General features: G+C 32.6%; 5 protein-coding genes, 2 long non-coding RNA genes and 2 pseudogenes across 9 annotated transcripts; 6 read left to right on the top strand and 3 right to left on the bottom strand.

Annotated features, from left to right (window-relative positions):
- Positions 1-12,972: 12,972 nt before the first annotated feature.
- Positions 12,973-21,453, bottom strand: LOC127714414 (uncharacterized). The gene is made up of 3 exons (XR_007987724.1): positions 21,312-21,453; positions 16,584-16,671; positions 12,973-13,218 (listed from the first exon to the last, which is right to left on the bottom strand). It is a non-coding gene; the product is annotated as an uncharacterized LOC127714414 (long non-coding RNA).
- Positions 21,454-29,268: 7,815 nt separating this feature from the next.
- Positions 29,269-42,395, top strand: LOC127730786 (uncharacterized). Its single transcript, XM_052239363.1, has 4 exons — positions 29,269-29,378; positions 29,918-30,026; positions 32,246-32,400; positions 40,841-42,395. Exons 1-4 carry the CDS (start codon positions 29,297-29,299, stop codon positions 41,299-41,301), a joined length of 807 nt encoding a protein of 268 aa, XP_052095323.1. The 5' UTR covers positions 29,269-29,296; the 3' UTR covers positions 41,302-42,395.
- An 11,938-nt stretch (positions 42,396-54,333) lies between these two features.
- On the top strand, positions 54,334-57,787 carry LOC127730785 (uncharacterized). The gene is made up of 3 exons (XR_007995300.1): positions 54,334-54,601; positions 56,227-56,369; positions 56,557-57,787. It is a non-coding gene; the product is annotated as an uncharacterized LOC127730785 (long non-coding RNA).
- A 7,183-nt stretch (positions 57,788-64,970) lies between these two features.
- LOC127730782 (S-methylmethionine--homocysteine S-methyltransferase BHMT2-like) lies at positions 64,971-89,324 on the bottom strand. Its single transcript, XM_052239338.1, has 7 exons — positions 89,210-89,324; positions 82,283-82,473; positions 79,116-79,310; positions 77,809-77,920; positions 75,146-75,321; positions 73,890-73,971; positions 64,971-65,329 (listed from the first exon to the last, which is right to left on the bottom strand). The coding sequence occupies exons 1-7, from the start codon at positions 89,220-89,222 to the stop codon at positions 65,046-65,048; spliced, it is 1,053 nt and encodes a 350-aa protein (XP_052095298.1). The 5' UTR covers positions 89,223-89,324; the 3' UTR covers positions 64,971-65,045.
- A 5,218-nt stretch (positions 89,325-94,542) lies between these two features.
- Positions 94,543-176,682, bottom strand: LOC127730763 (excitatory amino acid transporter 1-like). 3 transcript variants are annotated; one of them, XM_052239310.1, is made up of 9 exons: positions 176,597-176,682; positions 104,763-105,222; positions 103,976-104,018; positions 100,443-100,506; positions 99,932-100,130; positions 98,317-98,550; positions 97,574-97,768; positions 97,161-97,295; positions 94,543-94,845 (listed from the first exon to the last, which is right to left on the bottom strand). In XM_052239310.1, exons 1-9 carry the CDS (start codon positions 176,622-176,624, stop codon positions 94,671-94,673), a joined length of 1,533 nt encoding a protein of 510 aa, XP_052095270.1. In that variant the 5' UTR covers positions 176,625-176,682; the 3' UTR covers positions 94,543-94,670. The 3 variants fall into 3 exon arrangements, with proteins under 3 accessions (XP_052095270.1, XP_052095278.1, XP_052095285.1); XM_052239318.1 differs by lacking the exon at positions 176,597-176,682 and adding an exon at positions 116,572-116,707; XM_052239325.1 differs by lacking the exon at positions 176,597-176,682 and adding an exon at positions 112,095-112,166.
- An 18,361-nt stretch (positions 176,683-195,043) lies between these two features.
- LOC127738716 (betaine--homocysteine S-methyltransferase 1-like) lies at positions 195,044-203,660 on the top strand (annotated as a pseudogene).
- Positions 203,661-213,665: 10,005 nt separating this feature from the next.
- Positions 213,666-228,011, top strand: LOC127738706 (S-methylmethionine--homocysteine S-methyltransferase BHMT2-like; annotated as a pseudogene).
- A 13,566-nt stretch (positions 228,012-241,577) lies between these two features.
- On the top strand, positions 241,578-260,305 carry LOC127730670 (betaine--homocysteine S-methyltransferase 1-like). Its single transcript, XM_052239185.1, has 7 exons — positions 241,578-241,590; positions 244,185-244,375; positions 251,438-251,632; positions 253,923-254,037; positions 255,981-256,156; positions 256,744-256,825; positions 259,991-260,305. The coding sequence occupies exons 1-7, from the start codon at positions 241,578-241,580 to the stop codon at positions 260,260-260,262; spliced, it is 1,044 nt and encodes a 347-aa protein (XP_052095145.1). The 3' UTR covers positions 260,263-260,305.
- Positions 260,306-269,548: 9,243 nt separating this feature from the next.
- LOC127730694 (uncharacterized) lies at positions 269,549-278,566 on the top strand. The gene is made up of 2 exons (XM_052239218.1): positions 269,549-269,919; positions 276,050-278,566. The coding sequence occupies exons 1-2, from the start codon at positions 269,737-269,739 to the stop codon at positions 276,440-276,442; spliced, it is 576 nt and encodes a 191-aa protein (XP_052095178.1). The 5' UTR covers positions 269,549-269,736; the 3' UTR covers positions 276,443-278,566.
- The last annotated feature ends 9,792 nt before the right edge of the window (positions 278,567-288,358 follow it).

Here is a 288,358-nt window from a genome sequence, read left to right as displayed (position 1 = left end):
AATTAATATAAAATGTGGTAGTAATTAGATAATTAATAGTGTTATCTAGCTATGTCGGTGTTTCTTCTAAATCAAACTGTATTTTAGTTGACCCAAACTAAAATCTAATTAATGAACTGGGTGAGAACAACGACACAACAGAAACACAACATTAAAATGCAACACACACAGAAACGAAAACTATAATATAACAATGGCCATTATCCTGACTTGGTACAGGACATTTTAAGAAAAAAATGGTGGGCTGAACCTGGTTTTGTGGCTAGCCAAACCCCCCGCTTTTATGGCAATGTTAAATATAACATTAAAATGACAAGATTACAAAGGAAAGTCTATATGGTTTAAGTTTAATGGGTTTTGAATTGCCCGTATTTATGTGATGGTTAACAATTTCAGTATGTCCAATATCAGATGGGGATTTTGAAAAAAAAAACATCTTGATAAGAACATAAAAACTCTTTTAACTTCTTGACTTCAATATTATCCAAATCTTTGGAACTTTTCTCAAATACACACTTTAAATGATCAGGAATGCTTACTTCAGTCTTAATCTCTGCACAATTGACTCGACTCACAGTGCTAAATTAAAACGTTTCTAAGTCAATAGGTTCAAAAGTACCAACGATTGTGTTTTTATAAACTTTGACAGGCTCTGAGCTAAAATTAGCCACCCTTAAAGGTATGATATTTGAATTTGGCTGAACCATTATCCTGGCTAATAACAAACCAGTTTTCTCAATAAAAGACTTGTTTGTCTCTACAAGACCTACTTCATTAAATATATCGGGGCCATATGGCATCCCATTTATTAACATTTCACTATCAGGCGGAATATCAACAGTTTCCGCAATTGAAATTCGACAACATGAGCAATCACCTTTATTTGTAAAACGGGTAATATATATACACTCATCCTTAATTTTTAGGCAACCTTTGTTGAAAAGAACATCATCACGATTATTCATCAGTAAATCCCTACCAAGTATGGCCATATATTTGATTTCAGCCAACAAAAATTCGTGTTTGAAAACATGTTTACCTAATTTTATTTCTAAGTTACCTTTTCCAATAAACTCTGAAGCTTCTCCAGTTGCTGTTAATAAATTCATTTTAACTGGCATAACTTGAGGTCTATTCTCAAGTGCAAGACTATTAATGAAATCTTTTCTCAAAATGGAGACGCTCGCCCCAGAATCAACCAACATATTTACAGACATAGAATTTATATTAGCAACTACAAAATATCCATTATCTTTTCCCCAAGAAACACTTGAAATAACTGTGTTGGATCTTTTTATTGTGGTCGAGCCGCGACCCCCGCACTCGACGCTTGATAGTTTTCCGAGCTGTTATAATTTTGGTTGAAATTTCTATTACTAAACTTATTTGATCCTCTTTGCTGACGTGAACCATTTATTGTTATAACGTTGACCATTAGTATTATTCTTCCTAATGGCCCCTACTTCATTTTGTAGATTTCTTATACCAAATTTTATTTCTTTTATTTCGCTGACCATTTTACTATCATCAGTGTCACATGCATCAGCTGTTCTCGCCGATCGCCCTTTTTGTCTGTCTGACAGTCTTAAAGCTTCAAGAAGAACAGCAATGTTTTCGGCTTCATATATTGTTTTTGGCCCTACTTCTCTCAATCTAAGACGAATGTCAGTTTCGGTTATAGCATCAATAAAGTAATCAAGCGGCAGGGTATCTCTGACAATAGGGGAAGTACCAGGGTATGCTCGCCTTGTAAGTATTTTAATTGTCTTGGCCAGTTCAGGAAAACTTTCATTCCTTAATCGGACCCTTGTCTGTAGCTCAGCTCTGAAAACTCTGACCGATTTATTGAACCCAATCTGCTTTTAAGCATTGTTACTAAACATTCAAAGTCGTGCCTTTCACCCTCTGTCATTTAATTTAGAAGAGCACGAGCGCTACCTGTTAAGCTACTTGCCACCAATAAAGCTTTAGACCTTAAGTTCCAATCATTAAGTTCTGCCAGAAGATAAAACTGCGTGAGATACTCTTCTTGATCGTCTGACCTATCATAAAGTTGAGGTTTACTTTTACATGTTATGTCAGGTTAAGTTCTGATGTTCTCATTAAAATGGCTATTATTCAAATCATGGTTAGTTTGTTAAGCTTCAATTTATAAATATTTATATCAATGTGCTAGTATAATTTGGTATTTTATATCTATTAAAGTAAAAGAGAATAATTTATTAAGTTCAACATTTCATTAACGAAATAAAATACTGGGGGAAGGCTGGACTCTCGGCTCTGTCATTATTGTTGTTTCTGAACAGTTTTTCTTCTTCACTTTCTTCAATGTAATGCAATATAAGGTTACTTCGGAACGATTTAAACTGGACATAGTTCCATCATTAATTTGTCGTTTTCTTTTTTCAATTCTTCGAGCGATTCACTAACTTTTTTGTCTACAGAATCAACACTTGTTTTATTAGATTTAAATTGTTTGGAAATTTTATCAAGTTTAGATTCGAATACCAACAATTTTTTTTTCTGTGTATCAAATTCATTACTGATTTTTTGAGTACCTCGTTCCACTTGCTCAATGCGATTATCTAATGATTTCGTCGTATCTTCTATCTGTTTTTTACTCGTCTTTTTACTTTTCATTTTCGTTTGTTTTTTATCCAAAGTAACTACCGAAGAATTATTATCACTACTGTTACTGGTATTAGTCCTTTTTATACCTTATGGAGGCATATTTTGGCATAAAAATCACATTTTTATTTCTCATTTCAAAAACACTACTGTCCACCATTGAGTCACATGACCACTTGTGCTCAATGTGATCTGCAATAAAAAATTAAGTTTATTTTGCATTAGTAGTTATATCACAACTATTTCTATATGAGATTTATAGTATTTTGGCCTGATTGAAAAAAGCAGTAAAATCTTAGAGCCATTTTTAACCCTTCCGTGAACCTACTCCTTTTACATGGTGGGGTTAGTTTCATTCATCAATAAAAAGTACTAAGAATGCATCAATTGATATATTCTAAAACTGTAAAAATGAAGAAGAAAAAAAAAATTCTTTGTAACATTAACTTTGTGCTATCAAGGTTATTTAGTGCATTATTTGTTTAATTTTAATTAAATTCTAATGTAAGTCTTGTGTTTCCAATTAAAAAAAATGTATATCTTCCATCTTGGAACTACTTTTGTAAAAAGTATTGTGAGCATGTTTTAAAAACATTATTGAACTGTTTATGCAATATTATATAAATGAATTTAATATGTAACGATAGTGGTTAACAAAAAGGAGTATTAATTTACCAAAGCAATTAACTTTATCAGCGGAATTAGAAAATACAAATGTTTAGTGCAAAAAATAATTTTAAATTTGTTAATGCTTATTAGCTCATTTTTTACATATTGAATGTTAGTATTTATACCAACAGACTGCAAAACAATGGTTGCTATGAGGTGTGAGCTTTTGTTCCATTGACCATAATTGTTGCATCAACCGCTTTTTGTTTCTTGATTGTTTTTGGTTTCATGGCAATCATACAACATCTAATCTTTATAGTTGTAATATTACTCATGTCATTTTTTTGTGGTAATTGCATGTGCATAACAGGATTTGTACAAATCTTATCAAAACCAAGACCAGGCATCCTTATTTTGCAGTGTTGTTTTATAAAGAAATTGTTAATTAAGAAAGCATCTATATCAACCTTTTGCATTGGTGCATATCAAATTATCATATTGTACTTACATCTATAAATCAATCAATTTTAAAGAGGAATCTGTAAAATTCTGTAGCAAGTGATCAATCTCATAAGGATCATCACAGTCGTCATACAGAACTTGACAGACAGCATCTTGTTCTCCATCTTTATTCTTGATAATAGAAACGACTCTGCCTTTATACCACTTTCTATTGTTGTTTTCTTCCACCCATTCGTGTAATATTTTGGTCCAGAACATTTGCAAGGCTTGACCTGAAAATAAAACAAAAACAATTTTTTTAATTTTAAACTTTAATAACAAGTTTGTAAACAATTTTCCTTATTTTAGTTATTCAAATGGTTGTACTTCATTTTTTTTTACTGTGCATTTAGTGAAGTATTAAATTTTTGATATTGAATTAAAATTTATATATGTAACAGATGGTTTTGGACAAATTTTTAGTTGTGTAAGCCATAACTTCAGACAGAAAATAAAAAAAAAATGACACATATACAAAGGATATAAGATGATCTTATTGAACACCTGATGTATATGCAAATTGTTATCAGTTGATTTGAAACTTCCCTTTCTGTTTCATATTCATATTTATATTCTATAGTTAGGTCTTTCCATCTTTCAAGTTGGAAAACTTTTGATTTTTATTGGAATTTTTCTTCTTTTTTCTGTCCAATTTTGTTGGAAGGCTGTTATGTTGTTTCATAAAATGTTGCCTTCATCTTTTGTACATGTAATTATGCTTTCCAATTTGACACCGCTTAACCAGACACTTTTTTTTGTTAGTTATTTACCAAAACACTGTTTTTCTATTTATTGCTAGTCCTTTGAAATCATACAAGATATACTAGTACTTTTGATTTTTAGAAACATTTAAAAATAAAGTTTATCATAGTTTACCTTTTAGCAACTGTTTCATCTATATCACTTTCATCTATCAAGGTTCCGTTTTGTCTTTACTTTATCAAATGTTTGTTGACTTGAAGTGCCTCCTAAATAAGGTACATCAGTATACGGAAATAAATAAGAAAACTATAATAACATCCACTAACTGATTGGTCATTTAATTTTTGTCTAAGGTTTAAATAGTATCACAAGAATGTTTTTGTCATATTCTCTCAACACAGTTTAATTTATACACATTAGAAAATTTTGCATTGCCTATAATTTATGTGTGCTGTATAAATTATAACATAGTGCATGCTACCAACTTAAATTAGGTATCTCCTGCAGACAGAGCCACACCTATTTGAACCAAAAATATGTATGTTCATTTACATAATACAATGAAAAATATGCACCACTATGTCTTTTAACACCAAAGTATTAGTAGTATCAAATTGCTCCTTACACATACAATTTAAAAGAGTTACTTTGTTTTTAAATATGAAATGATCTGTGACAACATATACATTAATTGGTGTAATTTAGGGCTGTACATATTAATGCATACCAATATGCCAGGTTCTCATATTCCAGGGTATTTGCCAAAGTATAGTGTCCTTGTAGATTCTCTCCATGTGTATGTCATACGAATTTAATTCTTACACAGTAATTTACAAGTAATCAACAAACCCTGGCATTGAGAATAGTAGTTGTTCCATTTTAGTTTTAAATTGTTGGATATCTTTTCAAGACAAACGTTAATAGACACTGAAGCTTGCGTCATTTTAATATCTTTCTCATGAACCAAATGTTTTATTTAAGTCCTTTAATGTTGTCCTCTGTTACTATTCCAGCTGGACTTCCGAAAAATTTATGATCTTTGTCAATGACAAGGCCTGATAGTTCTACTTTGTATAATTTCTTTCTGTTTAATAATTGACATATTCTGTGATGGTTACTTTTTCATCATTTAATTAAATTCTTGTTGTTTTGTTACCTCTGAAGATACTGTATAAAAGTTATTCTATTAATGGTGCTATTTTAATTTTAGAATTTCTTTTCACAGCTGAGCCAGAATTTGATGATGTTATACGTTATTTTCTTTCATCTTTTCAGCTAGCAGAACAAAGTTGCAACTTGGTGTGTTTTTCAATTTCAATTATGTCTGCTGTATCTGAAATATTAATGTTTAGTTTTAAAATAATTTGTTTTGGATTTGTCTAATTCTTCTGATGTTATATCGGGTTCAACCTGTAATGATTCTTTTCCACAAAGTTGTTTTGCTATTTTAGAATTGGATTCTTTTAAAGAAGACATCTTTCTTTTCCATCTATTTTTTTTATAGTATCATTGTCTTTGGTGGTATTGTTATGTTTATGCATGTTTTACGCTGGTCATAAAGCTTTTTTTTTTCAAAATAGACACATGAAGTTGACTGAGTAGCTTGCTCCCACTCATTTGGTGACCAAGTTGAGCCTTTGTTAAATCTTAATGATGTGGCATATGCTCTGCTCCTTTGTTACATCGATTTAACGTCCTTTCACCATCAAATTTAGACTTCATATGCATCCAGCATTTTGCAAATATTTAACAAATTCATTCTCAGTTGAGAAATGACGATTCAAGGGTTCGAGGTACAATGTATGTATCATTTGAATAAAAATATTATCTATGTAGTAATTTGCTGTCATTTCAACTTGATTCAAACTCAATAATGTATTTTTTATTGTTTTATAAAAAAAATTCACTCCACCCCTAGTCCTATAATGGAAAACTTCGTAGGTTCATATCGTTTGCATTCAACGTAAAAATTTCCGATAAAAAACCGTAGATGTTATAGCAAATATAGGTCATCGTACGGCCTTCATCAATAAGCAAAACCCGTACCGCAATAAGAAAGTCATAAAAGGCCCAGACAACAAAATGTAAAGCATTCTAAACGAGAAAACAAAGGCCTGATTTATGCACAAAACAACAAACGAGTAACAAATATACGGACGGACTTTAACAATGCAACACTAGATTATTCTTTTTTATTATCATTTTCAAATATGCAATTTTTGTAAAAAAAAAAGATATAAACATGAATTTCATTCATTTCTTTATTGTCTAAAAAGTGTTTGCATTTCGAAAGTTGAACCAATGACGTCATTCTTAATGTTCAAATCATGTGGTATGCACTGAAACCCTGGTTTTCTCCTTATCAATAGATGTGTCACCGTTGAAGGCAATGACTGCCTGTAACCAACGCCAAAAGGATTGTCAGAAAGGTCAACCAAGTCTGTTGGGCATGTTTTGAGTTCTTTTTTGTACCTTCTGATTTTCCCTCTGTCCCATGCATTACAGTGTGTTTTGGCAATAAAACGGATTAAACTTTTGGGCTTTAAATGTTTTGTTGCAGACAATTCTTTGGCATTTCAGTATATTGGAAACAGTTTTGGCATGAATCTGTCTGCCATGGCATTCGGCGACAAGATTAGTAGTTGCCGTTGTGGCCGTAAACATGTCTCGCAAATGACGTTGCATAATCCAATTTTATTGATGTGGCGTTGTCCCTACATGTTGATCAAGTCATGGATGGTCATCAACAAATCTCGTCTGCCTGTACCATTGTTGTAAGGACAGTAAGACGAGTTTCTGATGTGAAATTGTTTGGAAACAGCACGTTCGCGTATTGCAGCCTGCAATATTCTTATGGTTTGATTAATATTTTCATTGCTCAGTTTCGGTAATATACAGATGCAACATTTTTTTTTAATGATTCAAGTGTGGGAATGTATTGAAAGAATTGTTTCACGAAAACAAACCCTTAAAACAATCAATTATGGGTTTCAAATTTCGATCAAAGAAATTCGTGCGACTTCAATAATCCGGTATTTTCAATAATCTCAGGTAAGTGAGGTGTTGAATTTTTCTAAACATAAAGAAGTTTGGTAAGCATGAGTAGTAGTTCTATGATGATCAATCATGATTTTGTTAAAAAAAACACACAAAAATGTGTGTTGCGTTTCTAAGGTCCGTCAGTATATGATACACAGCAACGAACGACAACCACTAAATAACAATCTCTTGATTTGGGACAGGCACATAAATAATGCGTTGTAAATTACACCACAGACTTTCTTTATCCAAAGAATAAGTTCAAAAGTACATAATTATTAGCAATTCACCATGATAAAGAAGGTTTATAATGTAATGTCTTTCGAATTCTAACTAGTTAAATTTGGTTAGCGATGCAAAATTTTAGATATTTAGCTTGCAGGTTAAAAAAAATACAGGGGAAATTGTCTGCATCTTTTTGCACCGAAGAATATCCGACGAAAACGGTATTTTATTTATCTATCACATTTTTGTTCATAAAAGACATCGTGAGTTTTTAGTAAAAATTAACATTTAAGACTAGTGTGTGAAATACAATTGCCTCTTTTACAAAAGTATATTCACGCACGTAGCGAAAAGGTATAAATTTCAATCGACAAAGAGAGGCACGTTTTTGCAAAAGAGAACTTTCCCTTTATACGCACTAAGTTCAAGCAAGTACAATGTAATCTTATATTTATACAACTCCTAATCACTCCTCTGTTTTCATATTTAAATGAAATCAATGGATCCTGTAAAATTTACGACTCCAGAATAAGTATTTGAAACATCAGTACTAAATATATCATGCTGAAATTTTCTTTGTTATGCAACGATTTTTTCCCTTTTTTGGAAGAGGATGCATTTTAAAAAAGATAAAATGTTTGACTAAATGTCTTGAGAATTGCATTGCTTGTTTTGTTTTGAAATAGATTGGAAAAAGTAGTTTATTTGGATTTTCTACTGAAAATTATTTCTAATTTAATGGATTTATTTTGCATCCATGTATTAAAGTGTCCCGGTATGACGTTCAAAAAAATACGGTTGTCAATCAATTTAAGAAGGCGGGACAAAATGTCATTGGTATACAATGTACACAGTGTTAAATAGCAGTGATGCTTAAACATATCGAATGACATTGTCATGAATAAATGACAATGTTGTATAGACAACAAAAAGGGCTACTACATAATCAGATTGTTTAATCCTTATTCAAAATAAAGTTGAAATTGACAATCAGCTTTGTAACCGCTGTCATGATGTTGGGTGTATTATTGATTCCTACATACAAGAGGGTTCCAACATAACATGAAAAATCCGAAGTAGTGGAAGGAAGTGATTATCGTCTGATGAAATCAATCATATGCAATTTCTATTACATGTCTATAAGATAATTACATTACACCACTGGAAACAAAACAAGCACAATGTGATAAAAAGCATACATATTGATATCATGATTGGTAATATGTTATTATAAAAGCAACACTGGAAAATTAATTTTCCCGACAAATATCAAGTAGAAATATTTTCAGTGCGACAATTTCTTGTATGTTAGAATGTAAAAAGTGTGACAGTATTAACTTTTTATCCGTCTTTAATCCTTCCCTAGTATTTAATCTTTTAAACTCGGAAATGCATTTGACGAGTTAACGGATGGTATCTTTTACAGGCACTAATACAGGCTTGAATCAATAGTAACCATGATTATAAAAATGCAACATCCATTGAAGGTTAAGAATAATAAAAAATAAATAGGAAAAATGTACCATATATAATAATAAGTACATTTGAAACGGTCAACATTTCCCAACATAAAATGGATCCACAATCAAGGTTTAGTTATTTATCCAAACTTATTCAAAATACTGAAGTGACAACCTAATATTGGCTGCTACAAAGTAAATGTCTGAATTTTAGAATGTATACTGTAAATTGTTTTATACCTTTGTTTTTGGAGGTTTAGCTAGCTATAAAACTATCTCTAACTTACCATTTTCTTCGGAAAATGTCTGTACCAAGGCAGGAATATGACAGGTGTTTTCCATTCGATTCGTTGGTTAATAAAGTTTAACGTTTGAGTTTTTATGGACTTCCCCCTTTTTGAATTTACCTTCGGTATTTTTACTTTCTTTAGTATATAGTTTAGTCAAATTCGAAATGGGTTTAGAGAACTATTTTATGAAAATAATTATGATGGATCTACATTGATCAAAACTACAAATGCTGTATTTGAGTATAACAAACTCTTCTTGTTAGGTTCAACAAGGCTTCAATATAAGGATGAATATATGTTGTTGCGTATGCATGATTAACATATTTATTATATTGGATTTTTTTATGAAAGTGACAATTCAATATTGAGAATATATATATAAACAGAGCTCCTTGTTTGGGTGTAGTGACTTAAAACTGGAGATAACAGCTGTAGTAAGCTGCTATCTGAAGCGGCCAACAGAAGTTGTTTTAATCATGGTCAAAGGGAGAATCTGATTAAAAAACAGATAATGTGTCCAAGTTTCCCTTACAAGGGAAGCTTGGACACAGGATATGTATTTTAATCAGATTGGTCTAAGGGAGTAGGTCAAATTGTTTGATTGTGCGACCAAAAAAGACTGGTATTGGCTTTGAACTAGCTTACAGTTACTGCTTGCACTCTCAGATCTGTACTTTGTATCTAGTGTTTTTGTGCTTTGTATTGTGATCTAATGAATAAGCCCTCTTCAACTGATTTTTTTAGATTGTTCTTATGTTGAACTGTTACACCACTTTACCGGGTTAGAGGAATGATAGGAAAACTGCGAACATGTTTGACCTCCTCCCCCACATTATATATGTTCCTGTCCCAAATCAAGAGCCTGTAATTGAGTGGTTGTCGTTTGTTGCTTTTTATCTTATTTGTTTTTGTTTATTGTTTTTACATAAAGCAGGTCGTTAGTTTTCTTGTTTGAATTTGTTTACGCTTGTCATTTCGGGGACTTTTTTAGCTTGCTTAGCGGTATGGAATTTACTCATTGTCGAAGGCCGTACGGTGACCTAGTAGTTGCTAGCTTCTTCATCATTTGGTGTCTTGCGGATAGTTATCTCATTGGCAATCATACCACACCTTCTTATATTTATATTGGAAGTTTGGATATGTCTCTATGTCCGTCTTCTTCAATCGTCGGTTGGTTCATGAACATGAGTTTGAATGGCTACAAGACATTGGATCCGGGATATTTTGCAGACACTATACTGGTTCAAGAATCTATTGTAAAGGATATGACTCTGCATGTACGTGGTTTTTTTAAGTTTAGTAAATTTATTTGGATGAAATACTACGAACCAATCTGATCCAAATCGTTACGCTGCATCTAAATCATTATATAATTTATGGGAATCTACTTGGTTTTTTTTTAATTTCTTAATAAATAATGCTGTCATCATCAAAGAGTTTAAGCTTGCTGTATTATAGATAGTCAGGTTGGTAATTTTTAACACATGTAGTATTAGATGAACAGTAATAACCTAATACCGTTCCTTAGGGGTACATCAAAATTTACGGGTACTGAGATGGAAGTAATGCCATTGATTACAACTGCCTGTGTTCTGTCATATAGAAATGCTTGGATCCAATGTTTTGTTTACCATTTTGTACACCATAGAAGTTTAGTTTATCACCGCGTATTTACGAAGGTCGGTGTTTCTCTCCGGGCAATCCGGCTTCCTCCACCAATAAAAACTGACCGCCACGAAATAGCACAATAGTGCTGAAAGTGGCGTTAAACATCAATCAATCAATCAATATCACCGGGGTAGTACTTACATGAGCAACAAGACGGGTGGCACATGTGGATTAGGTTCCGCTTACCATTCCGGAGCACTTGAGATAACCCCCGGTTTTTTGTGGGGTTTCGTGTTGCTCAGTCTTTAGCTTTCTATGCTGTGTTTGTATACTGTTGTTTGTCTTTTGGTTGTCTTTTGTTTTTAGCCATGGCATTGTCAGTTTGTTTTCGACTTATATATGAGGCGACGATGGAAAAATTTGTCGAACACTTTAGCAAAGTTCATTATGATTGATTTGTTTGTGTGTCACTTTATATTGTTCTTGCGTGCCAGTTCTTGCATGAAATCTATAAGATGGGTTTCAGAATACCTTGATTTTCTAAAACCATGCTGAACTTTATATAAGATATGATGGTTTTCTATGTGAGACATTATGTTTATGGTAACGACATGCTCCATGAGCTTAAAACATTTACCAGTTAAGGATATTGGCTTGTATTTACGGGTTTTCTTCTTCTTGAAAGCTGGAGCAAGATCCTAATCCTTGGTTGTTTCTTTAGTCTCAAGTCACTTTTTAATTTGTATTGTAAGACACTATTCCCTTCAGTTCTTTCAAGATATGGCTATTGATGTTACAAGGGCGCTTTATATTAAATCGAGTTTGACAATAATTTGGAAATAACCGCTTCATTGATGACTTCTTATGGCATTTGAAGGTGGGGCTTTTACTTGTATCTTGAATTTTATCATATTTTTCGTTTGTAAATACAGATTGACACAATTGGTTAAATATATTTCCTTTTTCTCCATCTGTGAAAAGTTTGGCATTTCTTCAAAGAGTTATCAAATCTTGTACTTTTAATATAAATGGGGAAAAAGTATTTCCTCAGTCAAAGTTCAACTTAGATGGATTATTCTTGTATACCTGGTGCTTTCGACTGGAGAACTGTCGTACACAAGCATCGCACAAGTTGACACTCCGAGGCGGATGGGGAGCAAGACGATGAACTGTGGTTTATTTTTATCAATAGTACCGCTAAAGTCGACGCTAGGGGCCGTCTTGACCTTGGTGTAGGGTATGAATGATTCGTTCATTGTTGAAGACCCTACATCAACTGTCAAGATGAAGAACAGGAATAAAAGCCCTGTTCATTGATAATTTTCTATGTTTTCTATGTATTGTGTTCGATTTTGTCCCATGTACATTTACTCCATATTCTTTCATTTTCTATTCCATTATGTTCATGTCCCTTTTGATCATATAGCTCTTCAACTGTTCCGGTTCTTATTAATTTTTGGCTTATAAATATTCGGCTTTGCGCGTTCCCGATGAAGGTAAATCCAGAAAAGCGCTTCGGAATCATGAAATTTAGAAAGTGTTGCTATCAATTGTTTTTTTTGGGGGGGGGGGGGGAATTTTAAAATGTTTCATTTTAATCCGGTTTTGGTACCAGAAATGTTTATTTTCGCCTACACGCTTTCATAATCTGATTGGATTTCATCTATTTGTGATAATATAAAATTTTTATATTATAGCAAGCAGTAAGTACTCCGCCTATCCGCCCAGACATTTTCCTTTTGTGTTCCACTATCCTGTTTTATTTGAACAGACGCATGCATTTTGATGATTTGAGTTTAAAAGTTTGAGGAAAACTCAAATCACTGAAATAACCCTTCATTTAGCTTGTATTTAGACTATTATTTTTGCAATGATATTTGCATGAAATAATAATACTATATGACGTCATAATGGGTCTTTTTCACAAATGAATTCCCTAGCGTATGTACATGAAACATCATTCCACATATGACTGGCTTGTCCATAAAGTACCATGCAATGGAGATCATCGGTATTATCTGGCTGATTTAATGACATCCAGTCATGGAACAAACCACTACCATGTAAATTAACAAGGTCACCGCTATGTTCCCATACAAAAGTGCCCTCAGTTTGTAAATCAGAACCTCCGATGAAATAATCTTTTGAAGTTGCACCTACAATTATACATGATATTTATAATCCAGGTTAAAGTTCTGACTATATCTGTATTCGAACCAGATATTGTCATTATTATATAAATAAAGTTTAAGTACCAAACATCAGGTTCAGTACAACACAACTAGAGATTGCTTTTTGATGAAACATGTCAGTTAATTGTTTTAAAATGAAAAAAGCACATGTCATTTGAAGTTTCATTTATTGTGTATGACTGCTATATATTACCCACATGAAGTGTTATAATGTGTTTAGATTCACATTGAAAGGGTTGTGATATGAATGTAAGTAATACCACAAATGTGTTACTTTGGGTCGCTTATCCTGTAATATCATATGAAACGGAGATGTTTTCATTGGCTTTTCGTTGTGTTAATAATGGGTAGCAAATGTCACTTTTCTTCTATGGTAACGGTTTGTTTACTCAAGTCTTGCCGATTTTGTCTCCATTATCTTTACTGGGTCTATTCTAGACGAGGAATATAATGAAGTAGGCCATGTGTAATTTTGGAATGACACAAAGGGAGTCATAATTGTCAAAAGAAGTCTCCTATTAGTCCACATCGCAGCTGATAAAGCTAATCAACATTCTACATTGTAGACATCACATAAAAGTATTGTTCTTTTTAGCGAAAATGCAGATGTTTCATTTCAGACTTTCTCCAAAAATTTATTCTTGCGTTAAATGTTCTCTCGTTTTAGGCTGATTTTGAAAACAAAAGGTCATTCATTGAAACTGTCAGGAATTAAAACATTAAATTGAGATTCCAGTTATACAAATTTTCACATATCTCTCATAAATTCCCAAAATGCCAGGAAAATAGTTATTAATTTTCACCAACCGAATTTGAATATTCTGAGGAAAGGGTTACATTCTCTTCCATTTTCCATCAAATTTGCTGATGTTTGGTTTATGGATAGAAATTCAGAAAATAAAATCTTTGATAAACAATATTAGCCAAATTGGTTGAGATGTGATAAAAAAAAATACATTGAAAAAATAAACTCGATTAAAATGGTGTTTCTCTACCTGTGGGTTGATACAAATGTGTTAACATTATTTATTTTAAACTTATAGCAATCCTGAGATTATTTTGCGCAGCATAAAATGAGTTGACATCAAGTGAAAAACAGTTTTGACATTTATCTGAGTATGGATTGGCAAGGCGGTGATGCATACAAAGTCGGAAAAGCTTACTATATCGAGGCACTCGATCTCGTTCCTTTTGGAATTCCCCCGATTCCCTCAGTTATTGGCTGTTACCTTGATTAGAATCTTCTTAATAGATTTAAGAGATTTGAACATTGGCAAACTATTGTTATTTTTATTTCAGACAGCATCAAAAAAAATATTTATAGCCGAAGCGTAAAAAACCCTCCAAAATTAGATGAGAATTAGCTATAAACATAAACACAGAAATAAATACATAATTTTTGAAACTTAAAACTAAAGATTTTATAACTCAGTAATAATCGTGGTTACCTAGCAGCCATAAAACTGAAATAGAAAATGCTAAGCTATACTACAAAGTGACCGGAAGAAAAACTCCACAATCACAATTGAAGTGTTTAGATATAGATATATGTAATCCACTTTTACACTAAAAATATATACTGTTTATAATTTTGTAAATAATTGTTTGTTTTGATATTGTAACACAGTGATGACTGCTGTATCCATATTTTGACTATTTTATTTATAATGTCTGTTTTGTTCACGCATCGTTGTAAATATAACGGAATTTGATAAGACTGTCGTACAAGTGAGAGGTTTAGCGCTATAAAACCAGGTTCAATCCACCGTTTTCTACATTTGAAAATGCCTGTACCAAGTCAGGAATATGACAGTTGTTGTCCATTCGTTTGATGTGTTTTGTCATTTGATTTTGCCGTATGATTAGGGACTTTCCGATTGAATTTTCCTCGGAGTTCAGTATTTTTTTGATTTTACTTTTTTTGAAAAGAGAATAATAAATCTCAACAAAATTTTTGTCTTTACTAATTACATATGTAGATGATCAAAGACTTCTAATCAATCAGATGCAGACTTGGTTTTGATTTCAATTATGTCTAATTAAGTTAATGATTTACTTTATATTGCCCCAGGTTATAAATTTTACTTCATTGGCAGTTTCATTCATAACCTGTAATTAGGGAGGATATCCAAACAAAAGGATTAATTCATGCATGCAATTTTAATCATGAATTTCCATCTTTAAAATTAGCTGAACTAATTAAATCTTCTACGTTTTAAATTTTTTTTTAAGATGATACTTCCAACATTGTAATGAACTATTTTCAAATAAATATACCTGTGAATAATGAGTAAAAACAAAAAACCTAACTTAAGTCAGTACGACAGCAGAAATTTTCAAAATAACCTGAACTATAAAGAAGTGATTGATGCAATGCGAAGTCAATGCAAGAACTTTATCACCACTCACTCATGTTGAAAACCAAAATTTCAAAAACTTTTGAAGATTTCAGATCCTCAGTAAGAGCTTCATCTGATTCTTAGATGAGAATTAGCTATAAACATAAACACAGAAATAAATACATAATTTTTGAAACTTAAAACTAAAGATTTTATAACTCAGTAATAATCGTGGTTACCTAGCAGCCATAAAACTGAAATAGAAAATGCTAAGCTATACTACAAACTGACCGGAAGAAAAACTCCACAATCACAATTGAAGTGCTTTAATTTACAAATGTATTGACCCTTTTTCGTGTTCTAAATGAAAACTATTACAAGACACACACAATGTAATAAAAGCTTCGTTTTGTTGTCACAAAAATGTAAACAAACGTATGGGCTAAAAAAGGAATGCCTGTGTATTCTGTGAAAAAAAAAATTGGATAGGGAAATATAACTTAGTTCCTGTTCATATGTAATCAATGACTCATCAATTATGCCACAGATTCATCACTTCGTTAATTCTGTGCGTTTTGTGCATATTTCAACTAGACCATGTGCAAAACATTGTTTAAACTGTGACTCAATTTTGACCCCTTCCTTCAAAGTTTGCGAACAGTGTAGCTGTCTGAAAATTGACCATAATAACTGTATACATTTGAATACAAATAATTGAGGATAAAGAAAACACAAAATTATAAGATGAATCGTAATTTTGTTTTACTGTATTTTCATTCAGAAGTTGTGTTGTTAAACCTTTTTTGAATAGCCGTTAAACAGTCAAACTTGTAAGACGGTAAATGAATAATAATGATAAGGATAACATTCGTCAATGCTGAATACATTTGCATATAATAAAAAGTGGTTAAATTTAAAATCTAATGATTGACATATTGAATACTATTATATTATATATAAAAATGTAATTTTTATTATCAATTTAATTACCTAAGGATCCTACGTATTCTTTTAACAGTTGATTTTCTTCTTCAGTTTCTATGGCCGCTAGAAAACCACCACTATTTTTGCAAATTTCCTGCAAAGGAAAAAAAGTATATTTTGTTTAGAAATAAGTTTGTACCTCTGCTGGTGGACTGTTAGTCCCTAAGGGTATCACCAGCCCAGTAGTAAGTACTTGGGTTTTCTGTTTAAAATATTTGTCCTCGAGCATGACTAAAGAGACATTTATTGTCGAAATGCGCATCTGATGCAGTAAAATTGATACCGTTAATATTATCGATTGGTTTAGTATGTTTTTAAAATGAAACTAGAACTTTCTTTCAATAAAAAAAACCATTCAATTAATTTGTTAAAACAATCCTAAATATGAAAGGTGAATTTGCGTGTTTGACATGGTTCGAAGCGACTTTTTAATGTTCATAGTTCTCTCCTGGCATTGAGTGCTTCCACCGGTATATTTATATGACATGATTTGGTCGACTGTGATGGAATGTATTTTCCGTCAGCGATGACCAGTAATATCAAAATTATGTTTTTTCTCGTTCATGACTTATCGCCGAATGAGATTTATCACCGAAGTTTACTTGTCATTGGCAACAAGACGGGTGCCTGTACATAGTAGATCAGAATCTGCTTATCCTTCAAAAGCCTGATTTCATCCCAAGTTTTAAATAAAAGTTTGTGTTGCTTTAGTCTTGTGTGATGCTATCAGGGATGGGGTAATCGTATCAAAATAAGAAAATAGATTTAAAATATGAAATTAGTCTTTAGTTTTCTATGTTGTATTTTGTGTACTATTGTTTGTCTGTTTGTCTTTTCTTTTTTAGCCATGGCGTTGTCAGTTTATTTTCGATTTATGAGTTTGAATGTCCCTCTGGTATCTTTCGCCCCTCTTTTAATTTAAGTTCTGTACTACATTGTAGTAGTAAGCTTATTTGTATCAAAGTTCCTTAAAGCATTATTTTCAATAAGAGTTGGAATTTTAGCTTAGAATAGATAAACAGTGATAAGTCATTATGTTATAATATAAAAATTTAGAAAGTACACAAAATCCTTTTAACAAGAATCAATGGCTATGCATTGAAATTCTTGTTTAGATATAGATATATGTAATCCACTTTGACACTAAAAATATATACTGTTTATAATTTTGAAAAGAGAATAATAAATTCTCAACAAAATTTTTGTCTTTACTAATTACATATGTAGATGATCAAAGACTTCTAATCAATCAGATGCAGACTTGGTTTTGATTTCAATTATGTCTAATTAAGTTAATGATTTACTTTATATTGCCCCAGGTTATAAATCTTACTTCATTGGCAGTTTCATTCATAACCTGTAATTAGGGATGATATCCAAACAAAAGGATTAATTAATAAAATTGAGAATGGAAATGGGGAATGTGTCAAAGAGACAACAACCCGACCATAGAACAGACAACAGCATAAAGGTCACTAACAGGTCTTCAATGCAGCGAGAAATTCCCGCACCCGGAGGCGTCCTTCAGCTGGCCCCTAAACAAATATATATACTAGTTCAGTGATAATGAACGCCATACTAAACTCCAAATTGTACACAAGAAACTAAAATTAAAAATAATACAAGACTAACAAATGCTAGAGGCTCCTGACTTGGGACAGGCGCAAAAATGCGGCGGGGTTAAACATGTTTATGAGATCTCAAGCCTCCCCCTATACCTCTAGCCAATGTAGAAAAGTAAACGCATAACAATACGCACATTAAATTTGCAATTTTAATCATGAATTTCTATCTTTAAAATTAGCTGAACTAATTAAATCTTCTACGTTTTAAATAATTTTTTTAAGATGATACTTCCAGCATTGTAATGAACTATTTTCAAATAAATATACCTGTGAATAATGAGTAAAAACAAAAAACCTAACTTAAGTCAGTACGACAGCAGAAATTTTCAAAATAACCTGAACTATAAAGAAGTGATTGATGCAATGCGAAGTCAATGCAAGAACTTTATCACCACTCACTCATGTTGAAAACCAAAATTTCAAAAACTTTTGAAGATTTCAGATCCTCAGTAAGAGCTTCCATCTAGAAAACAACTGTTTACATAAAATTTGGAAACAATGCTTAAATGTTGTTTTTGTAAAGTCTGAATTTCCAAGCCACGTAAGCAACATAATTGTGTGTAACATACTTTTTTATATATTTTTTTATAATTTTGTAGCATGTAATTGACAGTAATCGAAAAGTACAAAAAATGTAATGTAATTACTTTTGATAAAGTAATCGATTATCAATCGATAACACAAAAATCCTTCAAGTAATCGATTATTAATCGATAGCATTTGTCAGTAATCGAGCCCATCCCTGGATGCTATTGATTTTCTCTCGGTATTTTCTTTTTCAATGTCTGTTATTTTCATAGATCATGGTCTTGTATATCACTTTCATTTAAAACTTCTCGTATTTTTATTCGTACTTTCACATTCGGCTGTGAGTTTGTGTTACACCTACAACACTATTAATAACTTCATATTAAGGTTAAAAATACTCAATTATTTCAAAGTTATAACGTGCAGAACTGTGATAGTCGAATACAGTACAACATGCATTTGAAATATATATTTTTGTTGAATATAATAACTGGTATCTTTTTTTTCTTACCTCGAATTCATTACTTTATAAGCAGGTATAGGAAATTCCTACCTGGTATTAGCATCAATTATTGTTGTATTATTCAAACAAGGACAGATAAAAACTTCTTTTTTTGTAGACGGTAATACTTTTTGGAAACCTTTGTTGCCTTAAATGATTGTTTTTGTCATATTGTACCTTGGATAAAGTTCAAAATTATAACAGATATTTGGATGGCGTTGAAATAAATATTCATCTTTTTAAGAAAATTAAAGTTGATACCAAAGACATATTTCGCTTTTTTGAGCAATACTGAATTTTACTTGATTTTTGAAACGGCATTTTTGTGAAATAAAGTAAATGTCATCTTGATATACGTTTGAATTGAAACTATTGTATCCTGTTTTTTAGTGTTCAATTTTTTTCTGTTATTATATAAATTATTTATCATACATGAGCCAGATAATTTTATTTTTATTTTTATAATGAACAAGATAATATAATTTTGATTAATTCTTACAAAATTTAGGATTACTTTGAACTTGATTAAAACAGATTATTTATTTTCAGTTTTTACCAAGCCAGGATATTCATTTTTCAAAATCTTCTTCCCCTTTTCCCCGAAAATCAAATGGTCGCCCCCTACTGGGTTTTTCAAGCAATACTCGGAGAAACTTTTAAGTCTCTGACTACAACTACATGTAGGTTATCCCTCAGTAAAGTAATTTCATGTTTTTATAACGTATTCTGCTGAACATCAAAACAATTGGCATTATTATACCTTTCATTAAATGGAATTGAGAAAACCTATAGATCGAGTGGTTTCGGTTTATATATAGCGATGTTTATTTAAAAATTCTTCAAATAGAAAAAGTCCGGACATATTATGACAATAAATTGTGTTCAGATGCTAATTGTAGCATGTTAAGGAGTTAAAAAAAAGAAATATGTAAATGCTCTTTATCACGTAATCAGACGTAAATGAGGAAACAGGGAAGCAATTACATCATTCGCAGATTTTTATGTTAAATGGACGAAAGCACTTCCAACATTTTACTTATTTAATTATTCTTACAATGCAATGTTTTAAAGCTGTTTGCGTATGGTAATGTTTATGGAGATATTACTTGTACTAAAATATAAATTGTTACATTTTATTCTATTTTAATCATGCAAACTGAATGTCAAATTTTAAACATTTTGTCATGCAAGTTCTGTTTTTTCAACCGATTTTTATACAGTTCACAATAAACGAAGAATTTGATAATCAGACATTTGAAGTAAAGCTTAATATCCGTTTCTTCTGTTGACTGAATTTGTTTTATCTACAAAAGCAAAAGCGCCACGTATTTTGATTTTTTAATACTAAATGCTGGATTCTTGATCGTGCGATAATTGCTAACGCATGTTAGAGGATTGCTTAGATACCTGGTAAATATATAACAAGTTCGTGTGAACAATTTTGCTTTCATTCCTCCATAAAGACCAAAAAACGAAAACTACCAATGCTACAAACTCATTTCATTTACAATGTATATGTTTTCATTGAACACAAACTAAAGTATAAGACACAAAAGTACGCTATTCAGGAAAGAGAGGCGGAAGATGCCAAAGGGATAAACAATCTCATAAGTCGAAGATATTAAACTGACAACTCCATAGCAAAAACCGAAAACCGAACAAAAGACAAACAAACAACAGACTGAGCAATACGAACCCACTTGAAACCGATGTGTTCTCAAGTGCTCCGGAATGGTTAGCAAATTCTGCATTTATTTCAAGTCGTACAAACAATCGGTAATACAACAAGTCGATCTGATTTGGTGGTAGTATTCGTCAACACTTAATTAGAAAAAAAAAGATGTTCGTTAAAATCCTGTAATTATATATAACATATATTTGATAAAGTACAAGATCCGAAGATCGTCGATACTTCTAGTAAAGATTACAAAATAAATCAAGTGAGAAATTCAAATTCTTTTGTTTGATTTTTTAAAAATCATTTTTTTGCGATTTTGACAATCTAATGAAAATAATTAATATGATAATGATCTGTTATTAACGGGGAACTGATGGTTATTTGCATCTTATGCCTCTTACCGACGCATTCTGCCAAACCTGTCTTGTAGAATCTGGAGGTGAAATCAGGTAACAGCCTGTACCTATCGTAAACCAGCCTTGGTCACATGATACTTGTCTACTTGTTGTCTGTAAGGTCGAGGTCGTTCTTTCGAGAGATGATAATGATAGTGTTGTGGTTGTTTCTGATGTCGTTGTTGAGGTTTTTGGTATTAAATCTAAAGTGAAATATTTGAAACGGTTGTTATATTTTATCCAAAGATATCTACAAAAACCTTCCAAAATTCGTGTTTTTATCTTTTAAATGATCTATTGAATAATATGATGAAATTTTCAAACACATAAAAAGTTCATATTTCATCGCGCGGTTAAAAAACAAAACAGAGGACAAAGGAATATTTTGTGCATTGTACAACATCGTGCCTTCGTGTACTGTTTAAGACGTTGATTTGTGAATCAGCCACCGCCATTAGAATGTAGCACGTCGCTATTTCATATCAGCATGTAAAATACAATGGGCTTGCTTTCAGTAATTTTTTTTAATACGGTATTTTTTATAAATATTATTTGCTTGTACTTCTTAGAAAAGTCAGACACTTTGTCAGTGGTTGTTTTTTTTTTTATTTATATCTTAAAGTTTTTTTTTCTTTTTAGGAATTTTATGTTGATGGAAGATTCGTTTGATAGTATTTGTTACATTGACGTGGATCACACAGTTCCTTTTGATCCTAATCTTACATTTGTTATTCATTGGTTTGAGGCGAACTTTCAAATTGTCAAAGATCCTTTCTTAAATTGAAAAAAAGGTACTATCAATCTTTGCAGGACAATGCTACTGGTTTTAAAGATGTAAGATATTTCAAAATGAGACTTTTAATATTTTTCTCAAATTTCATGAGCTTCGTGCATTTTACGGCGGGCAAAAACTCGTTCTCGGAGCTTTCAAAAATAAATAAATGTATACATAAAAAGCATCGAACAGACTTCGATTTTCATGCATATATTTTGTTAAGAATAACTTTACGTATATGTAAGGAATATGCCAATTTGCTGAAAATCTTAATATTTTGTATTAAAAAGCAATAGGATATTTTCATTAAACAGCAAAAGAAAAATAAGATGGATAGTACACATTCCTATGAATTTAACTAAATTCAATACACATGCTTTCCTTGAAATCTAATTGAAAGTATCCTTGCTGACTCAATGAACTTAAGTCTTTACATTTCCAGTTATAAAACAAATAAGAAAAAAACCTCGCCAAACAGAAACAGAAACTTTTGCACTCATATTCACTATTGAGACTACTGAGAGTCTTCACAAGAACTAACCTTTTCGTACATAGTAAGATGTATCCAAATGTCCGATACACAATGTCGTGTTATGTAAGCTTAGACTATGTAGTTGACAAGTTCCATTATGATTGTAGAAAAAAGAAACACAGCTTGAGGTTAACGCACAATATTTACCACATCTGAATACTGCTCTAGTATTACTTTTACTGAACACCTTGCCTTCATTACACAAAAGATCGCTGAAACCGCTCTGTTTTACATATATATCTATCAAAAGTAAGTTCCCATTTTTTATCCAGAAAGCAAAGGAACATATTGTAAAAATAATGTACTTGTAATAACTCATCTTGATATCAATTTCAACTTTTGAACTTCCAGAAATCAAAATGAAAATATAAGCGACTTGGACAGAAAAAAAGTTATCTGACTGGTCTTCTTTACAAAAGGAATCACCTATACGTAATGCTATTAGATCAATATCAACATTAATGGTTTTTCAAAATGATTAAATGTAATTAGTAGGTAGTCGTATTTGCTAAGCAGTGAACTGGAATATGAAATGAAGTTTTCATTGCTTTTGTCACTAATCGTAACATCGTGTGGAGCATGCAGTTTATGTTTTGTGGGGTATTGTTTGATGGAGATATTACGTATGACTTCCCACAATCACTTTCTAGATTTACCAAGATAGTTAAATTCAGATATAGTTTTCATGATTCTATATCGATTATAGATATAAAATATTAGTGACCATTTAGAATGTGATCCATGAAAAAATCTAAAATAGTATACCCAAAATTTGGCTTTGTCAGTTTGATTCTTGATCATGTAGCTGAACAAACAAAACAGAAAAATAAATCACAAAAAAACTAAATTTTCTCTATAAAACTTTACAGGGATTCATCATCGATAGTAAATATTATAAAATCATTCTCAATTGTTCAAAACGAAATTATTACGTGCCACAATCTTGTTGATGCTCAAACAAGAATTGATATAGCATGTGAAAATCCTATCAAATAAAAAAAAATCATTGGGAACTTCTTGCAATGGATTTTTGAACAAGTGATGTGCTATTTGGACAAGGATGTAGAAGATTCAAAAATCAATCAAAAGTGCAAAAAAATCTTCAGAAAGTCTTCGCTATTTTCTTTAAGTGATTGTTAATTATCTTCTTTGTATTTTTTGTCTCGCTTGCAAGGAATTTCGATGATGGTAAGGCGAAAGTGACCACGGGATACTTGCTAAACAAAGTATTTTATTTGATACAGAAAAAGAGCTAGACAATCCTTATTTTGTCAAAAACTGTACCTGGGTCTGAAGATATTTTCTGAATTTTGAAGTCAGTTTGTCTTGGATTCATTTCATCATGGTTCAGTGACTTTTGCAAAGTAAACAAAGTTTTTATGTTTATTTCAAATATAAATATTAACGACTTAATCCAAGCAAATGAAGTCATAACCAAAGTATAGTATAGTAAGCTATAAAAGGCCCCGATATGATAAAATGTAAAACATTTCAAACAAGAAAAGACAAGGGCATGATTTATGAACAAAAAACATTTGTATATGTACATTATTAAAAGTATAAAAATTTCTACGTGTATTTAAAATAAGAAAACACGCTTTTGCACAGCTACGAATCATATTTATATCTGACAATAAAAACACGAATTTCCTTTTATCACCAAAAAGACAGAAAATACTGTGTTTCATCAAAAAATATGTTTGCCTTAAATCGTGATATAATGGACACGATAAAATAAAATACATGTGCTTCATTTCCTACAATAGTTTTACAGTTACCACACACGTACACGCTCTCGTAAATAAATTATCAAATCTCTATGTTTTAATTCTTAATGGTGCAACTCCAAATCTGTAGTGTTCTACGCAAATATTCTACATTGTACTAAAAACAAATGTTTTCCTTCTTAAAATCATATTGTTTTATACATCTCTAGTTTCTACTCAAAATATCTGCCAAAAGTGTCAATTGTTTATGAAAGATGAGTATCTACCTCATATTCCCTGGAACTGCAACGTTTAAAGTATATTTACCAACTCAAAAGAAAAATCTACATGCACTTAATTAGGTATGGCATAAATAAAAGAAGTTGTATTCTTACAATCCCAAACACCAGTACCGTATTAAAACATTGGTTGCACCAAACTTTCATGAATTATACATTATAAATAACGTCGGCTAAAATGTTGCGCTAAAATATAAAAAGTCCAACTGTTCTACTTGCAGAAGCTGCAACAGCTTTAGCATGTAGTGACATTATAATCTAAAACATTACTTCCATTACTTAACCTAAATACGAATAAGTGGTATAGTATCAAATTATGTAATGTTCACATTTAAATACAAAATGTGACTAAACGACAGAAGGTTACACAAAATGCTAAAATGCCCAATATCACTCTTGTTGCAATTCAATCTAATAAGAGTTTGTTATTCTTTTTCACTGCATCATTTGCTAAAATTGTCACATCATCAGCGTAGGGTAATTCATCATTTATATCAATACCACACTCATATGATTTCAAGAACGAAACTATGTCATTTATATAGAGATTAAAAAGATTGGTGATATTAATCATTCTGATAAATGACCGTTTAATCGTCCTGAACATATATATAAAAATAAGGAGATGAGGTATGATTGCCAATGAGACAACTATCCACCAAAGTTCAAATGAAGTGGATTGTTAGCAATCATAGGCAACCGTACGGTCTTCAACAATGAAAAAACCCATACCGTATAGTCGGCTATAAAAGGCCCCGAAACAATTCAATTGAGAAAACTAACAACCAAATTTATAACAAAACAATTTACGAAAAACAATTATGACCGACATAAACCAACGACAACCACTGAACTACAGGCTCCTGACTTGGGACAGGCACATACAGATTGTTGCGGGCTTAAACATGTTTGTGAGCGTTCAACCCTCCCCTAACCTGGGACAGTGGTGAAACAGACCAACATAAAAACAAACTATGAAAATCAGTTGAAAAAGGCTTAACTCATCAGATCGTTACAAAGCAGAACAATCAAACAAAAACACAGACCGGACGTGGCAGGGTATTTATCTATTCCTCATCCCTAACAACAATTAGGACATTAAGTACAGATCTGAGAGTACTCGCAGTTACCGACAGCTAGATCAAAGCCAATAACTAATAAAAAAATCGTGTATCTAGAATTGTACAAATAAACTGTATAGCAGCACAAACATTCTGTATCACTAAACTCATTTATCTTTGACCACAGTTTATTTCTGTTTATGGTAGTGTAAAAACTATGTCAATTTAAAATCAACAATGTTGTTTACTGTAAACATGTATAACACGTTAATTGATCTCTTATATCAGAACGCGAGATACAGGCTCACTGTAAACATGTATAAGACGTTAATTCATCTCTTCTATCAGAAGGCGAAATACAGGCTCAAACAAACCCTCTAGTCATCATAAAAAATAACATAATTTAAAAATAATAGTTTAACTTTACTTTTAATTTCGTAACAGTTGTTTATTTGAATTGGCACAAGAATCAGATTAAACGACTGTATTTCATGATCGTTTTCCACAGGGCATGTGTCTGCATTCTCTGTATCTTAACTTCATTTATTTGCGGTAACGGTAATCCCGCAGACAGTCTTTAGATATGATTTATTATAAAAAAAAAATAACTTTGAATTTCCTAATCAGCTTATAAAATTATATCTCTAAAATTCATCTCAGCATATATGTCTCATAAAATACTTACTCATTTCTCCCTATTATTGACAGTAAAACAGGTAAGCTTAATTGTTCAAAACCATAGTAATCACTTGTAAGAATTACAAGAAAACACAATTTACTTGTATTCGATTATCTGAAAAGTACTTTTCTTGTATTGAGATTTACAAGGAAGCGAAATTAAAAATTAATAGAAATCTAAGAAGCCCAAAAGAAGAGCTGATTTGTTTTTAATTTGCTTCAGCCCAATTGTTTCAATCGGAAGTTAAATGATGAACCATTCGCAATAACTGTAGAATGTTAATATAATAATCGGTATTAAACAACTAAATAGAATAATCTTGTCAAAAGTACGAGAACGTTGAGAACTCTAAATCCGATTATATATATTTTGAATATTTCAACGAAATTGATTCGTTCAGAATGAGTCACAATGTCATGTTAAACTGTATTTTTAAAGGTAGACTGAAAATGGCAGATAGAAAAGTGAAATTGCACAGTTATTTTTAAAATATTAAAAATAAATGAACTCTAAAACCCTCAATAGTTCGTGACACAATCATAACAACAAATCAAATAATTTTCTGCTCTATTTCAGGGACCCCCAAGGATGAATAGAAATATGGTCACCATTCGTCTTCCTCCGACCGGCAGTAAAACCCTCGCCAAAGTGTGGCGTCCGACGTTTGGCTGTGCGGGATGTACAAGTTCAGCAACGTCCGGATAGAATGGGGACGTTAAAACCGATGCATCGTGTAAAGAGATCGCCACGCTTTTTTGCACGCTAAGAACCCTTGCAACATCTCTTTGAGGGGACCGTAAGTGGCCTCTTGCAAGGCTTAACTTCTGTCCCTATCCAATGTACCCTCATTTTCCTGTGGCAGTCCAAATTTCCCCGACCTTCATCCCGGACGGCCTCTATTACAGGACCCACCTATTGTATTTATTGTTGATTTGTTCTCGTCCTGAACATACATGAAATATTTGCCACTGGACGTTAAGCAACCAACAACCAATCATTATTTTTCAGGCGTATTGAAAATAATAATATAACAATTGTAGCCTTTGTATTAGGTTGATACGAAAGTATATCGACCTCGGACTTATGCTGCGTTTACACGTAATTCGAATTCGATTCGCATTAACTAATTCGAATTAGTTTAATTCGCATTCGAAACGTTTAACGTCCAAACGTAAATTCTAATTCGAATTGAAATGCGCGTCAAATTCGGTTTACTGTCCTAACGACGTTAACTTTTAATTCGTATTAACAAAAACGCATTTCTAATGCGAATTGGATAATGCGATTTAGCCAATTCGAATCAATTCGAATTAAAAAAGAAGAGTGTGTGAACGCGATTAGCGAATTCGATTCGCATTCGATTCGAATTCAATTCGAATTAAATGTACGTGTGAACGAGGCATTAGTCTTCAGTCAATTTTACCCAGGGTCTAATTTAGATTTTTATAAAATTAGTTTTAATACCATACATTGAGATTTGAGCAACCACTAATTTATTCGAAAAAGAAGAAAGAAAACAGAAGCAGTACGTTTTCTTTTTGTACCTCTTTGTCGATTTAGATATCACCTGAGTAATACAGTAAGATAATACGTACAATGTCAGAACATATGAAATTTATTTGTCTCAGCTTAAGAAACTATGAATAAAAAGCGGCTCAACGGTTAGCCTTTCTCCAGTTTTATAGCAAGGGCAAATACATTGTATATTTCATTTTATGAATGTCGGTGTCAAGTGATTTTTTTTGTGCAACTTAACTGGCTTGTCAGCTCTACTCAAACTCCCACCTTTCAATGTATTTACTGTATTTTTATATAGATTTATTGTATATATTAAAAGTAAGAAGATGTGGTATGATTGCTGATGGGGTAACTATCAACCAGTCGTGAGGGTTCTAATGATGTTGATGAAAGCAATTATAGTTCGCCGTACGGCCGCCAACAATGAGAAAAACAATACCGTATAGTCAGCTATAAATGCACCGACATTACAACATGTGGAACAAATCCAACAGGAAAAACCAACAGCCTTATTTATGACAAAACAATTAACGAAAAACAATTGAAATATTACAATCTTTGGACAGAAACTAAAAGAATGTAGCAGGTATGTTGATATGCTTGTTAGCTCTCATCCCTTTCTATAACACAAGGGCAGTTGTGTAACAGCTCAACATAAGAACGAACTGTAAAAAGTGGGAAAGGGATTGACTCTTCAAAATGGCATGAATAACTTTGTCTACTTTTATCTTTGAAATGCATTTATGTCACGTGTCTTGTAATTTCTAGAGGAATAAAACTCGCTTTAGTGTGCTTCTAAGATGATCGAAAATGTATTCTGTTTTCCAGATATGGCGTTTGGGTGGATGTTGATATAGTTGGCTACATGTATTGCTACTTTGATAGATAAGTTGAACGTAAGTAGATGTGCAACTGTTTACTTACAAGTACACTCGACTTGCTTCCTACGTGTTATGGTAATATTTCACCCTAAATACTATTGTATGTGTGTACTTTTATAAGTGTATACCTTTGATCAGATAGTATGAGTATATGAAGGTGTTTTTTGTGATGATTGTATTTCTTATTTCAGATGATATAATGGGGGGGGGGGGGGGGGGAGCAAATACAGTGGTGTCTGCAGTTTAATGTTTTTAAAAAAAACATAACCGCATCATCACTCATACATGTATTCAAAATTGTCCTATCATCAAAAGTCACACGAGAAATTAATAACAGATACATGTACATGTATTTTTGTGGTAAAATACTCATAATATTTTTTTTACTGTTTAACTTTCCTTTTCCACTTATGTATTATATGCTGTATCCTTGTCTAGTATAAGGAAAGTAATGAGTCAAATTAAATTTAATCGTGATATGTTTTTGTTTTTCATACTTAAATATAAAAAGGATGTAGGAAAATAATCCTATTAAAAATAATGTGTACACGGGTATACCTCAATTGCTTTGTAAACAAGATAATGTTGGAAATATATAAATGCATTATATTTCTTTCGTCAGGTATGTCTTAAATTGCAGTTAATTACCAACACGTACATATATGAGTAAAGGAGCACTATTGTACAATTTTCTGATTCATATGTATGAATGAAGTGTTAGTGCTATCAAATGGGGGATATATATTGTAAGACCTTAAATATATTTGAAATAACCTGTTCCAGATTTAAGGATGAATCTCAATAGTTGAACGGCTTGGACAGTCACCCAACTAGCGTCTACTAGAGCGTAAAGTATCAAAACCGTACCGATTTCCGTGATAACTATTTTGTAGTTTTATAGGGATGTTAGACCTTGACGGGGACGGACCCACATATTTAGCTTTAAGCCGTCTGTGTTTTACTGTACAGTCCTATGTCGATATATTTTACTTATATACGTCTGTTCTTTGTAACCTTTATCATCTGAACTTATACATGTACCCGTTAATCTAGAAATTAATTGAATTTAATTTGCAACTTTTATTCTTACATAATGTGTACCGTTAAACCCAATATGTTTTATGTTCTTAATTATAATGCGTTTATACTGAAATATTACAGTTGTTGTAATTGCTGGTGACGTTTGTTACTATAACAACGGATCACATTATGGGCAAATCATCATGTGTCCGGCATCTTGTTGTGGAACAGGCAAAAACCCATGTTGTATGTAAGTCTATATTATAGATTTTATCATGTTCAACCAGAATTCGATTGAATATGAAGGTTGCAGGTTCAGTAGAAACATCTTAAGTACAGGAATAAACAGACAAACAGGAGTAAAAAATCAAAATTGCACCAAATTTGCCGACACGTTAAAGCCTCTCCTGCTACACATGAATCACCTGTTATACGATTCCCAAGTTATGGAATTAGCTTACTTATGATAAACGGTTGTGTCATAATAAACCAATCAACAGTAATAAAGTTACAGACATCTAATCAACTATTATTCAGAATAGTATAACAAAATTACATTGCCAAGGTCAGTCATTTGCGATCATGAGTTATTTAAATATAATGTTTTTTTTTAGAAAAAAACTCCCCATTTATTTAAATAACAAAAGTTTTCAATAAACACAAACTAAAAAGATATCTAAAGAGCTACGGAATCTTTCGTTTTCATCCTCAATGCACTTTTACGTTAATGCATATCGTTCCAAAAATGAAAATCCTCAAAGTCACAGTAATTCTCAGAAACCCACTTCTAATGATCCGAAGATATTTTGTCAAAGTAGACTCAAGTAAGAGGACGTAATGCATCATACGGAAAACAAAACAAGAAAGTATGTGATATGGAATGCCATACTGAAACACAATCTCTTCGCTCTCGAAAATAGAAAAAAGTAACAAAACCAGAAATCGATCAATTTATATCAAATACAAAAAAGTACATCAATTGTACAATAAAAATATGCCAAAAAAAGAAGAAACAGTATTTGGTAAAAAAAAATCTTCACTATTAAAATGTTAGGTACATTTTTGTTCATTCAGTTCATACACCAGGACTTACAAAACATGAATCTTACTATAATAGTTACTAGTAATTCGTTGTGTTTTCAGTGAATCTTACTCCAGACTGCCATATGTCGTAGGAGCTATAGTGTCTGTAGCATTGTTGTTGGTTTGTTTGCTATAGTTACTAGTAATTTGTTGTGTTTTCAGTGAATCTTACTCCAGACTGCCATATGTCGTAGGAGCTATAGTGTCTGTAGCATTGTTGTTGGTTTGTTTGCTATAGTTACTAGTAATTTGTTGTGTTTTCAGTGAATCTTACTCCAGACTGCCATATGTCGTAGGAGCTATAGTGTCTGTAGCATTGTTGTTGGTTTGTTTGCTATAGTTACTAGTAATTTGTTGTGTTTTCAGTGAATCTTACTCCAGACTGCCATATGTCGTAGGAGCTATAGTGTCTGTAGCATTGTTGTTGGTTTGTTTGCTATAGTTACTAGTAATTTGTTGTGTTTTCAGTGAATCTTACTCCAGACTGCCATATGTCGTAGGAGCTATAGTGTCTGTAGCATTGTTGTTGGTTTGTTTGCTATAGTTACTAGTAATTTGTTGTGTTTTCAGTGAATCTTACTCCAGACTGCCATATGTCGTAGGAGCTATAGTGTCTGTAGCATTGTTGTTGGTTTGTTTGCTATAGTTACTAGTAATTTGTTGTGTTTTCAGTGAATCTTACTCCAGACTGCCATATGTCGTAGGAGCTATAGTGTCTGTAGCATTGTTGTTGGTTTGTTTGCTATAGTTACTAGTAATTTGTTGTGTTTTCAGTGAATCTTACTCCAGACTGCCATATGTCGTAGGAGCTATAGTGTCTGTAGCATTGTTGTTGGTTTGTTTGCTATAGTTACTAGTAATTTGTTGTGTTTTCAGTGAATCTTACTCCAGACTGCCATATGTCGTAGGAGCTATAGTGTCTGTAGCATTGTTGTTGGTTTGTTTGCTATAGTTACTAGTAATTTGTTGTGTTTTCAGTGAATCTTACTCCAGACTGCCATATGTCGTAGGAGCTATAGTGTCTGTAGCATTGTTGTTGGTTTGTTTGCTATAGTTACTAGTAATTTGTTGTGTTTTCAGTGAATCTTACTCCAGACTGCCATATGTCGTAGGAGCTATAGTGTCTGTAGCATTGTTGTTGGTTTGTTTGCTATAGTTACTAGTAATTTGTTGTGTTTTCAGTGAATCTTACTCCAGACTGCCATATGTCGTAGGAGCTATAGTGTCTGTAGCATTGTTGTTGGTTTGTTTGCTATAGTTACTAGTAATTTGTTGTGTTTTCAGTGAATCTTACTCCAGACTGCCATATGTCGTAGGAGCTATAGTGTCTGTAGCATTGTTGTTGGTTTGTTGGCTATAGTTACTAATAATTTGTTGTGTTTTCAGTGAATCTTACTCCAGACTGCCATATGTCGTAGGAGCTATAGTGTCTGTAGCATTGTTGTTGGTTTGTTTGATCGTTTGTTGTGTTTATAGAGCACATACAACAGCATACACAAAACCTCTACTCTTACCTCAGGAAAATCAAGAACAACATTTATGTGAGTATAAATGATTAAAACAAATCTTGAAATCCATTAGAGGAGTATATATGTACCCCTATAAGGTTTAGTTATACTAAATATATTAGTATTTCTTCCTATTTTAATCTATCACACAATGTCGTAAAAATACTTACACAAATAAAAAATTTTTGTTTACCTAAACAAACCTACAGCATATACTAGATTTACTAGAAACGAAAGTTGAGTCATTTAAAAAACGCGATTAAAAAAAAATTACTGGTATGTGTAAATTTTTGACCAAATGGAAAAACATATATATAAATTATTTTTTAAAATAGTGCATTGTTATAATACATTAACAAAATGTTAATTTTCGGGAGGGATTCGATTAAAAGAGGTATATACAGTGTAATTGGAAAGTCATGAAAATATATTCTTCATTCGACTATTTACATTTCGTATTTCTTGATGAATATGCATTGTGGCACCGTTAAAGTCCACAATTCCTCTAAAGTCCACAACACCGCTAAAGTCCACAACAATTTTCCGCTAAAGTCCACAACGCCGTTAAAGTCCACAAAATTTCCGCTAAAGTCCACAAAATTACCTCCGCTAAAGTCCACAAAAAAACACCGTTAAAGTCCATGATAACAAGTTCCGCTAAAGTCCACAAAAAAGCACTGTTAAAGTCCACACATTTTTTTTTTATTATCAAAAGATCAATTCGCTTTTTTTTACTCCCGATAGTATATATAGATCTAATAAAAAGCATGGACTTTTGTTCTTGGAAAGTATTTCTTATCAGCTTGAATTATATTTTTGATAAATGAAAAGATTATAGTATCTGCTTTTGATCCCCATAAATTTGATCTTTGTATTGCGATTTTCTATCAATCAAACAGACAACATTTCTGAAAAGTTATCTAGCTATGGTGCTCTTTTTATTCTTTAGTAAACATTTGTTCATCCACAAGAAACTCCAACATAGCGTTCTCTTTATGTATATGCTGGAGACACTGACATGATTTGGAGCCTATATTTGACATTTAAATTTCCTTTGCAAATATCTATAAAACATAAGAATGATTTCCATTCAGTGTCTGTTAGGCTCCACAGCAGCCAAAACGGTCCGTAAATCTCAAAAATAGACTTTGAACCATAATATTCTTGTATGAAATCAAAATAATGATAAAGAATTCCACACATTCATGCATTTTGTGGTGCTCAGCAGATTTTCATCACTCATTGGTTTGCATGTTCGTTTTGTTTTCAAAAAGGAAAATGTATTTGTTTCAGAATGAAAGATGAATTGAATAAATTATACGCGGATGCGTATTATTACCCATGATCATCATGATCGAGTACAAGTATAAACATTTTTATTTCAACAGTGCTACATGTATATATGTTCCAGACAATATGAGTATTTGGACCGTACGGTCTGGACCGTATAAGTATACTCGAACGTATGCTCGTACCGTATGAGTATACTCGTACGGTCTAGTACGAGCTCGACCATACATGTGCATTTGTCAAATTTACCCCAAGAGTCAAAAAATGAAATTAAAACGTTAACTAAATACAAAAGTGACGCTTCATTGTAACTTTATGAGCTAATCCCCTGTATTAAGTATGAAATTGAGTTCAAATGCTCATTGAAATTGAAGTTATTGGAAGTTCATACATGTATATTTTGGAAGATAAGTTTTAGAGCATTTAGGAACGTTACTTCAAAAACCGTCAAGCCAGTAAAATTTAATGGTCAGAAGGATTTGTGACCTACAATATGTTGTTATATATATCATGAAAATTTACGTTTTTTTCATAAAAAATATTTAGGGACTATTTCATGTAAGATTTTAATCAAAATTGGTACCAATAGAAGCAGAACTCTCATATGTTTATTTGTTTATTTGGTAATATATTTATTTTGAAGCGTTAATTATCAATTTCTGATGATATAACACAAAGTTTACATTTTTCTAAAATTTTGATTTGCATCTGGAGAAAAACAAAAATAACTGAAGAAAATTATGACCAAATAAACAAATAAAATTATATATTCAGACAATTCTGCGTCTTTCAACAAATGATTTGTGAAAATCCAACTGTAAATGCCGTCAAATGTTTTGGAATTTTTTTTTATTTGATTTTTACATTCACTTGCCGATTTATTTGTGTGATGAGAAATCCAGAACTAATAAAAATATATGTATATGAGCATTGGAGGGTGTGGATATAGGATAAAGGCAATAGGAAAGTTCATCTTGCATTGAGCCCGAACACCAACAATTGTGGAACTATCTTATAGGCATAATGATTGATAAAATATACGTCACATTAAAGTTCACGGTATCGCTTTCAGAGTTAATTTCCTTTCTTTATTCTCTTTTTTAAGATACTTTTTTTGGTATTTTTAAAAGGCTAAATGGAAGACTAGTATGAAATTTTGAGCTGAAACTTTTACGAATTATATACTATCAAGGAATGTTTCTGTTCTCATCAATACAATTTTATTGGTTACTGCAGAACAGATTTAGCGTTTTGTGAGTTTATACATATTAATGTTTGACTAAGTTTGCATGTGATTAAAACACTTTACTAAGTTAAACAACTAGTGTGTGTATATTTTTGTATGCCCCATTTATGGGCATTATGTTTTCTGGTATGTGCGTCCGTTCGTTCGTTCGTCCGTCCGTCTGTCCGTTCGTCCGTCCGTCCGTCGGTCCCGCTTCAGGTTAAAGTTTTTGGTAGAGGTAGTTTTTGATGAAGTTGAAGTCCAATCAACTTGAAACTTAGTACACATGTTCCCTATGATATGATCTTTCTAATTGTAATGCCAAATTATAGTGTGTATCCCATTTTCACGTTCCACTGAACATAGAAATTGATAGTGCGGATGGGGCATCCGTGTTCTATGGACACATTCTTGTTTTTTTGTTATAGTTATTCACCAAGCAAGTCGGTATATATGATTTATTCTGCACGGCTCGGGTGACCCTAATTAACCAGAACGACGTAGGAGTTCGGGTTAAAGGGTCATCCCGAGCCGTGCAGATTAAACCATATACACCGATTTGATTGGCGACTAACTGTTTTAACACATTACGTCATCAATTTACGTGAACATTTTGGAAATATGCGGACGATATTCCGCAATCCACGGCTCCTAGGAAAGTTTCTTGTAGGGCAAAGAAAGGGGGAAATACGCTGTAATGCAGTTTAAGGTTGGTAAGTATTAAATGATTAACATTTTTTTATATTTAGGCTTTTTCCTAAATTGTTACATTTTTTGGTGAATTGCAGTTTGATGTAAGATTGTTTTTCATCGTTTCTGTTAAATTTATTCACACTTTTTATATAAATTAGTGACGATTTAAAAATTGACATATTGTGTAAACACCTTTTTTTTTTTTTTTTTAAACTATACTACATGTTGCCCTTTAGTAGTCATTAGTTTGTTTTTGTCGTTTGATTTCTGTCTTATTGACGTATAACCTACATCTCCTCAGTTTTAGTTCAGTTTGCTACATACCTTTTAAATCGGTGTATGAAAAATCATAACTGAACGGGTTATTGGGTGTAGATTAATTGCCTTTCTTTCCCTCAATAATATGCGTAGAAGAAGATGAACTGAGGAGAAATGTACCTTAATTCAAAATATTAAGTAAACAGAAAAAAATGTTTCATTTTTCAATCTTTGACTTCCCCTCCCCCCTTTATTTTGTGTCTACTGAATTCATTTTTGAAGACATGTCGCATCTTTACAATGGATCTGCAGCTTATTCCCCCTCCCCCGCTGTTTTGGTACAAAATTAAAAATGATCCTCATTAAATTCGATCGCAAAATAGTCACTAAAAAGGTATACATATCTAAATAGTCGTAATACATTCATTCCATGGAACACAAAACTATCAGAGTTTATTTAATTTGATATTCTAAAATACACATTTTTTTTGGCAGAAATTACAAAATATAATTATTAAGTAAACTGTTTGACTGTGAAACACCCATTTAAGATTAACAATGTACACAAAATATTATAAAATAGATATTTTTTTTAATTTTATGGAATCAAGTTCCATCCCTTTCAAAATCCAGGGTCCGCCTTAGCTGTGCATTATCCAGATTATAGTACAGTAAGAACAAAGAGATTTTACCCATGTCATGTGTTAACGATAAATAGTACACAGAACACAGTACGGAATAAGTAAATAGTCATTATGAAATATAAGGAGATGTGGTATGATTGCCAATGGGACAACTCTTCACCAAAGTTCAAATGAAGTGAGTGTAAGGAATTAGACAACAAAATGTTGTCTTAGATAAAAAAGTGCAGAACAATAAAGAAGTAGTTAATAAGGATTGGAGTCGAACCCCCTTGCTTCGAGCGGGGTTCATCGAATTTACAACCTCGGTGTTGACATCCTAGTGATTACTGTAGATATAATACTTCTTAGATCGATCGGCAAACCAGGCCTCGGAAATTATTTAACTGATAGAAAAATATGTGGTAAGATTGCCGATGAGATTATTCTCTACCAGAGAATTTAACAACCATTATAGATCACCGTACGGCCCTCAATAATGAGCACAAACGATACCTCACGGTAAGCTTTAAAAGGCCCGAAATAAACGAAAAAAAGGTTAAACAATTCAAACGAAAAAAGTAACGGCCTGATTTTTTTCCATAACAATAAACGGGAAAATAATATGATATACAGCAACAAACGACAGCCAACGAGTTACGGGTCCATAACTTGGGACAGGCACATACAGAATGTGGCGAAGTTAAACACTTTGCTGGCGCCAAACCCTTCCCTAACCTGGAACAGTGATGAAACAGTACAGCACATACACTTTTGTGCGAAATTTTGTGTAAATTCGTTTTAGGTCAAAAACTAATCAATATTCTATTATTTTAACTGATATTAATGTTATACAAGTATGATGCAAGTCATATTTAAATTTCCAATTTGGTTTCCGGAAGAGTGGTGTAAAAATGTATTACATTTATTGTTGAGTTGCTGTCTCATTGAAATGTACTCAAATCAGGTTTTATTGTGACATTTTGGTAGACACCCATTCAACGCATCGATATCCTATACTAATCGATAAAAATATAATTTATTGCATGATAGAATTTTTTTTTTTATTTAGAATTTATCATACTGGCTTCATTTTTCCGTTCTGAAAATCATAACACATTATTTTTCGTTGTTTTGTATAACCAACACCGAAATTAGTAACGTTTTAAACGTTGGCTAAAAGTTTTGTGACAGGAGACCTTTGGGGATTCATATACTTAGTATTTTTTTTTTTTTTATAATCATAATCAAGATTGTTGTCCGAATGAATGCCGTTCAAATGTTATAGATTAGGAGGCACGTTTGCTTTGTACATTAGTTACGTCAAAAAGTGATTATATGCAAAGAATAAGAAAAAAACACCAGTACTTGAAGAATGCAGTAATAATGTAATAAGTTAATAACTAACGAATTTACGAACTTTTTAGAAATGATGTCCAAATTGGCCATCATCATCTGATCATAATACAAAGATCAAAATTAATGGAACAAAATCATCTACAGATACTGTACTTTTCTCATTTATCAAACTGATAAACAAATAACTACCGAGAAGAAAGGCCCATGCTTTGTATTGTACTAACGGGATAAAAAAAAAAACGAATTGATGTTTTTAATAATAAAAAAAAATGTGTGGACTTTAACGGTGCATTTTTGTGGACTTTAGCGGAACTTGTTATTGTGGACTTTAACGGCGTTTTCTTGTGGACTTTAGCGGAGGTCATTTTGTGGACTTTAGCGGAAAGTTTGTGGACTTTAGCGGCGTTGTGGACTTTAGCGGAAATTTGTTGTGGACTTTAGCGGTGTAGTGGACTTTAGAGGAATTATGGACTTTAACGGTGCCACAATGCATGGTTCAAATATTAAAGATATAATTGACAATGATGTTTGAAATAGAGAAATTAAAAAATGAAATTTTCAGTACTTTAAACATAATTCCACGTTTTGACCACAAATCGCATGACTGTTTCATACTCTAATGTATAATTTATAAAATGTCGGGGATTACTCGTTGTTTTCCTCGTGCAGTTAACAAATGCTTTAATAGGTTTTGCTATCAATGTAATGGGCGCATTGCATTTGCGCCAATTTTTACAAAATCCAATCTTTCATTTGCGCCACAAGGTTATATTTCATTTGCGCCAAAAGATAAAAACTACATTTGCGCCACATTACAGGAAAATATAACGGAAAAGTTTAGAATATTCATTGCTACATCGTGCATAAGAATGTTTTTTAAGAGTCTAAGTAAGTTCGAACTCATTTTTTAATATAAAACTGAGAGTCACTTAGGTTCAAAATTATATAGTGTTGAGTTGCAAGATGAACATTGTCAATTTTGAGTCTTCTCAGAATTGGATTGTTTCATATTTTTCATGTCGGGGCCGTCTATAGCCGACTATACGGTATGGGTTTTCTCATTGTTGAAGACCGTACAGTTGCCTATAATTGCTGTCATCCACTTCATTTGAACTTTGGTGGATAGATGTCATACCACATCTCCTTATTTTTATATAGAGGAAATAAGTCTGTAATTTTTTATGACATATATAGGTTATCCAGTGTACACGAGTACATCCGAGCCTTTGCTTACAAGTCTTGTGTCAGAACAAACTTTTGGTTTTACTCCAGTGTATTGCTTTCATTTAGGTTTTATGATCTCGTTAATTTATAACAGAACTGTGTTTTAACATTATTATGAAAAGTCTCTTATTTAAAACGTGTATAGTGCTTTCATTGTGGTTACGATGACTAATTTTGGAGGAATATGCTTTATAATGCAATCAAAAACTGTGTTTTGAAGTTAATATTAAAAGACTATTTTTTTGTACTATTTACCTGTATTTACCTGTATTATTGACGCAAATGAAATGTTTTATTTTGGCGCAAATGAAATATGGTTTGTGGCGCAAATGAAAGATTGTTTTGGCGCAAAAGCAAAGCACCGCAATGTAATATGCATCTGTATAGCGGATATATCTGCATATACATGTCACAATTAAAGTAATGAACGAAATAGCTTTGTGTTGAGATTTAAATACAATGTATGTACAATTGACATTTTATAACTAAATATTGATATACTATTGGCACAACTGGTTACAAACAATATATTGCAACCTTCTTACTGCATGATGTGCAAATTCATACGAAAGATATAAACAAACTGAAAGATACAGAACTTCCAACGTTGTGTGTGCTTTTCTGACCTTCGTATGGAAACGAAAGCGCCAATCGTAAGGAATGTCAAAGATGTGTGAATACATGTAGAGTAGTAGTCCGAGACCAAAGTGGCCTTTTAAACCTTAAAATTTATTGTCAACTTAGCTTAAGGCAGTTGCAGCATTACGTTTTGGTAAAAATTATTAGAAAAATTGTCATGCAATGCAATATGATAATGACCTTTGATTAACAATCGACTACTGGGAATATTATATTTTGGAGTGCTACAAATCGATATAAGCCCATCAGAAGTCACCAAATTGTAATATATGAAATTGAAACGAAATCCAAATTGTTGTGTTCATGGTGCTTCTTCACCAGGAACGCTCAAAAGTAGGGCAGACAAATTGAATAAATACATGGGGAGTTGGTCAACCAAGAGAAGTCTTGAAGTAAATTTTAATATTTTGTTTTGCTTTGCTTGAAGTTGAAAGAACTTAAGTTGTTTCATCATTTTATTCTATTAGTATGTGATATATGTTAAAGGGACATATTTTGACATAATATTACTTTATTTACGAGGTTAGTAAAAGAGGGCAGAAGATACCAAAAAGAATATTTAAACACATAAGTCGAAGACAAACAGACATCGCCATGGCAAAAAACAAAAGACAAACAGACATCGCCATGGCAAAAAAAAGAACAGAAAGACAAATAACAGTCTTCCAATCACAACACACAAAACTGAAGACTGAGCTACACAAACCTCACAAAGAACGTTGGGTGGTCTCATGTGTTCCGGAAGTGTAAGCAGATCCTGCTCCATATTTTACAACCGTCACGTTATTATCAAAAACTACGTTGATAAGTTATATAAAGATTAGGCATCACGCAATAGCGGATTGGCAATTGATTCATATCCAATCGCAAGACAACCATCGTTATCATTGGTCATGAAACGCTGTTCTTAACAACGGATAGACAAGAATGTCATCGGTATAAACAACACAAACATGCAACAATTTAAAAACAAAGAACAACACATAAAACTATAACAAGAACAACACGAAAACCATCAAATCATTTGGTGGTGGTCTCGGGTGCTCTGGAAGGGTAAGCAAATCCTCCTTCAACGTGTGGCTTCCGTCGTGTTGCTCATGTAAGTAAAACTTTGGTGATAAATTTCAAAAATATTCTCACTTTTATTATCTTTTTTAATTGACAGTGGAACTGCGACAGGCAAGTAAAGAGTACCATATTGTTGTATTCAGTGGGAAACGGAATACAAAACTTGAACTGCCACCTCGTTACAGCGATATATATCCTCAATCAGAGTTGTCAACAAACACGTCAGCTGATAGTGCTAGTATAAGGAGGAATGACTCAACGAGAAGTTCATCCCTTTATGGATCATTATTTCGGAACAGTAATATGAGAAATGCTTTTAGACGTGGACAAGTCAAAGAACCTGCCTCATTCGAAAGAAACCTATCTGTAAAATCAACTCAGAAATATATCGCATCTGATGTTAAAGTATCAGACGATAAACCTTTGACATCTGATAACACTTCCAACCAAACGAGGAGACATAGCACGACACATGCAAACAATCATCCCGATCGATCTAGTTTAATGTCTTCAATTGCTGCTTCACTTCCTTCTCTGTTTAAACCTACAAAAATGTAAATTTATCATAATATGGAAATAAGCATGTTTATCATTGGGGAATTTCGTTAACTCATCTCTTTTTTATGCCAAATTGAGCTGTTGACATAACTTGTCGTCCATCGTCATTTTTATGCACTCGGCCCTCATTGACTGAGACATGATTATCCATATGGGTCAGTCCTTCAGTCATTCTGAAATCCAATAATTAAATATAACACTGACAAAACTGAATACATTTTAGGAAGAAACGTCGAACTAATGATTTATCCCTCTTGATTAAAAAAATAAGGATATTTGGTACATGTATGAATAAATAAGAATAAAAGGAGGAAGTTAGAGCAGGGTATAAATTTACTACCGATGTTTATGTCCAAATTCTTAAATTTTTGAAGGTATAAGAAAATCTTTCCTGGTGGAAACTGACTGGTTAACATCAAATCTACCCACCTCTCGTATTTTTTCGGGCACGGTCATTAGAAGAGAACAAAGATACGAAGGGGAAGTAAAAAAGATAAGTAGTTGAAAAATCGATAATACAATACCAAAAATAAAACGACGAAAAACACTACACAGAAAACTAAAGACTGAGCAACACGAACTTCTACCAAAATCGGGAAAAATGGTAAGCAGATCCTGTTACATTAGTGGCACACATTATGATGCTCATGACAAGTAAAAGGTCGGTGGTAAGTCGCATTCGGCGATGTCATAATAGAAGAAAAGAGTATTGGATTGTGACTACAACAAAAGGAATATATCTTTATGCGACACAGATATTCCATAACGGTCAACCAAATTATGATGGCGTCCGTAAAACTTAATTAGTAATGAACATAAGGTCATAAAGAATGTATTCTTCTAATGTTTCATTCTCGTTGAAATTTCGTTCGGGAATTATTTCCAAAACATGTGATACAAGTGGAAAATATTAATGAATTTGAAAAAAAATATTATAATCAAACTAAACTCTGTGAAAAATTGTGTACTTACAATAAGCAGTTTTTGAGTAATAAAATTTTCAAATTTTATAATCAACCCGGTCAGTGTCATCAGCCAAAATGATGAGAAAATGTATGAGGGGTACAAAAAAAATGATTTTACAAAAATTTGAACATCCCATATCAATTTTTTTTCTCAAAATTCTTAGATATGTATTTTTTCAATTATTTATAATTTAGAAGTTGAAATAATATGACACGAAAAAGCAACAAAATTTTATAATACTAAAATTAACACCAACAATAGTTTTTTTTAAAGTTAAATTTATTCAGATTGGTCCACTTCATCTTAATTGAAAGTATGAAAAAAAAAAAATTTTGAAACTGATTTTTTCATGATAGCCCAAAAATGGGTAAAAATTGATGAAACATGGGAGAATCATTAAAAATGGGGTACTTTCAAATGGCCGTAGCTAAAATAAAAAGTGCACCACCATATGATTTTTTCTTCATTAATTGTTTTCTTACAGTCATATAAACCCCAAAAATTAGGTTAAAAAAAAGTTTAATTCTAGATAGTTTTGGCTCCTCAGAGGTGTACATCATTCAGGGTAAAACTGCAAAGTTGGCTTTTGTCTACCATAAGGATCAGATATTTTTATATATTTGGTCACTGAAATTTATATGATTTCTTATTTCTCTCTGATTCAATGGAAACCTACGTTAGACACAATTATTCTAAGTTTATTCTGTTTTCAATAATTTTCCTGGTCAACCAATCGAAATGTCCAGAAACACTTTACAAAATTTGTTTTTACAATAATCGATCTCACTGCTTTAAACCAGTTTATGTTGCAAACATTATCTTCGTGTGGTTCCCTTCTACAGAATTAATATAAAAATATCGAAGGTGATCATCATTGAAGATCTGGGAGTGCGCATTGAAAATCTCTGAAGCTAAACTTATCCTAAATGTTTCCATTTGTGTGTAATAATTATATTTGTGAAAAACATTATGTAACCGACCTGCTTTTAAATACAAGATACTAATCAATATTATAACCTTTGTTTAGCATGGTGACATGGCGACAGAATTAAACAAATCAAAAATAGTCAAACACCCCCAATATATCGATCCTTATGAGTGCAAAACAGAAGTATAGACCATAAAACACAACTGTAATCACAACAACTGATAGATGGTGATCAAAATAATAACAATAATAACAAAAATATTAATAAATAATATCAACATAACTTTGAATCGTAGGCTGATAATGCCTCCTAACAATTTAATAATTACTGTTGCACTTCCCAGTCGATTTTCTAAATAAACGCTTTAAGAAAAACACAGCTTACAGTAATACAACACAAAATCCATATGAAGAGAACAAAAACAAAAAAGCAAACAAATGATATTCATACCAAACTTTATAATCGTTATCTCCTTTAGATCTTTGTGCTAGGTATAGATTATCTGGTTGTCTACACATTGATTTGGCGAGTGAGCGCAGCAAACGAGCAAAACATTTCACGTTGTGTCGAGCTGCTGATATTATAAGATATCTATAAGTAGAAAACCCGATAATTTGTTCATCGTTCTGTTACTGGTCTTTTCCTCACCCTTAGACAGTTTTACGCTTGAAGAAAGAAAGCTTGATAACGTCTCCTCACACATTGTGACGTCGCTGATAATGTCTGCTCAAGTCTCAAAGCCGTGATACGAGAATTATAGAATGACTAATCGAAGAATTCAAATAAAGAAAAATATTCAACGAACAACACATAAATTCACGATTGCGCGTAGCGCATGAGTTAATTATCAGTGTTGTTCGGTCACGAGTTGAATATTTTTCGATATTTGAATTCTTTGATTAGTTATTCTTTTTATTACATTGGCAAATGGCTTTTTTTAATGAAATTAATGTAGAAAATGAGAGGAACTATATCTTTTTTCTACGCATTCACAATTTGTTTTGATCCGACGTTATCGACGTCTTGACAACGCCTATTGTTGTATGACGGCAGAGAGTGAAATAACCACGTTTATTTCACATGTGAAATTATCGGTTTTTATTTGACTGGAAAATCAATGTAATTCAATGCTACCAATGTAATAAATAAAATTACTTATCAGAGTCTTCATGTCAAAATGTATGACAAATGGGTATTTTCTTCATTATTGTGGTTAGTATTTTGTAAGTGGTAGTTGACAAAAATTAATAAAATTATAAACAAACGTCACAAATTCATACATTTGTATTATAAGCAATCCAAATTGGACTTACCTCTATTGATATTAATTAAGAACGGGTTTTCAATCAATCCATACTGTACGTGGACAAGACAGAAACCACCTCCCTTCCAAATGCGGAATTTAAAGACATATTTTCTGATCACTGTAATAAAAGGAAACTTCAAATCCCTCTTTCCGCACTTGATCAAATATAGTAAACGTTGTCAGCTATACACTCGCTAAAAAATGAAATATTTATCATTTTCAACTTTTTGGCGTGCAAGTATCAATATTTTGCAAAAAACATACCTCAGCTATAGTAAAGACTGTCTCTTTGCATACTCTTTGGAAATGAAAAAAAGGATAAAAATAGAGTTCAAATTTTTAATGTCCCTTTCTACAAAGGGCTCTCAATTGTGTATCTACAAAAAAGTAAACCTTATGTTTATAGCGGTTTAATAGTACATAGTTAGATATCTCTTGCTATGTAATCTAATTGATGCACAACTTCAGAATCGAATGGGATTATTTTGATGAAAAAAAGCCTTAATTAATCAATAACTTTCTTGGCAAACGAAGGGAGTTTTTTCTCTCCGTGTAATTCGTTTATAAAAATCGCAAAAGAAAGATTGAATAATACGTTGATTAAAATGCTGATAAATATTGCAATTAGTATCATTATTGATGTCTGATGTGTGACTGCATAGTCATTCGTTTAGCCTGTTATTGCACTGCAAACAAATAATCCAAAGCAATATACAACTTAAATAGCAGATTTGCTCCATTATTGCTATGAATTATTATAACAGTTAATGGATAAACTCAGTAAATCCGTTTAATTCTATTTACAGTCATATGATCCTTCAAATTAGAAAAAAAAGATGAACACGTTTTGTATAACTGTATCGCTAATTTTTACTAAAAATACATGTGAACATAGACGTTCTTTTAAAGGAAAATCCTTTATTTTATCCAAATCTTCAGGAAAGGAACTGCTTTTGAATTATTGTCTTCCCTTACTCTAAATCGCCGCCAGGTTTTCCGTATGCAAGATACCTCTCGTAAGAAATTCAACGATCTATGTAACTTTGTTCTCAGATGAACAGTTGTCTCATTGGCAAACATGCCACATTTTTATTACAAAAAACAACAAAAAACAACAACAACAAAAACATTAAAATGTGGCTACCTGAATTCACTCTATCAGAGAGAATATTGTTGTGAGTGGTGGTCTTCACTCACGTCTTACTTTGGGTATTTTGTCCTTTTAAAGAATTGTGAGTTGACGGCAGATAATCGGTCCTTGGTAGTTTGTAACAATTCGAATTCGAAATATTTCTAGAAACTTCTAGATATAGAGCTTGAAATATGGGTTAGACACCTGTTGATCTAGAGCTTGACATATGGTTTAGACACCTGTTGATCTAGAGCTTGGCAAATGGTTTAGACACCTGTTGATCCAGAGCTTGGCAAATGGTTTAGACACCTGTTGATCTAGAGCTTGGCATATGGTTTAGACACCTGTTGATCTAGAGCTTGGCACATGGTTTAGATACCTGTTGATCCAGAGCTTGGCAAATGGTTTAGACACCTGTTGATCTATAGCTTGGCATATGGTTTAGACACCTGTTGATCTAGAGCTTGGCATATGGTTTAGACACCTGTTGATCTAGAGCTTAGCATATGGTTTAGACACCTGTTGATCTAGAGCTTGGCATATGGTTTAGACACCTGTTGATCTAGAGCTTGGCAAATGGTTTAGATACCTGTTGATCCAGAGCTTGGCAAATGGTTTAGACACCTGTTGATCTAGAGCTTGGCATATGGTTTAGACACCTGTTGATCTAGAGCTTGGCATATGGTTTAGACACCTGTTGATCTAGAGCTTGGCATATGGTTTAGACACCTGTTGATCTAGAGCTTGGCATATGATTTAGACTCCTGTTGATCTAGAGCATGACATATGGTTTAGACACCTGTTGATCTAGAGCTTAACATATGGTTTAGACACCTGTTGATCTAGAGCTTGGCATATGGTTTTGACACGTGGGGATTCAGAGCTTGACATATGGTTTAGACACCTGTTGATCTAGAGCTTGGCAAATGGTTAAGACACGTGGGGATTCAGAGCTTGACATATGGTTTAGACACCTGTTGATCTAGAGCTTGGCAAATGGTTTGGACACGTGGGGATTCAGAGCTTGACATATGGTTTAGACACCTGTTGATCTAGAGCTTGGCAAATGGTTTAGACACCTGTTGATCCAGAGCTTGGCAAATGGTTTAGACACCTGATGATCTAGAGCTTGGCATATGGTTTAGACACCTGTTGATCTAGAGCTTGGCATATGGTTTAGACACCTGTTGATCTAGAGCTTGGCATATGGTTTAGACACCTGTTGATCTAGAGCTTTGCATATGGTTTAGACACCTGTTGATCTAGAGCTTGGCAAATGGTTTTGACACGTGGGGATTCAGAGCTTGACATATGGTTTAGACACCTGTTGATCTAGAGCTTGGCAAATGGTTTAGACACGTGGGGATTCAGAGCTTGACATATGGTTTACACGCTTATTGTTGAATTGTTTTTAATGTTGAATACCATATATATTAATCTTTACATGTATTTTCTGGTGGTTTCTTGTCTCTTTGGCAGATTCCTAACAACTCCATTTATATAAATAAAAGGAAATTTGGGATGTTCGTAAATAAGACAGCAATCAAAATTTAAAGTAAAATAACCAAAAGACGTCTATAGGATAACAAAACAGCTGCAATACTATACATGTGCCTATGCATATACATACAACTTGGCCTTAAGAGTTTTATCGGTTCTTTCACATTAATTTTTACCTCTCACGATTAAACCTAGTTTTGTTCGCTGGTGATGTTTTTTGGATTCTGGCTTTTATTCTGAATAAAATGCATAATATTCCAGTATTTCTGATTTACAACTTTTACTTTTCATCAGATTTTTATTCATTCAGTGTTATATATGCAGTTTTAAATGCTTTATATTTAATATTGCTTTTCTGATTTTTTTAATAAGATTTTTAGTAGCTATTCGGATTTGATTTTTCTCTTTAAGTTCAGATTTACGACAACAGATAGTTTTCATAACTTGCAGTTTCAAAGCTATGAGCCATTTAATCCCTACACGTATAACATGACATATGGGTATTTGTATCCACCAACTAAAATACATATTATATATGAGAAAAAGAGCTTCCTACATGTACATGTATGACATCATGAATTATATTTCGTGCTGATTATTAAGGATGTATATTTAATCCTATTAAAACTTTAGAAAAGGAAAAATTAATAAAATGGTTGACTTGATAAAGCTTATTTTTCTGCTTTTTGGAGGTAAGGATTACTTGAATATTGTTAGAAATAACCTTTTTTGTTTATATATAAATTGTCAAAATTGCAGACTGAATATCTTACGTTGTAATTCGCGTCTGTGCATTTCAATGTTACCATTGCGTTTGCATCATTTACGCTTGAAACTCAATCGAAAATTGTATAGCTATATTAAATATGTCTCCTCTATGTAATGTAAGGAACTACGTTTTGTTTTATCTGTCTTTCCGTCGCAAAATGTACTTACATTTTACCCGAGACGTGAGACAAACGAACATGATAGAGTTATAACTTAATATGTGCCACATATTTCATGATGTAGGAACCTTTTAACGAAACCTTGTATGTCGCCATTTTTAAGTCTAAGGTTTACTGATGCAAATACTAGTACACAACCCCAATTTGAAAGATAACTTCATACTAAGTGTATATAAATAAGAAGATGTGGTATGAGTGCCTATGAGACAACTCTCCAGCCAATTCACAATGTGTAAAAAGTAAACAATTAAAGGTCAAAGTACGGCCTTCAACACGGAGCCTTGGCTCACACCGAACAGCAAGCAATAAAGGGCCCCAAAATGACTAGTGTAAAACAATTCAATCAGGAAAACCAACGGTCTAATCTATATAAAAAACAAGAAACGAGAACCACGTATGAACCACACCAAAAAAACGACAACCACTGAACAACAGGCTCCTGACTTAGGACACAGGTGCATACAAATGCAACGGGTTTAAACGTTTTGACAGGCGCAAACCTTCACCCTAACCTGAAACAGTAGTGTTACATTACAACACAAAAAGACACACTATAAAATGTCAATTGAAATGGCTTAACTCGATCAAAAAGACATATAAACAAAAACAAGTAAACATACACTGAACGAATATGTATGTGTAAATTTCCAATTCAATTTATGATCCGAATGAAATTAGGAATTTGTAAATTATACTATGAACATACATGTATACATGTATTCGGGAAGTTCCTTTGGGACCAAATCTGCAGATAAAATTGAATATTTACAACATATATCAGATTTAGCTGTCTGTGTGTCCTAAATGTTTGTTTTTTGTTTCATATCTTTAAATATTGATTTATTTTTTTTTTATCATTTCATATTTTACAATATGGAAAAGTTTGTCGGTGTAAAGTCTCATACACACAGTGTATATATGCTACATTGGCATACAATCAAACCTGACAGAATAAATCCATATGACGTGTATTTTTATATATCAATAAACTTTATATATATCATTCTAATTTTTGATTGCAAAACTTTGACATTACCATTTCAGGTGTAGAGAGGTTAGACAATGCAAAATTTCAACAACAAAAAACAAAAAAAAGAATGACCGAAGAAAAAAAAATAGGGAGAAGAAATACATAAAAAAGGGATCAGCTAAAATTCATATTTTCACATTTTCCAATAAATACATATTTTTTGTCTGTGGCGTAAAAATCGACACACATGACGTATTAATGAAAATGAATTGAGATTAATTCGTTCTTTTCTCAATACATTTGTAAATGCTGACAACTCTTTTTCTCTCGACGTTTTATTCGTTTAGAAAAACCCTTACTTCTATGATCGCATATTCTGATATTCGTAAGAAAAGTATATGCCAGCGAAATGTGGTAATGAAGTACAATTTAACTTCATTTTGTGTTCGATGTTTGAAAAACTGAATTCTTAATGAACAAACTAGACTTTAGTGTACATCAACTAATTAAAAGAAGGAACTCGTATTTATGTTTTATATCATAACTGTTTATTTTAGTCAGCATCGCTGTTGGTGAAAGATGTTTCTATGAAGACGGTTCACGGTATGGAAATACCATGATATGCCCTGGTTCATGCTGTGGAACAAGCATAGATCCCTGTTGTGTGTAAGTTAAAATTATTCTATCTCTAAAGATTTAACAATTTCGCTGCAAGCAAAGTTACTAATAGTGATTTGACTTACATTAACTGTAATAATCAGATATTTTGGCTTAAAATCGCATTATTTATGTTTTATTTTTCGAATGTCGCATTTTTGATATTAGGAAAAATATCGTAATGCACATTAACAAACACTAAATAATGATTTTCTGTACACGGTAATCATATAAGCAGTTATGTACATGGGGGAAAACTTCAATCTTTTTCTACGAAACTCTCAGAAATTTCAACGTCTCTCTCAAATCGTTTTGCGACATTTCTCCCAATAGTGTATTAACAGAGAGAGAAGATCCATATGTATATATATATATATATATATAGTGTATTATAATAGAGAGAAGATATCAAAGGGTCAATAAAAATCTAAAGTCCGATAAAAGCAGACACCACCATGCATGGCAAAATAGAATTACGATATAACAGACTGAGTAATACGATATATGCAGTAAAAACATAAAAAAAAACAGCTTAAAAAGTTCAGATGATATATATTTCGACAGAAGTCGTACTTTGACTATTTTACAAATCTAAAACAGACATTAGGAAATAGGTGAATGTTGTAAAAAGGACATTGAATTAAATAAACAGTTATCCGAAATTGTTCTGACGTCTGATGGCCTTTGTGGGGACTTCCTGCGACCGTCTGATGTCAGAGTGCAGTTCTTATAAAAAACATGAAAAATAGCTGCTAGTTTTTGTCTCAAAATCGTAATAAATGCATTAACAGGTAGATAAACATTTTAATCACCCCCTGTAGCACAAACAAAGAGTTCTCCAATACTTTGATCTAGTACTATATGAATACAGTTACAAGTCCGACTCGGTTATTTGACATGTAAACTGTTCAAGAAAAATGAAAAATAGGTCTGAAAATAATAACTGTATCAAACTTACATAGTTTTGGACAATATCTCCCTCGCGCAAAGCTCTGATTCCTCGCCCGGCTTTGCTATACTTTTTGTACGTTTTGGTTTTATCAGCTCTTTTTTTTTATAAGTTTTCGATTTCCAAATAGTTTGGCCTCAAACATCACTGAAGAGACAGTTATTGTCGAAACGTGCATCTGGTGCAGTAAACTGGTATTAAAGTTTAACATGGAAAGCAATGTTCCTACCAATGTATGAATGAAAACTAAGATGCTGTACAAAGCGGAATAACACAATAATTACCGTTAAAGCGACAGATTACGAAAATAAAAAGCTCACCTGGTAAAAATATGCCGTATACATACTGATACTTATTTTAACATTTTCCGCTGTCATGGAAAACTGGAAACTGGTTACCTGGTTTATTTTCCAATATACAGCTTTTCGAGTGAAATCAGATTAAAAGAAGACCAACATTTTTGTTCTTCTTCAGTGCCAGGATCGCATTTATTTATTTATGTAAAAACCCCTTCCCTATGGAAATCAAATAGCCTTCCATAAACAGTCATCACAATACCAATGATCAATGAAATTACTTGTATATCTAAATTTTCTATTTGTAAATTTTGTTGATAAGACTTTTTTGTCATTCCTTATTGATTTCATTATAATATTTAAACACCCAAATATCAGAAAAAACACGATAACAGGGTAAAATCGTCATTTAGATAGAATGAGTCATTCATGTATAAGGTGTCAATGACTGTAGTCTTTGGTATTTTTATGATTTTTGTCCTTTAAAGTTTCTGTCTATATATGTCTATTATAGATTTTCATAAAATAGTCAAAACCGCTTAAATTTGTCAAAAAGCGCCATATATTCATGAGTTTGTTCATATGCTCCATTTACACACACACAGTATAATTATTACACGCATTCGGAAATAATTTAGAACGCCTTACCATGGGCGGATCCAGGATTTTTGAAAGGGGGCGTAATTCACAACACTACACCTAAACTATTGCATAGAAAATTTAATCTACATATTAATAGGTTGTTACAGAAATTTTTGGCATAAGAGTGATGTTTCAAGGATCGCAATAGCTGTAAAACACATCTTCTTTTCAGAGTGAAAAATCATCAAATGACAAAATTAAAGCGTTTAAAAATCTATAAGCAAATAGTAAAATAACAAAAATACCGAACTTCAAGGAAAATTCAAAACGGAAAGTCCCTTATCAAATGGCAAGATCAAAAACTCAAACACATCAAACGAATGGAAAACAGCCCTGACTTAGTACAGGCATTTCCTTGTGTAGAAAATTCCTAAAGTAATATATATTGAGCCAAAAAACACGGCGATATAAAGAAATTCAGAAATTTATCAACCAAAGCAAAGCTAAATAGTATTAATACAAATAGATAATACATTAGAATGATTCCAAAATTTCATATGTATGACTCTGAATTTTTTTTTAATAAATGGCATCTATTTCAAACTAAGATTGGATTATAATTTTAGGGATTCTGGATCAGTCATTGCTATTTCAACAGGAGCCATCGTATGTGGAGTGTTGGTATTTGTATGTATTGCAGTATGTTGTGTACACAAATGTCAGAACAAAAGACGGAACTTACCAACACAACAGAGAGGAATACGTATGTATTGTTTTCTCCCATTCTTAATTGGCCATCAATTATTACGTCGGTTTGCTGTGTGTCGTCAGAGGCTACACCCAGCCTACAACCCTCCTTGTCTCCTTTTCCTGTTTTGTGCCTATGGAGTTATACAATCGAATCATATGTTAGATGCGTAGAGCCTGACAAACTTATACTAAATTTGTACTAGTATTTATAAGTTGGACACTGTTTTGATTCTTTTAATAACCATATTATGTCTCGTGGCCGTATTACAATCAAATGAGATATATAACTATTGTTATTTTTTAATTCTCTGGTTAAGATAAAATAATATGAACCAATTTGGCATTATGGCAGCAGTTTAATTCTTTACTGGAGAATTTTCTACATGTCACATTTAAGGGTATGCCAGATATTTCAGATTGCAACTGTAGATAATAATTAATTATACTTTTATTTGATAGCACAAATTCAGACAGTCAGCAATCAATTCCATGAATTTAATACAACTGAAAATGGACAACTTGATGTGCCACCTCGTTACAGTGATCTCTATCCCGTTCCCAGTTCATCAGACCAGAATTCTATAGATAGGTCCAGACACAGTTCCGTGGGAAATAGAAGTTTAAGTTCAATCAGTAGAAATAGTGATCTAAGAAGGCCTTTAAGACGTGGTCGAAATTCTGGATCGGCTTCTCCGGCACAAAATTCTTCAACAGAATCAAATCAAAACAATGCGTCATCTCTAACGTTACAGGAGAGTGACAATAAAACAAACGAAAACCATGAACAGAGCTCCATCATTGTTGTGACTGACAACTCTAGCAAATGTGAAAATAATGATACGCCCAGGGATAATAATTTAGCAGTAGGACATTCAGATGATACTGGGCGTTCAAGTTTTATGACATCGATTGTGGAAACTTTGCCTAGCGTGTTCGAAAGTGATAAATAATTACTGTGGACTCTATATTTGTTATACATGTATGTGATTTAAAATACTTACGGTGGAATGTTCAAACCATATGAGAATATTCTAAACTGAAAAAAATATGTGATATATATCGTTTACTGTCGCGAGATTGTTACTTGATTTTGTCTCAACGGAAATATATCTTGACAAAAAGTGCGTGTGTATTTTCGAAACAAATACACGAACTATACATATTACTAAACTAAATTCATGCACGTAGCAATATTGTATTCTTGTAGTTATTATCATTACGTGCATGCTCTTTAAAAAACAACTAGAGACTCAGCTATTTCAAATAAAGGAAAAATCATTCTATAGTCAATTGTTTAAAGTAGGATTTTAAATTTGGATAAACAACTTTCCTCGAATACGTACGATGAGATTCCTAGTTTGGAAAGCTTTGCTTCGTCCATTTTGTCCAATGCAAGGAAAATTTGGGCGCTCTGTCGGATAGAACGATACATGATATGTCATACGATACGTCAATATCAAATATTACATTTGGACTTAAGTATTATATTTGTCTATTATATGTATACATCTTTTAATTTCGTTTACATTCCTTTTCATTGATTGATATTAATTATTTTTTATGTATACATCCTATTTCAGTTATGAAATAAAGACATGAATTAAAGAATGAATATTAAAACATATTCTACATGATAGTTTTAATAAAAATAATAATAACTATAATATTTATGGAATATTAAAAATAATGATGAGTAAATAAATGAGTGTTTACCACAGGAAACGAACATCCTTCATATAAATTGGCATTTTCTTAATATATGAAAAGGATATAATAATCGTATTAAATAATAAATATTACATTGAAAATGGTGGAAATTTATACACATCTGATATTTGTAACTTTTGGTAGGTTTCCGAGCAACATCAATGGCTATGTTTTGTTTTACTATTTGTCCTCTTGTGTGGATTGTATTAATTAATTTATATCTCTGAATATCTGGTAATTTATTTAACATGTATAGAGATTAGATTTCTTTTGTGCATTTTTGTTCATAAATTATATATAAAAAATTAAATAGTGATAACAACATGTAAAATGTATGAATGTGTAGATTTCTGTACCATTTTATAATATATTACGTCTTTTAGACAATAACTTTAAATATTTAATGAAAAATAAATAGTTGACTGTCATATACATTGTTGTACATTGTTGTACATTGTTTATTAACGAGTTTCAGATTCAATAATGATCTCGTATTTTAGTTCCAAGTGTACTTTGTGACGTATGTTACTACACGGACGTAACAGGATTTGAAGTGAGTTCATTGTGTCCTGGTACGTGTTGTGGAACAGGAGATGACCCTTGCTGTGTGTAAGTTTGACTGAAAGTACGCATTATGTTAAGGTCCTCCTATACACACATGTTAATGGATAATGACCAAGAAGTATCGATGAAGTAGACGCTTATAGTCATGTGGTGGGGTTAAACTAGAATACATTCTTGTTGAGAACTGCTTACCTTTTTGTTGCCTTTTGCATTTTTTTTAAGTCACTGTCTTGTTGTATACCCTACATTTCCTTTGTATCATTTATTTTAAGTGGAATTAAATATCCCGTATTCGTCATGTTGTTCCATAACATAAGGTCAAATTGCTGAAAGCCCCCTTTTCCACCTTAAATTATTATATGCATATTCAGGACGAAAACATGTTAATGCAATATGTTAAAATCTTTGGTATGGCCCGGCCAGGGATCGAAGCAATCACCTCGCGACATCAAGACAATTACGCTTTAGCGATCACAAAACCATCTAGTATTTAGTAAACGAGTGAGTCAAATAATCATAGAAAAATATTATACACTAGGTCTTAATAAAATTACTGTTATATGTAAACTAGATTTGAGGCTAAACCTTCCTAGTGCAAGGTTGCTGGCCTTAGACTATTTTGTTGGTGTTCAGTGTAGATCCTATTGTTTTAATCCTCCCGGAAATTTAGTGTATTATGTTTAGCAAGCGAATTGTCTTGAGAGTACCAGATTTTAGATTTTCCTGCAAGTGGAATCATATACTTTGGTTGTTTGTGTCTTCTGGTTGTTGTTTCCTTGACGTCATTCCCATGTCTTTCATTCATATTCAACTTTATATTAGTGATAAAATTATGTATAAGATTTGAGGTTTGACCAATTTATTAGATTATACATTTCTTTAATATGATACCATTAAGTTCATTGAAAAATTATATTTCGAACTATCGGGGATATGCACACTCCATAGGAAAGAGCAATTTGAATATCACCAACAAAGGAAGGTAATGAAAAAAAGAAAAGAAAAGTCGCTCCGGTTGTAATATTTTTTATCATCTGGAGTTCTGTTGATTTTTTCCAACATTCGAGCTAAAACGAAACTTAATATCATTTGTTGTTTCGAAGTTATTGGTCTTTTGTATGGCAATGTATGACAAATATATGTTGAAAAACCTCGCCCGTAATTATAAATTATGTAATTCATTGACCGCTCCCGACATGCATGTGTTACTTCAAGGCATATTTTAGCGGCGATCGATGTCTTTCAAAATTACTGCACTTTTCTTGTATCCCTGGTGCTTTCGACTGGAGAACCGTCGTACACAAGCATCGCACAAGTTGGCACTCCAAAGCGGGTGGGGAGCAAGAAGGTGAACTGTGGTTTATTTTTATCAATAGTATCGCTTAAGTCGACGCTAGGGGCCGTCTTGATCTTGTTGTAGGGTATGATCGATTCGTTCATTGTTGAAGACCCTACATCAACTGCCAAGATGAAGAACAGGAATAAAAGCCCTGTTCATTGATAATTTTCTATGTTTTCTATGTATTGTGTGCAATTTTGTCCCATGTACATTTACTCCATATCCTTTCATTTTCTATTAAATTGATGAATCCAAACGAAAATGATTTTTGTTTCCATTTACACGTTACCTATTTCAATAAATGATGTATGTATCATGTTAATGTTTTTAGAGACTCCGGGTCGATCATTGCCATTGTCATTGGAGTGTTTGTATCATTAGTTTTATTGCTTATCCTCACCATTATATGCTGTGCTGAAAGACGACGTTCTAGAAGAAACACAACTCGACGGACCAGGTTACAGAGAAGATTATGTAGGTGTTTATAAATTTTTTTCATGTTATAATTATTTGCCTTGTGTTTAAAGTTTGATATTTATCTAATGTATGTCGTTTTGGGTGAGTTAATTAGATTATTTTTAAATAATGATACACATTTCGTACTTTTAATCATTTCTGTTTTCTTATTCATTTCATTCTTATATAAATTATTTACTTACAGCTGGGTGGATTGAAGGGACTAGCAACACACAAAACAATAGTTTAACAAATGGAACTTCAAGTGACCAGGCTCAAATGCCACCGAGATACAGTGATTTATATCCCCGGCCTGATTCTTCCATAGGTAACACACGAACGAGTGGAACAGGATCAGAAGCTAGACGAAGCTTAATAAGCTCATTTGGATCTTTTTTTAGGAACAGTAGTTTGCGGTGGTCAGTAAGACATGGTGTAAATTCGGGTGTATCTCCTAGGGAACAAACCTCAGAAACTGAAACTATACCCAGCAATGAAACCAACGTTTATGAACAACAAGATACTAATTTGGTTCAAAATCAATTTGAAAATGCAAGTGTTCCGACTGTTATCGTATCGGAAGATTCAGAAACTTCGATACCAAGTGTCCAGTTTTCAAGTCTTGACAAAGATAATTGTAAAATGATATCTGACAGTCGTTCCAGCTTGATGAAGTCAATAGTAGAGGCAGTACCTTCAGTCTTTCAAACAACAAAGATGAACTAGATTCCATTGGACTAAGCATTATTTTATAATAAAACTAAATTGATGTTTTTAAACAATTCCCTTTTTATTTTCACTTCATCTATATACATCAAGATTGCAGGCATGACTTATACATGCCATTAGTTGATATTTTACAAAATGAACAGAAACATTGGAACCTCAGTACTTTAAGACACATTGTATTAAATTTTTTTGTCAGAATCAACCAGGCAAATTTTCAAGATTTCGACCGGATTGCATTAAAAACAACTTACGAACGAATACGAAACACTGTGTTATGAAAGAAGAAGTTGTGATAAGAGCCATATTTTACCTATGGAAGTGTAAAATTCTTAAAACCTTCCAAAATTAAATGAATTCATCAATACATGAAAATATCATATAGTCTGGTCATTTTTGTGCATGAATTTTATGTCACTGTGACATAATAAACATGTCTCAATTGACCCAAAATATAAATTTCAAATGTAGATTTTTTGTAAAATTTAATGCGAAACAGCATTTCCTAAAAAGAAACTGAACTGACATAAACATCAATGTAAAAGACACTTTGTAACATTATATCTTTATTTTAAATGTTACTCTTATATACATGAATTGTACATAACAATTAGACCATCTGCAAAAAATGAAGCAATGTTTTTACAGATTTGCACTTTTTCTTGTAATGCAAGAAATTTGAAGGCTTTAAGTAAATATGCAAGACAAAATTAATATATACTATTTATGATTTATGACAAAGTTGTGTCTTGCACATATCTAGAGGATGTCATTTGATAGTTATATCAATGTAATTGTTTAAGAGGTAAACAAAATGTGACCTTATCAAGCCTTTCCCTTTAAATCACTTATACATGTATCACAATATTTAGGTTGAATAATGTTCCTTTGAGTTTATCATATTATAATTTTATTGTTGCTTTACTATTCTGGTGATGATCATCTTGATTTCTTTCAACTAAAGACTAAGTTAACCTTACGCAATAGAAATTGTCAAATAATCATTGGCCACGAATAAATTGATTCCGCATCCTTGTCATTAGAAAAAAATAGCCTATTATCATTTATTATACTTCATGTCTAAATGCCAGATTTTGATTGGTTTACATGAGGGAGACAATTTACTCTATCCCATGGCAAAAACTCTATTACCCTTCACGGGGACGCTTGATCAAGTGTGCGTTTTAATAAATACGGATGATTGTAATGTACAAGACGTCACAGTTTATTACTTTGAATTTGAAATTTGATAGACAGTAAAAACAGAACATTCAGTATAATAAATTAAATGACACATATCTGAGACGGTGATGGAGCAGATTGTTACCCCTCGAAAAGACATTGTCTACCTTGGCTTCGCCTCAGTTGACAATGTTTTCTCGGGGTAACAATCTGCTCTATCACACTCTCAGCTATGTGTTATTTATATAATGTCTTCCTCTTATCATAAATTCAGCTCATGGAGCACGATAAAAGACCAAAGGTACGTGTAGATATAAAGTAGGTTATTTATAATTGAAAAAAATATAACAAGAAAAGGATGGATTGGTGAGTCTTGTGTAGACGAAACACGCGTCTGGCGTATTAAATTATAAGCCTGGTACCTTTAACAACTATAAGCTTGTCGTAATGTTCTATCGTATTGTTTATTTGTGTGTTTTTCTGTCCTGTGTGTTCTTCTATTTATTTGTATTGTGGTCCTGTCATGTAATGTTGCCATTTTAGTGTTATATATAACATTGCCATTAAAGCGTGAGGTTTTGCTAGCCATAAAACCAGGTTCAACCCACCAATATTTCTTAAAATGTCCTGTACCAAGTCAGGAAAATGGCTATTGTTATCTTATAGTTCGTTTCTCTGTGTGTTGCATTTTAGTGTTTCTGTTGTGTCGTTTTTCTCCTCTTATAGTTGATGTGTTTCCCTCAGTTTTAGTTTGTAACCCGGATTTTGGTTTTTTTCAATCGATTTATGAATTTCGAACAGCGGTATACTACTGTTGCCTTTATTTGTCCAGAAAATAAATGAACAGTAATATAAACTGAAAAAAGCAAGAATTACGTAAAACATGTCGGCAAAATCGATTGTAAAAATTATAAAATAGTGGTATTGTCATTATACTATAACAATTAAAAATTATATGAAGTTATGTTCATAAAGCATTCAAACACTATGCAATGCTTTCAACTTCTTGCTTCTGGTTTGAAAATTTGAAAAAGTTAGGTTTCTGCCAAATTTTAGCAATTTTCAAACTAATTTTAACCTATAATGGTTTACTTTTACAAATTGTGACTTGGATGGAGAGTTGTCTCATTGGCACTCATACCACATCTTTCTATATCTAGATATAAGCAAAGGTATCGAAGAAGGTCTACAACAAAGAACTTGGATGTAACCCGTAAAAAATCAAATGTACAGGATACGCTATAAAGATCGATTTAACTAAACACATTTACACTTATATCCTTAATTTCCTTTGGAAAATTAAGAAGGTCTTTCCGATATACTATAAAGTACTTGTATTTAGTATATTTAATTATCAGTATTTGGGGTAATATATACATGTACGCATACTGTCGGGCATTATTGAAACTGCTATGTGGGTAGTGGATTTTCTTCTTTTTCTGAGACTAAAAGGTAAATATTTTGTCAACTTTCAACCATTTGATCTTTACTGTAGAACCTGAAACTTATAAACGGTTTGATCTAGATCGTCAACGTTTAAAAAATAAAATACCTTTTTTAAATATATCAATCCAACAGCAACAGCTACCTGAAGCCGTGATTTTCAATTTCGTTTTTCAAAGCTAGGCTTTTTTAAAAAGAAAACTGTGATACAATGTCTCAAATTTTTACATGCATTTGAAAAATTTTACATTGAAGGAAATCCTTAAAAACATGATGGAAATTGGAATTGGAAAACAAACATAACTTTACTTCTAATAGAATGTTGGTGTTGGTTTGTAATGTACTTCTTATTCATTTTTGTGATTATAAAATCTACCAAAATTTCACATTTGCACGATCTTAATCGCGTTAAAATTAGATACATATTTAGTAACCCGCCATATTTTTTTGTAAAACCTCATTGAAGTACGCATCAGAAGCTGTCATATTGTGAATAATAATACAGTTTGGAAGATTTTTAGAAAACGGGCCTACTGTAGGGAAATTGTGTCTACCCTTTTTTAAATACTTTTGATTCATTTTACTTTATGCAACTCTCTTAAATATATGATCTTGTCAATATTTTACCGGAAAATTGACAAAATACGCGATATTATTTAGTTAAGATCCGGGATTTGTTTTTGATGTCAATCCTTTACAAGTAGCCAACAGATTATCACCATTAAGGAAAGAAAAACAAACAATGTCGAGAGAAAGTCTCACGTTTGTCATATTGGTAAGGCCTCTTGGAATTTCATATCAAATAACCTTACCCAAGATATCACAACATAAAACTGTCAGGCAACAATACCGCTATGTGACAGTAATTAACATGAAAAAACCCGGTAAATAACGTCTTAAAGAATTATGCAAATACTTCATGCCAATTACCGTATTTGTTAACATTGACATATATGTGTACATGTTTAGAGAGCCAAAACAACAGGGATCCAACATGAGGCCATCACGTTTTTTTTTTAAACCGTTAATTTTACACCCAAGGAGTGATAAAAATAATTGCTGCGAAAAATCTTTCACATGCAAAGAATTTCATATATCCAAACAAGAATCACCGGGTTTAAGGGTCTTGCTGTTAGACAGAAGAAGTCTTTAAAGTTTAACGCAAGCTCGAAATTGGCATATATTTTTATTCCATAATAAACCAGATGAACTGTGAGTTATTGCTCACTTATAAAAACCCCGCTATAAGTATTAAGTAAACAGGAAGTTTATGAGTGATGGATGTAGAAAATTATCACTTGGTATCGCATATTCACATGAAACCTGGTTCCAAATTTCAGAAAGCCTTGATTTGTAGTATGAGAAAAATAGGACCAAAATGTACGGAATGGACGGACAGACTGACGAATTATGCTCACATGAAACCGGATTCCAATTTTTAGAAAGCCCTGATTTATGGTTTCTGTGGAAAATGGGACGAAGATTTTATACATGGCCATTATGTGTAAGAACATACTATTTTGCCAAGAAGTTGATGATCGACAAATCTTAAAATGCACCACACAGTATAGAATGCCAACATGAAGCTAGATACCAAATTTTAGAAAGCTCTGATTTGTTTTTTTTAGAGAAAAATGCGACCAAGATTTTAAGGGACGGACAGACAAAAACACAAACTGTAGGAAGAACGGACAGGTATAAACAAGAATACCCCCCCCCCCCCTGATTTGATGCGGGAATATTATTGACATATAATACATAAAAAATATAACAAAGATTACCAAATATATATATTAAAAATAACGGACCACACCACCCACCAATAATCGAATTTTCTATGGAAATCAACATGCAAATAAAGATAAAACAATAATGAACAGCATTTGGTCTAGATTGCATGATCTGGCACAGGCACAATAAAGGGAGGAATTAAACCACGTGCGCACAAACCTCCCACAATATAGCCCATATGTCGTAAAATTAAAACAACTCAATTAAAACCTAAACAGTCCATTTGCCATCAGATGCCCATTTGAAAAATATGTGTAATTTTTTTTTAATGTGCTCCTTGCTACAGGAATATATCTACAATGTTGAATTATAGTCGCACAAAGGGAAGAAACTCTTAACAACAAATTAAATTGAAATCGGCAGTATTTGTGAGAGGCCACTGTATATTTAAAATCTTCAAATCATCGGAGGAAAAAACATTATCACTGAATTAGTACTAGAATATACATTTCGTAGTTTTTGCTGTTGAAAGATGCAAAACCTTTCTTGAGTTTAGATATATTATGTTAAACGTTTTAGTCTGTCTACGACATATATATAGTTATAGAATGCTCAAGATGTGGTGAGAATACTGTCTTCAATTAATATTGTACGGGAAACATTTTTATCAACAGATACCATGCTGAAAACGACAGTAAAATGTTTTGAACGAATTCCAGTCATTTTCAACTACAACCTAGAAATTTTGGTTGGTAACGTTGCAAAAAGTAAACAGTTTCTTTTATCGTATACTTAAGTTTCAACTTCGTCCTTTAGTACTATTCCACTTATGTCTAAAACACAAATAGATTAATCAAAATTCTTTGTTCGAACTGTAATCGTAATATTATTATTGTTAGTCTTATATTTACTATCATTCAATCAACTTTACAAATAACACTGATAAAACAAATAAATATATTGCTATTTTGGTTTATTCAAAAAGCATTTGTGACTTTATACTTTAGAAGAAAATTTCCTTTTATTGTTATCGTTATATCTAGACATAAAATGAATGAAAGAAATAAGGTATTGCTTGATTGGATTAAAAATGACTTAATGTCGCGCCAACACGAAACACCATATCGCGACAAGAGGAACAAACAGGAGAGAGAAGTTTGTACTGGTTGTGTTTAAACGATGCATATGTTCTAACATACAAGCTACGCTGAAACTTTCATTGGCCCAACAACGTTTTTTTCATGTGAAGGACTGTTTATTGGTACGTAATCGCAGGGATGTTTTTTTTATTATATAGGTGTTATCAACAAAATGAGCATCAGTTTTAACATACAGCCAGGACAAAGACCACAGTTACGCGTTTGGTTTGATTCGTATGTATTCATGTTAAATACCTTCACATCTTATGTGTGACTTGTCATAATTAAGTCTAGTTTACTCAACTAGGTGTAGTATACCTTAGTTAAAGGGTCAATTATATGTATGAATATCTATACTATTAAATGAGAAGACCTCATTTTGTGTGACGCTTCTCTTCCTTCCACATTAAATCAATCATCATGCTTTTATGTCCTATAGGTACCATGCATAGTCGCATTTGTCATCCTCGCTTACAAATATTTCGTTTGGGTTTTTTTGGGAGAAAAACGAAAATAAAGACGTCTGGATATTGTTTCCGTCCTCGGACTGACTTTTAAGTCATAGATAAGACTTCCGTTTAGGACTTAAAGACTTACACATTATTTTCATAGGTACAAGGGGACAGGACAATTATTTTCGCGTTTTTCTGTATACTATGAACAAACATACATGTGTACTATATAAATACAGTGTATTTGCTATTTGCTATCAATTCCAAGTTTAATTCCATGGATTGATAATAAATACCAAATAAACTGTATTTATATAGTATATGTTATTATGTATGTTCATAGTGTACAGAAAAAAAACGCTAATATTATTGAAATTAACAGAAAACAACAAAAATATAACGGACTTTGGAAAAGGGGGAGGGCTAAAAAAATTGTACTGTCCCCAAGTACCTTTGACCTTTGATAACTTTCCTGAAATACTCCAGTCATAAAATCTTTTACATAAATTCATCCTACAACAGTTTACATACCATCAACAACGCTCTAAATGCCCGTGATTTCGCGGGTGTGTTCTAGTTAAATTTGAACTTATCATTTCTATTTCATTATTAGACATATTGTAGCAAACTAATTGTTTTGGCTGGGCTCTTGCTCAGATCAAAATATTTCAAAAATGAGGCCAACATTAAATGTAAGCGTTGTTCCTTTGATATATGCGTCATGTAACAGTATTTCATACATCCACCTATTATCCCTTATTTTTATATTTGTCATTTGAACGCTGAAATTAAAGTTGTTATAAAGAATTATTTATCAAAGACAGTCATTTTGATCATTTTGTATTGCCTATGACACCGAAAATTTAACCTTAATAACAATCACATAATTCATACTACTGTCAAATGTGGTTTCGCTTATTTCCAGTTTGTTTTACATTAATTTGCTAAAAACTCATTAAAGATAAGTCTGGTATTTTAGTACGTCAGGCGTGTTTCATCTACACAACACTCACCAGTGATGCTCGAATGAAAAACAAGTTTTAATACCAAACCATTGACGAAGTTGATCAGCATTAAAGACAAAAAAATCCAAAAAAAATGTGCCTAATCTGGCTTGGGCCATCGTTGCCTGCGTGCAGAAAATCCTTAGTGATTCGAACATTTTATGAACAGTTAATTTACATAATAAATGATAATTCATGCCAGCACAATAGCACAATAGCACTGAATACTGGGTTGGTGACCAGCAGTGGTATCAACCCAGAGGTCAATTAGTCAAACATTCCCACGTCAAGGACAATTATTTTGAATTCCTTTCAGAAGATACATATTTTGAAAGATTGCATCATAGACACAATCTCTGTCATTTTTTAAGTAATTGATTTGTTATCTTTGATTGCCTCCTTGGAAAAGCCCCAACCTCCTCTTAAAAAGAAAATTAATTAGTAAGAGTTAAGAATATATGCCCCCTTGAAGTACATATCAAAATCTGAAGACAAATGTAAACGGTTCCATGCGATTTTTAACATTCGTTGTGACATAATTCTCGACACATATGTAATTCAAATGTTCTGTATACATTGATGTTTTTTTTATTTTTCAGGCATTTTCTTATCGTTTTGATAATTCTTGTATGTGTCTTAATAGTGATAGCTACAGTGATGTTAACATTTTCGGGCAAACGAACGAAGAAGATTAACAAGCAACTTAACGAAAATGTGTGAGGTTATTTTGATGGAGATAGTGTGAACAAGAAATCCGTGTGTGTGCTTTTCCGTGTACTAAAAGTTTCAATTTAACCAAATTGATCTGCCTTCCAAATGCACTCAGTTTTTCTACTAGAATAGCTTAGATTATCAAACGTTTTAACAACCAACAAACATATTTGCTATGGAAAAACTATATATGAAAATGGATTGTGTTCTGCATTACAAAAAAAGACTATAGAAATAAATAAAAATTTAAACATTTTGTGAATGTACTTAATTTCAGAACATGTCAATCATGTTTATGCTAAATTATTAAGTCTTTTTATCTTTTAGCTTCGTTTCAAAGAGATCATTATAGTAATCGTTCCTATGTTTATCATCTCCGAAGGAATAATGCTGATCCATATTTGGAGAAAATTTGTTTGCAGGTGGATCTTTCCCATACACATCTGCCAAAATACGCATGTAGTGAGAGGCGTTACCACAGCACAAACCAATATACTGTATTCCCAGTGCTTTTGCCTCTTCCGCAAATTCTTTTATTTCTGTTCTAGTACATGCAACTCCCGGCAAGTCTACTGGAAAGGCTGGTTTACCTGCAAGATTACATAATATTTTCTATAGCAAATAATGTATATATATAAATATATGAAAAAACAGGTTTAATTCAAAACACCTCTTCAATTTAGGTGTAAATAAATCTTCGGTCAGTAATTGTGGTCTTTCTTAATTTCAAGACAACATGTATAAAATATAATAATTGAAAAGGATCAAATGGATCTTAAATAATCTTTCGGTCACATCTTCAGAACAATTTTTCTGAATTTTCTGATCGAGGTAAAGGTTTTTCATAGGACTTAATTAAGAAAGTCCTCAACTTGTAACAATCATTGACGTAAGCAGGCACTTTAATTTTTGTTTTAATTATAGTACACCATTGACATATGGAATCTTTAACGACAATGCAAAACAAGACAATAAAATGTTGATATAGTCATTATACGTTGTTAATTGACCTATTAACTTTTTGTAACACGGTCTTTGATTTTTTTTCCATACTGTCTCATGTGATAGACACTTTTATTATGGGATTGCACACGATCATGTTTTCCCTGACTGTTTATAACATCTTTGCACTAAATTTATTGGATGTGTTCTGATGATATTTTAGTCTTAGATATATGATTTTATTATTAGTTATTTTTGGCTTTCAGTAAACTGCAAGTAATCTCAGATCTGTACTTAGTGTCTTTTAAGTCCTTTTGTTAGTTGTTTTAGCATAATTTGTTTCTATCGGATGAGTCAAGCCTTATCAACTGAGTTTTATTGTTTGTTTTTATGTTGTGCTGTTACACCACTGTCCCATGTCAGGGGTTAGTTGGTCGCCCGCAAACGTGTTCTACCACGCCACATTCTATGTCTGTTTGTTCAAAGTCAGGAGCCTGTAATTCAGTGGTTGTCGTTTGTTGCTGTATGTCATATTTTTTGGTTGTTTATTATTTTGTATATAAATCAATCAGGCCGTTAGTTTACTTGTTTGAATTGTTTTACATTTGTCATATCGGGGCGTTTTATAGCTTACCATGCAGTATGGTTTTTGCTCATATTGAAGGCCGTACGGTGACCTATATTTGCTAAATTCTACATCACTTGGTCTATCTTCGAAAGTTGTCTCATTGCCAATCATACCAGATCTTTTTATCTTTTATGTATTTGTTCTTGATTGGGTAACAAATAAAGGCAACAGTAGTATACCGCTGTTCGAAACTCATAAATCGATAGACATAAAAACAAATCCGGGTTACAAACTAAAACTGAGAGAAACGCATCAAATATAAGAGGAGAACAACGACACAACAAAAACACAACATTAAAATGTAACACACACAGAAACGAACTATAATATAACAATGGCCATTTTCCTGACTTGGTACAGGACATTTTAAGAAAAAAATTGTGGGTTGAACCTGGTTTGTGGCATGCCAAACCTCCCGCTTTTATGGCAACGTCAAACACAACACCAAAACGACAGCATCACATGACAAGACCACAATACAAATAAATGGGAGAACATATAGGACAAATAAACACACGAATAATAGCTAACAAAAGGTACTAGGCTTAAAATTCAATACGCCAGACGTGTGTCTCGTCCACACAAGACCAACCAGTGACGCTCAGATGAAAAAAGTTTGAAAGCCAAAAGAAGTACAAAGCTGAAGAGCACCGAGGACCAAAACTTCCAAAAAATTGCGTCTAACACGGCCAGGGTTTTCTGCCTGGGACATGAACATCCTTATTATTTAGAATAATTTATAATTTTGCAAACAGTAAATTTTATAAAATGACTATATAATAGATATACATGATAAAACCGAAGTGGGGACTAACTACAGAATAAAACGGATACATTACATAAAACAACTTAAGCCAACACATAAAAATACACAGCCGAGTTAGCCAAAGCCTCAACGCACAAAGTGACGTCACATTTTAAATTCTAAAAAAACACACAAAGTGACGTCACATTTGAATTTGTAAAAATATTTCCCAAAAATAAGATAGGATTAGGATTGATTCAAGATTAGATTTGTAATACTGACATTTCATTTATTAATAACAATGAAAATTACAATACTTATTAATATCAAAATGTGGTAGTAATTAGATAATTAATAGTATTATCTAGCTATGTCGGTGTATCTTCTGAATCAAACTGTAAACCAAATATATCGTATAAATTTCGTTGACAACAGTGATTAAACAATGTGCTTTTTCAGATAAAACTGTGAAAAAAAAACCTTATAATACTTGTGGTCAAATGTTATCTTAAATATGCGCAATGATTTTAGTGGTGTTCTTCAAAAGAGAAAACAAACAACACACGTCCACATGGTCCATGGAAGCCTAAAGCAATACAAAGAGTTGCGTACAATCAAAGCACCAAGGGCGCTATAGGCAGTTAATTAAAAAATCAAATGCAAACTTGACAGAAGTAAAGATGAATATTGTGGAAGAATTGGTGAAAATATTTATCTCAGCTATTTCTCAAGTATCCGTAATGTTTCCGCTAGCCAATCCTACTACTTTCAAAAGATATTTCCAATTTATTTTTTAAAGATTCAATGTCTGAGATTATGCACATACACTGTCCCATGTTAGGGAAGAGTTTTGTGCCAGCTAACATGTTTAACCTGCCACATTCTGTATGTGCATGTCCATAGTGAGGACCCAGTAATTTGGTGATTGTTGATTGTTGCTGTATATCATATTTATTTTTCATAATTGTTTTGTACATAAATCAGCTGGCTGCTTTAGTTTTATTGTTTTACATTTGTCATTTCGTGGTCGTTTATAGCTTACTAAGCAGTATAGGTTTTGCTAATTGTTGCGGACTGCATGGAGGAATATTTTAAATTACTTATCAGAATAATAATTTCAATAATGGTGTCCAACAGTGGTGTATGGTTTAATTCCACTATTTACTAGAGTTTGAATATGCCATATTAGCGGTTTTAGTTGGATCAGCTGGTGCCACTATGCACAATTATCAAATCATACCTGAAACTATCTGAAGTGGTGTAATTTTCTTGTATATTATATTACAATAAATGCTGATGTTGTTATAATGGCCTAGCAATGATGCAACATATTTTTTGAAGGCTGTACGGTTGCCTATAATTGCTTACATCCACTTATATTATTTTATAATAATTGTACATGGCTAATCTTTAATAAGCTGTTAACACAGAGACATGTTTTGCCTATTTGTTATTTTGATAATGCAAATGTTACAATTGAAATAGAAAGACTTTAACATGTAAGTGATATTCAAAGACAATGAACCATGACTGTTGGTACAGGGCTGATCAGTCTCCATGGAAATGAGATGTGCCAATGCTTATACAACTGCTTACCAAATACCATTGACTTTTCATAAGTCTTTCCCTTTCAACAAACCTTAACACAAATTCAATTTCTAAGTCAATGAACCATAATCATGATAATGAGGGGGTGGGGTTATATAATATCCATGAAAATGAAACTTTTAAATACCAATACGTTTGCATACCAAATAGCTTTAACTTAAGATTACTGGTAATTTACTGACATAATCATAATAATAACAAACTAATTCATGTAAACTAAGTAAAGTTTCAAAGTCAATAGATCATGCATATGACTGAGGGGTAAGGACCAAATATCCTCTATGGAAATGAGACGTACTACATTTGTAATGCTTCTACACCTGGATGCCAATTATCATTGACCTACCACTATTGGTTTCCCTAATACTAACCTAATCAAAAGCTAATAAATGAAATTTCAAAGTAAAATAAGTTTCCAAGTAAAAAGAGCATGATTGAGGGGGCGGGGCCAAATAATCTCAATGGAAATTAGAAATGACAAAGTTAATACAACTGCACACCAAATATCATTGACCTACCACTAGTGGTTCCCCCTAAACTGACCTAATCACAAACTTATACATGTAAGTAAAACTATGCAAAGTTTCAAAGTCAATAGACCATGACTAAGGGGGTGGGGCCAAATATTCTCCATGGTAATGAGACGTGCCTATGCTAACACAACTGCTTACCAAATATCATTGACCTACCACAAACTAGACCTTATCACAAAATCACAAACTGCTACATTGTTGATGCCGCCAAAACAGCATGCCTTTATATATATATATATATATATATATCTTTTTGACTCTGTCAAGGCAAGATAAAAATTGCAACAAATTTAATACAAACATTTTGTCAATCTTTTTTTAATATTTTTATATTCTTCATTTCTTAGATATATCAATGCTGCGTTCACACATAATTCAAATTCGATTCGCATTAACTGATTTGAATTAGTTTAATACGCATTCTAAACATTTAACATGTTTAATGTCCAAAAGTAAATTCTACTTCGAATTGCAATACGCGTCAAAATCGCTTTTCTGTCGGAATGACGTTAACTTTTAATTCAAATTATCAATTAATTTATTATAGTTTAATTTGAATTACAATTTAGAAAGTGTCCACACCAGGTTTAATCAAATTAATCAAATTAACTTATTTGTATTAACAAAAAACGTATTTCTAATGAAAATTGGATAATGCAAATTAGTCAATTTGAATTAGATTCGAATTAAAAAAAGAAGAGTGTGTGAGTGCGATTAGTGAATTCGATTCGCATTAGATTTTAATACAATTCGAAATTAAAAAAAGAAGATTGTGTGAACTCGGTTCGCATTCAATTCAAATTCAACGTACGTGTGAACAAGGCATTAAACAAGTGACAAATATGCATTCAGTAAATAATAAAATTTTAAAAAAATCCACAATCAAAATACTGCTGCGTAATTATGGTAATAAGTAATTCTCCTTGGTACAATTTAATCTTACTCTTGGATTGTCAAGAATACAAACTAAAATATTTCATGTTTCTGCACAATGCATCAATATCATGAATTCCAACTTTCTTTATATATAACTTCATGCAAAAAGTTTCTGATAACTAGGCATACTTCTTAGTGCACAATAATACATCTCCTTTTGTAGTAACAGTTACACAGATTCTGACATATGATCACATATCATGATCATAGTTCTGAAAGTATCGTTAAACAGTCTCTAAAAATTGCTAGACCGATAGGCACACTTAATAACAAATAATATTCATGTGTTGTAACTACTGGCAAGTTTATTATAATTCCTGTCAGAAAGCTGAACCAAAACTTGTCGGACTAGTCGACATGATGACCCTTGGCATAAACAATCTTCAAAATTGATCATATATGTATATATACATGTAAATATCTTCATAACATCATAGTAGTCTAGAGTTTCATTGCTGTTATGGAATTATTGTGGTGAATAGACAATCCAGTTGCTACAGAGAATCATGTATTGTACATGTACATGTATGCCTTGCCTCTTCTAGTATTAGCCATTCCCAAAGATTGGAATCAATCTGAAATAAAAACAAAAACAAATAATTTGCTTATTTTGACAAATACAATGTAGCAAAAAAGCTTCATGTCTTAAATCTTTATGTATTAGTTTTGTCCATGTTCATTGATGCTGTGATAACTCATGATCATGCTTATATTCTCTGTTATAAAAAAAGATGTGGTGTGATTGCCAATGATTGAGACAACTCGTCACAAGAGACCGAATGACACAACAGATTTTAAGAATCAAATTTTCCAAGCATATATACTTGTCTGTTATTTTTCAAAGCTTTTTTGAATGACAACTGCTTAGGTATTATGTCCTTGCCTTGCGAGGCTTTTGTTCAGAATAACATGTCTACCTGTGTATGCAAATTGTAAAGAAATATAATAAGAAGATGTGGTACGAGTGCAAATGAGATAACTCTCCTTCCAGGTCACAATTTGTCAAAATTAAACCATAATAGGACTATGAGAGCTAGTTGTGCAGCTAGGTCTGAATGAATTAGTTTGAACATAATTTCCAAAAAAAGTATGATAAAGACATAATCTTTCAATCCGTTCAATTAAGGTCTGGAGCTAGCATGTCAGTTAACTACCAGTAGTCCTTTGTTAGTTTATGCATCATTGTCATTTTGTTTAGTTTCTTTTGTTACCTATTCTGACATCGGATTGAATTTGAAGACCCATTGGTGGCCTTCGGCTGTTGTCTGCTCTTTGGTCGGGTTGTTGTCTCCTTGACACATTCCCCCTTTCCATTCTCAATTTTATTTGAAATTATAAGTGAGTTAAAATATCTTGATTACGGTTTCACTGTCTTCCAAGGTCCGAGATTACTCTGACGTCTAACGGCTGTTTTGCCAGACACGGCCAAAGCTTGTCTGGCAAAACAGCCGTTTGACGTCAGAGTAATCTCGGACTACGTCTTCCATTGCCAATATCATAATAAAAAAATAATATTTGTGCTTTAAAAAATTGTTATAGAAGAGTAACTTGTTGAAAACGTAAAGACTATAAAATACAACGTTACCTCTTTTCGTAATTTTTTTTGCAAAATTTTCATGGAAAAGTCGTTTACCAGCATCAAGTTGCTGAAGGAAACGCATAGAAATGATTCTAGAACACTTCACGAGTGTTTAAATATGAAAAAATCACAAAATGAAACATCGAAAGAGTTGTTTATTTCATTACCGGAAATTGAAAAGTCCTTGTAAATCAAAAACAATTACGGTGTGAGACGCGTCACAAATTCGTACTTAATATTTTACAAAAATGTGCGATGGAAGTTAAATAATGCCGCCCTTTAGCAAATTATTGATAAAGTATTAATCTAAATATTGTTTGAAGCACCTTAAGCTAAATGAAAGCACATGTAGCAGTCTGTAACACCAAAGACAAAGCCACGTGGGCAAAGCCTGAACTAAAAACACAATGGAAACCATCTTGAAATGAACTTGACATCGACCAATCAGATCTCTAGTTTTATTTTACATAAATAACAAGAACTTGATTTGACAAGCATGAATTGATCGAAGGTCGGTTACGAGATAAACGGAATAATATTAACAAGTTAAGATGATTTAAATAATCACAATCATCTCAAACAAAACAAATGAAATGATTAATAATAATTACCTTTGAATTATCAGAATCCACCAAATTTAAAACGTCCTTGATTTCCGTTTTGTCGACGAAAGTTAAAATTACCGTCAACTGAGACTTCAACTCCGTGTCATATTAGTCACAGCCGTTATACAATATTCCTGCGCTTTTTGCCATTTGGCAGATGTAAACGACTTGTAATTAGAGATTTTCGGCGATGAAATAATTGATACAATTGTTCTTTGACATCTTAGCCAAAAAGAAAGGGGATAATAAACTACATAAGGATATCTATTGAGCACTACTTTCTATGTGCAACTTCAAAACTTTTGGGTGGTTCGACGATCATTTAAGGTTTTTCTGGTCATATTTTTTTGTATTCCAGAATTAAAAGTATGAAAAAAGTGTTCAATTAGTTATAAATAACATAAAAGCCAGCTAGATAATAACAATTGCACCAATTTCAGCATTTATTGGGTAGAACACAAATCTAGGGTGCTCGCATAAGGCAGCTTAACTGCCCAAAGCCTGGTCTTTGAGTCGTGTTTATTTACCTTTGATGACGTTTGGTCTTTCGAATTTGTGATTTGTGTTTTAATATTCTCAAATGTATATTCACTTGAGTTCTCATGCATATCTGATTGAAGATTGTTACCTTTAGAAATTGTCGTGTGCATTGAAAACAGTATTGATGTGGTCTGTCGTACCGTCCAGTATTATTGTTGATTTCTATTATCCTTTCTATGTATTATCATATGTTTATATATATTTATATTGAGAATTTTGACATAGAGAATAAACAACTTGATATAAAGTAAGCATTATGTATCTAAATCAATTGAATGTTTACAAGAATCAACACAAGCCAATGACACAACTGAATAGAAACTGCATCTGTGACATATTGCTCTCTTCGAGTGGTCGAGATCGTGCATTGATATCCAGCCATGTAGTATATGCTCCTCATCCGCATATCATGTAACATTTTAGATACGAGCATATTGATAGACGTGGAGTCAAGTATAATGTGTCAAGGTAGAGTGATACCGGGGTTTGATTCCTGGGGATTGTTTCCTTGTGAGCTAGTTTATAACAAAGTTTGTTATATTCATATGACATGAACATAGTCTCGTCTCAATCTGCATGAAGGATTTGCCACCGTAAATTTGAAAAAAAAACTGATAAAGGGACAATACAATAATAAACTTTAGTAAAAAATAGGCACCACAATGTTGTGGTCAAAAGAAAAAATGACGAACAGACAACACCAGTCCACAAAATACTTTACAGAAAAATTGGGCGAAAAAAAATCCATCAAAAACCCAGGATGAACTAAGACGATCGGAAAGACAAACAGTTCCAACTACACCAGTGATACCCGTCATGTTTCCTACTGCAGGTAAAATATATGCAGAATTCGATCATTCAGTCACGAATAAAAAATCATTTTATAACAATTTTCACCGTTAAATAAAATATTGTTCAAGTTATATATTTGGAAAAGAAACAAAAGTTTGCAAAAGGTTAAATCCTTCTTTTATATTAGTTGATACAGCAATAGACCATATAAGGAAGTTTGACCATTAGGATGTTATACGTACCTGTATTGTGTATTGTTAATGCCTGCATTGTCGGTTCTTTGTCAGTTGTAGCGTACACTACAGGCAACATTGCCACTGGTCCCTGATAAGATATTTAAAGAGATATTAGAAAAATATATACTGAACAGTCAATATTTCAAATGTCCGTGTTTCACACCGAAATAGCAGATACAATGCGATCTAAAACATAAAACTTTTGAATAGAAAAAAAAATTGTTATTATAAAGTCTATGGCAAACGTTAAATACGTCATTAGTTGAAGGTAGTTATTTGGTTAATAAGTTAATTTTAGACTATATATTCCGTAAATGAAAACAAAATTTTATAATATCCGTGCGTTTCATGCGCTTTTCTGGATCTACCTTCCCCGGGAACGCTCAAACTTGAAATTTGATAGCCAGGGATGAATAAGTACATATCAACATTTGGAGCTATATGATCAAAAGACAGGTGGAAGATATCAAAGGGACATTCAAACTCATAAATCGAAAATAAACTTACAACGCCATGGCAAAAGAAAGAAAAAAACCAAAAGACAAACAACAGTACACAAAACACAACATAGAAAAACTAAAGACTGAGCAACACGAACGCCACCAAAAACCGGGGGTGATCCCAGGTGCTCCGGAAAGGTAAGCAGATCCTAAGGGCATAAACATAATTAATATCCAAACTCATCTAGGATAAGGTGGGCCAGAGGGAGTTGGAACCTTAGTTTCTGGAAAATTTTTAAATTCACCAATGGGGACTTTAAACATAAGGTATGTTGTAGATCGTCAGTAACGAAGCACTGACTACTACTAAATTTCGTGCGCTTTTCTGAATTTACCTTCATTAGGAAAGTTTCAACTAAAAATTAAACTTATATGCATACACTTTTAATTTCATTCATATTGTTTCCTTATTAGATAAAAGCAATGTGGACATCTTGGATGATAATATTATGAAACATCCACAGTCTTTTTAATTGGTAATAATGTTGTTAGTCAATATTCATATCAAAATTCAAACATTGCATCTATCTCTTCCGAGAATATAATTGTAGTTAAATGTCTTTATATATAAACATATGAAGATAAAAATTACGTTCCAAATACCAATTAATATTTAGTTAAGATTGTTATTTTTCAGTTTGTAGCGGTGCAATATACATTTTGACACGTAGAATGTGTTTTGTATGTTTACAATTAATAGTGGCAGCGTCATTTTGGGTAAAAGGGAACGTATGCTATCTTATAAATATGCAAATAACTTACCTTGCAAACCTTCTTGATTTCTTTGACAAGAGGAATCATGGTAGACGGACCTCTGCTACAGTTTACTCCCACAACATCGGCCCCAGCCTCTTCGAGCTTTCTGCATGCTTCTGGTATCGGTACACCATCATGTGTCATATTTGTTTCGGTTGAACAGAAAGTTATAACGGCTGGAACTAAGGCGAGATATAAAAAAGACCTTTATTACTCTTATAAATTAATGGAAAATATCTGTATTTCATAACCATTAATTGAAAAACTTTTTATGTACCGTCCAACGAAAAATATTGCAGTGACATGCTACACAGTTTTTGGTTGTACGCATAGTTTTGGAAGATGAGAGATTTTTAACGCTAATGAGAGCATGTTGATAAACAAGGCAGCTATTCATATATAATTATGTCCCGTGATATCCTTGTAGTTTACGTTATTACGTTATTCTACCTATCAAAATATATCTTAAAGTCTGTGTGATTAAACAGATATTTGAAACAGTTAAAAAAGTAGTATCATAACAATAACATGTACAAACCTTAGAAATAAAAATAAAAATCATATGGTATAAAAATAAGGAGATGTGGTATGATTGTCAATGAAACAACTATCCGCCAAAGTTCAAATGAAGTGGATGTAAGAAATTATAGGCAACCGTATGACCTTCAACAATGAGAAAAACCCATACCGTATGGTCGGCTATAAAAGGACCCGACATGAAAAATATGAAACAATTCAATTGAGAAAACTAACGGCCTAATTTATAACAAAACAGTTTACGAAAAACAAATATGACAGACATGAACCAACGACAACCACTGAACTACAGGCTCCTGACTTGGGACAGGCACATAAAGAATGTGGCGGGGTTTAACATGTTTGTGAGCGCTCAACCCTCTCCCTAGCCTGGGACAGTGTTGTTACAGTACAACATAAGAACAATCTATAAAAATCAGTTGAAAAAGGCTTAACTCATCAGATGGATACAAATAGAAATACATCTAACAAAACACAAAGTGGACGTGGACGGGTACTTATACATCCCCAAAACAAAAAGACACCAAGTACAGATCTGAGAGTAATCGCAGTTACTGACAGCTAGTTCAAAGCCAATAACAACTAATGAAAAAAAATCATGTATCTAAGACTAAAATATCAATCAGTACACATCCAACATCCAATGGATTTAGCGTAAAGACGTCATTAACAGTAAGAGAAAACCATGACCTTGTGAAATGCCAAACTATCAGTACCGACAGATTGTAGTACAGTAAAAGTACATATGTGTAATATTTAGTATGTTTTTAATTTACTGATAACAAAATCAATATTTACACCAATAAAAACAATATTCAAAGATTTAATTACAGTGTTGAATAGATAACCTTTTAGGATAAGTTTATTTAAAAGATTGATAAGTTTACCCGGATCGTATCTAAATTTCCGGTCTCGGTTTACAACATCACCGTAAAATTTAGGATGTGCTATTCCGTTTGAAATAAGTTTTCTACAGGTACAGCCAAACATGCAGACCAAATCTTTGTATCTATGAAAAAATTTAGTCAAGGGTTTAAGTAATATGTGCATGGTAACGAAATCCCTGGCTTAATAGTTTACTAGTAATACATAGATAACGCTCATTAAAATCCAAAACGTCACTACAAACACGAGCATAGCGAACGTGTTGGGATATATAAACACCGTAAGACGGTGCCTAAGGAACATCACCGTCCAAAAAGGGAAAATTAACAATAGGGAAAGAAAAATCATCGGGATGTCGTTAATTTTTGTGAAGAGTTTATGGTGTAATACTGAAATATCTAAATCTAGGAAAGGACAGTTATTGCTGTTAATATTAGATTTATTCAAAGTAAGTTCGTTTGGGTAAATTTCAGCAGTATAGTTTGAGAATTCTTTATTTTTTAACGAAAACATATCATAAAGATCACGGAAAGTGTTGATGAATTTATCAATTAAATGGAATTTAGACGGTTCTTTACTGAGTTTGGCCATAAACTGTGATTCATAACAGTAAAGGAACAAGTCTGCTTTTAAAGGGACACAGTTGGTGCCCATAGAAATACCTTCAATCTGTCGATAAACATTATTGCCTAAACGTACATAAATGTTGTCAAGGAGAAAATTTAGTGCTTGAATCATCTCATCACATCTCCAGTAAGTATATCTAGCATATTTACCTTTCTCATTAGAGAAAAAGGCTTTATAAGAGTTGCAGCAAATAAATTTGCAACCAGATTTATCAAACGACCATTTAATAAGATAGGAAAACTTTTGTTTGATAAGATTGTGTGGAAGTGTAGTATAAAGAGTGGAAAAGTCAAAACTGTTAACCGAACACAAGGACCATCAAATGCATGTAATAGCACTTTTGTTGCAATCGACAAGACTTTCTGTTCTGAAATTCTTAATGTGAGCTTGAATATTCAACAGCATAATAGGCCCTTTGAAGCAATAATGATATTAATAAAATCAGAACAACAAAATATAAAGAAATACGAAGGAATGTAAATATCGTTAAAAACATTAAAAGATATATCAAACATTAAAAAACTTTTAAAAGACGAGCTTACAAAATTTTTTTAATACGAAATAACTTTTTTAAAAAGCAGGGGAGCGTATATTAAATTGACATTGATTTTATTTAATACCTTTTCCATACTCTTTGATACACTCTAGAGCTAAAAGAGCCTCTGCAAAGTCCGGAAACGTTTCACCAATAATAAAGTCAACATTTCTAGTCACAGCCCATTCAATTTGTTCCTAAAATATTGATGTTATGTCAGATGAACATTGTTTTCAGTGTGTTTGTTGTACCTTTCCTTTATAGTGTGTTTTGTGTCTCCCTTATAGGAGTGACAACTATAGATGATGGAGAGACACATTATTTAGGCCACTTAAACAGTTCCATCCAGTATTTTCTAAATGTGTGTGTCGAACGGTCAAGATTTTTTGTAGGTTCACAATCACCGAATTTTCTGTAATTTCGTAGCAGTATAACCCATAAAAAGGCATTGCATTTAGCAAACATATCAATATATTGATGAAGTACATGTACATATAGATTCATGGAGAGTTGTCTCATTGGCACTCATACCACATCTTCTTATATCTATCAACATTTTCTTCTGCATGTTCAATAAATGTTGAAATTCATTAGATTTTAGTGCCGATTTGGACCAAAATATTTTGTTCCATTTTCTGTCATTTAATTTTGATATGATTTCGTTCTGCACGATATCGTAAACACGCAACTAATAACTTTAACACATGTATATAGTACCTATGGCGTCAAGCCGTTTTGTATATGTCCGTCCGTAATATTTCTATTGTCAACAACTCTTCTGAATTGTTTACAGCCAAGCTTATTCATATCTTGTGTAGTATGTAGATTTGCATTATGTATTTATTATTCGTATTTCGGATCCTTTGGGGGATTGTTATATAAGTATTAGTAAATTGAAACACTCTGAAATCGTTTGAAGTAAAGCTCAGTCATGGTAGGTGAGATTCCATAGAGAGGACTCACGGTACATAAATTTATATAAACTCACGGTACATAAATTTATATAAACTCACGGTACATACATTTATATAAACAGTGGTCCAGGTTAACTCTGTAATGTGTTACTTCATTTAAACCGCTCAATGAATTGAAGTGAAACTTATACCCGACACTAAATTTACATGGCCATTGTGCATTTGGGTTTCCATAGAAATTCTTATTAGGGGTAAACAAATCAAGGCGACAGTAGTTTACCGATGCTCAAATCTTGTACATCGACGAAAAAAGAGACAAAGCAAGATAACAAACAAAAACTTTGACATTAATTTTATTTATTTTTGCTCATGATTACTTGTAGTAACAGACAACAATATTCCGTGTACTTCATTTGTTATTTTCCACAGAAAAGTATTGTTAAAGGAGGCGAACTACCTAAAATGATTATCAAAGTACCTTAAATATACTTCTAGCTTCTTCCACAGTTTTCGGATCGTGTCTGTTAAAGATGGTTGTGTTAGATATACCTCCAGCAAGTAATTTACCATGTTTGTCTGCTACTTCTTTAGCTATATCTAATGCTCTAAAGTTCAATGTTTCAAGTTCATCTTCCCTCCCAACAACTCGTAGTTTTGCTCGGTGACCGTAGTACTAAAAATACAGCAGAATGACATCAACACTTATTGATCTCTTATAATAATATATCTAGACTAAGTGTAGTGTTGAATTGTAAAGACAGACCAAAAGTTACAAAGTTGAAATGCGTGCACCAATTCATAGATAATCTTGAAAGTTGTACAAGATACCTAAGAAATAGCTACTTTTTTAATACACATTTGGAACAAACTTGAATTGAGGTCAAGTCATGTATAACAGAGATAAATCAAGGAGAGGCGGAAGATAGATACCAAAGGAACATTTAAACTTGGAAGTCGAGGACAAACTGACACCACCATGTCAAGAAATTAAAAACGACCAAAAGACAAACAACAGTGTACACATACAATATTAGGTCGATGTCAGAAAAATATACTGTTTTGTATGAGGCTGAGGAACTGGGAAGGGCGAGGTTGTACCGAGCCCTTCCCCAGTTTAGTGCCGAATACAAAAAAAAATAATATTTTTCTAACATTAATTGACCTAATATTGTTTTTATACTGCAAATTACATTAAAAAATTGATAGCTATTTAAAGTTTTACACAAATTTTAAACTTATTTTCATCCCTTAAGGAACCCCTGATTGTGGAAAAAGTGGTCCATGATGAAATTGACATTGCACAATATAGCTTTGTTACTATATTTAGGAAATAAACACAACTAGTTGCAGTATAAAAAATACAACATTTAAGAATTGAAAGCTTCTTTTTGAAAATGTATTGGGGTGTAAAAGCGTTGACCGAAGTACATTTCATTCTAAAAATGTGCGCACGGTCAACGCTTATACAACCCTATAAATAAAGGCAACAGTAGTATATCGCTGTTCGAAATTCATAAATCGATTGAGAAAAAAAACAAATCCGGGTTACAAACTAAAACTGAGGGAAACACATCAAATATAAGAGGAGAACTACGACACAACAGAAACACAACATTAAAATGTAACACACACAGAAACGAACTATAATATAACAATGGCCATTTTCCTGACTTGGTACAGGACATTTTAAGAAAAAAATGGTGAGTTGAACCTGGTTTTGTGGCTAGCCAAACCTCCCGCTTTTATGGCAATGTTAAATATAACATTAAAATGACAACATTACATGACAGGACTACAATACAACTAAAAGAAGCATTCAATACTTATGATAACATTTGTTTTGCTAGGATCATGAACTCACGATTTCTATCAAGTTTTTCTTTTATTTACCTGTGCACTTTATTATGGAATCTCATACAATCATGAATGTTACATTTCTTTTTGTTTTGAAATGAAGGTTAATTTCAGAATGACGCGAGATTACTGTTAACCAATCAAAATAACGTATTATAATGAAACGTACATGTAATGTAATTATTGAAAACTAAAGACTGAGTATTACGAAACACACCTCGTGCTCCAGTGTTATTGTGGTGTTACGCATGAAAATACAAAGTCTATATAAGTACAAATTCGGTGATAAGTCTATGTAAGTATAAATTTGGTGATAAGTCCAAGTAAGTATAAATTCGGTGATAAGTCTATGTAAGTACACAATCGGTGATGAGTCTATGTAAGTATAAGTGCGGTGATAAGTCTATGTAAGTACAAACTCGGTGATAAGTCTATGTAAGTATAAGTTCGGTGATAAGTCTATGTAAGTACAACCTCGGTGATAAGTCTATGTAAGTACAAACTCGGTGATAAGTTTATGTAAGTACAAATTCGGTGATAAGTCTATATAAGAACAAACGATAAGTCTATGTAAGTATAAATTATGTGTTAAGTCTATGTAAGTACAAACTCGGTGATAAATCTATGCAAGTACAAATTCGTTGATAAATCTACATATTAAGTACAAATTTGGTGATAAGTCTATGTTATTTGTAAATGCAAATTCGGTGATAAGTCTGTGTAAGTATAAATTCGGTGATTTGCTATGTAAGTATAAATTCGGTAATAAGTCTAATTCGACGACAACACATTCGAAGAAAAAAGGACGGAGTCGTGGTAACGACACTTGGAACATATCCGTCGTTATCTGTGAAACTAATAATTCATAACGGTCACTCAACTCGTGATATTACAAAATCTCCCCCAAAAATTTGATATCCTTGCCTTTCAACCTTAAAAAAAAGTTTTATCTGACAGTTTGTAAAAGATTTAACTGTGCAGATTTGAATAAATGTTCATGTTTCTCAACTTTTGGGCCAAAATAAAATAGTTGTTGACAAGTGCTTCTTGGTGTTTGACAAACGATATCAACGTTGCGTTTTATCGTTACGTTTATCGTCGTCCACATTATAAACGACATCGATATACACAGAGAATATTAAATGGCTTTTTCAATATCACATCCGTATCAACCCGAGACACGAATATAATCCCAAGAGCTCTGCTCGAGAGATTATATTGGTTGAGGGTTGATACAGTGTGAGATATTGCAAATACCATATCATATACACTTTATATTATTATATATCTCAAAATGTGACGTGACGTCATACAGATTAGGGGTTTGATAAGCATTTACAACCGTGATTGAATCAGATGTCGATGACGTGACGTCATACAGAGTAAGGGTCAACTTCCAAGCAAGGACCGAAGCTCATAAACTCAGCAATCATAAACGCAGGACTTCGGGAAAGTCCAGAGAGCCGACAACCTTGCTTCGGAAGTTGAGTAAGGGTGTGATAAAGCCTTTGCAACCGTGACTGATATCGATATCATCACGAACGGCTGATTACACATACACTTCACATGTATTTACTACTAAGTATGTAATAAAAATGAATATTAGAGGCCAATAAATTATTCCTGCTTGGTGGTCAATTTCTTTATTGGCGCACCTGTATCCAATCCTATTTGCTTCGCATCACGATGTAAAGCTATTAGTTTCAAACCTCGAATATATACAAGGACTAATACAGAAACAGCTAGTTAATAAGACTATTATAGTGAAAAATAACGAGAATAAAATTAAACCGTATATGCTTCGACAACGTCACTTCCGGCATGCACGAACTCTTCGTGTAAAGCTCTGAGTTGTTCTGGGAATTCCAATACTACTTCTGGAACAAAACATCCAGCACGCACGAAACCTCTCCTTTCAAACTCAAACAAATAACCCTCGGCAATAACAATGGTTTCCCCGGCAGCAAGACGTTCTTTAAATCCTACAAAAGAAAACTTCTCAAAGTTCTTCGATATTATGTACAGTATGCATAGTTATATATATATTTTCTACGATAGAAAAATAAATCAAAAATAATTAGTAGCAAGAATGCAAAAGTTGTAAAATCAGTTTTTTCTGAACTTTCACTTGGTAATTTTCAAATTTCTTCTCCTACTTCATATTTCACATTCAGCTGTTTACGGATATTCCATAACGGTCAACCAACTCGTGATCGCGTCCGCGTAAAATTTACGAAGGGATGACTTCCACTTCACAACTTGAAACTCTTGGTTTAATAGCTTCCTTGTGAGCAGCAACCCTCTTTCAAGGAAATCATGATAGGAAATACAAGCTCTGGAATATCGTATCAACTGGGAGATATATACTCCATACGCAGGCACTGCTGGAATGCTGCTACATAGAAATGGAAAGTTCACAATTGGGAAGCTGAAATCATCCCTTTTGTCGTAAAGTTTTGTTTTCAACCGGCCCTTATTGTTAATTTCTTGATGCAAGTCAAGATATGAGGCAGAATTAATTGTATCTGTTGTATCCTTTATCTCAAAATCGATGGGATAGAATATTTACAGTCTGAAACACGGCTAAAAGATTTCATTAATTTATTCTATTCTGTATCTGATTTCTATCCACAATTTCTTCTTTGATCAACGTACAAGGTCGTTCTTTTTGTACTGATTGTGAAATTATTTCGTACAGCGGTCGATCTCAAAGTATAAAGAGGCAAACAAAGGGATATATTTTGATTTAAGTTACTCTAAGCACTAAGCATTATTTAACACAATAATTTTTAGTTTTTTTTTTACTGTATTCAGATAAGTGTATGTTTCTTGACTGAATAAATATATATTGCACTTTTTTCGCTGTGTCTTTGTATCCCAGGGTTGAGTACTCACAAAACAAGTTTAACAATAATATCTGATAACTTATTGAGTGATTTGTTATTTGTTTGAAATTTTTCTAAATGTTCTCTTCCGTGAACGTAGGGAAATTGAATGTTCAATATTTTACTTCCTCTGATTTTGCATTGGTTCATATATAGACCAACCAATTTATAAATTTTACACACAGACAAGACTATGATATTTTTATATAGATATAAGAAAATGTGGTATGAGTGCCAATGAGACAACTCTCCATCCAAGTCAAAATTTATAAAAGTAAACCATTTTAGGTCAAAGTACGGTCTTCAACACGGAGCCTTGGCTCAAATCGAACAGCAAGCTATAAAGGGCCCCAAAAATTACTAGTGTAAAACCATTCGAACGGAAAAGCCAACGGTCTAATCTATATAAAAAACGAGAATCGAGAAACACTTATGAACCACATCAACAAACGACAACCACTGAACATCAGATTCCTGACTTTCAAGTGCATCTTCTAGAGAGATCTCTCTTCCTGTAAGCGGTCGTATATTTCACAAGCTTCCATTATCAATGGATGTTTAATACTTAGGGTATGATTAATTTCGTTCTCATGTTCTTCTGAAACGTCATGTCCGAAAATTTCATTTGTCATCAAAGTGTGAAGAGCTGTGTCAACGAGCATGAATCCACGGACAGCACGGGATACGGCTTTTCCATATAGCATATGTGTTACTGCATTAGGTGCAATAACAATGGTTTCCCCGGCAGCAAGACGTTCTTTAAATCCTACAAAAGAAAACTTCTCAAAGTTCTTCGATATTATGTACAGTATGCATAGTTATATATATATTTTCTACGATAGAAAAATAAATCAAAAATAATTAGTAGCAAGAATGCAAAAGTTGTAAAATCAGACGAAGTTTTTTCTGAACTTTCACTTGGTAATTTTCAAATTTCTTCTCCTTCTTCATATTTCACATTCAGCTGTTTACGGATATTCCATAACGGTCAACCAACTCGTGATCGCGTCCGCGTAAAATTTACGAAGGGATGACTTCCACTTCACAACTTGAAACTCTTGGTTTAATAGCTTCCTTGTGAGCAGCAACCCTCTTTCAAGGAAATCATGATAGGAAATACAATCTCTGGAATATCGTATCAACTGGGAGATATATACTCCATACGCAGGCATTTGTATGGCAAGTCCAATCTGCAGTGGTTCAATCACAAGTCTTGGTCTTGTTGCTTGCATGATGGCCTGCCCTATCGAGCTGATTTTCAATGAAGCGTCCTTTTCCGAAAATAAAACCTTCAAAAATACTGCCAAACTTTCAGGAATATGTTTTTCATGTGACAAAATATCGTTGTTGCTTGGATAAATTTTTTTGTCCACTGGCATAGATCTAATTTCGGTTTTAATGAGTGCTGCTGCTGTTTTTATTAAGAAAAGCTTTCTGTCTTCGTCTGATTTATTTAGCTTTGATTCTTTGTAGACATTGTGTATAATAGTAGACGCAGTTTGTCGGAATGTTACTACATTTTCTTTTCTATTGAGCTCTGTTATTAAAATTGATGTCCCATAATGTTCTTGTACCTTCTGCTTCATGTATGGTTGACTATATGCTTCATCACCACATAAAACTTTCATTCGATCCACTAGGTCTTTGATGGTTAATTGTTCATCGCCATTATCTTCCAAAAAATCAAGCACTTTTAAGAAATGTTGGTTATTTGTATTTGGTCTGCCTCTTTTCATTTGGCTCTTGTCTGTCTTCGGTGAAAATAAATGTAGTACATTTTTTCCTGTTCGGAAGTTTGTGCTGCAGGAGCTATGGTATATTGCGTCAACTGCGTGTAAATCCCAAGCAAACTCTATTCTTCCTTTGACTTCTGTTGCCCATTCATCATTTCTTTCAATGCAAATCTGCTCTACTGTTGTTTGAAATTCAGTGGTTTGAACGGCATGCACGTCAAATAACCTTCTTTTTGCTGTTGTTTCAATGGTAGAATTACCACAAAATAAGCAGTCTCCTTGAAAGCTAAACTGTTTCTCTGACCGAAGTGTAGGTGGTGTAGCTAACAGTGCTGGTGATGTGGATTTTCTTTTTAATCCTTTGATGACATTTGGATTAACGTAAGAACGGCGGCAGTGTTCATGCACAAGCTAACCCGTCCTGGTAACAATAGTGTCTCCTCTTTCTCTACTTGCATTATTAATTCCAATACTGCCCTTTTCTAGCAGTTCAACAGTCTTGTTTCCATTTTGTATATCATCATTACATATTATGCAAGTATCCATGTTTTCTTGTTTTCAGAAACCTACAAAATATAACGAAACACATAAATATATGTTTTATGATTATTACAAATCATGCAGATTCTTAGAGCACCAATACTAATATACAATCGAAATTGTGGTGTGATTCTTAGAAATTCAATTGAAATACTAAATTGTTTGTTCCATCTAACTGTAATTTGCTAATGATAAAACCAGTTTTTATAGAAAAGCAATTTCAATCATTGTCGGTACGAATTAATGATATTTAACCATTTCTATTTTTAAATATATTTCTTTTACTGAAATATCACTATTTCGCTATTGATCAATTTCTCTTTTGTAAAACTGTTGAAAAAATTATTTAATTTTGAAAAGTTATAACGTTTTTCCTGTGCATTTTCCTGAGTTTATTGCAATATCAAAATATGTCAAATAATGACATGTTTTTGTTAATACGGCGCTTCGTACTTTTTTTTCCAAATAGGGGACGGAAATGCAAGTGTAAAAACAGTTTTATCGTATTTTAATGCGTTCTTTGTAATGTATTTTGTTTTGTTTTTCTATTTCTAGTTTTATACACGTAAAAATATCTTTATAAAAACAAAGTATCAAATATCAAAGGGAGATAATCAAAATACACGGAGTAAAATGTCTTTGTTTTGATTGAACATATATTTGGAATAATATAGTGTGTATTGGTTTTAGATTTACTACAATAATAATATCTAAGTTGTCATTCCATATACATACCATTCTCTGTTTGAATTGAGAGTTTCAACGTTGTTTGCTTCGTGTACCGTTTACATGACGTCATCTCTAACTGTGTATGGTGGACGGTGTTGGCAAAAATAATCGACGTTTTTTCGTACATTTAATTTTCGATTTTTAAATATGTTCCGCAAAATATATTTTTGTATATTTTTATTTTGTTCTTTTTTAAATACAACACAATGATTTACAACAAAAAAATCTTGTGTTGCAATTAGCTTGAGGTTAATGTTTACCTTGACTAGACTACTTAACAAATTGTCTATAAATAAAAGAAGATAAAGCAAGTCAGATAGTGCATTTGTATTATTATATGTGCATTTATGCAATAAATTTTCAAATCAAGAGTTAACATTTAAAACAAACAATAGCATATCTTTTGTTGTATTAATTCAAGGCAATCTGATTTTTCTCTAAATATCATAGAACAAGAGGCACACCTGTTCCTGTATCGCTCACCTGGTGAAAAAAATCGCCAGTTTGCTAATATTGATGGATTTTTATATGCACATACTATAGTTAATCGTTTGTGTTGCTGATCATTTTTGCAATTTACATGTTTTGCCTAGCTCCTGTAGGTTTTTAGGTAACAGCCAAAAACTGCAAAAAATATTATTCATGAGGACAGCCAACAACTGCTAAAATTGGGGAAACAAATCAACATTTTAGGGCAATAACTCAAAATCAAGTAATAAGATTTTTCTTCGATTTTGAGGGTGGACTTATCTTATCATGCTGATCATTTTTGCAATTTACACTTTTAACCTAGAACCTATAGTTTTTGAGCTAATGGCAAGGAAATGTTTCATTTTAGAAAGAACCTGTTGTGCTGACCGTTTTTGCTTGTGTCAATTTTTCTCTAATTGCTATATTATTACAGATATTAACCAAAACTGCAGTTTGACCCTTATGTAATATTGTAAGATATGGTGGCCATGTGGATTGATCAATCTAGACGAAAATCACAAACGTTAACGTTATAGTTGACATCCCATAGATGAAACAGACAAACATTCATCCCATTCAGCAGTTTCAGATGAGAAGATTTTTTTAAAGAAAACTTAACGGACTACGGACGACGGATGGAAAGTGATGACAAAAGCTCACATTACCCTTCTGTCTAGGTGAGCTAAAACTGATCAAGACTTGGCTTGTATATGGATGGTCTGAACATTCACACACTGTTGAAGGTCAATATGTTCACTTATGGTAGTAAGTTTGTACTACTACTGTTTGGTTTGTATTGACGTGTCTGCTTTATCGGTTAGAAACAGATTATCATATCATACACATCTATTTTTAGATATCAGAAACAGATTATCATATCATACACATCTATTTTTAGATATTAAAGCATATGCATAATCAGCAAACCGTATGTATATATTTAAGTCGCAGAAGAAAATTATGTAATGCATTAATATTAAGTACATGCATGTATGACACAAGTGTTTTCAACGATATCTCCAATATGCAAACTCAGAAAAAGCTAATAATCCCCATACGTTGAGGTCAAGGAATATAATATATCTATATAATTAGTTTTTTGGTTAGGGGAAAACAAGGATTTATTAAACTAAAATTAAATTCCCGAGGCGAGAGGCCGAGGTTGATATCTTTTTCCTTCAGTTGATAAATTTTGTATTTTAGCATGAATTATTTTGTTCTGCAACACTTTTTTATTTTTGCTAATACTACCTTTAAGTAAGGCTTCGTCAAGTTTTCATTGATTTAAAAGAGGGACGAAAGATACCAGAGGGACAGTCAAACTCATAGATCGAAAACAAACTGACAACGCCATGGCCAAAAATAAAAAGAAAAACAGACAAATAATAGTACAGATGACACAACATAGAAAACTAAAGACTAAGCAACACGAACCCCACCAAAAACTGGGGGTGATCTCAGGTGCTCCGGAAGGGTAAGCAGATCCTGCTCCACATGTGGCACCCGTCGTGTTGCTTATGTTATTATAAATCCGGTAAATAGTCTAATTCGGTAAGTCACATTCGTGAAAAGGGAAGGGTATTGTAGTTACGACATAAGGAACATATCCGATATCATCTGTGAAACGGTTATTCCATAACGGTCAACCAACTCGTGATGGCGTCCGTAAATGTAGTTAGGTGAATATAAATTTATTCAAAATGCATTTTACATTGCGCGAGACTACCAATGTAAAATAAGAAAACGTTACTACTAGCCTCGGCCAGCTGTCACATAATAATATAATAATAAACAATACAGTCGTGGAGAAGAAATTTCACTAATATGCTTTTTCCACTCATCTTTGACGTAGCGCTCATTTGCATTTTGCCATCATTTACACATTAAATAAAAATGTACAAACTATAGATACCTGACTTACTCGCAAGAATACAATACAGAGCTAACCTCTGTTAACTTAACTACAATTTTCACAAACAATGTATTATATCATGTATATCGTACTTCACGGATTAAATTTCACGGTTATTTTAAGGTGCATACTGGTATGTTTTATTCATAGACTGTACTACATCTGTAGCATAGTATATATATTAAGAAGTATTTGCTACTGTAAAAACATTAACATGAACCCTTATGTGTCAGAGTGACCATTTAAACGTGTTAAGTTCACATTTCAGGACAGGTTACGTATGCAAACTTTCTTATTGTACTAAATATTTAAATAAAAGTGGTAGCATTTAAACACTATTAATTAATATGTGTATTTTAGATGTGTGACACAGTACTGGCGTGTAATAAACTTATAAACTCTATGTGTGCATACCGTACTGTGCATATAAATATTATTAGGTCCTTACCCCTTTTAGGCATCTTATATACTTAGTCCTGTTCTTTCAACTCTGGCAATGACTATTTCTATAATCGTGACAGCTGATACCTAATCATAACAATGTCAACAAGTGGTCTGATGAAAATCTATGGAAAGCTTGATTATATAAAGTAATAAAACGAAACCAGAAAAAGTACTTTCAAATAATGCAAAATATTACAATACGGACAAATATCTTCAACAAAAAACTTAAAGTTTTTCTTTTGTTCAGGCAGAATTTTGCGCTCTTCAGGGAAGAAAAAGGAACGAAGAAAAATTGAGACAAGCTTATTACGCTTAATTTCTTGACAGATACAGTATGATGATAATGACACTTAAATATAATATGGACATTACCAAGACACGCACAAATACACACACACACATATATATATAAGTCTAAATTGAAAACAACGTTCAAACCTATGATTGCGTTGGATAAAAACCGCAATTTTTATACGTGTGCATGCAAAACAAATTTCTTGGTAGAGTGGTCTAAATACAGCACATACAACATTTTCCAAAAGACCAAAAAAGTGAAAAAAAAACTTTTTTAACAAAACACATTTGACTAGCAGGTCGAACAACGGATGTTCTTAAACTCTGCTGACTGCCATGGCGATTGCCAAATAAACGGATCACCAGATGTAAAAATGGATCTTAATTATTAATTTAATACCAAACAGAAAACAATAAACTTGCGGAAAAGATGGTATACCGCAAACATGAGGTGCAAAAATTTGTACACCATATCCGGATTTCGACAATTAATGTCTCTTCAGTGATGATAGGAATCGAAACGGTATTTGGAAGGCCATATAATTTACCTAAATTTGGGATTGACTCTTGAATTTTGAAGAGTCAAAATAGGATGAACGGATCATATAAACCCGAAGGCAAATATAATACAAGCCCAAACGAAAAAATATAAACAAGTCTAAATTGAAAACAACGTTCAAACCTATGATAGCGTTGGATAAAAACCGCAATTTTTATACGTGTGCATGCAAAACAAATGTCTTGGTAGAGTGGTCTAAATACAGCACATACAAAATTTTCCAAAAGACCAAAAAAAGTGAAAAAGTATATCGACTGTGAGAAAGACTACACAAGTCACGTGATACGAATTTTTCAACCTCATTGTTGAAACGGGCACTATCTGGGATATCCCGTTTTGGGAAATTAAAACATATTAGAATGATTGTTAAGAAAAGTTTTCATTTTCTTTCGTGTTACGCAGAAACTGTTGAAATTTCTAGGCAATTATTACAAAGTTATTGCTACATGTAAGTTAATTCCCGTTGCATTTGAAACAGCAATGCTATATATTTCTATTATACGTTAAAGTGAGGCGAAAGATAAGCCTCGGTCACACCTTTAAGCTGTGGTCACACCTTACCGGATAGCTCGAACGGACGCCGAACGGATGAAAAAAAAAGTTTTCCGTTGACAAAATTTGTATCCGTTGGGTGTCCGTTGGTATACTGATCAAATAAAACGAACGGGTAACGAATGTCTAACGGACACTCACAGGATATGCAACGTACGAGAAACTGAAACGTACCGGACAGAACGGACGTCGAACGTACATCCAACGGACGAGTACCGCATAAAACGGACACCTAACGGAAGCGTACCGGATAAAACGGATGAACAAGATAAGCGGAAAATTAAAAGCGATAATAATAATACATATCTTTCAGGACTAAGCGATGATCTTGCCCACCATCTTCTTTGTTTTCTCCTTCTTCTCCTTTCGACAACTAGTAGGTTTATATTTGCAACATTTAAGTTCAGTCGGACCTGAATAAGAGCTGCTTGATAGTGAAGACATGCTCTTACTCCAAGATCCATCATGAGTAATAGACGTTCATGACACTCAAGAAATCTGACATATCAAAAATTGTCATTTCTGAGTGACGCGAAATTTTCAATTGGCATTTATCCGTTTTACATTCGGTAGGTATCCGTTATCCTTCTGTTCATGTCCGTTTCCCATCCGTTAGACATTCGTTACCCGTTCGTTTTATTTGATCAGTATACCAACGGACACCCAACGGATACAAATTTTGTCAACGGAAAACTTTTTTTTCATCCGTTCGGCGTCCGTTCGAGCTATCCGGTAAGGTGTGACCACAGCTATACCGAAGTGATATTCATTTTTTTGTAAATCGTTTTAACCGAAGCCAAAAACATAATATTTTGATATTTGATTGTTTGATTTTTAGTGCATGATTAACGCGCTGTGGCAATATTTCATTCATATTCAGGACAATATAAATTATAAATATATTAGTTTCCATAAAGACCGTACAAATGATACCCGATGCATTACCATAAGTTTAAAACAGAAGAACGTTTGAACAAAGTGATAGCAGGGATATTTATAACGTCTTTCTCTTAATTTTAGAACAATAGGCAGAATAATAGAATCTGTAATTCGTTCTTTCTAATATTTTTCGTAACATGACATTATTTACTATGTACTTAGGAGATAGGATCAAAAAGCCGGTTTCTTATACTCATTCAAATCATAAATCAAAATTTCCAGAAGATCTCTTCGGCGAACTTATTTCTGTCAAGATACATGTTCTTCGGAATAATGCATCAACCTGCTACTTGATACAAATATAATATGCTAATATAGAATGATCAATCCAACCTGTTATGTATATTTAGTCAGTAAACGGAGCTTTAAGACAACACTTGTCTAAACTTTCAAAGTATTTCACAAAACATTCTTTGATTTTCTTTGATTTTTTTATTCCTTTACCCACGTGAAAAGTAAAGGCTCCTATAACAATTGAAGTTTTATTAGTTTGTTTTTATCATTTACTTTGGGCAGTCTCGTATAGTTCTCGATAATGGAGTACCACGGAGACCACTGTGAACAGTCAGTATCATAGAAAAACAAATCACCAATTGAAAGACAGCAGGCTTATATGTTGGTACAACGGATGCGCGTTTCGTCTGAACAAGACTCGTCAGTGGCACTCTACTCAAAACAGTTGAAATGCCATACGAAGCTGCAGAGTATTGAAACCCAAAACTTTGAAACAGTTGTGCCAAATACGATTAAAAGAGAGACGAAAGATACCGAAGGGATATTCAAAATAATAAGTCAAAAACAAACCGAAAATGCCATGGCAAAAAACAAAAAAAAACGACGAAAAGACAAACAACAGTACACAAAAAACAATATAGAAAAATGAAAACTGAGCAACACAAACCCCACCAAAAACTGGGGTGAACTTAGGTTCTCCGAAGAGATAAGCAGATCCTGCTTCACATGTGGCACCCGTCGTGTTACTCATGTGAGTGCAAACCCGGTCATGAGTCTAATTCGGAGGTCACATTCGAGGAAAAGAGGATGGGATTGTGGTTATAATTGGGACATATCCGTTTGTGAAACAGATATTCAATAACGGCCATCCAACTCGTGATGGCGTCCGTAAAATTTGAAGGGATGATTTCAATTTTCCCGCTTGGAACTGTTGGTTCAAAAGTTTCCTTGTTAGCAGCAACTGTCTATCAAGGAAATCATAATAGGAAATGCAAGCTCTGGAATATTGTATATCAACTGGGACATATATACTCTATATGCAGGCGCTGCTGGAATGTTTCTACATAGAAATGGAAAGTTCACAATTTGGAAGTTGAAGTCTCTTATGTCTTAAAGTTTTGTTCTTGAGCGACCTTCATTGTTAATTTTTAGATGCAAGTCAATATATGACTGTAATTCAAGTTCGATGGGATTGATGCGTTGAACATAGTCGCCAAACTTTGAATTATTTAGTGAGAGGACAAAGGATTAAGGTTTTCATAGTCTGAGGTAGAAAAATTGAAGTGTTTTGATTAATTCGACATTTCATAATTTTCAGAAAATAAACGTCTAAATAATAATTCGTGTTTATTTTTAAAGAAATTGTTTTTGTATTAAAATATTTAATTTTATTGCCAAATGGTTCCGATTTATCAAAAGTCACAATATATAGCAAACGTTGAAGTTAGCTGGCATAAAGATGTCTTTAAAAGTAGGTGTACAAAATAATTTATTCAATGGCATACAAGGTTTCGTATTTTCACGTATTTATACATAAACAGCTGAAATAGTTCTGACCAACATACATGTATGTAAGTGTATGAATTGTAGGAAGGCAAGTCACAAAGAACGCACCCATGAAAGACGATCCCACTAAGAATACATCTGATATGCACTTAGAAAACCGCTTGTCTCTAATTGTAAAAAACTAATTTTAATACTAATGTATTTGTTTCTATCATCAATATGACAGACAGCATTGTAAGGCTCAACAAGTGAGCCTCCTTGTCCTATAATATCATGTTAATTTTATAGTTTTTATCACTATGTAAGTTGATTAACACATTTTTCAGTAGACCGACCCACACTAGTCTAAATTAGTCTTTACGTTTTATGTTTTTTTTTTAATGCACACCGTTACATGTACTATACCGACATCAGTTTTAATTCTAAAAGAATATTTGAAGGTACGGTTATTTAATATTCATAGGTTCACACAGAATGTTCACTGACGTCTTCTCAGTTTGTATATACAGATGAAACATATGTTTCCAATAGACTGCATTTTTTTGTAAAAAGGACCATCTTAGAAATTAGCGGAACACGATTTAAAAGATGATCAATATCAGGCTTTCTGACAGATGAAGAGCGGCTAATTTGCTATATAATTTGATGTGAACAGGTCCAATATTAAGAGCTGACAATTAAATATAAAGATAATTTAGATAAAAACGTCAAAAGTACACACGGAGTTATCAAACATGTCAAAAGAAATGGTACGAGGTTACTAGATTTGCACTATATCCTTTTACCAGGACATACAGATCAAGTAGATGATGGTCTAAATATTTTCAGTAAGATATGAATCAAATGGCTTCATTTTATCACGAGAAACAAAATATTAAAATTTGAAAAGGATTGGTTTAATGGTTCACATGTTATTGTACGAAAACTACACAAAACGTCATTTTCCAATCATTCAAGCACCATTACTTGAACAGCAAAAGTGAAAATCGTCAATATCGAATGTGACCTTCAATTTATCGTGAGAAACAACAAAACTAATTTTTTGAACGTTTTATAATTTGAGTTATCGAAAGGAATCGGGTTTGGCCACTAGACCGCCGTTTTACCGCATATCAATAACCAGATATTTCTGTTGATTGACCCTATTAATAAATGTGCACATGTTGTAATTGTTTATTATAATAGATAAACACCGGATAGACGACAATTGCAACTATCACAAATTCTGAGGAATGCGCTTAAATCACCAAGAATAATAAAAAAACCTTTAATCATAAAAAAGTCAGATGTAAATGCATATTTCACAAAATACATAAATGTGTCCTGAGAGTTTATTTTCCTCATATATATTGATATGTACTTCAACAAAAAAGTTCTTTGTTTAAAGTTTTGTCAAAACTTGTGGACTGTCAATATCGCCATTGCTTATAAATCCATTACCATTCTCTTTAGCTTCACGTCTGTCCATTTCTTCTAGATCTGCCTTAGACATATGCGCTACAAGGCCTGCGCCGTACGAATCACCCAATACATTAATTGCTGTCCTGAATCTATCTCTATAATAGGAAGGGAAATCATATTCAAATCCATGTTTAACGCAAATAAATATCCCCTCCCAGAAAAAAAAATCGCTATTCATTTAACGAATGACTTTTAAATTTTAAGGCCACTCCATGAACAACAGTTATGATATCTAAACAGCTGCACATTGATTAATAAATTGATGTCTCTCTCAGAGTTGGAGCATGGGACATATAACGTGCAGAATTCGCAGAACTCTTCAAAATAGAAAAGGATAACACAAGAGACATTTACAAACCGCTTTAGTATAATGCCTTATCACCACATATTATGATCAACGGATTAGAGTTACATGACGGGTGTCAGCATGAACCGCCGTCTCTTCCGGGGCACATGAGTTGTTTAAGGTAGGGTTCGTGTTCTCAATTTTTAGTTTTGTGGGATGCATTTAGTCTGTTCGTCTTTTTCCCCCTCTGGCTATATATTTGGTGTTTTCTGTTTTCTTCGAATTAAATTTTTGATTGCCCTCTTGGTATTTCCCCCCGAATTTCATATTGCTATAAAACATGCATGAAGACATAATCTTTCAATCATATATTTAACATAATTAAGTTGATTGGAGCTATCATGTCATTAACTGCTAGTAGTCCTTTGTTACCTATTCTAACATCGGACTCGGGCATCTTTTCTACTGAGTTTTACTATGCGTTTTTCTGTATGTTTGTTTATTCCACATTGGCTAGGTAGAGGAGGGGGTTGAGATCCCACAAAACATGTTTAACCCCGCCGCATTTTTGCGCCTGTCCCAAGTCAGGAACCTCTTGCCTTTGTTAGACTTGTGTGTTTTTTTTTAGATTTTGGTTCATTTGTATGTTTCGGAATTAGTGTGGCCGTCTAATCGGTAGGTCACATTCGGGGAAAAAATAAAAACAAATGAGAGGACGGGATTGTGGTTACGACATTTGGAACATATCCGTCGTCATCTGCGAAACAATATTCCATACCGGTCAACCAACTCGTGACGGCGTCCGTAAAATTTTGTGATGATTTCACACTTGGAACTCTTGGTTCAATAGCTTCCTTGTGAGCAGCAACCCTCTATCAAGGAAATCATGATTGAAAACGCAAGCTCTGGAGTATCGTATTAACTGGGAGATATATACTTCATATGCAGGCGCTGCTGGAATGTTGCTACCTAGAAATGGAAAGTTTACAATTTGGAAGTTGAAGTCATCTCGTTTGTCGTAAATTTTGTTCTCAACCGACCATCAGTGTCAATTTTTAGATATAAGTCAAGATATGAGGCAGCCTTAACAGTATCTGTTGTATATAGTCTTTATTTCAAGTTCGATAAGATAGATGAGTTCAACATATTCACCAAGCTTTGAATTATTTAGTGAGAGGACATCATCTATTTAGTGGATAGTGAAGTTGAAGGATAATGCCATCTTCTTTTAATTATTTACAAGAAGCTCCTGTACGAAGTCAGCCTGATATGAATATAGGAACAAGTTGACAAGAAGAGGAGCACAGATGGTTGTAATGTCGATTGTTTGTTGAAAAGCACGTTCTCCAAACGTAACAAATATGTTGTCAATCAAGAAATCAAGCATCTCATTTTCAGAGATTTTCTTTGTTTGTGATAACGATTTATCCCTCCCTAAGACAAGATAAAGCTACTATACGTATCTACGTTGGCCATTCTTTTTTTTATGAAACAAATCAGGATCAACTCTTTCAATTTGTCTTTAAGTTTGGAATGGGGAATATTTGCGTTTTAAAACTTATGCAGGATGAGAGAGTTTTAGATTGTATGTACTCTAACAGATTAACAGATCTTTGAATTTTTTTAGTATGCACATCTGATTCACGCCGCATCTAGAATCTGTAGAGCTAATTTCACAATAACTTTGAAGCCCGGCTTTGATTGCTGATAAAATTGATGTTTATTATTTAGAAAATGATTTCTTGGAGCACTTGGAAGACCCAGCAATATAACGTTGTTTGTTAAGTGTGGCGTCCATTTCGCTGCTCAACTACTAGTAATATACATTATGAGTTAGTGGACAGCTGAAGCCCGCCTCCTGGTGTGGGATTTTCTCGCTGCGTTGAAGACCTATTGGTGGCCTTTGGCTTTTTCTGCTCTTTGGTCGGTTTGTTGTTTTTTTGACACATTCCCCGTTTCCATTCTCTGTTCTATGTCCGCTACTCGTTCAGACGTACCATACTTGCATCGAGCGTGCATTTTTTAAAAATTTCAAAATTTGAGAGCGATTCAGATACATCTTGTCATAGGGTTTTATTAATGACTTATTTTCATCACATTGAAATTTGTTTTAGAAGTACTTACAAAAACCAATCAATTGGTAAAATTAGCGTTATCTCATCAATCGGAAGCCCTACAGCAGTCAAGACTATCGCCATAGTAACAAGGCCAGCTTGTGGAATACCTGCCGCACCAATAGCTGCAGCTGTGGCCGTCAGACTGAAATATGAATTAAAATAACATCAAATACGTTGTTTCCACAGTTTGCATATATAAAATACCATTTTTAAAAGATAAGTTTCTAACAGTTTTTAATATATAAAAGGTGTTTTGAATTTTCACAATTGAGTAATTTATAAAATATTTCAGATGACTAGGCGTTTGATTTATTGTGCACTTCTTTATATCTTTATTATAACATTACACTTCTACGGTTCTATTGTAACTGTCTGTTTACAAATACATACGTAGTCTCTCGTGGGACAATTAAAACATACCTGACGACAATAACTTCTCCAACACTTAGAGTGATTCCTAAGTGTTGTGCTATAAAAATGGCAGCTACAGCTTCATACAAAGCCGTGCCATCCATATTTATTGTAGCACCTATTGGTGTGACAAATTTGATAACACGTTCATCAATTTTATTGTTCACTTCCAAGCACTCCATGGTGACAGGTAATGTAGCTGAGCTGTAAAAGAAAAATCATTTCCATTGAACATTTACAAAGTGAAGAAGCTTTTTTTGTGTGATGTTTAAAGTTAAATGAATTGCTATGTCTTGGATAATAAAATACTTCTGTATCTTATTAACATTAACAGAAAAGTGCATTTTAAAAACGATATTAACAGTCATACATGTATTGGACATACTCGTTTTATTATTTACTTATTCAATTGTGATATTTTACTTGAATGAAACATTACTGATATATCATTCATAATTTTTTCGACTCCGATTTTATAGAACAAAAATTGATAGTTTTCCTGTGGAATGTCAGTGGTTCTCTCTGGGTACTTTGACTTGCTTCACCAATAAAGACTGGTCACCTTTATATAGCCAAGGCCACTGCAAGTCGCGTTAAACACCAACAAACAGGCAAACATCATTGCAATACTTGTGTCTATAAATAATTGATTGTTTTTTAATAAAAAGTACTTTCTGCAATATGCCTTATTATAATTGTACATTAAGTACTCGCTCTATCCTCCCGTCAGCCAAATGTATAAAGTGATTCACCTTGATGCCGTTCCCCATGCTGTAAGTAACGCCTTTAGCATGTTAAACATATAAATGAATGGATTCTTCCGAACACCAATAAAGTATATCAACGGTAGAATAACTATAGCATGTATTGCTAATCCAGATAATACAGTTGCCATGTAATAACCAAGCTGTGTAAACACTGTGCTTAAATTTTCCATCTCTATCAACTTCACAGCAATCAGAAATATTATACCAATGGGAGAAAACCTGCAATCATAACAAACAATAGAATAAATTATTTGCAAGCAAATCATGTTAGTTTAAATTTGGTCTTTTAATAGTTATTTGTAACAATTAACACGTAGTTCACAGTCATATTGTGGTCTTTCAATAGTAATTGTTAACAGTTCCCATATTGTGAAAATGTGTTATCTATTTCCCACTTTTATAAGAATGAACTCCTAATTTGTCACGTCATTATGGAAGGAAAACAGTGAAGAGTTGCTTGTCTATATGAAGTATTACGGCTGCATTATATAAAAATAAGGGGATGTGGTATGATTGCCAATGAGACAACTATCCACCCATGTTGAAGTGGATGTAAGCAATTAAAGGCAACCGTGCGGCCTTCAACAATGAGAAAAACCCATACCGCATAGTCGGCTATAAACGGCCCCGACATGAAAAATATGAAATAATTCAATTGAGAAAACTAACGGCCTAATTTATAACAAAACAATTTATGAAAAACAAATATGACAGACATGAACCAACGACAACCACTGAATTACAGACTCCTGATTTGGGACAGGCACATAAAGAATGTGGCGAGGTTAAACATGTTTGTGAGCGCTCAACCCTCCCCTAACCTGGGACAGTGGTGTTACAGCACAACATAAGAACAAACTATAAAATCAGTCGAAAATGGCTTAACTCATCAGATCGATACAAATCAGAAAACACCTAACAAAAACACAGACCGGACATGGCATGGTATTTATACATCCCTAACAACAAAAGACACAAAGTACAGATCTGAGAGTACTCGCAGTTACTGACAGCTAGTTTAAAGTTCAACAACTCATAAAAGAAATTGTTTTTTAGTTCGATATAACCACAACATGGAATAGTTGCAGTAACTAGTAATGTTGAATTACTTACATAATTACAGAATGTCATTGCGATCACTGTTTGAACATATCTTTTTATATTCATGATATTTATTTTCGCTTTTTAACATTTACTTATATACCATAAAACACACGCTGAGTTTTGCTTTGTTAACGAAACCACGAAACGTAGGGACGGATGGAAAGACGCTCAAGAGTAACACTTAATGCCCCCGTTACCTAATAATAGTCTGACAACATTACTTTTGATTTTTCTAAAACAAATATACTACCACTAAAAAAAGTGTGGTTACAACAGCCATCTCCGTGCGCCCTGTACATTCATGGAGAAAAAAAAAGCGGATCACACGGTACCGTACAGTACCGTACTTTTGAAAAAATGAGTGTTATTTACGAAATAACAGTACTGTACGTGAAGAGTTGCCACCGTCAATTTGGGATTTGACGATCGCAAATGCAGTTTCACTGGCGATGCAGAGCTAACAGGCAAAACGTTTAAAATTAAGTGTAAAACTCACCAAATAACAAGTGTTACGAGTTTCATCGTGGCTAAGTGCATACATTCAAAGAAATCGGCCAAAGGTTTTCCTGTTTTACCCATCTTAGATAACGTACATCCAAAGAAGATGGAAAATACAACCAATCCTAAAATATTCATGCCATCAGCTTTCTTTACTTTTGGGTTGTCAACATTCATTGTGACAGTATATTCAGTTTCTGCGAGAGAAAACAAAAACCAATTAAGTATAAGGTAAAGTCGACATTAAGATAGTGGGGTTTTCCCAGCAAAATTATTTAATTAATGATCAATGATTAATATTTTTCACTTTCAGTGGAATTAAAAGGGATAAACAAAAACTTATATATTGCCATTTGATATGTGCAATTGTTCAACATTTCTTGTATATACTGAGTCTGTACTTAGTATCGAATAATTTAAAACTTCTCTTTTACCATACTATAATCAAAAACTACAAAACATTCGAATCGTTCTTACTTACTAAGCATGTACATTATGAAAATACTCACGATTTTCTGAAGTTTTATTGACGTATGTTTCGTTTACTTCTAGTTTTTCAACATCAGTCTGTTGCTGCAAGTAGAAATAAAGAAAGCCATAAGAACACAAACTATACTAGCCGGATTTATCTCGGAACTTTCACCCTCATATGTTTCTATATCAATAGATATACATATTATATGGTGAATTGATATATCTGATTGCAAATATATTTGCTGCAACTCATTTACAGCCTGCTTCTCTAATAAGAATGGTAAATATGCTAGATATACTTACTGCAGGTGTGATGAGATGATTGAAACTGTTAATTTTCTTTTTGATAACATTTATATACGTTTCGGCAATACAGTTTATCGACAGGTTGTTGGTACTCTTATGGGCAATAATTGCGCCCCTTTAACAGCAAAATTGTTCTTTTACTGTTATGAATCACAGTTTATGACAAAACTCAGTAAAGACCCGTCTAAACTGCATTAAATTGATAAATTCATCTTGATGATATTTTTTTCGGTAAATATTCAAGAATTTTCTACATATACTGCCAAAATTAACCAAAAGGAACTTAATCTAAATAAATCGAATATAAACAGTTACTGTAATAACTGTCCTTTCCTAGATTTTTATATTTCAGTTTTACACGGGAAACTCTACACAAAAATTTACGACAAAAGGGACGATATTTTTTCCTTTTTTGGACGGTGATGTTCCTTTAGCACCATCGTACGGTGTTTATATTATATCTGCCCGTGTCTGTTGTGACGTTTTGAATTTCAATGGACGTAATCTATCTGTTACCATGGTATATTATAAAGTCAGGGAATTTCGTTACCACAAATTGCTCAAAACCTTTACAAAATTCTTCCATAGATACAAAGATTTGTTTTGAAAGTTTGGCTGTACTTGAAGAAAAATTATTTCAAACGTGATAGCACATCCTAATTTTTATGGATATGTTGTTTACCGAGCTCGAAAATTTAGGTACGATCCGGGTAAACTTATCGATCCTTTAAATAAACTTATTCTTAAAGGTTACCTATTCAACATTGTAATTAGATCTTTGAATATTGTTTTATTGGTAGAAATATTTTTGTTATCAGTAAATTAAAATCAAACTGAATATTATTTCTATATACATATGCACATTATTGGCTCTACAATCTGTCGTACCTGTATCATGGCATTGCACAAGGTAATTTTTTTCTCTGACTGCTAATGACATCTTTACACTCAACCCTTAAATGTTGGATGTGTACTGATTGAATATTTTAGTCTTAGATGCATGATTTTTTTGTTAGTTGTTATTGGCTTTGAACTAGCTGTCAGTAACTGCGAGTACTCTCAGATCTGTAATCGGTGTTTATTTGTTTGTTGTGGAGATGTATAAATACCCTGCCACGTCCGGTATGTGTTTTTGTTAGATGTTTTTCTGCTTTGTATCGATCTGATGAGTTAAGCCATTTTCAACTGATTTTTTTAGTTTGTTCTTATGTTGTACTGTAACACCACTGTCCTAGGTTGGGGGAGGGTGTGGCGCCATCAAACTAGTTTAACCCCGCCATACTGTATGTGCATGTCCCAAGTCAGGAGCCTCTAATTCAGTGGTTGTCGTTTGCTGCTGTATATCATATTTGTTTTTCTTTTATTGTTTTGTACCTAACTCAGGCCGCTAATTTTCTTGTTTGAACTGTTTTACATTTGTCATTTCGGGGTCTTTTATAGCTGACTATGCGGTATGGGTTTTGCTCATTGTTGAAGGCCGTACGGCGACCTATAGTTGTAAACTTCTATGTCATTTGGTCTCTGGTGGAAATTTATCTTATTGGCAATCATACCACATCTTCTTATTTTTATAAAACATATTTTCACGTTATAAATAGCAGAGAGACAGTGATGGCTCAATGAAAGTTTTTTCCAATAAAAACAGTGTTTTTCAAATCTGAAAATAGTAATGAGGCGAACTAAACTTATGCTAGCTTTCAAAGCGTTTTTAGACCTTCATTCAATTTGGTTCTATCTATTTCACGTGAGTTTTATTATAGAACTGGCAAGATGATCTAACGTTTATACATTTCAGTGTTTTCAGTTATCATGCATATATGACTCATTTCGGGATTGGACAAGGGAGTAATCTGAATAGTATTGCAATATCTAACCTCAATATGAGTCTCTTAGAACAGCATATTAAAGTTGACAAATAAAAAATGGTCGAGGTGAGTATTGAACGATCCATAGCGAGCACATAAATATTATGTAATAAGAACATATGGTGACAAAAGTATACTAGTGCTTTAAAAAGTTTAAAATAGGGTTGAAATCGTATATTTTATTGAAACATGCATTTACAATAAAACAGAAGAATAGAATCGACGAGACCATTCGTTGGCGCGCTCAATTCTCCAATTGAATGGATCAGATCAGGTAACCGTTTGTCTGTTACGCCTATCTAACACGTTGTTTTTACAAGGAATCGATATATACCGGACATTTAAACATACGGGGTTGCCGCCATTTGTATTGTTTAATAGCAGTACACAATCGGTCGTCAAATTTTGAGACTAAATTGGCAATTTATGGGCTGGATTGTTTATTTGTGATTATTGCATTATTTAGACTGTTTTTACAAATACCAAGTATTTGTTTTTTTTTTATTCAATTTTCAACTTAGCAATATAAGGGAAGATAAAAAATTCTATCTCAGATTACTTTCTATTCACAAATAGTGCTTTTTCATGAATAACTTATGCTAAATTGCCTCTAGCTTGAAAAATTGCATGGTGACCCATACTTTTAATCATATTTTTGAAAAAAAGCATGGTTAAATCTACATTTTTGCAAATTATAAGAACATGCTATCTGAGGAAATATTTAGTGATGATCCACCCTTAAGTATATACAATCAAAGATTATGTTTATTTGCACATTGTTAATATTACATCGGCTAGCTACTGTCCTTTCAATGACTTAATACGATCTCTTCTATTTTTCAAATTACTACAGGGTGATCGGTCTTAGTTGTCTTCCTATATTTGAACCATATTTTGAACTAAGTAGTTTGTCACGTCTTTTGTGTGATTTGCCCTTGTAACGTCATCTCGATTTTAAATGTCTAAGCAATTGCTGAGATTTATTTTTCAAACATGTATAATCTTAGTAAAAATTTCTACTTCTTACTTAATCTAAGTAAACAGTTTTCATACTGTAAGTAAATGAGTATATTTATTCGTAGTGTAAAATATTAGGCTGAAATTGATTTGTTGCTTAAGGAAAATTGGATTACAATTCAGTTGTCTGTTAGGCATATTTATTATCGTTTTCTAACATACCTTTTATAGCTGACTAATGGGTACGAGGTCGCTCATTGTCGAAGGTTGTACATTGACCTATATTTGCTTACATCCAAGTAATTTGAACTCCGGTAGATGGTTGTCTTATTGGCAATCGTACAACATTTCTTTATTTTGTTGTTGCATTCATATCATGTTATCAAATATCTTTTTTCATTTAATTTTGTCGTGCCATATTTATTTTGAAAGAGTCTTACCCTTTTGAAGCATGCCTCTATTAAGTTATCTGGAAAGCAGTTTCTGTAAGACAAAATAAACAATTTTACTTCATTGCTTCATATGCATTGCACAACAGGGATATTAAAACACTTCACATAACTCCATTTAAAAGCAAACCCTCAATCTCAATGATTATTTAAACTCCGCCAGGCAGTCAAACCAGTGCCGAAGAGAAAGCTCCATTGTGCGGGATGTACAAAAAAAATGTAAAAATACGCAATCACAACTGATCTGATTGGTTATTTGAAATTGAAGTCATCTGTTGGAAGAATTTCTTGTGTTTCGTTGTGTTAACATAAACTCGAGCAAGAGCTCTCCATAAGATTTCATAATTAATTTGATGTTTACTTAGTCAAATTTAATTTGGGCTAATACCATTGTTTCCTGTGGAAGACTAAATCTTAAGTGTCTTCTCCTCCTGATGCCGCTTTAAAAAATCATATCAATTGACGTTCTGTTTAATTTGTAAACAGTTTTGACGTAGACCAAAAGCAATCAATCAATTTTAGACATGCAAACTTTTGGGTATGACTTATTCCAAGGATAAAATAGATATATCAATAAATTTGTTCGGTTTTAATAAAGCTGCTAGAAGAAATCGTCGCACGTAGACTAAGCAGCGTATAAATACAAGTACAAAAAGTAAAGCTAAATATATCGTGATAAATTATCATTTTACAAATGCTCGAACAGTTTATAGAAAATACTAAATTGTTTGAACGAACATGTTCACGAATTATGAAATAAATGCATGATAAACATTACCTTATAAGGTCAAAAAGTGCATCCAGTGGTTCACTGTTCTTGGCCTCGCCAGACTTATCTATCGCTGCACCCTTTGTCCCAGGGGAAATAGCAAGCACCATTATAATACCAAGGATGACAGCAAACAGAGTCGTAAGCATGTAATATATAACGGCACGTAATCCCATTCTCCCTGATGCCTTGCCGTCCAGAAATGCTAATGAAGATATTAAGCTTGAAATAATGAGAGGGAGAATTAACATTTTTAGCATGTTCATGAGTAAATCTCCAGGAAATCGTAAATAGTGTAATTTTCTTTTCTCATTTGGTGACCATATTTCTCTTAATCCAATACCAAGTCCGATTCCAATGGCTACAGCAATTATCATAAGAATAATCAGCAGATTGTCAAGAATAATTGCTTTTACCCTTCCTTTTCGATTCGGAATTTTCTGTTCTGGTTCGTTTTCCATTGAAATCACTGAAATACAAATATAACGCACTCTGATAATAAGAAAATATATAAATGAAAGAAATTAAGAGAAAGAGGTGCGTCCGTTTGGTTGTGTGGGACGTATAAATACGCATTCACGTCCGGCCGAAATTGGTAAAACTCAAAAATCGTAACATAACTTTGAATCCGATCTTACCACTTTGCAGAACCTATCTTTTTGATGTATTCTAACCTCGTTATCGTCCTAAATATGCATGAAATATTTGCAACTGAACAATCAATCAATTACAATTCGTACATAAACATTTACTTTTGTCTTGCGGTTTAAATTGCTTGTAATGTTGTGGGGAGTTAATTCATTTTCATTGATATTATATGACACATACTACAATTTATTTAACGAATGTTTTTAACTTTTCTGTAGGTAAATTATCTTATATAACACTACATTTTTTGTAAAGCAACTTTACTACATTTAGTTTAACCGTGTTTTATTTGAAAAACATGTCTAACACATATAATTGTAGTTAACCCCGCCGCATTTTTGCGCCTGTCCCAAGTCAAGAGCCTCTGGCCTTTGTTAGTCTTGTATCATTTTTAATTTTAGTTTTTTGTGTATAATTTGGAGTATTGTATGGCGTCCATTATCACTGAACTAGTATACATATTTGTTTAGGGGCCAGCTGAAGGACGCCTCCGGGTGCGGGAGTTTCTCTCTGCATTGAAGACCATTGGTGGCCTTCGGTTGTTGTCTGCTCTATGGTCGGGTTGTTGTCTCTTTGACACATTCCCCATTTCCATTCTCAATTTTACATGTATATACAAAGGAATTTGGAAACAAAATTCAGCTTTATTAATCCGTCTACCTTCGGTTGTTATCACATTTGTACATTCAGTGATAAATAAGAGTCAATGAACATTTGCATCAAGTATTTTGAACACAAGCAATACTGACAAGTAGTAATTGTCTACCAAAAATTCAAAATATATTTCAATTGAGGTTGTGAAAAGTTAAAATAACAAAAATATCGAACTCCAAGGAAAAGTCAAAACGGAAAGTCCCTTATCAAATGGTAAAATCAAAAGCTCAAACACATCAAACGAATGGAAAATAACTGTCATATTCCTGACTTAGTACAGGCATTTCCGTATGTAGAAAATGGTGGATTTAACCTGGTTTTATAGCTAGCTAAACCTCTCACTTGTATGATAGTCGCATAAAATTTCATTATATTGACATTAATGTGTGAACAAAACAAACAGACATGATTGGTAAAAATGTCAAAATTAGGGGTACAGCAGTCAAAATTGTGTTATAATCTTAAGCACTATAAAAACAAACAAATATGCTCACAAAGAAAAACAAAATGGCATATAGACAAAGCATAAGCAAAAATGAAAGACAAGAATAAAAAAAATGACCATAGCGTAATAACACAATGGCGGGGATGTATAAGTACCGAGGCACGCCGAAAGGATATTACAAAAATGTGAGAGAGCTTTATTGATAAAAGTCCTTCATTGACAGTTTCTAAATTAAATAATTAAGCAACATAACCACATTTGTACACTCTATGTTGAATCAATGTAGAGGGAAATACATGTTTCAATAGAGTATGTGAGAGTAGGTGTATTTACAAAGCGAGATAATTGAAGGTTGTTTACAAAAGATTTTAGGTAAACGTCAATGAGACAACAATGAAACGACATAAATATTAATCAAAGTACTGAAGTACTGAACATCGGATGACTGCAAGTTCTTGTGGATGGTCACAAGCACTTGTCTCAGAAAAAAAAATCACATCTCTATACCTGAAAGTGAGGTAAATGTACTGATGTAAATTTTTTTTCTTAGACAAGTTCGTGCGTGGATGATAAATGAATGACAGGGAATTCAACCTCACCGTAAAAAATATGATATTGAAGTGATACAAATCAGTATACTCTGATTTTTTGTTATATATTATATTAATATTTGTATATTACAGTTATATGTATATATAATTTTCATCCATTTGTATATCATTCTATTCTATTATATTAATAATAGTGCAGTGCAAATGCATGGTGGACACTCTTCTGTAATAATTTGATTTTTCTAATAGATTGGATTTGAGTAGGCATTCATATTTCCCCGCCAAACTTTCAATCTCCCATGCAGAGTTATCGGTCCTTGAGAGAGAGCGAGGACCGATAACTCTGCATGGGAGATTGCAAACGTTCTTTAGATATTCTTCCGCATGCGTTAACACAAATTTTCTGTACGTGTGCATAGACATTAAAGATTTTTTACTTATATATATATTTCTAACGACAAAACATTTTCATATTATAAATTTATGTTCCAATAAAAATATTTTTAGGAGTATCCATTAAAAAAAATGAACTTATAACAAGCGATAAGGATTGTTATTTTGTACTCGATAATGTCCGCGTATTTATCATGTTTATAGATCGGTTACAATCCCAACACGAAAGTTACGTAATGGAAATCTAGGCGACAGCAATACACCGGAATGCCCTCACGGTCATCCGATGTAAAAAGCCATCTAAGTACTCAACATACAGTCTTCAAAACTAGACATGTATTTACAATAATTTTCTTCAGTGTTTTTAAAAATATTCATGTGGACAGTTTCTTGATTTTTATGTTCACGGAAAAGAGAGGCGAAAGATACCAAAGGAAAATTCAAACTCATAAGTCGAAAATAAACTGACAACGCCATGGCTAAAAAAGAAAAAAAGACAAACAAACAACAGTACTGGGAGTGATCTCAGGTGCTCCGAAAGGGTAAGCAGATCCTGCTCAATATGTGACACCCTTCGTGTTACTCCTATAAAATACGCTGATAAGTTATAAAAAGTGATTAGGAGTATACAGTTCTGGTTTGATTGTAGTACGCACGACACGTGTAGTTTGTGGTTAACAAATTCTATTAAATGATTGGTTCGCATCCCAGTCTCACATTGATGACTTTCCACAATTATATCCGATAAACCACTTAATGCTTCAACTACAATCAACGAAATAGAACTTAACGAAACGGAAATGGGTGGAAGACACTCTAGTATAAGTAATCCATCAAAAGCTTCTGGTCCTTACTCAATAAATCCAGAACTGTAAAAGAGGCTTCAGCTATTTTTAAATATCCTTTGTGTAAATTATTCAACTTGCCCTTGCATAGCGCAGTATTGTCCAATCAATGGAAAAGGGCAAACGTTTTCCCTGTATTCAAAGTAATAAATCAAATGATGTGAAAAATTACAGATCGATTTCCCTCTTGCGTGTTATATCAAAGTGTATGGAGCGCTGTGTTTATAAGCATATTTACAATCACTTAAAACAAAATAATTTTCTTAGCAGTAATCATTCTTGCTTCACCGGTAGGAACTCAGCAGTAAATCAACTGGTAAATGTTGCAAACGATTTTGGTAAAGCTCTCGATAGTGGCAAAGAAATAAGGGTTTGTTTTCTGTGATATAAGCATAGCCTTCGATAGAGTTTGGCACAAGGGTCTTCTTTTCAAATTACAACCAGCTAAAATATCTGGTAGTTTATTGAAATGATGTGAAAATTATCTGTCAGGAAGAACCCAAAGTGTGGTATTTAATGGTACAAGATTTGAATGGCTACCTGTTATGTAAGGGTACCCCAGGGGTCTATTCTAGGGCCTCTACTGTTTTCTAATGTTTAAATGACATTGTCGAGGATATTCATACAGAAATTAAATTATCTACTGATGATATTTCATTGTACTCAGTAGTTGATTACCCGATTGAAGCTGCTGCAACATTAAACAATGACTTAATAAAATACATAGTTGGTCACACAGAAATGGCTTGTTAATTTTAATGACAAAAGAAACAACCCCAAACAGAATCTATGATTTCTAGGAAAAAAACTCAGTTGTTGCACCCCGTTTAAGATGAATAACCAAGAACTCAAGTTAGTCGACAATCACAAACATCGTGGTGTATATTTCTCTAATAATTGATTTTGGCAAGACCATATCGAATATATGACGAAAAAATCTTATTTAAAGGTCAACATTTTTAGAAACGTTAGAAACGAACTCGACCGGTTAACTCGAATTATATTAATATATTATATGTATCTTATAATACGCCGATGTTGTGTGGGACACACATAATATAAAATAATACAAAGGCTTGAAAATATCCAGCTTGATGGCCTCACGCAAAGTTAAAGGGGGGACTAAACTCACGAATATTAGTAAATTATACGTTGAAACTCAATGGGAAAAGTTATCGGAACGCAGGGAGAATCATAGATTGATACTCTGTCACAAAATTGTATATGACAAAACACTTAGTTATCTTTGTGAACAAATATCAGTTTTAGTAGGAAGTACACATAACCATGACACAAGGCAAAGTCAAAATAGTCTAGAAATCAATACAAGAACTCACTTATATTCTGAATATTTATATTCTGCAACAGTGAAATTATGGAATAAGCTACTTTTTAAAATATTCGACAATGCAACTTTCAAGTGATTATGCATTCTCTTGCGGATTTTCCATAGCGTATTGATTTAAATATTTTGTTTTCTGGATCAGGTTTTAACCGATGAAGAAAATAGTACTCTTTTTGTAATCGTATAGATGTATATATATTGAAAAGTAAAAGATTCACACCATAACATGAAAGCGTCATTCATATGTTTTCCCTGCATTTCATTTAGTTCATTTCATTGTTTTTTCTCTCCTTTTTTTCCTTCTAAAACTACAATATAATAAATTTCATTTTGTATTTACTATTCTTACTTTATTCAAATTGACAGAGCATTTTTCAAGTATTCATTATGTTGTAATTCATCATTCTTTGGAGACAGATTATATAAGCAATGTTGCTGGGTTCTAGATCCAATTGTAATACTAGTAATGTATTATCTTATATATATTACCTTGATTTGATTTGTTGAATAAAATATTGTTTAAACCAATAAATCCTATTGGATTTCTTCTATGTGTGGTTTTGTTTCAAGTGTTCAATAGAGAGGAACTCACAGGGAATCCTAACCCAAAACCTTACTTTCAAAATCTAGTTTATTATTTAATTAGTTGATTTTTTTCACAAACATTGTTACACTGCATGAAAGAATTTTTCACGTTATTTTAATGGTGACTGTGATAAGATTTTGCATGTCAATGTGTTGTTAAAGATGATTGGTTTCCATCGCTGAAAGTAACGATTTCGACAGAAATATTAGATAAATATTAAAATGAAAAATAAGTACTTGTTATTTGCTTCAATTTTGAGACTAAAGTATGAACTTTGAAAAAAAAATCGGAAGGGTGTTGCTGAATTTTTGAGATATGTATATTCTACTATTAATAAAATCATTTTGGAACAATGTAAATTTATTGAGCATTATCAATCTTCTTATACATATAAGTATTCTATACTATGTCATAATTGATTTATTGAATTTTAATGATAAAGTTAATCAGCAACGAAACCCAGTTGAAAAGTTTTAAAACTTAAGAACTAGATAAACATGAGATTGCACCCGTATTTGCATGTTGACCAGCGAAAGAAAAAACCGAAAACAATTCAATGGACAGTTAGCCTATGAAAGTTTATTATTAATGCAGAGATATACATTCTCTTATTGTAATAATTGTTTTAAATTATAACCAGTATATGCATGTATAGACTCTTCGTCGTTCTACTTTCTGGTAATCAGTTTGGTAAAATGAGAAAAAGTTCTAACAAAACAAAATATTTACTAAAACAAACTAACAACTTCCGAATTGCGAACTTTCCATTTCTATGCAGCAACATTCCAGCAGCACCTGCAAACAGAGTATATATCTCCCAGTTGATACGATATTCCAGGGCTTGTATTTCCTATCATGATTTCCTTGATAGAGAGTTGCTGCTCACAAGAAAGCTATTAAACCAAGAGTTCCAAGTGGTGAAGTTGAAATCATCCCATCGTAAACTTTACGGACGCCAACAGGAGTTGGTTGACAGTTATGGAAAATCTGTTTCACAGATGACAACGGATTTGTTCCAATTGTCGTAACTACAATCCCGTCCCCTTTTCCCTGAATGTGACCTACCGAATGAGACTTATCAACGGGTTTGTACTAACATGAGCAACACGACGGGTGCCACATGTGGCGCAGGATCTGCTTACCCTTCCGGAACACCTGAGATCACCCCCAGTTTTGGTGGGGTTCGTGTTACTCAGTCTATAGTATTCTATGTTGTGTTTTGTGTACTGTTGTTTGCCTGTTGGTCTTTTTCTTGTTTAGCCATGGCGTTGTCAGTTTATTTTTGACTTATGAGTTTGAATGTCCCTTTCGTATCTTTCGCCTCTCTTTTAGAGATGGAATAATAAAGTTTACACGACTTACTCCTTGCAATTGTTGTGCAAGTATAGGTGTTAACTTCTATGTCATTTGGTCTCTGGTGGAGTGTTGTCTCATTGGCAATCATACCACATTTTCTAATTTTTATCTTTATCCTAGGTTTTTTTCTTCTTCAAACAGTCAATATGAAAGGGGTACATAACTGAGCTTTTATATATCCTATATTAATACAGTTTCAAATTTGCTAAAGTTTTAAACCAAATTCACACATTTGACACTAAAACATCAACAAAAACTTACAAATGAGCTAGACTAATATTAGTATACGTACATTTATCATTAAGTAAGTTACATATTGTACCCTCTGAAATATTTCAGATTTTTTTATAATAAGGTATATGTTCTAGAAGCTTATCAATACATGTTAATACATAGAACATCGTAGTTAGTAATAAAGAAAGGTGATCTTTTAAAGAAAAAGGTTGTAGAATTTCTACATCAAAAATATTTGTACTATTTAACATTGCAGACAAAACAACATGTTTGTACACTCTTACCTTAAGTTTGTTTGTACTTTATCACCAAAAGTAAGTATTGACTGTAGACGGTTAAATCCGTCAATTTATGAAATGGAAAATCCCTCACTCCTGTTTTAATGTTATCCGCATACAAATAAGATAAATAATTTTACCGCAAGGCATTTGTTTACTATAACATGTTTGTAAATATTCATCAAATAAGTAAAGGAGGGTTTATAATATGGTGACAAGTTAGGAAAATTCATGAATTAATTATCTATGTCAATATTTGTACATTTATAATGATATAGAGTGTTAAACAAACATAATTAAAAAAGAGAGAAATCACTGTCCAATATCGACATTATACAAAAAATCACATTGGCATGTACCAATAAGTTTTGTCATTTAAAAAAACTTGCCAGGGATCAAGCCATTTGTAACTTAATGATGTCGAACTTCGTTGTGTTACTTCATACATGGAGACTACTCACTAACTTTCGAAAATAAACTAAACTGATATGAATTTATTTTTACTAGCAAGTGGAAATCATTTATATAAATAAATATATAGTCGCATCAGAATTATAAATATGTCTTCAAGTATTTATACATTATCGCTTAATTTGATCATATCGTCCGCCCTTCTAACAGTATTACAGGTAGTAGATAAATAATGTCAAAATTTAGATTTGTAAAAGCATTACGGATATTTCATGGTCGCAATAATGGGTTGGTGGTCAGCTATGAGACAATGTCGCCTAGATAATAAAAAAAAAGTGTATCCCCTTCAAATAACGTCCGTTCCTAGATGCTGGTCGCCATAGTAAGTGAAGTGATATGCAAATACAACAGGTGACAATATAAAAATAAGAAGATGTGATAAGATTGCCAATGAGACAAAAGTAGAGACCAAATGACATTAAATTAGCAACTATAGGTAACCGTATGACCTTCAACTACGAGCAAAAACAAATACCGCACTGCAAGCCATGAAAGACCTCAATATGACAAATGTAGAACAGTTCAACGAGAAAACCAACGGATCGATTTATATACAAAACAACAACAACAAAAAATATGATATACAGCAACAAACGACAATCACTAAACTATGGGCTCCTAACTAAGGACAGGCACACACAGAATGTGGCGGGGTTAAACATGTTTGACGGTGTTTATATATCCCAATTCGTTCGTTATGCCCGTGTCCGTAATGACATTTTGGATTTCAATGAGCGTAATCTATGTATTACTGGTAGTACTCTCGGATCAAGACGTAGTGTCCTTTTTGTTTGATGTTTTTTCTTTGTATCAATCTGATGAGTTCAGCCTCTTTCAACTGATTTTTATAGTTTGTTCTTATGTTGTGCTGTTACACCACTGTCCCAGGTTAGGGGAAGGGTTGAGTGCTCACAAACATGTTTAACCCCGCCACACTTGATGTGCCTGCCCCAAGTCAGGAGCCTATAGTTCAGTGGTTGTCATTGGTTCATGTCTGTCATATTTGTTTTCGTAAACTGTTTTGTTATAAATTACGCCGTTAGTTTTCTAAATTGAATTGTTTCATATTTTTCATGTCGGGGCTTTTATAGCCGACTATACGGTATGGGTTTTTCTCATTGTTGAAGGCCGTACGGTTGCCTATAATTGCTTACATCCATTTTATTTGAACTTTGGTGGATAGTTGTCTCATTGGCAATCATTCCAGGTCTCCTTATTTTTCTATTGAGGGCGCCCAACTCTCTCTCTCTCTCTAACCTGGGACAGTGGTGTAACAACACAACACAAGACCAAACTATCATTTGGAAAGAGTTTAACTCATCAGATCGATACAAAGAAAAGAAAAACAGCTAACAAATACACAAAAGACACAAAGTACAGATCGGAGAGCACTCGCAGTTACTGAAAGCTACTTCAAAGCCAATAGCAATGTATAAAAAATATGTATCTAAGACTAAAATCAATCATTACACCTCCAACATACAATAGATTTAGCAGAAAGACGTCATTGACAGTCAGCGAAAACATGACATTAAGTAATTCCACAATATAGGTATTGACAGAATGTAGGACCGTGTATGTAGATATGTGTATAACAATAATATTATTTGGGTTTAACTGGTTGATAACAAAATCAATATTTACCCCGCTACAAACAAAATTCAAAGATCTAATTACATTGTTAAATTGGTAACCTTTTAGAATAAGTTTATTTACAGGATCGATAAGTGTACCCGGCTCGTATCGAAATTTACGGGCTCGGTAAACAACATTACCGTAAAAAATAGGATGTGGTATCCCGTTTGTTACAAGTTTTCTACAGGTATAGCCAAACTTCGAAACAAAATCCCTGTATCTATGAAAAAATTTAGTAAAGGTTTTAAGTAATTTGTGGTAACGAAATCCTTGACTTAATAATTTATCAGTGATACACAGATTACATTCATTAAAATCCAAAAACGTCACTACAGACACGGGCACATCGAACGAGATGGTATAACACCGTTAGATAGCAAAACCCTCTCCCAACACCACAGGCACTTGTTTCTATCCATGGGAAGCCCCACTATCAACGTATATTTACGAGAAGGTACCCAACTACTTTTTTCACCTCTCCGCTTCAAACCCTTATTTTGCTGTCAATTCATTCTCAAATTTATTGTTCCATACACCATTCGATTCGTGAAAAGTTTTTCTTTCAGATGGTATGGATTGTATTTACCCTTAGGGTACCCCTTACCTCCAAAACACAAGATTTGTCAATAAATATTCCTGTGATTGTTTTTAGTCCTCCTACAAAATACAATAACTTCCGGTATCAAAATTTCACGGACTGAATCCTTATTAAAAAGAAAAATAACGATGCTACAAATATCATTTCACTGGGGATTTTTTTATTTAAATTTTAGAAAACAAAAAATATATGGGATATATTTATTCGTGTAGCCTTTAAAGTTTTAGTCCTAGATAATTTGCATAAAACAGTGAATGATAAGTCTAGAGAATCACAAATGAATAAGTAAAATCTAGAGAGTGTAATGACCTTTAACTTATGAATAACCCTATGAACTATGAACCGACCAATCACAATCAGTATTGAAATTCACTGCCATAAACCGGTAGTTGTTGTATTTTGTAGGAGGACTAAAAACAATCACATGAATATTTATTGACAAATCTTGTGTATTGGAGGTAAGGGGTACCCTAAGGGTAAATACAATCCATACCATCTGAAAGAAAAACTTTTCACGAATCGAATGGTGTATGGAACAATAAATTTGAGAATGAATTGACAGCAAAATAAGGGTTTGAAGCGGAGAGGTGAAAAAAGTAGTTGGGTACCTTCTCGTAAATATACGTTGATAGTGGGGTTTCCCATGGATAGAAACAAGTGCCTGTGCCCAACACGATGCATCTTTTGTAAAATTCCTTTTCCGACAGGACTCTGCTGCGAATTAATACAGTCAACATAGCCAAACGGACGCACCTCTCAATCATATTGGTTTTATGATTTTGCATGGTCTTTTTCGGTTCTCTTTATCCCAGGCTGATATCCAGTTGAAATTAAACAAAAGAAATGGAACTCTTTAGAGAAGATAAAAAGGCCAAGTTGGTAGGTTTTAATTGTTTACATCTGTTTCTATGGGCTTTAAAACTTTAATGTAGGTATCTAATTTAGGATATTTTGCATAGTGTATACGCGTTTTTACTTGAATTATAGTATGGTGCGTCGAGGTATTTGTAAACTTTTAAATTAAAGACAAATTTTCACAAAACAGTCGATTGTGGTAGGTACAAGTATATGTGGATCTTTTTTGTGCATAAGCATAAATTCCGCCGAAAAAAAAATCCACAGAAAGATAAAAGAATGATCTTTTTAAAGGATTAATTTGCATCTCTGCCCTTCCACGGAATATTTATTTAGAATATTTTTAGTATTTATTTATCCCTACAATGGCTTCTATTTTCACGAATAAAAAATAGATGGCGTAATGGGGATATAATTTTGACGAAGTAAAATCCTGACTGTGTCCCATCCTCTCTAAGTTAGTTATTAGATATATTTGACATGAACATTAAAATCACTATTTCCTTTATACGCAAATTTATCTGTTTCAGAGGAACTATACGAAATCAGTTGCCTAGATTTTATCTAGAATTGGTTACAGAATTTGTTTTAGTATATCATTTTCCCAATAGACAAGAAATTTTGTTAAACTATATAAGATTAACAAGAAATCTCAATATCTATTAAAAAATGAACGGATCGAATGAGTTGACTTTGTACTATATTGTTATTATTATGAGATAAAGATTCCATTACATATACAAGAGTAGAAAGAACTCAATCTTAAAGCTTACAAAATCCAAAGCGGCTGTTTTCAACATAAAATTAGTCAAAACATGTCTAGAACTTAAAAGCGCTATTAAGCTATAAGTGCAATGCATATATTTCCCGATAATTATAATAATTTTTAGAATAAAATTTTCCAATGAGTTTCATCTTTCTTACCTTATGCTGTAAATTCTACCCTTGTGTGATTGCTAGCAAATATCTTGAAGTTATTAAACTTCATACACACAGATAGACTTATAAACGAATGTTTGTTCACCCATATAAGATCATTATTGTTAAAAGCCTGGTCATTCTATTTTAGTGCTTACACTTACTGATCGTTGTATTTTAAATGTATTTGAATTAAATATCCGTTTCAAATTTTTAAGTTGTCAGTTACCTGTTATGGTAAATACGTCCTTGATGACCGAATTCTAGTCTACAATATATGATAGCATACAAAACATTCAATTGATCAAAAAATGTCTAAAGACTAAACAGTTATCACCTGGAGACTGGAAACGCCGGCCGGCATTTTAAACACATTTACAAAAATGGAAAATATCAACCTGTTTATTTCCTTTATTTTATACTTAATTCATTACTACAGACTTTCGAAAAAATTCCGCCCTCAACCAAAAGGATCTTCCACAATTGTTGTGAGGTCGAAAGGAATAAGACTGCGATTTGCAAATAATAATTTTTCTCGTCAAGAAGGTGTCACTCACAAATACACTAAAACAACTATTTTATTTTCACGCTTTTATCAAAGACTATATATCCATTGTATTATTAACAACACATGTTATCGCAGGACTCCCTTGCATTGGTTATTAGATAATCTTATTATTACTCAATATGCATTTGCTAAATGTTTCCTACAGTGCTTTATTGGAAAAATAAGAGGATTTGGCTATTCTCTTAGGTCTCCTTTGGTCATATAGCTCCCCATATGTTTAAATATTTATACATCATTGGCTTTCAAGTTTTTGGGAATTTGGCGAATGAAGGTAAATCCAAAAGAACGTTTCGGAAGCACCAGAATTATAAAGTGCTATTGTCATTTTAATATCTTAACATTTACTTGAAACGACCAACTCTTCACCAGACTTAATTTTGATAGATTTTGAAGATTTTAATTTAAAGGACTCATTTAAATTTGTTTTTTTTTTTAACAATTATTATTATATACCACACATGCCTACCTTAATAAGTCGTAATATCATTACAAAAGTCAAAATACAAAATGACGTTTTATTAAACTTCTAAGTTGCTAGATCACTTGTATTCGTATATCATAAATTAAATAAATATAACTTTGACATTATAAGATAAACATTGTATAAGTTATCGAATATAGCAATAAAATCATTACATTTGCGGACAGCTGTAACCATATACTTTATCAGTACGTTAGACTACTGAACACAACTTCACATAGGATTGTACATATTATTCTTTATAGTTACACCCCAGTTCTATTGTTATACTTCATAGTTTCTATTTCTGAAACAAGTGTAAATTGAATAGATCTATTGTAACGAAGAACAATGGATTTTGACCACAGGGTGTGACGAGCGGGGTTTCTGGAAACCCCGGCCTGCTTCTACATCCCGAAAACACAGTCCATTGTTATTCATAACAATAGAAATTGATTATCTTTTTAAATAGCATGAACAAAAGAAATTACTAATAGTGTTTGTTCACTACAAGTTGTTTCAAGATATAAAAAAAAACACATTGTAGGAAATTCAATTTATAAATTTCCTAAAATGAGTTTTTTTTAAATTGTTTCGCTATTTGGAATACAAATAGCGAAAAAAGTATTAAGCATCTATTTTGAATAAAAAAAAATCCTTTAAATACTCCTTTGCTGGAAGGTAAAACTTTTAATCACCAGGGGCGGATTCAGCCACTTTTAAAAAGGGGGGGGGGGTGGTCCCAACCCAGGATAAAAAGGGGGGTTCCAACCATGTTTCCCCATTCAAATGCATTGATCGTCACAAAATAGGAGGGGTTCCAACCCCCGGACCCCCCCCTCCTAGATCCGCCACTGATCCCGGTCATATGTCTCTATTCTTAAGCATTGATCTTTAAAAAAAGATGATTCTAACACCCGGACCTCCACCCCTGGATTGCCCCACAAAAAAGGGAGTTCCTAAATATTCAATCTGTATTTTTGTATGTGGAGCGTGTCCGGTCCTCGGATTTCTAATCCAGACACACCTATCCTCAGTATGTCCGAATATGAATGTTTGTTTATACTTGATAATAGAGGGGGGGTATAAAACCGTAACATAAAAAATACATTAATAAATGATTACCTTCTTTAAACTGATACAGGTAGGTACTTTGGGTTATTATATTGCCTTTATCTTTAGTCTCTTCTACCAAATCCAACGCTTGACACAAAATGTCGTCCGTCTTATACCCGTCCATATTGACAACTGCATATAAGGAGCATGATGTATTTTTTTTTTTTTTTGTAATAAGAATGCACGAAACGGTCAACCTTGACCTGCTGATTCATATTAGCACAAGGATTTAACGGGAATATGCAAAACAGCATCTTTGACATTTGTAAAATCTACTCACTTGTCAAAGTTTGAACGAAGATAGCCAAAGTAAGGTTACTAGTGGGGTTTCATGTAAAAAAAAATCTTATAAATCAAGCTATCCATTCTTTTTCATTTAGTAATCAATGTTAAGAAATATAGGGTTTAGCATGGGGTGTAAGTTAGTTATACACCTCGGGATACGGCGTGTCTGGATAAGAAACCCCTCCGGCCTCCGGCCGTCGGGGTTTCTTATCCAGACACACCTATCCCTCGGTGTATAACTATTACATCTGACCTTTCAGTAAATTAAATTTAATTATGATCCATTTACAAATGGTTATCTATAATGTATAGATAAACAATAAGTTCAACAAATGCATTGTTAGCACATATGATACAATCTAACATTGTCTTGGAACTGAGAAACAAGAAGCAATGCCTGCCTTGCTGAAATTAAAACGCACAAACGCAACGTCACCGTTGCCACTATTGATAATAATACCACCTAAAAGTGATGTGTCGATAATAAAATATTGAATAGAGACCAATACGTGCGAAACGCCTTTGTTTTTACGCCAATAGTTGCCCTAAGTACCCGCTTATTAATATTGATACGTGACCAAGACGAATTCGAAGTTGAAATCACTACGCGCATACAGAAACGCTGTACAAAGGGTCACGGGTCTTCAAGCAATTTGACGAAATTCGGGAAAGTGGAACAGAATTTTGGCGCTTGTGAACTTTCCGACATTTTAGACACTGAAAATAATAACTAGCCGGAGAAACTGTAGAAGGACAAGAAAAATTGAAAGTTAACCGTTACACTATGACAAATTCAGAATGTCTACACTTTTGATTTGTAGCTTGCAACACAGAAACTATACAAAAAAGTGAATGACTTAAGGGAAAGCAAAATATAGAAACAGTCTTGTAAAACAATTGAAACTGTGATTGGATGACGAAAATCTAAAACGATGTGATGGAGGAAGAATCAACAGTACAAATAGTAGAGAATTGTTTTGCTTTCCCGTTTTATTACCATTAAATTTAAGGACATATTAACTGACCTCATCATAATAGATGTGGACCATTTAGACATTATCGAGAGTCGCTGCGTAACTTGTCATGGAGTGACTGGGATACCATACCCCGGTTCGGACCTACAACCCCTACTGGTCGACATAGCTTGTGAGGACAATCCATTTCCCGTTACGGGAGTGGAATTCTCAATACCTTATTATATGAGAACTTACAAAGGATCTCTTCCAAAGGTTATGATCTCGGACAAAGTTCTTTGTTTGATTCGGTTTAAAAGTGGTTGAACATATATCAAAGTCTACATATATAACCGAAGAAACTTATTCATTTTGAGCAATTTTGCGATTTATTCCGAAGAGAGCACTTTGGTTCATAGAGTGGTGGGAGAGGCTGATTGGATTATCAAAAAAAATGCTAACAAAATGTATTAGAACAAACACTGGCGAACAACGAAATGCTCAAAACGATCGTTACTGATGTTAAAACATTCTGAATAGTCGCCCTTCATCTGATCCAACGGACGACGAAGCACTAACTCCGTCATATTTACTTTACGGCAGACGAATCAGTTCTCTATTTTGTAAAAACAAATCGAAGATTCAAGTCTGATAACTTCGTAAACTTTATATTTGTTTTGTTATTGTTTTGTCCATAAATCAGGCCGTTAGTTTTCTCGTTTGAATTGTTTTACATTTGTTATTTTTGCGGCATTTTATAGCTTCTTATGCGGTATGGGTTTTGCTAATTGTTGAAGGCCGTAAGGTGACCTGTAGTTGTTAACTTCTAGGTCATTTGGATTCTGGTGGATAGTTGACTCATTAGCAATCATACCAGATCGTATTTTTAAATTTATCTCTTAGAATTGAATTAGTTTGAAGATGAATCTAGATCAGGTCTGTGTTAGGAAAAGAAGAAAATAAAGACATAAGACTTACGCGTCTTAATTGTTAATTGTGAGAAGTTCTTAATGAAGTTAATGTGTTATTTGCTACCGGTAGTATGTGAACTGTTGATTTAATAACCACTAACTGTAAGAGTTAAGATATAGCTTTACAATTTTAATTAATGTAAAGTAATGCATTAGCGGTCCCCAGTATCGTTTGGAAATATAACACACAAACTCAACGTTCCCCTTGTCGCTATTCTTTGTAATCACCTTAAGTATTAAATTCGATATAGAGTTTCGAATTGAGATTGATACATACCAGATGCCTTTGTTTTAGACACTTTTATCACCGAGACAATGTCTGGTTATTACTTTTATACTGCAATGCTAAAAACTATTCAGTCGCAAATATTTTGTGTAAAAAAATTGAATTTGGAACGTGAAGCAGACAGCGTCAAACGTCCAACAACTTGTGTTCCTATGGAAACAGTTATTGTTACATATGTTATATTAACCATTTTCTCTACAACTACATAGCATACTAGAACATGATACTGCTACAATGTATGTCGATTTTTAAAAATCCAACTCTAAAGTAGATATAAGGACCTACGGTCACATGACTGTCATTTGATTTATAAATATGAATAGAAAAGTTATACTACACATAATTTGTCCGTTAGTATATTTATTGGGTATGCTATAAATACTTTTCTTTTTTGTATACATTAATATAAAAATGACTGGTCGGCACTAGAATCACTTGGGAAATCTTCTCTAAAACTACTGTGTCAAATGGAATCATAGTCGTTCAATAATCCTTTTTGCGTTCTTTTTATTTTTTTTTTATGTTCCTAACTTCCAAACGACTAAACATTGACTCCGTGACAAAAAAATAGCACACAAAGGTGAAAAGAATTGACCGCAGACTAAACTTGATCATAAATTAAGGCGACAATGTTTAACCCAAGTTGAAACAAAAACTGAGGGAATCTCAATGTATCCTTGTATGATGTAAGACCGCGAAACATTTCGCTGGTGAGTTGAGACATCGACACAGCGTATCGGTCAACCTATTTGTTATTTACCGTTACTGTAAACTTATGTAGTGTCGATTTAAAGACTTTTTTGAAATTGGTCCTAATGTGGAATGATTTCAGGGGAAAATTGTTCCTATTTTTTAGCACATTAACATATAGAAATTATTTTTCCCGACAACATATTTCAAAATCATAAATACATCTGTGAAATAGTCCGTGCTCCCTTTACAGTACTAAAGAGTTAGTCACGTTTTGACCAATGCTATTTCTTGATTATCCTTAGTTATATATTTATATGCAAAGAGGAAATGTGGGGTATACGTCAATGTGATAGTAACCCAACAACACCAATAACCAAATGGCAATTAGATAGCAACATGTAATCCCGTGATCTTTTATAGCGTACTATACGGTGTTTGCTCATTGCTGACGGTCGTATGATTTCCTGTTATTGTCTCATTAGCAATCATACCAAATCTCTTTCTTTATACATTTTTTATAAATATTGGACAGTTGACAAGTGTATGTACAATACATTTTAATTGTTAATTGTCAAGCTCTGGTTTATCTAAAAAGGTTGGGAATAAATAGTATATGCTATATCATAAATTCGCCATCAACCATGTCAACACCAAATTCTTCAAATACAAAAGTATTAAGATATGACATAAGATAACCACCATCGAGGCTTCTTTCTTTGGACATGCACATGAATAAGTGGCGGGCTTTAACTAATTTTTCTTAATCTAGGTCAATGAAATCAACCTTGCATGTAACATTTGATTGTGTTAACATGTTGCATATGACCGATACAGTATACAGTAAACAAAATCGCAAAGGGTTCCGTTGAAGTCTGTGTCTCACCTGCGATTGCTGAATATCAGTGTAAATGTCGATTGTAAAAAGCTAGTCCATTTATCAGTAAAATACAGAATTTAAAAAAAAAATCAAACTTTTTCTTTAGATGCTATTTCTTGATCTTAAAGATTAGCTTCTGTCCAAGTTTCATAACATGACGGTTATCAAATTTATCATGTAGAATACTGAAAAATTAGAGAAAGATGTTTTCAAAATTTTCCTTTTGGTAATAAAAATAGCTTGTCAAACTTATGTAAAATTCCATGACGGTTTGAGACAAAGTTATTCAAGACTGAAAAACTTTAAGCTTAGACTGTATCTTTATGTCAACTGTACACAAAACTATTTTTTTTATCAGTAAAATACGGAACAAAGGAAATAAATATTTTCAAAATTTTCCTCTGATTACTGTCTTTTGGTAAAAAAAAAAAATTCTGTCCAAATTTCACATAATTCCATGAAGGTTTGACAAAATTATTGATGACTGAAAAACTTTAACCTTAGACCGTATTCAATGTTAACCATGACCAGAACTCTTAAGTCCATTCAATAGTAAAATACGGAATATATATATTTTCAAAATTTTGCGCTCGACGCGTCCTTCGGTCATGAAAACGCTTCTGTCCAATTTTCATATTGAATCTTAATGTTCTAGCCGCCGACCACGACGGAATCCAGAAACGCTATGTCTCACTAAGGCGACATAAATGTCGCAGGCTAAAAACCACATTATCTTATTGATTTTTCATTTTTTTTACTTCATTGATGATTTTCTATATTCAGCTTGATAAAAAAGTGGATGCGGTATGATTGCCAATGAGACAACTATCCACCAAAATTCAAATGAAGTGGAAGTAAGCAATTATAGGCAACCGAACGGCCTTCAACAATGAGAAAAATCCATACCGTATAGTAAGCTATAAAAAGCCCCGACATGAAAATATGAAACAATTCAATTGAGAAAACTAACGGCATAATTTATAACAAAATAATTTACGAAACACAAATATGAAAGACATAAACCAACGACAAACACTGAACTACAGGATCCTGGCTTGGTACAGGCTCATAAAGAATGTGGCGGGGATAAGCATGTTTATGAGCGCTCAACTCTCCCATAACCTGGGACAGTGGTGTAACAGTACAACATAAGAACAAACTATAAAAATGCTTAACTCGTCAGATCGATACAAAGCAAAAAAACATTAAACATAAACACAGACAGGACGTGGCAAAGTATTTATCCATCTCTAAGCTGATTATTACACAGACCTGTATAGATAAGAAATTATTTTGATTATTCCATCCTGGGTAGTTCACTTTATATGCCAGACATAATTGTCATTTTAACATCGTTCTGTTTTTACCTCAATTGATCATGAATTTCTTAGATTATCAAAGGGTGCCATGCCATTTATCTGCGGGTGTCACCTTTTAATTTTCTTCCTAATAATGACCATGTTTTGCCGTGCCGTCAGAATTTTGAAAATTATCAAAGATAATGACGACGGAGAATTAAATATATATTTTTTTTTTTAAATCGTTGAATCGTGTGTAAATTTTCTCATGAATGCATTTTATCTTATGATCATCTGTGATATACGTTATATACTCTGTTATTAATATGGTATATTGAAAGTTTGTTGGCTAGCAGAAGCATGATAAATTTTTGCCGTACAATTATGCAAAGTCTTTGTATGAAAAGTAAAATAATGGAAATGTAATTTCTAGCTACTAGTATAAGGAGAATACGATATGCAAGATTTCTCGTGTGTAGAGATCATTGAGTATTGTCCGGGCCCCGGTTGAAAAAAACCCAATAAAACCTACCGTTTAGAAGTTTATCTTTTGTCGATTGACCTAATGTTTTTGATACTATACTTTAATTTTACTCATAAAAACTGGTTGCTGATGCAATAAAACAGATAAAGAACCTTTGCAGATTCTTTATACAAAAAAAATCTGTTTCTTTATGTGTATTGTATTGTATGGTTAAAAAGATTATTCAACGGAAGGTGTCCGGTATTTTATGAAAAACAGCTTTACATTGTTTAAAGGAAAAATGAATCATTTGCAGCCAATATATAAGCAGAAGGTTGCAATGTAAAACAAAAAAGTAACATTAAAGCAGATATACATACGAACGCAATCGGCATCAACAAACATTATAATATATAATTTTAAGTATTCCTGGATCGGTGGTTGTTTTTTATATGTCTTCGTGGATATCGTTTAAAACCTGATACGGTACGGACAACTCGACAAATGTCCACACCGAAACACATCATACCTTTACTATCGTAAGCGGGGCATAAAAACAGTACAGTCAGTTATAGAAAGCCGGAACAAAGAATTTAACTTGCCGATTTAAAATTAAGTTGTTTTAAACTCAAATATCGGAGGTTACGTGTCCGAGTATAGGAAGACATGATGTTGCGCAGTGCTGGGAATAATGCAATGAAAAAAACTAACACGATATTATGGTCATGCTTCAAATATAAATCAGCATATCAATTCCTACATGTTTTTACGTGCTAAATACAAGATTGAGAAACAATTGAAACAAACTCAGTCTTCTTAAATTACTACCTTATCAGTCGTATTATATTAATATTTGTTGAGCATGCTGGCGATTACATAAATACATAAACAAAATCTTTAAATGGGAAGAAAAGAGAAATCAAAAGAAAAAAAAACATTATTACTGGCCCTTTTTGAAATATTCGGAAAGCTTCATGTATATGCAATTCGTTCATATGTTAAAAAGGCATTGCGCCTATCGACAAATATTAAAAAAAAGTCGAAGCCAGAAAGAGGGGCGATAGATACCAAAGGAATATTCAAACTCACAAGTCGAAGACAAACTGACAATGACATGGCTAAAAAAGAAACAGACAAACAACAGTACACAAAGCACAACATAGAAAACCAAAGATTGAGCAACACGAACCCAAAAACCGGGGGTGATCTCAGGTGCTCCGGAAGGGTAAGCAGATCCTACTCCACATGTGGCATTCGTCGTGTTGCTCATGTTAGTACAAACCCAGTGATAAGTCTAATTCGGTAGGTCATATTCGGAGAAAAGGAGACGGGATTGTTGTTACGACAATTGGAACATATCCGTTGTCATCTATGAAACAGATATTTCATAACGGTGTAACCATCGTGGTGGCGTCCGAAAAAATAACGAAGGGATGATTTCAACTTCACCACTTGGAAATATTGGTTTAATAGCTTTCTTGTGAGCAGCAACCCTCTATCAAGGAAATCATTCCATGGAATATCGTATCAACTGGGAGATATATACTCTGTATGCAGGCGCTGCTGGAATGTTCACAATTGAGAAGCTGACATCATCTCTTTTGTCGTAAAGTTTTGTTTTCAACCGACCCTCATTGTCAATTTATAGATGTAAGACAAGATATGAGGCAGAATTAATTGTATCTGTAATATCCTTTGTCTCAAGTTCAATGGGATAGATGCGTTCAACATAATCACCAAATTTTGAATTATTTAGTGAGAGAACATCATCTATATAGCGGAAAGTGAAGGTATTTAGGATACTGCTCTTTCTTCCTAAGCAGTTCCTGTATGAAGTCAGCCTTTTTGAACAAAGGAACAAGTCGACAAGAAGAGGAGCACAGCTGGTTCTATGGGAATGCCGATTGTTTCTTGAAATCACGTCCTCCAAACGTAACAAATATGTTGTCATCAAGAAATCAAGCATCTTGATAATGTCAGTTTCAGAGAACTTTTTGTTTGAATCAGAGTGATTTTTTTACAAAGTACGATTTATCCCTCCCTAAGACAAGATACTTGTATCTACGTTGGCCAGTCTTTTTTATGAAACAAAGCAGGACCAACTTTTTCAATTTGTCTTTTAGTTTGGAATGGGGATAACTTGTGTAGAAACGTCAAATGTTTTAATATTATTGCAAGGTGAACGAGTCTTCGATTGTATGTTTACTAAAAGATCTGATTAACGCCACCTCTAGAATAGGTAGTTTCACATTAACTTTGAAATTGATGTTAATAATTTAGAAAGAGGTTTCGTGGAGCACTTGGAAGACACAGCATTATAACGTTGTTTGTAAGGAAACTTATGTAGTTAAGGTATCCAATACAGTGCAGGAAGATCCAGTTCTTCATACTTGGTTGAAATTCCAAAAGGAACCCCGCCACATTATGTATGTGCCTGTCCCAAGTTAGAAGCCTGTAATTCAGTGGTTGTCGTTTGTTGCTGTATCTCATATTTGTTTTTCGTTCATTATCTTGTACATAAATTAGGCCTTTAGTTTTTTTCGTTTGAATTGTTTTACATATGTCATTTCGGGGCCTTTTATAGCTCTGACTATGACTATGACTGAAGGCCATACGGTGACCTATAGTTGTTTACTTCTCTGTCAATTGGTCTATGGTGGAGAGTTGTCTCATTAATAATTATACCACATCTTCTTATTTTTATATTGAACAGACCTATGATTATCCGGGATTTCCTCCTTGGTAAGTGTTGTGGGGGTATATGTTAAGTTTCCAAGTGAATTGTCAATACCTAATAGAAAAAAAAATAGGTTATGGGGTATCATTCCATGACACACAATCAGTACAAAAAAAAAAGAAAACACAAAAAAAGCCAAGGAACAGCGCTTTTATTGCTGTTCTTCATCTCAAAGTCGCAGTGAGGTCTTCAACAAAGAGCAAAAATCTCTCACTTCACTGCAAGTTTAAGACGACCCCTAGCACCGGCTTAAGCGGAATTCTTTGCAAAAAAATTCAGATAGTCTTTGTAAGATGTTACACCACCAGATCGGGTCCTGTCAAAAAAGAACATACTGGAAAGTAGTTCATATTTTAAACAAAATAGTTCCTACGCATAGGTGTAAATACCAAACTATATAGTATATATTCTGATAATTTAGGTATCAAATGAAAGGTGAAGGACGCGTGATCCTTGTAGAACAAATTTTGACTGATAATTTTGAATAGTACAAAGGTGTATGAATGAATTCTGAAATTGAGGGAATATATTGCCTGTTTGTCAGATATGAATTCATTTATCTAGCAGTTTATTGAATGTGATTTACACACATTTAAAACGATGTTGTTTGGGACTTCATCTGACATATTTGTCATGGAGGTAGGACAGGTGTTAGCAACAGTTGGGTCTTTAAAGATTGATGTAGCATGGATATTCATAGACCCATTCGGTTTTTTAATTTTGATTTGTATCAACGACCTCACAGCCTTAATCCATTCGGAAAGAGCATCTACGTCTTCTTTCTCTCGTTTAACCCAATGCCTGTCATAATCCTCGACTGAATCCATCAGTATTTATTTTGAATTTATGTTTCCAATTGATGGATTTATGCTCACGATATTTCTGTATAACACATTTCGCAGAGAAGTGTGTATTGACCATGTTAAGGTCACCCGTAATAACGTGACCAGCCGGATTATATATGAATGGGGAACTAGCACGGGTGCGATCAGGAGGTTTAGACTTGAAGTCGTCAATACTGAGATCCTGCAACACGTGTTTGTAATTGAATATGTTAGTTTGGTGTAGGTATAAGAAATGATAGGTACAAACTGGTCTTTAAAATAGGGAGGTGCTTTCGAGTGAACTTATTTATGACGAAGGATATTCCCCAAGTTGATGGCATCGAGACCTTTGTTGGCATAGGAATGTTTTAGAAATGATCTTTTCTCCTTTTCATCTTTTCCAATGCGAACTGGTTTGAAAAGTCTGTGACTTGCAATATCCGAGATGATAGCTGTAAGTTTGTATTGGTTTAAATGGGGGTTCGTAACTGTGGTTTCCAAACATAATTTGTTCAGAGAATAAAACTTTGAATGGGGTAATGAATAAAGCTTCGTGCGAATGTCATGATTACATAACGGCTTTTGTATAAATGGCAGCAGGTCATAAATGGGGACATCATGGTGAGTAGGTGATGTATAATGACCATGACCATGACTCGCCGAGGAGAAGAGGTGAAAATATTCATCACATTCACCGAGCTACATGAAGGACTAGATAGAATACCTATACCATACATTTTGTCATTGCAACTATATATTAATGTGTCGCAGTTCCCAACTGTCAAATCCAGTATTCTTCTATTTGTCGACGTAAAGGTGTTGCAAGATGAGAATTGTTTGTGCTGTGGAATATTTTTTTCATAAACTGTATCTTGCTATGAGGAATATTCATTAGTTATTTAGCCAACTGTCGAGTGGAAAAGCAGCAACACAAACGCTTTTCCGTTCATATATATACATAATACTAAGTTCTTTTCTAGTACTCATGAGATATTCTTCTGTCCCGTATTCCCTCTTTTCTTATTAAAGCAGTTTATTTTGGTGTTAAAATAATAAATTTAGATGGCAGACAAATGGTAGTTACGTTATAATTCAATCGGTTATCCCGTGCACATGTACTTGATTAATTAGCATACACTGAAAGAATACATGGTGCCATTTAAAACATGGGACAAGACGGATTAGATTCTATACTTAATAATTATGTAGGTCATAGCGGATAGGAAAGAAAAATAATTAACTAATTTGCAGATTTTATACTCCTTTTTTTAACAAGTGTTTTTTTTTATTGCTTGGGATGATATTTGATTGTTTTAACTAAATTTTTGCAATTACAAGCTTATACAAGACATGTTTCTACGGTTTGTTCTATTACTTTACTGTTAAAACACTGTCCCGGGAAATGGAGAATATCCCTGTCCGAAGACAGGAGCATGTGATTAAGTGGTTTTTGTTGGTTGCTTTCCATCATAATTATTTGGTTTTTTTTTAATTTTGTTTATCATAAACCAGTGCGTTTGTTTTTCACATCATTTTGTCATCACGGTGCCGGTTACTACTTTTTATAAGGTATTGGGTTTGTTAATTGTTGAAGGCCGTATGGTGACCAGAAGTGTTCACGTCATTGTGCTTGGATAGTATCACATTGTTGTCAATATAATGGAATTATATGCGACTGGCATACAAGTGAGAGGTTTGGCTAGATATAAAACCAGGTTTAATCCACGATTTTCTACATAAGGAAATGTCTGTACCAAGTCAGGAATATGACAGTTGTTTCCATTCGTTTGATGTGTTTGAGCTTTTGATTTAGCCATTTGATAAAGGACTTTCCGTTTAGAATTTTCCTTGAAGTTTGGTATTTTTGTTATTCTACTTTTTATCATACCGACTCTCAATTTGACTTGGCTATACTTTTTGTCTTTTTGCTTTTTTTCGCTCTACAAATTGTGAAAAAGATTTTGATTGTCAAATATTTTGGCCTCGAGCATCACTGTAGAGACATTTAGTGTGGAAATGCTAATTTGTTGCAGTAAACTTGGTACCGTTTATGTTATTGTGTACATCTTTTGTTAGCATTCAAATACCTTTTTAGTTAGTGGTCAAGAAATCCGTCCATTAATATCTATTATACTAAAATAACGAGGTCCAATTTGTTAGCCGGCATGACGTAAAACGACGAATCAAAGAATTCAACTTTATATATGACTAATATAGGACAATACTGTAGATTAAAAATTACACCATTCCAGGCCCTTTTGTTTTTCCAAATAATTGATATTACCAATAATAAACAGGTTCCGGGTCGAATCCGATACCGATAACAAAAGTATATGTCACATGTAGTTTCCGGTTGTAGTATTTATGTATGTATGTTATGTATCTTCTTTCTGAATAGGAGCACCACCATGGGTTATTGTTTTAAGGAGGACATTTAACACACTGTATCGGTGCAGATTTAATGTGAGCATTTGTCTACCCAGTTTCCCAGCGTGGCAGTGACGGATCTTACTACCAGAAAGTCAACCTTCCCAAAACAAAAAGTACAATGCAATAAAACATACGTAAAAAAGTAAAATAACAAAAATACCGAACTCCAAGGAAAATTCAAACGGAAAGTCCCTTATCAAACGGCAAAATCAAAAGCTCAAACACATTAAACGAATGGATAACAACTGTTATATTCCTGACTTGGTACAGACATTTTCTTATGTAGGACATTAACTCACCTGATTCGCTCATCCTCAAAATATAAAAAAATGCAAAATGTAAAAAAAAAAACAAGTAAGAAAACCAGGATGGGTTCAAACAGAAAGACTTTGAAAGCAGAGAAAACTGTGCCCCTTAAAATCAGCATGACTTTATCAGATGGCAATACAAATACTGAAAATCCGTGCTAAAAATTAAGCATAGGTACTTTAATTCAGTCACAGACCCATGTCGCGGGTGTGATCTAGTTAAATAATAAAATGATAATATTTATATTTTGAAAATACAATAAACAGTGACAGCACAAATTATTTTTGTTTACTTTGAAAAACTTAATGCTTTTAAAAAAAGACTAGTAAAACTGTTTTTAATTATGAAATTGTATAAATTAACTATTAAACCTGAAGAAAACTTATTGCAATTTAGAGGTAAACTTCCTCATAAAACAAGAAATGGAAGAAAAGAAATACATTATAATAATACTAGTACATTTTTTTTTACATACGACGTTGAATGTAACATAATAAACAACTTGACAATACATAGAAAGCATACCAAAATGCTTAAAAAAATCTGATTTGCTAATATTCAGACTAAATCACCTATCATTCAATTACTAATTATTTTTTTTCCTGGAAATTTCTTTGATTGGTGCAAAACGCGTATATTTATATATATATATAATCCTTAGTTGCTCGCTTATTCTTCATTGCGAGAAGATAGACTGAGGAAGTAACAAATACAGTACAAGGTAATTATAGCATGGGTAAAGAGGTCATGTGCTGTGCAGGGATAGTGTTGGCATTGCTAGACGGAATCCAGAACAAGGTAAGTGATGTCTTCTTTGCATGTGCAAAGACGCGCTCGAACACAGCAAGGTTTTAAGCCTTGGTTTTTTTAAACGGGTACAGTATAAGATAAGTTATACTCTCTTTGTATGTGAAAAGACATCGGGTACAAGTGCAGGGTTAATTTTGGTAACCAAAAATGGATACAATACAAGATAAGTTTTATCCTCTTTGTATGTAAAAAGACATCGGGTATAGTTCGGGGTAATTTTGGTAACAAAAAATGGATACAATAAAAGTTAAATAATACCCTCTTATTGCAAGTGTAAAGTGAGACTTACGTTGCAGGTTTAATTTTAGAAACATTACACGAACTTTCATTTATCTATATAGCCTTACTTTTTCCCAAACCAAACCGCCTAGAAATGAAATTCGAATAGCCTGAAGTTGTAGTTACATTAAATTTATTACTTGGTGAATACCATTATTCTCGAAATATATTTCGTTCCAATGACTAAAAGTTCGTTGCCTCGAAAATATAGTTTATTCGAATAAAATCAGTTCTTATGCAAGAGAGATGACATTTGTTTGCAGTATTTATTGTAAAATCACAAGAGAAACACAAATGATACTTTTTACTAGTGTTAATATGTAATAACACACCATTTACATCAAAATTCAATTTTTATATCATAGTGCAAAAACGAAAAGAAAAAAGAGGCCAAATTGGTCCATAATAAAATATATTTCAAACTATCTAGGATTTTTAGAATAAAATATTGAAATTACTATTGTCTGTTTGGGTTTCTCATCCAATTTTGTCAATAAAGCGGAACTATAAACAACTGTCATACAAGTGGGAGGTTTAGCTAGCTATATAGCCAGGGTTTAATCGAAGATTTTTTCGGAAAGTGCTTGGAAAAAGACAAGAATATGACAGTTGTTTTTCACTCGTTACGTGATTTGATAAGTTTGAGTTTGTCTGTTTTTATGGATTACCCCTTTTTGAACTTACCTTCGAGTTTGGTATTGAAAATGCTTAGAAATGGCACATAACACAATCGTAACCATAAGAGATATTAAACAGAAGTGTATTTTGTGTTTATCTTTTCACTTGCAAAAAATAAATGTACTTTACTGTGGATTCATTTATTTTCGTGGGTACCAATTTTCGTGGATTGAGGAAAACTTGCAATTGCGTGGATATTTGATTTTGTGGTTTTCGAAAAGTCTACATATATTCATAACGCAAATTTGTAATTCGTTGAATATTTCAATTCGTGGTTTGCCTATACCCCCGAAATCCACAAAAATTGGTATCCAACGAATAATAATGAATCCACAGTATGTTAATTGAACCAAATGTTAATCGACAAAGGACAAGGGGCGATAAGGGCCATATTTGGCCCCACCACCAAATTTGATTTAATTTGTCATGTTGTAATTCTATACCACAGACCTTCTGAAAATGGTGGTATTTTGGGTCTATCTCGTATATTCTGTTGCCAAGCAACCAGTATAATGGTGGAAATAAACTCATTAAATATGTTAAATTTACAGCTTAAATCTATTCATATTTGAAATCCACTCTGTTTAACATGCAGTGAACTATTCATTTATACACTATTTAAATGTAACACAATGTAATGCACATTTCTAGGCAAAATCATTGCAATTTCTCCCCTGCAATAACACTTTGCCCATAGCAACCGCAATTTGTTTTCTATTTTACAAGATTCAACTTATAATATGTTGCAACAAAAAGATAATTCAAGATGCACATTGTAAAAAGTTACAAACTATAAGGGAAATGTCAAGGATGAAAATCAATGCTGAATTATCAACAAACAAAACTTAAGACAAACAACTGTAATTCTTCAAGAGAATGTGGTAACAACATGCACTTCTACAGTCCATCTGTAGAGTGAAAAAATGTACCGTTGCCCTTATAGTGAAACTGCTGTTTGTTACATTTTTTCATGAATTAATACCTGTACACTTTATATATTCAGTGTTTTCTGCTCTTTGGTCGGGTTGTTGTCTCTTTGACACATTCCCCATTTCCATTCTCAATTTTATTTAAATTATACCGGGTATTGATGATATTAACAGATTGTGTCCCTAGTGCTGGGTGGAGTCCTATAAAGTTTTAATGCCCTAGCCGTTGGGGAGGGGCATTACGATTTACCCTTGTCCATCAATACGTCCCGAAGACGGTTTTTGTTCCCAAACTTTACTTTGCCACAACCAAATGTTCTGCAACTTTTTTCACAAAAAAATTATTTTTATTTATACTGAAATGTGTATGACTTATGAGTAAAGCATAACTTTAAAAATGTCAGTCAAACAGTTTCATCAAGGCTTGTCTAGTATTCACGTTTTCTGAAAAAGCTTTTTCCTGACGCTTAAAATTGTGATTAATAATGTCACCAGGCAACGTTTTATTTTCGGTAAATTTACAGGACTAAATAAACCCAAAAATGTACCTTGTTCTTTACTATACGTGTAAACAAACCTGAAGTGGATTTTTGGGTTTGATGTGTGTATAATTAACTCATACTAGATACCAGGCTTAAAATATTGTACGCCAAACGAGCGTTTCATCTACAAAAGGCTCATACGTGACGCTCGAATAAAAAAAAATGCTGAACAAATAAAGCACGACGTTGAAAAGCATTGAGTACTGAAAATTCCGAGAGGTTTACAGCTAAGGTAATCTTTTCCTGGGTAGAAAATCCTTAGTATTTCGAAAAATTCAAAGTTTTGTAAACAGTTAATCTATAATTATGTCCATATCCATGATATTTTATGCATACAATCTATGTTTTTTTCTTCAGTTAGCTTTATAAGATAAAACCAGCTATTATATGACCGTAATACGAAGACACTACAAGGAGCTACGTGTTACAGATGGATCTAAAAAGATGACACACAAACACAGATTTTTTTTTTAACTTTTTAACGGACTTAACAAACTTACAGTAGTGTCTTATTTTTTGTGTGTTTAATTATATTGGTCAAAGATAATACATTTTAAGTACAGATAATTGTAACATAATTCTTTCCACTTTAATTTCATTTTAAGAGACGAATGTTTCTTTCGTTCTATTAGAGTATTATTTTACTTTTACGAATTTACATTCTTTACAGTATAGTATTATTTTACTTTTACGAATGTTACATTCTTTATAGTATAGTATTATTTTAATTTTAGACAAATTCCAGGGAAAATGATACTTGGAACACCTATGGAGTCTGTGATTGTCAAGGTACCTGTACTAATTGCTGTTCTTATTTCAAATACTTTTGTGATAATCATATGGATGTCTCCAAAGGCCAGATCACCAATATCAGTTCTTTTGTCTACAATTGCAGTTTGTGACTTGTTGACTATTTGTTGTGGAACCACTTTCACAGTTTCACAATACGTTGGGGGCAAAACGATGAGACCAGTCTATTGCTATATAACGAAGATCACGATGGAGTTTGCGTTCATATGGCATTCAATGTCTATATTTTCTACCACATTTTTAGCAGTACAACGATGTATGGTATGCGCATTTCCTTTTGTTGGTCCACGGCTGTGCGGAATGAAATCAACCAAAATCTTTGCAGTAGCCTTTTTTATCGTAGCCTTGCTTCAAGCACTGCCTGATTTGATGATCCGCAACATGGATCATTTTGAAATAACAACTAATGAAAACATGACAGTCCTAAAATGCAGACCAAATTATGTTGTTGGTGAAAATGTAATGACCAAAATCGACAGCGTATATGATAGGTATCGTTTATTTGTTCTCGGTATAGGTCCTGCAATTATTATAACTTTTTGTATGATTGTTATCATGATAACAATTAACCGGCGGAAAATAGTAACAGGGCAGTCGTCAAACCAACGAAATAAAACGAAAACAACAATTATGTTGGTGATGATCATGTTCATTTTCGTAGTTGGCGAGTTTCCAGGTACTCTCTTCTGGATATATGCATGTTTTTTCCCGAACACGTTTAGCTGGTTGCGTACTACAACGGGAGTTTGGTTCGTTAATATGTTTATGGTCATATCATACCTAGTTAATATTTGGGTGTATATTGCTATGTCAAAGCAATTTAAGAAACGCTTTTTCGAATTATTTTGCCGTTTAAAGGTCAAATAAAGAACAAGTCCTAGCCAGATGTTGGGCACATCTCGGGCGTTCTAGTATTTACTGTAAATGGAATGTTTCATAAAGAACCGTCAGTGAGAATTAAAATGCATTTTTTCAAATGAACATCACAGTAGGTGTGCGGCTTGGTTCGTTTCATTTCGAGTAACGTGATCAGGTTTTTCGAGTGTGTCCATATTATTTCGCGTGAACATGGTGCAAGATGTAAACTAACAGAAATAAATATATAAAGTACGTTATTATTAAACATACATTATTTTTAGTTACAGAAGTTAGATATATCCTTAAAATGCATTTATTCAAAATGTAGAATATTTATAAAATCCTTTTTATACAAATACGAAAGCAAAAATCAAACGAAATGCTTCCATATACTCTATAATTCCTTACATTTACAGACATAATTGTTCTTGCATGATAAAGTACATTTTGTGAATACAATATGTTTCATATGTCCGAGTTTTCTTTTTCGATAACTGGATATAAGAAGATGTGGTATGAGTGCTTATGAGACAACTCTCCATCCAAGTCACAATTAGTAAAAGTAAACCATTATAGGTCAAAGTACGGCCTTCAACACAGAGCCTTGGCTCACACCGAACAGCAAGCTATAAAGGGCCCCAAAAATGACTAGTGTTAAACCATTCAAACATGAAAACCAACGGTCTAATCTATATAAAAAAAACGAGAAACGAGAAACACTTATGAACCACATCAACAAACGACTACCACTGATCACCAGGTTCCTAACTTAGGACAGGTGCAAACAAATGCAGCGGGTTTAAACGTTTGAATAGGCGCCAACCTTAACCCTACCTGAAACAATAGTGTAACATCACAATATAGAAAGACACACTATAAAATATCAATTGAAATGGCTTAACTCAATCAAAAGACATATTTACAAAACAAGTGAACATACACTGAACGAATAATTTGATCTATGACACAATGTAAATACAAAATTAATAAAAAAAAAAAGGGGGTTAGATTTAAAACAATATCAGAAAGACAACCACAACCTTGGACAAAAAGCCGCCAAATAAAATAACGTATACAGGTAAATAAAAATAATTTTGTTGTTAGGTGTACATGGAGTACGGAAATAATTTTTCAAGTGGAGTCCAGGTTTTTTTTTCTCGAGTAAATAAACAAAATCACTAAGGGATAAAATTTGTTTGTCAATGCATTTACACTTTAAAAATAATGGACAAAGTGTCATTTCTCTGTATATGTTGTTTTGTGTCACGTATATTAAGCGTCAGTCTGTGTTCTTTTTGACAGAAAACACAAATTAGATGCTTTGATTTACTATTTTGTTAAATGGAAATAGGTGTTTAATTTTTGAATTGTAACGATTTTGGTATCTATCAGACCAATCTTTTTTTAATTTTTGTGGTGTATGGTTAACTGTTCCAATAATTGATCAGTAGTTTCTTTCCGACATCTTTTATCGTAAGATTTCAGTATTTACTCTACCAGGACATTTAACAATATTGGTTTGGATTTCAAGTTGTCTCAACCGGTTTCCAGTTCATTGTCATCGCATGGTTATTATTGATGATGTGGGGAGAGTTAAATGTCTGGTAAGAAGTCTCATCAAGGCAAGAGAACTGAGAAGCAACATGATCGTATCAATTTGTGCCGGAACAGTGTACTTAATGTCCGTCTTACACCATATCTCATAGGCGTGCTCCACAGAAACTTTGGACGTGCTCCACAGAAAGGAGGCTTATACAGAACATACATACATGTAACAAAACAATAAAGTATCACATACTTAATAAAAACAAGCATACATGATATTGAACAAACCCTGTCATTAGATCTAATGGGTGTTTGATAAAGGATTCAGTAATTCCTATTGTATCACAATACTGCATAATTATTGTGAAATATATTCAGAACAGAAAAATAAATTTTAAAGATTAAATTGAAAAGGGCAAATATGAAAATGAGGAAATTTTGCATGATTGCCAATGAGACAACCCTACACCAGATTTAAATAATGTGGTAGTAAGTAATTACCTGGGACAGTGGTGTAACAGTACAACATAAGAACAAGCTGTAAAAGTCAGTTGCAATTAGCTTAAAAAACATCGGTAAGAGACACAAGCACAACTAACATAAAAACAATAAACACAAAGCAATGAGATAAGAGTACTGAAAGCTGGTTCAAAGCCAATTACAACTACTTTATAAATCATGTTCTCCCAGACTAAAGTACGAATCAGTGTCCATTCAACGGATTTAGTAAAGATGTAATAAACAGTATGAGAAACGCACGACCTTTTGCGAATATAAGTAAACAGGGTGTAGGATCACAAGTTCTCATAACTGTACATATGTAGCAATATATATTTAGTTATGTCTTAATTTTTCAAAGCAAAATCACTGTTAGTATCGATAAACACAATATTTAAAGATTTTACTTCTTTGTTGAATTGATAACCTTAAGAAATAAATTACTCAATGCTCTTCAACTTCGTATTTTATTTGGCCTTTTTAATTTTTTGGAATTCGAGCGTCACTGATGAGTCTTTTGTAGACGAAACGCGCGTCTGATGAATTATAAAATTTAATCCTGGTATCTATGATGAGTTTATTTATTCAAAGGGTCAATTAGTTTTCATTGAACGTGTCAAAATTAATGGGCTTGATAAACAACATCACCGTAAAATTGTTATATGTCTTTTGGTGTATTTTAAGAATAAGTATTCTTCAATAAATCACAATTATGAAAATAAAGTTTCTTTTAAAGGCCGCACATGCATTCTTATATTGTTGCTTATATTTACTTTGCAAAACCCGGACCAGTTTTGAAAAATACCGGAAGTTTTAAAAAAAAACTTTGATGTAAATAGCTTAATTTTAAATGAAATAGAAGGAATCTATACTTCGATTCTGCTCAAAACTTTTATTTATTTAAACAATTTGTTTGACGATCATTAATGATACTGATATACTTAAGAAATAAGAGTAAATTGCACGTCATTTTCCCAGAGAAGCAAAAACCGGACTCGGGTCTCCACTCTAAAAAAAATCGGACCAATCCACGCAAAAAACACAATTTCAACAGGACACTTAGCCTACTGTGATCATCGTTTACGTAATATGTCCATAAAAAGGAAGAAAATTAATTCCCATGTATATTGCGGATTGTGTTCTATTTTTCGATTGAGTGTGAAGTGTTATGATCATACATGTAGCAGCTGCTAATTGTAGAGGAAATTAAATATTTTCATTTCAATATCATTAATTTCTAATCGAAAAGACTATCTTAAATTGAGCGATATTGATAACTTTCAAGTTATACCGTGTTAAGCTAAACTGTCTCATAGATGCAATTAATTTCATTGTTAGCTTCAAGCTTTTGTTGTTCCTTTTTTATTAGAATTATTAAAGAATTTGTGTTGTATTTTAGTTTCTACCAGCTAGTTCACACATATGTAATAAACTTTTATAATACTCTTTGTAATGTTATCAACTTGATTTGGTTCGAGTGAAAACTTTTGCACTTCTACTTTCTCTGAAACCATTAATATAGTAGGATATGTAAGGACGATGTGATATTTGTTATTGCTCAGACATCATATTAATGACGAAACGTGACCAGAACAAAGACAGAAAGCAACACCGTGTCATAGAAAACAATATGCAATTCGTCTAATGGTTGTCATGTAAGTGATCCATATCCGTTTCTTAAGAATAAAGGGGGGTTACTAAATCCTAAAAAATAGATGTATTTCCGAATGCAGGCTTTAACCATTATGCAAATGGAAAAATAAATGTGAATACTTTTAATAAGAGTTAAGGTAACGAAAACGTCAAATATACAAATATACAAATATCCCATATTTTAGAAAAGAGTAGTTTAAACTTGTTTCTATTACTTGTGGTCGTTGGACGTAAGTACTGGTATTTATTAAATGAGTACGACTTTTGTCAAAAAAGACCAAAATATTTGGGAAGTACGAATTGATTGCCTATAAATGCTACGCTACAGCTCATGATTCTAATCTTTGTCAGTTATGCTCTTCTAATGAACATGAAAATATTTTTCGCGTAATGTTATACTGTCTTACTTTCTCATCTCTTCAGAAAAGTTTTAACAATGAGATAACACATTTAAAATAAAAATAAAAGTAATGACGTTAATAAATAAACTGAAATTGATGGATCGTTTAACCCTCTTCAATAATTGTCCTGTACATGAGAAAACACGAAAGACCGCGTGTTTACATAACTGTACTTATACTGAATTTCTGGCCCTTTGACCAGCTATACCTTCGTTCAGTAGTAAAAATCTATGCAACCCTTCTTTGTAGATACGATGATGAACACAACACTGTTTAATTCAACGATTAAAGCTGAGTAAACATTGTTGGGAGATGTGTGATTGCATTCACTCGCATTTGAAGGCATTCCAGTTATAGGTATTATATAAATAGAAGACAAACACGTATTAACACGTATTAACACGAATAACTCCAAAATAAATTCAAAAAGGGGATCTCTAAAAAAAAAACTGACAAAATCAAACGTTAGACTATATCAGCTAACATAACAACTGTCATATTCCTGACTTAGTAAGAACATGTTCCGAAGAAAATAGTGTTTTAAACCTGGTTTTATAGCTAGCTTAACCTCCCACCTATATGACAGTTGTTTATAGTTGGTTATATCGACAAAAGTGTGTGAGGAACCCAAATTACTAACAGACATAAATGTTTAATGTGACTAATTTGGATCCAGCAGCCGAAACTGTGTAAACATACATCACAGGCACACAACACAACTGACTAAAAATTAAAAAAAAACATACAAGTAAATCTGACAAAGACTCCACCACAAAAACGTTATTTTAGTTGAATGTAAATTTGACAAAGATGCAAAAAAAAAAGTTATTGTAGTTGATGAAAATATGATAAAGAGAGTCGAAAGATATTAAAGGGACATTCAAACTCAAACATATTGCCACGGCAAAAAAAAAGAAAAAGACCAAAAGACAAAAAAGGTCATACTAAACACAATATAGAACACTATAGACAGAGCAACACGAAACCCGGAAAAAAAACTGGGGGTGATCTCTGGTGCTTCGCAAGGGTGAGCAGATCGTGCTCCACATGTGGCATTTATCGTGTTGCTTATGTTAGTACAAACCCGGTGATAAGTTTAATTCGGTAGGTCACATTCGGGGAAAAGGAGGACGGTTGGACCATATTTGTCGTCATCTGTGAAACAGATATTCCATTACGGTCAACCAACTCGTGATGGGGTCCGTAAAATTTTCGAAGGGATGATTTCAAATTCACCACTTGGAATTCTTGGTTTAATTACTCTCTTGTAAGCAGCAACTCTCTATCAAGGAAAGCTATCTGACAACAATGAAAGTTTTCGTAGTTGATAGTACATAATACATAATTCCGTACTAGTATAAAGTTTAGTATTACATCTCTGGACCAATTGGTCCAGGAATGCCTAAGCTAAAACCCCAAAACATGATAGCTCGATGCACAAATAACGAGTGAGTCACGTCAAGGTTAATACGACCAAGAGGAACGTATTTACACAAAGGCATATAAAGGAAAAACTGTAAAATAAAAAGATACACAACTTCAGCACCTAAATCTATAACTAAAGACCATCTTAGATTATTGTGAAGGAGACACTGAATTTTTAATTATTAGGTATTGATACTTTCCGATCAGGTTTTGAGAATAAAGAGGAGACGTTCTTTGCCAAAACCCTGGCTCAGTTTTTTGCTCAAGACATCGATAACGTTTTACAAAGTCTGAGTAGAAGTTGAAAGCTCTTGAATCTTGTATGAGTTGAGAAATGAATACTCCATACGCAAGTGAAGATGATATATTATTGCTAAGATGAGGAAAATTTAAAGTAACAAAATTGAAATCGTCTCATTTGTTATATATTCTGGTATTGAGATGAACGATGTAGACAAATGCGAGGTATATGTCTAGAAATAAGGCGAAAGAAGTTGTATCTATGATTTCTTTAATCTCTTGTTCAGGAGGATAAATTAGTGGGACCCAATACGAAAAGTTTTTATTGTTAATGGAAAGAACTGTGAAATTAAATTTTGTAACGTGTACATCTTTCCCACATATTGTGTTCGAATTCGAGTTTTCACCCCAAACACATGTGCATGTGCCTTTCCCAATTCAGTTATAACTTCGGCAGGATTGATTTCAGTCTTAAGTTATTGATGTTGTTGTATTGAAAGAATTTTGTGATGACGTAATCTATTTTGTTTTCAGATTATTTAAATAATGGGAGGATCAAGAGCTTTGAGATAGGGTACAGATGTTCTAACAAAGAGGCGGCAGATTCCAAAGAGGACATTCAAAATACATAAGTCGAAAAAGAACTGACAACTCCATGGCTAATACTGCAAACGACAAAAAGAAGAACACCATACGTTCACAAAACAATAGAAAATAACTCAGTCAGGTAATCCGGGAAGGTAAACAGTTCTTGTTCCACGCGTGCTCATGCAAGTACATATCCGATGATATATCTCATTCGGTGATGTCAAATCAAGAAAATGAAGACGACATGATGGTTACGACAGTTGGAAAATACCTATTGTCACTAGTAAAAACGTGGCCATCTAGTTATTACATGCAAATTGGGAACTAGCACATGTTTAACAGGCTAATACTTGAAGTCGTCAATATTGAGACCCTGCAACACTTATTTATATTTGAAAGTTATTGATAATAATATTTTAGCCATACATGAAATTCTAATTTTCCTAAATTTCCAAAATTTTATATAAATGTAATTCAATTATTTAAAAAAAAGTGACAAAACAACTTATGTTAATCAGCACTATACAGTTGTTGTTAAGTTAGTTTCAATACATTATAGAAAATTTAGATGCTTTTTTAGTAAAATTATGCATTGAAGAACATTGTTAATCAATATGAACTCATTTGTATCTAAAATACAAAACATAGATTTATTTCAATTTGAAATTGGTTAAGAATATCATTCTTATTCACTTTTGCAATACTTATTTAGAAGTTGGTTAACATCTTTTAAAAAAAAACCTGAAGTTTTAGACTATCATAGGCAGTTTGACCTTAGAAAGAAATATGCTAAAATGAACCTCAAAGTACACAAATAAAGCTGTCATACTGTTAATTTTGGTAAAGAATGGAAGATTTTTGAAATTGGTCCTAGTGTAAAATAATTTCATGGGAGAATTCAAAGTCGTCATTCCCTTTGAACAAATTTAATATTTAAATTTTAACTGCCACACATGTTCAAAAACTAGCACGTTTACATATGATGATATTTCATGAATGTTCAAAGATCTCATTCCGTCCTGCAACATATTTCAAAATTATATATACATATATATATATATATATATTTATTTCATGCAGCAGTGTGACATTGTCCGGTCTCCCTTTAAAGCTACGCAATAGTTATTCACATTTTTACCAAATATAATATCATGATTATCTCAAAATACAAGTTTATAAGCAAAAAGGACATTGAAGTAAACGTCAATGAGCTATTGATCCTACAACACTAATATTCAAATGACATTCTGATAGCAACATGCAATCCCGGGGTCATTTATAGCTCACTATACGGTATTGTGTTTGCTCATTACTGACAATCATGCAGTGTCCTGTAATGGTTTTTAATTTGTCCTTTCTTTTAAGTGGATAATTCATCTCATTGACAATCATACCACATCTCTTTATTTTTATATTTTACAGTTGACGGGAGTAGAGTATGTACAACAAATTGTTTATGTCAAGCTCTGAGTAGTCTAAAAGAATTGAGAATAAATTAAATAAATCCGCCATCAACCATGTCAACACCATATTCTTCCACTTCAAGTAACAAAAGCATTACATGAAAATAACACTTTATACATTTTGTGCTTCCGAAGCGCTTTTCTGGATTTACCATCACTAGGAACACTCTAACATAATCATTTGCAAGCCAGGGATGTATAAATTTGTAAATACATTAATTTATGACGACATAAGATAACCACTGACGAGGTTTCTGACTTTGGACATGCACATGAATATGTTGCGAGATTTATGTAGTTTCCTGAGAGATCTTTATTGAAACCCTCTACTCTAAAATGGGTGCATGGAACTTTTGATTGTATGAACATGTTGTATATGACTGATAAATATAATAAAAACCCAAACTTTATAATATTTTATTTCGGTTACTTCATTAATGATTTTCTTCATTTATAAAAAGCTGATTAATAGACCGACCTGTCTTTGAGATATGAAATTATTTCTTAGATAATTAAAGGATGTCATACCATTTATAAATCTATGATAGCTACTTTCTAACTTAATCGTTTCTCTAATGATGATCATGTTTTATTATGCCTTCAGAATTTAAAAACTTCAAAGATAATGACTACGTAGAATTTTAATAAAGTTGTTGAAGCATGAGTACACTATCTCATAAATATATATAAATGCCTGTTATCTTTTTGATCTATGTTATTCGTAATACACCCTCTTATTACTATGGTATATTGAAAGTTTTTTTTTAAGAAGGATGACAAACTCACTTGAAAGATTTTTGCCGTTCATTTATACAAAGTGTATGCATAAAAATTATGATAATGGAAAATAATTTCTAGCAATAACGAAAAAACGATGTGCAAGCGTCTTTTGTGTCGAGAATCATCGAAAAGTGTCAGGGTTTTAAAAAAAAACAGAAAACTCGATTTTCTTGATTTTGTTGCCTTTCGATTGACCTTTTGTGTTCTTTACTATCTCTTTTGTGTGTGTGGGGGGGGGGGGGGGGGGGGAGGGGGTATAACCTCTTTTTGGATGTTCTTGGATGTCGTTTGATCCCTAAGTTAATGTAGAGACAATTGGATTTTTTTTTGGGGGGGAAAGGGATCTCGTGTAGCGCAGATAACAATCCTGAACAAAATTACAATGCTTAAAAATAACTGGATATTTATGGATTGCTTGATATTATAAATTAGCAAATATATGAAACAGAAAAGTAGCAATGATTGACAAGATTATAATTATGCCTTTATCCATTATACGTCTCTTGACCCAGCCCTAAAAAAGATGTGTAGAGACCAATCCACATGTTTGGCGTGCTAAATACACGAATAAATAAAAAAACAAGTGAAACAAACTATCAGTCTTCTTATATTAATACTTTATCAACCATATAATATTGATGTTTGTTGAGCATGTGTGTATTTAAATAATCAATAAAGTTTTAATGGGGTGAATAAAGAAATGAAAAGAAAAACAAATAAATTTAAAGTACAATCAAAACTTTTGTTCACGGTGTGTGTTGTCTAGCCTATGCACTAAAATGCTACTGGCCCCCTTCACGTGTATACGATTAGTTGTTGACTAGCGCATATGTTTACAACGTATTGTTACTATCAACAAATATAAGAAAGCCACCCTGACTGAAGTCAAAGCCAGAAGCCGTATCTTGCTGTGAGAAAAATGCATTAGTTGATTAGCAAAAGAGAGGCGAAAAATACCAAAGGGACACTCAAACTCATATGTCGAAAATAAACTGACAACGCCATGGCTAAAAAAGAAAAAGACCAAAAGACCATGTGTCAAATGTAAAAGCAGCAATACAAACGCTTTTTGGTTCACATACAAAATGTATCTACCAAGAAACTTGTTTTGTATGCACACGTATAAAAATTGCGGTTTTTATCCAACGCAATCATAGGTTTGAACGTTGATTTCAATTTAGACTTATTTATACTTTTTCGTTTGGGCTTGTATTGTATTTGCCTTCGGGTTCATTTGATCCGTTCATCCTATTTTGACTCTTCAAAATTCAAGAGTCTATCCTAAATTGAGGTAAATTATATGGCCTTCCAAATACCGTTTCGATTCCTAACATCACTGAATAGACATTAATTGTCGAGATCCGGATATGGTGTACTAATTTTTTGCACCTTTTGTTTGCGGTATACAATCTTTTCCACAAGTTTATTGTTTTCTGTTTGGTATAAATTAATAGCTAAGATCTATTTTGTTACATCTGGTGATCCGTTTATTTGGTAATCGCCAATGGCAGTCAGCAGGGTTTAAGAACATCCGTTGTTCGACCTGCTAGTCAAATGCGTTTTGTTAAAATATACTTTTTCACTTTTTTGGTCTTTTGGAAAATGTTGTTTGTGCTGTATTAAGACCCCTCTACCAAGAAATTTGTTTTGCATGCACACGTATAAAAATTAGCGGTTTTTATCCAACGCAATCATAGGTTTGCACGTTGTTTTCAATTAAGACTTGTATATACTGGTTCTGATATTTTTCTGTCCCGTATTCTCTCTTTTCTTGCCTGTACCAAGTCAGGAATATGTCAGCTGTTTCCATTCGTTTGATGTGTTTGATCTTTTCATTTTGTTATTTCATAAGGGACTTTCCGTTTTGAATTTTCCTTGGAGTTCGATATTTTTGTAATTTTACTTCTTTCTTATGAAAGCATTTTGCTTTGGTGTTAAAATATTGAATTTAGACGGCGAACAACTGGTAGCCACGTTATATTTTCAATAGTTTATTCCGTGGAAATGTACTTGATTAACTAGCATACACTGAGAAATTAAATGGTGCTAATTAAAGCAAGCGACAAGACGGTAAGACCTAATATCGATATTTTATACTAAATAAATAAGTACAACATCGCGAATAGGAAAGGAGAATACCTGATTTCCTTGATTTAAACTATTATCTTTAACAAGATTTTTTAATTGCTCCAGAGGATACTTGATCGCAATTTTTTCAATGACAAGTTTGTACAAAACATGCTCATATGGTTTGTTCTACTGTTTCAACACTGGCCAAGGAAATGGAAAGGATTGAGCGCCTTTCCCAATCCAGGAGTCTGTTATCTGTAACAGTTGGTTTTCCTTTATTCCTGTCTACCGTAATTATGTCTCCCGATCGACAATGTCGGGTGACATATTGCTTTTCCTCCGTGTTATTTTTTTTTTATTATTATTATTATTATTATTATCATTATTATTATTATTATTATTATTATTATTATTATTATTATTATTATTATTCCACCTTTTTTGTCCGAGGGATTTCTGGGAGTTTAGTGAACCAATCCTAATGAATAGTTACCATAATGAGGACCACCATTTGAAAATTTGCAAATCACCTTTGGAACTTTTAAAATGACCACCGTTACCATGGAAAAAAAATGTGAAAAAATAAAAATTTTGGGTTTGATGAATAATTTGAGTATGCCCAATTTTAAAATCCTCAAATTTATATACTATGGAACCGGTTTTAAATGATTTTGACAATCATCGGAACTACTATGTTGCCATGGAAACGACAGCAAAAATTTCAAAAAAATTAAAAATTTGTTGATTGGCATGTGTAGATGTGGCCTTTGGCTTTGGAATTTCTAAAATGGCTTTTACCATGGAAACAATGCAAAAAAGGTCAAAATGCTCTGAAAACCTTTCAGTAGCATTTCCTCTGTTAAAATGGTAGGTCAAACCCAGTGAAACTTTGATGGTATGTTCCCTCTCATGTAACAATGGGGCATCTGCCATTAAAATTTTGGAAATGGTCACCATGGAAACAGCAAAAATTTCAAAAAAATCAAAACGCTCTAAACTTAATGAAACTTTACAGAAATTATAACTGGCATATATATATATCTGGCATTCGACTTTGGAATTTTCAAAATGGCTGCCGTAACCGTGCCAATGGGGGCGGGTGACATCCGCTATTGCTTGCAATAACAATTCTAGTTGTTATTATTTTTTTAGTTTTGTTTCAAGCGCATATTGATTATTTAATAATACTTGTTTATGCGACGTTTTATGTAAGATAATGGACAATTTGACATTTATTAGAAAGCATATCATAATGCCTACTCTCTGATTTGCTATCAATCAAAACAAGTCACCATGCATTTATCATTCAATTTTCAATTACTTCTTACTTGAAATCTCTTTGATTGGTGCAAAACGCATATGTATATATAATATAGGTCTGTATAATCCTTAGTAGGCCGATTATTGTTAATAGTAAGGAGATAGACCAGGAAGTAACAAATACAGTACAAGGTAAGTTAGCATGGGTAAAGACATCACATGCGGTGCATGGTTAGATTGGCAACTTATCATAGATACCAGGATTGAAATTTTGTACATCAGATGAACGTTTGGTATACAAAAGAGTCATCAGTGACGCTTAAAAAAAAGTTAAAAGGCCAAATACAGTACGAAGGTAATGTTACACAGAATACAGAACACGTTAAGTAGTAAATTCTTTGCATGTGTAAAGACGTCACGAACGGAGTAGGGTAAGCCTTGGTATTTTAATACCTTCTTAGTATAGGTAAAGACATCGGATATGGTGCAGTTAGAATTTTGGTACCGTAAAACGGATATATCACAAAGTAAGTACGGTGCAGGTTTAAATTTAGTAACATTAAACATATTTTTAATTTGTTTTTTTCAATAAATTTTTAAAAATGAAAATGAAATTAGTTGAAGTTAGTCATTTTTTTTCAGTAGAAAAATGTAACAGATGTATCGTTTGAGTTGACACACATAGTAATGAACTCGTCATATATAACAAGCTTTAATCTTTGTACGCCAGACGCGCGAAAAGACTCATCAGAAACGCTCGAAAAGTTAAAAAGGCCAAATTAAGTACGAAGTTAAAGAGCATTATTCACCAAAAATTCCTAAAGGTTTTATCAAATACAGCTAAGGTAATCTATTCCTGAGGTTATTTTTATTAGATTCTAACCTGATACTACAAATTGATCACCTGTAATATCTTCTGTTTATGCTTTCACTATGTAGTTCAAAGAAAAAAGTTTCGTAAAACAAAAGCAAGATAATTCTTTCCGACCTAGTTTCATTTTAAAAGACGAATGTTTCAATCATTCTTTTATAGTTTTATTTTACTTTTAAAAATTCCAGGGAAAATGATACTTGGAACACCCTTAGTATCTGTGATAGTCAAGGTACCATTATTCGTTGCAGTTCTTATTTCAAATACCTTTGTGATAACTATATGGATGTCTCCAAAGGTCAGATCACCCATAACAGTTCTTTTGTCTACAATAGCAGTTTGTGACCTGTTGACTTTTTGCTGTGGAACAATCTACACAGTTTCAGATTACATTGGCGGCCAAACACTGAGGCCAACCTATTGCTATTTGACAAAGATCACGATGGAGTTTGCTTACATATGGCATTCCGTGTCTATATTTTCTACTACATTTTTAGCAGTACAACGATGTATAGTATGCGCATTTCCTTTTGCCGGTCCACGAATGTGCGGAATGAAATCAACAAAAATATTTGCATTTGCCTTTTTTATCGTAGCCTTGCTTCAAGCACTGCCTGATTTGATGATCCGCAACATTGAACATTTTGAAATAACAACTACTGAAAATATAACAGCCTTAAAATGCAGACCAAATTTTGTACTAGGTGAACATGTTATGTCCAAAATCTACATCGTTTATTATGAATATCAATTATTTGTTCTCAGTTTGGCTCCCGCAATTATCATAACTTTTTGTATGGTTGTTATCTTGATAACAGTCAACCGGCGTAAATTAGTAACAGGGCAGTCGTCAGACCAACGAAGTAAAATAAGAACAACAATTATGTTGGTGATGATCATGTTCATTTTCGTAGTTGGTGAGTTTCCAGGTACTCTCTACTCGATATATGCAAGTTTTTTCCCGAACAAGTTCACCTGGTTACGCACTACAACAGGTGTTTGGTTCGTTAATATGTTTATGGCCATATCATACCTCGTTAATATTTGGGTGTATATTGCTATGTCAAAGCTATTTAGGGAACGCTTTTTCGAATTATTTTGCCGTTTTAAGGTCAAACAAAGAACAAGTCCTAACCAGATGTTGGGCACATCTCGGGCGTTCTAGTATTTACTGTAAATGGAATGTTTTGTGAGAAGTTATCAGTAAGAATCCAAAAGCCTTTTTTCGAACGAACATCACAGTAGGCGTCCGGGTTGGTTGGTGTTTTTTTTTTTCGAATAACCTGATCAGGTTTTTCGAGTGTGTCCATGTCTATTCGCGTGGACATGATGTAAAATGTAAACAAACAAACTCCTTTTCTAGAAGGACATGAAGCTGAAGATTGAAATAAATACATAAAGAACGTTATCATTAACCATATATTAATTTGAGTTATAAAAGATGAATATATTCTTAAAATGAATTTATTCCAAAAAGTAGAATAATTTTAAAGTAAGTCATTTTTATACCCATACGTAAACAAAAATCAAAGGAAATGCTTCCATATAATCTGTATTTCCAATTGAATCATAGCTTATATATTATTTATTGTATCATGTACTACACTCAATCAAGATTTAACTCCCATTAGACTAAGTGTGCGACAACTGATAAAAACATGATTTCACAATCAGTATCCTTCAACATCATCGAAATTATTGTGTCAAATCGGTTCCATGGAAAGTATTTCCAGTTTTTTAAAGATGTGATCACAATATTGGTTCCACTATTAATTTCCATCTTGGAATCTATCATACCTATCTTTTTTAATTAAGGGGGAGTGTAGGGGTGGCTGTTCTCCTAATCGAGCTTTAGTTCCTTGCCGACATCCTTTATTTAAAGATTTTAGTCCTTCCTCTACCAGGAGTACAGCTGGGCATTAAATGATATTGGTTTGGATTCCAAGTTGTCTCGACCGCTCAACCTTCCCCTGACCTGGGACAGTACAACATAGAAACACTCTGTAATCAGTTGCAATAATTTGCTTAACTCAAAAGATCGGTACGAGACACCAGCACAACTAACATAAACACAAAAGACACCAAGCACCGAAATAAGAGAAATGAAAGCTAGTTCGAAGCCAATTAAAACTACCGTACTTAATAAATCATGTTCTCTCAGACTAAAGTATCAATCAGTATACATCGAATCGATTTAGTTTAAAGATGTCATAAACAGTCTGAGAAACGCATGACCTTGTGCAATGCCAAAATATAAGTAAAAAGTATCGACAGGATGTAGGATCATGAGTTCTCATAAATGTAAATATATCGCAATATATATTTAGTTATGTTTTAAGTTTTCAAAAACAAAATTACCTTAATGTTAGTACCGATAAAAACAGTATTTAAAGATTTTACTACAGTGTTAAATTGATAACCTTTAGGAAAAAGTTTATTCGAAGGATTAATTATTATTCATGGATCGTGTCTAATTCTACGTGCTTTATAAGCAACATTATTCTTTTTTGTGTCTTTTATGATTATGTTTAAGTATCCTTCACTTCACTAAATAATAAATATAAAGTAACTTTTAAAGGCCCTACATGCATTCTTTGTTATGTAAATTTAATTTAAGAAATAGAAGGTAAATATGTATCGATTCTGCTCAAAACTTGTATTTATTTAAAACAAAATTTGGACGATCATGAATGATACTGATATACTAACGAATTCAGAGTAAATCACATGTCAGTTTTTTTGAGAAAAAACCCGGTCTCAGGTCATCGCTCGAAAAAAAATCCAGACAAAAACCTCAATCCTAAAAGGACACTATACCTTCTGTGATGATCGTTTGCGCATAATTTCCATAAAAGGGAAGTAAATTAATTTCCATGTATATTGCAGATTGTTTTCTCTTCTACGACTGAGTGTGTAGTGTCATGGTAATAAATTTAGCAGCTTCTCACTTGTAGAGAGGTTTAATGTTTTCATTTTAATATTATAAATTTCTAATCGAAAAGACTATCTAAATATGAGTGATATTAATAAATTTGTGACTGCAGTTGAAGATATCTTAAGATATCTTAAGATACGTGTACTTTTTAAGTGAAAACGGCAGATTATGCCGTGTGCAGCTAAACTGTTTCATATATTCAATGTATTTTATTGTTAGCCTCTAGCTTTAAATGTTTCTTTTTTATTATTAAAATTATTAAACTGTTAATGTGTTGTATTATAGTATCTACCAGCTAGGTCATGCGTTTGTAATAAGATTTAACAATACTTTTTGTTAAATTATCAATAGTTTTGACTCAGTTCGAGTGAAAACTTTTACACTACTACTTTCTCTGAAAATCATTATTATAACAGGAGATGTGTGGATGATGTGATATTTGTCATTGCTCAAATATCATATAAACGATGAAACGTGATCAAAACAAAGACAACAAGCAACACCGTGTCATTGAAAACAATATGCAATTCGTCTAATGGTTGTCATGGAAATGATCCATATCCGTTTCTTAAGAAAAAAGGGGGATTTCTAAATGCAAAAAAATATATAGATAATATCAAATGCATTTTCCGACTGTGGGCCTCAACCATTATACAAATGTGAATACCTTTAAAATCGTTATGGTTATGAAACGTCAAATATACAAATATCCCATATTTTAAAACAGAGTAGTTTGAACTTATTTCCATTATTTGTGGTCGTTAAACGTAAGCACTGGTATTTATCAAATGTGTACGACTTTTGTCAACAAAATATTTGGGAAGAACGAATTGTTTGCATATAAAATGTACGCTTCAGCTCATGATTCTAATCTTTTTCAGTCATGTAATTAATAGGAAAATATTTGTCACGAAATGTTATACTGTCCAACTTTCTCGTCTCTTCAGAAAAGATTCAACAATGAGTTAACACATTTACAATAGAAAATAAAAGTATTAATAAATAAACTGAAATTGATGGTTCGTTAAATCTTCTTCACTAAATTACCATGTACCTGAGAAAATATGAAAGGCCTCGTGGTTACATAATTGTACTACTTATACTGAATTACTGGCCCTTTGACCAGCTACACGTTCGTTCAGTAGTCGAAATCATACGTAACCCTTCTTTGCAGATACGATAATGAACCCAACACTGTTTAACTCAATAATTAAAGCTGAGTTAACATTGTTCACTCGTATTTGAAGACCTTCCAGGTAAAGGTATTATATAAATAGAAGACAAACACAAAAGTGTTAACAAAAATAGCTCCAAGATAAATTCAAAAAAGGGATCTCATATATGACATTTGTTTATAGTTCGGTTATATCGACAAAAGTGTGTGAGGAACCCAAATTACTAACAGACATAAATGTTTAATGTGACTAATTTGGATCCAGCAGCCGAAACTGTGTAAAAATACATCACAGACATACAACACAAATGACTACAATTTAAAAAACACATACAAGTAAATCTGACAAAGACGCCACCATAAAAACGTTATTTTACTTGATAATAAATCTGACAAAGATGCCAACAAAAAAGTTATTGTAGTCGTGTTGCTCATGTAAGTACAAACCCGGTGATAAGTTTAATTCGGTAATTTTGTATAGTGTACATCTTTCCCACATTTTTTGTTTGAATTCGAGTTTTCACCCAAAACACATGTGCATGTGCCTTTCCCAAGTCAGTTACAACTTCGTCACGGTTGATTTCTGTCTTTAGTTATTGGTGTTTTTGTACTGGAAGAATTTTGTAATGATGGCATCTTTTTGGTTTTCAAATTATTTACATGATGGGAGGATCAAGAGCTTTGACATACGGTACAGATGTTCTGAAAAAAAAGAGCCGGCAGATTCCAAAGGGAAATTCAAAATAGATAAGTTGAAGAACTGACAACTCTAAGGCTAATACTACAAACGACAAAAAAGACGAACACCACACGTCTACAAAACACTATATAGAAAATAACTCAGGTAAAACGGAAAGGTAAACAGTTCATGCACCACCCGTGGCACATGTCATGATGCCCATGCAAGTACAAATCCGATGATAAGTCTCATTCAGTAATGTGAAATCAAGAAAAGGAAGATGACATTATGGCTACGACAATTGGAAAATACCTATTATCACTAGGAATAACGTGGCAATCTGGATATAACATGTGAATTGGGAACTAGCACAAGTTTAACAAACAGGTTTAGACTTGAAGTAGTCAATATTGAGATCCGGCAACACGTATTTATAATTGAAAGTTATTGATAATAATATTTTAGCCATATATGAAATTCTATTTTTCCTAAATTTCCTAAATTTTATATAAATGTAATTCAATTACTTATAAATGTGAAAAAACATCTAATGTTATTCAGCACTATACAGTTGTTGTTAAGTTAGTTTCAATGCATTATTGCAAATTTTATATGTTTTTTTGTAAAATTTTGTATTGAAGAACATCATTTATCAATATGAATTCATGTGTATCTAAAAAACAAAACATAGATTTATTTCAATTCGAAATAGGTTAAGAATTTCATTCTTATTCACTTTTGCTATACTTTTTTCAGAATTTCGTAAACATCTTCTAAAAAAACTGAAGTTTTGGACGATCATAGGCATTTTGACCTTAAAAAGAAATATGCTAAAATGAACCTCAAAGTAAACAAACAAAGCTGTCATACTGTTAATTTTTGAATGGAAGACTTTTTGAAATTGGTCCTAGTGTGAAATAATTTCATGGGAGAATACAAAGTCGTAATTCCCTTTGAAAAAATTTAATATTTAAATTTCAATTACCACACGTGTTTAAAAACTGGCACGTTTACATATGATGTTATTTCATGATTGTTCAAAGATCTCATTCCGTCCTGCAACATATTTCAAAATCATAAATATATATAATATTTAGACCCCTCTACCAAGAAATTTGTTTTGTGTGCACACGCATAAAAATTGCGGTTTTTATCCAACGCAATCATAGGTTTGAACGTTGTTTTCAAGTTAGACTTGTTTATATTTTTTCGTTTGGGCTTGTATTATATTTGCCTTCGGGTTTATATGATCCGTTCATTCTATTTTGACTCTTTCAAAATTCAAGAGTCTATCTTACATTGAGGTAAATTATATGGCCTTCCAAATACTGTTTCGATTCCTAACATCACTGAAGAGACATTAATTGTCGAAATCCGGATATGGTGTACAAATTTTTGCACCTCATGTTTGCGGTATACCATCTTTTCCTTAAGTTTATTGTTTACTTGTTTACTGTTTGGTAATAAATTAATAATAAGATCTATTTTGTTACATCTTGTGATCCGTTTACTTGACAATCGCCAATGGCAATCAGCAGGGTTTAAGATCATCAGTTGTTCGACCTGCTAGTCAAATATGTTTTGTTAAAATATACTTTTTCACTCATTTGGTCGTTTGGAAAATGTTGTTTGTGCTATATTTAGACCCCTCTACCAAGAAATTTGTTTTGCATGCACACGTATAAATATTGCGATTTTTATCCAACGCAATCATAGGTTTGAACGTTGTTTTCAATTTAGACTTGTATATATATAACGTTGTTTTCAATTTAGACTTGTTTATAATATATATATATATACAAGTCTAAATTGAAAACAACGTTCAAACCTATGATTGCGTTTGATAAAAACCGCAATTTTTATACGTGTGCATGCAAAACAAATTTCTTGTTAGAGGGGTCTAAATACAGCACAAACATCATTTTCCAAAAGACAAAAAAAAAAAGTATATTTTAACAAAACGCATTTGACTAACAGGTCGAATATAGATATATATATAAGTACGTCTGATATCTTATTATTAAATTATTACCAAACAGAAAACAATAAACTTGCAGAAAAGATGGTATACCGCAAACATGAGGTGCAAAAATTTGTACACCATATCCGGATTTCGACAATTAATGTCTCTTCAGTGATGTTAGGAATCGAAACGGTATTTGGAATGCCATACAATTTACCTCAATTTAGGATAGACTCTTGAATTTTGAGGAGTCAAAATAGGATGAACGGATCATATAAACCCGAAGGCAAATATAATACAAGCCCAAACGAAAAAATATAAACAAGTCTAAATTGAAAACAACGTCCAAACCTATGATTGCGTTGGATAAAAACCGCAATTTTTATACGTGTGCATGCAATACAAATTTCTTGTTAGAGGGGTCTAAATACAGCACAAACAACATTTTCCAAAAGACCAAAAAAGTGAAAAAGTATATTTTAACAATACGCATTTGACTAACAGGTCGAACAACAAATGTTCTTAAACCCTGCTGACTGCCATTGGCGATTGCCAAATGAACGGATCACCGATGTAATAAATGGATCTTAATTATAAATTTATTACTAAACAGAAAACAATTAACTTGCGGAAAAGATGGTATACCGCAAACAAAAGGTGCAAAGGTTTTTGTACACCATATCCGGATTTCGACAATTTATGTCTCTTCAGTGATGTTAGGAATCGAAACGGTATTTGGAAAGCCATACAATTTACCTCAATTTAGGATAGACTCTTGAATTTTGAGGAGTCAAAATAGGATGAACGGATCATATAAACCCGAAGGCAAATATAATACAAGCCCAAACGAAAAAATATAAACAAGTCTAAATTGAAAACAACGTCCAAACCTATGATTGCGTTGGATAAAAACCGCAATTTTTATACGTGTGCATGCAAAACATATTTCTTGTTAGAGGGGTCTAAATATATATATATATATATATATATCATGCAACAGTTAGACATTGTCTAGTCTCAATTTAAAGCTAAACAATATTTATTAATATTTTTACCATTTATAATTTTATGATTATCTCAAAATACAAGTTTATAAACAAAGAGGATATTGGGGGTAAACGTCAATGAGCTATCGATCCTACAACACTAATATTCAAATGGAATCCTGATAGCAACATGCAATCCCGGAGTCATTTATAGCTCACTATACGGTAGTTTATTTCCTCATTGCTGACAGTCATGCAGTGTCCCGTAATTGTTTGTAAATTGTCCTTTTGTTTAAGTGGATAGTTCATCTTATCGACAATCATACCCACGTGATCATATCACATCTCCTTATTTTTATATTTTACAGTTGACAGGAGTATATACAACAAATTTTGTATTTCAAGCTCTGAGTCGTCTAAAAAGGTTGAGAATAAATTAAATAAAGCCGCCATTAACCATGCCAACACCATATTCTTCCAATACATGTAGCAAAAGCATTACATGAAAATAACACTTTATACATTTTGTGCTTCCGAAGCGCTTTTCTGGATTTACCATCACCAGTAACGCTCTAGCATAATTATTTGAAAGCCAGAAATGTATAAATATGTAAATACATTTTAGATATGACACAAGATAACCACTGACAAAGTTTCTGACTTTGAACATGGACTATGTGGCGAAATTTAGATAGTTTCCTGTGAGATCTTTACTGAAACCCTCTCCTCTAAACTGGATGCATGTAACGTTTGATTGTATGAACATGTTGTATACGACTGATGAATACAAACTTTATAATATTTCATTTCGGTTACTTCATTAATGATTTTCTACATTTATATAAAGCTGATTAATAGACCGACCTGTCTTTGAGGTATAGAATGATTTTAAATATTACGTACTGGGGAATACTCTAATGCCTGTACCAAGTCAGGAATATGACAGTTGTTTTCCATTCGTTTGATGTGTTTTAGCGTTTGATTTTGCCATTTGATAAGGGACTTTCCGTTTTCAATTTTCCTTGTCCGTATTTTTGTTATTTTACTTTTTTTTCATATGCCAGACATAATTGTCATTTTAACGTCGCTCTATTTTCACCTGCATTTAATTTCTTAGATAATTAAAGGGTGTCATACCATTTTGAAATCTATGATAGTCACATTCTAACTTTAATCGTTTCTCTAATGACGATCATGTTTTATAACTCCTTCAGAATTTTGAAAACTTCAAAGATAATAACTACGGCGAATTTTAATAAACTTGTTGAAACATGAGTAAATTGTATCATAAATGCATATGAATGCATTTTATCTTTTTGATCAATGATAAACGTAATATACCTTATTATTACTATGGTATATTGAAAGGATTTGTTTTTAAAGAAGGATGACAACTTCGAATTCGGTCCAAATTGACTTGAAAGATTTTAGTCGTTCATTTATATAAAGTTTATACATGAAAATTATAATAATGAAAATAATTTCTATCAAAAAAGATAGAACGATATACAAGCGTCTTTTACGTGTAGAAATCATCGTAGAGTGTCAGGGTTTAAAAATTCCAGAAAACTCGACTGTCTGGATTTTTTTTGTCTTTCCATTGACCTTTTGTGTTCTTAACTAAACTTCTTTTTTTGTGAAGGGGTGGGGGGACATCTTTTTGGATTTTCTTGGATGTCGTTCGAGCCCTACGTTAACGTAGAGACCATTGATTTTTTTTTTGGGAAAAAGGGATCTCGTGTATTGCAGATTACAATCCTGAACAGAATTGCAATGCTTAAAAAATAACTCGATATTTATGACTTGATTCAAATTATAATTTAGCAAATATATAAGATAGAAAAGTAGCAATGATTGACAAGATTATAATTATACCTTTATCAATTATACGTCTGTTGACCCACCCCTAAAAAAAGATGCAAAGACCAATTCACATGTTTTGCGTGCTAAATACACGAATAAATAAGAAACAAGTGAAACAAACTAGCAGTCTTCTTATATTGATACTTTATAAACCGTATACTATTGATGTTTGTTGAGCATGTGTGTATTTACATAAACAATAAAGTTTAAATGGGATGAATAAAGAAATCAAAAAATAAATAAATAGATTTAAAGTACAATCAAAGCTTTTTGTTCATGGTGTGTGTTGTCCAGCCTATGCACTAAAATGTTATTGGCCCTCTTTACGTGTAAACGATTATTCGATGACTAATGCATATGCTTAAAAGGTATTGCTACTAAATATTAGAAATCCGCCCCTTAAAGTCAAAGCCATAAGCTGTATTTTGCTGCGAGAAACATGTATTAGTTAATTAGCCAAAGAGAGGTGAAAGATAATAAAGTGACATTCATACTCATAAGTCGAAAATAAACTGACAACGCCATGGTCAAAAAAAGAAAAATACCAAAAGACCAAGTGCCAAATGCAAAAGCAGCAATACAAACGCTTTTTAGTTCACACATGCCAATTAAAGCAAGCGACAAGACGGTTAGACGTAATATTGATATTTTTTACTAAATAAATATGTAAAACATCGCGGATAGGAAAGCAGAATACCTGATTTGCTTATTCAAAATCATATCTTTAACAAGAGTTTTAAATTGCTTGAGATGATACTTGATTCAATTTTTCAATGAAAAGTTTGTACAAAATATGCTCATACAGTTTGAGCTACTGTTTCAACTCTGGCCAAGGTTATGGAAAGGATTGAGCGCCTGTCCCAATCCAGGTGTCCGTTATCTGTTGGGTTTTCTTTATTCCTGTCTACCGTAATTATTATGCTTTAAGCACATATTGTCTGCCCGGGGCCTTTTATAGCTTATTATATGGTATGGGGTTTGTTCATTTATGAAGTTCGTATTGTGATCAGAAGTGTTCACGTTATTGTGCTTGGACAGTGGTCTCATTGGCAATCATACCACATCTCATTACTTTTATATTTATTTAAAACCTCTGTAATGAGTGTTTGTTGGCATCATGATGCGTTTTAATTTAGATGTCAAGAAATTCGTCCATCGATTTTAACAAATAAAATGATATTTTGATATTTTAAAATACAATTACCAAAGACAGCACATTTTTATTTCAGAATACTTAATACTATTAAAAAAAATTAAGTAAAATTGCGTTTAATTATAAAATTGAGTTAATTCATTATAAAATCTAAAAAAAAGTTTACTACAATTTAGAGGTTGCCTTTTTATGAAAACAAGAAAAATGAAATAAAAGAAACAATAACATAATAATACTTGTATATACGACTTTTTATGTAAGATAATGTACAATTTGATATCAATTAGAAAGCATATCATAATACCTACTCTCTGATTTGCTATCAATCAAAACAACTCACCATGCATCTATCATTCAATTATTAATAACTTCTTTCTTGAAATCTCTTTGATTGGTGCAAAACGCATATGCATATATAACATATGTCAGTATAATCCTTAGTAGCTTGATTATTCTTCATAGTAAGGAGATAGACTTATGAAGTAACAAGTACAAGGTAAGCTTAGTATGGACAAAGACATCACGTGCGGAGCAGGGTTAGTGTTGGCAATAAACTCTTCATAGATATCAGGATTGAAATTTTGTAAATCAGATGCACGTTTCGTCTACAAAAGACTGATCAGTGACGCTCGAATAAAAAAAAGATAATAAAGGCCAAATAAAGTACGAAGGCAATGTTAAAGGGAATACAGTACACGTTACGTAATATATTCTTTGCATGTGTAAAGACGGAGTAGGGTTAGTCTTCGTAATGTTAAGCCAATTACAGTACAAGGTAGTTAAACTGTCTTTGTATGTGTAAAGACATCGGGTATGGTGCAGTGTTAATTTTAGTAATGTAAAACGGATACAGTATAAAGTAAGTACGATGCATGTTTCATTTTGTTATCATTATTCGGATTTTTAATTTCTACTAGATGGTTTTTTTTCAATAATTTGTTATGTTCTGTGTCATGAGATAATAAAATGTTATTTCTGTATGTAAAATGAGATCAGCTGAACGTTATGTTGGTCATATGTTTTTCATTAGAAAACCATATAAAGATTCTGTATATTTTAAGAATATATACACCGCCAAGACAAAAAAACGAAAAATCGGGTATTTTAATAGCATCTAGCCAAATATTTATCTTTGACTAGTAATAATAGATAAAGGAAAACTACATTTTTGTATTTTCGTTTTAATTCGTTTAGTTTTTTCGTCAGACGTAAACAAATAGAGTAAATCATCGAAACTGAATTCTACGATATTCGGTAGAAGACTGTAAAAAAACACACGTTTCAAAAACAAAACTTCACTCCTATTACATATTATTCTCATATAGTTCGTTTTCTCGAAATATAAATAAATATATTTTATTTTCTCTAAAATTCTTTTTTTTTTTATTTATATGCATGCAACATAGTTTGTTTAAACGAATATCAATTCGTTATCTCGAATAATATAGTTTCTTCGAATAGAATCAGACAGTTCTTTACAGGAGAGATGGCATTTGAACTATAGACAACTGCCATACAAGTGGGAAGTTTAATTAGCCGTAAAACCATGTTTAACCCACAATGTCTTTTCGGAAAATGCCTGTACAAAATCAGGAATATAACAGATGGTTTCCAGTTGTTCCGTTGGTTGATATAGTCGAGCGTTTGGTTTTGTCACTTTTTATGGACCACCTTTTTTGATTGTTTTTGTTATTGCATTTTGTATGCGGTTTTTATTTTGAAATCGCATTAGAACGCGACAAATATTAATTTGACTCCTGTTTATATACGATAACATTACATTTACACCGAGACATTTTCTATAGATTATCAAAGTACAAATCAGTAAGAAGAGGGTACGATATAGGGCGCAATTGACCCTTAAACATATAAACTTCAAACTATTTAGGATTTTTTTAATTAAATGTTGAATGTATGTACTGTTTTGGCTAAAATATACTCTTTTCATTTTGTTTAGCCATAAAATGAGAGAAAGTTCAGTAACATTGAGAAATTATGCAAATCTTTTGATATATTCATGCTTATGAATAATTCAAATCACAACTATTGCACAAAAAGACATTTAAACAGAAGTAATTTTTGTGTTTATCTATTCACTTGCTAAAAGGAAAGATGAGGCGACACATATGCTCTAAAAAAAAGATGAGGCGACACTTGTGCTCTAAAAAGAAAGATGAGGCGACACATGTGCTCTATCTTCATTTAGCCAATTTGAAAATTTTCTAACAATAAGCCAATTCTTGCTAAAAAAAGAAATCTGACAAATCCCGATTATGACATCACTTTCATGATGTCACAGTCAAGTTGAATCATCAAGACTAGGCTACCTTTCAAATTTTTCTGAAAAGCTTTTCTTCAGATACTTATAAAATGTGATAAGAAATGACAATGTTAAATTTTTTCTGTGAATTTACAGGACCAAATAAGCCTCAAAATGAAAATTGTCCCTTACTACGTGTATACAGTTCTAAAATGGATTTTGGCTTTATGTGTGTATTTTTACATACTATCAAAGGGTGTTTTCCCCTTTTTCTTGCGTACGCTTAATAAAAGGAAACAATATATTTTCTGGTCATAAGACGTAAGCACGATAAGTAAACTATAGGTATAATACTTACATACATTTTGGCTTAACATAGTGAAAATTATAAAGAAAAAGTGTAAAAAATGCATCTTTAAATATGACACACATACTATGTTGGCTTTTTCAGGACATTACAAATGTATTCCATGTAAAATATACTTCATGTGTGTTTAGTTATGTTTTTCAAAGACAAAAAATATTTTAGTTCAAACAAACAAAATAATTCTGTCCACTTTAATTTCATTTGAAGAGACGAATGTTACATTCATTCTATCATAGTTATATATATTTTTTTTATTTTAGACAAATATAAGGGAAATGACTAAGATACTTGGAACACCTGTGGAATCTGTGATTGTCAAGGTACCTGTACTAGTTGCGGTTATCATTTCAAATACATTTGTGATAACTATATGGATGTCTCCAAAGGTCAGATCACCCATAACACTTATTTTGTCTACAATAGCATTTTGTGACCTGTTGACTTTTTGTTGTGGAACAATCTTCACAGTTTCCGATTACATTGGAGGGAAAACACTAAGCCCATCCTGTTGCTATGTAGTAAAGATCACGATGGAGTTTGCTTACATATGGCATTCCATGTCTATATTTTCGACCACATTTTTAGCAGTGCAACGATGTGTTGTATGCGCATTTCCATTTGCTGGTCCACGATTGTGCCGAATGAAATCAACAAAAATCTTTGTATTCGCCTTTCTTATCATAGCCTTGCTTCAAGCACTGCCTGATTTGATGATCCGCAACATTGATCATTTTGAAATAACAACTTCAGAAAACATAACAGCCATAAAATGCAGACCAAATTATGTTCTAGGTCAACATGTTATGTCGAAAATCTACATCGTTTATTATGAATATCAATTATTTGTTCTCAGTTTGGCTCCTGCAATTATCATAACTTTTTGTATGGTTGTAATCTTGATAACAATCAACCGGCGTAAATTAGTAACAGGGCAGTCGTCAGACCAACGAAGTAAAAGAAGAACTACAATTATGTTGGTGATGATCATGTTCATTTTCGTAGTTGGTTCGTTTCCAGGTACTCTCTACTCGATATATGCAAGCATTTTCCCGAACACATTAACCTGGTTACGTACTACAACGGGGGTTTGGTTCCTTAACATGTTTATGGCCATATCATACCTATTTAATATTTGGGTTTATATTGCTATGTCAAATCAATTTAGGAAAAGATTTTTCGAATTGCTTTGTCGCTTAAATGTAAAACAAAGAATAAATACTAACCAGACATAGGCCACACCTCGGGCGTAGTTATTTTCCAGTAAATGTAAAGTATGTTAGAAACATTATTGAGAAACAAAATACAATCTTTTTTCAAATATTGAATATTGAAGGTATAGTTTCCGGGTTGATTCGTGTATTGTAGAGTTGTTTGTTTGAGTGTTTTCTAGGGGTTTTTTTCGCGTGAATATGATGTGAAATGTAAACAGACTTCTTTTCTGGCAAAACATTATACCGAACTTTCAAATAAATATATACGATACGTTAATATTTGTGATACAAAATTATTGTTAACCATAGATTTTAAATATATCCTTAACAAACAAAAGAAACGCGCGTCTGGCGTTCAAAATTTAAACCTGGTATCTATGATGAGTTTATGATATAATGATATTTTAGAAATACAATAACCAAAGACAGCACATATCAAACGTTTTTATTTTAAAATACTTATTGTTATAAAATAAGAAAGGTAAGTAAAATTGTGCTTGATTATATATAAAATTGAGTTAATCCATTATAAAACCCAGAGAAAGTTTATTGTAATTTATAAGAAAGTTTACTAAAATTTAGAGGTTGACTTTCTTTAAGAAAACGAGAAATGAAATAAAAGAAAAAATAATATGATAATAGAGGTAGTCCCATAACAGTGTGGACAGCCGTAATGATTATGTTATTAATTATACCGAATCATTTACCTTTAACTTATTTGTTATCGACTATCGATAACAATGATTTTACGCTCACTCAGTCTGTCAGAGGCCTTCCAGTGAGGATTTAAATAATCACTTGTTTCACATTTCGATACATATAATTAAACTTTCTTTCAACAAAATTTTAAAGAAATTTGTTTTAAACATTCTTTTTATTATTACACCCAACAGTTTCACTTGAAATAACAATATATGTGCAGAGCTAATATCATAAAATTATAGAAAAATATATTAAATGTAAAACATGTCGATTTTTATTTTTTACCTAACCATAACTGTAAACACAAATGAAGAAAAGGTATAAAGATGAATTCTTTTTTCGGCAATGTGTTAAAAATTGTGTTGTATGTCATGCAGTTATAAACAATTGTTAGCACATAGTAATCCATCATGCATTGCAACTCATTCAGTGGATTGGTTGGTCAATTGCCCAGGGAAAAGGCATTTTTTGTAAACAAACACTGATACATGTATTGGCGGCAGCATTAGAATGCTAAATATTGCATATCCGTATAAGGAAATCAGATACATATCCAGTATTTCGAAAAGGAAAAGGGGGTGGGGCCAAACTAGACAACGTTAGCAGTAGGACATGTAAAAATCTATGCATTAACTATGTATGAAGCTCCATACCCCCTCCCCCCCCCCCCCCCATTCCCCAACCTCCCACTTAAATCCGCCTCTGGAAATGTTCCGACCTGTTAACTGCAACAGTTGCATCACAACAATATAATTAAGAATAGTACTTACATTTTTTTTAAACTATTCATGCATTAAATAATGTGTTTGTAATATCTTGGTAGTAGAATAAATAATTAAAAGCCTCATACTAAACAGATTTATTGTAACACATAGGTTGTAACACTGTTACAGGGTTTTGTTTGTCTAATAAACTACAAATTATCAGGTGTTACAGTTCATCAGCTCTCCGTTTGTTATTTTAATCTGAGCATAAAACTTATTCTTTATTAAACGTAGACAAAAAAAAAAAGAAAAAGTGAGTTGTAGGTCACTGAAAAACAAGCGCAGCGTGTTCTCGATAAAGTACGTAGTGGTCCATCAAGCATTGCAACCCATTTAATGGATTGGTCAATTCTCTAAGTAAATAAATATTGCTTATTATGCAATCAAACAATTATATTAGCGGGAACGGTACCCGTCCTGATTAAATGTATTCATGTTTCAGAGGGATACATACTTTTTAAGCGGTCCTCAATCATTCAGGGAAAAAAGGTGAAATAACTAATTCATATCAATTTAGAATTAGGGATAAAAAGAAATACGACACTGAGATTAAAAAATATTGTTCCTGTATGTTCATCAGAAACGACCCCCTCCCCCCCCAAAGGGCCCCATAGATGCAGTGTGTAGGCCCACCGGCGTGTGGATATGCCCTAGCACTCATCAACCTTGTCCCAGCTATGGGTAAATAGTCGATCAGATGGGGGTCGATAGCTAGAAAGGCAATCCATCTAGGAGAGACAACTCTGATACCAATCTGGGTAGATCTTTGCTCGTAAGCTTTGGCTGGCATTCGATCTAGGGGAATGGAACCTCAACTACAAATCCACTGGCCTTCCAGGTTAGGAGGTTGAGCACTAACTATCTCGTCTCATAAAAAAAAAACTCTAGTTACGGAAACCAGACCAGTAAACATAAACAATTGCAACGGTATACCAGTGGATGCAAGTTGTCAAGGCAACAGCATGAATTTTGTTAGTGAAAGTATTCTAGAAGCTAACAACAGGAAAAGAAACCTTCTGGGGCCGAAAGAACATCTAAAGATAGGAGCATGGAACGTACGAACCATGTATGAATGTGGGAAGACTGCCCAGGTAGTTAAAGTAGTACAATATTGATATTCTTGGAGTAAGCGAATGCAGGTGGACTGACTGTGGATCTGTTACTACATCTACATATGAAACGATTATATATTCAGGTAGAAAGGATAATAAACATCAGCCAGGGGTTGCTATCATCATGAACAAAAAGGCTAAAGGTGCGCTCATTGAATGGTCACCAGTAGATGAGAGAATTATTGTTGCAATATTCCATTCCAAATATGCCAAGATGACAATGATACAATGCTATGCACCAACAAATGATGTGGATGATGAAACGAAAAGAACCTTTTATCAGAAACTTCAAAGTATTACTTGCAAAATACCACGACATGACATCCTTATAGTCTTAGGTGACATGAATGCTAAAGTAGGAAATGACAACTTAGATAGAGATAGAGTAATTGGCAAACATGGACTTGGCACTATAAACGAAAATTGAGAACTACTTGTTGATTTTTGTGTAGATAATGACCTTGTTATTGGAGGTACACTTTTTCCACACAAAAACATCCATAAAATCACTTGGAACTCCCCAAATGGTCGTGATAAAAACCAAATAGGTCATTGGATGATAAACGAACGATGGAAAAACTCACTGTGTGACGTATGAGCTATGAGGGAAGCAGACTGTGGTAGTGACCATCACTTGATCAGTGGTAAAATTAGGCTGAAGCTAAGAAAAGCAGTAAAGAATAGAACCGACAAGAGGGAGATATTCGACACAGTCAAACTAAAACAACCTGAAATTCTGAAGAAATTTAAGATCGATCTCAGAAACAGATTTCAAGTGTTAGAAGACCTACCAGACAATGAGCCAAGCACTGTGGAAAGCTTAGAACAGGGATGGAGTAAGATCGAAACTGTGTTTAAAGAAACATCAAGAAACACTCTAGGACTCAGAAAACGTGAAAGAAAGAAATGCATCCAGCAGAGAAAAGAAATAAAGACAAATCTAAATAGCACAAAATCAGAACGAATCCAAACTTCTCTACGAAAAGAATATTCAGTCAAAGACAAAGAAGTAAAACGTAAAGCCAAAGCAGATAAGGCAATATACCTAGAGTCACTTGCCAAAGAAGCAGAGACAGCAGCTTCTAAAGGAGAACTTAGCACCGTCTATAAAATCAAAAAAGTGGTAAACACACAAACTCCAGTGTACCATGTAAGTCCAAGGATGGTAAAGTATTAGCCTCAGAAAGTCAACAACTGGAAAGATGGACTGAACACTTTAAAGAAGCATTGAACACTGAACACCAGGGAGATGTTCCAATTATAGAACAGTTCGGAGTTGAACTAGACATAGATATTGGGGAAGTATCAAGGGATGAGATCAGGAAGGCAATACTCAGACTGAAGAATGGGAAATCACCTGGCTTAGATGCAATAACAGCTGAAATGCTTAAAGCATACATAGAAACTAGCACAACCATGTTTGGTGAACTGTTTAGACATATCTGGAGACATGACACTATCCCCAATGATTGGGCAAAGGGTCTCATAATAAAACTACTCAAGAAAGGTGATCGAAGCAACTGTAACAACTGGCGTGATATAACTTTGCTGTCAGTACCAAGCAAGATACTACTGGGAGTACTTTTAAACAGAATAGATGATGCTATAGATGAAATTCTGAGAAAAGAGCAAGCAGGGTTTAGATCAGGTAGAGGATGTATCGACCATATTTTTACCAACATTGGGAAATGAAGTTACAGGCATCAGATGGACCATGAATTCCTTTTTAGAGGATTTAGACTTTGCTGATGATATCGTTCTTCTTTCCAGCAACAGGAACAACTTGCAGAAGAAAACCGCCAGACTGAATGAAACAGCACAAAGTATAGGCCTGACTTTAGATGAGAAGAAGACCAAGCTCATGAACATCAACAGTTACACAATAAAACCAGTGTATTTGGGAAATAACATCATAGAAGAGGTTGAGGACTTTACATATCTTGGAAGCATGCTAAGTAACACCAATGGAACAGCGCAAGATATAAGAGCCAGAATTAGCAAAGCCAGATATGCATTCTGCCAACAACAGCCCATATGGAAGAGAAGGTCAATCAGTCTGAAAACGAAGATCAGAATATACATCAGCAATGTGAAGTCAGTCCTTCTATATGGGGCAGAATGCTGGAGAATTATCCAATCAGACATGAAAAGGTTTTCATTCCATAACACCTGCTTGAGGAAAATCTGTAAGATATTCTGGCCCAATAAGATAACCAACAAAGACCTTAACCACAAAACTAATCAGTGTTGTATTGAGACGGAGATTAAAAGGAAGAGATGGCGTTGGATTGGTCATGTATTGAGGAAAGGAAATGAGGATATCATCAAGATTGCTTTGCGATGGACACCTGATGGTGGACGAAAAAGAGGGAGGCCAAAAGAGACCTGGCGTAGAATGGTAGAAACTGAGATGAAAGACCTTGGAAAACCTGGAAGGAGATTGAGAAAAAGGCAAAAGACAGGCAAATGTGGTGAGTACTGGTTGAGGCCTTATGTGCTGACAGGACGAAGAGGATGAGTGAGTGAGTGTGATATTTTGCAAGTACGAAATTGCACCACGATTTAAAGTTATCATGAATTCGTTCTAAAAATGAATACTTTTAGACAAGATAAAAGTTAAAAGATATGAAGAACCAGTACAAATTTTAGAAAGCGACAATTGTAAAATCGCTTTTAAGTCCGAAAAAGGTTATTGCTTACACATTCATTACTACTTTTGAAGCTAGTGAAATTTTATTTTAATGTTTAAAGAACTTGCGTTATGATAAATAACTTGATTATCGATTGTCGGTGAAAAATGTCAAAATCATGTTAATCAATACGACTGTAAGTTTAAATGTCCATTGTAAAAACAACGTATTAAGTAGGCGTAACAGACAAACGGTTACCTGATCTGATCCAGTCAATGGGAGAAATGAGCGCGCCAATGAATGGTATCGTCTACACTATTATGAATTTGATTCTACTTGTATATACGGCGTTTTATGTAAGATAATTTGACATTACATAGAAAGCATAACGAAATGCTTCAAACTCTGATTTGCTAATATTCAAAGTAAGTCACCATGCATCTATATTTTCAATTATTTCATCCTTGAAAAGCATTTTTTCAACCTATAGAATACATATTAAAATAAAAGCAGATGTGGTATGATTGCAAATTAAGCAGCTATCCACAAGAATCCGATTTACGTGGATGTAAGCAACTACAATAATATGTAACATTTTTTGTCACAGAGAATCCTTTAACATCGTCAAAATTGTTTTGCGAAATCGGTTTCATGGAAGCATTTTATGATCCTAATACTATATATATACTTTACGTTTTTTTATTATTTTCTTTGTCGAGGAAAGTTTTTGCAGATATTTCAGGGTTTGTTTGAAACATGTGCTCATCAAATAGGGTCCATTTGATGTTCCATGGATAAAACTTTCAGACATTTTTTTGTCTTTTTTGGGGGGTTTTATCTGTTGCAATTAAAGGATCGGTAGTTTTTTTTCCTACATCACTTATCATACGATCTAACTATGTGTTGTAAGATCATAGAGATTTGTTTGAGATATGGAGTTATTTTTTGGTTAAGCCAAAGTGTAGTTTGTACAGATACTTTTCTATTACAATTTAAAGAAAGAATGCTTGGTGCATTAATTAGTGAAGTAACCGTGTTTTTTTTGAGAATTCGAGTAAATGTCATTTTCATAGATATATTTATAGCACACTTGCTTTGAAAATTTATTTAAATAGACCTTTAAACTATATATACAAACCATACATTTGTAAATATCGTATATCAGTTCATAATTTAAGCATAGAAACAGGCAGATACTATAATGTTGATGAAAATAATTATAGATTATGTACAAACTGTAACACAAGCTCTATTGAAGATGAATACCACTTTATACCTGAATGTCAAAAATAGTCAATTCCGAGAAAAGTATATCAAAAAGTATTATTGGGGAAATTTATCTGCATACAAACATATCCAGTTGTTATCTGTCAGAAATATTAAAGAATTGAATATTTTGGGTATATTTTGTAAAATCAGCAAAAAAAGGATTAATTGCATGTTTACAGTATATGTGTTCTCATATATTGTTTTTACTTAAGTATATCATTCTCCGCTCGTATTTTGTATGCTGTATTATATTGTATTTCATGCACACTTTTATATATATACGTTGTGTAATTCAAGAATATTATAGAAAATTCTTAATATTGGTGCATATACAATTATTATCATTATATGTATGAATCCTATAAGCTGTATTTGCTTTTGGAATAAAGTATTATTAATCAGGCTTTCCTCTACCAGGAATACAGCTAAGGGTACTGCGGTATCGGTTTGGATTTCAAGTTTGTCCCAACAGTTTTCGGTTCCTTGGTATCGCATTAGTACCTTAAAACTACCCCACGTGTCATAAGATTTAAAAAATAAAATTAACGGGTTAAAGTTATGTGTTTTTTTTTTATGTCTTTTATGAATATGAGTTATTGTCTTTTCACTAAATTACAGTAATCTTAAAAAGTAAAATAACAAAAAAACGAACTCGAAGGAAAATGCAAAACGGAAAGTCCCTTATCAAATGACAAAATCAAAAGCTCAAACACATCAAACGAATGAAAAACAACTGTCATGTTCCTGACTTGGTACAGGCAATTCCTTATGTAGAAAATGGTGGATTAAACCTGATTCAAAGCCGCTAGTGCATTCTTGTTCATATTGCATAAAAAAAGTATAACACAAATGCCGAACTCCAAGGCAAATTCAAAAAGGGAAAGTCTATAAAAATTGACAAAATCAAACCTATTAATCAACGAAATAAGTGAAAAACAACTGCCATATTCTTTACTTTGTACAGGAATTTTTCGAAGAAAATGGTGGCATTGTATCTTTGCAAAGCCCGAACAAGTGTTGAAAAATCGGATGTTTTAACTATACTACTATCAGCATTGTTAATGTTATAAATAACCTTGATGATGTAAAAAGCTGAATTTTAAGTGAAATAGAAGGAAATTGTGCTTCGTTTGATTTCTAAAATTGAATTTGATAAAAAAAAAAAATAAGTTGGATGGTCAATAGCAATGCTGATATACTTACGAAATAAGAGTATGTTGATTCTATCATATGTAATTTTACTCGAGAAAAAAAACCGGACTTATTCACGCGAAATACACGATCTTAACGAGACACTATGCATACTGTCAGTGTGTTATCGTGGACGCAATTTTTCCATATCAAGCTATGTAAAATTACTTGGCATTTTTATTGAAGTAGTAAAATATAACTTCTTACATTGATTAAGTGTTTAGTGTAATGATTTTAGCAACTGATCACTTGCATAGACAGTTTAATGTTTTCTTTTCAATATCAGTAATGTTCAATCTATATGACTAAAGTCACTGCTGTTTCATTTACATAAACACTTTTAATTTAATCAACTGCTGTTAAACATGAGCGATATTGATAAGTTTCTGACTGCGTTTGAAAGGATGTTTAAATGATACGTGTACTTTTTATAAAAACATGACATAAACGCCATTGATATACCTTGTGCAGCTAAACAGTTTCATAGCTTCCAGCTTTAATTGTTACTCTTTTAAATTATTAAAATTGTCTAAATTATTTTTGTAATATTCTAGTATACACCAGCTATTCTAGTTCACACATGGAACAACATTTAACAGTACTCTTTGTTGTGTTATCTGTAGTTTTGAACTTTCTCTGAACTGAAATTGGTGATTCATTTACATCCTCTTCAAATAAGTTGCCCAGTAACTCAGAAAGCATGAAAGGTTCACGGTTACATCATTGTACATGTACTGACTTTCTGGCCGTTTATACATCCGCACTTTCACCAATAACCACCCATCTCATCACAAAATAATAGATTATATCCCATAACACTGTTCATAGTTATCTATTTTAAGTTCTCTATGCATATCTAGCTAGCAAAACAGTACGAAAACATGACTGTAGACGTAGTAATAAGAAGATGTGGTATGATAACCAATGATACCACTTTCCATAAGAGACCAAATGACGTATAAATTGTCAACTATAGGTCGCCATACGACCTTCAACAACGAACAAAACCCATGCCACAAAGCAAGCTATAAAAGACCCCGACATCACAAATGTAAAACAATTCAAAAGTAAAAAGTAACGGAATGATGTATGTAAATAAAAACAAAAAAATATGATGTACATCAACAAACGACAACAACTGATTAATAGGCTCGTAACATGGAAAAAGCACATACAGAATGCATCTAGGTTAAACGTGTTTGCGGATTGTAGATTTGTTATTAATTGATTTGCTTTACAAAAAGATCAATGTGAACACTCGGCATCCCTCCGTACTCCAATGTAAGCTTTAAAAAAATAAAAAGATCACGGAATCTCGTCCGAAACCGCTAAATAAACTCCAACAAATTTTATCTTGAATTATAAGTGTGTAAAGTAAAATAACAAAAATACCGAACTCCAAGTAAAATTCAAAACAGAGAGTCCCTTATCAAAGAGAGGCGAAAGGTATCAAAGGGACATTCAAACTCATAAGTCGAAAATAAACTGACAACGCCATGGCTAAAATAAGGAAAAAGACAAACAGACAAATAACAGTACACAAATTTAAACACAACATAGAAAGCTAAAGACTTAGCAAAACAAACCCCAACACAAACTGGGAGTGGCAAATGGCAAAATCAAAAGCTCGTACACATCAAACAAATGGAAAACAACTGTCATATTCCTGACTTGGTACAGACATTTCCTTAAGGAGAAAATGGTAGATAAAACCTGGTTTTATAGCTAGTTAAACCTCTCATTAGTATGTTTATGTTAATTCATATTTTTTTATTGAATCAATTTTATCCCATGGTAACGTACATATTGCTATATAAAAATTAAATATTTCAAATTTTACGCCTTTTATATTGTTTAAAAGTTTACCAAAATTAAAACAATTGTAATTGGACTGCTTTAATTAAAAACGAGGAGGAAGATACATAGAGATTTTTCAAAACTCGTAAGTTGAAGGGAAACTGACAACGCCATGGCAAAAAAACGAAAGACCACGAAAGACAAACAACAGTCCACAAAACATTACATAGAAAATTAAAGACTGAGCATCACGGACTCCACCATTAATCCATTAGTGTGATGGTACAGGAAGTATTAATCACTTAGTTATGAAGGATTTGTAGAATTTTTTTAATTTTTTGTTATCATGAATAAAAAGAGATGTTGGGAACAAGTCAGCGAGACAGCAACACAACAAAAATGTTATTCGGAGTCTGTTGAAAGTAATAAAGATGTAATGATTTAAATAATAACAGAGCGATCAAAGTTTCAATTGGAATCAGAATGTTCACAAAAGCCCCATGGAAGAAATAAAAAAAAATATTTAGAAGAGTTGCTACAGATAAGTAGATAGACTGTAAGATAACAGATAGTGTTCTAGGTAAACAAGCTGTTTCCGATTCATTTTAAAATAAATATATTCGTTTCCTATAAACATACATTGTTTGAATAACATTACAGTAAGAAATATAAATTGTGTTTTACTATTTCTGTGTGTAATGTCTTTTGAGACATTTTAAGCAATCTCGAAATTTGGAAAGCTGTTTCCGTGAGATAAAAAAGTCCTTTCGAGAGGCTACATTTCCATGATACATATAATTCAATATGGAAGTAAAATATATTAAAGATAATTTTTTGACCGATATTAACGGCTGGAAAAAGAACGATTGAAATGCAATAAAATTAATAACTGGTATGATCAATTCATGAATTATCTGAAATTCACGTCTAAGATCTTCGTATAGTGGACATTTTAATAAAACATGCAGTTCAATTTCAATAGTATTATTACAATAAAAACATGTTCTTTCATGTATTTCTTTTCTATTCTAAGGGGAGCAACTCCAAATATAAATTTTGCAAAAGCACTCCTAAATTTAGGTGACAATTTACATTTGAAGTAAGGTTCAGAACAATCATCATATTTAAATAACGTGCGTGTTCTTTATTTATTACCTTGAGCATACGTAGATACTCTATTACTCCAATCTATTTTATATTTATCAAACATTATTGTTTCAATTTGTACAATAATACTCTTATTTAATACATTAGTTTCAAAGTTACAACAGTCTTCAAAATTATGAGTTTTAAACATTTCTATGGTTCCAATTCTTGATTTTACCTCTAGCTTTCTTCATCGACCATTTGAAAACTTTAAAATTTATTCTATCTGATCATGGTTCATATTTGAACATCTTGTCTAGTGTCTAAATACACTTGTCCATTGTTTTACAGATGTGGTTTCCAACCCATGACTCCATGTATGGCATCATTTGGGGTATATTTACCGACACCCATAAAAAATCTTATGGCTCTATTTTGAACAACATTAATACATGAGAAATCACGTGTACCCCAAAAACACGACCCATAATCAATAACTGACCAGACCATAGTGTTACATAATCAATAACTGACCAGACCATAGTGTTGTATAATTTAGAAAAAAAATGTCATGTTGGAAACTACCATGTGTTTTACTTTTTACAATCAATAAACCCAATGCTCTACTGGCTGATTTGGCTACTGCCTTAGCCATTAATTGATAGTCTAGTTAGTATCAAAAATCAGACACATAAGTGTACAAGAGCACATAATATATACACATAAAGATATTTAATCAACACAATCATAATGATGATTGAATGGTAAAACATTTTAGCTTAATGCAACTTTACACATTATCATAAAATTTAAACCAAAAAGACTAAAAAGAAAATCAGACAAATAATTGATATCGAGTATAAGTACTTTTTTATACATTGCAAAGTTGTGTTAATTCAACATTACAAAACATTAAAAGCCGTTTTAATTTTTATTCTCTTGGATTTGCAGTGTAATACAGTAGTATATATTCATGTCTGAGGTTTTTAATTTCCTGTTTATGACATTTGAAAAGATAATGAAATTGATTTCCTACTGCTTTTCCACAGTAATAACAAGTCCGTTCATTTTTGGTGCGCAAAACCATCTTCCAGTTTCTATGGGAAATTTTAAAATTTGAGCATCTGAGTTTTGCTATATAAATCATGTATGTATTCTAAATAAAATACACCTCTTGAAGAGTTATTCATTTTGGTAAACCAATTTAGATATAAACATAAACTGAGAATTTAGTTGTCGTGAAATTGAGATCTTTAAAACAGCTTTATCCATTGGAAGTTGATCTTGCAAAATAGAAATAAATCAACTTTCGTCAAATATGGATTTAACACTTGAAATATATTAAAAATGTTCCTGTTGCTTAACTTATTCAAAATGAACGAATAGAGCGTAACTCCACGATCCAATTAAACACGAAAAAGTACTATAAAACTACAGTCATTGAATAGGAAGCAATAAAATGTCTGGTGATTTTTTTTTTCTTCTATAAGTTGAATTAGAATATCTTTGTTGTATATTAAAGAAAATTCATATCTAAATGAGAGGATCATTTACATGTAAGGCCCAGTAAAATATATAATGAATTTACTTATATATCAATATAAGAAGACGATATGATTGACTATCATAAAAGTTAAAAAAAAAAAGAGAACCCTAAATCAACGTTCTAATAGCAATTTGTCTAAACATTTCTGAAGACTAGTCTTAAATGCTAATATGTTCATTCCCCTAAAATCGACAATAAATATTTTTATTTCTTTTCATTTTTATTCCCGGTTTACTGAGGTGGGCTTCTTTGTTTATCTTTATATAAATTTGTTTGTTGTTGGACCATAATTTCTTCTGTACGTAGTTTGTATACTCGATGACCCATAACCCACAGTTAAGATTTAAATGAAATATAATTTTTAGTAGCTAATGGTATTATTTAATTCAAACTTTTTTTTTTATCGAAATGAGTATTTGGTTTTCCAAGAGGAAAACATGTACTTTTCATATCTATGCAAATATGGAACGGATGCATTTATTTGTGAGCTTTATTCACAGTAAACATAGTTTGTTTTGTTGTATATGTGTGTTTGGTCACCTGAGTATTACAAATTCAAACATCTACCAAATCCATCGTAATATTGAAAATGGCTAATACCGTAATGTAGTAGTACAAATAAGGCCGTTGTGTTTCTCATTTGAATTGTTTTACATTTCGTCAAATCAGGGCCTTGTATACTACAATGTAGCTTACTACATGTTATGGGTTGTGCACATTGTTAAAGGTGGTACAGTGATCCGAAATTGTGGATAGTTGTCTAATTGACAATCATATCAAATCTTTTTATTTTTTAATGTAGATGCGATGAATGCAAAATAGTATCCCGGTATACCCTAAAATAATGAACAAATAAATGTTATACCACATTTCATTTCAACTCAGATAATTAAAAAAAACGTGACGATTTGAAATAATGCAATAATTCAAGCTATGATAATTAAAGTAATAAAAATAGCTAATAATCAGGTTAATAAGACTTTGAAATCGGATGACACTTAGGTGTGACGGAACGAAAAAACATGACCACAAATTGTATGTGAAGATTGCATCATTTAATTAGGTAATGTTAAAATTCTTCATAACCCATTGCAAGAATCAAGTGTAGGGAAGTTAGTTCTGTTCTAGCATTTGGATTCAAACATTACTCGATATTTTTACAGAGGACATTTTGACTTCTTATTTATCGTAATGAAACAGTGAACACATTATTATAACTACTACACCGATTCGTCCATACTGATTTTAAGTTATGTATATGGATTGCATCATTTTTCAAAATGACCATGCATTCTAAATTTATATAATTATTTATCAAAGAGACGAAACACATGAAATAATTAGAAGTACTCTTTCTCATATTATTTACTGACCTGTACTGACTTCAGTGTACGTCGCCATTTTCCTACAGTTTAAAGCATTTGTCAAAAAAATATTTTATTCGGTTGACGTATTTTCATTTTAATGACGGATGTGGGGAAATATGTATGGATTGATTTTTACATGTAGTACACGTATACTCATCTTTACAATAAAATTCATTGAATAATAAACATCTTACTGCATTTGCTTTACCAGTAAAGCCAATGCACCAGTTGGCTCTTTAAAATACAAATACGTAAATACCTGGTACCAAATTTTCTGATGTTGAATTTAGTATTCCACAAAGGTAAATTTAAAATCATGCTGCTTTTAATATGAAATGTTATAGTCTCTTTATTATGTTATAACTGAAATCAATGACTACCATTTAATAATTGTACAAATGGACTTGATATAATAGCTCTACAGAGAACATGTATGACAAAACTATACGTCATCACGTGAAATAAGCACATCAGTAATCCTAATATCAGGCAACATCAATAACATAGTTTTTTTTAAATTTGATTCAGAATGAAACGGTGCCTATTCAACGAAACTATAGGATATAGAGGGGTCTAGCTAGCTGGATGTCTTCCTTCAAGCAGTAAGACCGACACCGTTGGATGAACATTGTTACATAAAGCAACGTGACATTAATTGTAATTCTATTTCAATGGTTTGTAGGTGACCTGTTCCAAGTCTAATGTTTTGTTTGTTTGATTGATTGATTGTTTTCTTCCCAGCTTTACAACAGTGGGGTGATCTCGAAATGAATGAATAATATGAAATAAACATAAAGTGAACATTGATCCTAAAAATGGAAATGGAACATTAAAAAGAAACGTTTATTTTATTGTTGAAATAAACATGTAGAGCCGAAAAGGAAAATTGAAATTTTAGATTTATTGCAACGGTAACATGTGTGTACTTTTTCCCCACGTGCACGAGACGAGGGCATTCCCTATCCACCACTTTAGGACGCGCTGGTCTGCTCTATTATTAAAAAGCTATTGATCGACTTTAGTATTTTCCCAGTATTTTTTTCATCTGTCATTAACTTCATGGAAAACTTGGACAAAACATTACATCACAGACTCATGGTTTGTTATTGCTCTTTACGCTTCAGTAGGCAAGATTGGGATATTGCATTTCTAGTCACGATGGAAGCGTTTCTAATTTGCATAGGCTTGGTTTGTTTGGTTGATATAGTGTTGCTATCGCATTGACGTACATATTATATATCCTTTTATTTACATATATATATCTTTATGTATTTTATCAAAGCATTCCCCTACGTAAACAAATATTTTTGTGTATTTTATATTCATGCTAAACGCTAGTCTATGAAAGTATTTTTACATCATAACTCTGTGCCCTCACACATATCTATGAGTGTATTCCTTTGGTTAGGGGACGACCATTTGATGTTCGGGGGGGGGGGGGGGGAAGGGGGGCAGGAGGATTTTGAAAATAAATAACTCAGCCTTAATAATGACAAAAAGGAATGGTTTGTTCTGTGGTAGTTTGAAAATAAATAACCGGACCCACAATGTAATGAAAATAAATAACTCGGCAGGTCTTTTAAACCATTTTATAAATGCATGTTTTAAAGTATGAGATGGCACCAGATTCTTTCAAAATTCTTCTTTTTTCATATTTTTTTCGGGAAAAACTCCCAAATCTTTTAATAATATATAAACTATACCATAAACAAATATTATTTTTTTTTGAAATGTCTGAAAATGGGATTCATTTCACTTGAGGTATATTGTCTCATGAACATTTACCTAACTTTTAATACCTTTTCCAATTTTAACCTATATTGTTTTTTTGTACATGTGCAATATATACAGTTTTGAGCTCAGAAGATTCACTTCCAGAGGATGATGATTAATTTGAATTAAATGGTACATAATGTATTTCATCTCATCGAATTATATTTAAATCAGTCGGTTCCAGGACTAATGCAGTATATCTTATTATAATCCTTTGTAATAAATTCCATTTTCTATGTACATGTATCTTAGAGTTATATAGAATTGATTTACTCAATATATATATGATAATAATTTTTTGTTATGGACTACTTTTTTTCAGCATTTTTAAAGAAATTCATGCTTCCTTTTAATTTTAATAGTGTGTGTATTCTTAGAAAAGAATCACATATCTGTGTTCCTCATTTTATAAAAGGTGTTTCGGTTAAGGTTGTATGAATCTAGGCCTATCCTCGTGAAGTATTCCTGGCCATATGTTTTCCTTTTTGTAATATTAAGAATTGTTTGAAATGATTTTTACGTATGGGGATTCTAAAGGTCATAATGTGTACATTTCAAATACCAAATTCCTGCCTCCAAAAATGAGTTGGATGGGGTTATTATCCAGTTTCTAAACATAACTGTCGTCAAAGGTGAAAGATTTGAAAAAAAATCTAATTTTAGACATTAAACTTTATAGAAAACCAACTGATAATTTTCAATATCTTGAACAAGCATCAGCCTACTCTACATCAGAATTCAAAGGAATCATAACTGGAGAAACTATTCGCCTTATTAGGTCTTGCAACAACTGAAAGGACCTCTATGAAGAAGTACAACTTTTTAAGTCTAAACTTCTTAAAAGAGGACATTGCGAAAATGAGATCGACAATATTATAATAAAAACAAGAAAAAAAGAAAGAAAAGAATTTTTAGAATATAATTAAAAAAATAAGAAAACGGTTCCACCACTCGTTTTTGCAACAAGATTTAATTCGGTATTTAAAGGAAATCGTCAGAGCTATGAGAAAACATTGGCACCTTATCGATCAAAACAGAAAAGCAATAATACTATTTCCAAATCTCTGATTATTCAATATTGCATACAGAGGACATAAAAATCTAAAATAAAAAATTAACAGAAAAAAAGATTAAATCAAAGGAATATAAAGAAGAAAAAAAGACTGAAAAAAACAAATGTATAAACAGGTATTGTATCCCCACACGTTGAAATCGAATTCGAACAATTCTTAATATTACAAAAAGGAAAACATATGGCCAGGGATACCTGATGAGGATAAGCCTAGATCCATACGACCTTAACCCAGTGGCGGATCCTGGGGGGTGGGGGTGGGAGGGGGGAACCCCTCCTTTTTTTACGATTAATGCATTTGAATGGGTTATATGGTTTTGAACCCCCCTTTATCCTTTATCCCCCTTTTAAAAATGGCTGGATCCGCCCCTGTTAACCGAAACCCCTTTTATATAATAAGGAACACAGACTCAACAACTCTGTGATTCTTTTCTAGAATACACACACTATTTGAATTACAAGCACGCATGAATTATAAAAATAAATGCTGAAAAAAGTATTTCATAACAAAAAATCATTATCATACATTGAGTAAAACAATTCTAGATAACTCTAGATACATGTACATAGAAAATGGAATTTATTACAAAGGATTATAAGAAGATATACTGGATTGGTTCTGGATTCAACTGATTTTAATATATAATTGTGAAAATAAATAATCAGTCCCTTGTTTGACTGAAAATGAAAAATCATGCTTCAACAGTGCAGAAAATAAATGATCTGTCCTTATAGTTTACAAAAATAAAAAATCCATCCAAAACAAAACCTCCTAGCCCCCACCAGAATATCAAATGGTTGTCCCCTTACTAATTTTCTTTATTTACATGACATTCTTTCATCTAACGTGCATGTTGCGCTTTTGTCTTTATGACATTCTGGAATCTGTCTATTTTGTATATTTAAACAACTTTATCTTTCGTGTGTACGAATTCATTCAGTAGTTTTACTTTACTTGACACAAATTACACGTAACCTTCAAATTGGTTTTACATGTAAATAACAATTCGTAATATCAAAATAAAGAATAACAAAAGGCGAATGTAAATGCCTCAACGATAGATAGTAGAGCATTAAGTACAAGTTATTGCTATCTGCCCTATCTGTCTAATTACCCCATGTTTACGTCTAAATTTCGACATCGTAGATATTGCTTTCCGATGCTAAAAAGAAATGATTCAGCTTTGGCATCGCGGATCAACATAAATTATGACTTCTGACTACTGAGCTGATAATTCACTAGTAGACTTACTAAAAGTAAAAGTTAACTTTTAATAATAATTACATACAGAACGAGCAGTAATATAACAATCTATTCAAAATGTCGTCCATGAGTCCAAGTATTAACATTTCCATACCAGACGTTTTTCAGACCAACAAATCATATTTTATCATTATGAAAAGCCAGTCTGGTTCGACCAAAAACGTTCTCTGAAACTTACAACTTCAAGATGATTGATTTTCTTTTTATTACAACACATTCGTAACGTTTAGTGGATGTGTTTTTCAACAAAAATCTTGGATCCGCAACTTTCTGTGGTGTCTGTACATTCAGTTATCCACTTGATCAAGGTAATACGAGAGTGGAGTACTCGCAATACTTTTTTCCCCTTAAATCTCTTTAAATTTCTACGTGCCTGTCCACATGCAAGAACTTCGTCGGTGGTTGTAGTTGTTTCTCTAAGTCCATTTTCTGTTTGTGAATTGTATACTCAAGAAAATTTGGTTACGGTGGATACATTTATTTTCGTGGGTACTAATTTTTGCAAATTACGAAAAAAAAAATTGTATTTTCGTGAATATTTGATGTTGTGGATTTGCCGACGTCTGCATCGAAGCCTATAGAAAATTTGTGCTTCATCGAACATTTAAATTCGTGGTATTCCACGAACTATAATGAATAAACTCATCATAGATATCAGTATCAAAATTGTGTGCGCCAGACGCGTGTTTCGTCTACAAAAGATTTATTAGTGACGCTCGAATCAAAAAAGTTAAAAAGGCAAAATAAAGTACGAAGTTGAAGAGCATTGATGACCCAAAATTGCGAAAGGTTTTGCCAAATAAGCTAAGGTAATCTATTCAACGGGTAGAAAATCATTAGTATTTCGAAAAAAATATCGAAGTTTTGTAAACAGCTATTTTATGATTATTAATAATCTTTATTTACCAAAGTCATAACAACTATAGGCATACAACATATAAACTACACACAGTATACATTGATAACAGAAGGTAGTGTGAAACATATTACATCATGTTAGATCTTAATTTTTGTGCACGAAATATAAATTTACCCAAAATACATAGTTCTCTAAGATTATTCGAACTCATTAATTGCATATATTTATAAATAGAAGGTTTTCTCCAATAATGAGGTTTATTAAAATAAGATCTAAGAACCTTGATAAGTGGGACATTTTAGTATGAAATGTATCTCATCCTCAATGTCATTTTTACAAAAACTACAGAGTCTATTACTTCTTGGAATTGCAGAGTAACGTCCACATTCTAAAGCTAAATCATGACTACTTAGTCTTAATTTGGTAATACATGTCTTCTTATTTATACTTATAAATAACTGATATTGGATTACATAAGTAATATTGTAAACAAAAATTTTGAACCATATATCTATGCTTTGAACATTTAACTAAATTACTCAGTTGGCTGTCAAAATATTGCTTCAGACAATCAAACAGGCGCTGTTTAATTATCAAGTAAAAAGTACTGGAGAGCTTACTTTCTAAAAAACATTGATTATACCAAATATCATCTAAAATTATACTAAGCAGCTCATTTATTAATAAAACACAACCAATTTGTCTTATTATTTGGACATTTTTGTAAATCATCATATAAAAAACAGTAACAGTTTTTCATAATACAGTTTGTGGTACAGAGCAGCTTAAACCAGTATTTAAAAATTCTACATTTTCTGGTGTGCAATAATGGCAATCTACTTAGCTCATAATACACCATGACATTACTAGTAGAGCTTTTTACTTTCATAATATTTTTACATTAGCCCAGATGTATCCTCTCTATAGCTGGCGCCTTATGAGCACCCCATATTTCGCAGCCATAACAAAGTACACTGTTAATATAAGTATCAAAAAGTGAAAGCAAAGTTACAAAAATCAAACAAATATCTTTTATATTTCTCCTTAATGCAAAAAGAGCTTTTCTACCCTGTTTTGATCTGTAAAAAATTATATTTGCCATTACAAATTGAACAACATACCAAGATAACTAAACTTATCTACAACTTCTATTTCCTGGTTATTATAATACCATTTTTCATTGTCATGTATTTTCCCACCCTTTCTAAAAACAACAATTTTCGTTTTTGCTATATTAACACCAAGTGACCATTTGTAGGTATAATCATACAAAGTATCAAGTAACGTTTGTAAGCCAGATAGAGTTTCTGAAAAAATATCCATATCGTCAGAGTACATTAGTAAACATAAATTTAGTCCCTTTACCTCATAAGGAATAGAGTCACTATTTATAAAAGCCATTTCATAATCGTTGACATACACTGAAAAAAATATAGGTGATAATACTTCACCTTGCATTAGACCTACTTCATAAGTGAAGTACTCAGAATTAAACCCATCAACACATATACAAGTACTGACATTAGAATACATTGCTTTGATTACCATAAAAAATTTACCCTGATCACCCATTTTTGATAGTTTATACCATAACATATATCTTTGAACAGTGTCAAAAGCTTTCGTGTAGTCAACAAAACAACAATAAAAACGATTTTTGGCTGATAAAGACTAATGATGTAAGAGCAAAAATAGCATCTACTGTACCAAGATCGGGACGAAAGTCGAACAGGGCATCGGTCACAATATCAAACGTTTCTGACCAGTCTATTAAACGTTGATTTAGAACGGACGTAAATAACTTTCCGAAATTACTGACTAAACTAATCCCTCTGTAGTTGTTCGGATCTTGAATATAAGTATAAGTATGGCTTAAGCCCAGTCAGTAGGGAAAATTCCGGACTGTAAATTCCATTAAATATGTACAGTAATACAAGCATAAACATATCCTTGTATTCAATAAATATTCGTTAAGAATTCCAACAACTTCGTGACTTTAACCCGTTTCAGTTTACGAAAACATTTCAAAATGTCATTTTCTGTAATTTCTCTATCAAGTTCGTCATAGACGCATTCACCATTAGTGTTATTAAATAAGCTGTCGTCAAATACAGCATCTGTGTCTGATGAGTACAATGACTAAAATGTTCATGGAACAACTTTAATGGTACAGCATGTTTAGAAGACGCCTTCCTTTCAAATTTCTTGTGAAATAATTTTGGGTTTGTAATACCCCGTTCACACTGTGCCTTTTTAATCCGGGTTCGAACCGACTTAGTTAATCCGGGTTAAATTTATGTAGTGTGAACGCCTTAACCCGGGGCGAAGTTATCTCAGATGGTACCATTAAAACAAAATACATATATGGTTTGGCGATATCTGGCCACAGCTTTTATTCATAATATAGATTCATATGATATATATATATATATATAGATAGATAGATGTATATGTATATGTAGATAGATATATGGTTGGTTACCCGAAGATAATATGGCTACCTTGCAGATAGATAGATAGATATATATGAAAATGTAAAGATGCACCGTGGGATACACTGGTGCTTTAAATTTAGAAAACACCGTGGGATACACAAGTGTAGTCTGTATTATCCAAAAACCTAAAATTTCATAGTTAACATTAAGATTCTATGCAGCGAATTCTGCCATTTACTGGGAATCTATTTATGATGCTCAAAGTTCAAATAAAAGTCACTTTTCTCAACAGCAAACAAGTTAACATCATCAGTCACATCTGTATTACCACTGTCACCGACAAAAACCTGAAAAATAAATACAAAAGAGCAGTATCTCGTACAAAAAAGGAGTGGGAGGGCGGGTTTTCAATTTTACCGCTAACGAAATTTAAACAGCTTGCTTGCTGCGATGAAATTCTGTAAAGGACTAAATTATGTCACAGAATATAACGTCACTCATGTTACGTAAATCTAAAACATGAAACACAATCCGTCAGTGGCCCCAGCGATAACTGAATTTAAGTCTATTTACTTAAATTCCATGATCTCAGATGGTGCCATTAAAACAAAATACATATATGGTTTGGCGATATCTGGCCACAGCTTTTATTCATAATATAGATTCATATGATATATATATATATATATATATATAGATAGATAGATGTATATGTATATGTAGATAGATATATGGTTGGTTACCCGAAGATAATATGGCTACCTTGCAGATAGATAGATAGATATATATGAAAATGTAAAGATGCACCGTGGGATACACTGGTGCTTTAAATTTAGAAAACACCGTGGGATACACAAGTGTAGTCTGTATTATCCAAAAACCTAAAATTTCATAGTTAACATTAAGATTCTATGCAGCGAATTCTGCCATTTACTGGGAATCTATTTATGATGCTCAAAGTTCAAATAAAAGTCACTTTTCTCAACAGCAAACAAGTTAACATCATCAGTCACATCTGTATTACCACTGTCACCGACAAAAACCTGAAAAATAAATACAAAAGAGCAGTATCTCGTACAAAAAAGGAGTGGGAGGGCGGGTTTTCAATTTTACCGCTAACGAAATTTTAACAGCTTGCTTGCTGCGATGAAATTCTGTAAAGGACTAAATTATGTCACAGAATATAACGTCACTCATGTTACGTAAATCTAAAACATGAAACACAATCCGTCAGTGGCCCCAGCGATAACTGAATTTAAGTCTATTTACTTAAATTCCATGATCTCAGATGGTGCCATTAAAACAAAATCCATATATGGTTTGGCGATATCTGGCCACAGCTTTTATTCATAATATAGATTCATATGATATATATATATATATATATATATATAGATAGATAGATGTATATGTATATGTAGATGGATATATGGTTGGTTACCCGAAGATGATATGGCAACCTTGCAGATAGATAGATAGATATATATGAAAATGTAAAGATGCACCGTGGGATACACTGGTGCTTTAAATTTAGAAAACACCGTGGGATACACAAGTGCACATGTAGTCTGTATTATCCAAAAACCTAAAATTTCATAGTTAACATTAAGATTCTATGCAGCGAATTCTGCCACATTGACGGAGGAAAACAGTGACTCTGTCAACCGCCATAAAAAGGGCGGTTCGCTGCAAAGCTGTGAACCAGATAACTATAGATAGATAGATAGATATTTTATTTAAAGTACAACTTGGTACATATATATGTTAAATAATCAATATGGTGTTTTGTGAACAACTGTTCAAAAACATATTTACCTACACAGATAAAAATACTAACCAAAACTACACCAAACCATAAGATAGTTGATTGTATTTGTATATCATAAAATATAGTATATTATAGTATATCATCAAATAAATATTCAAGATGTTTAACAATTCATTTCATAAGCATGTTGGTTAAGGGTGACAAGTGAGAACCATCAAGTTGAAAAATTTCTGATCTGATCGAAAATCATGATATTTTAAGTAGCAACCCTGACAGCTAATTATAAAGGCAATACTATAGTTGTATATTCTAGATCTATAGCAACACAAGTCCATGCTTTGCAATAACCTGGTCAAATTTGAGACCATACGACTTAAGAATTGATGAACCGCATAATCCATCTGATCATGTTCTTCATCTCATTGTGCAAAAATCCCACTCTAGAACTACCTGTGTCATTACCTGCTACATGTTTTATTAAGAAATATGGTGGATCCTCATAGTTTCATTGTTCTGAGTTAACTTTTAACATGCTTGACAATCATGCCACCACAAAGATTCATTTCAGTGCCTAGACCTAAGTCAACCCCATCTGGAGGATGTCGGTCTGCTACAAAAACATACTTACTATTGAGGATTCTACTATCCAAACATTATAGCTATATAGGATCTCCTACAATTCTTGTACGGCAATTAGCTACATGGAAGTATATGTACATATGTAATACCAATACAATTTAAAGCATTATTAATCGAGAAAAATAATAATTCTTCTGTAACCCCTGTATTAAGTTGTCAGCATTGGATCTCCGACCCTTTAATAATCCTCAAAAACAATTGAAAAGACAGCTTCAAACAAACTGAATTCATACCAAGTTTAACCAACACAAGATAAGGAAATATTTGTTAGACTTCAGCATGACTCTGGTTAAGGTAAATGTTAATCATTGTCCTTAGGCCTGGAGTGTTTAATACCTCCTTAAAAACTGTCAAACCTCAAATTTTTTTGACACATCTGTTAAATTTTCCTAAAAAATATCCAAATCTAGTAAATTAGTAATGTCACAATTTTATTGAGAGAGATACAAAATGTACAAGTAAGCAATACCTCAACAATTCATAGAAAGAGAAAGGAAATGTATTCATTAAAACAATTAGAGATCTGAACTCATGAAAAAAAAAATCTATATGTACTAGGTGCTATGGAACTTACAATTAAACGGTTACTAAAGGTCTGAAATAACAGTAATAAATTCCCGTGGGGTTATAGCAGGATAAACATCTGCAGTTGGGACCAAGCATCTGAAGCGATCCACCTAAAAACCAGAAATGGCTTCGGCCATAAGAAAAATTTGTACCAGATCAGTGATAATGAATGTCATACTAAACTCCGAAATATATGAACTAAAATAAAAACTCATACAAGGCTAACAAAGGACAGAGGCTCCAGAATTGGAACAGGCACTAAAATGCAGAGGAGTTAAATTAAACAAGCTTTTTAAAATCTCAACCCAATGAAGAAGAAACAAACACACAGCAATACGCACAGTAAAAATCACACAGAAGTCCGAGCCCAATAACAGAATAGGTAACGAAACAAACTAAACAAAAATTGAAAATGACAATATTACATAAACAACAAAGGACTACAAACAGTTACTGACATGCCAGCTCCAGACTGTGCAAGTGAATCAATATTAAAGCCAAAAATGCCAAGTTTTTTTTTTTTTTTGGCAGGCAACAGTTTTCCTTCTTCATACGTTTGCTTTAATGTTTTGTTAGCTTTTGAGGTAAAACTGACATTTTGTGCTTTGTAAAGAATATTACCATAAAAGATTGGACGGGAAATACCTGAATGTGTAAGATGTCTATGTTGAAGTGAATTTCTTATAATGTAATAAACTGCCCATAAAACAAGACAAGAATAACTGGATCAACTCAGGCAAATGCAATTTTAAAAGAATGACTATGAGGACCTGTATACTAGAGTCTAAATCCATGTAAAAAGAAACAAACATTTAGTATAACAGCAGCTACCACTCTCTGTCTCGTCTTGGGTTTGAACTAGGTTGCCCAAATGAAAACTTATTTCCATTTGAGGTCTAGGTGACCTGAAACTTGGATTATCATAAGAAGGCCTAGATTATGCAAAGTAAACATGGTAAATGCTCCTGTTAGGACAGCCGACAAGTTATAATAGGATGACCTGCATCACACAAAAAAAACAACAACAAAAAACAAACAAGCTGCTTAACAACATCTAGGTACCCACGTAATTAAAAGTATAACATTTCAAATTAGTCCCAGTGTTCATGTTAACTGAAGTTCAACCTGTACTATAATTTTCATTAATAAATTTCAACCATAATTTGGAATCAACTGTAGCCTAGGAACCAGTAGGGCCAATGGTTTTATGTAAATGAAATTGCTCGTCATAATGCTTCAGCCTAAATTAACAAAGCTTGGCACCTAAACGTACAGCGTACGATACTCATATGCTTGAGCAACTCCTAGAATCTTCTAGGATGAAGATTACAATAAATTCTAGTATATATATAAATTAAAGCTGTTGTCGACACCTAAATACTAAAGATTTTTAACTGGTTTGGAGCAGACTGCAAGACAAGCTGTAAATAATTACTTAATTTGTACTAGTTTTGCTAATATTACATGTACATAGATATAGGAAGATGTGGTACGAGTGCCAATGAGACAACTCTCCATCCAAATAACAATTTATAAAAGTAAACCATTATAGGTCAAGGTACGGCCTTCAACGCGGAGCCTTGGCTCACACCGAACAACAAACTATATAGGGCCCCAAAATTACTAGTGTAAAACCATTCAAACCATACATACATGTATATATCCTCGCTTACTGCGTCTGACACAATTTACACAAAACTCTCTAATAGTCTCATTTTAAAAGTTGTTTACAAGATAAAACCATTTTGGCCCCTATTTTTCCCTTAAATATATAAAAAAATAAAAATAAAAAATAATAAAAATTTCCCACACACCTGAGACTGGTTGATAGGGTTTGGGCAAACAGAAATATTTGCAGTCTGTCCTAAATAGTGATCAATAATTATTCACTTCTATAAATTTGTCCTTTATATTTGTGGTACTTTATTGCAATATCTGTATTCATGCAGTACATGCATATCTGATTTGGAATATTCAGATTATTATCAAGATAAATAATATTATATTTGTCAATAGTGTTCTGCATTACAAATCATATAATACAAATCATATGATAATATACAAAACAACATTTAAAAGTTTCACATGTAATGTATTTATATATATATAATTATAATAATAATATATAATTGTAACCTTATGATTAAGAATTGTTTCTTATTTCTAACGAATGATGCGGCATCCCATATAAAAATAACACATTCAGCAATATTTTGTTGATTTAAGTTTAGAAACTGAGAAATAATCATTACACAAATCTACATCTAAACCATAAGATTGGAAAAAAGTTGCCTTATATCTTTATACATATGTTTGTTATTTGTTAGAATCACATGTACACGTAGGGGTTTAACTTAAAAGTAATATACTGTTTTTGTAAATCTGACGATTACCTGGTAAATTATCAAATGGAACATACTGATGCAGAGCTCTGGGGGTTTGCATAAATGACGTCTGATGATGATCCGATGTACAAATGTATGTGACCTAAAGGAGTTGAGTTAGTGGCGTGATGAGTCGTGAATCCAGTCCAGTCTGGTGATCCATCTGTAAAAACTGTGCACGTCATTGTCTGATTGTTGTCTATGTCTCTGGTCCAATTGTTACAACCCTTGTGGTGTTCTGTAGCCAAGCAAGGTCGCACTTTTCGCTTTCTAACTGATCTTCCAAACATGTGCTACAACTCAACAAAAGGTAAATATTAGTTCCACCATGCTACATAGCATTGACGATTTTACCGCTAACGAAATTTAAACAGCTTGCTTGCTGCGATGAAATTCTATAAAGGACTAAATTATGTCACAGAATATAACGTCACTCATGTTAGGTAAATCTATAACATGAAACACAATCCGTCAGTGGCCCCAGCGATAACTGAATTTAAGTCTATTTACTTAAATTCCATTAATGTGGGGCGAACCCGGGTTAATTACCTCGCCTTCTATATATATGTGAACGTAAAGAGGTTGTTGCTATGGTTACACATGACGTTTGCTGACGTCATTTGAAATTCCAGCTGTCAGATCATGGAAGAAACATATGAATCAATTTTTAGCAGCACAAATTGCGGTCTAACGTTGAACAGAGTAGATAATAATTTAGGTGTCTATATTGGATAGAAAGCGAGATACACGAGGAGCGTTATTCCTCCACACAGAATAGGCTACACGTTTCACGTGAGGGTACCCAAATTGAACCTATTTTGAAAATTTTTACTTTTTAACATGTCTAATAGGATTTTTTTCTAATATGCATGATAGCAAAATTAATTCAACTGACATGAGGGTACCCAAATTGCACCTATTTTGAGTTTTTTTTCACCTTCGTTTATTTAAAATTTAGAAATACACAAGTTTCCTTCTGTGTTTATTTTGTAAATGATGTATCCCAGGCTATTTTACAATATAGTTTCACAAATCTAATTTTGAATTCACACTGAATCATGGAAAATGGGTTTTAACCGAACTCCCAACTATCCAAGATTCTGAAATGAGTTTCACGCATTCTTTAGGTTTACCCATACGAAAAATCGACTTACTGATGTTTTATCTTAATTTCTTTGCAAATTTAGAACAATTTGACAATATTCCATGTTTTTTTCCCTTTTTTGAATAAAAAAAAAAGATGCTGGGGAGAAATTTTACTTCTTCACTGGAGACTTCATGTGACCGTTTTGTGTATCTAGAAGTGTATTTAGCTATGTGGAAAAGCTAAATGACAAATGATGAAAATGCGAATCGTTTAGTCTCTATAAGAAAACCAATAAGATTTCTGCCGTTTTATTTTTTGCAAAATGAGTGCAAATGGGGTATTTGACGTTATTCTCAAACACGACAAGGGATTTCCTCCGAAGCGTTCAGGAGTAATACGGAAAAGAATTTCAGACTTTGAAACAATGCAATGAATGTAAACAAGTACAGTGGACAGATGCTGGTTACAATTTTGGCACATACATTTCTATTTTTGTTGAGAATGAAAATCCTAATGTAGGTTAATTTTTTATTAAGTGTGAACTGGAGTAATTGATTCGGATTAACTACCCCGAGTTCGACCCTGAGCAAATTTCATAGTGTGAACACGGTATAAGTCTCATCATGTCCATCATGTTTCCTTCAGTGCGCATGTATTCACGTTTCAAGCGACATTCTAATGTTTTATAATCCTTTTTCACTCGGATTAAATTATGGTTTATTTACGATTTTGATCTATTAAATATGTTCAAATAGTTTATATAGCAGCGATAAAGGTCTTTACACTGGGCGTTAAACCAAGGTTTATCATCACAAATGTCAGATCTACAAGATTTATAACACTTTATCCTCTTTTTAAAAAATGGTGCCATAATGTCGTTTAACGTTTATGACCATATCAATGATAATTCCTGTCAACACTGATTTGCTGACTACAGGGCTGGTGATACCCTCGGGGATTAAACCGTCCACCATCCGCAGTAGTCTTTATCAAATTCATTCACAACGTTGGTGAACCCAAGACGATTCTAAAATTTGACATATGGTTTTTGAAACTTGGCTATGTCTGTTTTTTTATCCTTTCAATGTCTTTCGATTTTATTTTGTCGTTGATTTGCTGTCTGAAAAGCTTAGTCTATACCACTTTTTATCTATATTATATCACTTGATCAATATAAACTTACGATCATGCAATTTGAAACTCATTTGTTATCGTTTAACTGAAGCATTGAGAATCAGTATAAAAGTATAAATTACAGAACAAATGACGGAAACTTAAATTTACATTGACTTCAAACCATATTTAAAAAAAATGGTGAACGCAATAGAACCAAGAACCACTTGAATTTCGTAGAAAATATACACGCTATCAATACAATTGTGCAAAAGATTAACACAAAAATAGGAATAGCCCTTTCAAAAGGTTATTATATATTGACCTTGCAAAAATAAATTCAGAAGTATATGCATACTTTTAGTTTCTGATGGTACATGTTTGCAATATTTTATTATTCAACACTCATTTTAGTGTGTTTTCTCAAAGCAAAACCCGTTGAATGATGACAGTTTCCTGCGCCAAAAATTGAATATATGATTTCTAGAAAGTGTCTAGAAATGTCGACAGCACTATTTGTGTTGTACGTCTCTGTCCTAATAATTGACTACATGCAGTAAATAGTATTTAGGACAAAGGTTATCACCATACTAATTAACAGCTGTTTCAGTACAGTTTTGGCGAAGAAGTGTAATTTATAGGCAATTCAAAAGTGAGTATAATGTATTCAATCTTCTTTACAGTTGCAAAAGTTATATATCACATATATGCAGAGACCAAATTTCTAATCATAAAAGAACAACGAAAACCATCTATGTCAACTATCTCAGAGATTTAAAATCTAGTTAAGCAAAAAAGAAAAGAAAACATCTGTCAACTATTTTTCCTAAAATCTACCATAACATACATCTAACTTTACAATAGTAGTAGTATCGAACGACTTAGTAGTATACATAAAATTCGTTAAAGGGTCCGCGGAACGTTGTGTCTCGCCTGAGATTGCTGCTGTCTATGTAAAAGCACAATGTTGACTGCCAAAAATCAGTTAAATATGGATTTTTTTTTCTTCAAAAAACAAACTTTTCTTCAGAGAGTATTTCTTGATCACGAAGAAGTTTCTGTTCAAGTTTCATAAAATTCTAAGAAGTTGACAAAGTTAATGATTTAACAAAAACTGTAACTAAAAGTTAACTCACTGAAAGATATACCTAGTAGATGTATTAGCTAACCTATTAAAGAAGAAATTCTAAATAGTACATTTGTAAATTTGCTATTATTTCTAGTTAAGATAAAAGAACAGAGTTCCATTGTCTCCCGCGTTATTCTATCTATCCCAGGACGATAACCTAAAAAAAAATTGTTTAGATTCTTTAAAAACTTTTTATAAATATCTTAAAGAAATGAAGGTTTAAAAGCTCTAACAATGCAATTTTCCATACAATTAATAGTTCCGTGGGACATAGTTCTTTTAAAAATTGTTGATGGGGACTGATTTTCAAAATTGTCAGAGACATTGCTGATATAAACTTTTGATATAAATTTCACAACAATCTAGCAAGAATTGTACACATGAGAGCACTAAGTCTTACAATGCAATTTTCCAAATAAGTAATATTTCCAAGGGACATAACTCTTTTAATATTACTAGTAATTGATCGGCACCTATTTTCAAACTTGTCCGAGACATTGCTGATTTAAACTTATGGTATAAGTTTTATAAAAATCTGACAAGAATTGAACACGTGAGAGCGCTAACATTGCAATTTTCCATATAATTAATACTTTCAAGAGGCATAATTCTTTTAAAAATAATTCATCGGAACTGATTTTCAAACTTGTCCAATACATTGCTGATATAAGTTTCATAAAAGTTTGGCAAGAATTGTAAACGTGAGAGCGCTAATAAGACCGGGCGGACAGACGGACGGACAGACGCCCGTTATTTCTATGTCCCCCGCAACGCGTCGCCTGGGGGGGACAATAACTGTTTTTTTCTAATTTATTTACTAGTCCTTCTAGTAAGTTTTACTTTCTACCTAGGGTGCCACATGTGGAGCAGGCTCTGCTTACCCTTCCGCAGATCACCCCAGGTTTTTGGTGGGGTTCGTGTTGCCCAGTCTTTAGTTTTCCATGTTGTGTTTTGTGTACTGTTGTTTGTCTTTTTGTCTTTTTCTTTTTATCTATGGCGTTGTCAGTGTATTTTCGACTTACGAGATTGAATGTCCCTTTGATATCTTTCGTCTCTCGTTTAGTTAATTTACTAAAATTGCTAGTAATTCCATGGGCAGTAAGTTTACTTATTTACCTAGTAAATTTTAGTAAGTATTTCTTTGAGTGCTGCAATAAAAATACACAACTGAATCCATTTATCAGTAAAATACGGAAAAACGAAGGACAATACCTATAGTCACATGTTGCTCTGGATACTGTTTTTTTTTATATTTCAAAGAAGCCTCTGTCCACCAAATTTTGTATTACTCTATGAAGGTTTGACAAAGATATTGATGTTGACGATGTTGAAAATTGTTTAACTACAGACTTGGCCTAAATATTTACGACACTAACATTGACAGCGGAGTATAGGACAATAAAGTCGGCTAGACATTCATATTAAGCTAGACTTATTCTAAAATAAACAATGCGTTAGGTATTTTTAAAATTACAAATTCATTTCACTCGTCTTTTTAAAAGGTAAACTGCAAAAAAAATATAAGTCCATTTATACGAAAAGTTTTTTAGACGTCAAAAGCTTTATAAAACTTTTTTATAGAATTTTACATAACTTAGACATATTTTTTCTATCAAATTTAAAGACAGTACCCAGAGAAATGTGGTATATCTTTTCATGTTAAAACATGTTTTCACATCCAATCAGTACCTTTTATAAGTTATGAACTAAGATATAAAATTGAGAATGGAAACGGGGAATACGTCAAAGAGACAACAACCCAACCAAAGAGCAGAAAACATCCCAAGGCCACCAATGGGTCTTCAACACAGCGAGAAAATCCCGCACCCGGAGGCGGGTTCCAGCTGGCACCTAAACAATAATGTATACTAGTTCAGCGAAAATGGACGTCACACTAAACTCCGAAACATATAAATAAACCAAAATTAAAAAAACATACAAGACTAACAAAGGCCAGAGGTTTCTGACTTGGGACAGGCGCAAAAATGCGACTGGGTTAAACATGTTTTGTGAGATATACAAGGAAAGACAACGTTACACCACATACAATGAAAACAAGTCCAAACAAAACAAATATAGACATTTAGCATCTACATGAACCTTTTTAGACAAGTATTATAAAATGTGTATAATGTCTGACATTTATCAACCAGTAAACCCATTCTTCGTTTGCAGATGTCCAAGCTTATACATCTGTTCTCGGTTAAATTATATTTCTTACGTAAGCATGTTACACATGTACATGATTTATAAAAAAAAATAATGCTTGAACATTTTTTATAATGCTAAACAAAACATAAACAGATGCGACCCCTGATTATATTTAACAGCTGGAAGAATTTGCATCCCGTCGCTGAGGTATCATGCCCAAAAAAGGTAAGGTATCCATATTTTTTTCCACTGGGTACAGTTAAGATTGACATTAACACAAATATACAAGTTTACAAAAATCAGACATCTATTTATGGAACGAATCAAATGTCAGACTTTTTTAGAAGTAATAATGGTATCATATGTTTGAAGTAATTTTAAAAACAATGCATTTGATATATATATAGCTTATGATACTTAAGATTAGGAATATGTTTAATCTGTTTTTTTCTTAATTTACATTGTAAACCTCTCAACTTCATTTTTTTTTTTATTTATTTTGTCAAGGAAACAATTTTGACAGCAATAAACCAATTTTATTCAGGAAAGAACGGCGGTATGCGTTGTTGTTGGACCTACTTTGAGGATTTTTTTTACTAAGTGTGTATATCATAAATTACATGTACATGTATGCATATGGGAGATCATATCTCTTCATTGCTCTTTTAACGACCTTTTGTTTTTGTTTTGTGATCGCCTTTTTTATCTTCGTTTATGGTTGCTAATTTAACTTTTCGAATTGAGCAAGACAAATTATTTAGCGTTGAACTTCACAACTTTTGATCTCGTGTGTTTCTATGAGAGGTTATTCCAGAGATGATATTCGCGCACTGAAACGAATAAAATATGTGTTAATATAAAATAGAAGGAATTATGTATTAGGAAAGTGGACAATAAATTTCTTCGTCTTTTTTTTAGCTCATCTAAGATTAGAAAAAAAATTCAACTGTATCAATTATCATTCAGGACTAAAAGAAAGAATTCAAGACGGCGAAAATATAACTGTATCTGAGGGCTATTTGTTTGAATTTGAACGAAGAGGGTATTTACGTGCTGGATGTTTTGCTCCCGAAGTTGTATTGGAACATCCGGAACAAGTAAAAGCTGTACATGAGGAATATGTCCATGCAGGGAGTGATGTTGTGCTGGCATTAACAGTAGGATTTGTTTTTTGATTATTTAGAAAACCTAAAATATTACCTTAATTGAATGTATGCTATCTTAGGTCCAACATGTGTTAAAAAATTAAATTTCAAGAATTTTCTGTTATATTGGACTTGGCAGACTACTGTCGTAAAGTGCACAAGCACGGCTGCAGACTATCTTCGCTGTTAATAGGTATGTACTGTATTCATATTTATAAAATCCAAAATAAAACCAAACATGTGTTGTGTCTATGTGGCAAGGAACATGCCACTCCGGATTCCCGTTTATTTCTCATACATTACTCTAATATTACAGAACGCCTCAGTTATTTCGTGCCTTTAATATATACTTTAGTACTATGGTCACAGAGAGAAGCTCAAATTGATTGGAAGGGAAAATGACCTCAAAGATTTGAATGTAAAAGCGCTACGACTTGCAAAAGATGTTGCAGATCGCACCAATACTCTTCTAGCAGGAAACATCAGCAACACAACTATTTTTAAGAGAGGTATCCCTGAAAGTGTGGAAAAAGCAAGAGCTATTTTCAAGGTAATATTCTTTCTTTTTCAAGAATAACCTGTAATATTGTTTCCGATACAAAAATAAGGAGAATGATGCAAATATATTTGTGTCAATAAAACAAAACAACAGAATGTTTTTTAATACCTAAAGGTCACCTTATGACCTTTAAAGTGGTCATACATTCATATCGTGATCACGAAGGATTAAAGTTGTTGTTACGAAGATTTTTTAAAATAAGAATAACTTTTCTTTTGGAGTTAAAAATAAATATTTATATAAACGTTTGCTTGCATACCCTGTAAAAGACAAGTTATCTAATGTATAGGAAGCCGATCTATAATATTGCAGATCATTTTGAATCGCGTATGAACTGAGAACATCTTAAAGTCAAACCAGAGATGAAAAGGAATAATAATTGTTGCACAGTTACAAGCATTTCAGATAATGAAAGGGTCCTGCTGCAGGCGATGTTTCCTCATAATTATTAATTATATGTTGTTTCGACAAATTTTGATACTCCAAGTCGTTATCCAAAGTTCCCTCTCGAAGACTTTTTGCATTTATTTGGTTGATAAATTTGGTAATCGACTACTGTATTGTAACGAAATGTGGGTCCCCTGAAATGGAACTTGTTTCCCCTAAAATTGTGTGATGACGTTGTTTAAATCTTACTGATAATTGACTTTTCTTATTATATATTTCTTGTATAACTATGTTTAAACATTGATAACTCTAAACTTTTTATTATTCTTGCCTATGTTTTTACATAGGAACACCTGTGTATTGTGTACTTAAAATGACGTACAATGACGTCATTACCTATTTTGGTAATCACCAGTTTTGGTAATTTAGGTATTTTCCGAAATGGTAAATGGTAAACCAAAATGGTAAATGGTAAACCAAAATGGTAAATGGTAAACCAAATCGGTAAATTGGTTTACCTAAGTATAAATACGGCGGATAATACAGATAAGTCTTTAGCACGATTTTACCCTGGGCAAGTAACACACGTTAATTCCATGCTATTTTGACATACGTACAGATACCATGTACCAGACCAAGTGGTTAACCAGACAGCCAACACTATTACAATGTCCGAGGAGACGACGTCCGTATAATGTGGGTTTGTTAATTCCTTTCCAAGTTGCATTTAGAGAATAACTTCTCGAGAGAATCCTTATCTTTTGGCATTGAATTTGATTTACCATTTGCCGATTACCAAACTACAATAAGTAAACTTTCAGGGTATATTTTTCCGCTATCCATTCTCTTTAATTCACGACAGAAGGTTAATAAAGTATTTATCTGATAGACTAGAATACTGTTAAGTTATTTAATATTTATATGTATTGTTGATATTTAATACATCTTAAAGTTAATACAAGTTGATTTTTATTTAACGAGTCTGTTATTCTTACAAACATCGAGAGTTACCATACAAAATCCTATACTCCAATCTACCCTTTTATATCAGAGTCATTACCTTACCAGAAACCAAACCTTACCAGTGTGTATTCAGAATATCAGAGTACCACATAGTACCATGATACCAGAGTCCACGCTACCAAATAAGAGTCACCAGATATAGGACGTTATAACTTTTATTTTTTATATACTCGTTCATTCTAACATAACACATTCTTATAGCAACGCACTAAGGGATCAAATATTTATAGCTTACACTAAGGCCCGACCGCTCGGTTTTCGTTACAGTATTTTTTGGGGCCCTTTATAGCTTACTGTTCGGTGTGAGCCAAGGCTCCGTGTTGAAGACCGTAATGTGACCTATAATGGTTTACTTTTATAAATTTTTACTTGGATGGAGAGTTGTCTCATTGGCACTCATACCACATCTTCTTATATCTTTATACGTTTTACGAATTTTCAATCGAAACGGATAATAGCGTTTAAACCAGTGCAGAAGACTTATAAAAAAAAAGTCTATAATATTTAGTCGGTTTTATATTTATCAATGCTTCAGAAGTTCCATTATAATATGAACAAAAGACGATGTAAAGTACACATTACTGAGACAGCAACAACACAACACACAAAAGACATCTACTGCCACAGGTCACCATGCGGTTTTATTATATTTTTTTTTATTATTAAGTACAGACATTTATTTATACTATATGTCAAAGTTTAATTACTCATGGAAAATTGTAAATTAAATCAATCTATACCACCAAAGCTTTTTAATTCAACCCATATTTGTGTAACCCGACAAAACCACCACGATCTAACTTAAATAACAGATTTTCCTTCCTTGAAAAAGACAAAACTTCTCCCTTTTATCTCGATCTGTGGAATAACACATTTAAAAGATAAAGGAACGTACAATACAAATTTATTGCCAAAAGCCACTGCATTTTATAATATAAGTATTACAGATCACAGAACATATAAATACAAGTAAACTACTACTAATTAATACCGTATTAAAAAAGAATGCTCACATGAAAACTAGCTCAATATATCTAATCCGCTGAGGGAAGAGATCATATTGAGTTTGGTTTTGTGTGGCGTATGATATGTACTCACAGAGAAGGAGATGCTTACCCCGTCTACACACCGGTTAATCTCCTTTTAGAGTCCATGCGATTCATCGAATTTCTTCTCTTTATTTGAATACTCAAAATCTACCGAATAGATTTCACACTTCAACGTCATGCACAGTTCTGTTAAACACGAATAAATGCGATGCTTAAGTAAGTCTCATTTATATTGTAAAGAGCTTTGCATCAGTGTTCAAGTTTAAAAAAAATATTTTAAGGAGCAAATAGAATGGGCTGTATCTGAAGGAATGGATTATAATTGTGGCAGAAACATTCTGTGAATATGCGGAAGCAGCGTTAGCACTATAATGTATAAAACAATATGGGAAAGGTATGGTGTGTCAATCAGACGTTAATCGAGTTGCAATGATTATTCTTTAGTATGACCTATAAATAATAAATTGCATAAAAAAGTGATTTTCCCCATATGGATTGTCTTCATGTCAAATTCAGAACAATTTGGGAATGACTACAGGACAAATGTCTGAAAAATAGCTCAAAACCTAAAAAGGATAAACCTTGAATTTAACGTTTGAACAAAATTTTAAATCTGCTGTGTAGGTTGTCAGCCACAAATTAGGATATAAAACAGACATTTTTTTTATTTTAATTTAACATGCGGTTTTTATGGCACTGTCAAGTTTCGTTCTATTCTAGTTCCTGCTGTTGTTACAATGATATCATCTGCTCTCGATAAGACTGTAGATGGATTAACGTTCGGTGATGCAATGAACAAGTTGTACGCTGCAGGCGTTGATATTGTAGGGCTAAACTGTGGAAGAGGACCTACTACCATGTTGTCTTTGATTCGGGACATTCGTAAAACATACAAGGTACATGTATATGCAAAGAAAATACACATGTAGTTATGAACTCTTTAATACACAATTATCAGATTAATACTTTCTGGCTCAATTGATCAAATGAAAACATTTGCATTAAGAAAAACGGAAGTAATTTACATAATGCTGTGATATTTATATGTTTTGATATTGCATATAAAAAATAAAGTTTACCCTTTTCGCATTTGTTTTAATCAAATTTAAAAAAAAAACTATTTCGTTTTTTTTAATCTGCATGTTTTTAATGACAAAGGTAATTAATGCCCAAAACTTAAGCTGTGAAGAAATTTCAATTAGCGAAATACGACGTATGTGTTAACTTGTTAATTTAAAACGTTTTGGTGGAACATTTCTTTTGTTACTTGCTTCTTTATCTGATCATTGTATGATCATACAAAAACGTTACTAAGTGTCGGTTAGTGTATGGAAAGGTATTTAGAATATAGCAAAGTACTCTCGACCAATGAAATTGTAGGATTGGATGCCTCTTAATTGTGAAGAATGAATGTAAATCATGTTCTTAGTAAGGGATTATCCTATTATTTGGGTCTATTTACAGTTCAAAACAAAGAGTTTCTATAAATGAGTTACAACTGCCCTGAAGCACATTTATCAGATTGAAAGAATTTATCACAGAGTGATTGAAACTGACTAAAAGTTGAATTGTGAAACAAACAAAAATCTCAAAATAAGTTGAAGTTCACTGGTGCAGTAAAATTGGTACCGTGAATGTTATTATGAAAATATTAATAACTTCAAATTACTATAAAATTAAACAATACCAAAGCAATGCAAAAAAAAAAAAGGTAAAAAATCTTTCAGATAAAAAATAACCTAAATCTTTAGCTTTCCAAAACTTTGATTACTTGATCAGCGGTTGGGGAGAATAGTTATTTCCAATACATGTATTCCGATAAAAAAAAACAGGAATTTAGTTTTGAACATATTAAAAACTTTTAAGGGCATTATTTTTGAACATTTCCCTGACATAATGAAACAGTATTTGATGTAAAAAGCCGGACCAAATTATTGGCTGTGAAATAAAATTTAGTTGTAACTCAAATGTATTAATTGATTTAAACTGTAAATAAAAAAAGGATAATTCCTCACTAAAATATTACATGATTTACATTCATACTCACAATCAGGAAACATACAATTCCTACCTTTTCTTTCTACTGTTGTGTCACCAAATATCTATAACGCATTTTTTTTAAAAATATTTCCCAAATGATAAGAAAGTCCTCGCATCACTAAAACTAATCCATAAATGACATGCCGAAAAAGGAAGTCATGCATCAATTATAAACATTGCACTGACAATGAAACTAATTGATAGATCATTTGAGCCTTGAGCACTTTACAATATTCTAAGTTTGTAAGAGAATGATAATCCCTTACTTCATGATAAGTACTCGCTAACGCTCGTACTTATTCATGAAGAAAGGGATTATCATTCTCTTACATATACATACTATGAAATTTAGAGCGAGGGGCTTGCCCCGAGCTCTTAATTTCATAGTATATACCTTTCCATACACTATCCAATTTAGCACATATTTACAACTTGAGTAATCGTGTAATTAGTCTATTGATATATTTTGGCTGACTAGGTGTAGCTCATTTACGTAGTTTTGTAAATCTACTCACTAGTATCATTGTAAAATATGTGATTTCAAAAGGCCCTTGACTCCAGAATGAAAAGATGGTAGCTGCTGGTGTAAGTATGTTTATTGATATAAAGCGGTGTTTTACGACACATGTACTTCTTTAATTGGTAAGATGACAAAATAAATTGACTAAAAGCAGGCAGTAATTAAATTGCAGTGGAAGCTTTACATTCTTAAAAACATTTTTCTATTTCACATAAAAACTAAAACTATAATAAATTTTACACATATAGATAGTTTGCAGTGGCGAATCCAAAAAGGGGGAGGGGTGGTGGTGGAAAACGCCTTTTTCGTGAAGATCAATGGGTTGGAACCCCTTTTAAAAATAGTTGGATCTGCCCCATCGGTAGTCTAGTGGATAGTTTACATGCATGAAATATTTGTCACTGGACATTAAGCAACCAATAATCAATCAATTCATGACGAAATAGATCAAATTGCTTTAATTTCCCTTCACAAGGTTTCATGGTTCACTCTTTTTTGTGTACAAAGTAATTGCATGGAAAATAAATGATTACAATTTTTAGATGGCGTTGTACTCTAATCAAGGTATAAAGAACCATATTTGTTACTTTTTATTTAAATGAAAGAAACTTTTAATCGTCAAAAACATTTTAAGATTCAAAGATTAATAAGCAGGATGTTTAAAAATCAATTTGAAAACTAATTACAAACTATTTAGTTTAATTTAGAACACAGCATTTATTTCAAAATAGCCAGTAGCAATTTTTGTTTTAATATCTTGATTACGATACAATGCAATCTTACATTTGTGGTCATTCATGCGTAGTTATTTAGTACACGGAAAAGTATGTACTATGAAAATTAGAAGGCAAATTCAAGCAATTTGATTGGACGAGAAGTTGTAAGTATGTGCTAATAAATAGTAAAAAGTAGACAATGTAAAAAAACATAATTAACAGCGCCTGGTGATGATTCATAGCCTTATCCCTAGCGGTCCCTCGAGGACCTTCTTCATTACTAATACTAATAACTAGTAGTTGATTATTCATTATACAATAGGGGCCCCTGGCAGCACTTCCAGTGCCTTATAAAACCACACCTGATGAGCGACATTTATTTCCATAACCAATCACGAGACAGGTAACTATATTTGATTCTAAATATAGTAGCAATACAGATTTTGTTTATCTATTAATTCTGAGCAGATAGATTTCCAAGGAAAAATATCTGCGAAAATAACATACAGAGCCCTGATCGAGAAAAAGCATATACAAACGCAATCATATATTGGTGTTGCAATATTAAGAAAATTCATCACATTTCCCGTTATTTTACATATGTGATTAGATTCAAACAGTGTGGCTACGAATCCATTATAAGTCTTTCAAAACAGGGTTTTGATACACTCCTGACAACAATATAATACTTGTTTTGGCGCCTGTCAAATCAAGCCGTCTGATAAAGTAAGGCAAGATGAATTGATAGTTTTAGTTGGAAGTCTAAGTAACTAAAGGCCCTCGGAGCCAGGTAATCACATTGTATGTGGTGTTTTAATGTTGCTTCCCCTGACCGTCAGTGATTTAATGACATTCAAATAAAAGAAGCAATGTTCGAGATCTTCAAAATCACACAGCAATATCCACAATGTGAAAATATAATGTGTCCCTGAAGAGAGACAGTCTGCTGCTTTCTTCGAGATTTGGGGAGTTGTAGTTGGGAGGGGGGAGGTTACACTCAGTTTTAAGAGTTGCATATTATAGTATTGAGTGTTGAGGCTAACACAAGATATTCTTGTCTATTCCAGGAAAGGCTGCGTTTCCCGAAGATTTAACGGGCTTTAACAGCACTAGAACCCAAATTCGTAATTTTGCAAAGGAGGCAAAAGAATTGGATGATCAGTATGTTGGACTGTGCAGCGGAAATGCATCTCATTTTATGAGAATTATTGCTGAAGTTTATGGTCGGAATCCGCCTGCCAGCAAGTACTCACCGAATATGTCCGAGCACTTTTTATTAGGAGAAAAACCTTTCGACAGCTATCATACTGAACATAGGCAGGCATATCAAAAATAAAAAGTTTATAAATTGCATTGAATTAATTGATTACACTGAAATCGGAAACGATAAAGGCGGATTGACATTTGTGCTTTACATGCTATGGATTGAGATTTTTTTTAAATTAGATATTAAAAGCCATTAAAAGTTTGTATTTAAATGCTTTTCTTAGTGATACTTGCATTTTATACAGCGCTTCGTAAGAACTCAACTGATAACGTTTTATTTAAAAAAAAAAGAGTCTATAAGATACAAAATACACATAGTAGAAAAACTAAATGTTAGCTAGTATAATACTTAAAATTACTCTGTTATTCAGCCATATTAGTGATCTTACATTCTTGAACGATCTACACATCTTTTGCAATTTCGATACCAAAGGCAAATCCTGAATGATAAATCAGCTAATCCAGATTCATAATGATCGTTGTCCTGAACGATTGACGATAAATGAACAATTATGAACTATTCAAACATTCCGCCAATCTGATTACACCAGCTATCTCATTCTTCTCTTTTATTGTTGCATTTATGTAGTGAGAGTTCTGATTTTAATCAGATTAAATATTATTAAAGATACCTATAAAATAATGTCAAGTGCTACATTTAATGTTTCAAATCATACATATCAAGCTAAAAAATGTTTACAGACCCATGTACGATATGCACCTCACACATGGAATAGTTTTTTTTTAATCTTACCTTGTAGAAGCTGCTTCTGTCCGCGCGACCATAAAATGGAAAACTGCCAATAGTTTGCACGGTAACAAGACATTTCAGGATAACAGGTACCTATGCTGTGGAGTTGTATAGTATGAAATGTCGTGCTTATACAGTGGCTTGGTCATGTATGCAACACCATGCTCAAGACTATCGTTCCTGTGACAGTATGGCTCCCACGGCGTAAAACTGGCATAGGTGTCCAAATTATGTGTAACTGGGTAAACTAGTATTGGTGGTGTAGTCAGGTCTTGTTTTAATGTTTTAAAAGCTTTATGGCACTTTTCTGCCTAGATAAATTTTGTTCCCCTTTAGCATTCCTTTATTAAAGGTCTTGACGTATCGGCTAATCCCTTCACGAATTTCCGTTAGTAGGAGTTAAGTCCTAACAAGCTCTTTATTTCCTTTGCATTCCATTTCTATGTAGCAACATTCCAACAGCGCCTGCATACGGAGTATATATCTCCCAGTTGATACGATATTCCAGGGCTTGTAGTTCTTATCATGATTTCCTTGATAGAGGGTTGCTGCTCACAAGGAAGCTATTAAACCAAGAGTTCCAAGTGGTGAAGTAGAAATCATCCCTTCGTAAACTTTACGGACGTCATCACCAGTTGGTTGACCGTTATGAAATATCTGTTTCACAGATGACGACGGATATGTTCCCCGAAAGTGACCTACCGAATTAGACATATCACCAGGTTTGTACTTACATGAACAACACGACGGGTGCCACATGTGAAGCAAGATCAGCTTACCCTTCCGGAGCACCTGAGATCACCCCCAGTTTTTGGTGGGGTTCGTGTTGCTCAGTCTTTGGTTTTCTATGTTGTGTTTACTGTATTGTTGCTTGTCTGGTTGTCTTTTTTCTTTTTTAGCCATGGCGTTGTCATTTTATTTTCGACTTATGAGTTTGAATGTCCCTATAGTATCATTCACCTCTCTTTTATCATACCAATCTTAATTATTCTATAATGAGAAAACGGAGTATACTAATTTTATGAAATTAAGTATATAATATATATATGTCGATAAACTTTATTGCCGAAACGTACATTAATATTGTCAAGGAGAAAATGTATGGCTGTAATCATCTCATCACACCTCCAGTAAGTATATCTAGCATATTTACCTTTCTCGTTTGATAAAATGGCTTTATATGAGTTGCAGCAAATAAATTTGCAATTAGATTTATCGAACGCCCTTTTAATTAAATAGGAAAACTTTTGTTTGATAAGATTGTGTTGAAGTGTAGTGTAAAGAGTGGAAAAGTCAAAACTGTCATCCGAATCAAAAGGACCATCAAAAGCACGTAATTTATCTAGAATTTACACTCCAAAAATGGTTAATTCCACTATTTTCATATGTTTTATTACAAAAATTAATGATCAGTTCTTTGATAGTAGTTAAGAATCTCGTTAAAAGCACTGAAACTCTAGTAGTAGAACACTTACTAGAGGACGAGATGAAACGATATTTTTTTTTTTTTTTGTGCAGTTTAGGTAACCGATACATAGTGGGGACCTTCAAATGTTCAGAAGAGGCCTTAAGCTGAGCTGTGGTTGTGACATGATTATTTACTATATGACTCTCTGTGGAGCTGTGGTTGTGACATGATTATTTACTATATGACTCTCTGTGGAGCGTACGGCCTTGAATGTAGTTAAATGTATAATTTCATTCTTAAGGACTTCCGTGTTGTATTTACGTCATACCACCACCACATTGTTGGCTGCTTTGTCGGCCGGTACGAACACAAAACGCTTTTCGAGTACTTGATTTTTTTTTAAATCCTAGAAATGAGCGTATTACTTATTTTTTTATTGATTTCTAAACTATTTTCGAAATGTGATATGCGAATATCAACAATATTTATACATTTATTCAAATAGGAATCAAGTGACTTTTTGTCAGATTTCTCCCGTTTACATCATTTTTCACAATAGAATGAAAGAGCATCTTTAATAACCTGACGACACTCTTCCCAATTTATTTTCGACGGTGGATGATATTTTGGTCCTTTTTTCAGAAAGTTTATAACCTCTCGGTCTTGCACGATATTGAGGTCCCCTGTAATTACATGGCAATAGGGATCATATCTAAACTTTGATGTTTCACAGTCTCATGTCGAAGGAGCATTATTTTCTATACTGACGTCTGATGTAACCGACGTATAATTGAAAATTAAACTTCTACTGGGTTTTTTATACGAATAAGAAATTATAGGTGGCTCTATGTTATCAAAATATGGAGGTATAAAGTTTTGAACGGTAGAGTCATGAAAAATACTAGACAAATTAATAAAATCAATACCTCTATTAATGTATTTAATTTTGATGAAATACTTTTTATGATCGTCAGGTTTGTCAATTTGAGGGAACAGTCTATGGTGACAAAAGGCTGTAATAATTCGTGTTCACTCATATTTTGGACTAAAAAACCATACTGTATCACACTCGTTATAAATATTATGTAATTTACTAATTGGTATGTGATCAAGTTTACATAATAATTGATGTCTACCATTGTTTTTAAATATAGATAAAAAATCATCAAGTGTAAGATTAGAACGATGTTTATTTCGTTCATTGCGGTTAATGCGTTTGCCATGAGACATATGATTGCGTTGTCTTTTATCATCAATAGTTATGATATCAATAGAGGAAGTTTTCGATATGTTCCCTTGGCCCATGATATTGTCATTAGAGGCTGTCTGTAGTCGTTTAATCCAAGAAAGTTCGCAAAGTTTACAGGAATCTTCAAACTGTTTATGTGATTGTCCTGGTTGTTTCTGGACGGTTTGAAGTGGTTGGAATGTAATAACTTAAAATTTAATATTGTGTTTGTGTTTTTCTAAATGTTGGTAAATTAAACTTTTGAATTTCTTAGGTCTGCGGAAGCGGTATAGATGTTCTTGTGTTCGTTTGAAAAATTCACGTCCAGTTTGCCCTACATATTGAATACTACATTTCGGTTTAGTTCATGTTACAAGATGTATGAGGCTTTGGGTTTTTCAAGTAATGTCATATGAAAAGGGAAGAGAAAAAGTTCTTCTGTTCACTGATGAACGAACAGTATTATCTGAAGATAATCTGGAGCAGGTTTGTCATTTTCTGGCATTGCATGGGATATTTGTGGATATCCACGTGCGTGTTTGTTGAACAATCTAGCTGCAGAGGCATTGCCTCCTTTAACACAATTGTGAAATGTGCTAAATTTTGAAGGTGAATTTCGATTAGCGACAGTGGAATTTATATTATGAACGCGGTTTCTTAAGCACGTGGATATTCAAAGTCTGGAGAGATTTTTTGTTATTACATATATAAGGTTGTCAACGTGTTGGGATATCGTATCAATATATCTTTATTCGGTGTTATAATTGTCGAAAAATACTATTGGAAATTGTAAACATTGAACTGGTTCCACATCTGGTCTAATGAAACAAATTCTTGCTGAAGACCTGCCGGAGAGGGAATATTTGTAAAACATTGTTGGTTCGTAAAAGTCTTTGAATTAGGTTTTGGTTCAATATTCCGAAAGATTAATAATAGTTATAAAAAGAACTTGGCTTGCTATAGTATATCTTAGGATAAAATAGCTTTGTAACTAAATGTATTCTGTACCTAACTAGACTTGTTGACTGATGGTTTGTTTATTTGAGTTGTTCTGTTCAGCCTGACAATAATACACGATATGCGGAACTGCAAGTGCGATGCTGTACTAATATTTGACGGTAATATCAACTCACAGAACTGAAAATCTACTATAAATTAGAAATGCTTGCGAAAACTCTGGCTCATAACACACAATGCAGTTTTAAATAAAAAAATCTGCGTTAAGATTTTCCAAAAGACATGTAACATGTAAATATTAATTATAAACAGTAAAATTAAACACATATAGTCTTATCACCTTACACTTTTTTATATAACGTCAAATGAAAACAGAAAATGGTTCTCTAATACCGCTTGACGAAAACGAAATCATCGTAACTGTTTCATAGTCTTTAGTACCCGTAACATATAAAATGAAGGCCAGCATGCAATTTGATTATATATCGCTTACTTTATAGAGAAAGTACCGTTAAGCGGAAGTGACTTCGTGTACGTAAACAAGTACTTGTCACATTGGAATTTAAGGGAAATTAAGCCCACAGACGGATAAAATTAAGTTCAGAATGCATGAAAGAAAGGTAACAACAAACGTGTTTAACCCCTGAAAGAGTGAAATTACTGTAGACTCGGAAAAATCGTGATTATCTGCTTACTGACAGTTGAATTTTACCGCTACATGTATCAGAACTTTATCAAATTGATAGATCATATCATGTTGTGTTACTTGATAACTGTTAAAAAACTGTACAAACTATGAAAAAATTAAATTTGATTCCCATAGTTTAAGTTCGCCAAAAATGTCTTATGCATACAAATCAGCTAAGGCTTTTTTTCAGAGTGCATTCTAATAGGCATCGAGAGCTAGCCATTTTTTTAATATCGTCTCCTATGGCGACTTCAAGGATTTGATTACAAAATAAAAAATACGTTTTCTGAAGAAAAAGTTTACGATGGGCCATCTTTTTGGTCCCTATATATTAAGTAAATTAAGAAGTACTAGACATCTATCAAATAACTTCCCTTTATATGTTATGAGTTGACGTTGGTTTAAAAAAATGATCATCCGTGAACTTATCACGTCCGGCAGTAAATCCCTTGATAAGATGGGGTGTCTGTTTGGCTGTTCCGGATGTACATGTATAGATACGCAGTCATATCTGATCGGAATGGGGGCGTTAAAGACTGCTGTTTTCTTGATTTATCTGAATAAGGAACGCTTAAAACCAAATAAAAATGAAAGCCAAGGATGTGAAAGACCTGAAAACGTGCGGAGCTTTATGGTCAAAAGGGACCTAAAAAGAATAGCCAAATTCATTTAAAGCCATCTTTGCCCGAGGGAGGGGACATCTCATTTTTTAGATAATTTATATATTTATCAAAGGAGAATTTGAAGAACATTTATAGCACTGGCTACTGAGCTGATGAAACCATCAGTGACTAACAGTCCGCCATCTGGGGTATATACCCAGTACTAGTTACTTACCTACTTACTTAGTGCCCGGTATGTCATTGGCATGTAGGGCAGCAACAAAGGTTCTCCATTTCGGTCTATCTTTGGCCATGTTCCCCGGGTGTTATTCATGGTCCTCACTTCTCCTTCTACAAGACATCCACATATGCCTTCCTTGTGGAGTCCGATGTGATGCTGTTCTAGTGATGGAATTTCTATCTCTTCTAATCACACATCTTATCAACTTCCAGCGCCTTCTGATTAATATTGTAGTCATACAATTTTGATTGTACTGTCTTAGGTCTTCATTAGATATTTTGTTTGGCCAGGAATGCTGAGGATTCTTCTTTTGGTATGAAAAACTGACATTTTGTTTAGGATGTTTTCTGTCATCCTCCAATATTCTGATCCATATAACAGAGTAGATAGTTCTATGTTCTGGTACAGTTTTTAGCTTGGTTTGATTACTGTACTGTGATGATTTTCAAACCTTTGCTAAGTGAACTGTGCTAAGTGATCTTTATATATTTCTGGCTTTGTTTTATCTGTTCATGATGTCATTTCCTGCGCCTTCATCGTTTTTTACTGTACTTCCCAGGTATGTAAATGTTTCTGTGATGTGAAGATCTTTTCCATCAACCTATATAGGAGTTGGGTTAGTGATGTTAACGGTCATGACATATGGTTTTTTTTCTGGCTGATTTTAAGTCCAAATTGGCCGATAAATTTATTTAGGCGGTTACTCTTATCTTGTAAATGGTGATGGGTATGTAATAAAAGGGCAAGATAGTCAGCAAAATCTAATGTTGATGAAATGTTCCATCTTAATACTCTTGGAGCATCTTCAGTTGTTTTTCCCATTACCCAGTCGATGATATAAGAAGAGGAGTAAAAATCACAAATTCATGTCTAACTCCTGTGCTAGTAAGTAACATTTTGTATATTTTCGTGCGTCCAAAGCTCTATTCTTGAGTTACCTTTACCAATAACGTAATAGTATGACATTGGTTTTGACAAGAGATCAGCAAGTTAAATCTCAATCCTAAAATTCTAAAGTCTAAAACAATATACAAATAACAATGTGAAGATTTTTTATGTGTGACTATGTCTCTATGAACAAAATTTCAGAATATGACGAAATAATATGTCTTAATTAATTTTCAATAAACATCCCATCTGAATGAAAGTTTGTTATATTGAAATTATTCGCAAAGAAAAAAAAATGAGAATAGATTTAATGCCCTTTTCACAACTGTCTATCTTGTAAATTGTGTAAGTTGAGTGTTCATAGTTTATCGTCTATTCTCATTGTCATTTCTTATCTTTCTGACCTTGCCGTTATATATTACAAATATGATCTGACAATTTAAACGGTTATGACATTGAATCAATGAGTACTTCACACTATGTTGCACTTAAAATGTCTTAGAAACAGCACAATATGCTATTTTTGGCGCCAAAAATACACGGAAAGTGGGGAGAATACTGGCAGCAATTATTGTTGCGGTAATGCACTGGGTTTCAAGTTATATTGAACAAAATGTAACTACATGTTCTACTGGAGAGAAATATTTATAATCACTTAGTGAATAATCATATTCGATTGTTTATTTATGCAACTTGTGCTATAGTATAATTCAATAGTTGCAAAAAATCGTACACCTGTTTACGCACATTAAAGCACAATACTTAGAAGCGTGTCATTGCATCTTGCGAATTTTATAGTCTTTTACCATGGTTGGACTACCTGTTTTCACTGATAAGTTATGTCAAGGTAAATCACGCCTTATTGTGTTAATGACGTAAAGCAATCTAGCGTAGGCCACTTTTAAAAAAGTTTCAAGTAAGTAGATTTAAAGAACAAAACATACCATAGACTTTTGAAAAAGCTATACTATTTAAATAATGTAAAAGTTCAACAACAAAAACAAACATATCTTTATAGTTAGTGCAGTTGAGAAAAAATCATATTACGTAATTGTACAAATACATATCAATGTTATTAACTTGTAGAAATGCTTTCATTACGGCCATTTACTTTGTAGGAGGAACATTGTTGAATTTGTCCTCGTTTTGAATATGCATGAAATATTTGCCACTACACGTTAATCAAACAACGACCAGTAATGACTTTTGAATAGAAAATCAACGAATGACTTTTATTTTCTATAAACTGTACATGTGACGTAGAAAAAAAACCTATTTAACAAATCAATCTTACTTACCTTTATCGTCAACTTTTATTCAGTGACATGGATGAAGAAAACTGCCCTGTCTATTAGAAACACCTAAATGATTAGATATAAAATCTATTGTCATATAAGAGAATATTGTTGTTTTAGATATTCAAATCATTATTTTCTTAGCTGTTTGACAGATTAATCTTCCTTGCAAAGTCAACCTCAATTTCACTTATTTTCACATTAATGCCTCGGTTGATTGTCTTCTGTGTCTGAAAGCACAGTTAATATTGCAATTGTTCTTGGCAGAAAATATCTATATGATGTAAAAACGAGATAATGCTGGTTACTGATTTCCATAATTTGTATACTTAATATTCGTTGATTCTTTCAAACAGATGTAAGTAAAGAACCGTACAACCAGCATATAATTAAAGGACAATGCCGAAAAAGGGTAATGTTTTATACCTTCCTTCTTTCCAGAAAAAGTCATGTCTTTTCATACAAGACGTAAACATGACACTGAATATAATAAATGTTTGAATATACTGATATATATAGATTCTACCACTGCATCGAGTGTGATACGATATTTATCCACTCGAGACAGTTAAATTTTCAAATTTAAAACGCGAGGCTCGCCGAGCGTTTTAAATATTTAAAATTTAACTGTCGAGAGTGGATAAATATCGTATTACACGAGATTTGGTGGTGGAATCTGTTTCTCTAATGATTTTTAAACAATACGCAGGCAAATTTATTCCTTCTTTTCGAATGATCTGCAAAAAGATGTGTTCTTTCTATGTGACGTCATCAGGCATGGTCGCCTTTTTTCATGCCGTCACAATAGGAAATTTAGAGGAAAGCAAGAAAATTCGACGTCATAATCGGATTTTAACCAATGAAGAACTGAGATCAAACGAACCACACGTTGATTAAATTTTTTTTATACAATGGGTGCAGAAAGGGATAAATTGACGAAGAATTAGAAAAAACGTTGTATTTCGAGAGGGTTTTGTTATAATTATTAGTTTACCTGACCCTATAGGGACATGTGAGCTATAGACATCACTTTGAATCCGTCGTCGTCGTTCATTCTTGAGTTTTCGTTTATTATCTTCAAAACTATGACCGACAGAGAGAAATAGTATACAATTGAAATTATCTACAAAAATTGCAAATGGCTTAACCAGCATTTGACTCCTTATAGGATAATTGTCTCGTGAACAGCTAAAATGGTCAACTGTTAAAAGATCCACAAATAACACAAATTGTTCGAGTCGTCAATCTTCTCCCAACCTCATGGGGAGTGGGTATAAACATATGGTTACTCTTGGTCTTTTCGAGTTTTTTACAAAAAGTGGGCGTCCGTATTGCAGTGCGGGATTATAAATACGCAGCCACGTTCGGTCAGAATGGGACCAATGCATCGTGTAGAAAGAGTGTAATGCACTCTGCACGAGAAGACCCTTTGCTACAACTCTTTGAGGGGTTCGTAGGTGGTCTAATGACAGGCTAAATTTCTGTCTCTTTCCAATATATCCTCATTTTCGATTGGGTCCAAATTATCTCCTTTCATCCCAGTCGACAGACCCCTTTTACATTACTTACCTATTGTATTTGTTGTTTATTTGTATTCGTCTTGAACATGCATGAAATATTTGCTACTGGAAGTAAAGCAAACAACCATCAATCTACTCCTTATAGGAGTTGTACCCTTAAATGATGATAATAACCCATTTGGGCTTTTTTTAACATTATTTCTTTAAGTAAAATAGATAGCAAGTAAAATAGATAGCTAGAAATTGATAAGAGTACACATGATTCACAATAATAAAGGTCTACAAATAGGACAACATGACCGAGATGTAACGGTGAACTGGCTAATAATTTTTGTCCTTGAAATGGGATTTTTTTCAAACTTGAACAGTAAACAGAAAATAAATAAAACTGGGTCTTAATATTGTCTACTGTCCCGGTTGAGCTGATGAGGCTCCACGGATCATTCAGATTTATTTTTCGCTGTACCTTGTTCTTGGTTGGTTTTGTTGGCCTTGTTCTTGCCAAAAATTGTGACAGAGACGTTCATTGAATATGTGATTTTTTCATATTTGTTTAAGGGATAAAAGAGAGAATACAAGCTGGTGATAATATCGTAGTTGCAGAAGAATATGTTTTTGAATTCGAGAGAAGAGGATATTTACGGACTGGGTGTTTTGTTCCAGAAGTTGTGTTGGAGCATCCAGAACAAGTAAAAACTGTGCATGAAGAATACGTACATGCAGGGAGCGATGAAGTACTGGCATTTGCAGTAGGAATACATTTGAAAACTTACAACTGTGTCGCTACAATTTTTATACAAACCTAAATTCATTTTGAGTTATTAACGCTTTCTGTTTGAAAGATTTTAATTGATCCGTTGATGTTTGATTTACGCTGCATCAGCGCAAAAAGGCTATATCGCAATTTTAAATCAAATGTTAAATGAAATAAAACTAGAACAGAATTAATACATATATAATATAAATACACACTTGCAGTATGACATATTCATGCCCATACTTACTTGTATTACTTTAAACAGGAAAATAATCCAGGTAGAAAAAGCAAATATTGATCTACCTCTGCTGGATCATTTCCATAACATAGTTCATAGAAAGAAAATGTTCCTCAACCTAAGAATGCATTAAATATTTGCCACTGGTCGTGTTAAGCGACCGAAAATTAATCAATCACAACACAAGCTATACTACGGGATGGGAAAATAGTTATTTGTTATTATAGTGGTTAAGATTGTAACACAATGTTGACTGCTGTACCCCAATTTTTGACATTTTTACCTATTATATCTGTTTATTTTACTCACACATTGTTGTCAATATAAAAGAATTCTGTGCGATTGTCATCAAAGTGAGTGGATTAGCTAGCTTTAACACCAGGTTTAATCCACCATTTCTACAAAAGGAAATGCTTGTACCAAGTCAGGAATATGACAGTTGTTTTCCATTCGTTTGATGTGTTTGAGTTTTTGATTTTGTCATTTGATAAAGGACTGTTCGTTTTGAATTTTCCTTGGAGTTCGGTATTTTTGTTATTTTACTTTTTTCTTGGTGACCATAAACATTTAACCAAGTCAACCTTTGGAGTATTTATTGATGAATTGAGTAGCTAGTGTTTCGTGTTATTCTACCATAACATAAATTGGTACGATTTACGAAATGTTGCTTTCTTTATTGTTTAAAAAGGCTTAAGCTACAAATTAGACCAACAATTGAAATTTTATATTGTGTTTATAAAAGCCGAAAAAGATATAATATTTGCAGTCATTTTCGTTCAATTTCTCCAAAATCAGCTAAAAATATCGCTGATATAATATAGACTTGCAAGTCAATAATTCATTCTCATTTAAAAAGTTAAATCACAAAAATACTGAACTCCGAGGAAAATTCAAAACGGAAAGTCCCTAATCAAATGGCAAAATCAAAAGCACAAACACAGCAAACAAATGGACAACAACTGTCATATTCCTGACTTGGTACAGGCATTAAATCCGTATTCATGCAACCTTCAAATTGACCTTAGTGGAAATGGGTTGCGAAAGTGTTAAGCAGGTGTTTCATTCATTAAAAAAAGAATGGCAACATTGAAAAGTGAAACAAGGAAGACACCAGGAATACTATTTTGTTGACTGATTGGACCCACAATAAATAAATATTGTACAGGTAAACGGTGATATACACATATTTTAATCTATAACATGAAATCAAACAAATATATACAAATCGCCATTATACGATTGCAAGTGCTTGCCTAACACACGAAATATTGGTACAATATAACGAGTCTGTATTGTTAATTCTTTCTTTTTCGTTTTGTAATTGAATACTTAGTATACGTCAATATAAATCAAATATGAAAATTTGGGGCAAATCTGTAAACAAGAATTTGACAGCTAATGCCCCTCGAAAAAGTGAACTGGAGATTACAGGAATTCTCAAAATAGATATAACTTTTCACTTCAAGGATGATCATTTGTAACCTAATAAACAATATTTAGTGACAAATAGTTGTACCGGGATACTCAATCCACTGAATCAAATATTAAACGTCATGCTTTCGTAAATCTTTTGAAAGGTAGTCATCAATATAGATGACATAAGCAGGGCTAAGTAAATGAATAATTTCTAAAGTAAAAGAAATACCGATTTCAACAAGGCTTAAAATAAATTACAGTCATTTATAATTTCATTCTGATGCTTATTTGAAAATATTTTTTTTTTTCGTTTAAGGTAGTAAATATTTTAACGATTCATTTGTGTAAAACTTTTGTCTATCTCACATTTTAAGCTGTTGAGTGTGCTTTAGATTTAGATAAAATGGTTTTTTTTTTTGGCAATCATTTATTTCATAAATATGATGTGTAGATTTTCACGAATATTAGGAAGTCATGAACTTAAAAATAGATCCTTTGTTACGATAAGAATATTGAAAATTTTACATTCGTCAATTAATGAATACGATACATAGACATAAACAAACATCGCAAAACAAGGAATACCTCAGAATAAGTTAGGCTTTAATCGCAAGGGTTGACTGGGGTTTACAAATATATGGTCACATTAACTACTCTCGTCCAGCAGTAACACCGGTCATTCAGAGAAGGCATCCGTTTGGTTGTGAGGGGTGAACTTGTCTAGACAATTGACTATTTGGGGGCTTACCTTACTGTAAAACAACAATTGAAGACCATATGTTGACCTATTAGCCGTAAGATGTCTGTTATGTTTCAGTCTTTGTGTTGCAGTCAAATTAACGTATTTCTCACTTTTCTTTTTATTTATACTGCAATTGCAATTTTCCAACATACCTTTCATTTATAGCGAAAGAATGCATTTGTTAATTCACCGTTTCTTAAATCATTTTTCAGTATTATGGTCACAGAGAGAATCTTAAGCTCATCCGAAGAGAAGACGACCTAAAAAGTTTGAATCTAAAAGCGCTTCGGCTGGCTAAGGAAGTAGCAAATCGTACCAATACTCTTTTAGCGGGAAATATCTACAATACGACTATATACAAAAGAGATTGTCCTGATACTGTAGAGAAATCTAGAGCTATATTTAAGGTAAAATACTAAATTTTTCTATCAGATATTCATTACAAAAACATAGTCCCCTCAACCCCCCCCCCCCCCCCCCCCCCCAAAACAAATTGACGACCAAATGCCTATACAACACTTATTCAAAAATACTCATTCCTGTGATGGAAGTTGTCGGTAAGATTAATTGTAATGTATAATGACACTTTTCAGTGTTAACGCTATTGATTTCGTTTGACTGTACATAAATTGACTGTTGTTTTTGTACATAAAACATTTGTTCTTCTTATATTGTTGACAAGACATCGACTATTTTTTCCAGCAAAAACAGTTTCCACAGAAAACAAAAACCAATCTTATCTATTTTGTATCACAAACTTTCAAGTTTTTGGCCATGCCTATGCCACGTTTAATAACCGAACTAATGAGGAACATTCTGGATGTTAATTTAAAAAACTCTAAATTCAGCCATCTTGTCTTGTTTTATTTAAGTATTAAGATGTGAAACAAGCCAGCAATTATCATTAACAACAACAATTTTTATTGTCAATCAAGACGCCCCGAGGAGCACAACAATTACAGTTTAATTTAAGGTCTACAAATAATTGTGATGATTTTTTGATTGAAAAAATTACAATAAAACTAAAACTATACAGGAAAAAGGAAGACAACAAACACAGTGTATTCCCAAAGATAATGAGTGAGTGAAAACAATCAGTACCGTTGTATTATTGAATGAATAGCTTGGGGCACTCACTTAATTTTGCTCTTCTAGTCTTTATTAAACTATCTTTTAATTTTATCATTAAACATTGTATTATTAACTATAGGGAAGAACAACCAGACACAGAGGTTGCACTATGGGTGATTTTAGGAATCGCTGTTATGGAATTTTTCATATTGAAAAAAATTGCAGAGACAAATGCTGTATAAGATAAATATTGTACTACTCTTGCAGACAAATTATCAAATATTAAGATTGTGACACGGTGTTAACTGCTGTACCTCTATTTTGACATTTTTACCTATTATGTCTGTTTGTTTTATTCACGCATCGTTGTCAATATAATGGAATTTGATGCGACTGTCATACAAGTGAGAGGTTAAGCGCTATAAAACCAGGTTCAATCCGCCATTTTCTACATAAGAAAATGCCTGTACCAAGTTAGGAATATGACAGTTGTTGTCCATTCGTTTGATGTGTTTGTGCTTTTGATTTTGCCATTTGATTAGGAACTTTCCGTTTTGAATTTTCCTCAGAGTTCAGTATTTTTGTGATTAAATTTTTGCAGAATTATATCTGAATTTTTGTTAATGGCTTTTACAGAATAAGAAAAAGGCGCATAGTGAAATGCCGTAATATCCGCCTCCGTTGCAAATTTGATGCCTCTAAACAGCAATTAGTTATCGAATGGGTACTAAGTCTGATTTACCAAAACGTGTCTGCAATTGGAAATATATTTTATTCGCTCAGTCTGTTTATTTTCCATCAAGAGTGCTAGTCAATGTTCATTGACGTCCTTTTTAAAATAAGAAGCGGTCTCAAAATCAAATATGCGAATGTTGTTATAATCTAAAGTGTTTTGGTCTGCATCAGGAGTTTATTGACAATTTTATAGGAAAAGCCACCGAGATGATTGGAAACATTTTCTCGAATCTGACTTACTATTGAATAGTGCAATTTACAATTGGTTTTCACTACAGGACAACAAGGACAACACAGTGTAGGAAATCTTTTTCCAACTTAAACCGCTGATATTACAGTCGGGTTTTTTAAGACCTCGTGTCGCCTGAACTTAAACATTAACTGTTGTGTTATAACTTCTTATGACAAATGGAAAAAAGCTAAGCTAGCATTATTTTTTAACTCTTAAGTTCCACTTCAAAGATGATGTAACCTCACTAAATAATTTAGACTATGTTGAACTCGTGTATCCAATCAAACTTTGAAATAAAGGATACCACAGATACTGTTGAGTCTGTCTCATATTATGATTTACATTTAGGAGTTGACCTCGGTTATTATGTGCGGTTGAGAACAACACTTTACGACAAAAGAGTTTATTTCAACTTTCCAATTGTAAACTTTTAATTTCTATATAACAAGATTCCACAAGTGCTGGCATATATATCTTAAGTTCATAGGATATTCCAGAGCTTGCATTTTCAATCATGATTTCTTTGAAAAAGGGTTGCTGCTTACAAGGAAGTGTTTAAATCAAGGATTCCAAGTGGTAAAGTTGAAGTCATTTTGGTTGACAATAATTGAATATCTGTTTCACAGCTGTCGACGGACATGTTCTAATTGTCGTAACAACAGTCCCGTTCTCTTTTCCACGAACGAGACTTATCGTCGAATTTGTATTTGCATCAGAAACTCGATCGTGCTCCATTTTGAGCATGATCTAATTACCTTTCTTCACCACCTGATATTATGTTTGGTTTTTAGTAGGGTTAGTGTTGATCAGACTAGTTTTCTATGTTGTGTTTTAGACGGTAACTGGGTTCTTTTCATTTTTTCCATGGTTTGACTGTCAGTCTCCAACTTATGAGGGAATATCCATTTGCTATCTTCCGCCTCTTTCATATTACATAACTGTGTGCTTAATTGTTATTAATTTTTTATCTTTTTTTGTTGCTTCCGAATTCGATCATTTCGTGTCATATCGATTTTTGTCATATATTCCGATTTGTTTTCCTCTTTTTTAGGAGCAAATATAATGGGCTATATCTGAAGGAGTGGATTATATTGTGGCCGAAACATTCAGTGAATATGGGGAAGCAGCTTTAGCACTAGAATGCATAAAAGAAAATAGGAAAGGTAACTGTTCGAATTTTCCTTAATGATTTTCCTTACTGACATCCAGACACAACGTTTTCAGACAATCTTAAAATACGAAAAAAGGACCATAGATAACAAAAAGTTCAATATAAAACCATTAGTCAAAGACACAATTGCCTCATGGACAAAAAGACTACCAAAAACCAACACGAAACCCACAAAAAGTGTTCCTAACGGGTAAGCATTTTTTGTTCCACAAGTGGCACATCATTTTGTTGCTCAAGGCAAATGAAACTTGGTGATGTCACAAATACGAAAAAGAGGACGAGATCGTAGCTGCGAAATGTGGAACATAGTCATCTGTGACACATATAATTCTTTACAGTCAACCAAGTAAATGGCGTCCGTCATAACAAGTTTGTTCAATAGCTTCTTTATAAACTGCTATCGCCTATCAAGAAATTAATAATAGGAGTGCAAGCTCTTCAATATTGCTACAAAATCTAAAGTTCACAATTGAAAAAAAGAAGGCATGTTGTTAAGCTTGGTTCCCAGCAGATTCTCGTTTTCGAGATCTGAATCAAGACATAAAGCACACTTCATTTGTACTATACCGGATAGTTGTATATCTCATTGGTAATCGTACCACATTTCCTTTTTATAGTACTTAGTATCTGTTTCTGTAATATCCTTAATGTTATGTTCAATGCGAAGGAGTAAACGTAAAATATGCTGTCAATGAAAATAAATTAGCATCTGCAAAACCCTACCTTTAACTGAGTTAAAATGATGAGCTGGTTTTTCATTTTACGTAATTTACTCACAAAGTTACTGTCCGAACGAAGACATATCATCCTACCCGCCCACACTATTCTGACTCCGAGCCGACCATGCTTTGAATTTTAAGCGGAGAAGCCAAATATCAATTTTCAGTCTTATTTGTTATTTGCTTTTTTGTTTTGAATACTTGTGTAAAGGAAATGGATGTCGAATGTGAACTAATACACGACATGAGGTACTCATATTGTACGTACAAAAGATACATATATTTTGTTATAAGTATCCACAACTGATTACAATGTTACACCGTCCCTAGATTATGTAGTGTCACAGTAAATGTCTGTGAGCAAAGCGCAAAAGTTCACAAAATTGTAAGTTTTGCACCATTAACATTATGTTTTATTGCATATTAAGCCAGACTATCTAGATATTGAAACTATGTTTTCTTTCGTTTGTTTTTAGTTGTTTTTAGATATTGTTACGGTTTAGGGGTTAAGCTGTAGGTTTGGACTTTTTCGGGCTAATCAGTAAACACTCACTTCTATTTTCGCGTCCGTCGTTTACTGTTAGCCAACGTGTTTATAAAGACATTTGATGATCATTACATATAATTGTATTGTTATTGTATGTAAATATTGTTTGTAAGGTATCTGGGAGTAAAGATATAGAGTTCGTCTTCACTGTTTGACCGGGGGGGGTCCCTTGACTGAACGACAGTTCCCATCTTCTGTTTACCCTTATTTCACACGTTCCCGCTTTATTACCTTGCTAGTTTATTTGCGTAAGGCCCGAATATTGTAACTGGGGCCCATACATGCTAAGAGTAAGATTAGTTAAGTCCCGTTTGTCCATTTCCCGACTTGACAGAATGTCAACATTCGCAATCGCCGCCATTTGCATCATCAAGTTTATTGACGTCGTGACCTAATGACCTGAGATCAGCATCCAATCAGCTTTACGTAATTTGCCCACCATCACCATAGGGGCACGAGACTTTGGTGGGACAGAAGTATAAAAACAAGTGCACAGCAGTCTTCAAGGAGACTGCGGACCGCTACCAGGGCGTTCACTCCTAATACCAAGGAAATTACCAGAGCAAACCAAATACACCGCAGTCGATGCAACCCGTACAATACACGTACCTTTGACACAGTATGCATCCCCGTTGAATAAATGGACCTAGCCTTGATTGACCTAGATGTTTTACTACGTTTACTACGATGTTGAAAAACGATTAACGTACCGAAAAGGGGGGTCTCTGTATCATTTTGATAATATAACTGAAGTGCTCTGGTGTGTTTTATGTGATTTATACTTTGTAGGATATTAGATGTTTTGTATATAAAATTATAAAGCTTAATTAATCTTCTTATCTGTGAAGTGCAGTGTAGTGCAGTGTTTGTAACATTTTATAAAAGTTTGTTCAATGTCCTTTGTGTATAATATATTTTCTCTGCCCAATGTAGTTCCTGCTGTTGTTACAATGATAGCTCGTGTCCATGACAAAACAGTAGACGGATTAACGTTTGGTGTATGCTGTGGGCGCAGATATTGTAGGGCTAAACTGTGGAAGAGGACCTACTACCATGTTGTCTTTGATTCGGGACATTCGAAAAACATACAAGGTATGTTAACATACAAAAAACGTTTATTCCAATACTTTTGGCTTTCATTGTTCACTTTTTTGTACAAAAAAATTGAAAACTAAAATCAAAGATAAAATCTTATCGTTCAACATCTATTATCAATATGTAAAGTAACGAAAATATCAATTTATAAATTTTGTGCATCCGAAGCTATTTTCTGGATTTGTAAATAAAAATTGTCGGATTCAGATCAAGATGTGTATTTGCAAAAGCGTTTTGGTTCTGGTGTGACTTTCTCAGAATTCGTAGTTAATAAGCTGGTCCGTCTGTCTTCATTATATTTACATTTTGTGAGTACATTTATTAGTGAAGATACTTGTAATTGAATGCAGTAATTGGTCACCTAATGTTTCTGTTTTCACATTTTTCAACTTTGAAGTATAGCTATACAGACAATCTTTGAATAATATAACACATTTAGATATTTTTGAAAATTATCGCCCCTGACATGAGAAACCTTCTTCAATTGCCGTAGTAATTTTTCTTATTTGCTCTGACTGAACCAAAACATTGATAAGGTACCTGTCTTAGTAAAATTATAGTTCATTAGATATGGATATTTGTTAGCTTTATAGTTATTGGTAAATGAAATAATTATTATACAACAGGGTCCCCTTGCGGCACTTCCTGTTCCTTATAGGACCACTCCAGATGAGCCTACATTTCAGTCTATAACCAATCCCGAGACAGGTAATTAATTAAGGTGCAATATAATACATACATGTGCATTGTACGTCAGTGTCTTGAAATAACAGCGGATATGGGTGATGTCAGTAACTTTTTAATGCAATATATCTTATACATAAACAAAACACGATAACATATATTAAAGATGATTTTTCATAGAAAAATGTTTGACATAAATGCGGATATCTATGTCTATTTTTCCCCCAGAACAATGTGAACAAAAAACCGTTTAATATTTGACTTCTTCAAATCGAATAAAGAACATTTTAAAAGAAACCTTGCTATCTTCCAATGAGGATTTTTTTTAGTGATATACACTTTTAAAAAAAAATCCAAAATTAAATAGAAACACAATTTTCAAATCAAAAGACAATATTTGTTTAATCATATAATCTGGACAATCAGTTCGGTTTTTTTTTTCATTTCTTGGGGAGGATGGTTGATTTCTGATATTATTTCCATGCATGTTATCTTTTTCATTTCTATATCTTACCTGTAATAATTGCTTCTTCCCTAAAACACATCATGAAGAGCATGTCACGTTACATGCGACCGTTATACAGCCGGGCTTTTGTATTTTGTTGATAATGTTCGAAGAATTTCTTGTATTTAGTGCATTAAAACATGAAATATAGCTATTTGGCGATGATGATGGGAAAGTGGAAATCGTATCCTTGCACAGTTTTCAAACTGCTTTTAGATTACCAAATAATGGCGAATAGTAAGTACAAGTTGAGAGGAGTACGGTGCTTTAATCGGTTTTTCAGAGGAGTGAGTACAAGTTGTGTAAAACTGTGTCAACCTTGAAAAAATGGGAGCGTTTCCTTGCGTGTGACGTGATAGTTGAGCGTTTGATTTTTTTCAGATTTTATGGACTTTTACTTTTTGTCCCCTCGCGAGGCATTGCAATGGGCAAAAGTACCGGGCGTCCGTCATGTCTTGTATGCGCTATCATGTGTTCAATTATTGCCAGATTTTTATAAAACTTATATCAAAGGTTTATATCAGCATTGTCTCGAACAAGGTCAATGATCAACTATTTTTAAGAGTTATTCCCCTTGGAAAAAATGATTACACTAAAAATTGCAGTGTAAGCGCTCTCACGTGTATAATTATTGCCAGATAGATGTGAAATTTATATCAAAGGTTTATATCAGTAATGCATCAGACCAATTTCGAAAATTAGTGCCGATCAACTATTTTGAAGAGTTTTGCCCCTTGAAAATATTAATTACACAGAAAATTGCATTGTAAGCGCTCACACGTGTACGATCCTTGCCATATTTTAATAACATTTATATAAGAGGTTTATATCAGCAATGTCTCCTAGAAGTTTCGAAAATCAGTTTCGATCAAGTATTCTAAAAGGAATAATGCCCCTTGGCAATATGAAACATGGAAAAATGCATTTTAAGTATTCTCAAGAGTACATTTCCTTTTGAAGGATTGTTATGAAATTTTTATCGAAGGTTTATTTCGACATTATCTGGGACAAGTTCGAATATCAAGACAGATCTTTTTCTTTTCTTCAGGAGTTCTGTCCCTTTGAAAGGTAAAATCTTCATAAAATTGCACTGTAAGCACCCTCACGTGTACAATTCTTGCCAAATATTTATGAAATTTATATCAAAGGTTTATATCAGTAATGTCTATTACAATTTCAAAAATCATTACCGAGAGATCAACTATTTTGATAATGCTCCTTGAAAATTTATTATATGGAAAATGTCATTTTTAACGTCTCAAGCCTACATTTCTCTAAGATATTTATGAAAAGACAAAAATTATAAGCCTGGTACCTTTTGATAGCTATTATTTGTGTGTGTCTCTGTCCTGTATGTTCTCCCATTTATTTGTATTGTAGTCCTGTCATGTAGTCTTGTCATTTTAATGTTATATTTAACATTACCATAAAAGCGGGAGGTTTGGCTAGCCACAAAACCAGGTTCAACCCACCGTTATTTCTTAAAATGTCCTGTACCATATCAGGAAAATGGCCATTGTTATATTATAGTTCGTTTCTGTGTGTGTTGCATTTTAGTGTTGTGTTTCTGATGTGTCGTTGTTCTCCTCTTATATTTGATGTGTTTCCCTCAGTTTTAGTTTGTAACCCGGATTTGTTTTTTTCTCAATCGATTTATGAATTTCGAATAGCGGTATACTACTGTTGCCTTTATTTCCCATTCACTTTATTCATTTTTTGGACAATCCCCTGTTTATGATTCTTTATGAGTTCATCTTGCTTTATTCTAATGCATGTGTGTTCTTTGTCCCCTCCAACTTTTCAAAAAATAAAAAATCATTTTTGAAAATTCAGTCACATTTTTCAAATCTCTGAGATTGTCCGGCCTCAACGACCAAAAATACAGTATTACATCCACACTTTCTTGGTGTGATAGAGATATTGGTCACTGTTGCCGAACGAAATTTAAATTTTCTTTATATGATCTTGAAACATTCTATATGTCATAACTCCTTGTCTTTATGATTGTCAATATTCTTTTTATTCATTTCTTATCATGGTTTACTTGATAGACAGTTGATGCCTATAAGGAATTTATTGAACCAAGTGTTCCTAAAACTAAAATTTAGGTCATCCTTAGGACAATTGTATTGTAGCCATCATGATCAGTACACATGGGCTATGCAATGGCGAAAAAAAAATTCTTTAGTTCTTTTGTACATTATTGAAAAACGTAGTACTGCACGAATTTCATCGTGTAATCACCCTAGGACAGATGTGTGTTCTTTCAAATATATCATTTAAGGCTTTCATTCTGCATGGCCATTTAACTGACTTCTGATTATTATTATAGTCTCGGGTCCAATACAGCTAACCTCGAATCTATAACAGGGCCAATACAGAAACAGCCAGTTAATAATACTTTTATCAAATGATTTTAATTCTCCAATAAAACTAAGCAACTTACCTTAAAGTAGAAGAAGATACAGAAATTCATATATGAACTTGTCTTTTCGCAATTTCACGATGGATTTTTTGTCAACATTGTCAGATGTAATTTCTGATTTCTCGTCCAGTTCCTTAACCTTATGCTATTACAATTCATTTTATCTAGAAAATATAAAGTAGCTGGGAAGAATAAATCAGACAGTTGAACTATTCTTGCTCTAGAATCGTCTGCGTTCTGATGATTGATCAACGCAAATGAAACAGTAAAAATAATCTGAAGTCGTACTCGAAAGGGCTGAGAAATATTTCCGTTTCAAGACGTTACAAAATACAGAACATCATTTAAACTTTTTTATGATATTAAGTTCAAATATATGAATACAAATGTATTTTATGCATAACGATACGTCCAAAGTTAACTGTTAAGTAAGCTTAGGCGTAAGAAAATTGAAACCGGAAGTGAATGTCCCGTATTAGCCCATGGGCTTATACGGGGGCCAATACGGCTTTTTCCGTATTGGCCCCCGTATTGACCCTGTCCGAAAACAAATATTAACTCCGGATTTATATCGACAGGACAACATCACCAGTATTGCATATGCTGATTTATCCGTATTAGGGCTGATTTGCTCATTTCATTTAATAATCTAAAATATTCCATTTTGATCGTAGATCAGTTTCAATATTTATTTGACGAGCATATCCTGTAAACCTTATGCAGTTATTAGTAACTTTTTTATGTTCCTGTCAGATTTCAAATTGAACATGGTGCTTCTGGCAGTTGAGGAAGAACACATCTTTCGCTACTAAATTCAGTGAAAAATTGAGCATAGATTTTCCATAATGGATTAGTACGTTTAGTTGTATTCAACAAAAAAACATAAATAAACATAAATTATATATGTTATTTGCTTGTACAAGTATATGAGTCCCCAAATCTAATTATACATGTTTTGGAACTCAATGAGTAAGATGGCCCTATTCAACTTGTACTAACAGGGATGCATTTTCTCATCATAGAATTGCTGAAAAACTTGCAACATGAACTTATCATGTAGATTCCTTTATTTCAAATTCAGTACATTGATACGATGAAAAAAGTAAAATCACAAAAATACTGAACTCCGAGGAAAATTCAATCGGAAAGTCCCTAATCACATGGTAAAACCAAAAGACAAAACACATCAAACGATTGGACAACAACTGTCATATTCCTGACTTGGTACAGGCATTTTCAAATGTAGAAAATGGTGGATTGAACCTGGTTTTATAGCGCTAAACCTCTCACTTGTACGACAGTCTAATCAAATTCCGTTATATTAACAACGATGCGTGAACAAAACGGACATAATAAATAAAATAGTCAAAATATGGGTACAGCAGTCATCACTGTGTTACAATATCAAAACAAACAATCATTTACAAAAAAGCACAAAAGCATCTATCAAATTAAAAACCACATTCATTGCTTCGCGTATCTGACGTCAGAAAATGTAAACGTCACATAAGAAGAAATTTTGTCGTTCAATGTTTATTCAAAACAATTTTATAATTTCACATGGGGAATGTTGGTATACAGGGTTAAAAAAATAGTCTGTTCATTCTTCTAGATAAACCTCTGTATGATTAAAACTAAGTCGACGAGAAGAGCACATATAATTCCAACAGGAATGTCCAAATGTAAACCAGAGGTCAATTAAAAACTCTATTTCTTGATAATGCCAGTTTAATATATATTTAAAAAAAAATGATTATTAAATCATTATAGTATAAGATCCTTCTTACCTACAATAAGAACTGACAGCAGAAGATATCTTTTTCAAGAAGTTGGCAACATTATAGATTACAAAATAGATCAACCTAAAAAAACTCACATTTGGTATACAACGTCTCATTTTACAACTACATACAAAATATCAGTATTAACGTTCATTAGACTGAAATGTGAGAAGAAAAGTGTCGTTTTCAAGATATATTTTATCTCATACCATGATCATTGTTGAAATAACTAAAACAAAACCTGGAATTGTGGTGGTTAAGCATTGTTGTAGATGGCCAAGTGCCTTCTAGATAAATGTATACACTTTGTTTTAATAATTTACTAACGGACGTCAAGTGATAGGAAAAGATTATACTGGTCAAAAGAAGGTTAAAGGAAAAAGCTTTAATTTGAATTATATCGAAAATACTAGAGACAAAACAGCTATCCCAAAATGATAAATCAAAACATAACTATAGAGTGGTGTACAGTTGTGATGATTAGATTTGGAATAACTTTCGTTCTAGGAAGACAAGCCTTTCCTGAAGATTAAACCGCTTTTTACAGCAGTAGGACCCAAATTCGGAAGTTTGCAGAGGAGGCGAAAGAACTGGGAGTACAATATATTGGGCTTTGTTGCGGAAATGCATCCCATTTCATTAGAATAGTTGCGGAGGTATACGGTCGGAATCCACCTGCAAACAAATATTCTCCGGATATGTCGCAGCATTTCATATGGGGCGATAAAAACTTCGACAGCTATCATATGGAATACAGAAAGACGTTAGCTCCCAAATAACAAAGATTCGATACAAATTGACACCAGCCTAAATGGAAAGAAGTCTTCTTTTTATGTCAACAAACATTTAAACAGCAAAATATAAAATTTTTTTGAAAATAACAGTGTTTGATTAAAACAGATGCAAGAAATGTTTCAAATTCACCAATTCCACACCAAAAATTAGTTGAAAAGTGTGAGCACTTTTCGAATACTTTTCGGATCTGTCAGACACCTACTTTTTGTGTGTAGATACGTTGAATAATATAACTTAGCGTTTTCGTTACACATTTCTCAAATACTATTGAACAGAATGATATAAAAAGTGATGTTTTATAACGGGTGAGCACTTTTCGGGCCCGTTACACATTTATTTCTTGTCAGTAAATACTTTGAAGGTTACTCTATGTTGAATGAATTTTGCATTTTTGGTCAAACATTTCTATAGCACTACTGACTGGAATGACTTCTTTTTTTTTTGTCAGCAGCTCAGCAACGACGAGTGAGCGCTGTTCGGATCTGGCAAACATCTACTTATATTCCGATACTTTGATTTACAGTTGGGACTTGCTTAATAAAGGCAACAGTAGTGTACCGCTGTTCAAAAGTCATAAATCGATTGAGAGAAAACAAATCCGGGTTACAAAAGCATGGCAATGCGTGCATTCTTGTTCAGTCAACTGAATAAAATCTGCAAAGAAGCTAAGGCCGAATTATACCGATATACTAAAATCCTATGTTCATGTAAGATACGTCAACTGAATCATCGAACAAGTTTCAACAACTCATTCTAAGGGTTCAGAAAAATGGGGTGTAGAATTAGCATGGTCATCTGGATTTCTCCCTTCCGGTAGTAATACCATTGTTAAATACTCGTCGTCGATGTTTGGTCAATGAATATTTCCCGTCATATCTAACATTCCCTCTTTTTCTGGTGACAATCTTATTATACTTTCTCTATACAGGTCGACTCACTTTGCAGAACCTACTATTTGATTTTATTGTTGATTTTTTTTCTCGTCCTAAATATGCATAAAATATTTGAAACTGAACGTTAATCGAACTAAATCAATAAACAACTGAACTTAAAGCTGACAATATATATCACATTACGCATGAGTTTCATTTTTTTAATTCTGTGTACCACATAACAAAGGTGTACCAAAGAAACATTTTCCTCTTTAATAAATTATTTAGTTTTATTATACTTCATGTCAAAATGCCAGATTTTGGTTGGTTAATACGAGGGAGACAATTTACTCTATCCCGTGGCAAATACTCTATTACTCTTCACGGAGACGCTTGCGCAAGTGTGCGCTTTAATAAATACGGATGATTGTTATGTACAAGACGAGATAGTTTATTACTTTGAATTTGAAATGTAAAAGACAGTAATTACAGAACATTCAGTATAATAAATCAAATAACACATATTTGAGAGGGTGATAAAGCAGATTATTACCCCTCGAAAAGACATTGTCAACCTTGGCTTCGCCTCAGTTGACAATGTTTTCTCGGGGTAACAATCTGCTCTATCACCCTCTCAGCTATGTGTTATTTATATACTATCCCATGTTTAATTTTTTTAAATTATTAAGAACCATACACTTATTGGACACCCAAAGAAATAAAAAAAATATAAGTTTTGGTTTTTGTTTTTGTTGAATATTTATGCTCACTTTTAAGGCAATATTTTCCGTCAAGTGACTAGTATTCGTATTGGAACGAATTGAGCCCCACTTATCGTAAATTTATAGCCGCACTTGATATATAGTTTGTCAACATCTGCAGATATTTAGACATATGCTCTCCTAATAATCCATATGTATCTAAATCATACCAATGAAATTTATCCGCCTGAACTTCCTCGTATTCAATCAAAGATCTGAAATTTACCATTGTGCCTTACAGCTTGATACGAAATTTCTCATGGTAGACTTCATACCATAATCTGAGACAATCAGGACGACCTTTCCTTTCTTAATAGTTTTATTCATAAGTGATGTTCTACGGAGTCCTTCTTTTTCAATTGACTCGATATGTGCGTGTTTCCATTTACTAATATTTCATTTATATATGTTTTACAACATGGATACATTTTGCTTTCGATTTTAATAGAGCATTTAAAAGATGGGCAATAATGAAGAAGCGGTGAATATGCAAAATAATTTAATATGTCCATGTTGAAATTTATTTGAAGCAAGTACGATCTTTAAAAAAGATATATGACGCATTCATATGTGAGCATATAGTTTAAAACAAAACATGAATCTTTATCAGGTTTTTTTTTAATCATAGTTTTTAAAAAATGCACACTGTTTGACAAGTTGGTTATATGCACTTTTCTCTAAAGAATTAAAATCTATACTGCATGGTACTTAACTAAATGTATATATATAGGTAAAGAAGAACCTATAGTTGTGAAATAGACATACACATAAGATATTATTAGTAGGTTACAATCTGTAATGAATAACAAACTTGAAACAGTTTAGATCCATGAAGAAATGTCAATTATAACTATACGTCAAGAACATCTTGAACAATTAGAGATGCAACCTATTTCTGTGTGTATATCGGGACGGATGCCAAAGAGAGATGATTTAATACAGCTTTTGACAAGTAATTGAATTTGCGATATATGTATTTTGACATTCTTTATTTCAAGTACAATATTTTGAACTCTTTGATATTATTATTACGCCTTGGAAGTTTTAGTCAATTAGATATAAATTATAGCACTGAGCTATTAATAGCCTAATTGACCTGGTAGATCTATGTGATATTTACCTAATCGTGTATTAAAGGCTAAAAGTTCAAAATCCAAACAATTTGACAGTGATGATATTGACACCTTATTTACCTGAATTTATCTTTATTTATCTGGACAATTTCATTTTTAAGTTTGATTTTATGTCAGTAATATTTTCCTTTTATTGTAGCATATATCTTTTTTTGTTGGTTTTTGTTCAATTCCGTTATTTCGTCCAATCAGAGTAAAGATTTATGACATCATGCATGCCGTTACCATAGTGAAGCGTCCTTTATAAATGGGTCACAAACCGAAATTATACTGACTGCGTCAGAAAAAAAAATCAAAATGAGTTCGCGAAAAGAATATTGTTTTGGCTAAACCGGTTGCAAAAAAGAATATTGACACAGGGGGAAATCCTTTATTCACATACTTTTACTAAATTTATTTAAAGCAAGGGATTCATTGTGGAAGTATCGTCCTACTTGCAAAATTTTGATAAAAGGAGTTGTTTTACACAAAGACTCATGATTATATAATTTTAGGGAATGGGAAAAGATATCCGTGGGACAATCAAAACCATTTGTCCAATAAAAACATAAAACAACATTATCAAACGAAACAGTATAAAAATAAGTAGATGTGGTATGATTGCCAATGAAACAACTATCAACCAAACTTCAAATGAAGTGGATGTAAGCAATTATAAGGAACCGTACGGCCTTCAACAATGCGAAAAAACCAATACCGTATAGTCGGCTATAAAAGGCCCCGACATGAAAAATATGAAAACAATTCAATTGAGGAAACTAACGGTCTAATTTATAACAAAACAATTTACGAAACAAATTTGACAAACATGAACCAACGAAAACCACTGACTTCGGACAGGCACATAAAGAATGTGGCGGGGTGAGTTTACATTTGTATCCTTTTGTTGTTGCCAAAACTTGCTATTAATTTGTTTGGTACTTTCAACTCGTATTTTCAATCCATTAGTTCTGACGTAGGACACTGGTTTTCTGGAGGTTCCTGAGAAAAGTAAGTTGCTTCTCATATATTTGTTGTCATGCTGACGCTATTTTCTTTTTTCTGAGCCATATTATAGCTTCATATCTTTTAATTACCTCAACAGATCCTGCAACAGTTCTACATCTCTGGTTTATATATTGGTATTGACCTCATGGGGTCACACTTTTGAACAATTGGTGTAGTGCAAAAACTTCCTGCAAAGCCGCTAGTGATTTCCAAGGGTTTCTTTTTCTCGTTTTTTCATCTGTTTTGCTTCAAAATCGTTAGCATAACTTCCGAGTCCGTATACCCGTTTCTCAGTGCTCCAAAATGTCCTTCTTCGATCGACCTTATGTGCTGCAGCTATTACTAAAGTTTTGTCTGCTTCCCATCAATTCCCTAAATTTGGCGCACACCTCAAAATTTGAAACATATTCCTTTTAATCCTCTCTCCCCCATCATATGGTTCAAGTCAAATAGAGACTGTGTGAGGCTTGTTGTATTGAAATTCTTCAATATATATCCCTTTTAAAAACGTTAAATTTAGGTGAATCGTATCTACATTTCCGGTATCGGTAAACAACATCTCCGTAAAAATTAGGATGTGCTATCCCGTTTCTACATGTACAGCCAAACTTCCAAACCAAATCTTTGTATCTATGGAAGAATTTAGTAAAGGTTTTAAGTAATTTTTAGCAACGACATCCCCGACTTAATAATTTACCAGCGCTACATATATTACTTTCATTAAAATCCAAAACGTCACGACAGACACGGGCATAGCAAACGAATTGTGATAAATAAACACCGCAAGATGGTGCCAAAGGAACATCACTGATCAAAAAAGGAAAATTAACAATAGGGACCGAAAAATCGTTATTTGTCGTAAATTTTGTGTAGAGTTTCCTGTGTAAAACTGAAATATCTAAATCTAGAAAAGGACAGGTATTACCATTTATTTTGACTTATTTAAAGTAAATTACTTTGGGTAACTTTCGGCAGTATATTTAGAAAATTCTTGATTATTTAACGAAAAAAATATCATCAAGATAACGGTAAGTGTTGTTGAATTTATCAATTAAATGTAATTTAGACGGGGCTTTACTGAGTTTGGCCATAAACTGTGATTCATGTAAGTACAAGAACAAGTCGGCTATTAAAGGGGCACAACTTCTTCCCAAAGAAATACCTACGACCTGTCGATAAACTTTATTGTCGAAACGTACATAAATATTGTCAAGTAGAAAATTAACAGCTTCAAGTTTTCATCACACCTCCAGTAAGTGTCTTTATCGCATTTAATTTTCTCATTAGAAAAGAAGGCTTTAAATGAGTTGCAGCAAATATATTTGCAATCAGATTTTTCAAACAACCATTTAATTAAATAGAAAAATATTTGTTTGATAAGATTGTTCGGAAGAGTAGTGTAAAGAGTTGAAAAGTCAAAACTGTCAACAGAATCAAAATGACCATCAAAAGCACATAATTTATCTAAAACATCCAAAGAATGTTTGTTTTATATATGAAAATAAAAATAGTTTCCTAACGCCGCTTGACGAAAACGTAATTATCGTAACTGTTTCAGTCTTTATTGCCTGAAATATATAAAAGGAAGGCCAGCGAGCAATTTGGTTATGTCTCACTTACTTTGAAGAGAAAGTACAATTAACCGGAAGTGATTTCGAGTACGGAAACAAGAACGTGCCACATTGGAATTTAAGAGAAATCAACCAAAAGATGGATCATGAATAAAAAGGTAACCACAAATGTGCTTTATAAACTCCTTAACACGTGAAAGAATGAAATAACTGTAGACTCGAAAAATCGTGATCGAAGTGCCTGCTTACTGACAGTTGAATTTTACCACTATCAGACTTTATCAGATTGGTAGATCATATTATGTTATGTAACTTGATAATTGTTATACGGTACAAATGTTGAAATTAATAAATGTATTCCCCATATTTTAAGTTAGCCAAAGTTGTCTTACTGTATACAAATAAGCTAACACTTATTTTGTTTCAGGTTTACAGATATTGATCCAAATACATTTTTGAATACTAAATGTGTATGATTTTTTTTATAATTATCAGAAATACCCATCTGTAACAATATTATAACGCAGAGTGCAGAAGGTTGCATTTACTAATTTAAAAGACATTGAGAACTAACCACCTTTTATAACATCTCCTTTGTCGATTTTAAGGAATTGATTACAAAATTTAAAAAAATATGTTTTCTGAAGTAAAAGTCCTCTATGATGAGGCATCTTTTTGGCCTCTATATAAGTAAATTAAGAAGTGTTATACATCTATCAAATAACTTCCCTTTATATGTTAAGGGTTGACTTTGGTTTAGAAATATGATCATCTGTGAACTTATCACGTCCGGCAGTAAAACCCGTAATAAATTGGGTTGTCTGGCTGTTCTGGATATAAAGGTATAAATACGAAGTCACGTCTAATCGGAATGGTGATGTTAAAGGACTGCTGTTTTCTTGATTCATCTTTATTAGGAAAGATCAAGACTTAAAAATTGAAAGCCTAGGATGTGCAAGACCTGAAAACTTTAGGGGATTTCTGACCAAAAGTGCCATAAAAAGAATAGCCAAATTCATCTAAAGTCAACTTTGTCAACTTGCCCGAGGGAGTTGGAATCATAGTTTTCCGATAATTTATATATTTATCAAAGGAGAATTTTAGAAGAAAATTGTAGCACTAGCACTGGAATTACCTTCAACAGGAACGTAATAGTATAAAATAGGTATATACAAAAGAGTAAGCAAGTTAAAATTAAATCATAAGATATACAAATAACAATATGAAGATTTTTTACGTGTGACTTTGTCACTAGGAACAAAATTTCAGAACATTATGAAATAATATGTCTCAATTAATTTTCAAGACAATGTAAACTTCCCATCTGAATGTAAGTTTTTTATATTGGAATTACTCGCACAAAAACAAATGAGAATAGAGTTACTGCTCGTTTCACAACTGTCTTATGGTGTAAGTTGAGTGTTTATAATTTATCGTCTAATCATTTCTTAGTGTCATGATGTTAACCTTGCAGATAGATATTACAAATACACCCACTATCAATTGAAACGGCAATGACATTTAATCAACGAGTGCCTCACATTTTGTTGCACTCAAAAAAGTTTTTGACGGTGTAGAATAACGCAATATGATATACTTTGTGCCACAATTACACGGAAAGTTGGAATACTGGCAGCAATATTGAAATGTCATGGGTTTCCAGGTATTCCGAATCTAGTTTAATTACATGTTCTTTGCTAGAGAGAAATATTTATACACACTTAATGAATATTTATATTTTATTGTATATATGTATATATATATATACAAGTCTAAATTGAAAACAACGTTCAAACCTATGATTGTGTTGGATAAAAACCGCAATTTTTATACGTGTGCATGCAAAACAAATTTCTTGGTAGAGGGGTCTAAATACTGCACAAACAACATTTTCCAAAAGACCAAAAAATGAAAAAGTATATTTTAACAAAACGCATTTGACTAGCAGGTCGAACAACGGATGTTCTTAAACCCTGCTGACTGCCATGGCGATTGCCAAATAAACGGATCACAGATGTAACAAAATGGATCTTAATTTTAATCTAATACCAAATAGAAAAAAACAAAAAACTTGCGGAAAAGATGGTATACCGCAAACATGAGGTGCAAAAATTTGTACACCATATCCGGATTTCGACAATTAATGTCTCTTCAGTGATGTTGGGTATCGAAACGGTATTTGGAAGGCCATATAATTTACCTCAATTTGGGATTGACTCTTGAATTTTGAAGAGTCGAAATAGGATGAACGGATCATATAAACCCGAAGGCAAATATAATACAAGCCCAAACGAAAAAATATAAACAAGTCTAAATTGAAAACAACGTTCAAACCTATGATTGCGTTGCATAAAAACCGCAATTTTTATACGTGTGCATGCAAAAAAAAATTCTTGGTAGAGGGGTCTAAATATTGCACAAACAACATTTTCCAAAAGACCAAAAAGGGGAAAAAAATATATTTTAACAAAACGCATTTGACTAGCAGGTCGAACAACGGATGTTCTTAAACCCTGCTGACTGCCATGGCGATTGCCAAATAAACGGATCACAGATGTAACAAAATGGATCTTAATTTTAATCTAATACCAAATAGAAAAAAACAAAAAACTTGCGGAAAAGATGGTATACCGCAAACATGAGGTGCAAAAATTTGTACACCATATCCGGATTTCGACAATTAATGTCTCTTCAGTGATGTTGGGAATCGAAACAGTATTTGGAAGGCCATATAATTTACCTCAATTTGGGATTGACTCTTGAATTTTGAAGAGTCGAAATAGGATGAACGGATCATATAAACCCGAAGGCAAATATAATACAAGCCCAAACGAAAAAATATAAACAAGTCTAAATTGAAAACAACGTTCAAACCTATGATTGCGTTGGATAAAAACCGCAATTTTTATACGTGTGCATGCAAAACAAATTTCTTGGTAGAGGGGTCTAAATACTGCACAAACAACATTTCCCATATATATATATGCAGTAATAGTTATACACCGAGGGATAGGTGTGTCTGGATAAGAAACCCCGTAGGCCGGAGACCGGAGGGGTTTCTTATCCAGACACGCCGTATCCCGAGGTGTATAACTAACTTACACCCCATTCTAAACCCTATATTTGTTAACATTGATTATTAAATGAAAAAAAAACGATAGCATATTTATTGACAATATCAAACCATGATTTATAAGAATATTTTTTTATTACATGAAACCCCACTAGTAACCTTTCTTTGGTTATCTTCGTTCAAACTTTGACAAGTGAGTATATTTTACAAATGTAAAGTTGTTTTGCATATTCCCGTTAAATCCATGTGCTTAAATGGATCAGCAGGTCAAGGTTGAGTGTTACGTGTATTCTTATTACAAACAAAAAACACATCATGCTCCAGGTATACAGTTGTCAATATGGACGGGTATAAGACGGACGACATTTTGTGGCAAGCGTTGGATTTGGTAAAAGAGACTAAAGATAAAGGCAATATTATAACCCAAAGTACTTACCTGTATCAGTTTAATAAAGGTAATCATAACTGTATTTTATATCTTACGATTTTATCAAAAACAACCCCCCACTCCCCTCTTCTCGAGAATAAACAAACATTCATATTAGAACAAACTAAGGGATATGTGTGTCTGCATTAGAAACCCGACTACCAGACACGCTCAACATACAATATTTAATATTGATCGAGGAACTCCCTTTGGGCGGGGGGGGGGGGGGCAATCAGGGGCTGATCAAGCCGGGGGTTCCCAAATCAAGAGAAAAAGGGGGTCCAACAATTCAAATGCATTGATCTTTTAAATAAAAGTCGGGTCCAACCCGCGGAACCCCCAACCCCGGATCGACCACTGGGTAACCGGGGGGGGTTACGGTTTTTAAAGATCAATGCTTTAGAATAGAGACATATGGCTGGGATAAAAAAATTACCTTCAAGCAAAATTAAGAGTATTTTTCTGGGTTTAGTGGTAGTACTTCGCTTGTGTTAATTATAGAAAGACGTGTGTATATTTCAAACTCTGACTAGAGACGTTATGCATACAATAAGCGTAATAATGATATGACGTTACAATACGTTACTTAAATTACGTTACAGTCTTTGACGTTAACAATAAGATTTGCATAAGTTAGTGTCTCTGTTTTGCGGCTAATTCGTAATACTCCGGCCGCAGGAAAGTGAAAAAGAAAAAACTTAAATAAAATCGAAAATTCCAAACATTCACCTTAATTTTAAATTACTTTAAATTCCATGTATTAAAACGAATAACTTCTTTAAAGTTCATATATAAAGAAATTAAATTTACTGAACAGTCTCTATGTAAATCACAAACATAAAATTACAATGTCCATTTTTCTTCCTTTGATCGACGAAATTTGGTAGCCTTTTCGATTTGTGAATGCTCATTAGAAACTTCCAGTCAATGAGTATATTTGATCAATTGGACGATTAGTCAATCCGTTTTTTCCTTGATCGGATACTATATAATTTCTGTATTTCTGGTTCCCTGCTCAGTCTAATGATAATTCTCGATATTCTGTTCTTAGTTACGTTATAGGTCCTCGATAGGTCAGGCAAATTCTCTTTACATGGTAATTTTGTTCTATAGTGATTGTCACGATGTGATAGAGTTGACTCGTATGTCTCGTAGTAGTGTTTGTCCTTTTTTGTAGATTCATCACGCGTTACTCCTGCAGATTCCAATTTCCAAAATAGCTCCAGATATTCCCCTTCTTTCTTGTGTTGTACCAATACATTCAACGTAGCAGCTGGTATTATTGATTCTTCTATTGTTGGCATTGGTCCATACAATAAATATCCCAGTTTTGACTTAACTGCAGTGGGACCCATTCCTCGTAGTATATCGTTTTCGACGATGTCCCAGTAGTAATCTGCTCCAATCAACATAGCTAAATCAAAATGTTCATCCTTACTCATAGGATGGGCCAATTCTATACCTTGAAGATATGACAACTTTAACACTTCGTAATGGGGACGATTTGATAGCGGTGCGGCGATTGTTGGTACTATGAGTACTTCCATTGATAGTTTACCTCCATGTATAGTCTCCAAATGAACAACGGCTTTTTCTAGGTTTCTTACATTACGATTAGTTTCTCCAAAGGCAGCAAGACTGAGTGTACTCATTCCACAGGGTTTTAATTGTAACTGTTTTGCTAGATCCTCCGTGATAAAAGATTGTTGTGACCCTTCGTTCAAAAGAATATTTGTTACAGTGGAATTGTGCCTACTGAAACTTGTGATACTGCTGTCTTTAAGAGTACGTCGGTTCTCTGTTTCACGGGATTTTCATACGATGTGTAAACTGTAGCTGTGTGTGTTTCTACTTCACTATTCATAGTATTTACGGCTGCGCTTGTTTGTCTGGTTGTTTGGTTCTCAGTGTGTTGTTTCTTATGACATAAGCTAGTGTGATGCTTTCTGTAGCATTTACGACATGTATATTTTGACGTACACTCTGAAATTTTGTGACTTCCAAAGCAGTTAAAACAAAGATTTTTCTGTTTGATAAACGCATAGCGCTTTTCATTTGTTGCTACTTTTAAGCAGTCTGATGCAAAATGTGGTTCTTGGCAAAACACGCATAATTTTACCTTATTTATTTTGTTCTTATTTCCTCCGTTCTGTTGTACACTAGTGTTGTACCTTGGTGTTGCTGCAATATAGAATGATGCGGTAGGTGTCAAAGTGTCCGACATTTTGAAATTTCCGGCTTCCTGTTCATATGCTTCTTTTCCAATGGGTTCTCTCAATGACTTAATATTCCAGCTGTTATTACAATGTTCCCGAGTTAGACTTTTACGCATTTCAGTGGGAAGTTTACCAAATATAATCGGTACAAGTAGTGACCCAAAGGTATCTTGCGATTGTCCTAGTGACTCTAATCCCCGTATACTAGTTTCCATTTTGTCGTAAAAATGTCTTAGATTGGTTGGCTATAGTGACGGGCTGGGCAATTCCAATACGTTTTGCATGTATGCGTTGATAATGTTTTGTTTTTGTCCAAAACGCTCCTTTAATAGATGAATTGCTTGTTCATAGTTGGCGCTAGTGAGAGCTAGTCCTGAAATACATTGCTCCGCTTCCTGAACTATTTGGGATTTCAAGTAGGTGAATTTCTGGACATTTGTGAGAGACGGATTTGTGTGCACTGTTGTTTATAAAGAATCCCATAAGGTTTGCCATGCTAAGATATCCCCGGAAAATGTCGGTAAATCAAGTTTAGGTAGCCTGTGATAAAAGTTTGACGGGATTACGGGAATGTGTTGTGACGGGTTTGTTTCTTAATCTTCATGAGTTTGATTACAATTCTGATTGAGTATACTATTAGTAGTGTGATGCGATGAAAAATGTGCATAATCACTCACCATTTGTTGTGGTACACTTGCCTTTGAGTCTTACAGTATATCCTTAAATTTGCGAATGGTGATTTCCATCTGAAAAGTGTAGACATACGTATCTAATATTTCTTGTTCCATTTCTCCGACTTCCGTAATGTCAATAATCTTGTTGTCCAAATCCTGTAAAACGTCCCTTTTCTTCTCGAGTGTTTCTACTGTTGCACATAGTTCTTGGTTAGAAATGTCATTTTCGGCAATTTTTTCATCTGTTCTATTTACAAGTCTGGTGACGGCGCTTCTGTGTTCGCCACGTATAGCTTTTATCTTCTCCATAAGTCACGGCACCAATTTCTGGGTTTAGTGGTAGTACTTCGCTTGTGTTAATTATAGAAAGACGTGTGTATATTTCAAACTCTGTTTACTATACTGACTAGAGACGTTATACATACAATAAGCGTAATAATGATATGACGTTTCAATACGTTACTTTAGTTACGTTACAGTCTTTGACGTTAACAATAAGAGTTGCATAAGTTAGTGTCTCTGTTTTGCGGCTAATTCGTAATAGTAAGGATTATTTTTGAATTCCATATAGTTCCTAAAATGTGTTTTTTTTTTAATATCATGAAACAATTTGTAGTGAACACTATTAGTTATTTCTTATGTTCATGCTATTTAAAAAATAATCAATTTCTATTGTTACGAATAACAATGGACTTTGTTTGCAGGATTTAGAAGCAGGGGTTTCCAGAAACCCCGCTCGTCACACCCTGTGGTCAAAATCCATTGTTATTCGTAACAATAGATCTATTCAATTTACAGTTGTTTCAGAAATAGAAACTATGAAGTATAACAATAGAACTGGGGTGTAAGCTTGAGCTAAATAGTTGCAAATGTTCGTACACCTGTTTAAAAACAACTTAAAAGGCGTGTCAATGCATTATACGAATTTTATCGTCTTTTATCATGGTTGACCTCTCAGGTTGACCTAGCTGTTTTCACTGATAAGTTGAGTCATTGAGTCAAGGTAGTCACGTCTTATTGTGTTCATACCGTAAATTAACCTTGTTAATTCAACTTAAAGTAAGTACACTTATACACAAAACATATCACAGACTTTTGAAAAAGCTATAATATTTAAAATAATGTAAAAGTGCTACAATAAAATCAAACATATCCATTAAATGTAGTGCAGCTGAGAAAATATCATACTACGTGATTGTATCAATGAATATTATTTGTCAATATGCTTTCATTCCAATCATCTACCTAGTAGAAGGAGAATTGTTAAAGGTGTCCTCGTTTTGAATATGCATAAAAAATATTTGCCACTACACGTTAATCAAACAACGATCAATTATCACAACGAAGAATAATTAATGAATCTGAAAGGTTTCTAAACTGTTATATATCACGCAGAAAAGAAAAATAAACCTTTTTTACAAATCAAGCTTACTTACTTTTATCGTTAAGAGTTATTCAATGACATGGATGAGGAATACACACATGTTTGCCTAATCTCGTAGAAACACATAAATGATTAAATAAATAAAGTATTGTAAAATGACAGAATATTGATGTTTTGAATAGTCAAAATTAATCTTTACTTTATTCTCTCAACTGTTTTACAAATTAATCCTCCTTGCAAAGTCAGTCCCACTTTCATTTATGTTCTAGGTAATGCCTCGGTTGATTGTTGTCTGCATCTGAAGCACAGTTAATATTGTAATTGTTCTTGCCAGACAATATGTAAATACTAGATAATGCTAGGTAACTGATATCTATAATTTCCATATTTACTTTATTCTTTTAAACAGATAGAAAGATAGAAACGTGCAATCAGCATACATTAAAAGGATAATGCCGAAAAAAGGTAATGTTTAATACTTTCCGTTTTTCAGAAAAGGTCTTTTCAAACAATATATAAACATGTAACTGAGTATTTAAGTATTTGAATGTACTGATATTACGATACAGTTACATTTTTATATGGAGAGGGTTTTGTTATTTATCAGTTTACCTGACCATTTCAGGATATGTGAACCGTTGACATCACTTGGCGTCCGTCATCTACGTTCATTCTTGAGTTTTCGTTTATTATCTTCAAAGCTATGATAGACCGACATAAATTGTAAACAGTCAAAATTATCTACAAAAGTTTCAAATGGCTTAACCCAGTAATTGATTCCATATAGGAGTTATTGTCCTGTAAAAATCTAAAATGATCAGCTCTTAAATCATCTACAAATAATACAAATTGTTTGAATCGTCTGTCTATTCCTAACCTCATGGTTACTGAGGTATAGACATATGGTCACTCTTGGTCTTTTCGACCGGTACTGAGACCTTTACAACAATTGGCCGCCCGTATTGTAGTGCGGGAGGTATTAATACACACCCACTTTCAGTCCAAAGCCTCGTGTAGAAAGAGTGCCACGATTTCTGCGGGTTCAAAACCTTTGCTATAACTCTTTGAGGTGTTCTTATGTGGCATATTGCAAGGCTAAGTTTCTTTATCTATCCAATATACCCTCATTTTTCACCTACCTATTTTATATATTATTAATTTGTTCTCGTCCTGAACATGCATGAAACATTTGCTACTTGACTTAAAGCAAACAACTATCAATCTAACAATCTACTCCTTATAGGAGTCATACCATTGAATGATGAAAATAAACTATTAGGGTGTTTTTACTATTGTTTGTTAGAGTAAAATAGATAGACAGAAATTGATTAAGACACAAATGATGCAAAAAAAAGAGGGACGAAAGATACCAGAGGGACAGTCAAACTCATAGATCGAAAACAAACTGACAACGCCATGGCCAAAAAATAAAAAGACCAACAGACAAATAATAGTACAGATCACACAACATAGAAAACTAAAGACTAAGCAACACGAACCCCACCAAAAACTGGGGGTGATCTCAGGTGCTCCGGAAGGGTAAGCAGATCCTGCTCCACATGTGGCACCCGTCGTGTTGCTTATGTTATTACAAATCCGGTAAATAGTATAATTCGGTAAGTCGCATTCGTGAAAATGGAAGGGTATTGTAGTTACGACATAAGGAACATATCCGATATCATCTGTGAAACGGTTATTCCATAACGGTCAACCAACTCGTGATGGCGTCCGTAAAATTTACGAAGGGATAATCTCAACTTCACCGTTTGGAACTCTTGGCTTAATAGCTTCCTTGTGAGCAGCAATCCTCTATCAAGGAAATCATGATAGGAAACACAAGCCCGGGAATATCGTATCAATTGGGAGATATATACTCCGTATGCAGGCGCTGCTGGAATGTTGCTACATAGAAATGGAAAGTTCACAATTGGGAAGCTGAAATCATCTCTTTTGTCGTAAAGTTTTGTTTTCAACCGACCCTCATTGTCAATTTCTAGATGTAAGTCAAGATATGAGGCAGACTTAACTGTATCTGTAGTATCCTTTATCTCTATTTCGATGGGATAGATTCGTTCAACATAGTCACCAAATTTTGTATTATTTAGTGAGAGAACATCATCTATATAGCGGAACGTAGAGTTAAAGGATATTGCTAACTTCTTATCTTTCTAAGAAGTTCCTGTATGAAGTCAGCCTATAAAGGTCTACAAATAGGACAACATGACTGCGATGTATTCATGAATTGGATTATAGTTTTTGTCTTTGAATTTTTTTTTTTTTTTTTTTTTTGCTTACATCCTGAGACCTATAATATATATTACGCCGAGGGAACTATAAAAAACAACAAATAAAATCAGCAAGAAAGGATATCAGTGAAAAATTGAGTGGACTCCTTACAGAAGTTACTACCCTCAAATGACTATTGTTACTGTTTACCTTGAAAACTGTAATAGATGGACAGAAACTGTAAAAATCATTAATAATTTACAAACAAAGTAAAAGAAATCTTCAATTCATTCTTTATTGATTGATTGGTTGTTGGCTGGTTGCTGAACTCCAGTGGCAAAAATTTCATGCAAGTTCACGACTCTTTGTTGAAGTTATCAGTGTTTTTGTGGGTGTTATCTTGAAAAATATTATACATACAAATTGATCAACATGACTGAATTGTTCATTCACTCATTCACTCCTTATCTGAACTGCTTTTAAATGTTTTTTTCATATTTTTACCTATTATCTTGAATTGCGAACAGTAAAAATTCTTTAAAATTTTTTAACTATTATCTTGAATTGCGAACAGTAAAAATCGATTTTTCATATGAGTAACTTTTTTTGCAGTAGTTGGCTATCATTTTGAAAATTTAAACTGTAAACAGAAAATAAATAAAACTGGGTCTTGATATTCCCAAGTGTCTCAGTTGAGCGGATTATGCTCCACGGAGCATTCGGTTATATTTTTCCTTGTACCTTGTTTAAAGTTGGTTTTATAGGCCTTGTACTTGGCAAAAAATTGTGGCAGAAACTTTCAGTGAATATACGTTTATTCATGTTTATTTAAGGAATAAAAGAGAGAATACAAGCTGGCGATATTATCATAGTTGCAGAAGGGTATGTTTTTGAATTTGAAAGAAGAGGATATTTACGTGCTGGGTGTTTTGTTCCCGAAGTTGTGTTGGAGCATCCAGAACAAGTAAAAGCTGTGCATGAAGAATACGTACATGCAGGGAGTGATGTAGTACTGGCATTTACAGTAAGAATAAATTTCAAAACTTACAACTGTGTCGCTACGATTTATATCCAAACCTAAATTCATTTTTAGTTATTTAAAACGCTTTCCGTTGAACGTTTGATTGATCGATGTTTGCACCAGTGCAAAAAGACTATATCGCGTTTTTAATTCAAATGTTAAATAAAATAAAACAAGAACAGAATTAAAACATATATATATATATATATTTAGACCCCTCTAACTAGAAATTTGTTTTGCATGCACACTTATAAAAATTGCGGTTTTTATCCAACGTTATCATAGGTTTGAACGTTGTTTTCAATTTAGACTTGTATATATTGTTTTAATATACTTTTTAACTTTTTTTGTCTTTTGGAAAAGGTTGTGTGTGCTGTATTTAAATTTGTTTTGCATGCTTACGTATACACATTGCGATATTTATCCAACGCAATCATAGGTTTGAGCGTCACTGATGAGTCTTATGTAGACGAAACGCGCGTCTGGCGTATTAAATTATAATCCTGGTACCTTTGATAACTATTTGAACGTTGTTTTCAATTTAGACTTATTTATATTTTTTCGTTTGGGCTTGTATTATATTTGCCTTCGGGTTTATATGATCCGTTCATCCTATTTCGAATCTTCAAAATTCAAGAGTCTATCCTAAATAGAGGTAAATTATATGGCCTTCCAAATACCGTTTCGATTCCTAACCTCACTGAAGAGACATTATATATATATAAGTCTAAAGATTTGCACAACGCTACTAATACAAGATGGTAATATACGAAGATGATGTTATAAACTCGTGTTGACAAATATTTCGGCTTAACAAATAGACTTCGTCAGCGTCAATAATTTTAACAATACTAATTGTATGTGTAAAAATAGCTCAATAATACAGGTAAAGTTTTGGTGTATTGATTTAATCCCAAATCTTGAACATCATAATATAAAACAAAACTCGATACTCAATAGATGTGACTGTGTATTTGTACATCCCAAAATGAGTGTAGAATAAAACTGCTAGTATTTCCTATTGATGCCGTTTGGATGGTGTACATTTAGTTCCTTTATTCAAAAGCTTTCCCGAACCTGTCGCTGGGCATCACTCCAGTGAATGTTCTGTTTAATCACTAGGATGTTTTTCATTACACGAACGACATTCTCCAGAAGTACTTCTATGATCAGACACTTCTGCCCGCACCAGCTGGTTCCGCAGACTATTGGGTTGCCTAAAAGCTATCTTTTTATCTTTGTATTCTAACAGTTTACTCCTTGGAATAGTTTCCGCTTTCTGAAAACTTTTTTGAATAGTTCTGTGTTTATAGCCCCTTCTCTTCAAACGGGTTTCGAGTTGACTCAGTCGTTTTTTAGTTATTTCTGTGTTGGAATATATTCGCTTGACTCTGAGTGCCTGACTGTACGGTATGTTCTTAGTACAATGAGCAGGATGGCAACATTTAGGGGACAGTTATTGGTGAGTATCAGTAGGCTTAGAATATAGGTCTGAAGATATAATGCCATCTGTAAGGGAGATGGAAGTATCGAGGAAGGTGATTTTGGATTTAGATCTCTCATGAGTAAATTTGATATTTTGATGTATGTTGTTGGCATGAGTGATGAATGTATCTAAATCCTCGTCACTTTTATTCCATTTCATATCCACATCATCTATAAATCTATACCAGGAAAGCGGTTTTTCGATTGAAAATTCAAGGAGTTGTTTTTCTAATTTGCCCAAAAATATGTTGGCATATGATGGGGCCATTTTGGTACCCATAGTAGTTCCATTAACTTGAAGATAATGATCTCCATCAAAGGTGAAGTTGTTGTTCTTTAGTTCCAGCGTGAGCATTTTGACCAGGCTTTCAGTAGGTGGATATTTTACTGGTCGGGAATCCCAAACTTCTTTACATGCATCAATACCATCTACATGTGGAATATTCGTGTAGAGGGAGGTGACGTCCATAGAGACAAGTGTCGTGTCGGAGGGAAGTGGATTTAAGGCCTGCATTTTTTTAAGATAATCGGTTGTGTCTTTGATGTGAGATGGTAGGTCTTCAATATGTTGATGAAGACGGAAGTCAACGAATTCCGAGATTTTTTCCGTCAGATGACCGTTCGCTGAAACAATAAGTCTTCCTGGGTTATTGGCCTTATGAAATTTTGATAAAAGATAAAATCTGCCAGGTTTTGGATTTTCTGGTTTCAAATATTCAAGAGTTTTTTCATCGATGAAACCATCGGACATTATTAGAAATACCAGAGAAAATGATAACCCGTTTGTTTAAAGCGGCATCAATTACGAATTAGACAAATAATTAAAATATAGTTTTGATTTGTTTCAAACAATGATAAAAGAGGGAAAAGAAAAAATTTGTCGCCAGCATCAGTCATGAAGGTTTGATTTCGTCAAAATAAGCTTAACACATCGCTAATATATTATTGACTTGCCAGTCAATGATTTAACCTTATTTGAATTCGTATTCAGGCAACCTTTAATTTGACCTTAGTATGGAGGATTGAGAATGTTTTAGCATGTGGTTCATTCGTTAAAAAGAAACAAATTTCAAGATCGAAAAGGGAAAGAAGATCGCGAGACACCAGGAAAAACCATTTTGTTGATTGATCTGATCCACAAAAAATAATTCTTACACAGATAAACGATGATACACATATATTTTAATCTATAACGTGAAGTCAAACAGATGGGGCAATATGCGCAATTGTTTCTCCATAGGCGGTAATGGTAACCTTTTCTTCTGTAGCTCAGTCAATATCGTAAACTTGGATATGTATGATGGCTCGTTTCGAAGCTGAGACATTTTCACATATGTGGTTAAATTTTCGGGGTACGAAGTGTGATTCATTTTTCCGTAAATTAGCATACCCGAAAAACTCTTCGTGCCGCGGCTCTTCATGGTAAAAAGTCCCTTTTTTCACACAATAATTTCTTTGAAAATTTAATATTTTGAATACATATAATAACTCCATAGTTTTTACACATTTATTCTTTGGTCCTATACTTTCCAGATCAACACAAATGGTTAAGCTCAGTCACTTGTTAAAAATAGAAACATGTCCAATATCACTATTCAGAGATTTTTTGTTTACACACAACTTTTGTGTTCCTAAATTGGAGGCGCATTAGGGATATTGACCCATATTGAAATCCATAGTTCTGATTTTTTCAAATATTCTTGTGTCATCTTCTTCGGTATGACTTTCTGAATAAATCTGTGTATTTATGTTCATTTCTGAAAAAAAATAAAGTTGTTTCAGCACTATACGACAATGACACTTTTATCGCTATATTCATTAATTCTGAATACAATGTGTAAGTATAATTAACTTCTTCTAGTATACCTTCACAAGTCACAATATGGATAAAACATATGATTTTAACCTTCAATTACAATATACAGAACCAGTTTAAGCATTTAATAAAATTTTCATGTGTCTAAAAGTGCATTTTGACTGAGAAATTATGCCAAAATGCAGATTTCATAAAAAAAATCACTAAAATACTTATTTTTTTTTACCAGCAGAAATCAGATATTTTCAACTATAGAAACCACCTTAAACTGCTGTGAATGTTATATTTATCATATAATTAAATTGCAATGAAGTGCAAATTTTCCAAACTTGTCCTTTTACATAATTCTATTAAAAAAAAAGGTTTTTTTTAAATGTTTTACAGTGAAACCCTTTTTCTTTTTCAGTAAGAAATGCACATGAGTTTTTAAGATTTTAAGACAACATAATGACATCACATGTATTATGATGTCATTAAATAACGATCGATTAAAATAATGCTAAGTACAGATTGCAGTGTTAGATAACGAACAGTTGCCTCATGGTTTAACTTAAAATGTCGAGAAGAAAAGATTAGTAACTAAGCATTTTTATATAATATCAAAACCATAGCAACAGTTTACATATCAGCATATTTTCAAAACTTTGACTGTTATTTCAATTGCATAAATACCAGAAATAAACAATTTAGATTTTGCCTAATAAAACCAAATGCTTACCAGTAATTCAGAACTTTTTAAAACCTCTTATTTGCCGTCTCAGGTTAAACTGGAACGATACGTCTGAAACTGAAATAAGACAAAAAATTGACTCAGGTTGTGTTATCATTTCATTTAATACAAACTGTATTATTTATAGAGAAAAAAAATCACACTCTTGAAAAGTTTTATCACTAAAAAGGAAATTGCTTCCCCCTTGTGATTTCACAATCTTAATTTTAACCTTTTAAATGAGGAACAATCAATAGTAGCTTTATAGTTGAATAGGTGAAAAGGTTTGACCCTCCCCTTTTTCTCTGAGAAAAGAAACTATCTTGTGATTTGTAACTGTGCATTAAAATGTAAAAAAAAACATGCTTGTCTTTAATATGTTTGTCTGTTTATTTGCATACTTTAGTGACCAGCTCCTAATTATAATAGTCAAATAATGGTTTAAAACACATGTGTCAAATTATACTCATACAAAGTGTTATTTCCCTTGATTATCAGCTATTCCTCAACACGTATGTAGTGACTGGAACCATAATGACATAAAATGTCTTTAGTGTGTTATATTCACTTACAATTTAACAATATTAAATATTTCCATAAAAAAGAACATTGAAGTTAGTGCCTTTTAAGTCACTTTTGGAATCTCTCGGGTAAACATAGTTTTTATTGTGCCTAAAAGAAATGCACCAGCCCCGTGCCAGTAATACATTTCAAAAGCGAAAATTGATGCTGATCTTTATAAATAATCTTGATCTAGAACCAGCTATGATAACTTGGTGTTTATAAAAGACAACTAACTTTCATTTTCACAATTTTCTCTGGTGTACAAGATGCAATCATGGATAAATCAGTCTGACAACTTCTCAGATCCATCTCTCAAATTGGGGCAATATGCGCAATTGTTTCTCCATAGGCGGTAATGGTAACCTTTTCTTCTGTAGCTCAGTCCATATCGTAAACTTGGATATGTATGATGGCTCGTTTCGAAGCCGAGACATTTTCACATATGTGGTTAAATTTTCGGGGTACGAAGTGTGATTCATTTTTCCGTAAATTAGCATACCCGAAAATCTTTTCGTGACGCGGCTCCTCATGGTAAAAAGTCCCTTTTTTCACACAATAATTTCTTTGAAAATTTAATACTTTGAATACATATAATAACTCCATAGTTTTTACACATTTATTCTATGGTCCTATACTTTCCAGATCAACACAAATGGTTAAGCTCTGTCACTTGTTAAAAATAGAAACATGTCCAATATCACTACACAGAGATTTTTTGTTTACACACAACTTTTGTGTTCTTCAATTGGAGGCGCATTAGGGATATTGACCCAGATGTATACAAATCGTCAATATGCCTGTGTTTTTTCTATTTAGGCTTATACCGGATTATATGACTGTCGACAGTTTTCGGAGGTCATCTCGGTCGATAATTAGATGGCGTCTAGTCTTAAATACGCACGAAATACTGATACATTTTAACGATGTCCATTCATTGTTAATTCGGGGCCTCGGTGGCCGAGTGGTCTAAGTAGTTACTACTGTAATCACTAGCCAGTCAACACTGAGGTTGTGAGTTCGAACCCCGCTCGTGCGGGTGCACTCGACTCCAATCTTAATTGACTAGGATTGTCAGTTTTCCTATCGAAGGTCGGTGGTTTTCTCCGGGCACTCCGGCTTCCTCCACCAATAAAAACTGGCCGCCACGAAATAGCCCAAAAGCGGTGCTTTAAAGTGGCGTTAAAACACCAAAAATCAAAATCAAATCATTGTTAATTCTTTCTTTTAGACCTTTTTGTAATTTGAATATACGTTTTAGTATGTTATAAATTTAATATGAGAATGTGGTAACTAATGCCCCTTAAAGAAGTAAACTTGAGATTGCAGTATTTCTCAACAAAAACAAAAGTTTTCACTTCACGGATGATCTTTTGTAACTTTTAAATAAACAATATTCAGCGACTAAAAAGTTGTACCGGGGTACCCTACCCACTGAATCATATATTAAACGTCATGCCTTAGTAAACCTTTTAAAACGTAGTCATAAATTTAGGTGACATAAGCAGGGCTAAATAAATGAATAATTGCGATAGTAAAAAAAGCTACCGATTTCAACAAGGCTTAAAATACATTACACAGTCATTTTCATTCTAATGCAAAACTGATTCATTTTAGGCCGTAAATCTTTGAACGATACAATTGTGTAAAACGTTTTAATCTTACTTTTTTAGCTGCTCAGTGTGCTATAAATTTAGATAAAATAATTTTTTGATAATCATTTAATCATTTATTTTTATAAATATGATGTGTAGATTTTCATGAATATCACGAAGGCATGAAATTTAAGATAGATCCTTTGTTACGATAAGAAGATTGAAAATTTTACATTCGTCAACTAATGAATACGATTTATAGACATTGCATTCGAATATATCGCAATACAACGAATACCTTAGAATGAGCTAGGTTTTAATCGCAAGGGTTGAATGGGTTTAGGAATATGGTCACATGGACTGCTTCGTCCAGCAGTAAGACAGTTCATTCAGCAAAGGCATCCGTTTGATTGTGAGGGATGTTAATTACGCTGCTATTTTAGGTCAGATAATACCTAAATGCGACACCCCTTATGGAAGAAAAATCCTTTCCGAGTTTCTAGGCGTCTAAAGATGACATTTCATACCGATATTCAGTGCTTTTCTTGTACTGATTTTGTTCTCATGACAGGAACCTCGTCAGTGGTTGTCTTTTTGGTAAATCTTAATTATTTTGTTATCTAAGGAACTCGGAATTGATCGACGAGCTCATGTAGTTTCCTTTTTAATATTTTGAAAACTTATCTAGATTATTGACTATTTGGGGCTTACCATACTGTAAAACAACTATTGAAGACCATATGTTGTCTGTTAGGTTTCATTCTTTGTATTGCTGTCAAATTAACGTATTTCCAACTTTTCCTTTTATTTATACTGCAAGCTGCAATTTTCCAACATACTTTTTATTTCTAGCGAAAGAATGCATTTGTTAATTCACTTCTCTTTTTATCATTTTCAAGTATTATGGTCACAGAGAGAAGCTTAAGCTCATCGGAAGAGAAGACGACCTAAAAAGTTTAAATCTAAAAGCGCTTCGGCTGGCAAAGGAAGTAGCAGACCGTACAAATACTCTTTTAGCGGGAAATATCTGCAATACTACCATATACAAGAGAGATTGTCCTGATACTGTAGAGAAATCTAGAGCTATATTTAAGGTAAAATATTAAATTTTCTCTATCATGACATAGAAATTAACAACTATAGGTCACCGTATGGCCTTCACCAATTAGCGCAATGAGCAAACCCATACCGCATAGTCAGCTATAAAAAGCCCCGAAATGACAAATGTACAACAATTCAAACGAGAAAACTAACGGCCTGATTTATATACAAAACAATGAACGAAAACAAATATGATATACAGCAACAAACAACAACCACTGAATTACAGGCTCCTGACTTGGGACAGGCACATATATGTGGGAGCTAAACCCTCCCCTAACCTGATACAGTGGTGTAACCGCACAACATCTGAACAAACTATAAAAATCACTATCAACACTAGTACAATAATACTTATTCCTGTGGTGGAGGTTGTCGGTATGATTAATTGCAAGATTTATATAGTGACACTTTTCAGTGTGAACGCTATGATTTCGTTTGGCTGTATATAAATTGACTGTTGTTTTATGTACATCAAACATTTGTTCTACTTATATTGTTGTAAGACATCAACAAGTTTTCCCTCAAAAATAGTTTCCACAGAAAAAAAAACCAATCGTATACTTATTACAAAATGAACTTCCAAGTTTTCGACCATGCCTTTGCCACGTTCAATAACGGAACTAATGATGAACATTCTGGATGTTAATTTTAAAAATACAGCAATCGTGTCTTGTTTAATTTAAGTATTATATGATGTTGAAACAAGCCAGCAAATATAATTATTAGGGAAGAACAACCATATACAGAGGTCGCACTATGTGTGTTCTTAGGCATTGATGTTATGGAATTTTTCATATTGAAAAAAAAAATGCCCAGACAAATGATGTATAAGATCAATATTGTACTGCTTACAAATTATCAAATATATCCTTTGCAGAATTGTATCTGTATTATATAAAGTCATTTTTTGTGAACGGCTTTTACAGAATACGATGGCGAAATGCCGTAATATCTGCCTCCGTTGTAAAGTTGATGCAGTGCCTCTAAACAGCAATTAGTTGTCGGATAGGTACTGGGCCTGATGAACCAAAAAGAGTGTACAATTGAAAATGTATTTTATTCACTGTCTGTTTATTCATCATAAAAAGTGTTAGTCAATATTCATTGACGTCCATATAAATATAAGAAAACGGCGGCCTCGGAATCAACTTTGTGAGTGTTGTTACAATCTAAAGAGACGTGTTTTGGTCTGCATCAGGAGTGTGTTTACATTCTCATAGGAAATGCCACCGAGATGATTGGAAATATTTTCCCGAATCTGTGCCTTTCTTACATGTGGTCTGACTTACTACTGAATAGTGCAAATTACAGTTGGCATCATTGCAGGACAACATAGTGTAGGAAGTCTTTTTCCAACTTAACCCGCTGATATTACAGTCGGGTTTTGTAAGATATGGCATTTGTGTCGAGTGAACTTCAGTTTTAGATGTTGTGTTATAACTTATTATGACAAATGAAAAAAGCTAGCATTATCTTGTAACTGTACTTTCTCCTACAACGATGATGTCCTCTCACTAAATAATTCAAAATTTTTAGACTATGTTGAACTCATCTATCCCATCAATTATTGAAATAAAGGATACCACAGATACTGTTAAGGTTAGGTTGAGAACAACACTTTACGACAAAAGCGATGATTTCAACTTCCCAGTTGTAATCTTTCCATTTCTATATAACAAGATTCCAGCAGTGCTTGCATATATATCTACAAGTTAATATGATATTCCAGAGCTAGCGTTTCCTCTCATGATTTTTTGGAAAAGGGTTGCTGCTTACAAGAAAGCTTTTAAATCCAGGATTCCAAGTGGTAAAAATGAAGTCATTCCTTAGAAAAAAATGTATTGGCCATAATTGAATATCTGTTTCTCAGATGTCGACGGACATGTTCAAATTGTCATAACAACAGTCTTTTCCTCGAACGAGATTTGTCACCAAATTTGTATTTGCATAATCAACTCGATGGTGCTTATTTTGTGCCTGATCTGATTACCTTTCCTGACTACCTGATGTTATGTCCGGTTTTTAGTAGGGTTAGTGTTGTTCAGACTAGTTTTCTATGTTGTCTTTTCTAGACAGTAACTGGTTTATTTTCGTTTTTGCCATGGTTTTGTCTGTCAGTCTTCAACTTATGAGTTTAAATATCCCTTTGGTATCTTCTTTCATGTAACGTAACTGTGTGCTTAATTATTATTAAGTTTTTATCTTTTCGTGCTGTTTTCTAATTCGATCATGTCATGTCATATCGATGTCATACATTCCATTTACCTTCCTCTTTTGCAGGAGCAAATAGAATGGGCTATATCTGAAGATGTAGATTATATTGTGGCAGAAACATTCAGTGAATATGGGGAAGCAGCATTAGCACTAGAATGCATAAAAGAATATGGGAAAGGTTGCTGTTTGAATTTTTCTTAATGATTTTCCTTACTGACATCCAGTCAGAACGTTTTCAGACAATCCTTAAATACGAAAAAAAAGCCAAATAGATAACAAAGAAAATCATAAGTCGAAGACACAAATACTATCATGGCCAAAAAGACTACAAAAACAAAAACGAAACCCACAAAAAGTGCTCATGAAGGGTAAGCATTTTTTGTTCCACAATTAGCACATCTTTTTGTTGCTAAAGGCAAGTCAAATTCGGTGATGTCACAATCACGGATAAGAGGACGGGATCGTAGCTACGAAATATGGAACATAGTCATCTGTGACACATTTATTCCTTAACAGTCAACCAAGTAAATGGCGTCCGTTAAAACACGTTTGTTCAATAGCTTCTTTGTAAGCTGCTATCGCCTATCAAGAAAAGAATAATAAGAATGCACGCTCTGAAATATTTCTACAAAATCTCAAGTTCAAAATTTGAAAATAGAAGTCATCTAATGTTGTAAAGCTTTGTTCTCAGCAGATCATCATTCTCGATTTCTAGATACCTAAATCAAGATATAAAAAGTAAAATAACAAAAAAAACTAATTCCAAGGAAAACTCAAAACGGAAAGTCCCTTATCAAGTGGCAAAATCAAAAGCTCAAACACATCAAACAAATGAAAAACAATTGTCATCATCCTGACTTGGTACAGGCATTTTTTTGTGTAGAAAATGGTGGATTAAACCTGATTTTATTGCTAGCTAAACCTCTCACTTGTATGACAGTCATATAGCATTCCATTATATTGACAACAATGTGTGAACAAAACCAACAGACATTATAGGTAAGCATACTTCATTTGGACTCTGGTGGATAGTTGTTTGTCTCATTGGCAATCGTATCACATTTCCTTTTTTATTGGTTTTTATGGGAATGCCGACCCTCTTTTGAAAAAAAAGGACGTTTTTCAAACGTAACAAATATTCTGTCAATGAAAACAATTTAGCATCTGCAAAACTCTGCCTTTTACTGAGTTGAAATGATGAGCCGATTTTTTTATGTAATAACTCACAAAGTTACAGTCTGCAGGAAGACATAACATATTACCCGCCCACATTATTCTGACTCCGAGCCGACCATGCTTTGAATTTTAAGCGGAGGAGCCAAATACTAATTTTCAGTCTTATTTTTATTTGCTTTTTTGTTTACAAATTGGAATGCTTGTGTAAAAGATATGGATGTTAAATGAAAACTATTACATGACAAGAGTAGCTTATTTTATTTTATACGTACAAAAAGATACATATTATCGTGTAACGAATTTATCTTACAATGTGGCATTTAGACTATTGGCCTATCAAATTGTCAAGTCTTCAATACTAAGAACCTACTTCTATTGGTCTAAACAAAAACAAATGCCAACAATGACAACTTGTTAGCTTTTAATGTGTTTTCTGCATTTATTTTCAATCGTTTATCATTAATTTCTTCATCTGTTGTCCGGGCGAAACGTTTCAGATTTTTCCTAAACGCCGTGTTGTTTTTTTTTTAAAAGGACGTAACAACCACTACTAACCGTATATAAAAATAAAATACGCCCACCAACTCCATATAAAATAAATAGGGTATCCACGTTTTCGCTTTTAACCAATGATATTCCTATAAGTGTATAGGAGGTAAGATAAATTTTGTTATTCGTATCCACAACTGATAACAATGTTACACCTTCCCTAGATTATGTAGTCTCACAGTAAATGTCAGTGAGCAAAGTGCAAAAGTTCACAAAATTATAAGTTTTGTTCCTTAAAGATTATTTTTACTGCATACTAAGCCACAATGCAGATTTTGAAAGTATTTTTTTTTTTCAATAAGTTCTCAAAATAACCTGGATACTGTAGCGTTTTTACCATTTTATAATATCTTGTTCAATGTCCTTTTTGTATTATATGTTTTTTTCTGTCCAATATAGTTCCTGCTGTTGTAACAATGATAGCGCATGCCAATGACAAAACAGTAGACGGATTAACGTTTGGTGATGCAATGAACAAGTTGTACGCTGCAGGCGCTGATGTTGTAGGACTAAACTGTGGAAGAGGACCTACTACCATGTTGTCTTTGATTCGGGACATTCGAAAAACATACAAGGTATATTTTCATGCCAAAAAAAAACGTTTATTCCAATACTTAATTTTCTAGAAGATTTCATTGTTCACTTTCTTGTACAAAAACATTTAAAACTAAATTTGAATATAAAACGTTATCGTTCAACATCTATTAGAGATACATAAGGTAACGAAAATAACACTTAATAACTTTCGTGCGTCCAAAGCTATTTTCTGGATTTGTAAATAAAAATTGTCCGATTCAGATCCAGATGTGTATTTGCAAAAGAGTTCTGGTTCTGGTGTTACTTTCTCAGAATCCATACCAAATAGGTTGGTCCGTCTTTATACATGTTTACATTTTGTGAGTACATTTAAGTGAAGATAGTCGTAATTAAATGCAAAAATTGGTCACCAAATGTTCTGTTTTCACATTTTTCAACATTGAAATATAACTATACAGCATTATAAAGACATTCTTTGAATAATATAACACACTTGACAAACCTTCATCAATTGCCACCATCTTTTTTTTCAATCTCTCTTAGTAAAATTATAGTTAATTGTATCCATATGGATATGTGTTAGCTTTATAGTTATTGGTAAATGAAAATAAATACTATATAACAGGGTCCTCTGGCGGCACTTCCTGTTCCTTATAGAACCACTCCAGATGAGCCTACATTTCAGTCTATAACCAATCGCGAGACAGGTAAATATTGAAGGTGCAATGAAATAATGTACATGGTTTTTCAGTATTTGAAAATGTCAGTTACTTTATAATGCAATCTATCGTTACAGGAACAAGACATATGGAAAACAATATTTTACATAGAAAAAAGTTTGTCATAAAAGCGGATAACTATATATAAAAAAGGAGATGTGGTATGATTGCCTTTTTGCACAAAATTAAATGTAGAAAAAAAACAGTTGAATGTTTGTCTTTTCAAATGCAAAAAAGAACATTTTCAAAGAAACTTCGCTTTTGAAAGCAGGATTTGAATATTTATTTTGTTACAGCTAGATTACAATAATTTTCATTGGTGATCTTGAATACATAAACTAGTATGTAATTATTATCTTCAGATGACGAATTTGTATTGGTATGTACACTTTTGAAAAACACAATTATTGAATGAAAAGATAATAACTGTTTTATCACATAATCTGGACAATCATTTTGGAGTTGTTGGATTTTGAGGAAGGTTTTTATCCCATTCATGGTAATTTGTTTTTCATTTTCTGTATCTTTCCTGTTATAAATTAATTGCCTTTTACCTAGAATATACCCCATTTATTTATTCTTTGTTTAATATAAAAATACAAAAAAAATGTAAACAAAACTGGAATCGGATATCCAATCTCAAAATTATTGACGGCATCTTGAATATGTAGCAGTGGCATTTACATGAAACACTTGTTGTTGGTCACAATTAGTCAACCTTTCATCCGAAGAGTTACTTTAATAAAGCTATGGACAAAATTGTCCATTTGTGAATCTGATAACAGTATAACTTTATGAAGCAGAACCGCATCTTCATTCAGGCTGGAAACTGTTGTTTGTGTCTTTGTTTCCACATAAACTGGTAAATGGTGCCTCAGCAGGAAGGCCTTCACTTTTGTGTCTGTTTACCAACATGATATTCTTACCTGCAAAACATGAACCTTTGTGGTGCGTAGGGAATGAATTGTATATATTTCTGCCTGCCTTTTCATCATACCTTCAAGTGTGTTAACTCCTTAGGTGAATCTTCATATTAAACAGAATTATCTTTTATAATGTTTTTTTTTTGTCCTTTGTAAGAAGACGTCAGTTTTTGATAAATTTCGCGTTACATTTAAGAAAGTTCTCGTTGGATACTGAGCATTTCCTTTTTGTTGCATAGATTGAAAGTATTTCCCTTTCACTTTATTCATTTTTCCAAATGCAGTGTTTATGATTCTTTATGAGTTCGTATCGTTTTATCCAAATATATCTGTGTTCTATGTCCCATCCAACTTCTAAAAAAGAATATTAAAAAACAGTCATCTTTTTCAAATCTCTGAGATTATCTGACCTCAGCAACCCATGTACAGCAGAATGTCAACCCATATACATGCTCTGGTCTGGCTGAGGTTTAAGATCTTAAAATTGAGATGATTATATTCATATTTATATATGATTATCAAAATTATTGTGTCAATTATTAAAATCATTGGAATAAATTACTTTGCTCTTCATGGGCCCTTCAATTGGAATAAAAATATCTTATTTTATCTTATCTTATCTTTACATGGTGATGCATAGATTCTGGATCAGTGTCTCTGAACGAATTTTGTTTTCTTCATATGATCTTGATCTATTGGAAGGTAAAGTCTATCCCCCTACCCCCTCAAGTTGTACTGGAATGCTTGAAACATTCTATACGTCATAAACTCATTGTCTTTAAAATTGTCAAATGTAAAGATAACAAAAATACCGAACTCCAAGGAAAATTCAAAACGGAATATCCCTAATCAAATAGTAAACTCAAAAGCTCTAACATATCAAACGAATGGAGAACAACTGTCATATTCCTGACTTAGGACAGGCATAACTATTGCATTTCCTTATGTAGAAAATAGTGGATTAAACCTGGTTTTATAGTTAGCTGAACCTCTCACTTTTATGACAGTCGCATAGAATTTCATTATATTGACAAAAATGTGTGAACAAAACAAACAAACATGATAGGTAAAAATGTCAAAAATAGGGGCAGTCAACATTGTATAATAATCTTAATCACTATAAAAACAAACAACTATGTCAATAAAGAAAAACAAAATAGTATATTAACACTCTATAGACAAAGAACATAAGGAAAATGAAAGACGTGAATTCAAAAATTACCATAGCACAAAAACACAATGGCAATTTTCTTTTTATTTCTTTCATTTCATGATTTACTTAAAAGACGGTTGCTGCTTACAATGAATCTATTGAACTAAGGGTTCCAAAAAACTATAACTAAAAGTGATTCAGCACACATGGGCTATGCCACGGCGAAAACAAAATTCATTTTTTCTTATACAATATCAAAAAGGGGTACTGCATGAATTTAAACGTGGTTTCATCCTAGGACAGGTCTGTTTTCTTTCAAATATATCGGTATAGGCTATTCTGCATGGCCATTTTACATACTTCTGATTTAATATTCTAAAAATTTTGTGGGTTGATTTCAATATGTATTTGATAAGCATATAATGTAAACCTTTTGCAGTTGTTTATAACTTCTATATGTTCCTGTGAGATTTCAAATTGAAAATGATGCTTTTGGCAGTTGAGGAAGAAAAACTCTTTAGCAACTAAATTCAGTTTGAGCATAGGTATCCGTAATTGATTAGTGTGGCTGTATCCACCTAAAAAATAACATATTAATAAACATGAAATTATATATGTAATTTGCAAGTACATGAGTTCCCAACTTTAAATAAACCTGTTATGAACTCAATGAGTACGATGTCCCTATTCACAACTAGAATTTGCGGAGATGCATTGTCTTACATTAAATTCATGAAAAACTTGTTACATGAACGTACCCGCTCAAGTGTTAGTTTTTTTTTAAATTTTAAAAGTACTAAATCTACAAATGTATATAATCTAAGATTCTTCTTATCTGCATGAAAAACTGACAGCAGAAGATTTTTTTTTCAAGAATTGACAACAATTATAGATAACAAAGTAGATCAACCGAAACAAAACTCACATTTGGTATACAACGTCTCATTTTACAACTACATACAAAACATCAACATTAATGTTCATTAGACTGGCTACAAGTAACTGAATATTTTAATTTTAACACTATAGAGTGGTGTACAATTGTGATGATTAAATTTGCAATAACTTTCATTCTAGAAAGACAAGCCTTTCCCGAAGATTTAACAGCTTTTTACTGCAGTAGGACTCAAATTCGGAAGTTTGCAGAGGAGGCGAGAGAACTTGGAGTCCAGTATATTGGGCTCTGTTGCGGAAATGCATCACATTTCATTAGAATAGTTGCGGAGGTATACGGCCGGAATCCACCTGCAAGCAAATATTCTCCGGATATGTCGCAGCATTTCATATGGGGCGATAAAAATTTTGACAGCTACCATATGGAATACAGAAAGACGTTAGCCCCCAAATAACAGAGGCTCGATACGTGTTGCCACTAGCCTTAATAGAAAGAAGTTTTTTTTTTGTGTCAACAAATGTTTAAACATCAAAATGTATAAAATGCTATTGAAAATAACAGTGTTTGATTAAAACTGATGACAAGAAATGTTTTAAATTCACAAATTCCACATCAAAAACGAGTTGAAAAGTATGATCACTTTTCGGATCTGTAAGGTTGACTTGTTTGTCGATACTTTAAGTTTTTTCAATATGTTGAGTGAACTTAACGTTTGACAGTTCCTTGGAAATAAGGTGTTATAACGGGTGAGTACTTTTCGGATCCGTAACATACCTTATTCTTGTTAGCCAATATTTTTCAGCTTGCAATATGTTGAATGAACTTAGCATTTTTCATCAAACATTTCTCTGGCACAACTGACTAGAATTACTTCTTATTTGGTCAACAGCTCAACAATGATGAATTATCGCTTTTCGGATCTGGTCGACATCTACTGCTTATTTTCCGATACTTTGAATAACAATTAGGATATGCTTAACATGACAATGCGTACATTCTTATTCAGTCAACTGAATAAAATCAGCAAAGTACTTAGACATTTTTATACCAATATACTAAAATTATATTTACATGACTACTACGTCTACTGAAGCATCGAAAAGTTTCAACAACTACTAATCCTAAGGGTTCAGTACATGGGGGTATTGAAAAAGCATAAGCATCAGGATTTCCCCCATTTGGTAGTAACCCCATGCTAAAACTCGTCGTCGGTGTTTGGTAAAGTAAAATTTCCGTCATATCTGACATACACTCTTTTTCAAATAGCATTCTTATTGTCCCCTCTCTATCCTGGTCGACCTAAATTGCAGAACTTATCAATTAGTATTGTTGTTGATTTTTTTATTTTCTCGTATTGAATATGCATAACATATTTGAAACTGGACGTTAATCCAACAAAATCGACAAACAACTAAATTTAAAGCCGACAATATATATCACATGGTTCCAATTATGCATTAGCTTCTTTTTTATTTAGTATAGAAGAAATGGAACAATTTTAGATAGATATCTGCATCAAGTAAATATTGAATTATTTAAAGTTTTGTTCTTTTGATAAGTACTTTTGCAACTATTAGGAACTAGTTCTCAAAAGTTCTGACACAGATTTTGTATAAAGCAACAGATATATATTTTTATTTTAAAGTACAACTTGATACATGTACATGTAATACAATATATTACAACTTTAAACATATGTATATAGTCAATAAACATGTATATTAATACCAACGAGCCTTAAGAGGCTTATGGTGCACTGTCGTATATGCAACATTGAGAACTCGGGAGCGTTAAGACATTTGAGGACTTTGATAAGGCACGTTACTTCCGGGGTCAGTTTGTTTTCATTGACATTTACTACTATGAAGTATTTATACCACATTACAAAGCGTGTATCAAAGAAAATGTTTCCCTTTTAAAAATTATGTAATGACATGTATAACTGGTGATGTCATTAAAATTCCTTTTTAAGTTATTAAGAGCAATACACTTATTGGACATGCAAAGAAATATAGAAATGAATAGAGTTTTGTTTGTTTTGTTTTTTTATTTTTGTTTAAGAATTAGTTTGCTCGTTTGGAGACGTTTTCCGTCAAGTAACTAGTATTTGAATTGGAACTAACTGGGGATCTCTTACCGCAGATTTAAAGTAGTACTTGATATTTAGTTTGGTTAATACCTGCAGATATTTAGCCGACACATCCTCTTCTAATAATCAAGATGTTTTTAACATGCCAATGAAATTTATCCACCTGAACTTCCTCGTATAAACTGAATCACACGTTTAAAAGTGATCATTATCATTTTAAACACTGATATACTCATAGTAGCATTCATACCAAAATCCGTGACAATCGTGACGACTTTTCTTTTCTTATTTTTTTTTTTTTTTTTTTTTTTTTTTTTAATTCTTGGTAGTTCTGTTGACTCCTTATTCAATTGGTTCGAAAACGGCGTGTTTGCATTTACTAAGATTTCATTCATATTTTTTACAACAAGAATACATTATGCGTTTGATTGTAACTGAACTTTTGAAAGATGAGCAGTAAAGAAAGAGCGCAGAATATGTACTGTTTTAAATGATGATACGTGTATGCACAATAATTTTAAGTTGTTCATGTTTAAATATATTTTGTTGAAAAAAGGAAAATAAGTTGGCGAAAAGAATATTGTTTTGGTGAAACAATCCTGAATACAGTAAAATCTGTACAGTTACTAAAGATGGGGATTTATTGTTGAATTCTGATTTCAATTGCAAGATTTTGATGAAATGACATGTTTTACACACAGTTTTATGTTATATTTTTTAAGAAGAGTGCCAATCAAAACAATAAGTAAAATAAAAACATACAAGTCAGGAGCCTGTAATTCAGTGGTTGTCGTTTGTTGCTGTATATCATATTTGTTTTTCGTTCATTATTTTGTACATAAATCAGGTCGTTTAATAGTTTTCTCGTTTGAATTGTTTTACATTTGTCTTTTCCGGGCCTTTTACAGCTGACTATGCGGTATGGGTTTGACTCATTGTTGAAGGCCGTGCGGTGACCTATTGTTGTTAATTTCTGTGTCATTTGGTCTCTTGTGGAGAGTTGTCTCATTGACAATCACATCACATCTTCTTATTTTTATATATAACACCATGGTCAAAAAAGGCAAAAAAGGTCCATTATACAAAAAACTAATGGTTTAGCAACACGAACCGCAGTCAACAACGGAGATGAACCCGAAAGCTCGGGAGGGTGAGCAGTTTTTGCTTTACTCGTGCTTTTCATTACAAGTTAAAATTTAGTGATAAGTTGCATTCGGTCATGTCAAAATCGAGGAAAAAGAGGACATCTGTGACACAGATATTCCATATCGGTAATTAAAATCATGATGTCATCCGCAAAACTTTCGAAAGTATGACTTCAACTTTACCATTTTGAAGTCTTTGTCCATTAGCACAATAGCTTTCTTTTAAACAGCAAGGATGTAAAGAAGTAAAACTATGAACATTTAAATCTTTCATTTTTGTCATAAGATTTCTTGATATAAATTCTGTTGTTAAATCATTACGTCTGATATTTTGGGGGAGTGATGTCAATCTACAGTCGTAGTTTGAAACTATACTTTGGTGTTTCGTTTCTTCTTGTTTTCCATATTGAAATTTTGCAGTACATGTAACAAGATTTTAGGGCATTAGACAATATCGTCTTCTTGCACTTTTCGTGACGATTCTGTAAACGAAATCTGAAGTATAACTTCCTATATTAGCTTGTAGGGAAGCAATGCTTATATCAAAGAAAGTTAAGTACTTTTTGATCAGCTTTCAAATTTGTATTTATTGTTTGATATGGGTTTAGTTAGCATTGTTAGTACACGCACCTCTATTTTGTAGTCTATAAAACGGTATTAGTAGGGTTTAGTGCCTTTTTTCTGAATCGATTTGTATAGACGTATTTCTTGTAGGCAAATTCGTCCGCCATTACTTGAAATCATACAATTTCCCGTTAAATTTGACATCCCAATTTAACAAATTTGACGTCAGAAGGCAAAATTCTGTAAATACTTTTATTGTACCTTTTCTATAATTATTCAGCTGGCCGAGATTAAAAGGAATTGCTATAGGTCCTCAACAGACTAGGTTAATCCCGTCACTATGGCAAGCCGTTTTTATATTTATTCACTTTCAAGATCTCTTATTTAGTTAAATCAGATATCTTTATAATCAAATAAGATATCTTATAAATGAATTGAGATATCTTGATAATTAAATAAGATATCTTATTAAACTGGTTATAAAGATATCTTATTTAACATATAAGATATCTTATTTAGTTAATAAGATATCTTATTTAGTTTAAAATATATCTTATTGAGTTTATAAGATATCTTATAAACTATATAAGATATCTTTTATATAGTTTCTTATAAAGATATCTTATAAACTTAATAAGATATCTTTTAAACTAAATAAGATATCTTATTTAACATATAAGATATCTTCCTTTCTTATATTAAATAAGATATCTCATTTGTTAAATAAGATATCTCATTTGTTAAATAAGATATCTTATTTAACATATAAGATATCTTACTTAATAATAAAGATATCTTATTTAATAATTAAGATATCTTATTTAATAAATGAGATATCTTATTTAATATATAAGATATCTTATTTGATATATAAGATATCTTATTTAATAATTAAGATATCTTATTTAATAATTAAAATATCTTATTTAATAATTAAGATATCTTATTTAATAAATGAGATATCTTATTTAATATATAAGATATCTTAATTACTGTAAAAGATATTTTATTTAAAATGAAATATATCTATATAAGTCTCACTTAAAATGTATTGCCAATCTCATTTCAATCTGTTTTCTGTTATAGATTTAAGAATTTACGAAATAATTTTTTTTTTGGGGGGGGGGGGGGATTTCTTTGATAAATTCGAAATGTTCTTCCTTTCAGAATTCGGCAGCCAGAAATAGTAACAGGAATGAGACTTAGTTCACAAACTGACATGATACAAAAACTAGGGGATGTTTCAAATTCTTTAAAGCAGTCACTTGTGCTGGCATGGTCATATTTGATTTACATTTTTTATGAACCTACTTTATATACTTTTAACCATACGTCTCTTTTATTCTATCCAAATATGACAAAAAACCTGTTGTAAGCTTACGGTTATTATATTTTGATGGTGTTTTTCATCACGATCTTTCCTTGATTATCACTTGCATCAAAGTCAACAGATTTTATATACAGTAACTGGGTTTTTTTTTTAGATAATATGTCATATTTCAAATAGCTTGAAAAAAAACTCCGAGGAAAATTCAAAACGGAAAGTCCCTAATAAATGGCAAAATCAAAAGCTCAAACACATCAAACATAAACTATACAAGAAAGCTCAGAACCATACTTTAGGACGCCAAAAAATAGTTTTTATTCTGATTGCAAAAGTTAATATACACTTTTTGAAACAGCTAAGGGAGCTACCATTTGATTTTTATTGGGGGGGTAGCTCCCTAACGTGTCTGTAACGCGATTAATCTCAAGGCCAAGAATCAATTCAGGTCGCAGTTTGTCATTTCTAATAGTATTATTACACCCATATGCTTTCTGGATATTAACATCTCAAATATTTATTTATAACCGACTCTTCTCAACTGCCATTTTGAAAGTGCGATCACATGATCTATTTACTGCCTCGTAGTTCAAGAGAGGAGCGTTCATTGTTGAATTTATTTTAAAATGCTATTTTAAATAGGATATCTTATATAGTTAATAAGATATCTGATAAACTAAATAAGATATCTTATATTAACTAAATAAGATATCTGATAAATCAATCATATAAGATATCTTGTATAAAGTAAATAAGATATCTTATATACTTTTAAAGATATCTTATAAACTGTACAAGATATCTCATAAAGTATTTGTTTAAAAGATATTTTTAAAAAGATATAAGATATCTTATAAACTATACAAGATATGTTTAAAAGTTAATAAGATATCTTATAAAATAAATAAGATATCTTATTAGATTCAAATTAAATAAGATATCTTATAAACATTAGAAGATATCTTATATACTTTATAAGATATCTTATTTACTTTATAAGATATCTTGAAATTGAATAAATATAAAAACGGCTTGCCATACGTCACATGTTCGTATGACTGTCTCAAGTTAATAACCTCGATAGTGATAATTTTTTACATCGCGATGACCGTGAGGGCATTCCGATGTATTGTTGCCAGAGAGATTTTCATTACGTAACTTTCGTGTTTGACTGGTAACCGATCTATAATCTATAAATACGCGGACATCATCGAGTGCAAAATAACATTCCTTATCGCTTGTTATAAATTCATTTCTTCAATGAATACTCATCAAATATTTTTTTTAACATAAATTAATAATGTGAAAATGTATTGTTATATATATATATAAGTAAAAAAATCATTAATATCTATGCACACGTACAGAAAAAAATTATGCTAATGCATGCGGAAGAATATCTCAAGAACGTTTGCAATCTCCGATGCAGAGTTATCGGTCCTTGTTCTCTCTCAAGGATCGATAACTCTGCATGGGAGATTGAACGTTTTGCGGGAAAATATGAATGCCTACTTAAATCCAATCTATTAGAAAAATCGAATTATTACAGAAGAGTGTCCACCATGCACTTGCACTGCACTATTATTAATATAGTAGAATAGAATGATATACAAATGGATGAAAACTATATATACATGTAACTGTAATATACAAATATTAATATAATATATAACAACAAACCAGAGTATACTGATTTGTATCACTACAATATAATAGTTATTACGGTGAGGTTGAATTCCCTGTCATTTATTTATCATCCACGCAGGAACTTGTCTCAGAAAAATTGATATCTGTACATTAACCTCACTTTCAGGTATAGATATGTGATTTTTTTTTTCTGAGACAAGTGCTTAATTGTGACCATCCACAAGAACTTGCGGTCATCCGATGTTCAGTACTTCAGTACTTTGATAGTTAAATGTTAATGCTTTTGATTTATGAACACTGAGGTTATGGTAAACCTTAGTTTGATCATCTCATAAATTTATATTTTCTTCCCAGTCAAGAAAAGGGGCTATTTATTTAGTGCTACATAAACTGTTTAGACATTTGTAATATACTATATTGTTTAAAGCAGCATATTGACATATAGATTTCGTTTTCCTTTTCTGTTGATTTCCGTTGAGTTGTTGTGTTTGCTTTTGTTTATAAAACATAGTTTCAATGTGAAGTTATTGAAATGCAAGCGATCATCAATCTTTTGCATTTAAAAGCGGTATTAATGTCAATTATATATTTAGAGAAATCTCCGATATCATCATCCTTTCACTATACGGAGAAAAAGTGTTACAAAAAAACTCCAAGGTAAATTCAAAAAAAGGTGGAAGAAATATCCAACTAAGCAAAGTCAAAACCACAAATAGTAAATACAAGATTGAAAAATCTAACCAGGCCAATCTTTTGTTGGTACCAGCGGTTCCTTTTTAGCTCACCTGTTCCGAAGGGCCAAGGGAGCTTTTCTCATCACTTGGCGTCCGTCGTCTGTCGTCGTCCGTCTTCCGTCGGCCGTTAAATGTTCTGAAACTACTCAGCCAAATTAAACCAAACTTAACCACAATCATCATTGGGGTATCTATTTTAAAAATGTTTCCGAAGACCCCGCTTGCCAACCAGGATGGCCGAAATGGCTAAAAATAGAACATAGGGGTCAAATGTAAGGTTTGTCTATTATTTTGAAAACTGCTATAAATAGAGAAAATCTGACAGGGGCAGAAATTTTCAGAATGTTGAGCTCTACCTAATATCTATTTACCTCAAAACTGTCAGACAATTTTTTATTGGAATTATTGCCCTAAAATGACAATTTTTACCATTTTTTTGCGTTTTTTGCCTCTTAAATACTACAATAGATAGATAGAAACTTTAAACAGCATAAGTGATCAGCAAAACAAGATCTACAAAGAAGTCTAATAGCCGAATTCTTCAGTGCACTTGTTATTTCTGGCGTTCTATAATTATCTTGAAAACTATAAAAGATAGATGGAAACTTTAAATAACAAAAATGATGAGCAAGACAAGATCTACAATCAGGTCCAATCTGCCAAAAAAGTTAGTAGATAGGGACACAGGCTATTTAGAGCCTTTGTTTATGAAGTGAAACTTGATTCAATCACAATACGAAAACCAATACGGTAACTACCAACTAAATACAGATTGTTATATTTTTGTAAAAATATTAATTACGAAATATATCTATTTATCCGTCTAATCTCCAATTATATAAACCTAGAGACTACCTAGTGTAAAACAATGGACATGTATCTTTAGGCACTGAGCAAGATGTAGTGTCATGACCAATAACAGAATAAATTATAAAGTTTTCAAATGGTCACATAAAAATGCTGTGAATAATAAGAAAAACTGGTGTGATAGAGTCATGAAAAAACTTAAAGATTGTAATTTTGATTTGTATACTAGTATTGATAGTGTGCTGCATAAAAATATTGTTCTACAACTTGAAAACGTTTTATTTAATAAATATATTGCAGAATGGCAAAAGAAAATTTTGTCACAGGGTAATGGTAACAAGCTTCGTACTTATAAGCTATATAAATCACAATATTGTACAGAGTTATATTTAAAACAAAATATGTCTATTAAATTTAAAAGTGCTTATGCAAAATTTAGGTGTGGTGTTGCTCCACTTAAAATAGAAACAGGACGATATGAGAATAAACCAATAAATGAAAGATCTTGTTTTATGTGTAAAAATGAAATTGAAGACGAAAAACATGTATTTACTTTATGTCCTTTATATGCAGACCTTCGAAATATATTGTATAGTGAAGCAGTAAAACATAATGATCAATTTTATAACTTGTCTAATGACGAAAAGTTTATATTTTTATTCAGAAATGAAGAACTATGTCAGGTAGTTGCTAAAACCTGCTTTAATATTTTATGTAGAAGAACAAATTTCTTATTTGTATATAGCTGATGATGTATTTTAAATCTTAGATATATATAGTTTTAAAATTATGTTAAATATTGTATATGATTAATCATTTAATAGTCTCTCATAATTCTTAATAGAATGGCGCTTGTATATGTTTTAGTATTTAAGCTAATGATATTTTACTGTTAGTTTTAATATACTATATGTTTTATATATGTTTTTCAATATTTTAGTATTTTAAGTGGTGAGACTTTAATAAAATATTGAATCTTGAATCTATAAAACTTTAAGATATCGACATGTACTTCTAAATTGCAAATATCGAATATTCATATTGCAAAAGTTCCTGTTGTAACATAACAAGATTAACGAGATCAGGATAGGTTGATTAATTATTCAAATATTGTTCTGATTGATGATAATCATATTAAAACTTTGATATGATTTTTCTGTATACGAATTAATCCATTCGGAAAAACACCTATGAATTCCTGAATAGCCGTCTAATGGCGAACAATCCTTTCAACAATAAAATCGCCAAACATACTATCATCTGTCAAACGATTTAATGTGATTTAATCAGTCCCGTTAATATACTAATTCAGAAAATTTTTAATATCACAATTAATTAATAATTTGTCAATAGTCAAAAGATTTATTCGTCTGATAAATGACTCATCCGCAAAGTTCCATTTTAAATAGCTGCCGATAACTTATTAAGTGGGCCCTATTTTAATATCTGTTTACATATCTAAATTTATAAACTAACGTATACCGAGTTCACCTCAGTAATAAAGCAACGACGATAGACGAAAGTTCTCTTCGGAACTTGACAAATATTACGTGACCAAGCGGTTGTAATTTAGCAATAGAATCTAAAACGAAAGCCTTTGGCCAATATAACTTTTAAAATGGAATGTGAAATGAATGATAAATATACAGCTGGAATAGAGTTGTCTAACAAATGTAGAGAATTTTACCACAAAAGAATGGAAACAGCAGAAAATGTGAAACAAAGACTTTCTCCAGTGCCAGGAAAAGAACGGAAAAGATCTTCAATTGACGAGGCGATGGAAAAACTGGGAAATGAAATGGTAAGCTTTAGTTTTATAAAGTACTTTATATTATTATATTTGTCAATTTGTGTGTTGCCTTTATAACCCTTGATATTATACACTTATAACTTAACAGTTAATCTTTTGTGTTTATACTTTATGTTTCCTTTCTTTCTTTCTTTTTTTTGTTTGGAAGAAGTAAAATAATGAATAAAAAAAATCCAGACATAACGATATACTATGTATATACACTTTATATAAAGAGAAAAATATAACCAGCATATGTTTCTGATTAATATAAAAATAAGGAGAAATTTGTTTGTAATTGATCAGCAACATACATGTAAATTACTTACTTTTACCATCCCATATTTTTAGCGCAGCTGAAATCTATTATGTTTATAACATGCATCATGCACTTTATTACACTTGCAGCACAATCTGGCACCAAATTACCATCAAAATAAAGATTTTCTCAAGGAAGTTCTGTTAATATATCAAACATACCAGAACACAAATTCCTCTACCAAATTTTTTTTTTCACAGCAAAAATGAAACAGATATAATTAGGGAAGTGCATTAAGTAGTCATTGTTTCGGTATTCTGAAATGATTTATAACGTATATTTCTTAAATTGTTCGTTTATAAATTTAAAATTTGTAGGGAAATTAAATATCAAAATCTCTCAGGCAAAGTTAACCTAAGATGGATTTTGCTCTATTTTGGTCATATGGCTCTTATATTTTGGTACTTGTAAATCTTTTGCTTTCAAATATTTGGTTTTGAGCGTAACTGGTGATGGAAAATCAAGAAAAGAGCTTCGGACACAAAGAATATGTGTGTTATTTTCATATTTTATATGACATCTAGTAATTTTCCCTATATCATTAGATACTATTCCATAAAATACTAGTTATTATATGAACTGGCACAAATGGAATCTTGTTTCTACATGCGGTTTAGTTTCAATAAGAAACGTAAAAAAATTGACAAACTTTTTATTTTCGATACAATTTATATTATTTTCTTTCTTATTTTGTTAGATTGTTTATACTTTCATGACCACTTTTTCTGTGACTAAATGAATTATGATACATTTTTTTTTTTAAATATCAAAATTACATTTTGGGTTTAATAAGTCAAAAAAGGAATTTACTTTTCAAAAACGATGTGATTTTTAGCTCATCTGGCCAAAGAGACAAGTGTGTTTTTTCAAACAATTGAATCCGTTGTCTTGCGTCGTAATTTTTTTTCAAATTTCATCTACTTTGAAACTTCTAAACCAACTGAAACTAGACTAGATTGATTTATAGGTTTACATAAGCAATCAATCGGACACTTAGAAAATCTGATCGATTACTTTGGAGGACTTTTGTACCTTGTAAATGTAGATAAAATGAAAATTCAACATTGAAAGCGCTCTTGCTACGGTTTTTTTTTATTGACTTTAAGTAAAACGTACGTCAGAGTTACATCAGCCAATATATTTTATGAGCTTACAATTCAGGACCAATCGATCGTTTTTGGAGTTATGTCACTTGAAATGTAAATATAAAAAGTTAAAATTATAAGCGCTGTATTTCCAACATGTCTCGTCGAAATATAAGATAGTTCGTGTCAAAGGTTTACATCAGCAATATATTGGACATATTTTTTCATAGATACAAAAATCTGCTTTGAAAGTTGGGCTGTTCCTGTGGAATTTTTATTAAAACGGGATATCGCATCCTAATTTTTACGGTGATGTTGTTTATATAGCCGTAGATTTAGAATCGACCCATGTAAACTCATTGATCATTTGAATAAACTTATACTTAAAGGTTACCCGTACTGAAATCTTTAAATACTGTTTTAATCGTACTAACATTGATTTTGTTTTTGAAAAATTGAAACATAACTGAATATATATTGCTATATATGTACAGCTATGGTTACTCATGAAGTCTCAAGCTTATTTTTAGTACAAGTACATAATAAACTGGAAATTTACATTAAAATATATTATTTAAATCATGTCCTTATAACAGTAAAGGGATTATATGAAGAACCTTCCTGACATTTTTCTGCTGAATTTGTTATAGTGACTTAGCTTCAGGAAAAATGAAACTGATTTCCAAAACAATTTATTGAAACCTAAGTTTCTTCATGGCCGATAAGAAGGCCTTACGATCAGTACAAACATTGGAAGTATCCAAATCATCATGTATACTAAATGTGCAGATGTTTCATCAAGGATGATATTATTTCCCTGGTGTGTTGTGAGCGCTTAACCCTCCCCTAACCTGAGCTGTGGTGTAACAGCTCAACATAAGAGCAAACTGTTAGAATAATTGAATATGGCTTCACTCATCCGATTGGCACGAAGCATAGAAACAACTAACATAAAGCCGAGAAACCCATATCGTATACTCAGCTATAGAAGGCACGCCATATTCTATATGGGCCTGTTCGAAGCCAGGATTCTGTAATGCAGTTGTTTTCGTTGGTTGCACTGTCATGTATATTTGTTCCGCCTAACAGAAGTTCCACTTGAAACTGTTATAAATAATATCATAATATTTGTTCCTGTTGGATTAAAACTTCTATACCATTTATTCCTTTAGGAACAAATATAGTATTATTTTCCTATTGGAAATAATATTATAGAATATTTATTCCATTTGGAACTTATATTATAAAGGAACTTCTATTTAATGACATTCTGTGTCATAAATTAGCAGTTAGTTTTTACATATTACTATGAGGTATGGATTTTGCTCATTGGTGGATAGTTGTTTCATGGGCATTCATACCACATCTCCTTATTTTATAAAAATTTGGTGTGCATTCTTTTTAGAAGAAGTTTAAAATTGACAGAGAAGACATTTTTATTCAGGAACTTTCGTGTCTTATTTCTGCCATATAAAGCTTTCCAAAAGTTTTGTTGCATTATTGCATAGATATGTGTGTCACCCTTCTGCTAATCGCTTTATCATATCCCTATAAAATCTGAAAAGCTTTTACTTCTGTAGAGGCTACAAAGATGACATTAAATCACTGGTGTTATCTATATCTCCAAAGGAATTTCAGTTCAAGAAGATCACGTTTATAAAAAAATACATAAAGAAACGTTTATGGTTTAAAATTTCGATGTTTTGCCCCGTCATGAATATCTGATATTTTAAACGCCTATTTTAAAACCTCATTACACTATCCAATACGTATTGTCTTTGAACAAAGAATAACATTGACGTGTCGTCATAGATTCAATATTTATCAAACAAAAATGACAAGGGCGTCATCTTTATTTATGATTGAAAAGGTTTTTTCTATTTTTGGTATTTTACAGCATTTAAACATTAGCCTTATAATTGATAAGATTATTGAATTTCACTTTTGATTCTTATGGCAATAGTTCAATCACATCATTATAAATCCATTTGTACATATAAATACTTTTGTATATTAAAGTTGCTATTGCAAACTTTTATCAATTACCACTTTAAGGTTTATTTTCAGTTGTTTTTTTTACGGTGAACAGAAACTTTATTTAAAATTTACCGTAGAATCTTCTCAAAATGCTGAAATAGAGTTATATACACACACACACATTCAATTTCAATAGGTTATCGTACTTATTTTCGAGAAATTTTGAACGTGGTTGCGTTTAGCGAGGGTGGGAGGTATTTGGTCTAAATATTTTGCTAAATGGGGAATATTCACAAATCAAAGTAAAATGAGGTTAGTTTGCAGTAATATCAAGTTTATGTATCTCCCCATGAATCCAACACATCTTTGCAAAAGTTATTTCCCTATAAAGATTCTTTGATTTATTTATAAGACAATTATCATTTTTCAATAAAATTTTAATAAGAGCAAAATGTTTATAAACAAGTCCATCTCCTACCATTCCATATTGTACTCCCTGTTTGAAATTAACACTTGCTTATTAAAAATTAAATTGATAGCAATGAAGAAGAAAGAAATCTCAGCCTAAAAGATGCACAAACAATCAAGTTCTTAGATAAACAGTGTTTATCTTCCAAAAACATCAGATCGTATTACTATGAATGGAGACGTAAATAAGAATTTCAATTTTCTAAAACCTTAATACGCTTAGCAAGGTGATGTGGTATTATTCTACCAAATAATTAAGACAACAAATTCAATATTTAGAGTACAGTTAACTGTAGATGAGAGCGTGACAGACGGACCGGCGAAGAGTACAGTATCCCTAAACTACCTAGCTAGAGTGCATACATAATGCTAGCGATTTTATTGAAGAAAAAAATTAAATTAAATTTCTTGACAGACACCAGGGGAGCTTTTTATTGGTAGGATTTAGATAGAAAGGATTTATCTTATCGAACAATACATGATTTAAGAAATAAATTAGAAAAAAGACATTTACTTTGGGCTTAGAAACTTCATTATTTGGATACTGATATTCTTGATAAATATTGTATTTTACAAAGGTTAATAATAACATAAAGTATGTAGGCCGGGAAATCAGTTATGAATACATTTTGTACAATAAACCAAAGACGTGACGAATAATCTGTTGATATGTCTCAGTGTTAACCCACTAGAGCTGCCACTTAAAGTAAATTGTCTATACTTGTCATACATTCTTCTGATAAGCCGCTGAACAAGATATACTTGTTTTCAATAACACTTACTGATAACCAACACGTAAAATTTGGTCTTAAGATAGAAAGACCAGTGCAAATGACAGAGCGTAATGTGCAGTAACGGAGAGAAAGGTCGTTTCCAGGCAATTGAGGCCGATTAATTTATTTGAGAAACTAGTCCGAGTTTGCCCAAACCACAGTGATACAACTCAACGGGGCTTCTTTGCATAAGGGTGATTAAGGTGTGAATGGATCGATTAAACATAATAGTTTTTCAAACCACAATGACTTCCTCTGTTTTATAAGGTGTTAGATGTTTATTTTATATAAAGGAAGTGCGTATCAGCGAAATATTGAATTTCTAATTAGAATAAGACATTTCCTTTCCTTCTTTACACCCATATCCTATATAAATACTTATATTATATTGAGGACTCAAGTTTACGTGCATGTTTCTGAATAACACAAACATTTATTCAGAGGACACTGTTAAGACATGGTGCATATTCTGTACAATGCTTAACTTGTACATTTTAATAAGATAATTTGTTTTACCTTGATTAAAATTTAAAAGGATGAGTTTATTGTTTATTTAAATGACATATAGTATATTGAAAAAGTAATACTAGGTTTACATAAGTATTTTTAAGCACAACAAGGTCATATTGTTATTTGTTATTTGTTCCTTGAACACTATGGTCGAATATGTTTTTATTACGCAATTTAAAAGCATGTTTGTAATGTTAAGTAAATATACCAGGAAGCTTTATAAAGTCGATTAGTTACGATAAAGAAACCTTTTCAAGGTACAGACTACATTCAAATGGTACTTATTTAAAGTGTATTTTGACTTTGATATATGCAAAAGTTGCGCATCCACTTATTAAAACACAAAACATTGTAATTATTGTATAATGTAACCATTAGCCAAATGTTCATTCTTACACGGTACATATATATTTGATTGAAAATACTATAAATTTCGGTTTACACAACCGCTTTTTATTAAAAGTACTTGTACTAGTTAAGGGATGAAAGTTATGATCCATTAGTTTAGTTTGTAGCTCTGTTGTAATATTCTCTGCATGTCGCTGAAAAGTTTTAACTTTCTTAACTTTTGACATAATAACGTTGTGGGAACGGAATTGAATCAAAAGATATTGCAAGCTACAAGTACTTTACAGAAAAAAAACTTTCTACATGTAATATAATTCTTATTAAAACATTGATATAATTACAAAAAATATAAATTTGAAAATGGATTTAACAGGCGGCGACGTAAACTTAACAGATTCCTTTCGTCGTGTATGCTTCTGACGACTTATCTATTTTACATTATTATATGATTTATCATTTCAGTTTGGTTAGTTCATTTGCAATTAATGATATGATATTCAAAAACAAAACCAGAATCTGCAAAACAGTTTATTAAGCGAGTGTATGATTTAATTTTGTGTAATTTCATTCTCATATATAGGTTAAATTTTCTAAATTATTGAAAAATTACATACAATGTAACATAAAGGTGATATTAAGATTTATTATTACGTCTTTTTAAGGCTTCTCTTATGGACCAAGACCTATCATTAATGAAACAACTTTTAACTCTCAACGAAGCCATAGAAGATTTGAAGTGGCGAAGCAGAAATAACAGCAGATCATTCTCTACAAGCTCATGTGATCTTAGCGAGTCAGATATATCCTTATCAGACACAGACATGGTATTCCAATCTGAAGACGAGGAGGTGAAAACAAGTTCATCAGAAAACCACAAATGTGACTCAGTGGAAACAAAGTGTGACTCTGTAACATACCAATTAGACAATTCAAAAGTTTTAAACAATCAAATGAATAACGACAAACTGTGGACGACGGGAAATCTGCTGGAAGAAGTCAGTCAAAAATTGTTGGACCTTGATGGCTCGTGTGATTCTGGTATTAATATTGAATAACAAAACAATGTGCAAACTATATGTTTAAATAGTTATTTAAATTGCAACAGGAGTTAGATCGAGATAGCTGGCGATTGAAACATGGATTACCATAGGCGTTGTATAGACTGCTCACAAATCCTAATAATTGTAAGACAATAGTTAAAATTGTTCTGATCCTATTGTCCTCATGGTGACTGATAAAAGATTTGCAATCGGTGCGATGAAAATTTACTATAATTAAGCTTTATGGATATTTCAGTGTAAAATGCCTCAAACATGACATATGAAACAATGAAGAAATTTAGAAAGATTCTGAAGGCCCAAAAATTCGCCAGCTATCTCTTTTGCTATAATTATGAATTTGTATTTCGACACACCTTTCATTAAGGGTAGTATTATAACGATTGGCTCTTTGTCATGAAATTTAACTAATCATAATACAAATTCATAATTATTATATGAAAAATTTATGCGAGGCCTAATTCAGATGGAACAATACTTAAAAAAATGTAGAAAGTCACCATGATGATCGTAAAAAGTTTGTTAACACTTTTTACCAGGAATAGATGATATCAATATAATGACTTGATATTTTGGAATTACATCTTGCAAATTATTAAGTTATTTTGTTTTAAATGTTAGATCTAAATATTTTTCAGCACATATAACAAAAGAAAAACTTACAAAAACGTGCATATACATTTTTTTGGGGGGTTGGGGGTGGGGTGTCACGAGAGAAGTATGTCGAGTGAAACATAGAATGCAGAAATTAAGGAAAACCTTTGAAACTTGAATATTTCGCATAGGGAGAAATAATAATTTTGTCTGTTACCTAGGTAGCAATTTCGATTTTTTTAAAGGTAGCCCAATAAATGTAATGTAGTCTCCCTACTGTATAGTAGAAAACTACTATAATACTGCATTATTGTTGGCCGGATTAATTTCCTTTGTGATATTCTGACGTCATGAATAAACAGTCTAATTTGAAAATTCTTAAAAATTGTATGACAATGCATAAACATTCAAAATGTATTGAAATAGTTCTTGTTTATTTCAGTATAAATGCGATAGGAAAATAAGGTTTTTTGTAGCTGATAAAAACTTATTTTGATGTTGATATTCAACGGCGCTAAACTTTTCTAATTACACATGTATACCGTTTTTGTTGTATAAGTACCAGATAACCTTATTGAACATTTCTTTTATAGTAGACAAAAACAAATATCCTTGTAACAAATGTATTTTGTAAAACAAGATTTTTCAATAGTCTTAAAAGTTCCTTATTTTTTCTCGAATTAAATTCTAAAAAAGTAAAATGTAGAAAGCATGATAAAATATGTGTTTCTTAGATTGTATAGAGTTTGCTACCGCTATGACTGTTTCGTGTGTTTAACATGCTTTTAAAACGCACAGGGAAAGTGAAGATGTAAATAATTGTGTTTGATCTTCCAATTCAAAATTGTCTGTTTATTTTGTACTAGTTAAATTCAAACAATTTTGGGTTAAGTTTATTCTGTTTTGATTTTAAATTGTTCTGTAAACAAACGTTTAAATTAAAATAATCCTTATGCAGAAATTCAATAAGGTAAAATCTATACTGAGGTCTAATTTCTCTATGTTAGAGATTGTTATGAGGACATGCGAATCAATAATAAATATCAAACTTGCGTCATGTTAATAGTTTTTTTTTACTTTTTCCTACAATTTCTCACAGATGCTAAATAAATATGGGACAAATGAAAATAAGAATACTATTATTGACATTTACCTACAGATCTTTGAAGTTTTATTTTCAAACCTTGCAAATTTGTATTATGTATTTTCTTATATATCTCCTTTAAAATTAAAATCATATAATTTGTACTTTCAAATAACGTTTGTCGAACAAAATGAAATATTTTTAACGAATCCTCTTTTCTTCCTCATTAACCAACTTATGTTGTCATTTATTAGTCATATAGCTTCTAAATAGAAAATTAATTTCAAACTTTTGCATTGAACAAAAATGGATTACATTAAAGTTCAAATCCTAGGAAAAATGAATATGATCAATAAATTCTACTTGAAAGTACATTTTACGAGGTGTTTCTAACGTGGAGAATTTTTAATTGTATCTTTAACAAAATAAATCTTTGGAAAACATGTCTTAGTTATTTTAATGCAGCATACTAGCATGTACAAGCAGTCTAGGGCTTATGAAATGATAACATAAGAACGATTGTTCAAAAAACAAATAGAGCACTATAGATATCGTTACTATCATTGATTTATACTCCACATCTCCTTACGTCCAAGAAAGACAAAATATTAATGTAAAACATGTATGGAATTGTACTCGAAATGCACAAATGTATGTGTCATAAACACTGACTTGTAGAACACTTTTGATAGAATGAAGTGCTTAAAAGGAAGATTTCGAAACAAACATTTTGATCAACGTTCAACAAAACTAACAAAATATCTATCATTCACTTCAAAACAAAATCCATGACATTCACCCTTTATCCAATAAACAATAAATCAAAAACAATTATAAGACACAAAGAAGTAAATAAAAAATTAAAAGTCGAATCGACAATGCAGATAACATCATGATCAAAGAAATAGAAAGACAAACAAATAACAGAACACTACACAGAAAACTTACATGTAACTTAAGTTTGAACAGCGCGAATCTCACCAAGTCGGTTGCTCTCCATACTACAATAGTGTCATCCGTGGCATTACAATGTTAAAATACGATATGCTAGTATTCTGAGTCATATTTGATGATAAAGCATCTATTCACATTGTTTGCGATGAAATACCGTAATTTTCCAGTCAAATAATAAAAAAAATACCTAATCCAAGAATACAACTGTCGAAAAATGTTGAACGAGTGACCAAACAACGAAGCGCATGAGCCAATCGTTTGCTTTGTTTGGGCATGAGTCGTTTGGTTTTTCATATTTGAATTCTTGTCGGAATAGTTATCATTTTTTATTATAAGAAAAAAATAAAGTAGAAAATGCAAAGAATTTCATCTTTTTCTACGCGTTCTCTCTTTTGATGTGGTGGATACGTCATGACAACATTGTAAATCGTGTACATGACAATTATATTACCAGTATGTGAGAAATGGTTTGGATATTATTCGACCTTGAGAACATACAATCAGTGTCCAGTAAAGATTGGAGTAAAATGTTCCTATATTTTTTGTATAGTATTTACGTGATGCCTGGACAGATTTCTAAATCGAATATTCTATCAGTACATACGCGTGCAGCATTTCATACATCTATCTTAGGTTTTGAAAATATGGTCTACATATCATATGAAGTATGATAGATCCAACAAGTTGAAATCATCCCTTCGGAGTTTTATGGGTGCCATTATAAGTTGGTTTATATTATTCAACATCTTTGTCACAGATGACCACGGGCTTGTTTCATTTGTCGTAGCCATTCTCGCGTCCTCTTTTCCCAAATTGTGACATCACCGAAAGGGACCAAATGTCCGTCTAACCATGAGCAACACGACGGTTGCCACTTTTGAAGCTGGATACGCTTACCATTCAGAAGTATCTGATATCACCACTGGATTTTGGTATGGTTCGTGTTCAACAGTATTAATTTAGTTTTAGTATTGTTTTTTTGTTATAGTCTGTTTGTCTTTTCGTCCCTTTTTTTTTGGGGAAGGGGGAGGGGGGAGGAGGGGTGGGTTGCCATGATTTTGTCTATCATTTTTTCGACTAACGAGTATTGATTCTCCTTTTGCTGTCTACATCCTCTATTTTAGTACAGTATAAAACATAATGTTTAGTTGTGTAGGGATTATGGTTTTTACACCAAATTTTGCCGACAGATTGCAATAAACATGGTATCGGTAGGAAAAAGACATCAAATATATACCAGGATTATAATTGAGAACGCCAGACGATCATGTTGTCGACATAAAACTCATCGGTGGTTCTCGAATTATTCGGAAGGTAAAATCAATATGATTTTTTTTTTTCAAGTGAATAATGTATTTTATTTTAAATCATCTGGAATACATAAACCCTAAGCAGTTCAGGGCAGCTGACAGAGGGGTCCCTGCTATTATTTTACATATCCCATTTGCCAGGGGAAATACAAATGGTTGGGGAAAAAACTCCCTATATAACATATATTCAATATAAAAACCAGCATATTTTCAATTAGTTACTGTATTCTACACACTTTGAAATCTTGCATTTTCATATAAATCTATCCTTTTAAGATAAAATTGTAAATATATATATAACTGCGATTTATATTGATTTCTTTCTAACCATTTGCACCGTTTACAGTTCAAATCCGAGCTCGTGTAAATAGAATTTTATGAAATTATATTCAAAAAGTTACAGTTGATCAATGCAAAAAGGCTGCTCTCATTGTTTTTAGTTTATCTGGCTGGCCGGTACCATCACATAGTCTTGCTTCAGTCCATTAAACTGTAAAAAAAAATCTTCTCTTACTGTATTCATTACCATTCACCCGCATCCTCGTGTTATCCAGTTTTTATATTATATCCGAAGTCCCCGCTGAACAAGGCCACCATTGTGAAGGAAGTAAGAATTTTGAACTAAAATTAGCAATGTGGCTGTCCACGTAAATATCTACCTGAACTTTATGTTATGTCAGATTTGTGTAATGTTGCGCTGATAAGTGATTGTAGTAACGTAGATATGTAAGTCCAAACTACTTTGACTTAGTTTCATTTGCCAATTGGCGTTGACCTACTTCTTACTAAGTGTCTTTCACTAGACTTCAAGCTTTCAAAAGCTTTCTTGTACGATTTCAACCGTCCTAGCAGAAATGGAACTGGAAAGTTTACTATATGGTATGGATTTAGCTAATTGTTGAAGACCGTATGGTGACCTGTAATTGTCCTTTGGTTTTTATGGATAGTTGTCTCATTGTCAATCGTACCATATATCCTTTTCTTAATGGTAAGGGGTAAGCGTTGTTACAATATGAATTCAGTGAGTTTATCCATATTTGTCAGCTTTTTTTAAAAGGTTAAGACTAGGTATAAAACATTTGTGTTACATTGCACTCAATGTGTCAATTTATATATTGAGCAGACGTCAACTGTCGCTATGGAATATAAATTTCTAGATTTATCAGTACGCCAGCAAGACACTAAATGAGGGTTGTGCATGATATGTTCACGACATGAACTTCTCCCAAACGACATTTAAAAGCGATACTGAGGAGAATACGTTTTACGTTTCTGGATGGGGATGTATAGATACACAGCCACGTCAGGTCGGGATTGGGATGTTAAATTCTATAACCCGTGTAGAGATACTACAATGCTTTCTGCACGCTAAACAACTCGTGAACAAGTCTTTGAAGGTCCGTTGCTGGTCTGCTTCAAGCCTTCATCCAGGTCGAGCCACTTTGCAAATTATTGCTAATTTATTCTTGGTCGGAAGGTGTTTGAAATATTTACCACTAGACGTTAAGCTTCTTTTCATTCGTCAACGCGAAAGGAAGAAGGAAAAGACAAGGGAAATAATAATTTAGATAAATGATTAACACTAGAGTATTAGGTATTATAATTAGGTCTTTCCACCTTTCCGTGGAAAGACCTATTGGTTTTCTTCTGATTATTTTTTTTTTCTTCCGCCTAATTTTTTTCTTGCGGTGTATTTTTGTTTCAAAAGATGTCGCTTGGTTTTTTGGTATATGATATCATACAGTCTATACGCTTTTGAAACTGACCCTGTTTAACCGAACACTTTTCTTTGTAAGAGTTATCTCCCCAAACACTGTTTTTCTTGTTATGAGATCTCCTCCGCAACCGTAAAAGAAAGCGACAAATTTATTTTTCCAAATTGCTCGTTATATCCTCAGGATGTTAGGTTTTATTTAGACCGAAGCTTTACGAAGACTCCATATGAGAGTTATTTCCCCTTTTGTATTTGATATATGTGAAATGTATTTGTAACTGGAAAACCATAAGTGATAGAGGCCTAGGGTCTTTTGATTTGAGGTCCTTGGTCCAAAAAAAGGAAATGAGGTCAAGGTCAAAGGTCAAGGTCATGTTCAAAATTTTGATTTTGGCTTATCACTAATTTTCAGAAATCTTATAAGATATCGACATAATATTTTACAGAATTGTTAGTTGCGATATGTCGTACCAGGTAAATATGAATTGAAAGCGTTCAGAGACATTTAATGGGAGTTTTCTCCCCTATCATATTTAAAATTACACGTATGATGATATAACTCATTTATCATATATAATTAAGACCTAGGGTCTTTTGATTTGAGGTCTTTGGTTTATGACCTTGAAATTGAGCTCAAGGTCATAGGTAAATTAAACGTTCTAGATTTTGACCTTTGCTTTTACCTCATAAGTATACATGATAAAGCCATGGGACTTTTTGCATTAGGTTGCAAGACATTTGAACTTGAAAAGTCAATCCGGAAGTGACCTTTTGTAAACCGGAAGAAGCTATTTTTTGTATTAAATTAATGTAAAAGTATATAGAACCATATATTTTTGGAATCAGTGTCAAGTTAACTATCAAACAATACCAGAAGTGACATTTTTCAAACCGGAAGTAAACAAATATCTCCCTTATTTATATCTTTTTGTATAGAAACCATATATTTTTGGAATCAGCGTACAATAAGCTGTCATTTGACTCTGGAATTGACATTTAAAACCAAATTTTAATATTTCATATCAAAAAAGATCCTTACTGGTGGAAAGACCTTCAATTGTTCTCTGAACAATTGGTTTTTAATTATATTCAGATTTGTATATCAAAAATCCAAATCTTCCGTTAGAGAATGGTGAATCTTATCTTTAACCTTTTATATTTGTGTTGTTAAGGAATGGTGAATCTTATCGTTAACCTTTCATTTGTGTTGCTGTCATTATTACGTAGTACATTGAATTGTACGACATTCACACCGCCTATGTAAAAATATCTTTGTAAGTCCTATTTTGATCTTGCACCTATTTTTCATTGATTTTAATTTCTAAATTTATACTTATTAATTTACTTTAATCTCAATACATCAAATAAAGTATTTTTTAACCTGAGTTCAGGATCTCAGACTCAAGGTTTTTTACTGAAAAAGAACTTTTATCAGGTGTTCATCAAAGTAGAACTAACAAAACCGTAATCTTAACTATTCAAAGGCCTTAGTACATTACCAGTTTACTTTAGGTTATTGAAATTGGGCATTGTTATTAAACATATATTAAAATCAAATAATAAATATTGAACTTTTCTGACATATTGTTAAATACTAAACTACTAAGTAAATTTGTGTGTATTTTTTAAAGCGTTCTAATGATTGATTTCATTTAGGAGTTGACCCTACATTACTGAAAATCGACTTTTCGTACGTTGACCAAGGATTGTTAACGGGTATAAAAATATTCGGTGATTTTACACAATTTATGAGTACCCAAAATTAAACTTTAAGAGTGTTCAACTTAAGTGGCTGTACTGAATTTGGCAAATATTTAATATATCATAACATTTACAATACAATAGATATAGGAAGATGTGGTATGAGTGCCAATGAGACAACTCTCCATCCAAGTAACAATTTATAAAAGTAAACAATTATAGGTCAAGGTACGGCCTTCAACATGGAGCATTGGCTCACCGAACAGCAAGTAATAAAGGGCCCCAAAAATTACTAGTGTAAAACCATTCAAACGGGTAAACCAACGGTCTAATCTATATAAAAACGAGAAACGAGAAACACGTATGAACTACATAAACAGACGACAACTACTGTACATCAGATTCTTATAGTCTGTTTCAATTCGCCTGTAGTCGGCTGCTGTCAACTGTCACAATGACAATTAGGTGAAATATATATGCCGGAAACCAACGTAAAGTGTATCGTTTGCTATAATCGATACTTGATTAACGTATATCAGTAACGTTTCGGCAAAAAAGTTTATCGACAGGTTGTAGGTATTGCTATGAGCACCAATTGTTCCCCATTAATAGCAGACTGTTCCTGTACAGTTTTGAATCACAGTTTATGAATAAACTTAGTAAAGAACTGTCTAAATTCGATTTAATTGATAAATTCAACAACACTTACCGTTATCTTGATGATATTTTTTTGTTAGATAATCAAGAATTCTCTAAATATACTGCCGAAATTTACCCAAAGGAACTTACTTTAAATAAATCAAAAATTAACAGCAATAACTGTCCTTTTCTATATTAGACATTCAGTTTTACACGAGAAAATCTACACAAAAATTTACGACAAAAGAGACGATTTTTCTTTCCCTGTTGTTAATTTTCCTTTTTTAGACAGTGATTTTCCTGTGGCACTGTCTTAGGGTGTTTATATATCACAACTCGTTCGCTATGCCCGTGTCTGTAGTAATGTTTTGGATTTCAATGAGCGTAATCTATGTATTGGTTTGTAAGTTTGGCTGTAGAAAACTGATATCAAACAGAATAGCACATCCTAATTTTTACAGGAATGTTGTTTACCGAGCCCGGAAATTTAGATACAATCCGGGTAAACTTATCAATCCGTTAAATAAACTTATCCTAAAAGGTTACCAATTCAACTCTGCAATTAGATCTTTGAATATTGGTTTTTTAGTATAAATATTGATTTTGTCATCAGGAAATTAAAACCAATACTACATAGTATTGTTATACACATATGCACATTCCCGGTACTTTAATCTGTCGATACCTATATTTTGGAATTCAACGAGGTCATGTTTTTCTCTGACTGTAAATGACGTCTTTACACTAAATCCATTGTATGTTGGATTTGTACTGATTGATATTTTAGTCTTAGATACATGATATTTTTATTTGTTGTTATTGGATTTGAACTCTAGCTGTCAGTAACTGCGAGAACTCTCAGATCTTAACTTAGTGTCTTTTTTTTTTTGTTGGATGTATAGATACGCTGCCACGTCCTGTGTTTTCGTTAGATGTTTTCTGCTTTGTATCAATCTTATGAGTTAAGTCCTTTTCAACCGATTTTTATAGTTTGTTCCTTTGTTGTATTGTTAAACCATTGTCCCAGGTTAGAAGGTTTGGCGCCAGCAAACTAGTTTAACCCCGCACCTTTTTAGTCAGTTAGTTTTCTCAATTGATTTGTTTCATATTTTTCATGTCGGGGACTTTTATACGGTTGCCTATAATTCCACTTCATTTGAACTTTTGTGGATAGTTGTCTCATTGGCAATCATACCACATCTCTTTATTTTTATATAGGCAAACGATTCAAGTCCGTTTTCCTAAAAACATCTAAAAGATATAACGTTTCCCCTCAAACTAATTTTTTAACATAAAAGTGATGTGATTTCCACTTGATTATATATTAAACACAATCGAGTACACATTTGATTGAATTCATGCCAACAGTTATCAAAAGCAAATCTTTGGTGGCAATTTATTAATAACCAAATTGTTAAGAAATTAAAATTAAAATTTGTTTGTTCACATTGCAGTTAAGGGGACGATCATTTGATTTTCTGGAAGGGGGCATATCGAATATCCAGGCCTGGATTAGAGTTGAAAATAAATTACCTAACATAAGACAGAATGAATATGAATATTCTGCAACACAAAATTTAAAACAAAACCAATTGTGTACAAAAGCGGAAAAAATAAGCAAGCGTAGCAACAGATGAAAATGAATAGTCAATCCGCAAAAACATCCCCCTCCCCCTCCTAGTAACGGTTACGGTCATGTTTGATTGCAGTTTTGGTCATCGACAAGAATCATCAATGTTATATTTTCAATGAATTTGACAGCAAAGTTAGATATTCAAACGATTTTCACAATCTTTTATTTTTATTTTACCAGTTTGCTTTATATTTGTATGAGTGTGTGTTTGGTGGGGACACGGGATATACTATTAAAGATTTGTTGAGAAGTTTACGCCGGACAGAACGACGAATGACACTCTATGAAAGAAGATAATTGTGTTGATGAGTGTTTTTTAATCTCTATCAAAAATGCTTTTAAAGCATTTCATTTCTAATAGATAAACATAATTTATTAATTCTTTGTTAATAAATGAAAACAACACGTTATAAATTTCATGCGTCCGAAGCTCTTTTCTGAATTTACCTTCATCAGGAACGATCAAAGTTAAATTGTTGTGTAAAAGAGAGGCGAAAGATATCAAGGTGATACTCAAACTCACAAGTCGAAAACAAACTGATAATGCCATTGAAATAAAAGGAAAAAAACGACCAAAAGACAAACATCAGTATACAAAACGAAATATAGAAAACTAAAGATTGAGCAATACGAACCCCACCAAAAACCGGGATGATCTCAGGTGATTCGGAAAGTAAAGCAGATCCTGCTTCACTTGTGGCACCTGTCGTATTGCTCATGTAAGTACACACCCGGTTTGTCTTATTCGGTAGGCCACATTCGAGCAAAACAAGACGGGATTGCGGTTACGACAAATGGGACATATTCGTCATCATTTGTGAAACAGATATTCCATAACAGCAAACCAACTCGCGATGACGTCTGTAAATATTTTACGAAGGGATGATTTCAACTCACCAATTGGAACTCTTGGTTTGAAACCTTACTTGTAAACAGCAACCCTCTATCAATGAAATCATGATAGGGAATGAAAACTATCTGTTGTATTCTTTATTTCAATTTCGATGAGATAGAAAAGTCGAATGTGTTAATACTATTGCAAGGGGGAAAAGATCTAGATTGTATGTACTCTAACAGATCTTTGGAAATTTAAAGTATCCACATCTGATTCACACCGCCCTTCGATTAGGTAGTTTCACATAACTTTGAAGCACGTCTTCGATTGCTGATTAAATTGATGTTGATGATTTAGAAAGAGTTTTCGTGGAATACTTGGACGACCCAGAAATATAACGTTGCTTATAAGGACACTTATGTAACTTGCACCCGGCGTACCAAATTATCAAGTATTCAATGTATCCAATACAGTGAAAAAAGATCAATGTCTTCATCTTTGGTTTAAATTTCAAAAGGAACATAGAACAGATATATGATTATTCAGGGTTTCCTCCTTGGTAAGTGTCGTGGGGGTATATGTCAACAACTTATTCCTTTAACAAGTATGAATAGTTGATGTAATGCGATTTACACATCACAAAAAGATGTTGTTTGGAGCTTTATTGGTGAGGACAATAACATATTTATCATTATAAAATATTATATAATATTTAAGAATCACCTAGGTGCAATACACATGTGATTAATAGTTTCACATTAAACCAAACCAAGCGAAACCTGCTTCATGGGAGAATACCGTCTTATTTCTGTTAATTTCTATGTATTATAACAATTCAAAAGAATCATGATTATGAACTTGAAGATCCTGAGAATTTACCGATAATTTATTTGAGATAGATAATATATACCTATAGAAAACTCGAAAGTGTTAGACTTATTTTTAGTATTTTATATTTCAGTATTCATAAAATACCGAGGGTTTTGTGATAATCAGTATATGTGGATTTCTGTTCTGTTTTTATCATGGGATTGTCTATAATTTGAATTATGTTTGGATTGTCTCATTGGTTTCTCAAATTTTCAGTTGACATTGGCGCAAACTTTCAGAAAAAAAACGATGTACAGAAAAACTTGAGAAAAGCAAATACGCTGGTAGAAGTGATGTATAAAAGATCACCTATTTGGATGAGACTAAATCTGTAATCAGTTATCTTCTCTTGGGTAATTAAAGGATAATTGTGATAGTTAGGGGATATAGGAACATTTTGTTAGTGATCACTGTTTGTGTACGACTGTTTTTATTTGTTTGTACACATATGAAATTTGATTTTTCTCATTACTATATTGTCTTGTAGATTTCATATTTCGAATGCTTCCGGTTACCTCTTTTATCAGTAATTTAGAAAGAACATGACATGAAAATGGAAATGGGTATTTAAAGATTGTG

The sequence above is a fragment of the Mytilus californianus genome, unplaced genomic scaffold, assembly GCF_021869535.1.
Source record: "Mytilus californianus isolate M0D057914Y unplaced genomic scaffold, xbMytCali1.0.p SCAF_1, whole genome shotgun sequence".
NCBI classification, from domain to species: domain Eukaryota; kingdom Metazoa; phylum Mollusca; class Bivalvia; order Mytilida; family Mytilidae; genus Mytilus; species Mytilus californianus.
The sequence above is the reverse complement of the archived record's forward strand: the minus strand, read 5'-3'. Positions and strand labels throughout refer to the sequence as shown.

What these genes read in the sequence shown, in the direction of transcription:
- LOC127730670 (XM_052239185.1), top strand. An exon ending in ATGTAGTACTGGCATTTACA is followed by an intron (nt 244,376 to 251,437) that starts GTAAGAATAAAT and finishes ATCATTTTCAAG; the next exon opens with TATTATGGTCACAGAGAGAA. An exon ending in AAAAGAATATGGGAAAGGTT is followed by an intron (nt 254,038 to 255,980) that starts GCTGTTTGAATT and finishes TGTCCAATATAG; the next exon opens with TTCCTGCTGTTGTAACAATG.
- LOC127730786 (XM_052239363.1), top strand. Translation starts at nt 29,297, where the DNA reads ATGTGTACACGGGTATACCTCAATTGCTTTGTAAACAAGATAATGTTG. An exon ending in CATTATATTTCTTTCGTCAG is followed by an intron (nt 29,379 to 29,917) that starts GTATGTCTTAAA and finishes GAAATATTACAG; the next exon opens with TTGTTGTAATTGCTGGTGAC. An exon ending in AAATCAAGAACAACATTTAT is followed by an intron (nt 32,401 to 40,840) that starts GTGAGTATAAAT and finishes TTTAATTGACAG; the next exon opens with TGGAACTGCGACAGGCAAGT.
- LOC127730763 (XM_052239310.1), bottom strand. Translation starts at nt 176,624, where the DNA reads ATGGCGACGTACACTGAAGTCAGTACAG. An exon ending in TAGAGGCATGCTTCAAAAGG is followed by an intron (nt 100,507 to 103,975) that starts GTAAGACTCTTT and finishes TTCTACTTGCAG; the next exon opens with CAACAGACTGATGTTGAAAA. An exon ending in TTACCAATTGATTGGTTTTT is followed by an intron (nt 94,846 to 97,160) that starts GTAAGTACTTCT and finishes TTCCTATTATAG; the next exon opens with AGATAGATTCAGGACAGCAA.
- LOC127730782 (XM_052239338.1), bottom strand. An exon ending in ACGTTGTCGAAGCATATACG is followed by an intron (nt 79,311 to 82,282) that starts GTTTAATTTTAT and finishes CTGTATTTTTAG; the next exon opens with TACTACGGTCACCGAGCAAA. An exon ending in TATCAAAGAGTATGGAAAAG is followed by an intron (nt 75,322 to 77,808) that starts GTATTAAATAAA and finishes ATCTCGCCTTAG; the next exon opens with TTCCAGCCGTTATAACTTTC.
- LOC127730694 (XM_052239218.1), top strand. Translation starts at nt 269,737, where the DNA reads ATGGAATGTGAAATGAATGATAAATATACAGCTGGAATAGAGTTGTCT. An exon ending in AAAAACTGGGAAATGAAATG is followed by an intron (nt 269,920 to 276,049) that starts GTAAGCTTTAGT and finishes CGTCTTTTTAAG; the next exon opens with GCTTCTCTTATGGACCAAGA.